General features: G+C 41.5%; 5 protein-coding genes across 26 annotated transcripts; 2 read left to right on the forward strand and 3 right to left on the reverse strand.

Annotated features, from left to right (window-relative positions):
* Positions 1-10,923: 10,923 nt before the first annotated feature.
* TMEM65 (transmembrane protein 65) lies at positions 10,924-41,827 on the reverse strand. Its single transcript, XM_014870159.2, has 7 exons — positions 41,330-41,827; positions 20,820-20,864; positions 18,689-18,756; positions 17,879-17,933; positions 16,666-16,708; positions 15,950-16,055; positions 10,924-14,446 (listed from the first exon to the last, which is right to left on the reverse strand). The coding sequence occupies exons 1-7, from the start codon at positions 41,646-41,648 to the stop codon at positions 14,354-14,356; spliced, it is 729 nt and encodes a 242-aa protein (XP_014725645.2). The 5' UTR covers positions 41,649-41,827; the 3' UTR covers positions 10,924-14,353.
* Positions 41,828-53,937: 12,110 nt separating this feature from the next.
* RNF139 (ring finger protein 139) lies at positions 53,938-80,193 on the forward strand. Of its 2 annotated transcripts, XM_088179052.1 has the most exons (3): positions 53,938-54,126; positions 59,219-59,370; positions 77,884-80,193. In XM_088179052.1, exon 3 carries the CDS (start codon positions 77,943-77,945, stop codon positions 79,692-79,694), a length of 1,752 nt encoding a protein of 583 aa, XP_088035178.1. In that variant the 5' UTR covers positions 53,938-54,126; positions 59,219-59,370; positions 77,884-77,942; the 3' UTR covers positions 79,695-80,193. The 2 variants fall into 2 exon arrangements, with proteins under 2 accessions (XP_088035178.1, XP_014725646.1); XM_014870160.2 differs by lacking the exons at positions 53,938-54,126; positions 59,219-59,370 and adding an exon at positions 72,769-73,003.
* On the reverse strand, positions 77,618-96,238 carry TATDN1 (TatD DNase domain containing 1). Of its 4 annotated transcripts, XR_015808495.1 has the most exons (13): positions 96,158-96,238; positions 94,902-94,967; positions 94,272-94,321; positions 91,969-92,032; positions 90,641-90,784; positions 90,499-90,541; positions 86,714-86,799; positions 86,568-86,608; positions 85,102-85,178; positions 84,351-84,421; positions 83,357-83,483; positions 82,805-82,871; positions 80,461-80,717 (listed from the first exon to the last, which is right to left on the reverse strand). XR_015808495.1 is itself a non-coding variant. In XM_088179071.1 (12 exons), the coding sequence occupies exons 1-12, from the start codon at positions 96,234-96,236 to the stop codon at positions 77,710-77,712; spliced, it is 885 nt and encodes a 294-aa protein (XP_088035197.1). In that variant the 5' UTR covers positions 96,237-96,238; the 3' UTR covers positions 77,618-77,709. The 4 variants fall into 4 exon arrangements, 3 of the variants coding, with proteins under 3 accessions (XP_088035197.1, XP_014725648.2, XP_088035203.1); XM_088179071.1 differs by lacking the exons at positions 80,461-80,717; positions 82,805-82,871 and adding an exon at positions 77,618-77,746; XM_014870162.2 differs by lacking the exon at positions 82,805-82,871.
* Positions 96,226-99,851, forward strand: NDUFB9 (NADH:ubiquinone oxidoreductase subunit B9). The gene is made up of 4 exons (XM_014870163.2): positions 96,226-96,352; positions 96,480-96,672; positions 98,564-98,677; positions 99,611-99,851. Exons 1-4 carry the CDS (start codon positions 96,267-96,269, stop codon positions 99,740-99,742), a joined length of 525 nt encoding a protein of 174 aa, XP_014725649.1. The 5' UTR covers positions 96,226-96,266; the 3' UTR covers positions 99,743-99,851.
* A 2,470-nt stretch (positions 99,852-102,321) lies between these two features.
* On the reverse strand, positions 102,322-228,144 carry MTSS1 (MTSS I-BAR domain containing 1). 18 transcript variants are annotated; one of them, XM_014870164.2, is made up of 16 exons: positions 227,753-228,141; positions 227,485-227,621; positions 211,196-211,257; positions 208,453-208,526; positions 136,960-137,044; positions 135,464-135,555; positions 133,668-133,742; positions 127,929-127,940; positions 122,572-122,729; positions 121,222-121,329; positions 120,167-120,264; positions 117,996-118,206; positions 109,127-109,321; positions 106,913-107,077; positions 106,408-106,570; positions 102,322-105,263 (listed from the first exon to the last, which is right to left on the reverse strand). In XM_014870164.2, exons 2-16 carry the CDS (start codon positions 227,554-227,556, stop codon positions 104,572-104,574), a joined length of 2,262 nt encoding a protein of 753 aa, XP_014725650.1. In that variant the 5' UTR covers positions 227,557-227,621; positions 227,753-228,141; the 3' UTR covers positions 102,322-104,571. The 18 variants fall into 18 exon arrangements, with proteins under 18 accessions (XP_014725650.1, XP_088035294.1, XP_014725652.1 ...); XM_088179168.1 differs by adding an exon at positions 110,316-110,435 and having other exon boundaries at positions 227,485-228,141; XM_014870166.2 differs by having other exon boundaries at positions 102,322-105,116; positions 227,485-228,144.
* Between the last annotated feature and the right edge of the window lie 60,214 nt (positions 228,145-288,358).

A 288,358-nucleotide genomic window follows, 5' to 3' on the forward strand; every position in this document is an offset into this window, starting at 1 on the left:
CATAAAGCAGAAAAGAAACAGGGAAAACAAGGGTTGATTTGCAATTAAATGACAGCCTTTATATTTTCCAAGTTTTATTCCAGCAGCTTTTACATCTCATTGTGCAGAGACATGTCTCTTATTTAATATTTGCGTAAAGCTTATGATGTGCAACAGTTTTTATTAATAAAAAATACAACTCCTCTCCACTTTTTTATTCACAATGATAAATACATTTAGAAGAAAATTCTCTACTCCAGCTGCAGCCCCACAGCCCACTCACACACTAATTACACTGGAGGTGCCTGTAACCAGGATTACTATTCAATAGATAGTACTTCAGGAGCTCTTGTTGCTAACATCTTTTTCACCTACACTACAACCAGTCTTTTCCTCATGCCCACCACCAGTCTACTGCAGATTATATGCCCTCCCCAACCACTGTTTAAACTACACATTAATACCAAAGATGATTTAGAATAAAATTCTTCAGTTTTGTTCTCTCCCCTACAGAAAAAGAAATGCCCGCTCCCACTGCTGCCACCTCCAGCTCAAACGGAGTCCTCAAATCCTGCCAGGTTATTCTGTTCCAGCGATCAATACTCTCCAGGCTTGATTACAAAATAATGGCTTTCAGGAGGAGATGGCCCACAGGGTAGATAATGCTCAGTGGTTGCACAGAGATAAACTTGGCCCACAAGAGAATCACAGAATACCTCGGGTTGGAAGGGACCCACAAGAAAAAATTCGTGCCAAGCCCTGCAAGCTACTGAAGGTTTAGACTGCATTTCTCACATGTGTTCCAAGAAACTCATTCCAGAGAGATCAGACCCTGCAGCTGTTATACTCCCAGCTTTCTCAGAGCCAACCAACTTGGAAAGCCAACACCTTTGGGAATAAACACATAAAAAGGGAGGTGAACAACAAACCAGATGCCTTTAAAAAGCAATAGAGATCCTGGCCCTGTTTACTGCTGGCAGGGAGGCACAGAAGCAGACAAGCTCTTCTAGGAGTTATCCTCAGCTGGGGTACATCATACACAAAGGTAACACCATGATATGCTGTTTGCTAGGAAATTCAAAGCCACTTTTTCCAAGCCAGACTTTCACCACCAAAACGCTCTTAGTGTAATTCAAAACAAGTGCCCTTCATAGTCTTCCAAGGCGACGCTGGATGAGGTCCTGAGTAACCTGACTTAGTGAGTGGCATCTCCTGCCCATGGTGGCAGGGGTGGAATTAGAGGATTTTTAATATTCCTTCCAACCCAAACCATTCTATGATCCTGTGATCCTCTGACAAGAACTGACAATCCTGTAAAAGGTAAAACATGGACTTGAACACGTTTTCAAGTTTTAACTACCAATGAACTTTTACCTACACGTGCATTTTACTCCTATTTTTTCCTGAAACCATCTGAACAATTGCAGTTTTCATGTGATAACAAAGACATATCCTACCCACAGAATCACATCATGACTGAGGTGAGAAGAGACCTCTACAGATTGCTTAGTCCAGCCTCTTTCTCAAAACAGGTCACCTACAGCATGTAGCTCAGTGCTATGTCCAGTCAGGTTTTCAGTATCTCCAAGAATGAAGACTCCACAATCTCTCTGGACAGCCTGATCCAGTCTTCCATCACTCTCACAATAAAATGTTGGGTGTTTTGCTATGCTTAAATAGAATTTTGTTGTGGTGTATTATTTTATGGCTGTTTTCCCCTGTATAATGGGTTGTTCCAATGTTGTTCCCCCCGTTTGTTGTAATATTAGTTGTCCAAGTTCCCGCCTTCTCCCTATCAATCTACCCTTGTCCCATTCCATTTTTCCAGATTGTTCCCCATCAATGTCCCCAGTCCCCTCCCCTGTCATTGTCAATCCTCCTTATCTCTTCCCAACCTTCCAGAGACTTCCAGTTACCCCTTCCTCGGAACCTAATTTGTTGATACAAGTTGTTCCCCACCCAGGTTTTCCCTTACTGGTTAATTATGTATTCTTCCCTGCCTTATGCACCTCCCCAAAATCCCCTGATTGGTCGATGCATTGTACCCTCCCTCGGGACCTCCCCTGTATTTAAGTTGCTGCACAGCAGCGATTTTTGCCTTTTGTTGGATCCTCCCTTGTGGTTGGTTCCTCTCCTCGGGCCCTACAATAAACCTTTTCCTTGGACCGACATAAGGACTCCCTCTCGTCCTTCGCCTCTCCTGGACGTGGACTTTACCAGAAGGGCCTCACAGCCGTGGCTGCATTCCTGGGACATTTGTATCCGGGAAGCAGCAGCGCACTCTTGGCCACGGTTCCCGCCTGTGTGAGCTAGCAGGGTGGGCTGGAGGGCCAGGTTGGGGAGCAGGTGGGCTGTGTTAGAATTTCCTGTCCCAACACCGGGAACCACTGAGAACTAGATCTGTGTTCTCTACCCTCCTCCACCCCAATCAAGTAGTCACATGTGGGTAAGATCCCCTTGAACCTTGTTTTCTCCAGACTCAATAATCTCAGCTGACACCTTCTCATATAGCACATAATCCATTCCTTAGTCATCTTTGTGGCCCTTCACTGGATTTGCTCCAGTATGTCCATGTGTCTTCTGTAACAAGGAGCCCACCTATTGGCACAGGTCCCAGATGTGGGTGGTCACCTCTGCCACAAGGGCAATTGAAGGGTTATGATCATCTTGGGGTCCACCAGGACCCCAAGGGCCTTTCTGGTGTCAGCCCCACTGTAGCAGTGCATGGGGCTGCTCCTGCTCAGGGCCAGCAATTGCCATATCTCTTGGTTGGACATCATGAGGATCCTGTCCCATTCCTCCAGACTGTCCACGTCCCTCTGGATGGCAGCCCCACTCTGGTGCATCAGCCACTCCTCCCAGTTTCGTATCATCTGCAAGTGTGCTGACACAGCAGCACCATCAAACAGGTTCATTAACAATGAGATTAAACAGTTCTGGCCCCAGTATCAACCCCTGGGCCACCAGTAGTGACTGTCCTCTGGCTGGACATGGCTCTGTGCCAGACATTCAGGCAGTTTTCAGTCCACTTCAATGTCCATGTGCTAAAGGCAGGATAAACAACATCCATCACTCTCTGCTTGACCACTCTGCCCATCATCCCTGTAGAAGGGTACCCAAATTCAGTTGGAACTAGAGAGAAGTGGCACACAAGACAAACTACACTATTTTAAAGTTTAAATAACGACGATCCTTGAATTGTGATTCAGTTTTATGCTTGGTTATTCTTGGTTTAAGAATAATCAATTTATAACATTGGAGTGAGATATTACAGTCAGGTAAGTAGCTGTCTCTTCCCATATCTCCCCTGGAAAAGCACAATTGCTAGACCTCCAGCAGAGATGTCATCAAGATAAATGTGTTCTTGAGTGAAAAAAAATATGCCACAGTCATTCATATACTGACTTGTTGCCTCTTGACTTAAATTCATGATCTATATTAAGATTAATGATAAAGACTAAGTATGTGTTTTGAAATATGCATGCTAACGAAGATGGCTTCGTCTGAAGCCAATTGAGAGAGAAATATCATGACTTCTGTCTGCTATTGAGCTACACAATTAACCCCCCACCCCAATTTACTCAATTTTCATTTTGAAATGGAAAAAACTGCACATCTCTGCCAAATTGCAACAAAATGCCAGACGTTTCTAAAACAACCCCAAGATCACAAGGAAAACCATGCAGAGGCCAAACCTTTCAAGCAGGTTAGTCAGAGCAACAAAATGCAGTCTCTCAGGCTCTTCAACCAAAGCATCTCTGATTTTCAACACCTATCTGTGCCCAAAGAATACTGGCAAGCTGCATTCCTGCTGCCTGCCTTAATATCCCTAGTAGCCCATACATCCCCATGAGGCTTTAATGTTAATTTGATAACATTTTGAAGCATTTTTTTCTTATTCCTAACAATTTCTTAGAATAAGTGAATTCTTAACCCTCTTTCACTTATCTGTCCTCTGTTCTACTGACTCATTACTTCCTCCTCCCCATCAGCCCAGTTTTAAACACCCAAATACTATTTTCTCTCACACTTTTCCTATTTGGCTCATCCACTCTGTGCCCTCTAAGTAAAGCTCCACAGCAGCAGGCATCCCTCACATGTCACATCCCTGTTCAAATGAGCTTACATCCCATTTAAACTACCATGATTTCAGTGCTACTTTTTCTCTTTTCCTCCTGTCTCTCCTTCCTGACTCCACGTTTTGTTTTTTTTCCCCAGTTGTGAGCTTCTAACAATCTTTTAGACCTCTCTTCCATAGCATCAAACATTCAGTATGAGTAGCTGGACTTAGCACTGTGCTGCTATGACAGCTGGTTTTGTGTCCAGTGCCAAATTTTCTTTTAAATGCACCAACATCTCCCTGTTGCTGGTACAAACCCATCTCTCCTGGTGCCAGACTTGGCTGCAACCCTTTGCTGTCACTGATGCTGTCTGCCAGGAACTCCTCAATGAATGAGTTTCTTCAGCAGATTTCTTCATCCTCATGACTAGAGGTCAAACATCAGGTCAGCAAGGAGGGCTGAAGCTATGACAGGATGAGTGAGTGTCTCAGGCAGAGGACACACTGAGGCAACAGGGATGGAAAACTTCTCAATGTCATGACAAATTCTGCCACACTTGTGACAAAAAAAGCCCAAATTTGTGACAAAAAAAAAAAAAAAAAAAGATGAGCAGATCATTTCCTTATTCTAAGGAGAAATCTTTATTATAATTTGGTCAAAATAATCCTGTGCCCACAGTTAGTTCTCCTCTTCTAGACTGAAGGGATATTCACACCTTTCTTGCTCTTAGTGCTGTACTTCAGATACTATGAACCTTTTACCCAGAACAGTCTGCACAGACACTAAACATTGTAACTTTCCACACCTGAATGACTCCAGCTTCACCAGACTGGATCCTTGGTAGTTCCATATGTACTTTGGTGTTAAAAGCCCAATAAAATTGACAAATAATATACCTACATTACCCTAGCATTGCAGAGGGCAGGAATGCACCACATCTATGGTGAGATGCTCTGTACCTACATGCAGATCTTACAGGCCCAACTCAACTTTAACTAAAGGGTTTGTCCCAAGAAGTAAATTGGAGTGGCCTCAGCACAGCATGAGTTTACCCCAGGTCTTGTGCACACAACGGGTGCTCATCCTGTGGCAGCTGCTCAAATTTATCTGGAGCTTAAGCTCCTGCAAATGGAGCCTCTCCAAGTTCCCAGACAACCCTCATGCACCTTTTACAGACAAACAATGCCCATGGTGATCTGTGCATCTCACCAGGCGGAGAATCAGACCAGCAGCCACTGGATGGAGGCCCTGCTGTCTGTTCACTGAATTTCACACAAGTCTTTGCACATTTTCCATTTACTATTGTGTTCTGGATGCAGCCTGTCAAATCTGCTCCAAACCGTCTAGAAGACCTGGTATACCACTGCCAGAATCTGCTCTGCCAAGATTTCAGAGCTGAATAGGGAACTAGAGGCTGTGAATGCAGTTTAGCAAAGAATCTGAGCTGCTTTTCCAAAAGTCACTTGAGACATTAAGGCAAGTCTCCAATAGGGATGAGGCACTGTATTTCTTTCAGGCCAAGAATGTAACAGCCTCCCTTCTTAATCCAGTGAAGGACAGCAGCCCTTTTGTTGTCTGCCAACAGAAATGCCACTCTGCCAATCTCACACCACAACCAAAATCAATGCCTTTATTTTGGATTTAGTAGTGTTTAGTCCTGAAGGTAAAAACATTATTATAGCTTTGAGTTTACTCCAAGTTTGGAGCACAGTCATGTTAAAATAAATTCTCATCCACCACTATTATTCTTCTCTACACTTACACTGATTGCAGAAGTCACTCATCTTGTAGACTCTACCATCCATAGATCAAAATCATCATATAGTCAAGAGTCCCAGGAGTCAGGGAAATTAATGTGGGACAGCCCTAGGAGGTATCCATCACATCTGCAAATGCCCATTTCACTGGGCTGGTCACCCCTGTGATTCATATGTGCAATAGACTTTGCTGGCTCATCTTCTCCCAGGATTCAGACTGGGAAGCAAATCTTCAAACTCAGCCCCACAGTCTGATATGCCATGAGCACAGGATGTGGTCTTGAGGAGACAGAAACTACACACAGTTCAAAAGCCATGAAGTGCTGACAGACACTGGATTTGTGGCATAACTTACAGTTAGTCAGCTATTCTTCCTCTTTGGAATCAGGGGGATGCAACATCCTGCAGCGGTGCCTCTCTGACTCCCTGCATGGCTCAGAAGAATGTCTAACTTCTAGACAGCCACACTTAAGTGAGACAAATAATACCCTGCAAACACAGTGACAAGCTGACATGCTGTAGATTCCTCCAGCAGTATTATTAAGTGACAATACCACCAGTGTCTATAAATTGATTCACTAAGATCAGCAAAACAAGAGTTTGTTCCTGTGGGTTGAACATTTAATAGTTCTTCAAAATTATGGGAAGATTAAAAAAAAAGATTGTGGAGAAAACCAGCAAATAATACTGGTTTTGCATGGGTGGTTAAGTAATGCTGAGAATAAGCACAGTTTGACATAACTGGCATTTAGAAGACAGGACACAAAATTTTAATGTTAATAAATAACTAAATACACTTCCCCTTAACTACTGCTTCCACTATGCTATTGGCAGGATACTCTCAAAAGGATTCAAAGAGGTTAGGAGAAAATTCAAACATTTTAAATACAAATAAAACTGAATTGCCCAAGCAGAAATTGGGAACAACCAGTGAGTGTTAGGAGTCATCAGGGTTGGAAAGCCAAAGGTGAATGAAAATGGAGAACATTTCCTCTGTGCAGTCATAATGGCTGACATAGTTTTGACTGCATAGACAAGAGTATCAGGAGGGAGGGAAAGTAACTCCAGCAGATTTTCCTATGTTAGAGCTATCTTGTGACAATCCCTGAAGTACTTCATGCAGTGTTTTAAAGCACTGGAAAAGAGAGTTTATTGCAGAAATAATAGTGCTACAGGGGATTAATGGGATATACAGAAAAGAGTGGTTATGTTCCAAGAGTGACTAAGTGTAGTTAAAAGAATGGATATATTTCTAATAGATGAATATTTTCAATATGCGTATACACTTAACATGTGGAGGAATTACTCAGTGTGACACACTGAGGAGTACTAATTCAAAGCAGCAAACTGAGAACAGTTAAAAATGAAGGTTAGGAAGAAACTTCCACACAACTGAAAGCAAAATATTTCAAAGCTGTAGACCACAGTTTGTAAAAAAGCTATAGCATCACCATGCCTGCAACATCTGACACAATGCTGCCAGGTGCAGGCAGAACAGTCATTTATGGACAGCAACAGCTATGGATGCTTAATTTTTTCTAACACTCGCACATCTCCAGAGTATCCATGCAAAGAAAAAAGCATGTTTAGGAAATGTAGAAACTCCCCCACCTTTTGTTCTAACCATCTGTGGCACTACCACTCCTTCTGCATTTTCTTACAACATGGAAGAAATAAAAGAAATCACCACATCACCAACTAAAGGACACTACCTGCAGACTTTACCCAGAATAAGATTAGATGAGGATGTGAGATAAAATCTGCAAAAACCACAGTGTGTACTGAGAGTTTATCAGAGGACATCCCTGGTATGTTACAAGACATCTGACTCCTCCTGCAGCAGACTGTTTCTTCTTAAACAAGTGCCTCTGGCAGCAGGAGCTTTCTAGCCTCTGAATTGCTGTCTTTGCCCTTTGATCTCTGGTTTTACAGGCACAAAGTGTGAGTGCTGCCTCATGTATGTTTTAAGTCTCTTTTTGTTGGACAATCAGTTTATTTTAGCAGACTGCATTTTTCACGCAGAGTAATTTACAACAGTGATCCCCACTGCTGCGCAACACAGAACATTGGCATCACTTGTCACAGCAGCTGAAAACCAAAACAAAGAAAATTGTAATTTGCTGCCAGCACTGAGTGTCAGAGAGAACAGCCATCAAGAAAGGAGCAGCTCTTCCCTGCTGGAAAGTTTTAAGGAAGTAATTTGTTTCCCTGTCACCCTTCTTTGCTACCACACTGCTCCACTCACAAGGTTGGTTTGCTTTACAACAGCTGTTTCCATCCAATGAACCAGTAATTTCATGGGGAAATAAACTCCTCCATTTCATGGAACAAGCTATCTTGCACAATTCACACTTTCATTGACCAAAAGCAACATGGCACAGGGCAGGTCAGTCAAAACCTGTGCAAACTCGGGGCAAAAGACAGGGCTGAAACTCCATTACACTCCAAATATTCACCACAGCTTAGAGCATATTAGAAGACTGTATGAATTAACATCAGCACTGCATTTTTGGTGCAGAGACTGTAAGCCAGTGCCCTCCTGCCTGCAGCACATGAGCAATCTCACCCTGAACTGCAACACCTACATCAGACAAAATATATTCTGCAGGACTGGTTCTGCCATATACAAAGGGGTCATGAGATATATAACAAAGATGGAGTAGCCCATTTGCAACATGGAAAATCCACATTTAGGTGGGGAAATCCCATTTCAAGAATCCTCCAAATATATGAAAACTCAGCCTTGAAGCCTGAAGGATATCCACACGTGATTTAGTTCACAAGTACCTAAACCCTTCACACGCCATCTTGGTGACATGCAAGAAATGACATCCAATTGCCTTTTGGCTTTCCTAGGAATTTATAATCTGCCAAATCATACAGCCACTCCTTCATCTACTGCCGAGATAAGGAGAGGACAATCCTATGAGATGTTAAGGTTTCCAGTGGAGGTCTTCTTTTTTTAATAGCCACACAGGACTGCCTTTCTCAGCACATTAGCACAATAACCCTTGCCATAAATGAATACAATCCAAGAAAAACATTTCTTTTCCCAGAGAAACTATCCCAGTGTCTGCTTCCCTTTACAATGCAAACGAAGACTACAAATAAAGATGAGACTGCCTATCACAGCATGAACTCTTCTTGAAATGTTTTCCTACAAACAGCGGCTCTGGTTGCAGACTCTTCCTCAGTCCTGACATTCCTTAGCAGGTTCTGGAGCTCTCAGGGAGCAAAGTGTGTAGAAGGATAATAATACCCTTCAGTGTTCCTCCACAAAAAGGGGCAAGTAACTAATAGCAGAAATCATGCAGAGAAAAATGCAGATCTTCACACAGATCTTCATGAAAGCCTACCTGAAACTTCACCAAGAGGCTGTTCCTCTTTTAATATCCAGCTGGCTTTCAGTGTGGTCTTTGGTAGCTTGGCACTTGTATTGCAAAGGTAAATCACCTGTAAACATTCTTCACTTCCTATTCAAGGACCCCTATCCTTTTGCATCCCTTTTCCTTTGATGGTTCCTTCTATGATTCAATAGCTGAGACATGCAGAGAAGCCAGGCTGGGGGAGGGAAACCTCGTCAGCCCTTTGGAATCTTCCCATGTTCCAGCATGTCAAAAGTGCTCTCAAGGCACAGAGAACAGCAGGAAAGTACTATGAATGAAAACCATAAGGTTTTTTTCCTCTTTTAATAAGACCCCTGTGCATCCCCATGTAAGGAAAATGACTGAGAAGAATCTCATTCTCTTCACTTTCCTTCTTGTTGCTAGCTGGAAGTAACAAAAAAGTAATTTTCAGCAAAACTATAAAGAAACACCACAGTGCAAAGAGAGCACCCTGCCAAACACAAGCAGCAATGCTGTGCAAAGACAAGGTAGCACTCCCTGTTATTGTTCTACCAATCCATGGTAGTGCTCAGTGGAAGCCTCTTCTCAACAGGAATCACAACAGTAGGTACCATATAGCAAATCTTACCCTTTGGATCCATGTTTTCTAAACAGTGAATGGTCCCATTCAGGACACTTCATATCCCATAACAAGGTACTATGTTTTGTAACAGATAAATCAATACTCACATGTTTGGAAGTGCTTAAGCTCTCCAGGCAAAAGCATAAGGTCCTTTTCATACCGACAGACAAAAACAACACTCTCTGATAAGCATGGTATCAAGAACAGAACACAAAATGCATTAATTTAAGGTCTCAAATAATTTTGGTATTTCACTGCAACTTAATCTTTGCACATATGCACAGGAGTAACTCATGACTGTGAAGCAGTATTTAGTTCTTTAAGCCATTTGCTCACATGCTGTCCACTACTAAGTTGAAGACTGTTAAGTCAGAACTGTTTCCTGCCTGCAAAAGGCCTTACCTTGGGCATCATCTACTTACAGAAATACATGAGCAGTCCAACACACACGTCTGTCTTCCAACACAAAATAAAAAAATTCCTTCTGCATTTATCTTGCCTGGCTTCAAAATTTAAAGTTTGCCTAAACCCTTGGCCCACAGCCCTCGCCCTGCCCCAACGCTATTTTGAAGTGACACTCTCAATGTCAAGGGTCCTGAACACTGCAACAAAGGAAAAGCCTTAATAAACATCTAATAAAGACTTTAAAATTGGGAGCTTGAATTTGTGTTAGGAGGTCTAGTTATTTTCTTAATATTTTAGATTGAAAAATTCCAGAGGCATAAGACTCTCAGAGCAGGGTGATAATTCCTCCATACTTTATTGAGGCCTTCAGTTTATATGCTGCTGCTCTGTCAGCTTGTCATTAGACAATGTAAAAGAAGAGGGAAATGCCAGGTAGAAGTGTGGCAGACTCTTTGAACAGCATGAATGAAGTTCAACTACACAATGCAACAACAATGGAGTAAAACTCTAGTCAGCCTGTACAAGTTCTCAAAATTAAATGAGACCATCCTTACAGTACAGATGTTTTACTCACAGCACTTCTTGCACAGACATCCACAAAAGGGACTGACCAACGAGTAAAAATAACTTGAGGAGCTCCAAAGTCCAGGAAAGTTCAAAAAGACTTAGTTTACACACAAAAAACTTCAGTTAATTCCAGAAGTTCAAGTGCAAGTGAACTTCTGATTAATATTAATCACAAACACCACCAGTTTACCATGCAAATATTTTAATTATTTAAATTGCTCTCTTCCGAGCATTAAGAGACAGAAGTACCACTCCATGGTGGTATTTCCTATGACAGTGACAAAGGACCACTTCTTATAATTTAAACATAATAAATTCCTGTTTTGTATAACTGAGGCTGAATACCCACAGGATATTATTAACATTTCCCCTCCAGCATCTGGTCTAATAAAGAAACACAAAACAGCTTTGCTGTAGTACAAAAGTTTACAGAAAGTTCAACAATTTAATTAAGGACAATACAAAATATGTTTATGCAAAAGTACATGCATGAGAAAATATTGGCAAGAAGATTTGGGTAACCCTATTATCAGATGCATGTTCTTTGTTCCTAGAGATAACATACAGTCAAAAATACATTTATAATTTAAGTTACAATACAAGACAGTATTTCAAACACAATTTTAGGTCTACCAGCCCTTCAAGGCAAAAGAAATTCCTGTTAACACAGGACAAACTGATAGAACAAAAAAAAAAAAAAAAAAAAAAGAAAAAGCAATAATGAAATCTCTGAACAAGCCTGCAGTGTTTTGTTTTTCCTTTTATCAAGGAGGGAGAAGATACCAGAAAATAAAGGAGACTGTCTTCTCAGTTAGGTTTTTAGTAAGTGTGATCAGAGCATCAGGAATTACTTTGACCCATGTACCCCAGAAAGACCCACTCTCCTTGTGGAGAGACAGGGCACAGATCCTCCCTTCCATATGAAGCAGTGCCGTGTCCACACAAATGTGGATCCTGCAGCCAAAGGAAACTGCCTGGTTCTCGGGGGGCAGCTGGGCCCCAACAAGCACCTTCTCTGAGCCTCCAGCAGCACCACTAATCCTCTCACATCACAAGATATTCTTCACCTTTATCAAACACTGAAACCCCAAAAGTCACCTTCTTCATTATGGTATCGGACTGAAATTCCCAGTATTTCTTACCATGTGTCACTTGCCCTCCACATTTTTGTGGTCAACTAAACAGTTTAACAAGACGACACATGATTAACTTCTTTCAAGATATTTTAGTTCATTGTTTCTCAATAAAAGCACTGGTTGCAGTACAACAGTTTAACATACAGCAACAAAAGGTACTCAATTTACATGCACAAGCCATTTAACAATAGTACACAGTCTTTTCTATTGCCATTATAAAACAAATACTACTGTGACAGCTGGCACAACCTTCCAATTGTTCTCGTGGGTTGTAATAGAGTGTTGAAAACAGTGTTCTGATGGTACAATGCCAAAGAACAGAGATTTGGCCACTGCTGGAAGATTCCAATCAAGATGCCAGTAATGGGAAACAGTGTTGAAATAATTGTAAAAACAGCAACAAAAGATGCTATGCAAGATTGCTTTGACTTGTACTTCAGTTTAAGAAAAATGTGAAAAATACATACAGCCTTGTATAGAAATAAAAGTGCATGCAGAGGCAGAAAAGTTAGACGTTTAAGGCAAGACAAATTCTGGATGAGTAAAAAAACCTCTGAACACTAAAGTACTGTAAACCAGCAGCAATCTATTGGTGAAAGAGTGCATAATTGCCTTTCTGGATTGTTTTTGTGGGTTGGGGTTTTTTTGTTAGTTTTTATTTTGTTTTGGTTTTTTGTTAGAGTTGTGGGGTTTGTTGTTTAATTTTATTTTAATAAAGCTTCCACATTTGAAGTGCAGGCTGAAACTCCTCTGCATTTGTGTTTGATGCTTGGCTGAGCTTTCATTCAGTTTTACAGTTTGGTCCAGATTTGCATGGTTTAATGTGCAAAGTACAGCACATACTATTAGGACAACTCACTCCAAGATTTCAACATCTGCTTTTTAAGAAACAGATACAAGTGTCATCTTCATTAAAGTCAGTTTCAGTATTGCTGTTAAAGGGCTTCTAGAAATCAGACCAGAGAAGTCAGATTTATAACAATGAGATAAGCAATGAGCTTTGTAAAACACACACATATAATAACATAACATACAATAACATACAATAAGACTTTTCCTATAGCAAACAAAAATCATCAGGGGACTTAATTTAACATTTCTTTCTAGGTTTCAGAAGTCCTAGCAATTTCAGCAATAAAACTTTCAAAGTGCCCAGGCTGTGCTGCTTCTTAGTGGCTTTTTCAAATGGTATTCAAACAAATAAGAAACCTTCTTCTCTAAGGGACAATTAGCAGTTTAGCATTATGCTATTGGCAACTAAGATCCTGAAATATTATGAATATTCAATAGTTGTCATCATTTTATTCATAACCATATAAAAAAAGCACAGTTACATGATACTGCACTGTTAGGTCTATAATACGCCAAGTAAGAATGCAAAAATAAAAGTAAGAAAAAAAGTTAAAAGGCCTCAATTCTCCTACTTTTGTTGCTTGGTTTTTTAACTAATTGTCTCAGAAAAAAATAAGTAGCAAAGGCTTAATCTTAAACACAAAGGTATTATCATCATATCAGGTCCTCTAATCCAGACTGATGGTACACTTAACATTTCGACTGAACCACTCATTACAAACTTCCAATGCCAGCATTCATTCATACCCTGAACTGTTCCCTGGCCTCATCTACCCAATCAGCTATTCACATCTTATTTTAAGAAGACCAATTTAAAAAGTTATTTGTGGTTTTGAAACAGTTGGTCTGAATTCTTTAATACCACACTCAAACCAGAGGAAGACAGATTTAAGGAAGTTTCAACTCAATTCTCAAAACACTGTTTAGAAATGAAAAAAGAGGCATGAATATGGAAGTACAGAAGGTGTTAAAACATCACTTTAAAAACGGACTTGGTAGAGAGCCTACACTGGAAACACTTACCTTGTCAAAGCATCAACATGATCACCTCAGAAAACAATTCAGAAACACTTAAGTCAGAATTGTGAAAAAAATGAAACTATACTGTCAGAGATCACTGAAATATCTAAGGCAGTGCAAAATGATGGCTGGTGGGGGGCAACCAGTCACCTTGCAAAGTGAGGGACTTCAAATTACTCATCACTGACCTTCTTGATAATCTGCATTGAAGGACCTGATGAACACCAGTGATATTTCTGTCATGCAATTACAACTGTTAAGCAACCAATATGCAACTCAAGAGTGATACTGTCATCCATGGTGGATTATTGAAGTAATAATCCATTAAAGAATAAATTCAAAGGGGAAAGTGGTAAACATCTTGCCATAAGTGAAAACACTTCAAAAATTTACAATTAAATAAAAAGTTAGATGAAATCTTATAAAAAGAAGTACTGAACACAACAAGGCCACAATAAATTAGTGTTTCCATAAAACGACATGCTGAAGGTTTTGTTCCCAAGTCTATACATTTTTTTTACTGTCTGTTAATTCCTAAATATTGACAGCATAATTGAATAATTGAGGTACAGTAGTTTACATTTGTATATGTCTTGTAAAAAGATTATTATTTTTCTTCCAGTTTTTCTTCTTCCTCGCCAAAGAACAACAAAGGAAACATTCCTAAAATGCAGCCAATGGTCACTCCAATAGCTTTACCCTAAAGAAAGGGGGGAAAAAATTAAGTTTTTCACTGATCAGTTGTTACTCATTTCCCATGCACCACCACAACTAGGAACACACACCCCTTGTTCTAGTTTGCAGCTGGGAGTCACATTTTTCTAAGCATGCAGACTAGAAAGACATAGACAGTCAATGAGAGAGAGAGACAGATATGACAAGGGTAGAAACAGTGTTTGCTATGATAAAAGACAATTCTGAAGAAGGAGGAGGGCAATGATCATGCAGAGCTGCACAAGTGGTAAGGGAGAAAACAGACATTCAAAGAATTAGCAGAATGGCCAGGAAGACAGAAAAGGGAAAAAAACCCAAATCAACAAATCACCAAAAAACACCTACACACATTTTAGGTGCAATTTTAAATGCATCTGCTTGTATCTGGTACTGCAAATCATCAAAAGAATGAGTGGCTACTTGCAAACATGATGCCTTTCAAAGGCACAAGGCAAAACCAACAAAAACTGGAAAACATTTCAGTTGACCTGAATGTGTAAGTCAAGAGGAGAGGAAATAAAGTAAGACAAGCAGCCTCCAAACCACATCAATAGCAGTAGGTGGACAGTATTGAAAAAGTTGAGACAGCAGGCAAAAAAGAAAAAATGCTACCATACAGGCAAAGGTGCACAAAAATCTTTTCATAGAAAAGGAATATAAACAAACTGAGTGCAATGACAGGGTTTTGCCACAGGCTCAGCTTTTACTAAGAAGAGTCTTAGACTATGGGGCAGCTCCCCTGACAACATGTCAGCTCTTCACTGCTCTGTGCTTTGATCTATCACTGCTAAAACCTTTTTCTACCATAACTTTTCCTCAGTAAGTGCTATTTCTCTTCTCTTAAATCTGCAAAAGTATTTTTCCCAATGAAAGTTCATTCTTGCAAAGTGAACTATCTGTTTCTTTACTCAGTTTCTGATAATCTATTTCTTTAATAATTTCTCTCACTGTTGATGTGAGACCGCTTCAAATGTTTAAATGTTTAGTAAGCAATCACCCTGAAAATGCATCTGCAAGATGAATGTCCTGTAACTGTAAACACAGGTAGTAACTATTATTCAAATGCTAGAAGTTTGGCCAGAGAAAAGCTAATTTCACAGTCAAGCTAATTACAGAATATTAGAAATTAGTACAAATCAGTACAGGTATATGAACAGCAAGCACTTAACAAAGAACATATAGGAGTAAACTACTAAGGGGTCATAACTTCCAAGTAAATTATCACCATAGCCAGAGCTCAGCCCAGGCATCTGCACAGCATACACAAAGTCATTGCAGAGACTATCACGTCACTTAGGGATTGCTGCCTATAAAAAAACCACTCAAGCTTAAAAAAATCCAATCTCTTCATTCTCCCTGACATGGGCTCAAGACTAAAGCCTCTGGGGAACATGCACAATATTGTGGTCATTAAGGAATAAATGGAAAAAGTGACAAAAAGCATTTACCAGCTAGTTTAAACACAACAAGCTCCACGCAGGATACTCACCAAGTGTGCACTGAGACGGGTCTGCCACATGTCAGCTTGTTTGGGTGTCAGGTCAGGGATTGACAGACCCAGCCGAGAAGCCAAAGCCTCTACATAACCGGCAAGACTGGAAGAACAATAAAACAAGAGCAAACGATTTTGACTCTCACAGTATCTTCTAGTGAGGGTTTTGAAAGACTTGAACTTAAAAACAAAAGCTTTTCCTTCAGCATACCAATAAAGAAATTGAGAGAAAACTAAAGGACACATTTTGCAATGTAAGTCAATTATCTCACTGATTTAATAGACAATATTTCCAATAAACTTCATGCAGTACAACACAACTTGTGTGAATGTTAATGCATTTCTGCAGAGCTTTTTAAGTAACCTTACTGGAGGAAAAGTCACACACAGACTAGTTAGCCTTGTTATTTGCAGAAAACAAAACAGAGGGAAAGTGGAAAAACAGCCATAACAAACAACTTTACTTTCAGCAGTTATGCAGAAATTTCCTTCAAAAACTAAAGTTGTATCTCTTTTTATCAGAAATAGGTATGCCTAGACCTGAAGACAATGCAGAGATATTGTTTTAGCTGAGGATAAGAAAATCTCCAGATCTGAAGATAACAATCAGAGAAGGTATATTAGGCAGAGCTATATTATATTACGAAAAATTATTTTTCCACTTTGCATCTCAATGAATGCATTTAATATTCTTAACACAAGTTCATACGTACCCCAGTCCTGCTAAATCTGAAACAAGGTTTCCCAAAGCTGCAGCTGGAAGGAGGAAGAGGGAAGAGAAAAAGATATTATTTTAGCTACGAACAAAACCAACCAGCTCCCACCCTCCAGTGACCCTTGCTTAGTCTCAATTTATATAGTATTAAAGACTAGATCTAAGTTCCTTATATTTTAGTCTTCTTATCCTGACCTTATTACAGTTTAATAACAGCAGCAGACTAGAATTAGTAAGAGGTACAAGTACTTTTCTCAATTTACATGGAGAAAACTTGACAAATATAAAAAGACAACACTAACACATGGAAATCGACATAACTTTTGAGATCAGAGTTAAGAGCAACTGTACATGGTTGTCAGCTGCACGCACCTAATGCTGGACACAAAGCAAGTGGCTGAAGAGACACAGGAGCACTGGAAATAGAAGGAGCTGTCACTCAGGTTTGCAGCTCTGTTAAATATGCCAACATATCCATGAACTGTGTCAATTTTAGAAGAAATACTATACACAAGTGAACAAAACATACAAAATATGTGATTTCACAGCAGACCTTACTACTTTAAGCTTCCTTGTGACTGTCTCACGTGGAACCAAGGCCTGCAAATTTCCAAATCTTTAACTCGCTCTGCTGTGACATTTTCAGTTAAGCTCTCCCTCCCCGTGCTTTCGAGTAATGCTGCACCTGCAGCTGGTGGATCCACGAGCACCCTGTGACACTGCAGAGGCACCAAAGCTGTTGGGCAGAGCTTATCAGTTTTGGCCCAGAACAGGAGCAGAGTGGCTGCTTGGCCTTCCTGTGCTATCTCATCAAGGCAGAGGAGCCACCAAGAACTGCAGCAAAAACACTGATCTCCACCTAGCATGCAAGCAAACAGCAACACACAAATACATATATCCACATACACTGATACTGGGCCCTGGGCAGTTTAGAGCAGCTCCATTACAGAAATGCAGAAATACTTTCCCAAATGACCCAGGATTTGAATTATTAGGTTGAAATCAACAATAAGAATTTCAAAAGCTATTCGGACTGAAATTCCATTTCTGCAAATGGAATATGTCCTTGTTTCACCCAGAGGTTGTTTCTTTATTAGGAAAGGCAGCTGCAAGACTGGGGAAGAGTCATTTCCAGCCCTGTGTGCTACTTTCAGCCTAAAATATAGGAATGTGCCATATTAGTCCAAATGTGGTACAATTTTAATACTTGCCTGCCATAGTTGAAATTCCTAAGACAACTCCAATTGACAATTCTATTTGGGTTCCCTGAAAAATAAACAGTTTTCTCATTATTTGAGAGATTTGAAGTTATAATAAGCTATATTGATGCAACTGACAGAAGTATTGTTTATTGCTTGTCTATATTAAAAGTGAAAGGATAAATGGACATTTCTTCTTAGATCACAGAGATCCTATCTTCCTGGCATATATATTTCCCTCTAAGGCAAGGGCCTACTTCTCAAAGTCTTTTAATATTTCATACTCTTGTAGGAAGCAGCTGGAAGACAAACCTGCAACCCCTATCCCTGCATAAAATCTTCCCCAATGTAATTCCTAGCTGAATGCACAGCTCTCAACAAAAACTTCTACAAATACCGAGCAAACAAATAAAACACAGTATCACAGCTCCTTATGCTTTCAGCTGAAGAAACAAAACCATATGGTGTGCATTATGAAATACCAGTACATGGTCGAAAGATGAGAGACAATGTGCATGAACTAAAACAAGATGTGTTCCAGTTGGATATAGCAAAACATTTTCCATCATGAGGACAGCTGAGCATTAGTACAGGTTGCTCAGACAAGCTACCCTTGGATTTCTCAAGTCTTTCAGGAAAAAGCCATGAGCAACTTGGTCTCATCTTACAGCTGGTTCTGCTTTGAGCAGGTTAGACTAGAGACCCTGGGAAGGTCCTGAGCAGGGAGACTTTTTAGACTAGATCTCACAGGCCATTCTATTCTGCTCTCTTGAAAAATATGAATCTTACAGACTTGATCAAGGAATTAAACAGTGAACTTACCGCAGCAATCATAATTGCGTTATCCAAAAATCCAAACCCTACAAAAGGTAATGCATTGTGGAAGAACACTAAAAGAAATAAGTAATAAAGAAAAAAATATTTATAAGAGAGTTCACTAGTGCACAGGAACAACTGAAATGTCTAATACTGGTTTTAAGAGAAACAAAGGTGAAATACACAAAATTCCTTTCCTACTGGTCACCTTTTTGGTGCTGATAGGTGTGGTAAAACCCTTTGCTACACAGAAGTGGTACTAACAACTTGCGAAGAACCAGCTAAACAACCCACTTTGCAAATACTTGTACAGTTTCAGGTGGAAGCCACTTAAGCCTACTAGTGCATAAGAGAAATACCTAAAGCTACACGAACTCTGGTATTATTTACAGACCTTACAGCATGTTGCAGTATCACTGAAGATCACCAGTCTCACCAGACTTCCTGCATTCTTGTCTTGCTTGAAATAAAGGCCCTTTCTCTGCAAGTCCCTCGCTATTTCTGTGCAAGAGCTCCATCTTCTTCACACACTCCTAAAATTTCTTCCTTTTAAAAGCACTGTCTGGAGCTAGACAATTATTGTCAAAACTCATTCAGCCAAACCTGCAAATGCTAAGGTGTGTTTCACTAGTGTGTCATATACTGTTAATTATCTGACCATTTCAACCAAAACTTCTGCATCTTGATTTTGTTTGTGCACTATCCTCAGTTCAAGTTAGACTTGTAGGTGCTCCCTTAAATACTGCTTAAGAAACCAAGCTCCACCTTTTGTTTCACACATTTTCTTCTTTTTTACTTCTGAAACCCATTAAATCCTTTCTGAAAATATTTTCTGTTGCAGAAACTTGGAACATGCTGGTCTGAGTAATTTCTAAGAATGAGCACAGTGCTACTGTATCATTCCTTTTAGTCCTGCTTCATTTTCCCACTCAGTTTGTATCCTGTAAGCTTTTGATGGGGGTGGGATTGAATTTGCACAGCATTGTCTCCAGCTGAGTTTCAAGGTGCGCACTTCATAAGACTAAATACAGCATAAGGACAAACTACATGAAAAAAATACAGCTGAAAGTTGAAAATTTTCCTTTTTTTAAAATGCACCAGATAATCAGTTTGGATTCGGCTGGAGTTTGGGGGTTTTTTTCAATTCACGTTGGACTATAATTCCTACATTTTATGAACTTAAAAAGATGCAAACCTAGGAAGAGGGACGAAAGAAGAGCGCAGGAACCTCACAGTCATGTGAAAAGAAACTGGTACCAGTGCCTTTTGGGTTTCCTTTCTGCAGACAGTATGAATCCATGACCACACAAAAAACCAAAGCCACACTCAAGGTCTTTCATGCTTAGGTACTAGAACATGAACGGACATCTGTAACTACTATGTGAGAATATGCCTGTCTTCTAAACTGCACACGTAAAAGACTAGAGCACAAAACATATGAAACTTTTCCAATTATTTTTAAACTATCACAGGACAAACTCACCAAAACACAAATAACAAAAAAAGCACACAGATATGCCCAGTATTTTCAAAATGTGTGTGCTGGAGCTAAACTGGGACATCAAATTCTTAGTGAAATGGACAGAATTTTGGAATTATTGGAGTACACAGAACCCTGGGACAGAAGCGGGAGGGACCAAATTAGAAAAAAAAAAGGAGATAATTAGAAAAGGGAAACATTTGCCTAAATAAATTTGTTCACTGCAGAGTACAATGCCACAAAAATAGACTAATTTGGAAACGAAATCAGAATTTGAATCATGGTATTATAAATACACAATCTGTTTCCAATTTCTCTGCAATGTTATACCACTTCTCAGTCCTTTTAAAACAAAACCTCCACAAGGCACTGCAGCACCAACACTGCTTGCCTTGCAAAAACAATGTTTGCTGCTGGCTTTGAACAGTGTGCTCTCATTTGGGCTTTCTGTCCTACTTTCACTAAGTGTTGCACATTCTCCAGCCGAGGTGTTATGAAACAAAGGCAGCAGGGTGAGTGCTGGTGCTTGTTTTGGTTTTCTCTTACTCCATACAACAGGGACGAGGACAGACCAGCACTTGTGGAACAAAGATGAAGCCAATTCAAAGAGAGACTGCACAAATACTGAACCACATTCAACAAACATTCTTCTTTTACCATGTCTCAGTTGTCCTGGAGATGGTGGTGCAACCTCCAACTTCTCTAGAGAAGTCAAAATGAAATGAAAAAGTTAGCTGCTTCATCACAAATTCAGTTTATTATCAAGTCCTTACCAAATTACTAGCAGGCAAAAAAGCAGTTATGTTATTTAACAGCTTTCAAATGGGAAAGAAAAATACTTCACATCTACATTTTTATTATTTTTACAAATTATAACATGGTATTAAAAGCCAAAAAGTCTTAGAATATTACAAGCTTACACTACTGTAAGTGATTATGCAAAGTAACAGCATACTTCAGAAGCAGTCCAACACCCATCTTAATTTGAAAATTACAAAATCACACTAAAATTTGAAAATTGTATGTTATTTTTTAGAGGTCCTCTAGACATGCAACAGACAACATTCGTTCCCCCAGAGAGTCTGCAAAACAAATCCTGTCATTTATATTCTCACAAAAGGCATAATTTCACAGCAATATAAGAACAAAAAAAAAAAATTAGAGATCACTGATTTCGGTAACAGCAGACTAAGTTTGGTTATTTGGTGCATGTTTCAGGTATCCTGGACTCAAATCACTAAGAGTTAGCAAGGATGAGGACATCACTCCTGAACCTGACAGAGTACTTTCTCTACAGGAAACCAATGCAGTTGTCATCAGAGATGCTGTGCAGAATGCAGCAGCAAATTACTCGTTTAACATCAGCAGGGGAAAAAAACCTAGCTACTTTTTTGGGTTTCTCTTGTGTATTTTTTAATGTAGATATTGAGCATAAGACCTCCTTCTTAAAACAGAAAAAATCATTCCCCCAATATATTCCAATATTATGAATCCTAAAGTTTAGACAAGTTGCTTCCATACTTCTGCCGAGGTAACTTCTACAGATGAAGGTTAAAAATAGTAAAACACGGAACCTACAACAGTCAAATATTCCAATTTTACTTGGGGCAGCCAAGTACATGGAAAGACAATGCTGCAAACAAAGACTGTGATTAATTTTAGCCTATGTCTGAGCACTTCAGACTAGAGTGAGTATTCTTGCACTCAAGTCACTCATATTCAAAGCCATTGTAAAGAAGAAATTAAAATATTCACTTAAAGTACCTTTGAGGAATAAAAGTTAGATCATAATACCAGTATTCAGCCAACCAGGACACTGACCTTCAAAATAATTTCACTTATTGAAGGTCTTTAACAACTTTCAAGCTCTAGCAATTACTGAAGAGGTGCTTCCTCCCTCTGCCCAATATAAACACTACCTAAGCTCTACAAACACCAGATGTACTCACCATGCAGATGGGACAAGTATAGCCCATATACTACAGAAGTAAAGATTATTTTCTCTTCCCTAGAAAATGTCAAGGAATTCACAGATTCAAAGCTCAGGCTAGAAGAGGAACATGGTAAACAAAGGGGGAACCAGGGAGAGTCAATCTTCTGAAGCCTCAAGTATCGACAGCAAGAAAACTTCAGATCAGAATTTTCAGCCTGTGCTCAGGAAGGCTGGGATTGGGGATGGGACCCATTTCATATGGTCCCCTTCTGTTCCCACGGGTTAGGCAAATCTTTTTTAGAAGCGTAGACAAAGAACCAGTACTGCCCCTTGAGCAGCTTTTCTCGGAGTACATTTCAGAGAGTACAACACTGGGGAAAATCAGAGCCACTTTGAAACAAAGAAATTAGCTGAGGCCACTGTTTCCAAAAACTCCAGATGCCCTGAGGGTGGCGAGGCAACCTAAATCAACACTGCCCACTTCTAATGAAGCTTCTCTAAAGTTCATCTGCTCCTGCTGAATACCAGGGAGAGAATAAAACCCCCAAATCGAACAGAAGCACAGGTCACAGAGTGCTGCCCTCCCTCCATGGCTTTCTGCTCTGATGGGAAGCCCTCACACCAACCACTGTGGTTCCTGGGCTTCCTGCAGCACTGCCACTGAAACCACCCCCGTTGCAGTGCCCATCCAGTTTTTAGATCTAGGTCTCCATATAAAGGATTTTGTGATAAGAAACTGTAACAACATCTACAAATTTCCAGGAAACACCATACCTCTGAGGAAGACATCATTTCATAGTTTTCCTGATTATGACAGCCAGTTAAGATTAGATAATTTCAATCTATTTTGGGTATCAATACAGAATACAAAAGACTATTCAACTTGTCACAAAATACTATAAAGCTCTAGAACATCAGTTCTCTGGATTTAACTACAACGGAGTTTGATAGCACCTGTCAGTCTACAAAATTACATTCTACTCAGTCTAGCTAGACAGCTATTTTAAAAAGCTAAAAAAAAAAAAAAAAAAACAACCAAAAACCCAGTGCATCATTGATTTTAGAAACTTAGTACCAGAAGGAAAAATTAAGGGTGTTTGGTAGAAGGAAAAAGAAAAGTCTTAACGTCTAGGAATAATGGGACTTCCAAGTTAAAATAAAAAGAACATCAGCTCCTCCTTCACAACATCCATCAAGGACTACCTTGGGATGTTTCTAAAAGAAGGGAGGCTGGGGGGCACTACTTTGAGGTTAGAGGAAAGACAAGTTAGAAGGAAATACCAGGGGATCAAATATAAACAAAAATTACTTAATCATTGATATCATCTGTTTTAGTAGTATGGGATTCCTGCTAAATAGGCATTTTATCAAGCAGTCCTTCAACACTATCAGGGCAGAAGTTGCAAGAAAAGTCACTGGGGACAGCATGGTGGCACCATGCTCGGGAGACCAGACTGCTCCTGATCAGCCGCAGGGAGCTCATGCCAGTAACGGCATCTTCCTGCTAGAACTTTATTTTATAAAAGGGAGTCTTGTAAACTCATGTGGAAGTGTGCCTGGCTTACAGCTTCCCTCATCATCAAGATAAAAATTAATCTGTGAAAAAAATCTGTGATTACACATATTAATGAGAGAGGGATAGGAGAAATCTGCCAGATGAAGTTCAGATAACTGGTGCTGGTGAACCCTGCACATGATCCCTCTCTGCCTGAGCCAGGACAGAGCCTGAGAGAGCATCTCATCCCACCCCAGCACAAAGCAGGGCCAAATCAGACCAGGGGACTCAGGACCTTGTCCCATGGTACCCGCAGGACCAGGCTCATGGGAAAAGCTGTCCCTTCTGAAGTACCAAAACAAGGCTTTAAAGCACAAAGGCAACTTCCCTGAGAAGTGATGCTCTGTCTCTGCCAGGTACAGAGCACTGCCTACTGCAGGAAAGAGCTGCTCCAGCTCAGCTATACTTGAAGAGGTCAAAGATTCATTTAAAGCTGAGACACGAGGAAGGAAAAAAATTAAAGCAGGAAAAGAAACCCCAACCACTGTGGTATGAAAGCCAAAAACCTTTTTTCAGAATCACTTCCAATACCACTTTTTTAAAGCATAACATACTTCAAAAGTCTGCAAGATATGAAAGCACTGAGAGCCAAAAAATTGTTTAAACAAGTTTTTTAAAACTCTAGATGGCAAAATACATTTCAGAATTGGGTATCTATTCATAGGAAGTTGTTCTGAGTATTTGAATTTTCAGGACTCAGCAAAAAACAAGAATAAAAATATTCAGAGAGTACAGCAAAGGAAACATGCCCTTTGTTTGTTTTACCAGAGGGAAAACAAAAATACAAATTGCAAAACCCTCTTTAAGGAGCTCAATTCAATCAGAATCAAACAATACCGAGTTTAAATATCTGGGGAAAAAAGAAAACAACTCTAAAGTACTCCAGAATTATTTTACAATGATTTTACAATGGCCATTCACCAGCTCATCCTGTGCCACAGCACTCAGTAAGACGAAGAATTCATCTTACTGCAGAAGGAATAAAATGAAATGGTGGAGTGAGGAATTGCTATTTTCTGACATTCATTACCATAAATGAGGTTATAAACCAAGGTTCAAATGCAATGCATGTCATGAGCCCTGAATTAGCAAAGTCTGGGAAGCAGAAAAACATTTACTGCTTCTTAAATCTGCTCTTGATATTTTTTATTTGTAGTATCATCTTCTTCTCTAACTATTTTAAAAAATAGTTAGAACCCAGGGGGGAGCACAGGGGGTGAAGGAGTGAAATATAAAACCTTCCACATAAATAATACCATCATCCACAACTTGGTCCAAACCCAGTAAGTTAAAGTCACCCTGCCATTTGTAGCCAAGTACTTGCAATTTAGTTTTAGGATTATTATTCTTAGCTGGCAAACTAACCACAAGTGACTAACAGGTAATGGGAGTGCATTTATTAAAAAATAAACCCAACCAAAGCCCAGCAAGTTGTCATCACCAGTTTCTCAATTATCAATTTTTTAAGAACTGGCATACAAGAGAACTTGCAAGCTTAAAGGCACGTATTATCTTTTATTTGAATTGCAGCTAACATCACCATAAAATTTACAGCTGAATCTGTTACTGTCACCCAAGGGCAGGAAGCACTAACACTGAATGCAGGTACTACTGCCAGAGCTGCCCTAAGAAAATACTTGCTACTGCTGAGTATTGCCATATCTGAAACAAAAATATGAGCAGTGTTTTACAGATTTTTAAATAGTGACTCAATTGTTTAAATTAATTATTAAACAATAAGTATCAAGAAGAGGAATATAAAAAATATTAATAATCTGAATCTATTATAACATTATTTTAGGCTCTGAAAACATCTAATCTAGAAGTTACAGAAGGTTTTGTCTTGAATTCATCAATCTGTTTCCTCCAAAAAGCCTGTACAGACCATTTCAGCCAATCATTCAGATACACATCACTCTAACAGCAAAAACATTACTTACACAGAACACGGAATCAGAGCAATTGTTGTGTCTCCTAAAAAGAGGTACTCCTTTGCACGTGAGTTCATGAAAGGACTTTTACAACCAAAATTCTGGACTGGAGCCTAAAAATGAGATGTGTTATTACTTTGTTCAGAGGTGGATCCTCAAAAGCAATTTCTGACTATATGTACAAGTTCATTCTTGGAATAAGCTCATTAGGCACGTTATCATCATTTTTCCTCCTCTGCTCTTTCTCAATGTTTTCACCACAACTGCAATCTAGCAAAATTGAAAAGCCTCGTCCCATTGATCTTCAGTTGGGTTCCCGTAGAATTCCAGATGGGGAAACAACAATCCATGAGTTGACAGTAAAGAAAAATTCTGCATCACTTGTTATAACTCACAAGTGGTTTCCTGTTACTACAGCAATTAAGGCATGAAAGGCTGCTGACTTGTGCAGTGCTAAATATAAACCTGGCTGTCAGCCCCTCCAGTCACATGCCCAGCAGAGGGAAAGCTGGGAGAAGCTCTGGTGCAAATAGACAGAGGAAGTGATAGAAAATTTCTCTACTACTCTAGAGAAGGTAACTGGGTCCAAACGAATATTCTGCATAAATACAAATGGGATAGTATTTTTTTTAATACTCCTGGTAATCTTGTAGAGAATTACACAGCGACCTCCCTGGAAAACCTTGAAGTAGCAGGAGATTATCACCTTTATTTGAAAGTTTTGTTACATCTACTGGACAAAGAGCTGAACAAGCCTTGCAGGAATGAAGTGCGCTCCCTGGCCAATCAATTCCCTTCAGAACAAACTTCAGCAGTGACTTGAGGCTTAGTTCACTCCTGTGATCCCCCGTAGTGAGTATACAATACACTTATCCTATTATCCCTTCAAAAAATGTGGCACAGCATTCACATCCTTTTAAAGACTTTTGACAAAATAGAGAGACCTAAGGTGGAAACCCCGACTGGAAATGTAGGAGGAGAAAGCGTAAGATGCCAACAGGTATCCAGAGGGTCAAATCACTGTCCTCATAATTAAGCAGGTTTTATCCTTGACCTAATCCCAATCTCCATCAGTGCCTTATAAATGTGAAGGTCAACATTTCCCCTCAAGCAGGTTCATGCCAAAATAGTATTTGCAGTGGTTTCCTTAAAAATCAAACATAGGAAAAAAAAAGTTAGACTTAAGATGTCTAACTTTTAAAACCTCTTGGGATTCAAGGGAGTTAATCAGCTAAAATGATGACAACACAGAAAGGACTTGCAGCTTGTAATAGAGACACAGCATAAGGATAGAAATAGAGAGCTTGAGCTGTCTCCTTCAGAGAGAAAGGGAAAATGTAAGAAAAACAGCTGAAGTGTTTGCATAAAAGCGCCAGCAACATAGTAACACTGATAGGAGAGCAAAAAGGAACAACAACGAGGTGTTCTGATCTATATTCCAGAAGTAAATGGTTATATATATAATTTAATAAAAAAATTAGAAATAAGAAGGTACTTGAGAGCTGCCAAGAAACAAACTTGCTATAGCAATTCCCTGACTGGAAAGAACCATCTTCAGAGTTAAAATTTTCTGCCTCAAGAAACTAAATACTCATCCACCCAAGAGGAGGCTGGCTCTGCCTTTCCTCCTCACCCTCTCCAGTTCAATGCTGGAAGACTCCAAGGAGTTCCAGGGAGCCAGAAGAGGGCCACCTCCCAGTGGCATAGCAAACTCTTCCATCTTTGGATGAATGAATTTTTGCCTGGGATTATTAACAACCTCTCCATTAGATTTGGAAAAAGACTGGATGAGTCCTTCTGACTAACAGAGTGGAATTAATGTCATCCAAATATATTCATTTAACTGTTTCAGTAAGGTGAGGTTTTGGCATTTCTCTGTCAGCACAGCTTGAGCTCCTCTTGTTCAAGGCAGGAATCTATCCATCGTTTCATGGTTTTGCAGCTGAGCAGAGCAGCAGCACAGCAACAGTGATGTACTGGAAACAAGACCATGGTATCTATGCATTATCAGAGTGTGATTTATTCCTGTAAAAGGACAAGCAAAGCAATTCTGTGGGACACCACAGAAGATCTGTTAACAAAATTTATCAGCACTCTGTGCACAATCAGAGATCTGATCTATTAGAGGCCTTTCATCACCTTTAAATTCACTTGTGTTAGGCAACACTGATGTGTAAACATGAGAGCTCATGAAATATCTAGGCAATTATATGTACAATACCCTTTATTAATTTATGTTCCCCCCCAGGCCCTGTTTTAACAAGAAATCTGAAAAGCTGGGAAGAGACAAGTTTGTTTATTCCTGCCCCTCCTCTCCCTTATGCCCTTTCCCCTCCTGCACTTGCTTCCTCAGGAAAGAAAGTGAGTGGGAAAATGGTTTTAAGAACAGGGAGCAGCATTGGCTTTCAAGCCCAGGTCTGGTACTTGCAGCCAGCAGCAGAACCCCTTAGAGGAGACAGCTCACTGACAACAGTCTGTGCAGAATGCAGGGGAACCAGGGCACTCCCTCCTCCACCGCCCTGGCACAAAACTCAGCGTGTAACACCACGAGGGGCTTGTGCCTCAGCAACAGCCGTGATTCCCACCTGGCACCAGCAGTACCTGCACTCCGACAGCAACAACCCTTCCCACTGTGCTGCTACTCCCAGGGCAATCCCCGGCTCCTCAGGCAGCTGCAGCAGCAGCACAAGAGCACCAGGGCAGGGAGTGGCACGTTAAATGTGTTTGGTGGGATTATTCTCTTCCTTTAAGAAAACTCAGCTACAATCTTTACAGAGAGCTGCAGACAAACTGCTATTAAATCACCTACCACTAAGTACCAGCCCTATTGTAAGCAGAAAGTTCCGTTCCCTGCCTGAGGACGACCTTGGAAGCAAGTACAACTGCAGAAATAAGCTTCTTTCTGAAATAACTTTAACTGCATGTAGAGTTTATTGCTTTTCATCTGTCTCAGACTTAATATAGCTACCCAAAATAAGAGAGACAAAGAGGACAGATAAACCAAATGACTGTCAAACATTTTGTTACAGACTCATACTAAATGTAATTGCTCCTAATTTTTCATTGCATTGGGGCATTAAAGACAAAAGTATGAGCTGCCTTGAAGTCCTTAAGAATCTATTCATTCCTGTCAGCAAAATGAACACCATAACAAACCACTGACAATTTAACTTCCAGCCATAAATTACACTGAAGTAATTTGTGCCTCTGTATAAATGCCTAATGAATACAGAATGCAGTAGCAAAGAAGTTAAGAACTCTTCACCTGCTTGCTAGATAGTGCAGTAGATTGATCACTTTGATACCCCCTTCCCCATGTAACTTCACAAAGCCTCATTAGTGAAACTAGCCTGACTACCCTATCTGACTCCCTGCAGTCAAATTCAAGCTGCAATGACCACTTTCTCTGGAAAACAGCTGAAGGAATGATTATAATATAAAAACAGATACAATCACTTCACATGGAATGTAAAATATTTTCTTTTAGCTTTTGTGTTATAAGAGTATGGAATATCTACTGGGTTGTTATGCAGCTGCATTATGTAATAATTTATTCTGCATGTGAATTGGAAGTTCTAATAAAAAACTCACTCTGTTCGCAAAAATTATCTGAAACGTTAAGATTGCTGGTTTTGTAAATACAGTCATGCAGAAGAAAGAAGCAGAAGACTAAGGCTACTCTTTTCTAAAAGTTTTTCTAAAAGTAAACACTTCTAAGTTCACATTTTATTGTTTCAACCAATTGCCTTTATTCTGCACAACAAAGAAAGGAACATCCTTCTCCTGGTCAGTGTTTCTTTCTTCAGCCTCTGGCAAGCATGAGGCCTCTCTCAGGAAGATTCAATGCAAGTGCATCCCTGCAGCTTCCAGCTGCAGAACCAATACAAGCTTCAGTTCCCATCACACCCCTGCAAGTGCCAGCTGTGCACACACTCCATCTAAAGCTGTTTCAGGACCTCTGCACTATGAAGAGCTGCACATCTGGTCCATCTGTGTAATCCCAATGATACTTAACTTTCCCAGAAAGTACCCAATGTCAGTTTATGAAACACACGGTTCTGCTACTTAGGACAGTTTTTGTTTTTCAACTTTACACATTTCCCCTTTTCCATTGACAGGTTTTTTTAACCTGTTCTTTTGTCACAGCTTCACTGTAAGCAGGCAGCAGAATCCTGTGGGTGCTGAAATTACACCCTTCACCTCCAGTTCTGCTAATCAGCTTGAGAATTAGTGAAGTACAAACATAAATCCTCGGCTCAGAGTTTTCTGCATAAATGCATAAGCCTATTTTGTTTCCACAGAAGAGGAAATATGGAATCTAATGTATTTAACACTTCTCCCCATGGCAGTGGAAAGTAAATGGGCTGTGGCACTGCCCACATGCTGCAATGCCACTATTTTCTGGAGATCTTAATGAAATATGCACCCCTATAGTTTTTCACACTGTGCAATAGAGACTGATCACAGTGTGCCTCCAGCATCCTTCCCTCCCTTATTCTCTCCTCCCTCTGCTTCTGCAAAATCTGCACAATGTTTACACAGCCCCTTTTCCAGCAGCAAGGAAGGGGATAGATTCAGGCTGAGGTTACTTTTTGCAGTGCTGAAGCAAAGTACTGTATGATGACGGGGGGCAGCCACTCAGACCACGATGAATAATCCTGAATAAAGAGCCAGAGGAAGGGAGAGGAGAGACAGCTCCTTTCCTAGTCACAAGACAAATGTTGAGGCAAAAAATATAATTGCAAGTAGTTGCCAAAACTGCAAAAGGTAACCTGGGAAATCAAACCAGTATTGCTCACTAGTACAAGTCACCATGTCCTGTTAACAACACAGTGATCCCAGAACAGACTCCTGCCTGAGGCACGAAAACCCTTCTGGCACTTCCCATGAGAAAACAGAAAGGCAGAACCTTAGGTCAAATATAAAACTGCACCCTGAAGTGATCTAAAGTCACCTTGTTACTGCAGGGAGTGATTTGATACTTTTCCTCCTGTTCCTAAATTCCTGATCACGTATTTGGGACTTCTCCTTTATTCTGGCACTTGTTCTTAGGTACACAGCCAGACCCAGAGAAGAACAGCAGTGCTAGCATAGGAAGCAGAATTGAGACTTGAATACTCAGAGGTTTTTGGGACAGGGAAAGAACAGAACACTCCTTACAACAACATGGGTGAAGCCAGCAGTAAATCCCACCCATATGGCCAAGTCACATCCACTACACATCACCCCATCCACAGCTCATCCAGGCCTGCTCTTACCCACTGTGGGAAACAGAGGAAAATGCTTTTCCTCTATGGCTGGGAAAAAGTAATTAAAGTGAGCTTTTTTCTTTTTTTTTTAACTGCGCTTTTAACACAGGATCAGTTATAAAACACAGTAAAACTCAGCCATAGTAATGTGCAACTGCAAAAACTGATGTAAGCACAGAAACAAGGTAGACACAATAGGTTCCCAGCACCCAACCCTGACAGTGAAAACTTCACAAATTCGAAGACTTTTTTTTTGTTCTGGTAAACCAGATCAAATAAACGTAAAAAACTTATAAAAGGTCACATATAATTCCCAATGAGAACAGTCTTTTTAAGCCTGGGCCATTTGTGATTTATCAGAACTCAACTGCACATTGGTACATTTCTTCTGTTCAGGGAAAGGGACACTGAATCAAAAGTCTGTTAGATGCAAGTCTTGCAAATGCAAGAGGAAAAGGTCACCAGGCTGATTATTTATAACAGCACTGTCACTTCTGCAGCACCTATTTACTTGATTTACTTTACTCCATAAAATAATATAAATAGATATGAAATTGGGGAAGGAGTAGTGGATTTCAAGTTGTTCTCCCAACTCTTCTTTATGACAGAAATGTTTATTAGACAAAATGGCTGTAAATCTAGCTGGAAATTCTTAAATCTCAATCTTGAGTGAAACAGTTAATTTTACATTTGTAACATCACAGCTTTACTTGCACTTTGTGAAAAATCAGTCTGTGGCCAGAACTGAAGCAAAGAAACAACTGGACCGAAAGGTTATCTGTAATCTGAAAATACAAGCTGATGGTATTTGAAAGAGTAGCTGACTAAAGAAATTGGTTTGTTCCATGTACATTCTTTTCCAATCTTCCACAAAATTAAATAAAGCAAATAAAACACAGTTTCTACCAATTCAGATTGCTATGAAAGATGGGATAATACCCTCATGGAGACTGACGTTTCACAACCTTAGTGTAAGATAAATTACAGCAAACCGGCCAGCACTAAGAGATAAATCACTGCACAAAGTCAAACGCTATCAAGTGCAAATAATTCAAAAAGTTACTGTAACAGTACAATAACCAGAAACTGATAATACCTAAAAGAAAAATGTAGCAGGTCAAAGTGCAGCAATTACTTGTTGGCTCCCAGGTAACATTTGGACCTGAGTTTTGTGGCAATGCAACTTTACATACGATAACACAACCCAAAGCACACACCTTTCTCTGTGCATGGCATGGACAAACTGTCTCCTAATCCTCCCTCAAGGCTTCCAGAGTGTTTTGAAAGTGCTCATGCCCAGACAACAGGTCCCAGACTATTTCCAAGAAGTGAGCTTTGAGAACCTAAGGCCAGGCCACTGTATCTGGCTCCTCTCAGTTGAAGTTGGTCTCATGTAGAAACCTTTTTGTCTCAAATTTTTCAATTTTTCCTGAAATTAGAAAGATTTTTCAAATCTGCGTCCTTCCCCCAGGTCATGCAGGAGCCTTTCACCAGGATCACTGCCAAACAGTAAGGCATGTTTTAATTCTGGAAATGCCTAAAAGCCATGAAGTATTTAAGAGCATTGAGGAACGGTTTTATCCCAACACACAAGCAGTAGGAGATAATAAAACAAACTACATGCTTCTTATGACTGCTTTAAGCCAACAGGAGAGTTGATACAGAATATGATCCATCTCAAAATACAGAGCCTTAAATTCCTATTTCCTCTTTTTATTATCTAGATAAAATAATGTGATTTTAAAAAAATAATGACCTGTTAGTATCTGCCAAAAATATCTCAGTCTAAATAAAATTTAATAAAAACTCAAAAGATCCCCAAAAATGAATGAACATGATGAGCCCATCACATACAAAAGGAAACTGGCAACTGATGCAGGAAAAAAGTATAGGAAGTAGCAAGTATCACTGTGTATTATGGCTGCTAGGGAGGATATTTTATTAACAAATAGCATATAAACATCTAAGAATACTAAGTAAATGAACACTGGAAAAAACAGCTATGGTTTTATATTCCATAGTTTTGAATGAAACATGTTCTCTGCTGGGTTGAAAAAGGTTTTTTGGGGGCTTTGCCTTAAAACGCTCTCTATGTGTCAGAGGAAGCATGTGATTCAGGCATGAGTTAGTCACGTTCCAAAAATTCCATTTTCATTCACTGTTAAATTACGTTCTCACACACAGCAACAAAACAGAAACAAAAAGGCATGCTTTCAGAATATTTGAAATATCACCGTGCCAATTTAAGTATAAAGTAGAAAGGAGGCACAAGGCAGCTCGCATATTCATGTCCAAGTTTCCTCAAAATGAGCCGCTTTTGTAAAAAATCTAAACAACACCACAAGGACCCAAGACACCTTCTTTAAGTACTCTGCTTGCATTATATACTTACCTTACTTTTTCATTTACTTGTTGTTTTTTAAAAGGATTTTTTTTCTGGAGAACAGATCCCTCTCTAGTTTTATATTTGGATTGATTAAATAATAAATAAGGCTGACTAAAGATAAGAGTTTTCAGTTGAATGAGTCAGCTTTAAGTAATTTCTTTCTTGGAGAAACTGGAAGATTTCCTTTTCTTTTAATTGAGGTTACACACTGGAACCTCTGTGTTCACAGAATAAACATGATCTATTTCATTCATGCCTGTTGCAGGGAGATCTAAATGTTTTGAATCTATCACTCTCAAGGGTTTAAGTTGCACTCTAAGTAAAAGCTGCATTTCAAGTGATCTTCTGTAAAAAGCCCTGAATCAAAAGCAGCTTTTGTACTGGACAAGAGAGTTATTGGGAGATAGATTTTCCTTTTAGTTCTAAAATGTACCATTTTACAAAAGACACAGTGGAAGAACAATGGCTTAAGATTCAGATATTTTTTTCTGATTCGTGATTTAAAAAACACTTGTGCATGACACCTATTTTGTATTCACCATATGCTTAAACACATGCAAAAGACAAAACAAATTTTAATTAGAGCAATATTTTATTTTAATTGAAGTAATCTTATTTTACCTTTGGCAGGAAAGGGGAAAGGCAGCTAACTAAACAATATTTTTTAATAATAGTATTATTTCTGCATTATAATTGGACCATGTAATTTAATGCACATCACTTTCCAAGAAAAAAGCATAAGGTAGCTGACACTGAGCTGCTTCAAAAAAATGAAGTTGTTTCATCATCTGAAACCTCTGGTCAAGTAATAACTAGAAACTATAGTATAGTGCAGCAGTTTCCAAAAGACCTATGCTTGAAACACCTTGGTCAAATTAAGCATAAGTTCCTCAAGATGTGGATTGCTGAAAATCTTGAGACTGAAGGGTCTACACGAATACAAACAAAAACTGTGTACTTTTATTTCTTGCAGCAATACATGCCAAATGCATCAAAACAAACATGCAGGAAGTCTGTCAAACCAGCAGCCTGCTGGTCTTATGCAATGCACATCAGCAAACACACTTTTCCATTTGGCATTTTTCTACTGTACCAAATTCACTGGTTGTCTCTGGTGACTCTACCTCCTCTGCTGGCTTCTCAAGTGGTACCAGTGGTTTAGGATACCTAGATGCTACAACAAGTTTTCAAAAGCAAAACAGCAATCAGTCATTATTTAAAAACTTCCAATCAATACTGAAGCATCCGCTAGCAAGAGAAGATCCTTTATAAATATTAAGACTGGATTTCTGTGGGTTTTACACCAATTCCACTTGATTGTTTGCAGGGTTTTCTCTGCAAAAAAAAAAAGACAACTTTTCTGCATTTAAGCAGACTAGAACCTGCTTTAAGTCACATGAGCAAGTAAAATTTCAGAAAATGGAACTAAACCAAACCACAACAGCAAAAGCATGAACTTCAGAAACATTACCTTGCTGCAGGTGGTTCAAAGGTAGACAGTTACAGCTGATATTTTCAGAGAGCAGTTTCAGAATAGTTTTACCATGAGTGACCATGCACCAGTTTTCTTGTTTATGACATTAAATCTCAGCCCCTAAATTACTTAGTCGTCTGAGTTTGAAAGGATTTAATGAGCATTTAGTTCCAACCCCACGAGACACCTTCCACTAGACCCTTGTTGCTTCAAGCCAAATCCAACCTGGACTTGTAGGAAAGGGGGACTCACAGATCCTCTGGACATCTTACACCACTCCTATAGTAAAGAATTTCTTCCTAATAGCTAATTTAAACCTACTCTCCTCCACTTTAAAGCTATTCCCTCCTGTCCTATCACTATATGTCTTTGTTGAAAGTTCTCTCCAGGACACTTGTAAACCCCACTTATGTGCTGGAACGTGCTTACAAGGTATCCCCAGGACCTTCTTTTTTCCAGGGTGAACAGCCCAAACTTATACAGCCCAGAGAAGCAGAGGGGCAGACACTGATCTCTTTCTTGTCTGTGGCAGACTACAGGGAAAGGTCTGAAGTTGTCAGGGGAGGGTGAAGTTGGATATTAGGAAAAGGTTCCACAGCCAGAAGGTGGTTGGGTCCTGTAAGAGGCTCCCCAGGGAAGTGGTCACCAATCCTCAGAAAGCTCAGGAAGCATTTGGACAATGCTCTCAGACACATGATGTGATTCTTGGGGGTGTCCTGTGCAAGGCCAGGACCTGGACTCAATGAATCTTGTGGGTCCCTTTAAACTCAGGACATCCTATGATTCTGTGATTCATGAGGCTCAGACGTTAATGAAAATGATCAGTAGAGCCTCAGTAGCACTTGTCCTTCTGCACTCTGCCTTCATGAGAAGGCTCCAAGAGTCAGGGAGTATATTTAAAAAAAAAGTTTCAAAAGCAAAATGTAGTCCATCCTTCCATGTGAAACACAGTATTTCTTTCACCACCTAGTATTTTTGACTCAGCAGTGAGATTAGTAAATCCTGGTATAGGCTGCAATGGTCTAAGAGCATAAAGAACACATACAAGCAGGCTGAGCAAGAGTTTGTCATTTTACCAGCTTGACAGGGCACTTCAAACTTGTGAATTAGACACTTGCCAGCAGTCTGCCAGAAGACCTCTTCCTAGAATAGCAATCAAACAGTAGAGTTAAAAAAATTTATTGACCTAAGTCACTGCAGGGGAGACAGAAGTAGATGACATGGCTCCACACACAGCGTGGCATTCACCTGCATACGCTGGGTCTGTGAAGGAGAGGAAGAGAGAACTGTCCCCACCAGGTGCCATGGTACTGTCAAAGCACAGCAGCCTGAACAGTTTCTCTTCTCCCAGCTCAGCGGGCTGAGGGCAGTCCTCACCACAAACCTCACACTTGCACTGTGAAATCACTCTTCAAACAAGACAAGTACTTCCAGAAGGATGGAATTATGCTTTGTAGTGTTTAGCACTGATTCAGTTCTAAAAACAAGAGGCACTAAAATCCAAGTGGTTCTAAACCACCACGGCAGATGAACCAGTTTGTTCCTATCAGCAAGAAGCAACTGACTCATGCAACAGAGGGAATCTTATTCACAGGAGAATTGTTTAGAGTGTCTAAAAACCTCTGTGAAATCCACTCGACTTTGATGACATTGCATCTTTTGAATTACTTTTCTTTGTAAAGCTGTGGAAGTAAAGGCACATTGGCTCAAACACTCTCTAAACTATTCCAGTAAACTGGGGAGCTCATAAATTTAACACCAGAACATAAGCCAGTGAGGTTTCTTCTGACCAAGTAAGATTTCACCCAGCAATAGCTAAAACCTTACGAATTCCCTCACAGATTCTTCACCAGCTGTCAGCCCAAGCCAATGCAAGGAGGTGGAGCCCTTTACCTGCATGCTACATTTTTTTTTAAACAATAACAAGATGCAGGAACTTGAACTTATGAATAGTTTTCTACCAGAATGTGCTGTTTATTTATGTATCTCGGATTATTATGTATGGTATGACATCCCAGTGTCTTCAAAGAGAATCTAGCTAGAAACTGCATTCTCCAAAACCTGCAAATTAAATTACAAAACCAGCTGTCAAGACTCATTGCTATGGTGTTTTTGCATGTTTTCCAGGTAATACACAACCTCAACAGGCAGAGGAAGAAGAAATTCCACTTCAAAAGACCTTTTTTAGTGATCATATCATAAAAGTCTTCCACTAAAAACATAAAATGCAACTGGGTGCTTTCAAGGAATTGTGTTCAATGTATATACTAAAATCATCTATTTTATATATTATATACACATATCCATATGTATTTTATGTGTATGTACAAAAAAAATAGGCAAACAGAATTTTTTTCCCATCTTTGCAACAAAAGATGGGAAAATAAAGGAGTCTCTCACTGACAAGACCTGAGATTTCTTAGAGGCCCTAGATAATCACTGTGTTAGTAATATTAATGAAAAGTAGTTAGATCTGGGCTCAAGAATATTGCAAAGCAGCACATAAAAGACCAACAGTACCCTAGGAAGCAATAAAGACACACCAAAAATGCCAAGTTTAGTATTTCTTACTTTTAAAAGTCAAACCCTTTAGTATTTTCCCTCCTTATTACCAGGCCTGCTGCACTGCTCACAAGTACATTTTTTGTGAATCATCTCATATCATACACTGGAAACTAAAGGTAGAAACCCTGAATATAAGCTCCTTAAGAAAGAAGTTCAATCTTCTTCCTAAAGCCACTTTTGTCAGTGGAATATTGCTATAGAAGGACAGAAGCATTAAATCATTCTCCATATTTTCTGAAAGATTTTACACTTTCACCTCCATCATGCAAGAAAGAAACAACAGAAATCTGACTATCTGAAGTCAACAAAACTTGATAAGCCTTGATTACAGGGCACCACTTCTAGAAACAGAAAGCAGGATTATTACATTTGAAATCAACTGGCCTACTTGCTTCTTCAGTGCTCCTGTAACTATGAAAATAGAAACATACAAATGACTTGTATGCAATTCCACATGTATCATCTCCTTCTAGTATGGCTAGGCGTGGCTGACATGCTTCCAAGAAAAAGAAGCTAAAATTTGAAAACTTTGTTTCAAAGCTCTTCCTGGGAAAATGGGACACCTTATTCATTTTTCCAAGGTTCAAAAGGGGAAAAAAAAGACTTAAAGACTTCAATGCAGAAGGAAAACTAAATCCAGATGAGAAAGGATTTGCAGCTGCCTTCAGAAAGAACAGCTCAGTGATGTTTTGACTAGATTTTAAGATAGTAAGATACAGATTACAGTCTAAATCAGGACAGTTTTCAAAATATTTTCTGAGAACTATTCTATCAAGATTCAGTTTCACAGTCTTCCCCCAGCTTCTACTATGCAAAACACATCTATGAATTTAAACTCAGGCTTTCAGCTCTCAGCCATCACATGCTCACAGATAAGAGCTCTGTCTACTGAAGCACTAAAACAAACAGCAGAATTTCAGTTTATTCATAAGCTAGACAGCTTAACTGACCTCTAGTACCCAGTATCTGGAAGCTCCATAAACCTCCAGGTAATACAGGTGACAAGGTGATGGCAGGCAGGAACGTATTCACAAACCTCTCCCCACCTACCGTTTTCGTGACTATAGCACAAACAGATGTTTTAAGTTTCACAAATGCTTGAGAGACTCACCTAACTTACAGGTAACAGCTACAGCTCACCTACCTGAGGACCGTCCTTCAGCGTAGCAGCCGCAGCAAAGGATGGGTTTCCCCGCAGCCTCTGCCATTAGCGGAGGCCACAGATAGTGTGTCCTGTCATACTGCGTGCTAGGGCAATTAGCTGGTGGAACTGCATCCTTCTGGTGGTAGGCCTGGGAATGGGCTGAGGAACTTGCCCCATTTGGTTCTTGATGTGCCCAGGTCTCCCCATATTGCTGACAGCCTCCCCTAGCTGATATGGGGTCTGTTAGGGCACAGAAGAGGTAGTGAAGGAAGAAGGTCAAAACTTAGCCCAGTAAGGACTGTTTTAAGAAGGGTACGGACTAACACCTCCCTTTCCATAAAAAATTATGAAAAGATCACAGGCACAAAACAAGCTTAAGCACAGCAGCAAAACTGCATAGGCATTTCATGATCGAGGAGAGACTGATTTTTCAGACTCAAACAGAACACGGGAATTTACACAAGCAGTAAAGAAGAGAATTCGAAGGCTGCATTTGGATCACTTTCATTGGAAATCAACACCAAAGTACAACCAGTGAGCTCAGCTAAAGAATCAGCTGCTGGGAGCTATAGCATGCTGCCAACAAATGAGAAGATTGAAAAGAAACCAAACATCTCTAAAACAGTTTTGTCTTGGCTGAACTCATGATTTGTAAAGATCAAAAGTGACACTAGTCAATCAGAGAAAGTACCTAGAAAGCAAGGCACAAACAGCTCTCCCCTCATTTGCTACTCACAACCTGCATACCTATTCAGGTCATTGCTACACAGTCACCATTTCAACAGCAGGAAATATTTTCTAAACATAATAAAGCATTTTAAATACAGAATACAAACATCTTGCTCAGAAAAGTCTCTAATTTTCTTTCAAGTGTATCCCTTCTATCTACCTCGTCTCCTTCTGGCACTCCACAGCACAGTAATAATACATATCCTACACTTCTCTGCCCTTCTTCATGCAAAATCTGAATTCTTTCAATAACAATCCTCCACAGAAAACAGCAATGGGCAATAAATTCAAAATAGGTTTTTTCTTCCAAATTTCTATTTAACAGACTTACTAGAAGTCGTTTTCAGTTATGATTTTTCTTTTTTTGTAACACATGAAGAAACAGAATTTCTTATAGGTAAAACCTAACAGCTGTTAACATGCTGCAGTCTGGTAAAAACATCCCATGAATAGAGCTGGCTAAAGGAAAAGGTTTTTTACAAAAAAAGTCTTATCAAGCTAGATGGGCAGATCAAGAATCTGACTCCAAGGACGAGGTCCGATGGCACTACAACACCTCATGCAGCCCTTATCCTATGAGACTACTAAGCCCATAACTGAGATTTTGCTGAAACAATCCCTCCAGCAAGATTAATGACTACAGTTTTAGGCACAACTGAATTGCAATTTCCACTAGTGGAATAAACTTAAAATCAACTAATAATGTCCCATGCAGTAAAATGTCTAAATTCACACTAATGCTTTTGTTACTTTGCTTCTAAATCCTGAATCATCAGAAAGTCACAGCATTTTACACAACACACTTTCGTATTTTAACTAACAGCATCTGAGCAACAAGATATTAAATACGACCATCTGTTGATTTATATCTGTATAAGCATTGAGACACTATACTGAAATTTTAAAGTCTCATTTTGATATCCATCGCACGATCCTCCAGGTACACAGCTCCATTCTGTTTAACCTGAGCAATAACGGATGAGACAGAAACTCACACAAAAACCTCACGGCAAGAACTCTTCAGAAGCTGAGAAGGATTTTTGAGAAGAGTATTAGTTGTTAGTATCCAAAAGTTAGTGTCAACTTACAATTCAAAGCATTCTACCCTCAGTGTTGTAAAACACATAAAACTGATTCACCGTCTGCAAAACAAAAGCGCGGCTGCTCCCAAAATGAGACGTTTAGGTGAACTACTCTCACTCTGACTAGAAACACTAGTGTTTATATGCAAGTGTGTTACAAATAAAACCAACGAGATGCCTGAAAGGGTTCTGTCTCTTCACAAAAGCAACACTTTTGCAGCTGGACCCCCAGACCTCTTCTCTGCCCACCCAAAATTTCTTCTACATATCTCCAGAGGAGCCACAAGGCACAGAAATGCCCTTTCCAAGGGCACGCTACCATCAAAGTCACAAAGAGGCCTAGATCAAATGCACAGTGATCTCTTAAGTACCCGCTATCATCTTCGCTGCAATAGGGATTGTAAATTACAGCTGAGGATCAGAACTAGAAGTGAGGAGGTTGTAATTAAGAGGATTTGGTTTTGTCAGATTTTGATTTGTTTAAGGAACAGTGTCAAGTTGGCAAGAACAGTTGAATCAGACGAGAAAAATCACTGTGAATTACTTTAATTGGCGTTGCATAGTCCTGTATTTAGAGATACATCTATAAACCTCCCCAGCGCATACACACCTTCCCGAATGAGAACCGACACTTCCAAGAAGCAGCGCCGGCAGCTCTCCGTGCAGGAAAGTGTAACTCATGAATGAGCTCCCAGAGCAGCAGTATCTCGGCGTCTCTTAAAAGGTCTGAAATCAATTTACTGCTGCCCTGGTGTCAGGAGGATTTTATGAGACACACTTTCCTACTCCCGTTCCGAAAAATGGCCACCCGTGGCCCTCTGAAACACCCGGTGGGATGAGAACCCGCCGAGGATTTGGCACACTGGGCCGATTTAAGTTTAAAAGATGCTGCGGATGCTTCTGGAAACTAAATTTCAGGTCGTGCGCCTCATTTATACCCAACTACGCGAACACACAGAGGTGAGCGCCTCTCGACGCCTCCCTCCTCCTGCTGGAGTTTCCTACTCGCCCGAAGGAGTCGCCTGGGCGAGGGCGGGAGGACCCCCAAACTTCGGAGTCTCAGCCCGGCTCCGGCCCGGCCCTCCCACCCGGCCGGGCTCGGGGTGGGTGGCGGCTCACCTTGGGCGATGGCGATGGACTCGAAGCGGTGGAGCTCCCGCAGCAGGCAGCTCCGCTCGGTGGAGTGCAGGCTGTAGATGAAGTCGCGGGCCCCCTGCGCCGTGTTCAGCGCCTCCATCGGCTCCTTCTTGGGGTGGGTGCCGAGCGCCCGCGACCCCCGCGGGAGGAGCAGCCCCTCGGCGCCGCCCCGCAGGCTGCCCAGGCGGCGGCGGCAGCAGCACCGCGGGCCCCGCAGCGAGCCGAGGCAGGACGAGGGGACGGCGACGGGGCCCCCCGGCCGCCCCAGCAGCAGCGCCGCCCGGCCGAGCCACGCCGACATGGAGCCGGGGAAGGGCGCGGCGCTCGGGCCGCCAGAACCGCCCGCGGCCGAGTCGCCCGGGCCGCGCTCCCGCGGCTGCTCCGCCGGTGGGGCCGGGCGGTCCGCGCCAGGCACCGCCCAGCCGAGCTCCCGCCAGCAGCGGCGGCAGCGCCGCCCCGCCCCGGCCCAGCCCCGCTCCCAGCCCCGCTCCGCTCGGGGAGCCGCGGCGGCAGGGCGGGGCGGACGGGCCCGAGGGGCGGCCCCGCGCAGGCGCCCGCCCGGCCGCCCTGAGGAGAACGGGCCGGCAGCGCCCGGGGGCTCCGAGCGCGGCCCGGGCAGCGCTGTGCCCGAACGCCTCACGGTGCACACTGTGTCACGGTGCCGGAGAGCTCACAGGCCTCCTCGCAGCGCCGGGATCCAGCACCTTAGCAGGGCAACAGAAGTGAGGTTTTGCTTGTCTTTCCCGTTTTGCAGGCACTTGCCTTAGAGTATTGTGGTGTTGCATCATCCAGTTTTAGGCTTAGGACACTTGGCTTGCATATAGCGGTTGTATTATTTTAAATTATTTGGCAGGTATTCTGCCTCACACAGCCGGAAAAGTTCTTAAAAAAACACAACCAACAAACCAAACACATTCAGGACGGAATTTATGTCTTGAGGGAACAGAGGTTGCTTTAAAATTAGATTTGGTTTTAAACCTCTCTTAGCTTCGCTGCTATGAATACCATCCACGTGGGTTAACCCACAATTGTTCACTCTTTAATCAAAACACTGTATTTAAACTGTATTAGATATTGTAATTAGACTGCAAAGAACCTAAACAAGCACAAAGGACTCACATTTTTTATGCCTAGTTCATTTAATCTGAAGGTGACTTCAGGCACTCAGAATTGACTGTTAAATCTCTAGCTCTTTAACACCAAAGGTGGCAGACCTACTGATGTCCATCCAGGTGGTTTCTTCAGCCAGGGACATCTGCTGCCTTCTTGGAGGAATGCAAATGGAAAGTTTTAACTTTGCATGAAAAAGCAGCACTTTCCATTTCCATGGCTGCAGAGTTAACATAAAGATCTCATGATAAACAGAGGTGCCTTACCTAGACTGTGCATTCAAAACTATGGGTGTTTACATATACTACGTGTACAGTACAGAGGGAGCAGAAAGTGAGTGCAGAAATGTAGAAAATAAGTTGTTATATAGAGATATTTATATATTTTTTTATATATTTTAATTCTCACCCTGTTAGTGAAATAGTGGAGATAGATGAGTATAGGCTACAATTTTCATTTAAATGCATTTTTTTCCATGCATCTAATAGAGCCTGCCTCAGAGATTTTTTTCAGTTCTATCTCTCTGCATACTCCTAATCCAGAGCCACTAAGCTTTTGATGGTGTTCAGAACTGTGCTTATCTTCCCAATGGTTTCACTGAAAGAGTGGGATCTTCTGCTACTCTTTGGGGGAAATATGGAAGTCAGTAATAGTTTTCAGTCCCAGAGAACTATATGAACTATATTCATAAATCTGTTCAAAAATGCTGTTCAAATTTTGGTAACCAGATCGCTTTTACAGTAAAAATGCATGCCTCCACATGGAAAGGCAGGACATTCAATGGGGCTACAAACACCTGAAAAAAATGCCACATGAAAAATAAGGAAAAACCAAACTTTCCAGAGGCCAAACCTTTGATACTTCTATTTGACATATTTCTGATTGTGTTGTATATTATATTTGATTTTACATTCATAGAGCTGTATTGCACCAGACTACAGAGACAGAACAAAGAAGGAACACTGGCTTCTGGCAAGAAAAGAGACTTTATCTTTTTCCCAGCACTGCAGCCCATGTCACACTGCACAGATATTACTAAAGGTGATTGCATCTGGATTATTCTTGGGGTGTTTTGACAGGAATCAAAACATTGCAGGTCTTTTCAGACACTGAAGGACAATGAGCAGGAAGTTTCTAGTGTAGCCTTTAGGTATTTGCTGTATGGGAATATTCATTCTATAGAGAGGTGCAAAGACATTATTTAAGTAGGCAATATATACTAATGTTATGAAAATAAAAGTCATTACTTGTGTGTCAGGATTGACATGAGAGTTTAGCAGACTGTAAATTCTTCTGTGGCCATCAGCTATGGTTTACACCTTTTTAAGCCTTTAAACTGCATTGAACAAATTGGAATAAAAATGTCATTGGAGGGACTATTCTGCAAGGACAGGAAATTACCTAAATAATCTAATAGGTTTTTTCCATAATTTTTTGTTGGAGCTTTTATTTTGTGAAAAAGGGAAATTGAAACCATTGGCTGAACTGACACTTTAATTAATCAGACTGTCTACTTAACTCTGTTCAGTGGGTGGTGTACAATAACTTTCATTAGTCCCTGACACTCCAACAGAGCTTGAGAACCTGCTGAAATTCATATTTCTCACAATGTTGTGAAAAATGCAGAAGTTTCCCTGTATTTTCTTAGGGGTTTTGCTGGTAGCCTAATTTTCTCCTAATATGATTTATATTATGAGTGACCAAACTAATAGAGATGGCTTATACACCAACTGACAGAACTAGAAAGAAATTGTTAAAAATATTACGCAGAAAGTTAGGTAAGTTCAGCCGTAAAACTGGAAGGCAGTTAATGTAGAAAGCAGCAGAAAAATGCCAACCATCTTTAAGAGAATTTCTGCAAGGCCTTCCTAGGGACTGCAGAGCTGAGAGATAAATCTTTTTTTGTGCATATTGGCAGGAAATACTTTGTAGCCCTCATCCTATATAAATAATGGGTGTACATTTAATAATTATATTCTTATGTGGTTGAGTAATAGAATATTAATGAAGAAACTTTCCATTAAGTATGATTTCTCTGTCCAGTGTAAAGGTGACTATTGTTAGCTAAGGTGAGACCAAGATTTGAAGGTTGATAATCGATAACATAAATTGCAACTATGCACAGTTTGTGTTTTACTAGTTAAGTACTATGTTTTTAAAGAAAGCACTATATTTTGACCTATGCAGCTCAAAATTTCTAGGTCACTTGCAGATAAATAGCCCCAGAGAGTACAAGCTACTTTTATTTTGCCTCACATTTCTGAAAAACAAGTGGCTCCTCTGGTCCTGCTAGCCCAGCTAGGGGCTGAGCCTATAGTCTTTTGTGTGCTGGCAGGTGCAGTAATCCACAGAGTATGAAACACAAATGCTCACTCAAAAGAGGAACGTGAAACATATTGACCATTTGCTAAAATTCAAAATTCCATCTAACAGTCTAAAATATGAATGTAAGACAAGTCTAGGAGGTTAAATTACCATTATTTATTGCAGTAGTGCAAAAAATATGAGGAAGATCTTGTAATTTAGGAATAAATCTTAGTAATCTTAGAATAATAATTATAGAATCACAGAATATGTTGGGTTGAAGGGACCTGAAAGACATCTCATTCCAACACCCATGTCATGGGCAGGGGTGTCATTCATTAGACCAGGCTGCTCAAGGCCCCATCCAAGCTGACACTGAACACTTCCAGGGATGGGGCATCCAGAATTTCTCTGGGCAACTTGTTCCAGTGCCCCATCACCCTCTGAATAAAGAGCTCCTTCCTGACATCTAATCTAAATCTTTCCTCTTTTAAAAAAGTTTAAAACCATTGCCCCTTTTCCTGTCATGATCTGCCTGTGTAAAAAGTTGCTCTCCCAACTTAAAAACTTAGAGGAGATCAAGTGCAGCCAAAAGATCTTTCTCACCATCACCACTTCCCTCCTTGTAGAGCTTTGTACAATCATATGCATTATAATATTGATAAACACATATAAATTATTTATTTGAAGACAATTTTTGGCTTAGACTCTACTGACTTTGTCAGGGACAAGAGAAAGGTCTTTACAGTAACTGGTAGGAGGCTGTGTTTGGGATTTGTGCTGAAAACTGTTGATAACACAGGGATGTCTTAGTTACTGCTGAACAGTACTTACACAGTGTCAAGATCTTTTCTGTTCTCATCTTTCTCATCTAAATTATTCCATGCTTTTAACATTCAGGAAGAAGAAGGCACAATATGTGATTTGAACAAATGTGAAGATTGTGGTAGATGATCACTGAAGTAAGTTCCCTCTGGAACACTGTGCCTGAAAGGGATAGTGAGTTTTTTTGAATTATAAACATGGGGTTATCAAATACAAGATGTGAAGTTACACGTATTCCGTCTAGTCTGTCTTTCAGGGTAAATGCTTTCAGATTATTATATTCAGCTACAGTGTCCTCAGTCTAAGATAAATTGCACATAATTAAAAAAATATTGGGAAAATTAGTAAAGGTTTGGAAAAATGCTGGTTAATAAGTGACTTCAAAGATCAGTTTATTCACTTTATTAATTGGAAGTTTGCGAGTTTAACATAAACATAGTCTCTAAGACACTTGCTTTATAAAACAACATTTTCAGCACACAATAAAATTACACAGTACAGTCACAGTCATCCTTGTATGTTGATGTATGGCAAATCTTGAAGCCAAAACTAGTCAGAATTAAGAATTTTATTTTAGCAGTGAAAATAATAACAACCGGAACAAGTTTCTGAATGGTAATTTCCTAAAGGATGAGAACTCCTTCATGTAATAATTAAGTGAAGTCTTACCTTAGTCAAGCTCTGAGTTCTGCTTAGACAATCTCTTAGGTCTTCTTTTGACTTTGAAGAGCCAAATGTAGGTGTTTACTGTAATTCCTCCCACAATTATAATATATAGTTCACAACATTTCGTCAAATGAGTCGTGGAGCTTTTCACCCTAAACATAATGGAAAAATTTGTCCTTTATTCTCTAGTGTCTGAGTTCTGCTTGGAAAATATAAAGATCAGTACATCTTTTGAGATAAAAAAATGATTGTGCTAGTAAATTTGGTGAGGTGAGAGCACTGAACTGTTTCAGTTAGTAAACTGCATTAAAATGTGTGAGAGGAATGTATGAAAGAAGATAAATATTAGAAAAGAGGGTCAGGAATGTCAGAGGAAAGCAACATATATAGATTACATTTATTGAGCCAGCTTAGCTGTTTTCTATTTTATCTCTCCCAAAAAAGGACTAGGTGGTCCAAAATTTTCTCTGGTGATTTCTGCTGTACGGAGGGTCTCCAACATCAGTGTAAAGCTGTGACTGTCATGAGGAGGTACTTACACATGCTTCCAGGTGTGTAAGATTTTTGAGTCTATAAAAATGCTGAGCAGGGTGTGGGGTGGCTCATGTACTGTGAGCAACAAGCAGCTCCTGCCCAGCTCTGGAGTCAGCTGAACATGTGGATGCTGTAAAGCACCTTTGCCCAGCACCTGCATCTGGCTGCTAAATTCTGGGGTGGTATATCATGCCAAGGATATCATACCATTGCCTTTCTTTGAAACATGAAAGAAAGAGAAAGGTCTCAAAGCCTTACAACAATCTGGGTTAGGGCCTTGGAGTCATCCACCACTTTGCAGTGTAAAATGGATGAGATGACCTGTAGTGACCCCATCTTGATAATGCTCTGCTGTGTCTGAGGCTGCTGTTCCCTCATGCTTTATAGAACATTGCCATCACCGTTATCCACGTTGCCCCTTGATCTTGTTTACTTCTAATGAGGAAAGCTAATTAGTCGCAGGAGATGAGAATTAAATATCACCGAAAGGGCAGCCCAAGCTGTTGTTCAGCCTGTTTACACATTCAGTGAAATAAGTCATGAACAAAAGCTTTGTTACATCCTCCCCAGAGGTTTTCAGGTAGTTTGACTTCACAGATTTCTCTATTTTCCTTGTTTTTGCTTTTCCTCAGCCTCTTACTTTCTTTTGGTTTCTTACTTTCTACTCTAGGCATCTTCCACCCACACTACCCTGTTGACATACTCAGCCTGGCTGTGCCTGATTTATTACTTTAGAAGGGCCCATGGCTGCTTTTCAGAGGTTTTCCTGAGTCCTGTTGCTACTTGCTGGTCCCCTCTTTTCCCAGAAGTAACCATGACAACTTGTGTTGAAATCTTCAGTGCAATTTTCAATCTCCATTCCCTAATTCCTTGATAATTAAGTTGCTGTTTGAAGCTGCCTTGTTATACAAAAGCAAATATGATTATACACCATGACAATGTGATGGCCCCTGACAATAATTGTAAATTTTCGTAGACAGTGAACTCTTTTATGAAAATTCCATTTTAAAAATCACATTATGAGTTCTGTGAATACAAGTTAGGATGCCAATCAATTAACTGATTATATCACCTATATAGATTTAAAGAAGGAAATAAACAGGTTGGAGATGCCAAAAAATCCAATGTCTTCCTGTAAAATTATTTGTATTCTCATTGTCTGGAAGCTTTAGGGTCATCTAAACCAGTGAATGAACTCTTTCCTGAACAGGGTCATGTGTGCATATGCCTCAAATTAAAAAATTACCAATACCCAGAATAGATTAGAATCCACATTTAGATGTTTCCTGCTGAATAGCTGCTGTGCAGATTTAACTGCTGGATTAATTAATTCTGAAAGTGGCAATGAATATTTAATTACTGTCTGTTTAAATTTCGGACTACTTCCACTGTCTCAGTGAGATCATCAAAAGTTCTATTGCCTACATAATTTATTTAATTATTTTTGGAGGCCATATAAATCTATTTATTATAGGGAGATGTATGTTCACAGAAAGATGAGAAAAGGAGCAGAAACAGATGGTGTAAGATCATGATGATAGTTTGCACTAATATTTCATTCAGCAATGGGAAGAAAAAGCTATAGGCAGTTCATAGTAACTACAGAGTTATAATAATCTCCAAATGTGCAAGTGACTCTGAGATGCAAAATCCGCTGTTAAATCAAATGGCACTTTTAACATGTTTTAGGTCATGGTGGTATTGTTTTTAATTAACCACTTAATTTCTGTATGGATTAATAAAGATCGAAATTTTGAAAGTCTTGATTCCTCCTTCCTTTAGCAAAAAGAAAATAACTTCCTAAGGATAAGAGTTACAAGGTAGAGAACTTTTATAGTAACTGGCCACTCACAGCAAAGAATTGGAATATGCATGCTATGCCTACATGACTGACTCCTATGCAGGTAAAATGATGAGTTATTCCAGCCAACTGTTTCCAGTTTTGTATTCAACATAATATCAAATTGGATATAAGAGGAGGCAAAGAATTTGTTTGTAAAGAGAAACTTCTTCACCCCAGAAAACCAGATGCAAATGTGAAATAAATCAGTAATGACCAAAAGCCAATGCTTTTCAGTGTCTCAGGCAGTACAACACCCTGAGCTCCTTCCTGAACAACAGCATTTTGTGTCAAACTAGAAACAATCTTAATTGTCGGGGTGGCTGGCTGGGTACAAGGCACAGCCTGATGTGCTGCTTTGCTGTCACTGAGGGTTCACTGCTGGCATTCCCTGAGAGTGCTTGCTGTACCAGGTGGGTGAACAGAGCAGTAGCACATGGAAAGAAGTCTTGCCTTGGCACTAAATTCCAAATGACCCAGTGAAGCTGATATCCAGCAGGTAAGGAATGACTAATGCATGTATGTTATAATATTAGCATGTATTCTGCAAAAGTTAGTGTCTGTGATGTTTTAGTACTTTACATGATAATTGTAACAAGCTTTAGTATATTTTTAAAGCAAACTAAAGAAAGAATGTGGTTTCCATCCCAAATTTTGGATACTCAGCCTTATCCAGGAGAACTGAACAAGTAGCTGGCAGAAGGAATTCTAATCTCACAGGCGGGGCAGAAGACTGTCAATATTCATTGCAACAAAGTATGAGGTAGGTTCTGGGTACTGTATCTTGGCTCCATTCCCTCTGTTCTCTTGATGTCCTCACCCCTTTTTTTCCTGGGCTGTTGCTGGAAGAATTGTTATAAAACAAGATGCAGGGTATGAAATTTGTTGTGTGCAGGCCCTTAAGAAATGGTTCTGAAGCTAAAGAAGAGTCAGAACAAGATGAAACGTTTAGCAGAATGGTTATCAAAATTAAATGTGAAAAGGTTGGAAAAGAGAATGAGTCAGGAGTGAAGCCAGACTCTAGTTATGAGCCACTTTCTATGGAAAGCAAATTATTCCATACCTACCCACTGTGGGTTTCTTGCATTCATGTGAAGATCAGGTAGCAGTCACTGTCAGAGGTGAGATTTGTGAACTAGAGGGACAACAGACCACATGAACAATGTCAGAACCACTACTTCTGGATTCTCTCAGATCCTTAGCCATTTGTTTGGAAGATGCTAGAGTGGATACACAAACAGTCCTGTTAATAAAGAGAATGCTTGCTGCCACTGAATCTCACATGTGAAATCCAGGGATTTACTTTGCTTCTAAACTGCTTATATTTAACTTGAATTTTCCAGCACCTTCGAAATCCATGGAGGAATGTAGTGCTGAAATACATTAACCCATGTTGTCTCAGACAGAGCAGTGCCACTGTTAAGAGTGGCTGAATTGTTCATTGCTCTGATCTTTCTAAGTAAAACAAAGGAGAGATCAGTCTTTCGTTCATTCATTACCAACACAGTAGGCCACTATTGTACTCTTGTTTTTCCCTTTTGCTCTCAGTCTGCAGCAAAGTGTCCTAGAATTACCATCTTTACATATAAGGCATGAATAAATGCACAAAATTTGAATTTGGGCTTAAAAGGTACAACAACAACTACAACTGTTGCTACAACAACTGAAAATACATCTATTGATTTATTGACCTGTTTTCCTCAGGTACTTTAATACTATACAAGAATTCTTTTCAAGAAGATTTTTCTACTAAAAGAAATAACAGATGGGGAGGGAAGAAATCGCCTTTATGGGGATCTGTGTATTTGTATTTGATAAACAAACAGTATTTGAGCCAAACTTTTAGGTGCCTGGAGGTAAAGAGGCTCAGTGGAGCTATGACACTTCTATCGCTCAGTGTAACGCTCCATAACCATTCAGTTTATAGTCTAGTTTTAAAAGCAAAATGAACTGCAAGTTTATATTTCTATTTTTATTTGTTTATTTGTCATATTCCACTGTCTTTTTATATGCTTGCACAACTACAAGAAATAAAGATCTTACGTTAGAAAAACTTTTCCCCCCACAATACTTCTCAATATCTAAGACTGCTTGCCCATAAGAAGGACAGAGTCTGTCCTGCCTGGTTTCTTCAAAGCTGTGTAATCCAAGAAGCTATTGATTTTATTTTATTACTTTGCTTCAGTATTGTCTGACCTCAGTGACTCTGCCAGGCGTCTGTCTCTTGCATTTCAGCTCTGTGCTGCCTCACCTCTTACTCCCTGCAGCCTACGTGATCTGGAGCAGCAACACAAATTTTTACAGCTTTGACCCTGCATCACGCTTGTGTATTTTCTATCAGTCTCCTTAGTCTGGCTCATCTGCAGTTTTCCTTCTGGGCTCTACTGCCTGATCTTCAGGTTTCCATGGGCTACAAAGACAGAGTAGAGTAACCAGCTCAGATTTACACACCTAATTTTGCAGATATCCATAGTAGCTTAGAGACTTGTCCAGTGAGGAGCTTAACCACCCTCTATTGGTGCCTGGGTATCTGCACAGACTGCAAAGAGAGTGACTGTGACTTAAATGTTTAACTTCCAGATGCATAAGCTTTAGTAGTTAGGCTTATTCAAAACCATTTGTAAAGCACAGCTACTACTTGTCCTCAGATGCTACTTTACTTTTATTGACTCTGTTTCTACTGCAAACCCTGGATAGGATTTTAAACCTGCTCAGCAGAGTGCTTGTTCTTCAGGAAATAGTCCCAAAGGACAGCAGGACATGAGCTCAATACACAGACTCTCAGCTGGTCAGCTGATTCGTGCAGAACAAAGGAACCTGCATCTTCTACCAGGTGTGTCAGAAAGTAAATCCCAGAGTCCAGAATAACTTCATCCATATTTATCCCATTCTTTTACACTCTTCACTCTCAAATTAATCTGGAATATAAACTGGTCTTGTCAGGACAAATTATTATCTGAACAGCAGCTGGTATTTTCTCAAAACTATGTATTGTGGAGAGAAAAAGAAACAAATAGTCTTTTGCCCACAGACTGCAACTGAGGGAGAAACAAGTACTTTTCTAGAAGTTTCTAGTCATGATGCACCAGAGGAGCAATTTGTTGATACCAAGCATTGCTGTTTTCTGTTGTATTGCCACTCACAAATGTGATTTTTAAGTGGTTTACAAAATTATTGCTGTGGAAGCCTCCAAAGCACATTGTGTTTGACAAATATAGGTGGTAGACAAGTGTTAAGGACTGGAGGAAAATGTTCATTTGTGGATGTACTGGGGATATGGTGTTCTCCAGAGAAGCAGCTTCCAAACTGGAGATTGCAATGCCACTTGAAAGTACAAGTGGAATCATGAGCAGAAGTTTTGCTCTTGGCATTGCTACAAGCTAATTAAAGGATCAGTTACATAGCAATGGTTTACCGTCATTGCAACAGAATTTTTCCTGATTTCTGTCCCTCCCAATGCAGGATAATTGTGTGATTATATGAGAAGAAAGAACAAACTCTTCAAAATGTATGACAAAAAATGCACTGTGTCTTCACTTGTGTTCTTTGTATATATTACCTCTTCCTCCTTGCAATTCTATGAGCTTACTATACTCGCTTTAAAGTAAATACTTCCAAGGCACAGAGACAAATGAACTTGTGATTTGAAACTTGGCAGTTTAACATTGCACATAACCCATGAAACCAGGATATGAGATGATTTTTTTAGAATATGCAATCTGAGCTTTAGTAATAGAAAAGGTCATTTTTTGAAAAATTGACAGTGTACATCAGACACCACAAAACATATATTAAGAGCTTCAGAACAGGAGAACGTTAGTTTGCCAACAATGGAAATTGCCTTTGGTTTTCCACAGCACAAAAAGTTGAAGTTGTTGCTTCCTTGGTTGTGTATTTTCATTACCAAAGTGTGGTTGGCCAGAGAGCCCTATAAACACAGATACTTCATTTTGGGGGTAGAATACAAGAAAAACAATTTTTAACACATCTATAAACTGAGAATTGCTTAAGAGAATTAGCATCAAAATAGTTCTGTGGTTTTTTATTCCAATCCTGTCTCATTTTCTGCTTACCTATAGCTCTTGCTTACATTCACTAAATGGAAGACACTGGTCACTAAATGAGACTGCAGACTGCACCTAAGTCAGAAGTTCCCTTACAAAGTTGTACTGCTTTGTCTTTAGAAAACACCATTTAGGTTATGCTCTCACTTTATCATTCTTGGGGAGTTTGGGGCTTTTATAGTACATTCTGTCAATGTTCTAAAGATTTTTATCATAGTCACAATGACAATAAATTTATATGAAGCAACAACAACAACAAAAAAGAACAATTGTGTAAACTTTAGACTTGAGCTCTCAAAAGCCCCACTTGTTATTGTGAGAATCATTAAAACTATTAATGATTGCCCATATCAGAATTTTACTCTATGTAAGGGTGATTGAAACTGCTTGCATATAGCTTTTAGATTTGCTTACCTCATCAAATTAAATGACATTGGGGGATCCTCAGCACATCGAAGATCAGACAGGTAGTGAGACACTGGAAATTTAGGGCTGTGTGTATTCTAATTTGAAGATCAGAGGTACTTAGAGAGTAGCCTGGTGCCATGTGCCAATTTTGACTTTACATCTCTATTTGTAAATATTGTTTATAGTCAAATGGATAAATTAACATTTTTAGGAGTGTTTTGAACAAACTGTGCCAGATTTCCAAACTGTCTATATAATGAAACTTTCTATGTTAATGTATTTCTGGGTATGTTTAATCTAAAATACAGGTCTAAGACAGATCTAATGAAATCTCTATGAGCTCTTACAAGAGCTCTGCGCAACTGAAGCACAAGCAGCCAAGATTATCTAGAAATTTGCATTTCTCATATAGAATATGAAATTATACCTAAAGTATGTTACAGAACTTGTTTCAAATTCTACTTGTGCATGCACTTTACCTCTGGGCGTGTTCTGTCTTGTTTTGGAAAATCTGTTTGAAACTTCTCTTTTTTCATCATGTTCTCAGCAAATAATCAGGAAGGGAATTGCTTAATAGCAGACTTAACAATAAAAAAAAAAAGAAATTACAGCCCGTGTAGGATTCCTTTACAATCATAAAATGAAAGAGTAAAAACTTGGCTCAGTGTATAGAAAGATGTTCTATAAGGATCCAAATACACACAAGTATATAATTAATGCCAAATCGGTAAAATTCTGTAGGCTGAAGTATGGGAGAACATACACATATTAATGAGTATTTAATACATAATCATCTGTGGATTAAATTACAAGCAGTGTTTTTTTGTTTGTTTTAATAGTTCAAAGTGTCCACAGAGGTCTCCTTGCTGCAGCTGCTGCAAATATTGTGAGGAAATAAGAGAATAAGGCCCTGACTTGGAGAATTTTGTGCCAAAGGAATCTGGCACTGACCATCCTATCGATAACCTTGATACCAAATCATTATGAAATGGCAGTGATAAAAATACACAGCAATCAAGGAGTCACAGGTAAATTTTCCTCCTGCTATTCTGGCAGCATATTTGCACTTTATACTTCTGAAGAGGCAGATAAACACCAGTGGATTAATTCTCTCTGGAAGAAGGTACTTCCACTTTATTTTGCAAGCAGTGAAAACACAATGAATCAGTGATTTAAGACCTGCCCAGTTGCAGCCACTGCATGTGAGACTTGACTCATTTGATTCCCTTTCATCATCCTCTGCTGTGGCACCTCCAAGTCAGGAGTTTGCTGTATGTGCAGCCCCATTGCTGGCTCCTGCTCTCCATGCTGGGTGCTGCAGTCTGTTTGCCAGCAGCATCCTAAAGCCCTTTCCCAGCCACAGCTGCTGCCAGGAGCAGGTGAGCTGCTCTGCAGCTGAGGGCTGTTCCCAGCAGAGCCCAGTGCCATCCAGCGCTTCCAGAAGCCAAAGCTCTCAGCTGTAATTTGCACCATGATCTGTGCTGCAGGCTTACCTTGTGTGATCTGACACACAGGCATACAGCCCAGGCTGGGACAAGTTAATCCTGCTTTCAGAGCCATTGAAGTCCCACTCTAGGTCACGTGCCAAGCAGCCTGAGTTGGCTTTAAAGCCTTCTAAAAATGGCTGTTAAAAATTCAGTAAAAAAAGTCTAAGGCACTAAGCTTTGTCCATCCAATAGCCCCAAGTGAGTTTAAAATTGACAAACCACTTCCCCAGTGTGCAATAAGTTTTAAAAAGTTAATAGTAGCAATTATATCTACGCTGAAGTCTCGGCTTTGCTGTAGTCCTATATAGAGTTTACTAGAGACCATCATCTCTCTGTAATGAGTGGCTGAGGGCTCTGGGTTTGTCTGGTTTGGAGAAGTGGAGGCTGAGGGGCAACCTCATTGCTCCCTAAGAGCTTCCTGAGGAGGGGAAGGGGTGAGGGAGGTGCTGAGCTCCTCTCCCTGGGATCCAGTGATGTCATGGATCCTCTCCAGGGATCCAGGGTGCATGGTTCAAAGCTGCCTCACAGTAGGAATAGACTGGATATTAGGAAGCAGTTGAATATAAAGTGGTCAAATACTGGAACGGGCTTCCTGGGGAGCTAGCCAATGCCCCAAGCTTGTCAGAGTTACAGAGATACCTGGACAAAGCCCTTAACAACAGGCCTTAACTCTTGGTCAGCCCTGAAGTGGTCAGGCAGTTGGACTAGATGAATACTGTAGGGCCCTTCTAACCAGAACTGTCTATTCTACCCTATTTTACTTTGCTCTATTCTACTCTATTCTTCAATACAATATAATGTAAAATTTACTGATACTCACTTTTCTTTGACCTTATCCCAGATTCATCTGTTCCTGCTATATAACTCCATCTTGCGTGTGTAAGCAATAGGGAAACTTTTTTCCAAAACCTCTGAAATTTATGAATGAAGACAGTTATCTCTCCTTGACATATAAGAAGATCCTTTCTCTGGTTTTTACACAGCTGCATAGTCGCAGTGCAGCAGTATTTGAACTCAGCATCTTTCTTAACATTCATGTCCCCTCACTTCTTTTATCTGTGACTAATGGTGTCACTGTTCTTCCTGCCACCCACACTTTCTAAACTGGGTGTCATTTGTTTCTTCCTTTTTTGAGCACCTTCTTTTCGCCATCAACTTCATTAATATAACATTTCTCATTCTCAACTTCACAGCCTTGCACGAAGCCCCATTAGCTTCCTTTCCCCCTGCTTCCTGCATTCATTGACTTTGCCAATTATTTTGTGTCTTTTTATTCTCACAATTCAAGCCTCAATATTGAATCTTAATGAAGCAACTCTGCCAGCACACCAGGGTGTTTCTCTGATGACCCCCTCCACTCACTTCTGGCCAGCAGCATCAAAACCAGCTGGATTTAGGAATCTGCTTTGGTTTGCATTCACAGTCAGCCAGACACTAATATATAAACTGATGGTTTATGTGGCTACAAATATTTTAGGAACAGCAAATCACCCTTGAATTATTTTGATATTGTGCTTGACATTTCATGTTATTTTTGCCAGTGCTGGAGGAGGGAAAATTGTGAGAGGGAGTGAAACCTACTGTCAATATTTTTCCTGTGAAGATACATGGTATCTTTACCATTAACTGTCTTAAAAGATTCTTAATTTTAAAATAATCATTTTACTGTGCATAGTGGGCTGAAAGGAATCATATACCTTTATGCGTATTTGATAGTCATTATGAATCTCTGAAGTTTTTGTACTGTGTGGTGGATTCAGACTTGCTACTTTCTAAATTTCCTTGCCCTGGAATATATTCTAACCTTGGACTGACACTGCCGATTTTTTTTTCGGTGTTCTCTCATCAGAGTCAGAAAGATCCCACTAAAATGCAGTTGTTCAGACTTAATTTTTGATGTTACGGAGGAATTCATTAGCACCTCAGCTGAATTCAAAAAGAGGAATTTTGGTTATACATAAAAATGAGACTGTTACTTTTCATATAGTTCTGTTAGTTTTTGGACACCCTTGAAAGGAAAGAAGAAAGCAGTTTTCTCAGCCTTTGCTGCAGACATTCAGTTTTACAAATTATAAATTGGTGGACTGTTCTCCTGCTTATTTACTGACAGAAATATCCCATACTAAATTAGTTCACTACAAATTTTTCTTCTATTATCAGCAATGAAGTTCATGTCCAAGTCATGTCCATATCATACTGGCAACTCAGATGGTTTAAAAGCAATCTGAAAACGTGGGATTTTACACAAATTTATTCTTACTGCTTAGAGTGGTTTCCACTTGTTTCTGGGAAAGCAATAGAGGAGCTGAAATATATTACCTTAAAGAGGATAATATCTTGGCACAGGTGAAGCTGTCAGGTGATTTTCTGTAATAATTTCATCCACAGTGTTAAGGTCAGCCATGTGTTACATGGGAGAAAGTTCAACCTCCTCTGTTCAGTCATCTCAGAAGGCTGAGCCTGTTGTGTACAATTACTTCAGTTCTGATGCTGAATGGGCACTGGAGAAACAGGAGCAAGGAGCTTAAGATCCCAGTCCAAGCCTGCAGTAGCTGAGACAAAGAGGCTGGGCAAGGACTAAGAAGATGCAGAAGCTTGTGTGGGACATATCTGAAGGTGATCAGTGCAGGCAGGTGACTCTGCTTCTGAGAAGCCATCCAACAGACCAGTGAGGACACAGCTCATGACACAACTTTCGCCTGTGCTTCTCTCCCCAGCCTCCAAAGCCCACAGAGTTGGTGCAGCTGCAGTGCTGTGCCTGTACCTGCACACATCAGCAGCTGGAGACAGCACCTTGCAGCCTCAGCATCCCCACTTGAGAGCCACTGGGCATGTTCCCATGCCTTTGTTTTACTTTAAAAGCAAGTAAAACCTTAGTAGGAGCTTGGTTTTCTCTCATATCAACAATCCTCAGCCTTCGCTGTTTTTGTAACCCCTGACAAGTTAACAAAGACAATGAATGAGAGGCATTAGAATCATAAATTATCCTGAGTTGGAAAGGACCCACAAAGATCATTGTGTCCAGCTCCTGGCCCTGCACAGGATAACCCAAGGAGTCCCACCATGTGCCCAAGGGAATTGTCTAAAGGCTTCTTGAAATCAGACAAGGTTGATGCTGTGACCAAGGGAAGCCTGTTCCAGTGCACAGCCACCCTCTAGGTGAAGAGCCTTTTCCTGATAGCCAACCTAAACCTCCCCTGACACAGATCTGTGTGCAGCCATTATTCTGTGGAGAAGAGGGGCAGGGTTCTAAAGGCTCACATCCATCAAGAGTCAGAGCTGCAGGAGAACCACCTTCCCAGAAAAAACATGCCAGCCTGGAACTGGCCCCAGCAGGCAAAACAAGTATTGGGAATGGAGGCATTACCACAAGATCTTGTCCCAGTGAATTCAGTTGCAAAATTCTCATTACTTCAAGGGACCAAGATGTCATACATTGCACTTGGGTATGGGACCATGTCTTATTAAAATGATTAGGAGAGGCTCAGCATTTGCTTTGAATAGCCATTTATGGGATAAATTAATCCTAAAATCTGCTGGCTCCCATGTCTTGCTGTAACTGCTTGCTTAAGCGAATCTTCCAGCTTTACACGTGAAGATTGAAAACGATGGTAAAAAGCAGCTAACAGGAAAGGAAGGAGGCTTTCTTTCTCTTCCTGGTTACAGTTCAGCTTATTTCATTCCTTATTTGCCATCTCTGTTGATGTCTAAGCACATGTGGAAGTGGGGAACATTTAGAAAACTGCAAATTGGTCCTTGCACCAATCACTTCTCTGTGTACACAGCAGCAGAGGTGATAATGTGTCCCAGAACAGGGACTTAATGGGCTTGTCTGGTGGAATATGACATTTTGGGGACAGAGAAGTGAGAACAAGAGGTTTCATATGGTTAATTGCTTAAGTAATGTGAAAACTAGATGAGTTTGAAAACAGTCTGAATGAGAAAATGTGCAGCCAAGAAAAGTAAATTACTCACTTTGCTGCTCTCACGTCATAGTGAAAAGCTGCCAGGTATTTGGTACTAGCCAAAGTAACAGTATATTAAACTTTGTCGCAGTGTTTGATTAGAGCTAAAATCAGGTCTGTGTTACACAATATTTACAGTTGTATTCTGAATTCTTGCAAACAAAATGTTTGGCTGAGTAGAGAACAAATTCATACTTATCTTGTATTTATCATATAAAGGAGATATCTTTCTTGGAAATGAAGGGTGAAATATCTCTACACATAAATCACTGGGAATTTTTATTTCAACTTCAGTGAAGAAATCCAAAGACATTAGGAGATGAAGAAAATTAGCATAATCAGCTCATGTTGTTTAATCTCCCTAGTCCAACGCAGGAATGTTCTCTATGTGCTACTGGTTAACACTTTTATCCCAGCCAGGTTTAGATGACCTGTAATTCCCCACTCTGCTGCCTTTTGTAACTGTTGCTCTGTCAGAGAGCTCACAATGTGCATCTTGGATCTCACAGAAAGACATGCTGCACACAATATATTTTAAATGTGTAGTTATATTAAGTATAATGAGAAAGAGCACAGGGAAATATAGGAGCCAGAAAAGAAAATGCTTTCAAGTCTGACTATATTATATGGTATAATACATGTATATTTTTGATTCCTTCCTTTAAAAGAGCTGTTAAGATTTGATAGTGACTGGAATGATGAATGCAACAAGACAAGGAGGGCTTGTAGTAAGAGATTTTTCAGAAAATGGAAGAATGCGTTGAAAGCTGTGGAGTTTCCATTGGACAGCACAAGCATTGAGCGCTCAGAACAGCCACAGGTAAGAAAACCAGCTTCTCTTCTGCACATATTTGTATCTTGTTTAAGTAATGCTTGTCACCTGTCTCTATAATGTTTATATTAGAAGCATAAAGTCTTGTCAGGCTTCATTTCAAATAAAAGAGCTTCAAATCCTATCCTTCAGATCAGTCAATTTTCATCAGCTAAGGTAAAGTCACCCCCAGGTACCTTCCATGTGAAATGAACTGGATATGCACTGATTGCAGAGCATGCAGTGCATGCCTCAGTATTGCTGGAATTTATACAAATTACTGTTATTAATGCAATGCCTGCTGTTACAGTAGAAGAAACAAGGTAAATAGCTGTAGTTCTAATCATTTTCTCTTGAGAGCTTAGATTTATACACCTCTGCTTGATTTTTATGTCATTAAAGAGAAATAATGCCAATTCTGGAGAAAATTTCCCCATTTGTCATAGACTTAGCTGGTTTCCTTCATTCTACTGATTCTCAATTCAATGACTTATTCTCATTCTACTGAGAATAACTGACAATTTAGTCCTTATGGCTAAATTTTATTCCATTATATAAATCTTATATACACAATTTTGTGTATTGAATGTTATTCCAATACACAAAATCTAAAAGAAGAAAAAGGTAAAACCAGTGTATTAGGCTGGTTGCTGAGAGAAAAATCTTGACAGAGATGAAATATTGATTAAATCTGGCAATATAATGTGGTGGGAACAGGAATGGGTGGTTCAAAATGTCTATTAAGAATGTTTAACAAAGATAGAACGATACCAACACCATAGGTGGCCCCTGTATAACAGACTTTGGGCAACAGTCACAATTATTTTGTATTTTCTAGAGATTAATTTGGCTTTCAAAAATGCAAAGTTCATAAACACACATACCTATGCATCATTTTCCAGTGGCACATTTGCAATTTGTCTTCCAACACAAGAAGAAAAGCTTTCCAGTTGTTACAGTTTCTATTTTTAAAATGGCTTATGAAAAAACCTTTTTTTTTCCATGGCTGATAAAAAAAAAAGCAAAAAACAACCAAAGTGCTACAAAAATCTGCAGCAAGAGAGAATAACAATGGGATGGGCCACTCAGCCCTGGATAGTCAGAAGCATTACTCTGAGGTCTAATGTACTAAGCTCTTTCCATGGCTTTCTCCTCCCTCCCACAATTACCACAGGCCTGCTTGGTTAGGAGTTTGAGCCAGTCTGACCACAAAACACTTATTTTTTCCTGTGAAGAACCTCATCAAAAGGGATTTTTCAGGGTTTTGGGGTTTTTTTTCCTTTTTTAATATATTTTGATATTTTAGTTTTTTTAAAGGCCAGTTCTGACTCCCAAGAGATATTCCTTCCAGTCAAGGAAAGATAATGGAAAAGTTACTAAAGCTCTTAGTTCCTATAGTTACAATCTTTACCATATATGAACCATAAGGTTTTGGGACATTGATAATGAAAAAGAGTATAAAGAGGTTTTCAAAGGATGTTCACCCATATCCAGTGAGGTGGATCTGTCCTTATCCCTGATTTTTGTGTGTGATCCCATCTGCTTCCTCAGGCCAGAACTGCAATCACATGTCCATGGGATAATGCAAATCAGGGAACTAATCTAGGGCTGGGAAAAAAGGATGCTCAGTCCATAGTCTAGTTCATTGTGTAGCCATATAAAGCTCCATGCTGGGATGAGGGGAGGACAAGGATTAAACCAGGAACCACCCATTCCACCAGCAACACAGAAGTCCATTGGTTCAAACAGATCAAGAAAGCTTAGCCAGATGGCCTGATCCAAATCCTGCCAAAGCCACTGTGAGCCCTCCACATTATCTCTTTTTGGAAGGATTTCAGAGATGGCTGAGCAGAGAGAAAATGACTTACAGTAGCACTGTGGACAACCTGACCAAACCATCGGGAACTCATCCACTGCAAAGGTTCCTCACAGCACTGAGCTGTAGGGAGTGAATTAATAAGATCCTATGTAGAGACCAAGAATTTGGCTCTCAGAAAGGAGAATACACCATATTTTTTTGCTGACAGTGCAAATGAATCCTGTAAGAATTGTCATGCCAGACTGGGGAAAACTAGAGGTGCAGTTCCAGGAACATTTCTTCAAAAGCAGTCCTGGCAATGGCTTGTGTGGAAACACTGAGCTGGACAGAGGAACTGCCAAGCCAGTAGAAAGCTGTTTTTTTTTTTCCTTCCAGACTTTTTTTTCCCAGCAGGATGCCTTTTAAAGTTCAATGCACCTTGAAGAGAGGCTGTGCAGCTAAACAGAACAGAACAGAACAGATTAGAATAGAATAGAATAGAATAGAATAGAATAGAATAGAATAGAATAGAATAGAATAGAATAGAATAGAATAGAATAGAATAGGAGCACATCACAATGGCACAATACAAACGTTGGAAACACTCCATCATTTACTGTATATAAATTAATTATGAATGTTCTGTAAACAAATACACTGATAGGAGGTAGAAAAATAAATCTTCATAGCTACTTCCCTGCCCTCCTGTTATAAAACCCATCAATAGTAGAATTTCCACAGCTCACTAGGAAGCTTATCATTGTTCTGAGCATCTGCCTTTGGAGATGGAAAACTTTCTGTAATATTTAATTGAATAATCTTTTGGTGGATATTCTGCCATCGACCTTTTTTCCTGCCTTCAGAAGTAATGCAGAGAATGTGATCACCAATGGTCATTTTGTCCTAAAAAAATCAACTGATATGTGGATATGTTTTATTTAAAGGCTGCAATGCTTTTAACTAGGAGAAATACATCCTATCTTAAATGAAAAAATGGAGATGAGATGGTAACTCTTTCTTCTTCAGCCGCATTTTAATAACATCCTTGTCAGGAATATTGGAAATTTCTGTCAAAGCTACAGTATTTTCAAATAATAATAAGAAATCTATTCTTCCTGTATCATTTCCACACACACTTTTGACTACTGAAACATCTAAAATTTCTGTTTCATTCCTTGTTCATGACATTCCTAGCTGCTCAGAATGTGTATATGAAAATCAGCTTAGCAAAAGTCAACCATAATAGAAATGCATGTGAAAAAAAGCCTTGCTCCTTTTTGTGGTATGTTCTATTTTGTTTGCATCAGCATTCTTTCCCAAAAATTCTTTTCCACTCCTTAGCTCCACTGCAAGCAAAGTCACAGAATCATAGAATCGTAAAGGTTGTGTCAGTGAGTCCATCTGTGTCCAAAGTGACTGGAGTGTTTGGACAGCATTGGTGTTTGAGCCCACCCTGTGCAATGACAGAAAATTGAATGTTTTACAGAGGATCCATTTTCTCTCTGGTCCATAAGTGAATGCAGCCCTCATGACCTGGTCTGAGGAATCCAATTCAAGCATTATCAATACTCAAACCCCACCCTCTGAGCCATCATGTTCAGCCACTTCTGTGGACTAAAATATTGTCTGAGGCCCCAGATAGCTTGCCTAGAACAGTCTGCAGCAGTGGGAAACATTTTGTGCCTTTGACTCAGCTGGATCACAGTGATACATATCTGACCTAAAACCTTTGACAAATGTCTATGTAATATTGCCCTATGTCTTCACAACCCAGTCCTTTGCTCCCTATGACAGTTCATATTACAAAGTGTAATTTAGTTCAAGACCTCTGTCCTGACCCTTACAGGAACCAGTGACCTGTGCCCAGGATATCTGATAGATCAGCTAAAGGCTACAAATGAACATCAGTGTCAACAATTCAGCTCTCTACTAGAGCAGAGTATCTTACAACCACCCTAAAGCTTCTAGTCTAGAAAGTCACTTCTTGCAGTCCTGGTCCAAAACTATGACATGATCCCCAGTAAGTTCAGAGGCATTATGAGCATCATGATATTTTGCCCTAAGTGTTAAATGTATCACTTCAATTTAGTCTTCCCTACAGAGACTATTTCCACAGTGGGGAATGCCAGGTCAGTGAATAGGAGCTCTGTAGAATCTGAATGTTCAGCCCCTGCTGGGAAGCAGGTATTTTGCTTTCTCCAATCTGCACTTCCAGCCAACTAAAAAATGAGTTGATAAGCAAAGAGTTTTATCCAGTTACCAGTGGCTGGAACATTAGATAGAATTATTCTACTTCTAAGGAAGTAAAAGGACTGCGTACCATTCTGGTAAGGATTCAGGAACTGCCACTCTTTGATAGCTGAGAGAGAGAAGTGCCAGGCTGTAAAGCAATATCTAAATTCACTGCATGCCTGTCCTTGCCCCTCCCCATGCCAAAGGTATGGAAGGAAAGAAAGAAATAGCAGAACAAAGCAAATCATTAACTGAAGATTGTAATTCACAGTCACTTCATAAGGCAAGAAAATACATCTCCTGCCCATTGTGAGGGCGGATGCTGGGTCAGAAAGCCCAGAGCTGGGAGGAGATGCTGGGTACTATTTGTAACCTGTGTGGGATTCTTCCGTGGCTGTTTCAGAACTGCTCTTACAGAGACAGACACTAAATATGGGGAAGCAGAGGTGCAAGGCTGGCACCTGCTGCATCCCTCAGGAGCACATCCCATGTCAGCGGGGTCAGAGGGATTTGCCTCCCCAAGCACTTCCTCCCTCCCCCTGTGCACATGCAGCTGAAAATTATCACAGGTTTTGTCTCTTTTCTTATCTCACAGTTCAAGCATTACAAAGGATCATGTAAATAATGTTAACATTTCTAGTCTTGGCTGTGAATTGTTTGATTCTTACACCACCAGAACACCTGTCTGCCTGGCACAGTTCTCCCACAAAACAAGCTTGCCATCTTCTGGCCAGGCCACCAAGCATCAGGGGCTGGCTGGAAAGGCATTCTCAAGTGTCTATACAATACAGCTTTCCCAGATGTTAACACAACCACCCAAGCACGCAGTTTGAAGTGAAATTTTGCTTTGGGAAGTTCCCCTATCAAGAAGAATTTCGCTTTCAAGCTGTGCAAAATTTGTCTTTCTTGATTCATAAAGATTTGCATGAGTTTTTGCTTCTGTCTTCATACTTGCAAATATCCTGAGTTTCATTTATTCAAAGTCTCAAGGAAACATTTGGCCTAAAGTCTGTATTATGTTGCTTTTACGTTTAAACCACAAGTTTCAGTGGCTTTTATAGGAAACTACTGTTGATCAAAACTGGAATTACAGTTTTCATTAATAGTCATTAAGCACTAACCTTGCAGTGGAAGGCGAGGCTAAACAAAGTTCATATGCTATCGGGTTCCAACACAAATATTTGATGTAGCTGTAATTAAAGGCAGTACTAGAGTTTGATATTCACCTTGATTTCCTCCTCAGCTAGGGAGGATCTTTCAGGAAGATCAAATCTTCTGCCATTCTAGTTTCCTGTATAATTCTGCATTCTCTCCACTTTTGTCTCTCTCTATGAACACATATCTCCCAGATCAACTCTTCTGAAGACTGAAATCATCCTGAGGTGTATCAGACAAAAGTATAAAAAATTCTTTCCAGTATGTAATAAAAATAACAACAATAATAGTTGTTAATATTACTATTATTTTAATGCTACTATAGAGAGCAGCTGACAGTCAATTGTTTTCACCTACTTTTGTAGCAGCTTGCTGCTGTTATCTGGCTACAGGTGCTGGTGATGAGCAGTACAATCCGGTCTGGGAGCAGTTTTCAGCCATCAAGAACCAGCTAAATTTAGTAGCCCACAGATAGTGGGCAGCAGCTCAGCAAACAGTTCCTGTTTGGGACTGTGTAGGCAGAGCACAGGGGAACTAGGGCCAGGGCTGGCCTGTATGTGACTTCAGAAAGTTGAGGTTTTCCACCAAGGTGATTTTTTCCACCAAGGCTTTGTACTGACAGTGGAGTTGGATGAGACTGGGAATTGCAGCATGAAGCTCAAGGCAGAGGCAAGCCATGGCAGGCAAGGCTCAGTCCAGGGGTGACAGGGACACTGGTGTTTCACAGACCACACTTCCTCTACAAGGTGGGGATTCTCAGGAAGACCACATTTTCTGCTGTGGCATGGCCAGTTTCCAGTAAAATTCTGATTCTCTCCACTTCTGTCTTTCACAAAACAAGTAGGACAAATGGTAAATCGAATGTTGAGCCCCAAGCTAAAGGAACTTGCCTTGCCCTCTGTTATTTCACTTTGTAAATTAGGAGTTCTAGAACTACATTCCAGATGTTACTAAATATCTGAGCAAATATTGAATTAGTATAGGCAGATCTTGCCTTTCAGTGATACAAACTCCCCACATGTAGCCACACATCACCTTTTAAGGGAAAAAAATGTTGAGTGTAATGCATAATTCATTTCCTTAGCTACAAAAAACAACATATAGTGCAAGGTTCTATGTGTACAGCTGTTACTTAATTTGTTGTTTCAAAGGGAAAATTTTCATTAATGAGTTTAAAAATTAGCACTAGATCTGCATTTTATTTCTTACATTTACAGCTGCCTAACACAAAGCATGGCTGAGGTCAGAAAAACTGCTATGATGGCAGCATGTGCTTTTCCATGTGCTCCACACAAAATATCACAATCATTTCCATTCCTCCCTCTCAGGCACATAATTTCTGAGCTGCTGTCTGGCAATTGAAAAAATGTGCTGCACCAGCTGTCAGGGTTTTCCAGCTTCCTATTTTAGCAGATACATTTTTCTTTGAACAAATAGATACTGAACTTCTATTACAAGAAGTAATAGCCAGGAACAGCTACAGAACAGAAACTAATATTAAAATAAAGAAGTATTAGATATAGAACGAATATTAATTCCTAGGACAAGTTTCTAGCATCTGGTCTGAGCTACTTTTAATATATTTTACTACTTTAACATTCTAGACCTGTTTTTACTAAGTATACAATTTGTAGGAAAGCATGCTGTCTTTTCTCCTATGGATTAATAACAGGATTAGGGAGATGGGAAAACCACTAAGAAAGGGGATGATACACAACAAGCAAGCTCATAATACTGCCTGTCTCAATCAAGATGCACTCAAAGACTCAAAAACAACGGCAGAAGACAAAGGAATACATGGCAATAATTAAAAAATATTTCTTAATTATTTTGGTTTCTGCTTGCTTAGTTATGTCTTCAAATCAGGCCTGGAATACAGTCAGCAGCTCTGGGAAAGAAAGCAAATCTCTGCTGCAGGAGCTGCAATGTATGTGTGGACTCTTAGGAAAGACAGACATTGCTCCGTGTAGTGCTTGGAAAACAAAAGAACAACAACAAGGATCAGAAGGGATCTGGGCGCTCCGGCAGAGGGAGGATGTGGAGCCGAGGAAGCCAGAGGGGAGCACTGCTCTGGGCAGGAGCTGGGCAGGGCTCTGGCTGGCAGCCACATGGAGCTGTCCACCAGTGCATCCCTCCCGGAGCAGGAGAGATGCAGGAAGGGGCTGCAGTTCTGAGACATAGTCCTTGTCTCTCTCTTTCTTGTCTGCTTGCTAGTTATGCTGGTCAGAGTTAGGAAATGAGGCAAATGTGCCAATGAGCAATTGTTAATATACTTTGTTTTCTTAGTCCCTTTTCACAGAAGGCAAAGGCCAAAGGCTTTTAATCTGCGCAGTTTTCTCCAGTAGAAAATTGTAAAGCCATAACCAGCAAGGTCCAACACATTTCTTAGCAATCATTTACTTTAAAGAGAATGAAAAATTTGTCATTAAAGGACTATGGGAAAATTACAGAATTAAGAGGTTCTCCTCATGCAGATGATGCACTGGTAGGTTATTCTTGTCTCCTGCGAGCAATGACCCAAGGCTTGTCCATGTGCTTTGACTTTCCAGCACCAGCCTTGCTTTGCCAAGGCAGAAAAATCTTTGGGTGCTTCAAACTTTCCAAGTGAGCAGTCTCTTAAAATAATAATGCATAATAACACCATGGTCCACTAAGGGGAACAGAGTCATAGAATCATGGAATCATAGAATGGCCTGAGATGGAAGAGACCTGAAAGCTCATGCAAGTTCCAGTCCCCCTGCTGCAGACAGGGATGCCTTTTACTAGACCAGGTTTGCTCAGACTCCCAACCAACGTGGCCTTAAACACTTCCAGGGATGGGGCATCCACAATTTCTCTGGGCAACCTGTGTCAGTGCCTCACCACTCTCACAGCAGAGCATTTCTTCCTACTATCTAATATAAACGTACCCTCTTTCAGATTGAAACCATTCCCCTTTGCCCTGTCACTGGATGTTCTTTCAAGAAATCCCTTTCCATCTTTTCTGTAATTCCCTTCAGGTACTGGAAAGCCACAATCAGGCCACCCCAAAGCCTTCTCTTTTCCAGACTGAACAAAACCAACTCCCTCAAGCTTTCCTCATAGGAGAGGTGTTCCATCCCTTGGATCATCTTGGTGACCTCCTCTGGACTCGCTCCAACAGGTCCATGTCATTTGTGTGTTGCAGACCCCAGAGCCTGATGCAGTGCTCCTATGTCACAGACATTGTCAAATCCTGCAGATGAGAAATCAAAATAAATCCCTCACACAAACAAGATATTACAATTTGTTTTGCTACATGTTAACTATAAGTAAATATCTTTCTGCTTTGTTAGCATCTTTTAAGATATGCTATCTAAGCCCATGGCATTTAGCTATAGAGAAGGAATAAAACCAAAACGTAGTAACTCAACCGCATTAATTTTTGTAGGGAAAATTTTAATATATTCAGAAGATCCCTAGGTCAATAACTATATTTACAGGTTTTAAAATGCTTAGCTTTTAAAATGTTACTTTGATTTGCTTTTTTCTCTTCAGAAGAAGATACAGATATAAGCTACCCCTGGGTAAAGACTACTGGTGTCTTTAATAATAATATTAAAAATACTCACATGAGTGTAAATAATTTCCATTGAACTTTAAGCAGCAACATTTTCATCTTTAAATATTTTGCCATTCCTGCATTGGAAGTGCCCCATATGCAAGTCTGTTGACATTGAACACAAGAGCTGTAGGAGAGCCTGTGCATCTCTGTGTCTGGGCAGACACTTTGCTGTCCCGGCAGGGCTCACACCCACAGGATGCTGCTGCAGCCCCGCAGAGCTGGGGGCACAGGCTGTTCTCAATCCACCAAAGCCCACATTAATAAAACATTGATGTTTGGCTTTTTTAAAATGCAGATCAGTCTATTTCATGCAAGAATATAATCTTTAGGTTCCTTTCATGAGTCTTTGGGTTTTGTTTCAGTCCAAAATACAGATATCCTCAGTGGTCATAATGAAAAACTGTTACAACAAAAAGGAGGATACATCGTACAAAGCTTTATTCTTACAGGAGGAACACAATACGATATCAGAGAATCCACTACTAAAGGTCTCAGGAAAGGAGAAATGAAATTTGGGAATAGTTAATGGATTGCTACATACATTGCAAACTAAAACACAGTTTTGATATACACATTTGCACGGTTTTTCTTAGGAGACAACTGTTTTCATTCTTACAAAAATTACTGTTACTGAATCAGGCTAAATTTACACAGGGTGTTTCAGGGCAAAGGTATCATAAGCATTTAGTTTTTCAAGATCTTGTAGTTAGGAAAAAAAAAGCTAATCCTCTTAAAATCTTTCCTGCATTTTTATTCTTTTTTAATTATAAAAATGTGATTTTTGAAAGACCATGTGATTTTTCATTATCTGATGTGAGCACTTGCATTAATCCAATAAAACCTTTGGTTCAAACGGATTATGAGAGCATTTAAGCAAATGAGGGAGTTTCAAGAAATCTAAAGTTGTTTTGCTAAAAAGTGGGTTTAGATTTGGTCATAATATATGGGCACAGCCCCTAAGCATGGTCTCAGCAGGCTGACATAGAAAATAGGCTGTTCTACCATTCCAGAAGATAATAAAAATTCCCTATGTCCAGTTAATTCAAGGCATGTGACTTATATAGTTGATAATTTGTATTTGTGCAGTTCCTCTCTTTCTAAAAATCTCAGATAAAAATGCTAACTTTTGCTAAAATGCTAAATGTTAAAAATGCTAGCTTTTGAAAAAAATCATATGGATTTTGATCACTCCAAACTATCAAAAATACCTCAAAAATCATTTTTACGTGACAGAGTAAAACTCAACCTTCTGCCACATGCCATAAAGAACATCAAAGAATTCCAGTGACTTGTTGCTGAAATAGACTGATCTGCATCTGTCTGACTCATCCTCATACAGGAGGTGTATTAAGTTATTCCAAAAATATTTTTGAATGTTATGTTCTTATTTATTATGAAACAGCTCCCTAGGGCTTGTTCTTTTGTGCTGCTGCTGGGTGTGGGCCTGACACCTGACACCAAGTCAGAGCAGGTACACCCAGTCCCAGGGATACCCCAGGGAACAACCTTCACCTGGAGCCAGGACTATGTCCCCTTAACAATTCATCTATACAGACAAATAAAGCAGCTTTCTTCTTAATTTGTATGTTAGTTATGAATGAGAAATTGAAGAATTCCTCAACCAAGGAAACTTTTTTTTGTGTATTAATAGAAATGTACTGGGAATAGTATTTAACCCTCAAATATACAAAGAAGTTGAGACTATATTTAACTCTCTAAATGATATGCCAAATTTTCCTGCAGTTGTGCCTATAACCAAAGTGAATTCAGCCAAGGTTCGCTCATGCAACACTGAATTTGGTTTATTACTCCCCATTTGAAGCTAGGTAGTACAAATTGCAAAATGAAATATATCCAGCAGATGTCATCATCCTGCATCCCATGTGCCTGATAATCCAGTTTAGATGTACTTTTTTTAAATTTAACTGAAATCAAAATTAGGAGTCCTAACAGAAGTTACTTTTCTGAAAAGCTTGTGTAAAACATACTCATTTGATGTGATACACCTTGCTAACACTAGGATTTCTGGAATGTTTGCAACCTGAAGTGTTCATGCACAAAGTAATTGGCAGATATCCGTGACTGCACTCACATACCCAAATAACATCTGTAAAATATGCCAGTAAATGCATGTATTTAAACCTGAAAATCCATTTAGTGGGTTCCATTTAATCCACATGTCCTTAAAGCAATATAAATATGTACTACAGCATTGTACCTGATCCTGAAGCCTATACTGCAAAAATAGATTTAAGATCCTCTTTACAAATGAGAATATTAAATGAAGTTGAAAGGGCTTTGGGAGGTCAGGGAATTCAATTTTCATAAACAGTGCTTGGAGTTGTTAATTTCTTGAAATTACACCTCATATAAATGAATATTTTCATGTGGATTACTGGAAATTATCAAGTACTCTGATGTGCTTGATTTACATAGTTTTTAATTTCAAATCAAATATTGTTGTTTACATTCAAAAGCTTTATACTTTATACTTAGTTGAGGAGTAAAATGATTCAGGCAAGTCCGAATCACTGTGATTCAGCCATCTTCAAATGTTTTCATAATTTAAACCCTGACCTCTATTATTTGGTGTGGGGAGACTTACTAGGTCAGAGTTATGCCTTTCAGCATATGATTAAAACACGCACTTTGTCCATGTGTGTCCATGGATTTTGTAATACAATCCTTTAGCAATCTGGCAACATTTCTGGCTTTGTTAGCTGGGGCATTGCTTAGGAAAATTCCTGTGCAATACTGTTGTGGTTTGATCCAACCCCCTTTGGAAACAATAGAAAGGCTTCCAAGAGCTTAAGCCATGGACAAATGAGGTTTATGCAAAGGCTGAGCCCTAGCAGGTGAAGCAGGAGGCAGACACTGGTGGCAAATTGCAGCGTGGCAGATGCCAACAGGCTCACAAGCTCATCTCTGTTGTGTCCTGGAACCTGCTTTTAATTCCTACAAGGGATGGGGTAGGAAATGTCCCAGTTTCAGATGGGCTAACATTGTTACACATTGCTTTCAATTTAGTAATAATTTCTTTATTTAGTAAAAATCGTGCAATCACAGAATGTTCAGGGGTTGGAATGGACCTTAAAGATCACCTAATCCCCACCTCCCTGCCATGGGCAGGGACACCTCCCACTAGACCAGGTTGCTCAGACCCCCATCCAACCTGGCTTTGAACACTGACAGGGTTGGGGCAGCCACAGCCTCCCTGGGAACCTGTTCCAGTGTCTCACCACCCTCATAGTGAAAAATTTCTTCTTGATGTCTATCCTAAATTTTTCCTCTTTTAATTTGTACCCATTACTCCTTGTCCTATCACTACAGCTCTTGATGAAAAAATCAAGGCAGCTTGAAGTTTCCAGTTGTCCTTGTATCTGTGGCTTCTGTGATAATGCATGAGGAAGGAGAAAGGATTTAAAAGGAAAATGCCTTTTTCCTCTCACCCTTCTCTATGGTTATGCATTGGCTGAGACAGGGCTTGTGCATCCCACTCAAGAGAACTGGGAATTCTCATTAAAGCCCATTAGACCTTCAGGCTGCATAACTCCCTCACAGCCTTGGATGGTACCGAGTGCTCCAACATCCTCGGACAGCGCAGAGCAAAGGGGCAGCAGTGAGAGCGCTGTGGGATGGGGGACATGGGGCTGACCCCTCCCGAGGGGCTGCAGCAGGAACGCACTGCCTCTTTATGGCCGGCAGAGGATTCCTGTCATGAGGTTGGCCTTTAGGGGCACTTTAGGGACACGAGGCACTCAAGGGACCAGGCCCGCTGCCAGCCCACCATCTGAGCCAGCGTGTGCCCAGCTGGGCAAGGAGGACAATGGCATCCTGGATTGTATCAGGAACAGTGTGAGCAGCAGGACCACGGCAGTGACTGTCCTTTGGTACTCAGTGGTGCAGTCACAACCTCACTGCTGTGCCCAGTGCTGTGCCCAGTTCTGGGCCCCTCAATTCCAGAAGGACATGGAAGTGCTGGAGCATATCCAGAGAAGGGCAACAGAGCTGGGGAAGGGTCTGGAGCACCAGGAGCAGCTGAGGTTGCTGGAGGTGCTCAGTATGGAGAAAAGGACATCCAAGGGGGACCTTGTAGCTTTCTACAACTCTCTGAAAGGAGGTTGTAGCCAGGTGAGAGTCGGTCTTCTCTCCAAGGAAACCAGCGACAGGATGAGAGGAAATGACCTTTAGCTATGCCAGGGGAGGTTTAGATTTGACATCAGGAAGTTTTTCAGAGAAAGGCTGATTAGAGATTGGAATGGGCTGCTGGGGCAGCGGTGGGGTCACGGTCCCGGGAGGTGTGTGAGGAAAGACCGCAGCTCTGAGGGCGCTGTCCGCTGACGGCCCGACCCCGCCGGCCCTGGGCTCTCCCCAGCCCAATGGACCCCCCGGCAGCCCCCGGGGCGGGGCTGCGCATGCGCCCCCTCGCGCGGCCCCGCCCCCTGCCCGGCGGGCGGCGCTGCCGCGGGCGCGCGCAGGAACATGGAGGCGGCGGCGCGGGAGAGCCGGGCGCGCCGGGCGGCGGGTGCGGGGCGGTAGCGGCTCCCGGCCGCCCTCCCTCCCTCCCCTCAGCCCTCCCTCCCTCCCCTCAGCCCTCCCTCCCTCCCCTCAGCCCTCCCTTCCTTCGCTCCCGCCCCCTCCGCTCCTCCAGCGGCGGGAGAGGCGGCCCGCCTGCCCCCCCCCCGCGCAGGGCATGGCGGCCCCGGGCCCTCCGCGGCTGCCCCAGCTGCGGCTGGGCCCGCGGCTGCGGGCCGGGCTGGAGGTCGCGCTGCGGGTGCCGAGCCTGTTCCTCATCGACGCCATCTTCAACTCGGCCCCGCTGCCGGGCGGCTCCGTGAGCGCCACGCTGCTGGGCGCGCTGCTGCGGCTGCTGGGTGAGACACCTTCCCTTCCTCCCCCTCCCGAGGGACACGCACCGTGCCCCGCCGGCCCCTCGCACCACCGCGGGCACGGCACGGCCGCCCTGCTCCTCGCCCCTCACCCGCCTCCTGGCTGCTGCTGCTGTCGCGGCCCGTCTCTCCCCATCCCCTTCCCTGATTCTCGTCCCCTCGGCTCCTCTCTGCCATCCCCGAGCCCCTGCTCGGCCGCCCAGGCTGGATCATCACCTCGCCCCCTCGTGCCCCGCTCCGGCCCCGGGGTCCCCCCGATCTCTCCTCGGTTCCTTCCTCCTGTCCCCGTAGCAGTGCAAGGACCCGGGGCTGTGACCACCCCCCTCCTACTCTGGGGGCTTCCAAGGCGGAAGACATGTGACTTAGTGGGTATAGGGTTTTCTTGTGTTTTTTTAAAAACCCTTTGGATAGTCTGATGTTGAAATACGCTGTTAACGCCTTATTTTAGCAACAGCAGTTCAGAAATGCCGGGAATTTGGTTCCCAGAGGAAAGAGAATCCTCTTGAAACTTGCCAATGCTTATTTTCAAGCTCTTATTTTCCTTCCCCTGCATGAAGGATGAAAGTCACTGGTATAACTAGGCGATGCTGTTTTCAAGATCGTTAATTTGGGTTCTTACATAGCCTCGGCTTGGTGAGAGTCCCGTTCATGAACTGCTGTATAGGTGATACTGTGCTGTGTGTCACGATTTGGAGCTGATGATCCTGAGGCAGGAAGGCGAACAGAAAACAAATCAAGCTGTTGTTTGGATTTTATTTGGGTTTTTTTGCAGGCCTGAGAGAGATGGAGTTTAGATTTTATTTGACATTTATAGTAGAAGAAAAACAGGAAGGAAATAGGCGGTACAGCTTTTGGGGCAGGAAGCAGAGAAGAGAGGGTTAAAGGAAATGTGCACCGTGAGAAGTGTGTGACTGCATCACACAAGTCGAGGAGCAGAGGGGGGAAAAGTAAAAAATAACCTACATCAGACAGCAGGTGAGAGGAGAGCAAAGGGAGGAGGTAACAAAATGCAGCAGGTGTTTTGTTTTGTTTTTTTTTACATTTATTATATTTTTTATGCTTATATTACTGCTTTGGTTAAGGGTGCCAGGGGAAGTCTCTGCTCATATGAGAAGTGATGCTGAGGAGGCCCTGAGTTTGCCTGCCGTGGCACGAGTATCATCAGCATCCCCCAGGGACCGGGAGCAGGAATTCTTCCTCCCTGCTTCCCATTTTCTTGACCTTCTGTTCAACACTTACACAATTGCTAAGAGTGATAATTCCTTTTTTAAAAAATGAAATTGCAGTGTCTCACCAACTTAATTTTAGGAGTCCTTCATCATATAATCCAGATGCTGTAAGAAGAGCATTGAAATTAATTCTACCTGTGTAAATGAGAGTGGTGGCTGTGTTGTTCAGTGATGTCCCTTAAGTGTGTGGTATTGGGATTAACAGATGAAGCCACTTTTGAGGTTTGCATTTATATGAACACTTTTCTGAAAGGAGTTGGGGGAAGAAATGGGTAATTTTTGCCTTCTGCAAAAATGCTTTGGGAATGTTTTATGCCAAGAAACTTATCTTGAACATTTAGAAAAGGGGTCTGTGGCTCTTGGCTTTCCAAAATTGAAGATTAAAATGTAGGTACCTAAAGATGATCTTAAACACCTTCCATGAGGTTCAGACAACAGAGTGCTTTTACAGCTGTTTTTTCTCATCTGAATTTAAGGATTTCAGGGTTGGGTTTTTGCTGCTGTTAGGAAAGTGATATAGTTATTTTGGAGTATTCTGTATTTAAACAGTGCAAAAATGTCCTTTTATTTACCATTTGCAGATTTTGAAGTACTGATCCAAACTTTTTCTGTAGCACAACAACAACAACCTGTCCACTAGATACAAAGATTAAAGCTCTGGAGAGATTGATGATTTTGGGGGTGATGTTAAACAGTTCTGAAATAATCTGGGAGTACAGCTCTTGAGGAATGCTAATAGAGATCTGCGTGGGTGTTACAAAGATTTACAGCAGGATTCCTTGATCTGATTCTTCCATCACTTTCTACACAAGTAGGTAGAGTTATACACGGCACAGAACCAACTTCCACAGCTGGAGCATGTTTTCTCATTCATGTTTTTGATTAACCTTGCTTTGTCCCCAACACAGTGTTTACCTTTCGTATCTTTGCACTGGGTTTAAGTATCTCAATTCCAGCAGAACCACCACCCCCAGGAGTGTGTGACTGGCACCTCAGGCAGCAGTCCCTCCTCAGTGAGGACACTGAGTTTTGAGAAGGGTGCTATAAATACTTGAGTCTGCAGAAAGATGTGGAAGTAAACAGAATGACTGGAGCTAGGGAAAAATAGTTTGGCAGTTCCACATGAATGAAATGCTGAATGTGTAAAAGTGATTGTCCCCTGCATGTGATTGAAAGTCGAATCCTAAGTAGCAGGCTGCTATAAAGATACTGACAAATTTCAGGATTTAAGGGGAAAAATGAGAAGAGACATTCAATGTAACACAAGAAATTATGGTTTGGTTCAGTGCTGTGTTTGGAGGCCATATTGGGACAGTTTGCAATGGGGTGGCACAGGTAGAAACAGTAAAGATGAGTAGGAGGGACAAACCTTATCAAAGGAGGAACTGCAGCATTTCCTAGCAGAGGGAAAAGGGAAAAAGACTTACTGTTTTGGAGGGCAAAAGGGGTGGGCACAGGGCAGGACAGTCTTCTCATGTTGAGATGGACTAAGTGACATTAATGGAGATGGGGAAATGGAGTGCTCACTGCCCCGTCTGAGACCTTTTACCTCTTAGGGTCTTTCGAGATTCCTTCAATGAGTCTTGACTTTTCCCCATAAGTGTTAACAGAGAAATGCTGTACTTTTTGTTAGTCCCTCTGCAGAGGAACCAGTAGGACAAGCTCTATTGACTCACTGTTGTACTGTTTTTAGAGATGTGTCTTGCATGTGAAACGTCAGTGCTTTAAGATGACCTGCAGTATCTAAATACAGGCCTGTTACTGCCACTGCAAGGCACAAAAATAGGTTTTGTTAAGGCGTGTTTCAGAGCAGCCTGCTTACTGCAAAATGCATCTCCTTTAGCTCAAATGATCAGAATTACATAAATAATGACCTTGTACAGGCATGTGAGCCTTTTCTGTGACTTAAAGACAAAGGCTACAAACTCGTCAGCAGTATTGGCTTTCCTAAAGATGTTTCTGGTGGTTAAAATGACAAGGAGACTGTCAAGCTTATTTTGTAAAAAGTGCTGTATGTAACCAGTATTCTTTCAGCTTTTCCTGGAAGAACTGCAAATGCAAGGGGCTTTCTGAAAACTGATAGAGGCTTTTCCTCCGTCCACTTCACAAGGTTACCAGGTTAATGATTAGTTAAGGAGAATGTGTTTATATCAGCCAGTGCTACTGGCAAGGAATATTGTTCGGGCGTATTAATAACTTTATTTGTAGCCTGCTTTTGCACTTGATTCCTGTTGATCCTCTCCCTTCTGAGTCCTCCAGGCTTTGGAGGTTTGTTGTTTTTTTTTTATATTTGTGTGTGTTTCGTTGTTGTTGTTTTTCTTTTCTTTACACAAGCAGTGGTCACACTATTGGTAGAATCAAATGTTATTTCAAAGATTTTATTCTCGTGATCGAGAGACTATGGCTTCATTTTTTTTTTTAAACACTTGTTTATGGCAGATTTAGAACAACCTAAACTACAATTGTCAGGAAAGACCGATGCTGTCCTCCAGCAGAAAGAGGACTGTTGATGATTTCATTTGTTTTAGTACAGAGATTGAAAGCAACTTAGAATAAAATAGAAGTTGTAGGGATCGAAATCTCTCCAAAGTGGTGTGGATGAGAAATCAGTTGCATAGACTGGAAGCTGATTGAGAAGTCCAAAACAAAGGCAGTGTGCTTCCTGAAAAAGAAACTGTTTAAGGAAAATAATCTAGTGCTAAGTGCTATTTAATTTGACACCTCTTAGGGCAGAGCCCTTACCTATGTAGTGCACAGTGATGGAATTCATAAATTGCACTACAGAAGTTTACTGCAGGGATGTAATCCCGAACTCCCAACTGAAGTTGCTCTGATAGGATTTCTCATAGGAAGGTGGAGACTTTGCAGGCATGGTCAATATGAGGGAGAGGTTAGCAAACAGGAATTTCAAAATCTGACTTCTAACAAGACAGACAAGTTTGCACTGGCAAAGAGGCAATTGGTGCAGTTTTCGATTCTGTGCACAAAAGATCTAAACTGTGGAAGATCTTCCTCATGTGACGTTTGTCATCACTGTCACCAGGAATAAAAACAAACTGAAGGGAAATAGGATTGCCTTCCCCACAACAAACAAAAGCAATTTTTCACTGTTTTCTCATTAAAAGAGTTTAGTTAAAGTGTTTTGGTTACTTACCTTTAGTACTCCAGCTTGGACAGCTGTAGTTGAATACCTTGTTCAAGCGAATCAGTGGACTTACTAAATTGTACTACTTTATTCTTTATTAGCTTTGCTGATAAAGGTGATGTTAAGATGATGCTTATAAAGGTGATCTGTTGGGGGTTTTTTTATTTATTTTTAGAACTTGTCTAACCTTGGATTTCAGGACTAAGGCTGAAAGGCAGGGTGTTGTCACTGTTCTAGTCTAAAACTGCAACGAACTCCATAGTAATTGTGATTTCGGTCTTGCAGTGGCTTTGCATCACAGCTGTAGCACACAGATGTTAGATGCAGAGATTAACTTGTCCTCTTGCCCTTTCTCTGAAAAGGACACAATGCAAAGCTACAAGTGACTAACGGGGAAGTGATACATTAAATAAATTTAGCTCCAAAGCTAATCAGTTAAAATCTGTTGTTGAACTTCTGCTGAGAACTAAATGATTTCAATCTGATTTTAGGTGTCTTTGTATCCAGCGTTGTTCTGGTCCTACAACAGCGAGCACTTTTCAAGTTCTACATGATCGCCTCAGCGTTTCTGCTGGCTGCAACTTCAGTGTTGGTGAATTACTATGCTGCTTTGCACATAAACTTCCACAGTGCCTACTACACACCTGTATTTGGAATTCAGATCTTCCTACAAAAAGGACCTTCGCTATGGATGGCACTTTCCATCCTTCAGCTTACCTTTGGAATCGGATATGTTACACTGCTAAACATGCAGTCCATATACTCTCAACTCATCATCCTGGATATACTGATTCCTGTAATTGGCTTGATTGTTGAATTACCTTTAAATGTCCGGCAAGTACTTGTTTTTATTTCAGGCCTAGTTCTGACACTAAATACTACAGCCATTTTAGTTACGAAAATTAAGTGGTTCTATTATTCGGTACGATACGTTTATCTGCTGGTGAGGCACATGTATCGTATTTATGGATTACAGCTATTGATGGAAGATACATGGAAAAGGATTCGGTTTCCAGCTGTACTACGTGTCTTTTGGCTAACAAGACTTACAGCACAAGCTGTTGTATTAACGTATGTCGTAAAGATGGCTGAAAACAACACGGAAGAAAAATTCTTCTTAATATCGTGGGATAACTGTTGGGAACTGATTTGCAGCCTGATCATCAGTGGGTGTGACTCTACTTTAACTGTGCTGGGCATGAGTGCTGTCATTTCCTCAATAGCGCATTATTTGGGACTTGGTATCCTGGCCTTCATTGGATCAACTGATGAGGATGACAAAAGGCTTGGGTTTGTAGCACCCGTCTTGTTTTTCATTTTGGCTCTGCAGACTGGTTTAAGTGGGCTGAAACCAGAGGAACGATTAGTTCGCCTGAGTCGAAACATGTGCCTTTTGTTGACTGCAGTCCTGCATTTTATCCATGGAATGACAGACCCCGTGCTGATGTCTCTCAGTGCCTCCCATGTGTCATCATTCCGCAGACACTTTCCTGTACTGTTTGTCTCTGCTTGCCTTTTCATTCTTCCAGTTCTGCTCAGTTACATCCTCTGGCACCACTATGCACTAAATACTTGGCTTTTTGCAGTCACAGCATTCTGTGTAGAGCTTTGCCTAAAAGTAATAGTTTCTATCACTGTTTATATATTGTTTATGATTGATGGCTACTATAATGTGCTATGGGAAAAACTTGATGATTATGTTTATTATGTTCGCTCAACTGGCAATATTATTGAGTTTATATTTGGAGTAATCATGTTTGGAAATGGAGCTTACACAATGGTTTTTGAATCGGGAAGCAAGATTCGCGCTTGCATGATGTGTCTGCACGCGTACTTCAACATCTACCTGCAAGCCAAGAATGGCTGGAAGACTTTTATAAACCGCCGGACTGCTGTGAAGAAAATCAACTCGCTTCCAGAGGTAAAAGGGGCTCGGTTACATGAAATTGACGATGTCTGTGCAATCTGCTACCACGAGTTCACCACCTCTGCACGCATTACTCCGTGCAACCATTACTTTCACGCACTTTGTCTTCGGAAGTGGCTGTACATTCAGGACACATGCCCGATGTGCCATCAGAAAGTGTATATTGAGGACAAAGAAAATGCCAGTATCTCTAACAACAACGGGTTTGTAGCACCAAATGAAAATCCTGTACGGGTTGCAGAAGAAGCTGCTGATGCTGAAAATGAATTAAATGAAGATAATGACAGTTCTGATAGTGATGAGGAAGATGATGACTGTGTGGCACAGCACTTGAATGAGACTCTTAATGTTGACTCTAACTCTCTTGGTGATTAGGAAGTCCTTTACTAAGCCGTGAGGTATTTGTTCAAGATTGACTTCAGCAGAATAAAAGTATCACTTTGTAGTTATTGTACTTAAGCACAACAGCAGTATCTCAATGTTGAGTCTGTGAATGGTGGTTGTTTACTGTGGTGTGTGCTACTGTAAATATACCTCTAATTTTTGCTGGTCTTTTTCATGACCACCTTAAAATTATGTACATTATTGTACATGGAATAAAATGTTTTCACGTTTTTAAGATGGTGGGAAAAACACTCTTTAATTGATGTAGTGATAATGCTGTGCCAAAGACTGTATACCAGTAATCCCCAATCAATGTCTTCTCGATGCAAATGAAAAATACTGGTGAAAACAGACTGTTCAGCCCGTCAACTCAGAAATGAAAGCCTGAGCCAAAGCAGCTTTACTTACAAATTCAGTATTAGCAGAGCTTTATTGCAAAAAACTAGTGAGTTGTGTTTTTAAAAAATAAATAAAAATTTAGGTTGGTAGACTTAATGCTATAGCATTTGCATATGTGCAACAAAAGGCGACACTGCTCAGCTTTCTGGTGAAGCAGCAAAGCGCATGCCATGGATGTGTCCCACCCTCCTGAACTGCCAGCAATAGCTTGAAGTGCTTTACATGTGAATGCAGCAGCCTGATGCTCATCCTGGGCCTCCACTGCTAACTGGAGTTACAGGCATGGGCTGGCCTTGAAGTCGATCCTTGAATCTTGACGAAAGGGGAACAGGGCTGACAAACTGCACAAATGCAGACCACCTTTTCAAAAGCAGCTTTAATCTTGTACCATAAAAAAACCCAAACCCACTACACATTGGCTTCCACTGATTAGAACTTGCAGGTATGATGATTTTAAAGTTTTTGCAATATATTTACTGAAGTTATGCTGAATAAATGTAAGAAAAACAACTTTACATATTTGGAAAGAAGACTTTAATGGTGTTGTTATATAGAGTGTTGGCCAACTCAAGTGGGTCATCTTCTCTTACTGCTGCCATTATTTCCAGTATTTGACTAAAAAAAGAAAGATTTATATTACAAGGCTGAAACCCAGTACTTCAGAATGTACTTCAGAATGCTGCATGTGTATGTACAAGTCACTAAGATTAAGCTGGAATAAAAACCTACACTAAGAGCAATAGGGCAGGGTGCTCAGATATGCAAATAGCTTCTACTTTTAAGTTACTGCCATTTCCTTTACACTGAACACTGGTTTGCTCACTGGTACAGATTCATCTTTGGTCTTTTGACTCTTGTTTGGAGGTAATTAAACAGCTTTCTGTTTGAAGGAAGTGTCATTTTGTGGGTGTCTTTATCAATGATCTTCATTTTTCAAACAAAAACTCATTAGCCTGTCAAGGCTAAAGCTGTACTATGAATAGACTGATCTATGGTAAAGCCTAAATTCCAGATACAGCTTTATCAGAGCACAGCGTTGCCAAAGTAACTTACTTGTACTTCCCTGTTCTTTAGTTTAATTCTGATTAATGTGGTCAGGTATTTGCAGTAAATATTAAATGATCAATTTCAAAAGGCCCAGGGCCTTCATACAAGCTAGGAAGAGGAAGCAAAAGAAATGGGATGGACATGATTAAAACTAAGCCACAACCTCTCTGGAATTGCTTTCTTGATTCTTTAAAAGAAAAATATTCTGAACCCTTCCTGAGATGTGCTATACTTCGATTTTTCCAGTAGCAGCAAAAAACTTCAAGCTTCACCATGACAAGTAAGAAGCTTAAGTTTGGTGGCAGGGTTTGGTGGGCTTTGGATTTTGCCTCTATACTGAAGCAATGGCTAAACTTCTTTTTGTGAAAGCATAGGAAAAGTTGTTCTTAATAATTACTTTATTGCAAATATTTTCCTAGATGCAGAATTAGCCAGCTTCTTGATTTAAGATGATATTCCAGATGAGATAGGGTGAGATCAGGCCTACACAGAAATAAGTAACAAATACCAAAGAATTTCACCCAAGAAGACTTAGGGACTTATCCCTCCTCACCTGGATACAGCAGAAAGCTGAAACACTGTGTATGAAGGAGAAAAGTCTCTTGTGGCTGATTTTTTTAAAAAATAGCTTCCACAGGGAGTAGTTCTAAATATATATATATGAAGCAGTAATATCACCATCAAACCTGAAAGGTGTCCAGCACCACCAACATCAAATTGAAAACTCCTCCTGCCAATTGAGCTGTATTAGACAGTATATATACCCTAAACATTAAAAACACTTTGTTGACTGAATAACATTCCTTCACACCAGATTTTGCTGCTTGAGGAGTCACAAAATACCAATTATCAGTTACCATTCTTCATTTTTCTTAAGGTTTATGAGGTTCTTGAAATTCAAATGGTTATAATGAACATTATTGGGATGATAATTTCAAAATAAGGTTGAGCCAAACAAGAATTTTTTTCATAAAAGAAGGCAAAAGCCAAAGTACAGCATTTGTGTAATGATCTTGAGTGCATCTGTGCAGGACAGACTGCATTTCAAGTCTGGGGGTTTCTGAAACATTTCTGTAAATTAAGGCAGCAGACAAATATGTGGGGGTGTTGTTGACATATGGGCTGGTTGAAATAGTAACAGTAGAGGCCCTTCACTTGTGATCAGAAGAGTATTTTCAATTGATCTCTTCCCCCACTCCAAAATCATGGACTGACCCTAGAAAGTCTTAGAATACTGAAGGAACCCTTCTGTGCTAATGTAATTGTGCTAAAAGAAAAAAATGAGTATTACAATTGACCTAATTGCATTAAATATATCTGAACACTAGGAGATGTCACCATGTAAGCTTAAACTGTGCTTTTACATCATCAGTGGTTTTCCAAGTTCCTTCATGTCTCAAAAAGCAGCAGAATTCCCTTCACTTCTCAAATAAACTCTTGTTTAGACATCTTGCTGCATACCTGGATCTTTAGTACTATCATGAGCAGTACTTCAAAATCTAGACAGGGAATTCTGAAAATTCAGCATTTCATCTGTTAATGGTATTTAATGCAGATAACTAAACATTTTCACTAAAACAATTGCACATTTTCCCGCTTTTCACACTTCTGTGAGGAACTGTGTGAAAAGGAGGCAGAAAACAATGTCTGCTTACCAATTCTGTCCATAAGCCCCTGGAGTTTTCTTTCACTACTCTGTATCTTGGCTGCTGTCATTGATATCTGAATTTCAAAGGATCAGATTCTTTGAAGCACAACAGCAGAAGGAAGAAACATCCCTGACAAAATGCATATTGTGGCAGTTCATGTCACAGGCACTGCTGGTGCCTTGGTACTGTCCCACCTGTGGGACTGTCCCCTGATCCCCAGGGCTGGATCAGTTTTTAAAATTACCTGAACAACAAGTGAAATGAATATTCAAGTCAGGTTACTTTAGAGGGTTTAACCTCTTCTACAATGTATCAAGTGAAAAAATAAAAACAGTACTAGTTTCACTTTCAGGGAGCATTCTACATCTAGAATTGCTGAAGTAGGAAAATTAAGACTTCTAATTTTTTCCACAGCCTATAAAGCAAAACCTTACACAAGTTTCAGTACATTTAGAATTAATTTCTATTTTTTACATTACTAGTGAATTGGGATTTTTCTATTATTTTTTCATGTCAGATTGAAGTATTTAAAATAAGAGTACAGTGGTACACACTTACATTATATGGCAGGGTTCATTTCTGTCCTTCAAGCAGTGCCCTTTTTCCCATTTCTTTTTTGTAGGAAATGTAGTTTTAATGTATTTTGATCCAGCATGAGTATTTTTCACTCCACACCAAGGTGCATCTAGTTTAATTTGAATAAAAGAATTAGGCGTGCAATTGAGAATAGCATGAGATAGTTGAATCAGCTACTTCTACAGACAAAAGTTCCTGCAATCTCTAGCAGTGACCTCTAACTCAAAAGGAAATTTAAGAGATCTGGGCCATTTAACATCTTGGATTTTTATACCATTATCTTCAGGATGTTACACTTGAAAAAAATCAGCAATATATAACACTAATTTCCTCTGACATGATAAAGACAACCAGATACACTGCAAACATTCCACAGAAACTTCCTGTGTAACAGGTCTGTACTTCATGTGCAAATAAATTTAAGGACTTAGCAGTTCGCAATTTTCCTTTCTCAGAGTCAGGAATGAAAACAAATACTATATTTGTAACTGTGAGTTATTGGTATCTGAACATGAAAAAAGATAACATCCCTATTCAGTCCATTACAATGACTGCTCAGTGGCCTAAGAGCCACTACGAGGGGAATTCAAGATTCTTCCACCTATATTCCATTTAAAGAGCAGTTGTTTCCAAATGCTGTTACTGCTGCCGGTGGCTAACTCACAGCCATTGCCCTGTGCTTGGCACATCTCCAGCAAGCCACATTTTAAAAGATTCTCAAGCAGGATTCTGGTGCATTTAAAAATCTGAGTTGTCAATTTGTCCTTTTCATCTTCCCCTGCAATGTCAGGAACTGACACAGCAGCTTATTCCTTCCAGCAGAAGGCTGGAAAGGAGTAGTTCTGTAAACTGCTTTCTCAAGTAGAGAAAACAGCCACTGTTCTGAATTCTTTAGGTCTTGATTCTGCTTTATGATTGTTACACCAGTATATCTCATTGCCCATTGTCATAAACTGACCAAGATACAAAATCTTACCAGTCTCTATCATTAATCGTTCACTAGGAATTGATTTCAGTGTTTCCAAGTTGGCTTCTGTTTTCAGTGAACTAGAAAATTTAGAGTTTGGTTAAAAAAACCCAAAACATAAAAAGTGTATAAAAGTAATTACTGTGCCTGTTATATTGTTTTGTAGCAAAAGCAGCTTCCTCAATAATTTTGTTCATGAATAAAATTTGCTTCCTTTTTTAACAATACTGCCTGTAAATTAAAACTGTGCAGAAAACAGCAAATTGAGAGCTAGTGGGAAAAACCATCTCACCCCAGTAAGCTGCAGAACCCCTCTGGCTGCCCTTGCTTGCCTGGTGACAGCCTCTGTGCCTTACAAAGTGGTGCTGGCTGGCATTTGGCCAGGTGACTGCTGAGAATGCAGACTGCATAACCAGGAGATGAGGCACTCAGGTTACATTTGCATTACTCCAGCATTTGACAGGCAGCTTAAAGTCAGGCTGTTTTTTAAATGCTCCTCAGAAGGAATCTTTCCATGCTCAACAACCTTATTTAATTACAAACAAGGATTGTCCTGAGGGTAGTAGAGTGGACATGGATTAGCTCACTGAGCTGCACAGCAAGAGCTTTGATGGCTAACAGACTGATGAGAGCAATTCTAAATCTGTCAGATGATTAAGGATCTAGTGAGCTTTGAAAACGTGACCTCATTGTTTAAAAGAGCAATGAGTTCACTACAGCTGCCATTTAAAAGCAGTTATATTTCTTGTAAAGAACTTACCAGCCATTTATTCCAATATAAAGATCCAAATCTATTAGAGCTGCTGCTTGTTCCTTTGTGCCATCAAAAGAATGTACCTAGAACACATATAGATACACAGACATACAAAAATACAAATGTACTTTTATTAAAAATCCAATCATTCAAAAGTATGTATTAACTTTTATTAGCATCAAATACCTTCAACAATATGCCTCACACATCATTACAAACATCAATATGGGACATGGCTCAGTTGATTTTGAATTTGAGCAAAGTTCAGGCTGAAGTCACCTGAATGCAGTAGAAGTGGTTACCACACCTTAACAGTGACACGTATGTGTAGGAGAGACCTATGCAGTGATACTCTTTTGGCCCTGGAGCCCCCTGTAACTGATAACTGGGAGATCATACTCAGGAAATAATCCTGTGCATGCTGAATTTTTAGATTATTTCCTCAGTATTCTGTTCAGGGCACTATCAGGGCCACCACAAGAGCAGCATTCTGTTCTGCACAGATATTAGTCCACTGGAACTAGCAAGACAGTCTGCTTGGTCATTCCACGGACTTAGTCATTCCAGAGAGGAAAGTGGAGGATCACAAGTTACACAGTGTAATGCTGGGAACTGCATCTTCTCAGCCTGAGTGGAGTAAAGAGACTGTCTGCTCTGCCTCCCCGTGCTGTGACCAGGGACAGGCAGTTGCAGAAGATGCCTGCTAATTTCTCCCCTCTTTCCTGGCTGTGCAGGAAAAAAGAAAGGAAGGAAAGCAGAGCCATCATAGCATTACACAGGAGCAGAACATGCAAAGCACTGAGCATGGGGAAGGGTTTTGTGGTAACAAGGACAAACCTGGGATCTGCATTATTCTTGTAGGAGGTGTGGTCTCATGTTAGAATCATGAGCATTTATTACTTTTGAAAAATCCAGTCATAATGGAAATCTGAAAAAGCGTTGCTGGACTTCCCTGACCGTTTCACCCAAAGCTTTTCCTGTCAGACTTTTGAATTAAAAAACGTGATCTGAATACTTAAAGACATCAAGTAATCGAAAGTTCCATCTGGATATAATTTGAAGATGATGTCTAACGTCAGAAGCAAATGTCTGAGGTTATGGCTTCCACTGGGAACATGCATCTAAATTATCTGCGGTCTGAATGCATTGCAGTTACAGACACTAAGGAATTGGGAAAAGGCCAATGTCAATTATGAGGTGCTTAAACTGTCCTTCTGGCAGGCCAAGAAAAACTGTTCACATCAGCTGCAGAGCTTTTTCTCAGCCTATCCTCTTACCTTGCAAAAATCCTGTTGAATAAGCAATGAAAATAAAAATAGTAAAAGGGACTAGAAAACTTACTAATTAATAACAGCTTAAATCATATAACAGGAAGCCTACCCAGATTCCATGACAAAGAAAAAATTGCATATTAAACAACAATATTCACACATGCACGGAAAAATGAATGCTACACTGAAGTCCATACTTACCACCCCTCCTACAACTCTATCTCGGTTTCTTCTCATTATGTCTACGAAATGAAATAAAAATTTGAGACAGCTTTATAACAGATGACTATAGAAGGTTTTCATATTCAGAATTTGCTCTGAAGATGAAATTGTTAAACAAAACCCACCTAAAAATTCAGTATGTGAGTTTCTACAGTGCAGAAACATGGGCAGTTGCATCTGTTCTGACAAATCAAATTGTTTTTCAAAATACCTGTAAAATAAAATTCACCTTTAAAGAGAAACTCAGTGTAAGAAAAAATAAAGATAGTAAAATATTTTTTCCCCAAGCTTATGTCTTCCAGAGCTGAAGACAGAATTAATGGATTTGCCATGCAAAAGTTCTTATTTGTGCAAGGATTTAAAAGAAGCTCTTTCCCATGTGTATTGCCACAGCTATGGTTTGAAGACAGGTAAGGGGTCAAAAGCCTCAGTACTGCAGAATGTTTATGTGTATATGCTGAGCATGTACTCTTGCGTAGTGTGGATGCTGAATTTTTATTTATTTATTTATTTATTTTGAATGGAAGAGGAACTGACTGTTCTTTCCACAAAGTTCTGAAATGTCAGGAATGGGAGAGTGTGGATGACAGAGGCCACTTTTCCAGAAGCACTCACAAACACAATGAGGGTGAGCAGGAGAGCACTATGCAGGCTTCTACAGCCTCCAGTGGCCAAACTGCATCAGAGCTGCTGACCAGTGAGTAACAATCCATAGAGGTGAGTCTTTCCTCTCTTGGGGTGGAACAAATATCAGATTAGACACCATACTTCTGCCTCATTCTGCCTATTGTCTCTACCTGTTTTCCCTCCCCTCCTCTGTGTTCCTGCATCCTTTCCTTTTCACTCCTTTTTATCCCTCTCCAGCTTTGTAGTCCTCGAGTTGCCCTTGATGGGGCAGTAACAGGGAGGCCCCACCGTGTGAAGAGACACTGGAATGTGGGCAGAAGGAAGGTAAGAGGGTAGCCAGGTTCCTCAGTGCAATTGCCAAAGGAAACTACTTAGCACTGAACTAACCTGTGCTTATCATTAGCAGTGAGCTCTGCAATTACCACTCCACATCTCTGCTGCCTGGCTCCACCCAGGCAGGGAAATCACCCATGCTCAGGGAACACAGCAGAGGAACTTAGGCACGGCAGAAGGCCAGCAGCGCAGGGTGACTCAGTGTCCAAGTGCTATTTGAAGGATGACGTTATTTGGGCGAAGCAGGAGAACAACACTGCTCATCCCAGCAGGCTGGGGCTCTGCATATACTGGATTTCTTGAGGTGTTGCTGTTAAAACACAGTCCAGGGCACTGGGAAAGTCCCACCATCAATTACCATACCCATTTCAAATGGAAACGCCAGTGATCACACACTGCTGTGTATGAGTCACTTATCAATCAAGGGAAAGAAGCAGCAAACCATTAGTTTGATTTACATTTTCCTAAATAACCAAACTACCCTAAATAAATATGCAACTGATAATTTAATATAATTTTCACTATTTTCTGTATATTCAAGTTGATATTCTCAGATCAAAGTTACCTTCCCTGTTAATCAGTGTAAATTGTTGAGATAAAACAGATTAAACAAATGAGCTGTAACCTTGAAAACTGACATGAAAATTCATGAGAATGCATTACACCTACTTTGAATGTTCTTTGTCTATATATCCTGCTTAGCTTAGCTTGTTTGACTAAATATAAATTAACTAACTCATGATTGCTCTTGTGGTTAAATAGGTACAATTGCTAAGTTTTTAGTGTGGGTTTTCTTTTGACAGAATACTTGTTTCATATAGGAAAGAGGTTTTAGAGACACAACTGCGAATAAGCTCCCTAGGTAACCTACTGGCCAATTTCAACCTAATTTTGAGAAGGGTAGAGCCCTTGAAAGTACAAAGTTTAGTGCCTCTACAAATGGAAATGTAACTCAAGCTTCTTCCATTCCTAGCAACAACAAAGCCTAACACATGTTTTTCCTTGGCTTGTCAAAGAGGAAGGGGAGGTGGACAGGGAAGTTACTGTAGAGACAAAAATATTTTTTAAAAATTGAAAACCCCAAACCCTGGAAAAGCATGAAGAAACCAGACATACAGTGACTGGAATGATAACAAAATAACTCAGTAGGAAACTAATCCTGACAAGTTCCAGTGCTTAAGGAATAACCTGTTCCTTTGAGCAAGCTTAGTTTTGATCATCCCGTTCAAATGCTACAGGATCAAGACACTAAAAGAGCTAAAGCAAACTGGCCTTGCTGAGGTAGATCTCCAGACAAACACTTCTGAATGAATTTGAGTAATGGTGCATGTGATATTGTTCACTTCCCTCAGTTTGGTTGGGAAAACTCCTGGCTTTGTGTCGCTACACCCCACAAACTCCTCCCAGTAGTACAGCAGATGTGAAACTTCTATATGCTTACCAGTCCATTTGTAGTATGACTTTCACCATAGCATGAAGGCAGTACCTTCATCTTACTACCGTTCAAATCACTGCTTTCCGTGGGAAAAGTTCTGAGAATGGGGAGGATTTTTGAAATAAAAAGTTCTTAGGAACACTACAACAAAGAATTTTCATCTTTATTATCTTCTTATCTTTATTAATTTTTAAACTGAAGAGATAAAAAATATTTATTTTTTACAGCGGAAAATTATCCAAAAGAAAACAGCATTACTAACCAGCAAAATATTGATTAAGTTATAAATGAAACAGAGGTCATGCTCTGATACTTCCTGGGAAACACACAACATAGTGCTCTTCTGTGGGGGAACTGTGCAGCTGCGTGCCAGCCCTCCCTGGGACTGCTGCACCTGAAACCAGTGAACCGTCTCCATGTATTTCACACTCTGCCTTCCTCTGTTTAGTTCACTCATCAGGCCTGTCATCTCTTTCCTTACAACTCCATTTCAGTGCACCCAATGAGAACTCACTACAGCTCTTCAGCTGCAGTCCATTGGACAAGGAAATGAGATATCTATTTTTTCTCTCTATAACATCAAGGCAGTTAAGGATCTTAAAATCTGGTACTCCATCAGTATTTTAGATAGCCATAGAAAAGAAATAGGTGTGTTTTGCTCAGCTTGTACGCTGAATTCTACCAGGAAAAAAACGTCCTGTCCCCTTAGCTGAGTATTTCACTGTAGGTCTGTAGCATTATGAAGAAATTAACTCCTCCTATTGCTAACATGCAGCAATTAGAAAAAACACAACCAAACACTGCCCCCCAGTGACTACTTTACTCAAAACAGTAACATGCAAATGTAATTCATTAATCACTCATCTTATTTGAATTTATCATCTGTATCTTTCAACCAGTTCCCTCTGCAGAGAGATGTTCTCAATACAAGAATGCAGGCTGATTTTAGGGGCTGTTGTAGCTTCTTTCCACTCAGCATCTATGCTGCATGTGTTACTTCTCCACCTCCTGAGATTACCTTTACCATCAGCTCTCCATTATCTGCTCCCAGCTAACACCTTCCTTACTAAAAGCTATTTTTTCCCCACTCCTGACTTATGCTTTTGATAGTTCTGTTCCCTTCCTCATGCCTTTCACTCAAAACCCCAATTCTTTCACACACTACATTTATGCTATTTTTCCCATGAGTGTTTTAGAGCTCTTAATTATTAGCAAGAATTAACATCTCTCACAGCCAGAAATCCACAATTTCTGATCAGTTATACAGAAAAAGACATACTGCTGTAAGACATGTTGACATAAGTCAACATCAGGCAGGTAGTAAAATTTAGCACACTGCACTACTTGAATGTACACAAATTTCTTTAAATTCCCATTTCTGCCAAAACTCTGGGCCCAACCTTGCAAATTTTAAGGCTAGATGTGACAGTATGTTATATGGCAGAACACAAGATAGAAAATACTCCTGTAAATTGCTACAAGTCAATTAATTCACAGTCATCAAAAGTTTCTTACTTGAGTTGGATGTCCTTTGGGCAAAATTCTAATCTGTCGAAATCTACAAACAGAAAGAACAAAAAATCCATTTAGTATTTTAGGATTTTTTTTTTAGTATATGTCTAGAAAAGAAATACTGAAGTAGTAAGAGAACACTTACCTAAGCCACATTCTCCAACTGCTATTACCTTTGTCCTATTTTTTTCAATCAGATTTTTTAATTCAGATAAATACTGTTCAGGGCTACTCTGTTCAAATTCTCCACAGCGGGTAGGATGACAGCCAACTGTACTGAAAAACATGTCTAAAGCAAGAGAGTATTAGGAGGTTTTAAGGAAAAAAAAAAAGAAAAATTATTTAAAGTATAGACAACATCTGCCTCTGGAGGGGCTTTTTTACTGGTCACAGTTTTAAAAGAAAACTCCCTTTGACCAGATTTATCTTAATGATAATTTAATGAGACAGACATTTTCTGCCTTAAAAATGTCAGACAGTATCTCCAGTGGGAGTGTGTGTCTTTTTAGTACATATTATTTGGTGTACTCCAAAGCTGCAGCTTAGAGCTGAACTGTTCTGGTGGAGCAGCCCTCAATAAATCACACAATTGTGGAGGCTGGATGAGACCTCTTGAGATCATTTAGAAATACATCTTGTTCAAAATGCATCAGGTAAGAACTGCAGAGAGCATTTCCCTCATGTGCCCCTACATAACCTGTTAGAGAATTTCAGAGGTCACACATGCCTGATTTACTCAAGTATCTGATCTAGACTGCCTTGCCAAAACCAACATTTCTGATAAGTGTAAAAGCACTGGGGAAGGGAAAAAACAGATAAGGCCCTGAGCAACTTGCCCTGATGTTCAAGCCAGTCCGGCCTTCCTGATGGGAAGTGGGGAGGTAGATTAAGTTGGACCACATTATCTCCTTGAGTTCATTCCAACCAAAATTAGTTAATGTTTCTGTTAATAAACAGTACTTTATAATGTGTTTCAGTTCAAATACATATTTAAGTAATTAGTGGGATGAAATCTGCCTAAAGAAAAAAGAAGAGCCATTTTCCTTTCACAAAGAGAAAGGAAAAGCAAGGGGAACAATCAAAGATCAAGCTAGATCTTGATCAAGCTAGTCACAATAGACTGCCGAGTAAAAAACAAACAAAAAGCCAACAAACCCTATATATTTCACAACACTTTACCTTATTTCTACAACAGAAACGTGTATCAATATTTTTATTGCAAATTTTCCTAAAAATTTATTCTATTTATTTAGAAATAGAACATGCAGGAAAAGAGGGATTCCTTCCAACATCAGGAATCTAAAGAGCAACACACAAACTCATACACAATGCATTCACTCCACTATGAAATGTAATTTCTCATTTTAATCTGAGATTCTGTAAACACCTCTGGGGCAGGTCCTTTTGAACTCAATTCTGAGAGCACAGAAGGTTAAATTTACACTGTCAGTCAAAAATATAAAGTGGAAATACCGTTTGTCTGTGCCAGCTGTAATGCATCTTTACTATCTTCTAGACTCCCACCTGTAATCAAAAACTTGAAACAAGAAAAGTACTGTCAGTGTGGATGTTCTTTGAACATCAAACAGAATGTTTAAGAAAACACAGGAAGGATCTCGACAGATACATTGGAATACAATTACTAATAAATATATAACAAGATTTCATAAATCAGCAATAAACCTCAATGGTTCTCAGGAGCTAGTAAATACAGTAGGCAGCAAAATACGATTTTTTTGTCTTCATCAAGTATCTTGTATGCCAAGCATTTAAATCACTAAAGGAATAAAATACTTCATTTTGCAGCAATATTAGCTTCCTTATACAATGACTGAGGACTGTATTTGCACTCAAGAAATGGCACTTAGAAATACTCTGCCTCTCTTACACCTGGTGAAAGTATAGAATCCTAGGAACCCAAAACAAGACACCAGTAAGTAGTTAAACCAAAAAATGAGTCTGTATCAGAGTTGGGATTATAAATTCAAGAATTTCCATCTGTGTTCTTTTATTTTTACCTTAAAGTTTTCACATGAGAATTGTTGCCTACAGTGTACTTTTTTAACCACCACATGCAGAATATTTCAGCCTAGGTTGTAACAACCACATCTACAGTTCTTTTGCAGAGCTCTCCTCCCTGCACGTGCTATCCAGCAGGCTCTGTCAGCCCCTGCTCAGACACTGCTGCAGTGCGCTCACGACACATGGACACATCAATGACATCACCGAGAAATGCTGAGCTGAAAACGCCTCAGTGCATACATGACACAGAGCAAAACTTCACCAAAAATTACCATAAAGCAGCAGCTATACAGAAATATAAAAATATTTTATAATAAGCAGATCAAGGTTCTAAGCAAGCAGGAACAATCTGTGATGGAATAGGCTTCTGACACTGTACAGGCCAGGAGCAATGCTGAGAATAGCTAAGGGCAGGAACTCCTGAATAACATTTCTCAATCCACTGTGCATTTTGAAAAAGTTATGCAGCTAATCTATTTTGTATTATAAAATTTAAAAAAAACACATTTTCAGAGGGTGGTATAAAAATTAAATAGCACTTACACAGCACATATAAATGTGACCTCACTCCTGTATTTGCTGCAGTGAGGTAACGTCTCCATCACTAGTTTTCTTTTCTGCCTCCCAGTGCATTTCCCACTCTTTTCAGAGGAGAGTTTTTCAACAAACTTCCAAGATGCCTGTTCCTCTGCTAGAGGAGTGTTTACTTCTTTATTTCTAATTCAGTAGCCTTATTAGTGCAGTAGAACAGTTTGTGATAGTATGCATTGTATTCTATAATAATTCATATTTTTGTCAAGAATTTATTCAGTTTAGAGAGAGAGGCAGGCTAAACTATGGAATGTGATGCACTGCTGAAGACACCAATTTCAAGTTCAGAGGTACAAATTCTCTCATAATGATGCTGTTTTAATACATGTAAGCCAGTATTTACGAGCAAACATGCAGATGTCTCAACTGTAAGAATTTGTGGGCACTCCCAGCTCTTCTGCAGTTACCAATTTCCTTTACATATAGAAATATCTGAAAACCTAACTCAGAAGAGTGTGATCTTCAGCAGTAATTGTTGATTAAGAATCACAGAATCATTAAGACTGGAAAAGACCTCCAAGATGACTGAGTTCCACCTCTAACTGCTCACCACCACCTTGTCAACTAAACCATAGCACTGAGTGCCACATTCAGTCGTTTCTTGAACACTTCCATGGGACAATGACCACCACTTCCCTAAGCAGCCTGTTCCAGTGCCTGACGACCCTTTCCATGAAGAAATTCTTCCTTGATGCCAACCTGAAACTCTCCTGGCAGAGCCTGAGGTCATTTCCTCTTGTCCTGTCACTTCTTGCCTGGGAAAAGACTGACCCCCCACAGCTGCTGCTTATAGGATTTACTCTCTAAAAGCCATACAGGATATAAGAAAAAAAGGAATGGTTGCCTGTAATACAACATGGAAAATCACATACCACTTCACTGCAGCAGGTCAGAGGAGAATATATTTCTGTTAAAACTGTACAAAATAACTTCTGCATCCACATCACCTATAATATCACTGAACTTCAATAATCAGCTTCAGTAATGATCTGTGCAAATGGAAGGACAATGCTCTGCACAGAACTTTTGGTTTGTGCTGTTGAAAGAAGTTACTGCATTTTCCATTCAAGCCCCAGAAATATTGTTTTAGTGGGAGAGCACTAAAAAAGCAAATATTAGAAAGCAGCTTAAAATTTTAAAACCATTTCATTATAAGAAATTACCTTTTTAATGCCAACTTTGACTGCTCTCTCTATTACATCCAGAAAGTCATCTGCAAAAGTTCATAAAAATGTCATAAATTGAACTTGAGGTTTTACAGCATAATTTGACTACTTTTCAATTTTCATGCAGTCAAAATTCTTATCATTAAATCTTTAAACCATACTTAATTAATCTTTATAAGACAATAACAAAGTGCAATAACTGGAGATACAATTTAAATCCAAGTCAGTGGAAGTTTTTCCAAATACTTTAGGAGGCTCTCCACTTTTACATATGTATCTAAAGGCCACAAGAGCAAAAAGCCCCACATTATAATGAGCAACTGTGATTCAGCAATGCAATACTTTGACAGACACTGTTCATAACTCTCATATCAGTTTTTCAGTGCAATCCTAAGTAGATTAGTAATTGTCCATTTTGCTCCAGAACAAGAGTTACCTGCATGTAAACAGCACTTAAGACAATGCATTTTGGTTAGGGTATCCAACATATTTAGTGAGGCTTTCTCTTTTAATCCCAAGTACATAAAGAGAAGAAAGAAACTCTAACATCATGTTCTGACATGCAAGAGGCTTCTAATTTAGCTAAAGGGATCCTGTCTTCCAGCAGATACAAAAAAAACCATTTACCTTGATGTTTCTGTGTTCCCCTGTAGATTCCTCTGAACATAGGATCTGTCAGGTTAATACCAATATCTATGGAAAACCAAAGATAGAAATAAGAAGCTATAATTGTACTACATTTTACTCTAAGCATCAATCAGCTAGGGCAGACAATAGAAACCCTATCTAAACCCTGGACCAGCACACTGCCAAGTCATAAAATGCTAAAATAAATGTATAAGCTTACTTGTATAACTTGAAAATTTACTCCTTATTAGAAGTGACAGAAAAATTAAACTTTCGCCTCTGTGCAACTTCAGACTTTCCGTGAGTGTATTATGCACACCCTCATAACCACCAAAGCGAATACACATATGCTTTTTATTACAAACAAATCTGCTTCTCACACAAAAACACAACTTTATGCAAACAAGCATGAAGGAAGGGAAAATGCAGCATCTCCCACACAGCCTTCCACGGGTGGAAGCAGCAGAATGCGTCCTAAGAGCTGCCTGTTCTCCCTCCTGGTGCCATCCCAAGCAGCACTAACGGGAGAGCTGCAATGCGGGTACCGGGGGCAGCTGCCCGGCCCGGCCCGGCTCTCTCGGCTTTCCCCGCGCCGCAGCCCAGGCCTGAAGCACCGGCCCCAGCACAGCCCCTCTGCAGCTGCCCGCGCCTCCAGCGGGGATTCTAGCGGGAAGAGAAATTTCCCAAGGAAACGTAAAGTTGCTCTGCAACGCGTAGGATTTCCACATGAACCGATCTTTTTAAGATATTTACACACATTCCGTCGAATTTGCTAAAAATACTAACGTTTTCACCCAAGCCAGGTCCATACGATCAGAAACAATCAGGAATAATGTGCCAATGCGGACAGGGAGGGAAGGGCGGCCGAATCCCCAGAGCTGAGGGGTAACCGAGGAGCAGCAGTGCCTAGACACAGCACAGCCATTCCCAAACGCCTCCTCTGGGCTCCAAGGCCGCCGAACCTCCAGACACCGAGAGCGACCGCAGGTGGTAACAGGCCCTGCCTGAGGGACTGGGGCGGGAAGTGGCAGGCCGTGGCAGAGGGGCTGGGACAAGCCTAAGAGACTGTAACAATCCTGAGGGACTGGGACAAACCCGGGATAAGGCGCTGGAGCGGGAGGTGACCAGCATTAGATAAAGCTCCTCACGGAGTGGGGTAGCAGCCGCCGCCTCGGCCCCGCACGGGGCGAAGAGCGGGGGGCCTGGGTCGCAGACGAGGGGACAGAAACCCCCTGCCCTCCCCGCCGCCCCCTCACCGATGAACTTGGCGCGGCTCATGGCGGCTCCGGGCGCTCCGGCGGCAGCGCGGGCGGGGCCGCGCCGCCCTCCCGGCATCCCCCGCGCGGAGGGGAAGCGGCCGCCGCCATGGCCGCGTTCTTGACGCACCAGCAGAAGGTGCTGCGACTGTACAAGAAATCCCTGCGGCACCTCGAGTCCTGGTGCATCCACCGGTGAGGGCGAGGGGAGCTGGGGAGCGCTGGCCGCTCTCACATCGGAGCGCTCAGCCCCGCGCCTGGTTGGGTCCGGGGTGGGGAGGTGGTTGTTTTTCTCCTCACTGTGCGTGACCTCTGTCCGTAGAGACAAGTACCGCTACTTCGCCTGCCTCCTGAGGGACCGGTTCGATAAGAACAAGGATGTGAAGGACATGGTGAAAGCCACCGAGCTGCTGAAGGCCGGTGAGGCGGAGTTCTGGGCCAGCCAGCACCCGCAGCCGTACGTCTTCGCCGACTCCCCCGGAGGTGTTGCCTACGAGAGATACGAGATGTACAAGGTAAAGGGCCGGTAATGCTGTGCATCGCCTCGCTATTTGTGCTTGTTTTATATAACTTGGACAGGGCCGCAGCTTCGCTCAGCAGTATCACTTCACTGCTCACTGAACATCTTGTTGCTTGTGTGGGAGGAGCTGCTCCGGTCCTTCAAAATGGAGTTTCATGATCGGTTTGAGCACAGCTACTTGTTCGTTTGGGATTTTTTCCTGGGGATAATCATCTGCTCTTTTGCCAGGCGCAGTGGGGCCTGTGGTGGATTAGGCTGGGGAAGCGAACACAGCCTCGAGGGAGCTCTGCTGCCTCCCAGCACTGCCTCGGTTCCTGTGCTGTGCTCAGGTGTCACCTTGGCTGGCAGGGACGTCCCTTCACTCAGCCCTGTGGTTCTTCCAGCATTTTGAGTAATGGTACAAGTTACCATTTGCCTTCATGTGCTGCAGTGCCAGACTGTGCAGTTTGTGTGCTACTGTGTGAGAGGAGCACTGCCTGGAAATAGAAGCCTTATTTTTAGACTCTTTAAGGCACTTCTACAGGCAGTGACCATCAAGATTGTTTTATGTAGGAGCAGAAGTTCCAAAGAAAAACACAGGGACTTTGCTTTATTGTCGTAATCTTTTTAATGCATTAGAAGTTAATACTAACCTAGAGACTGCATGCAGCCATTTCCTCATGAATTTGAAAAACTTGGCACAAGACTGGATATAATCAGATCTTTTTGCATATTAAGCCACGGAAAAAGAAAAATCTGACATAGATTTATCAGGGGCAGAATAAAGAATATATGAGTAAAAAGAGAAGAGAAGGACTTACTTAAGTTTGTGCCAAGGTCAAGGGCCTGAGCAGTAGTCGAGATAACAGTGACAGAGAATCTGGACAGAAAAAAGGGGCAGCTGAGCAATAAGTGGTCAATATTAGTCTTCATACAGAAACACAAACTGGGTTATGCTCTCTTTTCCCAGTTTGATGGCCTAAAACTGTCTTACCAAAATGGCTGTCACAAGGCTTTGGCTGGTTTGTGTGTCAGTGACTATCCATTGTGGATGCTGCTCCAAAATGTAATTTTTATAACTCAGACAGTTTGGTGGTTTTAATTGGAGTTTGCTCTGTGTGGATATTTACTTGAGCAGCTGTGCTATTTCTATTCAGACAAAGGTTTGTTCTGTGATGAGAATCACAGCAGGAAACGAAAAGTGTGAATATCACTGAATATATTATGGTACTGGAGCAACTTCTTCATTTTCTTTTCTTTTTTTCATTTTTTTTAATTGGGATTTTGATGGGATTTTGTTTTTTAAATCAGTGTTCCTATCTTTAAAATGTACAATTAGGTTTTTTAAATCACTGCAAAATTTTTAATTTTGCTTTTTTCCCTTGTCAGAAGGTCTTAGATGTCAGATCATTCTCAGGATCTCAAAGGCCTAAGAAACTGCTCATTTCTTAGTAGTTGTAGATAAGCAGAAATGAGCTGTAATGTTCTGTCTGTCAAGTAAAATAAATCAGTAGTTGGAGAGAAGTATTCCTCTAACCCGCTGCCTTTGAGAGAAGGAAAGGAAGAAGTCAGATCTTCTCCTCTACCAGATGGAATTATTTTGAGACGTTGAGGGTGAACTGAGATGACCTGGAACTTGTTTTAGAATGCTGTGATTTAAGCAAGCCACTGTGATGCCTTTCTGTGGGTCAGGATAGTGTATGAAAAGTTCTGACTTCTGCTACGTGCCTTGAGATAGTCAGGCAGCTCTTAAATGGTGTTTTTATGTAGTACTTCAAAATGGAAAAAAAACCCTAGGGAGTAAGACAGACTGGCTTCAGCCTTTGTGTTTCATTCTTCTGTGTGTGTATACAATTGTGATTTCATATATAAAAATAGTATTTTAAATCTTTTTTTTTTTTCAACAGATTCCTGAATGGTGCTTGGATTTCTGGCACCCCTCTGAGAAGGCAATGTATCCTGATTACTTTGCCAAACGAGAGCAGTGGAAGAAGCTGCAGCAAGAAAGCTGGGAAAGAGAGGTCAGTGCTTGCTCTGTGCAGAGGAAAGTCTTTAGCCAACAAGTATCCTGTGTGACACAGATGTGTTCTTTTACTGAATGTCTGCTGCTGTCTCAGTTAGACTCCTCAGTGCTGGAGCCCTTGTCAGTGTGAAACAACCTAAAATGCCTACACATTTGTTACAGCTTCTGAATGTTGTGAAGGGAATTTGAAGTTAAAGCTGAACCTGCAGCCTTGTGTTAGTGAGAGCTGTTATAGCAGTTTTGAGAAAAAAAATTCCCAAGTGGGATGAAAGGAGACTAACAACCAGGGAATTCCTCTTCTGCTGCTGTGGAGCTCTGACACTTTCTGGTTACATCTTTGAAAGTGATTTGCTGCAGTGGTCATCAGTTGGGCACTGAGACTAATTTCTGGCCATCTAAAATGAGTTGCTTGGAAGAAGTTGGTGTTCTTAGAACAGTTCTTTGATTCAGTTGGATTGTGACACTCTGAGTGGAATTGACACAGGGGCAGCCAGCACTTGTGCTGCTTCAAGAAACGGGTGCTGAAAGCATGTGAGGAGCTGTTGGTGACATACAGGAACAGAAGTCTCCTACTGACTGCAGGGAAACTTGGTCTGGACTTGGAATTATCTGTCAGCTTCCAAAGCAGCACAATTCAGCCTGTTTGATAGATTAATGGTAGATGTGAATTACATGGAAATAATGACCTTTTAAGTGAAATTTCTCTTGTAAATCACTTCTTACTCCTAAAAATTCCTTCTTAGTTAGGTAGTATGAGCCTACAGTGATTACTGAGTGGAAGTTAATGTTGGGAAACATGAAACCTGTCAGCTGAAGGTGTTACCACTGGTTCTTCTCTGTGGAAATAGGGGCTCGCTCTGCTCATTGCCTGGGGATTGAAAATGGGAATGTATGTTAATGTGCTAAAGCAGTTCTGTGTCTTGTCTTCTAGATTAAGCAGTTACAAGAAGAAACTCCAGCTGATGGTCCAAGAACTGAAGCTTTGCCTCCAGCTCGTAAGGAAGGGCATCTGCCCCCCATGTGGTGGCATCACGTCACTCGACCTCGTGAAAAGCCCATGTGAAAGCACCTTGGTGTGAATGGCAGAAGTCTGTGCTGCAGGCAGGTGTCACCTCAGTGACCACTTGCATCTCTAATATAGAACAAAGCCAAATAAAGTAACAGAAAAGGTGTTTTTCTGGCACACTGCTCTTCTTTAGCACACTGACACTTCACTGCCAGTTTGTGCAGGCAGTTCATATCCGCGCCATAACATGGAATGTGGTACTAAGTACAGGAAAGTTGTTAAAGATACAGACAGCAGCAGACATGGGCTTTGGGTGTTTTTTAATGAGGGTAATTTTGACCTTTCTGCAGGATACAGACATCTTTCCCTTCTTCCCTCCTCATTAGGCTCTTTGCATTTTTCACTTTTGTATCAAATCTCGACACAAACTTTCCTTACAACATTTCCTCGTGGCATGAATACCAGTGCTGTAGAGCACTAGAGGAAAGTTGATCCCCATATAAACTGAATCTCAGATAACCACTGAGCTGCACCAGTTAACAGGCATGGGCTGCTGAGGATTGTGGCTCTTGTGTGTCCATTCACGGGTCACACATGGTTCTGGCAGTGTGACACACTGAACTGAGGACAAAACACTGTTTGCTTCTGGCCACGTTCCCAGAGCATTGATACGAGACACAGGAAGTTCTGCTAACACTTTAAGTGTATTGTAAGAGATCAGATGGGATATAGCCACTGAGAAAAAGCTCGGAGGAAAATCTGGCCCTTCAGCTTTTTCCTGTTTTTTAGGGCTAGGAGATTTAGCTTGCCTAATCTGACTTCAATTCTACAGAAGTTACTTGACTGTGGCCATGTTTAAGCCTAAGGCTTAATATTTCTGTGAACCCCAATTGAACAAAAGATGGCAAAGCATGAACTTCAGTTTTTCTAAGAACTAAATGTATGTAGCTCAGGAATAAGGCTTTAATCTAGGTGATTTTTAGAAACTTTCCAGTCTGCATGCTAAAATAGATATGAATTTTGAAAATAAAACTCCAGTAAAACAGCTTTATGTATTCCACAGCTGCAATCTTCATTACTTCCAGGAAGCAGGATCTGTTCTCTGTGCTCAGTTTGTCCAAAAGTAGTGATGGAATTGAGTTGTGCCTTCCAGCACAGCTGTTCAGTACATGCCACACCGCAGGCTGGAGCTGTCACTTGGAACAAGTGCCTTCAGTATTGAAACAGCTGAGCAAAGCACTGACACCTGAGTGTGACAAGATGCTCAGCAGTACTTCAAATTCAGCCATAAAGAGATGGGGGAATGAAACCACGATCCTTTTGGAGACATTTCCATCCAAACCACATTGGTTTTTCCTTTTAACATCTTCCTGACTGTATTGGGATTGGATGGGTTAACTTTATACCGGGCAGCTTTCATAGTCCTGGGAAGGGGGTAAGAGCACACCAATGCTCTGGCTACTGCTAAGCAGTGCTCCACAGCATCCAGGATGTCCACCTGGCATCCCCCTCACCAGTGGACTGGGAATGGGAAAGGTCTGGGAGGGGACAGTGAGGATTCAGGATAGCTGACCCAAACTGACCTAAGGGCATGGGCTCCTCTGCAGACCTCCAGAGATTCTGCCAGGAGCCTACTCCAGTACAGGCTTCCATGGCCTCAGCTTCCTTTGAGCATCCACCTGTTTCAGCATGGGCTGCAGGTGGATCTCTGCTCCCCCATGGACCTCCATGGGCTGCAGGGGCACAGCTGCATCACCTGCAGGGGAACCTCTGCTCTAGCACCTGAAGCACCTCCTGCCCCGCCTTCCTCACTGACCTGGGTGTATGCAGGGCTGTTTCCCTCACATACTCTCACTCCTCTCCCCACCTGATATTGCTGTCCCACAGCAACTTTTCCCCCTTCTTAAGTCTCTTATCCCAAAGGCATTACCACCATCACTGTTGGGCTCAGTCGTGGCCAGTGGTGGGTCGATCCTGGTGCTGGCTGGTATTGGCTCTTTCAGATGTGGGGGAAGCTTCTGGCAGCTTCTCACAGAAGCCACTCCTGTAGCCCCCTGCTACCTAAACTTAGCCTCATAAGCCCCATGCAGTGGCAAATGGGTACCTTTAGAGAAAAATGAAATCACTGCAGTGGCAAAGAAATAAACTGGGCTATTGTGTGGCAGCTCCAAGAGGGAGCAACATCCTCCCCTTTCTGCCTTCAATGCTGAGAAAGCTGAACAAAGAAAGTCTTCAGTCCCTCAGGGAGCTGTGGGAGATGGTGCTGATATTGTGCTTGATAAATTCTGTTTGTAGCACAGACAATGTTGACAGCAGCAATTTTCCTCCTCTGGCCTAAGAAATTGCAGTCCAGCACTGAAGTGGATTCACAAAAATGTAAAGTCATCTGTGTTTCCTGGCCAGGTAACAACAGCCAGGTGCAGAGAAATGTCATCTGTTACTATTTTGTTAGCACTGCACTTTTGCTCCACAGCTACTCTGCTGGTGCACGTCAGTAAAACACAGCTATATGCAATTTTATTTACGTGGGTTTTAATTCTCTCTTGCAGATGGAATTTGCATGATCTTGAGAGGTCTGATGAAGGCCACCATTGATATCCAATGCTTTGGAAGCAGAAAGTCTTTAAGAAGCAAAATACGGGAGTTTTTCAGCAGTTCTTTATTTATAATGTAGGCTTAAGCAATCATTACAATGTAGAAGGGAGACACACTTACAGCAATTATTTATACCAGTATAGAACAAAAAACTGCACAGGGAGAGGTCAACTCTCAGTACAAACTAGCAACTAAACCACAATAATTTACCATTAGAAACAATTTATTTTTCAGCTGTGACACTGCTTTTACAATATGCAAAAACACAAACAATAGAACTATCAAAGTGTTTTGTCACATTCTTTCTACGTTGAATTTGGCAACATTTTATATTAAATTTTACTGATTATACTAACGTTTAAGAACTAAACAAGTGAAAAGCTGTACTTGGGTACAGTTACATCCATTTATTTCAAAGGTTTAAATAACACTTTTAACTATTGAGATTATCTCCTAATAGTTTTTGTTTATGCAAAAACCATCAAAGCCTCATTTGCACAATGCATCAGCTACTGTATCAAGATTGGTGGGCTACACCACAGGCACTACTGTTTATTATATTCTGTAATAAGGAGCTTGTTTTTCAAAGAAAGGAAGGTTTAATATTTTCTAAGAATCATGCTTTTTTTCTTTTTGCTTTTAAGCCATAACAAAAAAAAAAAAGTTTAGCAAGCACAGCAGTGTAAAATGTCATACAGAACACAGTGACTACACAGTTACTAGAAGTTTCACATCCAATGCAGTTATGTATTAAAGCATAAGAGGTCATGTAGGCAAGTCTAGAGCCAACAGAAATCTGCAGTGTGTGGTGGAAACCAGCCCCTTATGTGTGTTGTTTGGTGCATTTTTAAACAATCCCAGATCTGCAAGTCTGGTGTCCCTCCACATGTGCGTCTGCTGTGGGTGGGCACACTGCATCCTTCTGGATTGTGACTGGAACACGTCATGCCCAAGGGGTCTGCACATTTCTGTCAGCTTTAGGAGACGGATATTGCAGCAATAACTTACTTTTACTTTAAGGAAAAAATCCAACTCTTAATGATTCTATCAACAGCATTCCAAAAAACATTACTTAAAAGTACAAAAAAAGAGATTAGAGTGATCAGACTCCCAGTATTATCAAAAAACCAGTAATCACCTCCCACCCCCCACCCTTCAACCCTTTTCTTTTCAGTATTTAAGAAAAGCCAATCAACTGCCATTTAAAAGAAGTTAAGAAAAACAAGCCCCTGTATTGGAAAGAAACATTCGCGGTTTATTAGATCACAAGCTGGTTTCACCTGTCAAATTTTTAAGTGTTTTCTCAAAATAGTTGGGCTTTCTAGGGTGCCCAGCCTGCTGGGCACAGTCAGAAAAAGGCATTTTGATAACATCTAAGAACTCCCTGCTTGCATTTTAAAAATGTTTTCACATTTATAACTGCCTTAAGCCTGTTGTTCTTGTTTGTAATCAGCGGAAGGATGAGTGGAACAAAACGTGAAGGTGGAAGAACCAAGCCTACACAGTTAAGGCTGCATGCATGTGACTGAGAGTTGCTGCTGTGCAGTCAAAAAAGAAATGTGGAAAAACTCAGTTTTTAAAACACCCTACAGAAACAAAACACTGCAATCCAGTATGGCTTATTCTGATGCATTTACCATGAAGCTACTAGTAATATAACCTACTAGGCTACTTTTGTGCAACAGCATCTGCTATTTTGATGGCATCTCCCCCCCACTACCCCCCAATAACTCTACCAACTGCAGGTTTCTTCCTTGCATTATATATTGCTTTATTGTCAATTTTTATTCCTGCTTTTCAAACTTTTTTAAATACTTAAATGCGGATCCGTTCCATATAGCTGGACTTAAACTGTAGTAAGTCCCATTGTTCTATTTTTTAACCTCACTATTACAAGGCGCTCTACAAAAGCTTGCAAAAAAGCCAAATTTTCATTAAATCCCTTTGCTGAAGTTAACTACTCGACAATTTTTTTTCTTCTATGATTTAAAACTTTACAAAGAGAGTTATAAAAAAGGTAAATGGGATTTGGCACCTTCAGAAAAAATTAAAAGTGTAACTTAGATCAAAAAAATGCAGAAACAAAATCGTTGATATTTACAAATTAAAACACCACTGAAGATTATGTCTTACTACGCTCTTTCATTTGTTTTCTCTTTCAGAGTACTTTCAGACTGTCTGTTACCGAGTATCTTAAAAAAATCATTGATTACAGATTGGAATGGATAGAGACAAATTAGTTTTCTCACAGTTCCTTCTCGGCGTGCAGTAGTCTGGCAGCTTCTCCGCTCCTAGGAAATACGAGGCGCTGAGCGATCATTCGTGGTCGTCTTCTTGAGCTTGACGCCACGCCGAATGGCGTTGAGCATATCCTCCCCCTGCGGGACATCGCCAGGGCTCAGCTCGCCGGGCTCCGGCTCCGCCTGCCCCGCGGCCGCCAGGCTGCCCACGCCATCCCGCTCGCTCTCGTCCCCCTCGCCCTCGGGGACCGCCTGCCTCTGCTCCTCGGCAGCACCCAGTTTCTGGCCCGACGCCGGAGGGTTGACAGACGCTTGCCCGCTCCACGAGGGCAGGCTGGTGACAGCTTGCCCACCATCTCCTGCTGCTGGAGACTCCAGGCTTTGCTCGGGGCACTCTTCAGTTCCGGCAAGGGCACCGGGCAGCCCCCCTGGGATGTCGGGGACCGTGGGTGTTTTGACAGGAATCACCGGAGTCTTGATGGGAATGGGGCCTCCGCCGATGGTGCCGCGCCGGACCGAAGGCTTGGTGGAAGGGGTGCGCCGGATGGTGGCGACGCCGGGCGTGACGATGACCGGTCCCAGCGTGGTGGGCAGACCTGCGGTGGAAGCAGGACGCTTGGTTTGAAACATTCTGCGATAGGACTGGCTAATGTCACTGTTTCTCGGGATGGTGGAAGATTTGTCAAACTCCTGTTGTTCTGCCTCCTGGTCACCACTCACAGAGAAATAATCATAATCTGAAACTGATGCCAAAAGACAGAGTTAGGATCAAGCTGGAGCAGACAGCTGAGTTACGTCAGTAAGTCTGAAGTATGTATAGATAACCAAAAAAGCCTGGAGTCGGTAAGAATTAAGGGAGTTTCCACCTTTAGAAGGAAGAAAGTCCAAGGTTCTGTGGCCAAGATTTGATGCCTGAAGGCATCACAGCAGACCAATCCTACAGCTGCAGGGGACCCATGGCTCTTGTGAATGAGAATGAGCTCCATATTAGTCACCAACATGAAAATACCAAAACCAGCATCCTACTACTACTTGTAGTTACAAATGCTTAAAAAATGTACTTCAGATTAGGCAAGTGGGTTCAGGGGACCGTGTATCAGTGATTTCAGCAGCAAATTTGTTTATTTTGCAAACAAAGTAAATCCCAGCTGTCAGCTCTGAAAACTCAGCCTCAGCTTTAATAATTGCACTGGGTTCCTTCTTCTCTACAGAAGTGCTGAGCCAAGCTTGGCCCTCCACAAGCCCTGCTGCCTCCTGTGACTGCACAGCATAACTACCCCAGCTGAGCAAACAAGGCTAGAACTGCAAACACCAAGCCTGGTCTCTCAGCTTTCTGCTGGTTCTGCAACAGGGTACAAAACTCAATGCCTTACTGCAGCTTCCTAGCTACGCCTAAGTTAAGGTCTCCAATGGATTCTTTTTCCAATTACAACATTTCTGCTTAGGCAGGAAAATAAAAGATCACCAAGAGAAACCAAGAGCAGATTGAGAGCGCTGATGGAACACAGCAGAGCTCATGAGTATGTATTTGCTGAGACAATAGCTCAGAAGGGACCCAAGAAGTGTTGGATTCAATACCAGTGTTACTTCTAATTCCAGGATCCTCTTTAAAATGGTGGCATCCTTAGGCTGAAACTCACTGAAGTAGTTTCACAAGAAAATAAAACTGTTTGCAATTGTATGCACTATGCAACAGTGCAGGTTTCTATGTAGTTAATACATAGAAATGCATTCCAAGCTTGAAAAATCTTCCTAACAGCAATGCCAGCCTTCCTCCCCAGCTGACTAAAAAGCCAGCAAGCGATAGCTGCTCCTTGGCACCATGGGGTGAGTGTGTGATGGCCAAGATGGGAATGCTCTAAAAAGGAACATCTCCTGAATGGGTACCTTGAGATGGGATTGTGTCCTCTGAACAGCACGGAGTTGTTGTCTGGGTGCTGTAGCCACTGGAGCACTGCAGGGAATCTCGACTGCTCCTCTGGGTGTCCAACTGCAGCCCTCTGGACAGAGCGAGTGCCAGCTCCTCACAGGCCTCCATCTCCTCACCCTGCTGCTGGCACACAGGAGAGAGACTCGTTACACCTGGAAGGGTCAGTTACCTTCACCCACTTTTAGCTATTTCTCCTCCTCATCAGAGCTTGTCACCACCATATTCCAACAGGATTGTGCCCAGCCATTTGCTTGGGCTTAGGAACAGATGTTTCATTGGAGTACACTGCTCTATAAAAGTCAATAATCAATGGTGCATTCCCTCCTGCCTGCATGATTCCCACTGACCACACCAGCACCACTTCCCAGATAAACACAATATAAAGTGCATCCCAAGTACTGGTAGGAGCCAGCACAATCATTTCCTTTACACCAAACAGCGTATTTCAAATGAGAGCTTCACCCTTGTGGCAGCTGAGACTGTCATGCTCCGAGGTCTCTGGGCCTCCTCGGGGGGCGCAGGGGCTCCGCTCGGAGCTGCTCCATTGAGATCCGGCTCACGCTTTTCTTTGCGACGCTGCAATGTGTTCACCATGGGCTGATCATACGGGCCTGGCTTGGCCCAGTCCTAAGGAAATGAGCTCGTTAGGGACAGCTTTCAGCAGGAACTGTGCTTTAATTACAGGCAAAACTATGCAAAAGGGCAATTTTAATGCAACAGATTGTGTATCAAACTGGATATGCCTTTCTAAGTAAGGTGAGAAATAAATTTTGAGTATATTAAAAATCTTCTTTTATTAAACCTATTTCTTTTATTAAAAGGAATCTAAATTTCCTATTCTACCTTAACGTTCTTCTATGAAGGTATTTAACATTTTGATACTACAGTTTCATCTAAATGAAATTCCGTGATGTTAAAGCCTACATTTTCAGAATTTCGAGCACAAAAATCACTGTCACACAGCAGAAGGTACAGATAAATGGCCAATCAGTGATGTAACTGTTCCAGATGTACACAGGTTCTAGTATTACGTGCTGTTACAGATGTCTTCAGTTCTGAAAAATTAGGCTTGAACAGATTTTTCATACACATCAGTGGAGCAAGTTACTCTGAGTTATTTCGCAGTTTACTTTCTAACTGAAATCTACTTTATGACAATAGTCTGTGTTGAAGAAAGACTAACCTCACTGAATTACTGGTGCTAAATTTGGAACAGAAATTCCTCAGGCTATGAGGGCTGTATTCACTTGGGGCTCTATTAAGCAAAGCCCTGAGGGTGTCCAGAACCCACAGGCTGCACACTAAGAGCTTGACTAATGCAGGACCTGTGCTGGGATGCAGAACCAGAGCTAAGCAGCAGCTCCCACAACACCAGCTGCTTCAGAGGCAATCCCAATCCTAAAAGTTTTCCTTCACTGAGACAAAAGCTGCTTTAAAAATCAAAGAAACAACTTGTGCATGAGAATGGGCCTCACCCCCTCACAGCTGCTTGCTGGGCAGTCTCCCATAGCCTTCTGACAGACAATTAATGATGGACTAAGATCACGCTGGGTTTCTTGAGGTGTCTCAGTCCAAGGAATGAGAAGTGCAAGGCTGCTGAACTGACACATCCCCTCGTATAGACAGGAATTTTGGTTTTGTTAACCCATATGAAACTCTGCTTTATCTTGACAGCTGTGTCTCTGCTCTAAGTGTTTTGCTGTGAAATATATTGGCAAAGTTCTTCTAGCAGAGACACAAAAAAATGACCCTGAAGTCCCAGGGCCACTGTGGCCACCCTGTATGTATCCCAACAGTCTCCAGCACTGGAGATAGAGTAGGAGCATTTGTAACAAGTTATCTCAATTTAGACATACATGCACAGGTCTCGTGGTGCATATGCAGTATTATATAACCATACACAGGCAATTAAAATCTGCACAGCTACTGTGGACTGCGTATCAGCCTTGCTGAGGATCCAGAGCAACAGACAAGAGACCTTTGCCTTTTGCTGTAGGGCAGAGTCTCCCAGGAGAATCACCTGGCAGGGATGAACTTTCCAGCTCTAGCAGAGCAGATATGTTTTGATGCCAAGTAAGATCCCTGCAGATCCAGCTGGAGCAACTAAAGAGAAGTTACTGCACTCTTTTTTGGTGCTCTCCCCGAGAGAGCAAAATGAGCTGGGTGAGCACTTCCAGTCCGTGGCAGTAAAGCTTCAGTCACCACTTGGGTTTACCTGGTGCTAAGCACCTTCTTAAAACACTCCAGCTGCATCTAGGAGAGTGTGCCTGCCTACAGCCACAGGGAGAACATCAGGGTGTCCAATGTATGGTCCCACTAAGACAACTGGATGCCCTTCCCTGCTCAAGTGAGCGCTTTGACAGTGCTAAATAAGCTCTTTTCCCCCTGAATAGAGCCCAGGGTGTTTTTACCAATGTTTCAGAGCTAAACTATTCCTTCCTACCTAGGTGTTGTCAGCTTTGGTATGTTTCAGCTTGTGCCAGAAAGCCCAAAGTCATTCAGAACTACCCATAACCAGATTTTAGGTCTGATTTTTACCATGCAGTACCCATTCAGAGTGATACCAAACAGAGCAAATCAACCAGTAATTACATGGACCAAAAGGGAACAACAACTGCCGTGTGCATGCTGTTGGTATGAGGAGGTGAGGACTGCCACAACAAAAGGAACACAAACCTTCCAGCTAGGGATCTTAGATGATGGTAACATGCCTGGCCCAATGGTGTAATAATGAACGTAGTCTGGAAGGAGGGCTGAGGGAGCCCGAGTCCACGTGCGGGAGACAGGCGGGAAATGAGGGAAAGGACCTGCACCAACTGAAGCTACGGATGGGTCACTTGATAAACTACAGTGATAAAACCCATTAGACAACTGGAAATGAAACAAATAAAAAGAACAAAAACAGAGAAATTAATATAAACAGAATGAATACAAAAATACACTGTGACTGATGTTCTAGGGAGAAAATCTCTGTATCTTAAAACAAAAGAATGGAAATTCTTCAATTCGCTGCAAATAAAAAAGAGAAAATTGATATGATGCTTGGTTCACAAGTGAGATCGTCTGAAAATTGTTATCTATAACAAATTTCAGGCACCAATCTAGCAGTCATTGTCTCCAGGCTGAGTAGCTTTGCCTTCTGTCCATGAAAGCAGCACACTGTGAAAAAGCCTTTGCAATTTAGCCTTCAGACTCTGGCCATAGAAACAGAACTTTTTCAGTCCTGAAGGCATTTGCATTGGTGGCATTTAGTCTGTGTAGCTGGACAGAGAGGAAAAGCATTAAGCCTTCAAACATGACATGTTCTGGCTGTGTGATGATATGGAAGAAAAGAAAACCAAAAAACAACAGCAAGGATTTAGCAGATGAGAAAGGAGACTGCTATCACTTCCTCCCCCAATTCAGAGTGTATCTCATGTAATTTATTCCCACCATGTGTATTTTGCTTGTCTTTTTGGTCAAAAAACAACCCCCATTACTCAGTATAATCTATACTACCTAATGGGAGAGATGGGTGAAGCCATAAACAGCACAACCTGGGCAAGGTGCTTTTTGTCAGGCAACCAGTTGTGTTTGGGCAGCATTCCACAATCTCTTTGAGTAGGAAAGCTGGAAAATGACCTTTTCTTAGAAAATTACCTCTGTAAAATACCCAATTTGTAGCTTCTCCTAGTAGCTAGTTTAAAGACAATTGTGGTTTTTATTCAAGCATATTGATTTCTAAGGGAGTGTGCAACAGTTCCTATTCTCATCTTCACAAAGAGGAATCCTGGTTGCATTCCATGCACAGGGGTTTGGTCCAAATGTTGCAGGGTTTGGATAACGAGCTAGTAGGTCTGTATGTCTTGGAGATGAAGTCTTTCACCTTATCTGTGGAGGCCCAAGCCCCCATGGTGGAGCCTGAGCTGACTGAGGTGGGGGAACTGCACTCGCTCACTGACTGGCAGGTTTCAGAGGCTTCTGAAGAGGCAGAGCTGGACGAATTCTGCAGCATAAAACAGCACCGCAACGCAGGGAAAGAATACACAAGCCACCAGAAAAGAAAAAAAAAATCACAAACAAAAAGACAAAAAGCACATACACAGAGACACACAGGAGAGAGGGAAGGATGAGAGAAGCAAAGGGTTAGGATTTTAAAAATCAATTAGAAACTGCTCAAAACTATTGCTAATGTTCAGGAAATCTATGAAAAAAAAATAAGCCACTTTCTTAATGCGAGAACTTGCCACACTGCTTAGAATGAGGGAATTGAGGCAGCAATCTCAACTCCTCATTGCAATTTCAGCATCTCAATTCTGCTGCTGTCTCAGAGCAAGAAGCAGAGGGAGCTGAGGGCACCTGTAGTCCAAACATGCAATATACTGAGACAACTGATTTATACAGAAAAGCAGATCATCAGTACTTTGAAGACACAAAGTTTAGATTTAAAACATGGAGTAGCAAACATCACTTACATTCACAAGTTCTTTACATTCTGATCTGCAAAAATGCTTGTGAAAAGCTCATCTGGGTTCAAGTATTATGGAACAGAGAAAGAAGTGATACTTACCAAAACTGGAGGTTTCCAAAGTGCATGACCTGTATGCATGTGCCTCTGTAGGTAGGATGCATACACCAAAAGCACTCTCAAATTCTCCCACCCAGCAGCCAGCAGGAAGGTACATGCACTCTGCTGAGTGCAGAAGTGGTGGCATGTGCTTGCCACCTGCCTTCTCCTAACAGCAGAGGCAGAAAATACCATGGGCTTGGAAGGAGGGTAAAGGAAAATGCAGGACACAAAATGTCCACTGAATACATCACACATTTTGCTCCTACCTAGGAACTTCTCCAATTTTCAGTGCACACCTTTTATGTACCTTTGCTGCTGTCAGACCTCTACAACAGCATCTAATTCAACTACACAAAGGCCAAGGAGAATAACCACATGAACCATTTTACCATCTACAATGCTCTTCCACATATCCCCCTTGGAAGTAGCATCCTGCTCTTTAGGGATGTGTGTCCAGGTCCAACCAAGAGCTTGGACATGGTCAAGTATACTGGCAGAGTTGTCAGGGCAGTACTGAGCTCTATTCACTCTGAGAAATTCAACACTAGCAAGACCAATTCACTGTTCAGTAGCCAAGGCCCTGTGAAACAAGTCTATCTAAGGTGTTTTATGACAGCAGAGAGAATGTGCTCTTGTATCCAGTCTGTGTAGCGTAGACAGAGATGTCAAGGAATGGCGTGTTAAAGAAGAAGGGAAATCTCACCTGAAATAAAATTTTACCAGCTAACATTAGGTAAGATGTGGAGTGAGTTGGCAATAGAAGGACAGCTGGATATGAGGTAGTGTAGAGGAGCAATTACTCCAAAAACCAAGTTGTCTCACTGCTCACCAGGAGCTACGGATGGGTAATGTACAGCCAGCTGCCTGGGTAGAAGGAAATGTAGGTCTCCCAGGAAAGAACACTGTCACCATAAGGATTTTGGTGAAGACTGCTAGGGCAGCTGAGAAGTCAACATAGCATCAGCATCTTGAGCTTACTGGTAAACTGTGATTTAAGTGAATTTTTGCAAAGGCTATTAAAATTTTTAAAAGCATGTAGAGTATTTTATAGAAATAACACACTCATCCCCACCCTTTGCCAGCATAAGATGATCTGCAGGTGACCTGTCAAATGTGCTTAGGGTACAAGTATGCTCAGCTAACAAGGCTTGTATTCGAAGTGCAGTAAGAGTTGAGGTGAAGGTACAATCAGAGGGAACAGCAACATATGACACGCAGCTGTTAAGGACAGTGGTGAAAGTGGCGTACCTGATGATGCAGTGGCATGATATTTAGTGGAATTTGTCCCATTCTTTATTTAATGCAACTACTTTTACGGAAAAAAGCCTCTAAAAATGAGAATACTGACAAAGATGAGCTGCAGTTGACTCTGCCATTAGTCATAACCATGGTGCACTAAATGAAGATGAGCTATTGCCTCTGTCCCTAGAGAAAAATACATTATAGAAAACTAGCTTTTACACTAAACTCCAAAGTTCTGCCTGAGATTCCAGGTACCTCAGCAAAAGAAGCCTCATGAGAATACTCACACTACTACTTTTTTAGGCAGGAAAAAAAAAGACAGAAAAATGCAATTACAGAAAATACTTTCTGAAACCTCCTACATATGGCCTAAATGACTCTCATGCACACTCTGCATATGGCAGGAGAGACAGTGAAGGGTCTGAGTTCCAAGCATGGTATCTCCCATGCTATTTTGTTTTCTACAGATGCCCCAAGGGTGACAAGTAAGAACTTGGAATTTACATCTAATACACTACTTGTGTCTACAAGAGAGAAATTTCACAAGGTTATGTCAAGTAATGGTAGCGAGAGCTCACAGATGAGGTTTATTACCAACAAAGATGCATTAAAAAGGGGAAAAATGCAGATTATGAAGATGCAAAGTATGGGGGGGAAAAAACTGGAATTGGTGAACTTATTTTTGCAATAAAATGACTCCTCCAAAGGGAAAAAAGGATGACAAAAAGGACTCTCCCACTAATTCAGTATGTCCATTTTCAGCAAAAAAAGCTAGAGATAGGCTGAACCAAGATGCCATGGGGAAAACATCCTGGAAGCTGATGGAAATGCAAGAGGTGGTGGTACAGAAACAGGGTCTCCTCGTCTTCAGAAACTTGCAAGGCACAGAGAAAGGGAGTCTCTGGTCTTGCTAAAAAAGGATTCCAACAATGGAGAGTGAGGCAGAAGAATACTGAACTCCTGAAGGAAAAGCATAAGGAAAACATGACTGGCAGCAGGTCAAAGGATGCTTGGATCAGGCTGGAGAGGCAGTCCTGAAGGGCTGCATCCAGGTATGGGAAGCGCAGACTTCCCTTCTTAGCATAAAGTACACAATGGACTGAAAACAGAAACTGCACAACTACTGCTCGGGCAAAGAGTCTCCAGACTCTGGAGTGCTTGTTCTGGATGCACAGGCCTTGGCACACCCTCTCCTGGGAGCACACACACAGGGCACAGCAATTTCTACTCCCCATCCCACAGTGTGAGAAATTCGACTATCAGATTTTTTTTATCCTGTTTTAGTAGATTCCTTTTTTAAAATTACTCTTTTGTTTGAATAATTTTTAAAACCAGTTCTTCCATTTTAGCTATTTTATTCCCACAGCTGTGATACTGGCAGTTCTGCTCTGTTCTAAAACCATCTCTTCTGAGAAGAAGCTTTAAATTAACATTATAAAGTTAAAACTATGCTCTGAAGTGACAAGCAGTGCCCCAAATGTACATTTGTACAAGTGTAGCTTGGTCTCTGGTCTCTCAGATGAGGCCATGGCTTGTTCTTGGATAGTGTCCTGCTGCTTGATGTGGTATGTATGAGTTCCAGCAGGGATATTAAAAAATATATTTTTTGAGCTACTGGACTGTACAATTCCATTTTCCATCTGCTGCCCTACTAACCCATAAAAGGACCATGGTTATCTTGGATTACTTGCATCCTCTTGCTATGTTTTCTATTCAAACATAGCATTGCTTTCTTAACCCTCTCCCTTTCCCAAAAATGAGACAGCTTCCTGGACAAGGGTTTCCCAGGAGACCAAATCCTAATGGTAAGCGTGGTCCAATGTCCCTGTAGAATCAGTGGATGATAGTCTCAGCTACTTTTAGAAAAGCTCTGGATACTGACTCAAGGTCACTTCTTCAACTTCTCTAATTTCCAGGAATCTGCCTCTACTGACCCTTCTTTCTAGTCAGGGACAAACTATTACGAAGCAACTTAGAAACAGAATTTTAGGAGAAACAAATATCCAGTGATAACTTACAGACATGTTTCAGTTTGGACTTTTGTTTTTTGTTTTGTTTGTCTGCTTTTGGTGGGTTTTTTTGTTCTGTTTTGGGGTTTTTTTTTTAAGGTCTGATTTGGAAGCATTTCTTAATTTAAATGGAAAAGTTAACAGCTGTAACAATTTATTTCCCCTATTCTAACTTAGAGCTATTTCAAGCTCAATCTACTCAGAAGCAGACTCTTTCCAGCTTTATAACCTGTACATGCAGAAGCAACTTCACATTCAGTTTCCCTCTACTTCACTGTTTAGGGGAAGTGCTTTCCAGAGCATTCTAACAATAAAGACTTATCTCTCTGCTGTCTGACAGCACATCAACATTTTTGTCTTCATCTGCTTCTTTCCCTCCCTTTGCTTTCATCTCCATGAAGTCACAAGCAGCATGTAAAATCCAACTGTGTGCTTCCCCCTGCACGTTCACTTCAAATCCAGTAGATCCTACTGTTATCATCCCCTGAATCAAACATCACTGTACTACTACCACATCATGTGATCACAGATACTCCCAGGCCTCAGTTTGTCATTGCTACAGGGCAATGTGTGGGTTTAGCAGCACCAGCCACATCCAATGTCCATCCAAGAGCCGCTGTGTGCTTCCAGCAGGTCTGTCAGAAGGGCTTTGTATGAGGCCACTGTGTGTCATGGGCAATGCTGGCCATGCCTGACCTTACACTCGGCATTTAAAGAAACTGTTCCACTCTAGGGAGAGACCTGTGATGCTTTTCCAGCTGTTCAGCTACACCCAAATGTACCCCTTTAATTATGATTAAAGTTTTTTACAGTGACCTTCCCACACGTACAGCCATGTGCTACAGGCTAACACTTTTACTTCCAGCAATGCTGCAGAAAGGTGATCCTTACACACCAGCGAAAGAGCAGTCTGTTTTTATAATTGCTCCTTTTCCGATATTCTGTGCAATGTGTGATAATGGTAAAGACTTCCTACTCTTACTAATAACTACAGGATGGAAAGCAATCTTCATTTTGTCAGACATCTCTCCTCTTGTATAGTCTGTATCTGCTTCAATCTTCAGTTACTCGTTGTTTCAGATTCCCACCAATTCCCCACCCTCCATCTGTGATTTTGAGGAAATTCAGTTTCGTTTTCAGTGACACTTGCTGGTCTAAAATACAGGAGAGCTTATATTATATGTATTATATGTAATAACTTCACGACTCATATATTCACCTTCCTGTAATATGGGAGTTTTACATGGTCCCCCCTTCTACTTTTCTTTCTAAAACTCATTATTAAAAGAAAAAGGGCTTTGTTGATGCAACATATGCCACAGTGTGTAGCTAGCAAATATCATCAAAGCGTCCACCTGCACAAGATATACAGAGTTTAATTTCCCTTGTTGGTTCCAGAGCTTGCTTTTCTGCCTTCTCAGTGTCGCTAGAAACAATGTCATCAGTGTTTGAGACAGAGCAGCAGCCTCCTCCCACCCAGCACCGATGCTCCAAGCACAGCCCCACAGGGAGATCTGTCAGTTGGTTAGAAACACACAACACGGGGTAACACTGCCCACTGAACAGCTTCTGCTCAGCTCACAGTCACAGTTATCTGTCAGCACAACACATACAATTTACTTAGTGCTGAACACAGAAAGCAAGACACTTAAGCAAAGATGAAGCAGCCAGGCAATGATCTGTTACCTTTTCCTCTGAGTAAAGGTAAACAGAACCAGGGACATACAGAGCACATACCTAGTTATACCAACACACTACACTTGTCACACTGCTGCAGCATTCTACAGCTCATGGAAAGCACAAGTGATGCTTGGATCAGTCTGCAACCTTATGGACAGTTTCTAAAATGAAGTGAAAGCATATGAACTTAGCTGGTGTAAATCAGCGTGACTCCCATCGACTTTCAGGATGTTCTGCCACCTGACACCAGCCTAAGTTCTCTCCTCTGCTTAACAGGGGAATTTGCAAAGAGAGGTGTTGGTTTTTTCATGCTAAGAGCAATTGCAAAGTTACATCCTTGTCTGCAAACACAGCATCATCGTGGATTACTGCCCTTTTATGCAGGTGCAGTGGATACTATGAAAACCAAAGATGATGCTAGCATGTGTAACTGATGTATGCATCTTAAAAGTCAACTTCCTTACCTTGTTACTATTCCAGTTTACTTTATTATTGCTCATTTACTTTTTTGCATTTCACTTAGGTTAGCCATAGTCAATCTAAACAAAACATTCATTTTATTAGTGTGCACAAAGTTCTTCAGGATGTCATCTATAGAAAAAAACTGATGTGTCCAGACTGGGGACAGAAGAGGTATCATTTGAGAAGAAAGCATTTCTATTAAAATGAAAGAAGGAAATATATTTAAAAACCATTGAGCTTTCCTCAAGAATGTGTTCCAAGCCTAAATGAATCAGTGTTGTTTTAGATGGTATTTTAAAAATTTCTCTAAGGATACTACTTACTAAATGTTCTGCAAAAGGCAAGGTTCTGTTTGCTGTCAAAGATGGCCTAGGGTAGCTTACATGGGCAGGTGACACTTGGTAACCACTAACACTTGCTGACTATGAGGATTAACACTCCCCAGCCATGCCTACAAAACTACCTACTCCCCAACTCATTTAAAGGAGTGCTACTACATTTTTGAAGTAAAGGACAATTTTCTCCAATGGCTTCAGGGTGTATTAAAGTATGTAATACTCAACAACAAGTCCTTTTCAGTTTGTAGCTAAGATTTTCAATGGGATTTATAATGTGAGAAGGCAATTTAGCCTTGTTAAAAATATTACTGTTGCTGTGTTATTTCTTTTTTTTTTTTAAAAAAAAAAAAAGCAGCGATGAGAATTCAGGTGCTGAAAGACACAGGCCAAGGAGCATTGCAAACCTCTGCCTGCAGATGGCCAGTGAGTTTTTAGAAGAATGATGCCATGAACAAATAGAGTAGCAGCTTCCTTCTGCAGACCCAAAAATGCTCAGGGAAGTTTAGCTTATATTTGTAGTGAAATTCTCTTTTTCTCACTGGCTTCAGGATGTTATTATATATGACTACACAAACACTCATTTCTTATGAGTTCCATAAAGAATTAATAATACCTCCCATTTTCATGCAGAAACCTTATTTCTGCAAGGTGGTCAACTGAGAGTCCAAAATTCAAGTTTATCCACAGAAATGGGTGTCATAAAAAAATGACAAAACCAATTCCATATGATAATGCTGGTAGCATTTAGAGTATCCCAGACCCTTTGCAGAGGAGGAATAAAAGAAATCTCTCTAATGCCAAAGCCACCAGTGTTAGTACTATGGCTGTCAAAAGGATGTTCTGGCATCAATATTTTCCCATTAAACAGCAAAGAGCCACCAGATATTAATCACTTGCAACCTGTGCAGAATATTAACTGGTAACCTCAGTGTAAAGTGAGTACTATTCCCTCCTGTAAGGTGGGGCTTCTTGCTCTTAGTTGTCTGTATTTATCTCAAAGTTAGGCATCTAGGCTCCCTCCAGGACCAGAGGGAAAACTGCATCAAAAAGGCTGAATCGCTTTTGTGTATGCAAAAGCAGCATAAATTACTCCAGCTAGAGGCCCAACTCTTGGATAAATGAAATGCACTGAGACAAGCCTTACCCTCAATGTTTAAACTGACTCCATGGTTCCCCAAAACCACATCAGATCCTTTTTCTGAAAGGTGAGCCAAGCTACAGAGTCCAGCTCACACTCAGGTTTTTGTTCTCATGCTTGCACGTACCTGGTTAGGTGCTTCTGGTGGCATGGGGGATGGCGATTTGGACTGGAAAGCATCCTGGGACATGAATCCAGAATCATGGGAGGACACACTGGACAGCCTCATGGGTGCCTGCTGAGGCAGATTGGAGCTGCGATAGCGATAGTGTGAACTAGGTGAGTGCGAGTGCGAGCCACTGGACCGGGAATCACTACTGTTAACGCTGTTCAGACTGCTGTGAGAGACAAAAGGAACAGAGAAAGGAAGGGGAGAGGAAAAGACACAAGGGCAGGGTGGGGAGAGACCCATATACAGTACAATTAACATTCCACATGTCTCTAGCAACAGGCAGCATAAACCAGAAAAGAAAAATGTTGACAAATTAAATATATATATATATATATGCACATATATATCAGTAAAGAACCATAAGCAGCTGCAGTATCCCTGGTGACCAGAGAGAAAATGGCATTTTATCTCGAGTGTCATTCAAATCTTAACCCCTCAGACTTCAAACTCAGGTTAGGAATGAAGGAATTGCTGCATGCCCTCTCTGGGATTTACACAGTACTTGCTCAGAAAGTGTCAGCTGATGGTCCTCTCCTATTTCTGACTTACACTTGGCCCAGATTTTCAATGGGATTTCTAGCAGAGGGGCCAAAGACTTTGGAGTTCATCTAAAAGTCTGCCTCTAGGCATGCTGCTGCAGACAGCCAGCAAGACAGTGTGTGAGACTTCTGAAAACATCACCAAACCCCCACTCTTCAGAGTACCTGGGACACGTTTTGCTCACTTGAAGGCTTCCTACCAGATAAAAACACATGACAGCACATGGATTGAAGCCAAGCCACTGGGTATGGAGATTCAGTTAGTAACAAGGACAACCAGAGAATTAAACCCCCAAATTAATCTCCATGAAAACCAACCAAAGTGATTTTTCAAAGAAAGAGATTGATTTTTAATCCTCAGAATCCATGCACAACAGTACAGACAGACCAGCCACAACTTGGGAGCTTTCGGAATTTCCTGCTGGGGTGGCTGAGCAGGACTAGCAGGATGCTCCCATCTGATGGCAGCTTCCTGCTCCATTGGCAGGAGTCTAGCCTAAGGGATGGCCCTAAAGGATACATGGGCAAGGCCTGCACCTCCTGTACACCAATGCCACATACTAAGAACATGTGCAAGTCAGCGTGGAGCAGAGGAAGAGCAGCTCTGCTTTATTTCACCCACACATATCAGTCTGTGCCATATAGGTTTTATTTACAAGATGAAATTGATTAGGAAGAGATGATGAATTTTTTTGCCATTTTCTTTTATAGCTTCAGGATATTGCATCTTTAAGCCTGTGCTCATTGCTCTAAATATGCACATTTTCACACACATATATATAAAAGTACTGGCTTTTTTTATATATATCTGCATGCAGAGACAAGTAGGTACATAGAAGTCGTGTTCACTTGCTCTGGCATGCTGTAGGTAACTTTGCTCATACACAGGGAGCCTGTATTACATAGTTCATAAAGCAAACGGAAAGGTAATCATTTAAGAACAGCTAGAGAGGTGTTGAGCAGAATACACAACAGGGTATCTTCCTTTTCAGAAAAAGGAAAGAGTAAATGTAGACACCAGGATATGGGGGCAACATGCTAATAAACTGTTTTATGAAAGAAAACAGTTTTTACAGAAAAAGCATAGACAGAATCCAGTGTTTCAACATATTTCAGGACAGCATTAGACAGCATTAAACAGTCAAAAAAACTTGTATCAAAAAAGCATTTCCATCTACAAGACTGATAGGGCAACTGTCAAGGATGTTTTCTCCCTTTTCAAACAGTTTAACTTACTGATTAGTAACAGCTACTTAGAATAATCTAAAAAGTCACCACATGAAAAACAGAAAAGGAAATTATGAATGGACAATCTCAGATCAGTAGTCTGCTCTTTGATCCAAAATGGATTCAAGAGAACTGAATCAAAAGTATCTTCAAGTTGTGTTGAGTTCAAACGTTGTTCAGTCATGCCCATCCTTTTTAATATCCCCAGCACACACTTAAATGAGTAAAGACCATGAGAGACTATTTCAGTAAGACTTGTTATTTAAGATTTAAGAATGTATACAAATCCATTTCATAGTCTGAACTTGCCTCCCTTTGCCCCCAAACAGGTTAAAAGTTAAGTATTACCAACCGACTTACCTGCAAACACTAGATTTTCTGGACATGGTAGTACTGGGAGAGGATGGAGGAGTCTGGTAAGACCAGCTGTAATCAGAACCTTTCAAATCTAAAATTACCTGATGAAAGATAATCAATAGCATCAAGGATGTGGAAAAACTTTCCCCCTATTAATAGACAGCATCTGCTTGTCATACAACATTCATCCCTGCTACAAACTTTCAGTGCCAATTTGGTCTCAGTTCTCTTCCAAAATTATGCTGTATCACACAGGAGAGTTGGTTTCATCCTTGGCTTTCTTGGTACTAGCATACTTCAACACTAAGGTTGCCCACCAGAGAAAGAAAGTTCAGATTTGAATGGGAAAAAAACTTTTACAAAAGTAACTTGGAGATTTAATTTTTGCATTAAGGATGCTTTTCCAGTTTTTGTTTCTTTTATTCTGTTTGTTTTGACTTAAAAAATTATTACAGCCTTTGAGTTGAAGTACTGTAATGTTTTAAACAATTAACTGAAGATTCAGCATTCAACCACAACAGAGCTTTACACTTCGATGTCAATGATAAGGTGATTATGAGTATGACAAAAAAACTGAGTTCACACAGTAGAGTTCCAGAAAAATGTCCTATTTGGATTCATTTAATGACACACATTTTCCTATGCATTTTAAGGACAGCACAGAAAAATGCTCAAATGTTAGAATCCATCAAGCTATGCAACCCCGGCAATTTTCTGACTTCAAAAAGACAGGGATGCTCAAACATAGGGCAAGGAGATGACACCTATTTCTCAAATACTCTCTGCAGAAATCAGGCATCTTCATACTCTTCAAAGTGTTACTGCTACCACTTCACTCTGGTCTCACCAAATATTTTAGGGGCACTCGGCCCCTGAAAACAAATTTTCCCAACCAAACAGGGGTTTTTATTAATTGCTGATGTTAAAAATGACCTTGCTGCCATAAAGTTTCTACAAAACATCACATTAAGCCACTAAACACTAGTCGCCAATATTCCTCACAACACAAAAGTGGTGCAAGCCACAAATAAAATGTTTTCCAGGTAACAAAAGCTAACCTGTTCACTCGAGGATGGCAATTTGTGTGGATCCATGGTGAGACTTTTCAGGTCATCTGATATGGTTTGTAAATGGGTTATTTCTCCTAGCATTGATATTTCTTCTTCCTGAAAAGAAAAATGAGCCAGGCTAACCACAGCCTTGGTTTTAAAAGTTAAACCTGTAACACAATATATGACCTTTATCATTTTGCTAATGACTGTGGAGATGCCCAGTAGAGCGGCCTTTTCTTTCAAAATTAAGTAATTATGAAAGGTTGAAAATAGTAATTTAGAGTTTTGTAACTACTTTAAGATTGCTATAAATTCTAAGGCCCAGAAATATTTTCTCTCATCTACAAGATAAATAAGCCTCAGCCTTCTTTTTGTGACATCGTCAGAAGAAGAGTGTCAGTTTCGCTGCACTTGACAAATACATAACTGTTCTATGTACACTCACTAGCATGCCCTAACAATTTTAAGCCTCAGTTTAAACAGGGGTTAAATTTATAGTTTTTGATAGTTAAGTTAAAGGCATTATACAGGTACAGCGCATTAATACATCTACAATTGATTCTGGCTCAGATTACATTGATAGCTAACTCAGATGATGATGCCTGAACTGTAAACTACCACAGTAATTCCTTAGCTACCATTTCTTCCAGGTCCTCTGAGTCTGGAATTCACCTCCTCCTGCTCAGCCATGACTTTCCTAATTCTCTATTGTTTTCTGTTGAGACTGATGCTCTTTGTAAGCAAGCACTGGGAACATTTTCCCAGTATGTTGGTGACCCTACAGAAAGGCACCTTGCTTGCACAAAACCATGAACAATTCCTTGTCAGGCCTCAGACTACCTGAGATGATGAAAATTTACTTAAACCTTTCCAAAGAACTGAAAAACTGTCATGTAGAAGGAAAAGAGCTATCAGAAAACCGCATGGAAGCAGCCTGCAATTTGTCAGATAATGTGATTATATACACAAGGGAGGTCTTGAAACATTTATCAGTCCTAGCACTGGAGTAGGAGTAAGGAGGATTTATATTAAAATGTGATGTTAAGAAGGAAAGCAGTGGAAAAAACTGCATTTGCAATTCAGGCTGGAATGCATAAAGAACACAAACTGACTTCAGTCTTTGTGCTCATTGTTTACCCATCAGTCACCCTGAAGATATTCAGTATTTTCCATTGCTGAATTACTCCAAACGCCTACAAGAAAGGTCCCAACTCTCACCACTTGCTAGACAGAGATACAGGCTGGATTTTGGCTCTAGAAATTATTTCCTAAGACATAACAAGATACTCTCTTCACAGGCTTCTGGCCACTTATCTAATCTGTGAATTGTACTGACTGAAAACGAAGAGCTCTTACGATCACAGGGCGCAGCATTGAGATGAAAGCACAGAATCGACCACGCTCCTCGATCAGAGCCTTTCTGACAGCTTGCTTCTCGGTTTCTTCAAGCAGCAGGTACTTATCATTGACATCTTGTAAAGCACTATCCAGCTGGGGCTGAATGTCACCCCGTCCTGTATGCAGGAAACAATCAAGAGCACATATTGTCAAAATTGTGCCTCTCCAGAGAAGATGACGTTATTTTCAGCCAGCACTGCTGATAGATTGTGCTTCTACAATTGAAGTCTCAACCAGCATTTTCCCTTAATTCAAATTAGTAAGGATGTTTCCCCCGCCCCCCCCAATTAAATCAAGCATTTCAAAGCATTTATTTTTTCTCCTTTTGCATAGAATAGAAATCCAGCTCAATTCAAAAGGTTTCACCAAGCCAAAGACAGCATTTTAAATGAGGCCTTTATCACAGCATTAGCTATAGAAACTCTTCACATCATCCCTGTTGAAAATCAACATCTTACTAACTGGGAGAGTATAAGTCACTAGCCCAGGTGTACTCCCCCTTCTTCTTGTATTTGTGCTCAACAAGGTCCTAGTGAGAATTTTGTGGAGCCACTAAATGAATGAATCAATCTCCTGTACAAAATGCTACTATGGACACGTTATTGATCATGGGACCATTGGGTTCAAGCACTCTGCATAAAACAGCTGCTGAAATCTTTTCCTTCATTCCAGAGTCCAAACTAAACCAAACCTCTCAACATAGGTTATATATACATATTGGACATATATATGTATATATTTCCAATGTATGTCAATGGATATAATAAAATTCCAATGTTTTGCAATCAAAAAGCTTCACTGTGTTAATTACAGTCAACTCATAGCATCAAAACTTTCTGTGACAGCTAAGTACCTTATTCTGCACTGACTGCTTAGGCTGCATCACACCAAAAAAATATTCCTCTAGGAATTAAGAGCTGTTGCTTGGATATACTATAATCAAGAATGTTGCAGTTGCAAGATGTTTTCATGCAGCTTACATCCCCAAATATTTTAAAGGACCTCAGTTGTATTCATTTGTTGCAAATCTCCTAGAAATGCCACCATCTGCAATTTAACTACCTTCTGGTAGTTAACACTGAAAAAATGGTGGGTGAGTTACAAGCAGCTACCCAGAATCAATTTTTTGGATTATAACCTTTCTGCACAGAGGATTTAAAGCTACGAGCAAGAGGAAAAAAGTATTTTTATGTGTGTAGTACACAATGCAGATGACTCAATGTCAGGCTTACAAAGGAACAACCTTTGCCTTCCTATCGTATGTATTTCCTTAGTACTCCAGAGCAAGGCAAAGCCATCAGCCTTCCTGCACTAATACACAGCCAGAGCCGCAGTAAAAGAGAGCAGCAATGGAAGCAAAAAGAATCACGCTGGCTTAGCAGAATTACAGGCTGGATATATCCAAATCTCCTCTGTACAGAGTTAGACATAGTCCAGATAAAATGCATTGAACATCCACATGCAGAGCTCTGCAATGGATCCTGGAATAATCACATGCAGTGCAACATGGACACTGCCACTGCCAAGGCCATCCGGTACCAAACTTCCAGCAGTGTCTGATCCTGCAGATCAGTCTGGCTGCTTCAATGTGGTCATAAAACTGTTTTGGAAATAAATAAACTTTAGAATAATAGAGCCTGAAGGTCCTCTGCTTCCTCCATCAAAATTAGCATCTACCAGACACAAGTTATAGCAGAGCTTTGGGTACCTCTGTGAAGGTCCTTTGGGTTTTTTTCTGTCACCCTCAGGAGACAATCTGGGCCTTCCTGCTTCAAGACCATTCTGTACATTTCAGGTCCTCCCCATACTCTGCCATCAGATGCAGTCATTAAACATTTCATACTTCTCTGGAGTTTTCTTTCAAATTCTTTGGGAAACAGAAACTTGCATCATTGCTCAGGCCCTTTTTGAGTACTGCCTGGAATTACCGTGGCTAAAATAACCACCTGTTGTTCAAGCCTAGATACTGGCTCACTACCAGGGATGTACCAAATGCAAAATGTATTAGCTGCAAACTAAATCAAACACTCATTAGTTCAGGTCTGGAGAACTGCTATAAACATTCAGCTGCTCCACCATAATCATGCACATAACGCAGTAAATCCTGGTTAAATGCATTTGCTTATGCAGTGAGAACACACTTAAAAGCAACTGGACACCATTGACAAAATGGGTTCAATTATAGTGACTTTCTGTGGACCTCAGAGCAGGACATCTTGGACCAGAGAAACAAGAGCAGCCAAAACCTGGGGCAAGAATAAACCTCATTTGCACCTGTGCAATTCATTCAATTCAACGAAGTTATGAGGACAATGTTCAGACTGGTATTTTAACTCTTTGTTCAAAGCATGTGTAAAACCACACCGCTCTCCAACTTCCTCTCTACCTCTACAAAATTCCCATTTTATTTCTTCCAGTGAGTCAATACAGTAACAGACACACTGCTTTCTCACCAGTATTTTCACAGATCAGTTTTTATGCTCGGGGCACTTGTGCAGTCTGTAAAAACACAGAAGCTGTCTCAGGTATAATTCAGAGCAAGAAACAAGCTTAAGTGAATCATTTTGATGAGGCTGTCAAGTCAGATGTTTACAGATGAATACAGCTCTCTCCTGGTGAGTTCTCATAACTCATCTTTTAGGAGGAGGAAAGCTTTATCAACATCCTTTGAAAGCTCCACAATGCAGACATCAATCTAGCAAGCCTTTTGAAAGCAGGCATAGTTCTTCCCACTCCCTGAATCGCCAGCTGCACTCAGCTCAGGAAATTTGAGGGATGAGATCTCTGCCTAATAGAACCAGTTTCCTTTGCTAAGCAGAGCAGAGCACATCCCCACAAGCAGCATTCTTATTACACCCGGAGAACACCAAAGGTGTAAGAGCCAACTGCTGACCACCTCTGCTTCTCAGACATCTTGGGTCACCAGTATTTGAATCTGCTACTTATCTCAGAAGGGAATAGCGACCACTGGAGAGCAATGCAGTTCTTCTCCCCCTTGAGTGACAAGGAGAAGGGTAATTGGCCAAGGCAGTATTTTTGATTGCAGTGTTTTTGCGGCGGTCACAAGGCACACTTTCATAGGGAACATCAGCAAGTGATTATTTCCTTCAGCCCACATTCTCTGGCCTTTAGGTTATGCATTCCAAAACACTTCCAAACCAACACAACTACCACAATGACATTAAATAGTTCCAGAACAATCTTATCATGCAGCAGCTGTAAAAGTGCACCTGGAAGGACACTCCTACCCCAGCTGCAGGCAAGTTTGAGTGACCCACCACAGCAATCAGCAACAGCAACGGTCAAAAGCATCCAATGTAGTCACAGGTCACTGGTCTGAACCAGCCTGACATGAATGGGAGGTAGGGATGGTTCTGCAGATCACGTCAGCTGCACCCAGAAAAAGTCAACAACCAGAACACTGAGGAGGAATTCAAACCCAGCCTTTCTCAAAGTGGAGCTCTGGTGATGCAGAGAGGAGCAAAATGCAAGACCAGAAGTTGTGGACTGAATTCTCTAATAACACCATGCTCCAACAGCCCGGTGACCTGTGGCTGGACACAGGCAAGTGACAGCTAATCATGTGCAGGGAGCTGAACTGCTTCTCATCAGAAGTAACGTGGATCTGCTGCTACTTCGAGGACAGTCTCAGTAAGTTACCCTGTCAGCAGGTGCTTTACATCATTACCATGACATGCAAGGGCTTTAAAGGACACACATGCAATACAACTTGCATTTTACAGTGCTTTGTGTGAATCCTGGCTGAAAGCCTCATGCAATTTCTTAAATAACTATTATTCAAAAAGAACTTTAGTAAACGAAAAATACTAGGGAAAAAGAAAAAGGCAAATCTAATTTTCAACCCAATTTCATGCCTTTATTTTATATGACAAATTAAACTAGCAAAACTCTCAGCAGCACCAAAGTAGAACAGTAACTTCTAAATTCTGTCTGTGCAAGCTGGACTGCTAAACTTAATGCTGTTATTGACAGTACAATGCAGCAAATATTGGTGAAATTACTATTTTCCATGTTCTCATATAACGACTGTACCCTTTTTAAGCATCTGCACAGAACTTGATAATACATACTGGACACTTGACACAGTGGCAGAATTTACATAGTATGAGGCAATGATGAGTACACCTCTACTTGTACAAACCAAAGCAGGCTCCAAGTCAGTCATTCCCAAACCACCTTCTTTACAAGAGCACACCTGCTCCAGCTGCCAGAAGGAACACCTCCTCTTAAGTTCTGCACAGTAAAACCAACAAATTAACTAATATGGATCTGTTCTGAGAACAGAAGAATTCTACCACCATTTATGGAGAGGTGAAAAATGTCATAAGTGGGATTAACCTCAGACTCCTTCAGAAACCAAATCTGAGTCTTTCTGTTGGCTACTGGAGATCTGAGTCAGCTGCTCGTGTTCAAAAGTGCAAAGTTTTGCCTTTACAGAAAAGCTACAAGTTGCCAAATGACATTTCTAGATTGAATTACATACCATGAAAAGCACAATGTGTGGTTTCAAGAAATGGAGACAAGCAGCAGGCTCAAAAAGGCCCAGCTCCAGGAGCCCAGCGGAGGTGCCTCGTTTGAGAGCCTGCTGATTGAATCAATCCAGGCTTCTCCCAAAGGCAACACCGACATCACTACACTCACAAGTGCAGGTATGAGTACTTTGCTCAGATTCAGAAACACCATGCTTCATTCACAATGGGATCTCAAGGCAGCCACTTTAAATTTGCAAAACAGCTGAAACAGCACCCCAATTTAAACATATGTGAGATGTGATCAGGCAACAGGAGACAATTGTGATGCTGAATTCCAATCCTGGACACCCAGAATGAAGTAAATATAGTGATTTTTTATCTATCAGGTAAGAAAAATGCATGCGATTTTCAGAAAAAAGGGAATTTGGATCACAGGTTACAAAGACCAACATTAAGGACTTTAGGCTCTAGACTTTAAAAGTCATATTAACAATAAGATACTCAATTATTTGAACATCACCTTGATGACATGTCTATTCTATTTAACTTCTCTCCCAGCTGTGACAAGATTTATCTGTTCATGTTAATCCCTTTCTAAAATAAACCAGAGGTTTTTCCACAATACTGGTTTGCGTCTTTTACAGTGTTCCAATTAAATGCCAAAAGAAAATAAAAAATTATTTGTTCATTAAGATTATGCAATATTTTAGTTGCATTGGAAATTAAAGTCTAGGCAGTTAGTGGAGACCAGACACCATAAAGAGGCCACAGCAAGGGCTACAATAAACCAGCCACCAGGGTCACAGCATGGCACAGACTTACCCAGAGCCTCAGCTGTCAGGCAGGTGCGCATGGTGAGAAATTGCAGGACACAAAATTGACACAGAAAGGAAAATAAAAAAAGTCAAACTGGTATTCCAGCATTCCTAGAATTTAGACATTATCATCAGCACCAAGACAAGAGAGTGAGCAGTTTGGACTAGACTATTTTGACTTCTTCTGTTGCTGAGAAAGACAAATGCATTAGTTTTGCATCCTGATGAGCTGTTGCAAATTAAACCCCTGATTATTTAGCACACAGTTTCACTTTATGAGACTTAAACCAGTTTAGACTCCATGGTGAGAATATGTAAACCTGTGCTTCAGAGAAAGTGCACAACATGGATAACCAGACCTGGTCAAAAGGCACAAATCTCATCCCCTCCCAGGGAAGAGGGAAGTCAAACCTGCAGAACTCTAGATGGGTGCTGCATGAGTAAGAGCACTTTTTGATGTTCTCTACTGCAATTACATTAACAGATTGTTAATTAAATGAAAACCTAATTGCTGATGCAATGTGGAAGAACATAAAGATTAACTATGATATGTGTATTTTAATTTAAAAACTTTCTATAAGAAAATTTTGTAATAAAACTGGCTGGCTGTCAAAAAGAGGGGAACTATCAAGAGGTCTTCAAAACTCAAGGAACAAAAGTAAATCCAAGAAATGTCTTCAGTCACTGATTTAGCAACATGTCTTCACTGCATTTTTGTAAAGGAGAGCTCACATTATAAGCTTGCAGGGAAAAAAAAAAAAAACAAAAAACCAACAAACACACTAAAAAGCCCTGCAGGCACCATGGCCTCATCCACACAGGATTTCTTTCCTACAACAGATAAGAATAATTTGCTCATTAGCTTCCCTCCTTCTGAGCTGCATCTTATTGACTCCACAGAGTTTTGGCTCTCATGACTTCAGTCATGGTGCCACACTTGATCAATTTAGAGGAATGAGGCTCCCTCCTGGGATTCTCCCTCCCCAGCCTGCCACTCCATATGGGGCAAGTGCAAAGAGTGCAAAGTGCTTGAATGAGAAGGTCAGCACTTGCTTTAAGAATTGAGACATTCTTCAGCTATAATTGCATTGAAGAGCTTTATGCTTTTTAGTTTAGAGTCATGGGCTTTGCACAACCATCCTTGAGAGCAGTATAACAATATGACACAGACCAGAGGATAACGCAACAACAGCTAAAAAGGCTCTAAAGCACAAAGACCTCATCTTTGCTAACCAGGACAAGGAAGAAAAAGCACTTTTGGCAGTATTACAGCCAATTAATAATCATGTTCCACAGTAAATTTAAAATCATGTTCTATTATCTGAATTTTATTAGAATCACAGAATACTTTCCAAAACTGCTGAATACTCAAAAGGAGAGACTGTTTAGATACTCAGCATTGATGGGACACAAGAATAAATATACTGAATGTTAAGGGAATTCTGCAGAAACTTCTGGATGTCTTACAGATAAAACTCAGTTTTCTTATTATTTTCTTATTTTCTTATTATATGTGTTATATTATTGGGAGTGTTACATCCAACAAATTCTTACATATCCACTTGGATTTAAACATTTTCCTCAAATCTCAAACAGTGTCACATGAAGAACCTGAAAACGAAACCTACCAGTATTGTTAGAGGCAGAAAGGGAACCTGTCTATTTATTCATGAATAGCCAAGCTGAAATACAGAAAATAGACCCAACATGCACTCCAGATTTTACACATTTGTTCAGACGTATTTTAATTTAATCACTTGATCATTTTTTCTTCAAGATTCATGCATTTTGTTAACCTTCCCAAATGGTTACATGCAGAGCCACAGCTGCTCACTCTCTCCTGATTCAATATGGCATCAACAGCTTCTAGCAGCTATGGATCCACTTATGAGGCCCTGACTCAGCAGAAACGTAAACATGGAATTTATTTTAAGTATATGCATAATTACTCTGCTGACTCAGGTTAGCTCGGCTGACTTCTGATGGCCAATGTTTGTCTGAAAACAAAGAGCAATTTAGAAGATGTCTGCAATTCCACGCACTACACAACTTCATCTGTTCAGACAAGAGCTAAGTGTCAATATTGGGGTGGGCAAAAAGCCCTAGGGGCCTGTCTCCCATGGGAACAAGGGTGTAAGGAAAACGAAGAACCTTGAAGATCACCATGAGACCCTCAGGGACTGCATGGATCTGGGAGATGCACCAGGATCCTATTTAAGATTACACAGATTTAGCTTCAGGTGGATTTTTTTTTTTTTGTATAGTTAAAGACAACAAATAGGGTGAAAATTTTCTCTGTGAAGTCTTTTGAAATGCAAGACCTTCATTTCACAGCCGTGTAAGTTTACTAAAAATACCCTAGCAAGCTTCCAGAAAGGACCCTGGACTTCCTTTTGTTTTGTTTGGAAAGCTTGGCGTTTTCCCCATCACTTCAAGCTTTGGAAACACCCGTATTGCAATTAACATACTTCCTCTACAAACATAATTTCTAATACATGATCTTTAGTGCCCAGCCTGAACTTTCAACTTGGCCACATGGAACGAGAACAAACAGACTATGCACAAGCCATGGAACAGGCAAACCCCTGTGGACTCAGCCCCTCAGAGCTAAGGCAGGGAGCCCAACCTGCAGCACTCCTGCCAGGACAAGCCACACAGCCCATGACCCTCCTTCCTATGTCCTTGGGATGCAGACAAGGAGCTGGGAGCTGCTGTGCATGCTGCAGCATCAGCTGTGAGAGAGAGCCTCTGCAGCCCAGCACGTCAGGGCCAGGGGACACCACTGCCATGATGTGAACGAGGAAAGGAGAGGGTTATATCTGAGCTCCTCTATTTGGAGCTGCCCAAAGCAGAAGAAAAACACTTTCCCATAAGGTCAGATGAGAAATAGCAGAATAAGCTTAAAGGACATTTTTAGTAGCATGCACAGGATTGAAGCAAATCCAGAATTCAGCAAACATCCCACTTGCCCACAGGTGATCATAAAGTTAATTCAAAAGTATTCTTACAAGTGCTAGGAACGGAATGAATTGGTTGTTTTAGAGTTCCCATAGGTCAGTAACTTTACAGAAAAATCAAAAGGACAGGTCCTGCTTGAGGAAGAACAGAATAAAAAAAGTAAGCCTGTAAAACAGAAACAGGAGAGTTGAAGACACAGGAAGACATTCATGCACTCAGCCACATGCCTGCCAACATAGCTTTTCCTATAGTTCAGACCTCATTTTTGTCCTAAAGCAGAATCACTTCTGCAGCTTTATCATGTTACAAAATAAACCCCTTCTTGATTTTTTTTTATCCCGCAGTAGCAGCAATAGCAATATACTTCACCACACAGGGCATTCAACAATCAGATCTGTCAAGATGGGTACATACAAAAACATTTTCACAACAGCATTTGACATTGCAATCAGACCAAAGCTTTATTCCCTCAAGATAGGGATCAAAACAACAAAGGGGGAAAGGCATCTGTTCCTGTTTTTTCGTTCTAACTGCAGTTTGTTGATAACTTGCAAGAAGGCAGGGAGAACTTCCTTCCATCCCCTGTCTACTCGTGCTGGGGCCAACAGCTTTGGGCATTCATACCCGCAGCCTTATGAGCCAAGGCCTCCTCACATCTCTCCTCCCCAGAGACCATGAAAACAACTCTCAGCTCCTCAAAAATATTGCAGCTCCTTCTTTTCCCTGTACTGGCTACCTGTGAGTCCTCAATTTTTCCACCAGCCCCATACACTCAAACCACTCCTGACTCCCACTGGTTTTGTGCTCTGGAGCAAACACTGTCAGTCTGACGGCAGTTCCAAGAGGGACAGCACAGAAATACAGCACTTTTACCACAACTCCAAAAGAACATCGTAACAGCAGAATTAAGGAAGGGAATTAGATTTAAAAAAAAAAAGAAACAAAAAAAGAAACAAAGCTTCCATCACATCATGGCTGCTACAACAATGATGGCAAAATGAGGCCTGTTCCACTGCTTGCTAAAAGATGTTTAACCCTGAAGGAACACAAAACACCAGTTTCCTGACTATCATCATGAGACTTGGCTCACATTTGAGGAGGGGGATATGAAAGCAGAAAATCCAAGGACCAAGTCTCTGCTTTAACCACTGCTAACAGATGCAGGTGGCATCTGCAGTATGAGAACAGTGGGTTGGTTTTTTTTTGTCCAGCAGCTTTAAGTACTTCTCCTTCCTCTTCACACTTACAGAAAATTATGTCTCCTCCTTCAATATTGCAGACTCATTTATTGAACACTCAGAAGCAGGACAAAGGGGAGATGGAGCTAGACAGCTGTCAATCCATAGAAACAGGCTCAAAAAATGGCTCCTTCTTCACAAATCCCAGACATCCACCCAAACTATTCCATGCTTTTATGTTTTTCTCAGTGCTTACCTACTATTCACTGATGGATTGTTTGTATTACACAAGGACAAGAAGAAATAAAACTAGAAAAGGTGAGGGGGAGACAGGAGGAGACATGGAAGGAGTATCACAAACTCTATAAAGCTGTTGGTCTGAAGTTGGACATTTCATCACACAAAATGAGAAATGCATCACCCAAAAATAAAATCTTTTCTCAAAAAGTCACGCTCCCTTAACAATCACCATTCTGATTTAGAACACTAAACTGACAGACAAGACACACAGAACCTACTGAGCTAAGCTCCCTCTTGCTGGCTTTCATCTCTTCTTTCCTCATCTCTTACCTAAGCTCAGCTAACATTCAAGAGCAGTTTTCCAGTCATCTGGCTTTCTACCAGTGTGATTACTGACTCACCTATATGGAAGAACAGTTACACAGTCCACCTGTTCTGGGTAACACAGTTTCAAAATTTCAAGAAACTCCCCACCCCAGCATTTACTTTGCTTGTCCCTGGGTTCACAGTTTTTAGGCACATGGGGAAAGACAAGTTTCAACCTGCAGACTGAGAGCTGCTCAAAGCACACTTCTGACCCAGCTGGGAAAAGCCCTGTGCAGGAAAGGGAATCAAAAGTCTTGTGTACAAGCTCCCAATCATTGTTCCAAAGCCTGATGGGGTTTCCACTTGGCCAAGTGAAACCCTTAGTGATGGCAATGCTGCAGCTAGCAGTGCTGCATGTTTCCACCAAAACAGCAATGAAACCCCTGTGACAAGGTGGAGGTGGGAGAGCAACAGGAGCATGAGATACAGCTGCTAAAAAAGACAAATTGCCATTCAGGAAAATTCCCTTTTTCTTCTCACTCATCTTTAGTATTCTATGATTGCCAAGTGCCCTTCCCCCTGAAAACAGCCCATGCCACTGTCTTACAGTCTGATCAATAAAGTAAGGTTTAGGAGATTACAGGCTGTTAAAAAAAAGAAAAAAGAGAAGTGGCAGAAAGGAAGAACAGTGAGAAATGTTAATTGCTAGGGAACATTTACATAATGGCTTTTTTAATATCATTCCAGAAGATTCTAGAAAACTTTACGGGTATCTGCACAAGTCACATTAAGAATGTCAGGGTTCCTAAAAAGAAAAAGTTAGCAGTAAGGGTTCTATTTTAAAACATGATTGACTTTGCACAAACAGTTTTAAGGCTTTTGTATAAGAACATTAGACAGCAGCTTCAGAACATTATTTAAATGACACATAGTAATTGTATCCTGCTACCCAAGTAGGTACCAAGAATCCATTAGTGGGGCAGGATTATTACAGTAGAAAGTCCTATCTTCGTCAATGAGCACAGCTCAGAAGGCTATTAACGGTACAGTATGAAGCAAGTTACCTTTCTTTGCTTTCTTCTGTAGCTTCAGTGTATCAGATGATTTCTTTTTTATCTCCTGGCGGGCTTTTTTGTATTCTAAAAAACACACACAATCTCTATTATCAATATAATCCATGTCAAAATGAATGTTTTTCACAGAAAAGGCTACATTTAAAGACGTCAGACTACAAACTATTAAACAACAGCTACTGTTAAAAAAGTGGCTTAGAACTCACATTTTGTAAAGCCTTTACATTTGGCTTAATATAACATTTTAGGGTGTGAGCACATTCACATACCAAAATCTTTCCCAAATAAACAAAGCCTTTACAGAAATAACAACTGAGAACACAGTACAAAATTAGAGCGCTTTTCATTTCATCCACTTTCAGGAATGGAAAACAGAGATGACAGGTTTCTCAAAACATCTGTGTTCGAAAAACAACTATGCAGAAATGGCAAGGCAGAGAATATCCTGTGATCCCTCTCCAACATGAGAGTCGAGCAGAGGAAGAGGGTGTTAAAACTCTGCCCAAGGAAGGGTCACATTGCCAGCTCCTTCTGATGAAGTGGAGCACACTGCACTTGTCCTCATTTTCAGATGAGCTGCACATCCCAGAATTAAAATCCCAGAACTAAATATTCAACTTCTAGTGCAGGAACACTAAAGGTATCAGATACTGATATTTAAAACTGATACTAAAAAAAAAAAATAAAAGGCATGTATCCATGTATATATACATGTACACATACACTTTAAGGAGATTTGGGTTACTACTCTACTGCAGACGAAAAAACAGAAGTAGATTGATGGCAGGCACAGGTACTGTACTGAGGTCAACTGCACTCCCAGCACCCAAGTCTGCCCAGTAAACTCTAAATCTCACTGCCACTTTGGCCTGGGTCACCCCTACTGGCATGATCTCATGTGATTCCTCTCTCCTGCTCACTACATTCTTAACACTCTGCAGCACAAGGCAGGCAGTTTTTCAAGAGTTGCTGATTCAACTGCTTCTATTTGACCACAGCAATAATGGGGCAAGAAGGAAATTCTCTTTTGGAGGTCAAGCCCACTCTTTCCTATCAGTTCCCATGGTGCTGCTGCTTCTTTCAGACACAACAAAAGCCTTACATTTTCAAGGGTTAGTCAGTGGTGAACTGCAACCTGCTTTCAGCACCTGTGCTAGAGGGCCACCACTCCCAGTACAAGTTTTGCAAAGCCAAAGGCATCTACCAACATGTGCTTGCTGTGCAAGACTTGGCTGCCTGCTGCTCATTCCCCCAGGAAAGCCTCTGGAGCCATCATCACCACTGCAGCCCTGGGCACCCCATGTCCCATAGCAGAGCTCTCCTGTTCCCCAGGTGCACTTTCTGTATGGCATCAGGTATAAAATAGTGATGCTCAGTGTTTTACAGGGCTGTGCATTCTCTGGAGGCCACTCTGGCTGAGGCATAACATGATCTTACATGCTGCTTTTAATGACACCCCAGGGCTTTGCAGGGATAGATGTGGCATCTCCAATCTTCAGCTCACATAGGGAGAGTGGGCTAACAGAGTTAAACCCAGTCACTGCTTACCAGTCTTGATAAACAACCCACCCCTCTGGGTCCAGCAAACTAAACCTTCAAAATGCATACGGCAAGGGTTAAAATTTTGTTAGGCACTTTGGGAGAGGAGTGTTTTAGAAGAGAAAAACTGCTATACTGCTATATATATTTAAGCATGTCATCCAGTTCGCCCGTACAAACATGAAAAGAGGAAGCAAAACTGATATTACAATCTTACTCCTATTAAAGAATTCTTCCTCTATAACTACCTTTTGCATGGTCTTTATCCAGCTGATTGGCCACTTTCTTCCACTCTTCCATCTGTTCTTGAAGTGGGTTTATCAGACAGTCAATTAAAGCACTAATTTTGTTGAAAAAACACAAAGAGCAATCAAGTCCTGCAGATGCCCCTATTCTTACAGAGAGAGCCAAGGTCAATATTGGAGTATTTTTACTTTTTGCTGTGACAGCTACCAGTGTCACAATGTAAATATCAGAACATAAAAATGTTTACACTAGAGGAAGCAAAAGAAAAAAGTAGATTAAAAAAAAAAAAAAATCAGAAATCCACATCACAAGACACCAGAATTACAAAAGCTCCGGACAGTGAGGAACAGAGGGTAAAAGCGAGGAGTGACCCGAAACAGATCCTACTCAACTGTCACACAATTTAAATGGAAACTCTTGAGACCAGAAAGGTTCATGCAGCCATAGAAATTATAAACTTAAGTAGCACATGTATATATACAAGAAGACAGAGCAGTTGTACAAGAGAACAATATTCTGTCCGCTGATGTGCCTCACCTCACACTGCTGGAGTCTATGATACAGCACCAGTATCCACTAATTAATGAGACTGGGATCAAACCATTTAAACAGCCAACTCTGTGGTAACTGGAGACTAAAATGGTCTCCTCATGGCCAATTTAATACATAATTTAATTTTAAAGTAACCACAGAATAATCATAGAATGTTTTGGATTGGAAGGGACCTTAAAGGTCATCTGGTTCCAACTACCCTGTCATAGTCAAGGACACCTTCCACTAAGCAGGCTGCTTATACTATCCAAGCTGCCTTTGAACACTTTCAAGCATGGGGGAAAAAGGGAAAAAACATAGTAGGCCATCAGGCAAATGGTGAAGTACCATTTTTGTTCACCTAAGATCAACTATAACTTTTAAGTCTGGTTAAAAAAGGCATGCATGCAAACTACTACTAACTACAGAAATAGGTTGTTTTTGTACAGCCCAGATCGCACATGAGTTAATCCTCTCTCATTACCTCTGCAGTCTAACTTCAACTGCAAAAACAAGATGAGAGAATTTGCATTTCCTATACTGCTCTACTGAAGGTTTTTCTCTTGGCTGCAAGCTATTTGGGCTCTGCAGTAAGCTGAGGAAGCAGCACAACACTTGCTGCTACTGCTCATTTAAAATTGAGTGACAAAGCTTAAAGTCCTGAAACAAAGACAGGTCAGTTGGTCACATCAGCAGCCGCCTGCTCAGCACTGAGCAACAGGGACTGACAGTGAGAATTTGCAGCATTTGGAGGTGATTTGAGGTGACCTGGCCCAGCCCCATAAATGTGCAGTGAAACCCTGCATGTTCACAGCACCCAATGTGCTGCAGAGAGAACACTACTGCTGCTCTCAGTGACATGGCAGAGGTCAGCTGAGAACCCAGTGCTGATGAACAGCTGTAGATGTTCCCCATCAGCACATGAAAGAGGAACCTCCAGTGCTGGGCCAGGTACAGAGCCACTCACCTTGAGAACTGCCGGAGTTTGGACTCTATACTTCTGTGCCTCATACACATCCTGGTGAGAGCAGACCCAATCTCTCTGGTACCACCTGAAAAAACAAAAACCAAAAAGCAGGTGAGATCCTTGATGAGAATGAGATTCCTGCCTCTGGTGTAGAGGCATAACAACCAGGAGGGCGGTGCCAAGTCTTCCAGAGCAATTGTAAAACAGATTAATAGTAAGTGGAGAATCAACTAGGCTATTAATGGGGCAGATCTCAGTGGTATCTGCCACCCCAGGAAGAGATTAATTCCTGTTCACTTAGAAACCAGAATCGAGCAACCAAACACAATTAAAACACAATTCTTCCAGGCAGCTTTCTGTGCCGTGAGGCTCAACCCTGCAGCAGACGACTTGAAAGAAAAGGGTTTTGAGATGTCAAAAGCCAAGTAGGACAGCTGTCAAGGGAGTGGGCAGGCACTTGTGAACACATTATTTCCACGTTTTAGAGCTAGATCTACGGGTTTCGATGTAATTTCCCCATCCCTATATTCTTTGGAGCCGGTGCCTCAAAGGGGCTTGGCCGCCGCAGAGCCCCGGCCGCGGGTCCGGCCAGCAGGTGGCGCCGTTCGCCGCCGCCCCTCAGGACAAAATGCCCGCTGTGCCACGGGCCCCGCCGGCTGCTCCGAGCTCTCCCTGCTCCTAAAACAAACACTCCTCTCTCCTGCTCACTGCCACCAGCGATACCAGCTCCGACACCGAGCTTCCCCTGCTCCCAGCACGGACCCTCCGCTCTCCTGCTCACTGCCACCAGCGATACCAGCTCCGACACCGAGCTTCCCCTGCTCCCAGCACGGACCCTCCGCTCCGCTCCCCACTGCCACCAGCGATACCAGCTCCCACCTGCCTATTAAACCCCCATGAAAATCTGATTCCATGTCAGTTTTGGTACTTCCTTAGTTCCCATTTGCAAGTCAAATCTATTATTTCAGGATAAAAACATCAACCTTCTTACGAACTGCTTCCAAACTGTAGTGCTCTCTGAACAGTGAATACATCAGCATCTATTTAGAAATCTTACTTGGTTTTTAGAATAGCCTTTGACTTGTATCATAAGAGTAAAACCTTTCCTAGGCTTTAAAAATAGTATTGCTCAAGTAAATTAAAAAAAAAAAAATCTTCCTAAGAAACTCTAACATATTTAAAACATGAAATCAAGTCACCATCCTCTTGCATTCTTGCAGAATTAAATCCTGTGCCCACAAAATGGCTCTGGAACAAAGACACTCAATAAACTGGAACAAATTGTGGCTATTTGGTATTGTTCAAAAAGATAAACAGAAAGTCCTTTGTCACTTGCCTGATTACTCATGTTTTTATAAGGAGCTTTTGAAATAATATTATTTAGTAACATCAAAGAGCTGTAGCCTCGTTGCATACAGGTGTGAAAAGCACACGCACTCCAGGCTGGATCTGTACCCATCTCTCACAGTGATGCTGCACTTGCACAAGCGGAGACAGACTCAGTAACTCAAAAAGCAATACTGAAGATGGAGAGAGGTGTAACAGGGAGGAATCAAGTGGAGAAAGAGGACAGCATCCACAAGAAACAGTGGATCTCTGTCCCAAAACAGACAGAATGGGCATTTTCCTCTGGATCCACTGCCAAATAAAAGTAATTTTATTTCAGAGCCTAATGTGGTAACAACTGCAATGGCAGAGAACAAATGAACCAAAAATTTCCCTGACTACCAGCAGGTAGTTTAAGCAAAAGTTAGGTTTTTAAGGTTGAAAACTCACTGAAATACTGGAATATTAAGGACCATCAATGGTTACGTGACATTGCTTTCCTAAGTCTGTTATATGAAAAAAAGAAGGGTCAGAACAATAAAGAAGGTATCAGAACAATATAAAGGAAATAAGGCACGACGTGTTTGGGGAGGCTAGGAAACAAGGGTCAGTTACTATTAATATTAAGTTCCAAGGTAACAGAATTTTAACTGAAACACAATCAAATATAAATATATCCCCTCAACATACAATACAGATGGATGGGCAAGGTCAACAGAACAGTCAAATGAAGTTCAGAGTGAAAAAAAAAAAACAAAAACCAAAAAACAAGCCACAACAAAATAAATTAAGCCTGGAATAAAGAGGTTTTTCCACGGAGAAAACCAAACGCAACTGGTTGGTGATGAGTGGGCTACTGGTTCTTCCCACCTTTTGAAACTTCATGTTATCCATAAGTGTTTACAAGAATATCAAAGGATGAGGTGTTAATTTTATTCTGTGAATGAAGACTACTCTAATGAACTGAAGGTAAAAGGAGAAGAAATGGTTTTGAGAAATTTTTGATGTTCCTTCTGGAAACAAGGTGTTGCTGAAGATGGGTTGAGGATTCTGCTTGGAAAGAAGAATGAGGGGTGCTGCTGAAGAGTTTCTGAGAGCTGAGCCAGCACCTCTGCTTGGTCAGCATGGACCCAGGGAAGGGTGCAAGGAGTGTGTCAGGGCTGGCAAGAGTCACCAGACTGAACAAAGGGCAGTACCAGCCCATTTTGTCCCACACCCAAATCCCACTGCTTCTCCTCAATGTATGAACGACTCCAACAGCACTGGAGTTAAACAGAGCTTTACTTCCCTGTTCCCAATTATATTAACTGTCAAGGATACAAATGCTTCCTGAGAAAGTAAAATTAAATACAGGCCTCTCCCCACCCCTTGATTTATTGAACTGGAGGACCACGGCCATCACCAATGCGTTCAGCTGTTCTTCCAGGAACACCTGCAGTGCCAAGGGTTTATCTCAGCTTTCAGCAGGTTATTGTGAGGGCTGGTTCCTACAGCAGAACTGCACTGATGCACCTTTCCAAAGCTGGGATCATCTGGCTACACAAACTGGCAGAAGGGAACCATTTTGTACCACTGCAGTGGTTTGAAAATATCCAAATGTAACAAGGGATGGTAATTTGGCTTTGTTTCTTTTCTCTAATATCAGCTGCTGTGAAGAAGACTCACATATGCTTTCTATAAATTACAGTTTGATGAGTAGTTTACTCACAGCTAGAGCGGGCAGTCAACATATGCACTCTGCACACAGAAATGGACCTTACAAGCAGCATTAATGTGTGTGCAAGTCCTGGTACTGGCTATGCACCCAAGCAATCAAAACCTCGCAACGAAGTGTACTGCAGTGGGCAATGCCACAGTTACACAAAACCTGCTTCGGCTTCAAATTAATTTATGGTTTATCTTTTCAAAACCTGCTCCGTAAGTGACCAATTGCCTACTAGCTCAAGGATGGAACCATGAGCCAGGCAGACAGAAGACCAGTGGAGATAACTTCTTTTTCAGTGCAATCAAACCACAAATGTGGTGGCAAAAAGAGCATCTGACAGAGAACTGTGTCAGGAATACCCCAAATGCACTGCCCATCTCCACTCATAAGCAGCTCCCTGGAAGAAAGTCATGACATCCTCCAGCAGCTGTAATTTCCCAAACAGAAATACTGAGGCCACACTAGCAATGCAAACTTTTCACCAAACCACAAGTATGTTGGGTGGGTGACCTGGGCTCCATTCATTGCCCTGCAGCTCTGAAGTCAAACTGCTGTGCCTTGGGCGCTCAGTTTATAAAATGAGGCTGTGAATTATCTGCTTCTCTGACATACTATCATAATTCATCCAGTAAGGCAAACAATGCCTGGGAACAGCGTAAATAATACTTCGAAACCGGAGATGAGAGCTGTATTCATCAGAAATCCCACTCAGAGAAAGTGGCTTAACAAAATGCTCCTGTCAAATTTGATTAGAAAGTGGGTGATAACATCAGCCTTATTTCTCATAAGTAAAAGGCAACTCTGCAAGGCAAAACGTGCCTTCACTCTCACCTTCCCTGCTTTTCCCTTTCCTGCCTAAGCCTGTAAAAGATCACAAACTTTTTACATGTGAGATAATTAAACAGAAATCTGTGGACCATGACACTACAATGAGTCCACTATAAAGACATAAATGATTTCTTTTGACACTTGCTTGTCATTCAACATCACAGAGAGACAACAGGGAAAGACTGTAGGAAAGAGACTCAATTGTTTTATGGGAGTCGTTATGTTTGTATTTAATGATGATCATATATCAAGTAAATGATTATTTGATGAAATGTGCAGCTGTACAACTGCATGGCCTCTATATACTCCAAACAACTCGCTACAATCAACCTCTTATCTTCCTCTTCTCACTTCACTGACGAGCAACTCCAGCAGGCTCAGAAGATGCTGCCTTTCAGAAGTGCTTTTAAGGTTCCAACTTACTAATGAGCTCACCTTTATCTTCAAGGCTACAGTCCAAATGTGCCAGGCACTTCCCTCTTTCCCAAAAGGGAGAGAATGATGAAAACCGGGTGTAATAGTTTTGTAATTTCAAAGTTATCAGAAGAGGCTTCCATTTTTGAGTAAAGATTAAAGTAGGAGCAGAGGGGAGACTGGATTATTAAATGTAGTTCTGAACATAGAGACTATGACAAATGACTAACAGTAGGACATTGTAAGCTAATGGCCATTTACTCAACCCTTATCCAAGCTCATGCTGCTAGAAGAGCAAGCAGTTTCCGTCTGATTACATGGGGTATGGACCTTGATCTTGCCAAACTTTTTATGCAGATGCCTCCATGGAAGTCAAGGATGATGGGATCAGTTCCAGAGTGTTACAGCAGACAGAGAAAAAAGGACAGCTTTTGCTTAAAACTGACTAGCACAGGTATTACTACTGGGGCAGAAACTTGAAAGTGGAGCTGTGGCAGCTCTCTATGTTCAGAGTGTCAACAGTCTCCAGGTAAGGCTTATAAGTTGGAAAACCAAATCGAAAATTGCAGACAACTGCAGATGTTGCTCAGCATCCACCAGGCAGGAAAAGAAAACAGGACACCCTTATTCCTGACAGCTGTGAGCCTTTCTGAGCAGCACTTGGTAAAGTCTCTAAAAGCTGCTGCTCAAAATCAGAAAAAAATTCCTGAGGCTTAAAAAAATAATTAATTTAGACATCTCTCAGTGAAGACTGGATCAACAAATGCAGATTCAAGGTCAAACTCACCTATGAATTTTAGATTAACCAAATTTAATAAAACAGCTCTGGCAGACCATTGTCATATACCACACCTCTGCAGTTATTGCAAAGGAACAGATTGCTTGCAATGTTTGGTCAAATTACTTGAAAAACATTTATAGAGGCCTGCTATGAAGTTCTCTGTCACATTTGCCAGAGCTCCACACAGTCCAGCTGAGAGGAAAATGCAGTGAGTGGCTTATTTTCTCATTTGCAGAAGAAGCTAACATTTGTTCAGGGATGGGACTAGCAGGATCTTGAACTGCATTGTCATTGATCTTAGATGACAAAGGAGTTGAGAAGAATGGCAGTGTCATCTTGCTGAAGCAGCAAAGAAGCCAAAGGAACAGGAAACGTGAGCCACCCCTAGCCCACAGCCTGCCCTGGTAACCACCAGCTTTCAGAAGTCCTTGTAACAGACTATGACCATGTTCCAGTCACTTGTTAAAGAATATGCAAGAAAGCTCTTATGACTTCCTCTGATCTTGCTTATTCCTTCAGTGAGCAGCATTTTTGCTTACTTTAGCTGTTCTTCTAGCTTAGCACTGGGCAAAATCCTCGCCCCATGGGAGTCAATACAAGTACTGCCATTAAGAAGCAGGGTCAGAATTCCACTCATGCACTACACAATCCATCCAACATATAAACATGGTCATGAACCAGCCCTGCTATGATCTCTGGACAGTTTGAGTTTAGCCAGCCTTCAGTGCATGAATGCAAAGTTCACCCGTGGCCCTCTTTGGCTTTGAAAGAGGATGTCACACATACAAGTGATAAAAGCACTTTGGGAAGGTTTAAGTTATCGTAGGATGCATCAGTTCAATTTCTGATAAACGAAGTCTGTCATTGACTCAAGAACTTGTAAAGAGACAAAATACATCACTGAACTGTGACATCCTGTCAAAGAGCAGCAGAAGTCCAGGCAGAAGTGCTTCTCAGGAACAAAATGCTCAAGTTTGAGGTGTTTGTGTCAGGAGTGCAAGCTGGCTTGCTCCCTCCTCCTCTCCCTTTCACAAATGTTGTTGCCAGCACAGACAGAATTTTGCTTCTGGTGATTTCTTGCAAGAATTAATATCCATCCCTCCTCACAGGTGCCTGTTATTCATTTTTATGAACCTAGAATTCTGCATCAAGTTTTTAATGCCACAAAACCAAAGCATGATTAAAACCAGATTTGTTTAGAAGAGCATATGCCACAACAGTGTTTTCCATTATTTACATTTTATTCTTTAAAATACAAATCGTTTCAGTACTGAAAACATACAGGGTCTGCTAAATATCTGTACTCACAATCAAGCTGTCCACTAATATTGTCCATACCTGTTCCCCATTTCTTTACAGATTTATAGCTAAATGTATTTCCAGAAACAGTCTGTGTATAGCTCAGCAAACCTTACAGTCTGAATCTGAGATACAATTTCTTTGCTCCAGATGCTGCAGCCATCAATGGCTCAAGGAAAGCAGGCGACACGAGTCACCAAGCTGGTGCTCTCAGTAAAAACCAGAACACGTTAATAAAAAGAACTCTGTAAGGAAAACAATTCCTGAAGCTGAAGAACACCAAGCCGAGGCTGTGTGCTAATCTGGAGTAACTCCTCACCTGTGCACAATCCCTAAATTGAGCGGCCAGCCAGCTCCACCAGCCAGGGATACTCGCTGCACTGAGGACCATACTCCACTTCATGCTCCAGATGGTGGAAAGATGGACATCTGGTTCAGGCCTATTTAGATAGCCAGACTCATTGATCTCCATACCTCCATGAATCTGGCTCTAAATGAACACTTAACGTCAGCCCAATGTGTGAAGAAGGCAGTAACTCAAGACACTTTTGTTCTTTTGAAGTACAGCTCCTTATTTTGCCTGGGCCCAGCGATGAACTGTGATGTAATCTGATTAGGTTACAGCAATATTCAATGAGGGGAAGGGATAATACACTTACAGCAAATGGCTTGGAACACCAACTGCAATTCCACTGCACGCTTGGCAAAACACATACTGTTTACTTAGAACTGACAACTCCCACAGAGGCTCTAAAAAGCTTACAAGGTCTTTCTCCTCTTATGTTTAGTTACTGGCCTCGCAGACACCTCTAGCCCCAAAATCCCCTTAACTGAGGTCTCCCAAACACCTGTGCTGCTGATCACAATCCAGCAAGGATTTCAGCTACTGATGGCTGCTGCCTCTGAAGCACAAAATCAAGCACCGCCAGGACAAGCAGGTGCAAAAAGCAGAAGAAAAATTTATTTTTAAATCCAAGTCAGCAGATCTAACTGAAACCCCACAGCAAGCAGATCTGCAAAAAAAGGCAGTGCTATTTTTACATGCTGTCACTTCTTCCAGCAGAGCACACTTCCTTAGTGAACTGAAAGATCATGAGGGTACAAAGGGAGGTAAAAATCATTCAAACCACCCCAAGAAATTATCAGTTCAAGACATTTTGGAGAATGTCTGTTATTTTTCAGTTATTTATACAGAGATACATCATCATCAACCCATCAAAAGGCTCAGTGCACACCTAAGCATTGAGTGCAACATCTCAGGCCCTGGGTGCAAGGGAACACTCTGTCCCTGCCCCAGCCCTAGGTATTCAGGGACATGGTTTCCTCTCCTGAGGCAATCTCATGCCTTTGCTCAGGGTTAATAATCTCTAACTGCAACTCATCCATACAGGGGAATGCTGGTGGTGCTTCAAAAGGCCATACATTCTCTTTTTGGTACTTTCTCAAGGCAGCTGCTCAGTGTGCTCCAAAGGCCATTTAAAAATCATCCCAAATATGCACTGAAATACCCATTATTCAACTTCATCCCCACTGATTTATTTACTGTGACTCGAAGCTCATTTCAACATGGCTTGGTAGAAGAGATTTAAAAACACACTGACTTCGCAGCCTTCTCCTCTAAACCCCAGGACACTCTGCAGTAGGCACATGGAGAACCTGTACACCTCTTTACTGATAGCTAAAGAATAACAGGAATCCAGTGTTTAGTTATCCAGATTGCCTCAAAGTTCATACTGCCTGGTATAAAGACAGTTGTGCTGTTTACCAGGTCAGCTATCAACCAGGTAACCGGTTTTGTCCTCACTGATAGGCTGTTTTTATTTTAAATTTGGCTGCATTCCATCAGCTTCCTCAGCCTTACTAAAATATAACGAATTTTCACAAAGGCAAAGGAGAATGTCACCACATGGGTTTGACACCAGCTGGCTGTTTCAGCCTGCAGTACAAAGGAATTTCATACACAACACTGAACTCAACTTAAAAAAAGAGATATTCCACCTGTTATAGAAAGTGAAATGAGGACAGCCATCTCCAAGCAGACGAACTGGAAATCTTTGTTCTTTTGGCCTGAAACTCAATAAATATATGTTCTTAAAAATACAGTAAACTCTGAAGTTTTGAATTTAGAAAAAGTACATTTTCTCCTTGTAAGCAGCAAGTGAAGTTCACAGAAGGCTGCAGGCAGAGGTGAGACATCTTACAAGCACAGGGCTGGGCTCACCAGATCTTTGGCTGCTTTGAATGCACAGATTCACATGCTCTGCAGGCAAACTCCTGTTTATCCCATGAATCCTTCCAAACAATCTATGCTGTCAGGCTGCATTTAAAGTGTGCCTGCTTAAACCATGAAGAGTGCAGCAGGAGAAAAGCTTTGATTCTCTGAGTCACAAAAAGGAAAAGGCACATCTTGTAGAAAAGCTCAAATGAAGCTGCCGTGGTGTACATGACATGCACAAGCACAGCATCCAGCACAACACTCAGCAGTGCTGACTGGCACGTGAACACCAAGGACATGTTTCTCTCTTTCTGCAAGGGCAGAAAAACTGCACTTCTTCTTGCAAACAAGCTCTGTTGAACTGTAGTGGACACACCTCAACCCCTGAAACAGCAGATGAACCTAATCTGGCTGGACTTGCCCACTGTGACCCAAACACCAGGTTTGTAAGACCTGGGCAGGAATTGCCCAGAGTGAAGTATCACTCCATCACCCTTAGTAGTGAGAACAACTGCAAGAAGGTTCAGAAAGCCAGGACCTGAATCAATGAGAAAGACTAGAAATCAAAAGGCAGAAGAAAAGCAAAAATTAATTAAGAACAGGGCTTTAAAAATCCTGACATTTAAACTTTGAAAGTAGAGCAGAAACTATCCTTCTCCATTGCTTTATCCATTCTCTCACTGCTGTACAGAACACCTTTAGAACCTCCTCTCACTGAGCCCCCAGGGAGAGGAGCAGCACGGTATTCACATCTTACACTCCATGCAGGATGAACATCCAGAGCACTATCAGTATCCTAGCCAAGTCCTACTCATCTTATAGCCTTGATGACCGGACCAACTGGGGCTGGGCAGCTTTAAACAAGGTTGCAATCAACATACAGAGTGCCGCTAAGGGTTTAGCAGTAGCATGTAAACCTATGTTAACACTCTAGTGGATACCCCTCTTTCCAGAGGAGGGAAGTCCCTGCTTCCCTCCAAAAACCGATGTAACACCTTTGGTTATTAGTCCTTCCTTTCAGTATCTCAGCACAAACCAGAGAGACAAGACTGGGAGTGACCTTGGGAGGCTGTCTGGTCTGCTCACTGCCTACTAAAGGCAGGGCCAATTTCCATGAGGTTCCTGCGGGTCTGTCCAGTCCAGCTTTTAAGTGTCTCTAGGGGTGGAGATGCCTGGGCTTCTCTTCCAGCTGCTGATTAGTGCCACTGTGAAAATTATTCTCCTTACCTAAAATCCAGAGTCCACTGTCCCAGCAGTTCAAACATACAGTTTTCCAAGCACCCCTGCCACTGCTTTGTCAACATAACAAGCAAATATATGTCGAAAGTGTTTATTTGTTTTATGCAAGTAAAAGCTTAGATATCAAAAGAATGTGAACACTCACCATAAGTACAAAACCCAGCATTATCACAACTGAGTCTACAAAAAAATGAAGTCTGTGCCATTTTGAAAATTACACAAAACCAAGTGAAGTTTACCTACATAAAGCAGCCAGCCCTATTGCTAACTTGCTTCATTTCTTCAGCTTTCTCCAAAAAATAACGAACAGCGCTTTACCAATAAGTTGATTTTAGCAGAGAAACATTCATCTGGTCATTTGACATCTCTGGTAATGCAGGAAATCCATCTAAACCTCACAACTCCTCACACGCTCCGATGCCCCCTTGTTCTTCCAACAGACCTCATCAACCTGCACCTACAAAACAGCTGGCTGTGCCCTACAGCTATTTATCTGGCCATTAAAGACAAGACTAGGTGCCAAATTTGGATGGAGGATTTCTGACCTAGGCTTTAAGCACTGTAATGCACAGGACTAGCATATAAATTACAAGTGTAAAGAAAGTGCTCAGAAATCCAGATATTGGAATGACCTCCTATTTAGAATTTATTAACTGTGTTCCCCCAGAGACTACCCTGATTTAGCACCATGTAACCCACATTCCAATATTTCACAGTGATATTGCTACATGAAAGGTTTCCCCTTACTTGCATCCTGCTCAACCATGTGAAGCAGGATCAATTCCACTAGCTCTTCTCTCAAAGACAGTCAGCCTGAGGACAGGTCACTCAGAAATCACACAGACAAACGTGCACACAGTCACAGAGTGTCTGAGGAAACCCACATTTGTATAACTGTGCTGGGCATGCTGAGAAAAGACTTGGATCACTCAACTCATTCCATGTGGTCTCAAATGCAGTTTGTAACACAAAAAGCCAACAGAGATGACGACATTTTAGTCTGCTAACAGGAGTGAGAACCCCCAGGTTTTGGAAGCTTTCAGTCTCGGGCTCTGGTCCCAAATCACCAGGTGTAAGCCTGACTCAAATCCACCTGCTGCTACCAGCGTGGTCAGCTCAGTCCTAGACTGAAAGGTTGAAGTCTTGCAAGACAATGAAAAATACAGGCTGCAGAATAAGGATGCAGCTGCTCTGAAAAGGTGCGCAGGGCAAGAGGGAGTGCAGAAAGGTAGGCAGTACTGAATGCCTACCTTCCCCTCATGGCTAGGCAGTAATGCTTTAAGGCACTGACTCATGAGCAGTGCTTTTCAAGACAATAGTGCAACATAACTCTTTGTTGCAACCAAATGTTTACAGAGCAAAGCACTTTTCACCTTGTACCCAGCAACCTCCATGTTGAGCTGCTCAACAACACTCCTGTAGCTGTATTTAGCATCTGCACTGAGAAGTAATTTATGGTTTTATTTAAGGAGAGCTTCTTGAAGGGGGCAAAGGTGCCTCAAATTGTTTTCCCCAGAGTAAAGTGCATCAGCAGACAGTTCCTGAGGAGCAGCTAACACCTGGGTGTTTAATAACACAATGCTGTTCTGTTTCCTGACAGTCTCTTGGGCATTGCAGGGTCAACACAGGGAAAACTTTTGCAAATTTGAAGTTGCAGTTAAAAAGAAAAACACATACACTTTTCACATCATTTATAAACTAGACACAACTTGTTCCAGAAAGAATCACTGTTTCTTCTGCTTGTACAAATACCTACCAACCAACTTAACCATGCTGGACAGCCAAACACTTTTACTGGTAACTAGTTTTGTTACCACAACATGCCAAAGTGAAAAGTAATAATGTGACAGTAGCAAGATTTAAAATATGTATTTTTTTAATGTGCTCGTTTTTCATGTGGTCAACTTCTGCAGTTACGCTCTGATAAGCGTGTCGTATCATCAGTCTTAATAGACTTCCAGTACAACAGCAGTTTCTGATTTATTCCTCCCCATCCCACATCCTCTTCAGAGTCCATTTCTATTTCAAGCATCAGTACCCAATGCCTGCAACATCTGCAGGTTGCCAGGCCAGTTTAGCTATGGAAAAATGGATACAAACTACTTGCCAACAGAAGAAAATACACTAGAAACTGCAAACTGGCTAGCCTGTGCTTTTTCCATCTATCTATAAATAGGGCAATGCCAACTGCTAATTAAAACAGACAGGTTCAAATGGTGCAATGGTGTAATCACAGTATGACATGTGTAAGTCTCTAAACATATATTAAAAAATGAGGCTAAAAAGCCCTCCAACACAAAGGCTGTAAATGGATAAGCACTCACAGCTTTTTACACTGTGTTAAGGAGAACAGAGAGCTGCCGATAGAGGCTTCTCTGCACAGAAGGCACAAGATATGCACCAAGAAGCACAGATAACACAGACCATGAGATGTGCTGTTCCATGGTACTACAGCCAGGCTCTCCTCAGGCTCCCGACGAGCCCTTGGGCTGCTGGAGTATCTGCTCATGACGTAAGCTGACAGTAACTGCAATGCAGCACTTGCACAGGCCACCAGCATCTCTGAATTCCTCTTCTGCAGCAGCAGCAGCACTGCCACTCATCCCGAGTGAACTCAAGGGCATGCCTTCCCAGAAATAATTGCCACATTTAATCTGTCCATTTCAATGCAATCCATTTCAGATACAACTGCTTGCAATAGGCTTTAGCCTAGATTTTTTGAACTGTTTGTTTAAAGTAGGTAAAATAAATGATTCAATTAAAAAGATAGCCCCCGAAGAACTGGTTTTTGAAACGGGAGTAAGGACGGCATAATTAGGTCTTGATGTAAGGAGTATTTCTCTGCTTAAAAAATAAACCTGTCCAAAAAAGTAGTTAGTCTCATTAATCTGGGATTCCCAACAGGATCAAAAGGCTATGAAAGGCATGGCTTGCAGGTCAGATGATAAAAAAAAGAAGAAAAAGGTACCTCAGTTGTCAACCCAGGATAAAACACTAGTACTCCCAGGGCATGCATTATTTTCTTCTATGGAAGATATGGCAAAACCCAACGGCAGCAGAAGTGGGAAGCACTAAAAATTCCTGTGGCAGACTTTTGAATTGTAAACATCAGTAAGAACAGAATCACACTGAAGGAGCTCCAATTTACCTATAAGCAAAGCTTTGTACCAGGACTGCTAAAATGCAGGTGAGCTAAGGGCAGATTTAGCCATAAAGCAATTTAAAAACGTATTGAGCTCCAAAGAAAGATATAGGAAGTTATCTGCTATGAAAATAATAGTAAAACTAATACTATTTAAAAGCAATTAGGAATCTAACTTAAGAGAAAACAGGTATAAATCAACATCAGCAATTACCCATCCAATGACTGCCCCTTACTAGAGGCAGCTCTTGCAAGTCAAATCAGCAGTCACAACGGGCAGGAAGAGGGAGAGGATCTCCATGGACACTTTTTTCTACCTATAACCAAATGTGTGAAGACTCCACTTTAAACCTGGAGTGCATGGAGAACATGGTATGATACAGCTTCCTTTGAAGTTTGGCTGCCTTTTGCAAAATAAAGAATAAACAACATCAAAAGAAATCAGCTTCCAAAAAAGGGTGAAGAGAATTTTCAGCAGAAGCTATTTTCCAAGAGGGCACCCCCTTCCATTAGCCTGTTCCCTGTCTGGAGTCACCTGCACAGAGTAACATGGACAGGTGCTCCTTAGCCAAATGTAGCTGTTGACTATTAAAATGCACATTTGCTTTAAGGTGCTGTTAACAGAGTTGCCCTGGATGCATTTCAAAAAACTTTAATACTATTGGCCTTTGTCAGTGTGAAACACTGCCTAGTTTCTAAATTGGGGGTACCTCAAATGCTTGAGGCAGGATAAGCACCTACTTCAGTAAATTCTCTGCCAAGGCATACCTCAAGAAAAAAATATATTGACACACAGGCAAAGACCTAAAGTACAATCTGCTCATTTAAAAATACATCCGCCATCAATTTATTCTGCCATCTGTTAGTGAGGTCAAAGGTCAATCCAAAATCTGCACAAGCCAGCAGCCCTCACAAGTGAGGGGCCTTTTTCCCTACAGCCAGCAGCACACGTTTGATGGGCTCAGGATCTAAGCCATTTCTTGGGCTCTATGGCCAAAGTGGTGCACTTTGAGCAAGACTGGCCAGGGACAGCCTCAGGCACACTGCAAACCCAGGCACAAATGGGGATCTCTGGAGGTACAGTAGGAAGCTGTTATCCATCCTACTCCTTTAGAAGTTTTGGGCCCTTCTGTCTCTGTGTTACTTACATGAATGTCTCCCCAACAGCAGTTCTGCAACCCTGGAAAAGGCCACTAGGGCATCCAAGGATCCCTCCTAAAAATAAGAATTCACTATAGATGAGGACACCCACTAGAAAGATGGGCATAAAGACAGAAACCAACACAGAGCATCTCCCAACACCTCACCACGTCAGACCATGGTGCATCTTCTCTCAGTTCACAAAATTGGTTTGTGTGGTTGCTGGCCACCCAGCTATCACAGGTTGGAAAAGACCTCCAAGATCATCAAGTCCAACTTTTTATAAAACATCAACTTGTCAACTAAACCACAGCACTAAATGCCATGTCCAGTAGTTTCTTTAACACTTCTAGGGATGGTAACTCCTCTACCTTCCTGGGCAGCCTGTACCAATGCTTAACCAACCACTCAGTGAAGAAATTCTTCCTGATGTCCAACCTTAACCTACCCTGGTGCAGTTTGAGATTCTTTCCTCTTGTCCTTTCACTTGTTTGCTGGGAGAAGAAACCAAACCCCACTTGGCTACAGCCACCTTTCAGAGAGTTGCAGAGAACTATAAAGTCCCCCTGACCCTCCTTTTCTGCAGACTAAACATCACCAGCTCCCTCAGCTGCTCCTCTTAGGACTTGTGCTCCAGCCCCTCTCCCAGGTCTGCTGCCCTTCTCTGGACATGTTCCAGCACCTCAATGTCCTTCTTGTAATGAGGGGCCCAAAACTGGATATGGGACTTGAGGTGTGGCCTCACAAGTGTTGACTACAAGGGGACAATCACTGCCCTGGTCCATCATCCCCAAGTCTGTTTCTGCTGGGCAGCTTTCCAGCCACCCTTCCTCAAGGCTGGAGGATTGCAAGGGGTTGTTGTGACCAAAGTACAAGACCCAGCACTTCAGCTTGTTGAACCTCATACCACTGGCCTTGGCCCATTGATTCAGCTTGTCCAGGTCGTTCTACAAGAACAAAAACTTGGCAGCTGTTAGGAAACATGTTGTTCTGACACCTTGCTCTCTCTGGCCCAGTCCAAAGTAAGGCAATGGTCAAGCATAAAACATGCCAGTGGTCTATCAGTGTAGCACAGCCAACACTTCCAAAAGAAAAAATTTCCAGGCTTAAGTCACATACAGTCTTTAATGCAGCCTCTCAGGGTAATTTATAGCAGGATACACTTCCTGCCATAAAACAGACATATACAGAAAATACCATAAACTTCCTTCAAAATCTATATTTAAATTGGAGTGCTAACACTCTGCTGATATTGTGGGTGACATCCGCTGCACTCACTGGCTTCTGAAGTGACCTAGAGGTTTAGATGCTTTAGCATGGCTTGCTGTTATTTTATCTGCAAGTTTTCCTCCACCATCATCTGAATGCTTCTCTAGGAGAGCCACCAAGGCAAGCACCACCTGTCCTGGTGACTCACAGCAGTGAACTGGATGTAAGGAGCATGAATCACTTAGAAGAGCTAGACCAGCATTTTGATAGGAGAAATATATCACCTTCATCAACCTGGCTCTTTTACAGCAGAGTATAGGAAGATCCACCAGGCAAAGAGTCACATTCTCTCTGTACAGAACCTTCCTGACAATGGCTGCTGCAACTGGGGACAACTGCAGGGACAGTAATGATAGTTCTGTCAAAGAGGCACAGTTCCTCTGCTCACCCACACTGACAAGTTAATGCCAGAAAGAAACAGTCTGTTCTTTTCCCAGCCAACTAGAGAGGTCTACAGCCCCTTTAGGCAGAACAAATAAAACTCTGTCTCCTTTAAGGTGCTCTTGTTCCAATGAACAACAAAACACTATTAATTTGAAAATACTGAACTTGCCTGGCTGTAGGAATAAGGACCTGAGCTCCAGTTTCACTCCTGGAATTCCCTGTGATGAACAAAATGAATCCCTAAACATCTGTGACTTAAAATTTTACTCTGCACAGAACACTGATGTCATACTGGTCATGTTTCAGGGAAATTTGTGCAGAGCCAAAGCAATGATTTTTAGCATGGTCTCTCTCATAAATGAACACTTAGAGGTTTGCAGTTTGAGCATGAAAGATAAACACACTGAGTCTCACCTTCAGAACACAGACCTCCAGAGATCTCCCCTAGTAACTTCAGGCACAATGGGGTTGGAGGAGGAAAAGAGGAAAGCAACGCTGATATAACTAAGATTATGACCTTTAAATGTTTAACTAGCAATCTATTCTTTGCAGTCAAGACAAAGCAGCAGGTGATTAGCTTCACTATGATTCACTATGCTCCTGTAGCACCATAATTCAATGAGACATTTTAACAGCCTTCAATTTTGTTTGGGATCTGCTTACTAGCGATGTCGTCCCTAGCTACAATTTTGTTTTGCCTCACAAGCTACACAGGGTCAGTCCAGGTCAGTGCTGGATTGAAGGCAATGCCTTGCAAAAGATCCCAGATGCTCCAAGAAATGGTCCTGTTTCCGGAGCAGGCACTGTGAATCTGGGAGAAGGTCTGGAACTGGTGCCTGGATACAAGCTGTAAACTTTCAGCAAGCTACAACATAGAGCCTGACCTCTCTGTCTCACTGATCTCAGGATGCACGTACTTGACCTGCTCAGGCTATCCACTATCATTCAGCTATCTCCAACACACCATCCTTCACTTTCTACTGTAGCTGCTGCAAATACTGTCTTAAGGAACTCTCTCACATCTGCAGAAATGGCTTCAACATGGCAGTGTATGAACACCAACCCACCCTCACCTTCTGCCTGATCCATTCCTCAGCTGCTATTATGGTATCAGGAAATTGCTGGGGAAAGTGAATAAAAGTTTCCTATGTAATATGTGACACATAACTTCATTGTCTTTCAACCACACCTGGATTTCAGAAGTCACACAGGAAAGGATCTGCAAGTTCAAACTGCCTTCTTGACAGACAAAGCTTTTTCTACTTCTCCAGAGTAGTTTCTTTTCCCCTAACAGCTTGATAAGCAATCCTGAAAACGAAAAACATACATCCCTCCTCCCCATAGCTGAGTCAGCAACAGCAAACTCCTGAAGCATGCATGTACCCTGCTGGCCTCTGAACCCCTAGAATTGTTTCACTTTCCCTCAGCACTCGAGTTCACCAAGCCCAAACATAGCACAGTGTACTCAAGTTGCACTCATTCTTGCAGGACCAGCCCCTATTTCTGCTCACAGTCCAGAGGGTTACCAAAACACAAACACAAATTAGTGGGAAGAGTGCATTTTTCTTCATCAACCCATTGTCAAACATGCTTACTGAAAATTGAACTACACACAGTACCTCCTGTTCTAAGCCTGCACCACTGGGCACACAGGTCAAGTTTTTACTTAAAAATTACCTTTGGTCACCTGTTACTGACTATTTCATAAGGCTTAGGAATCTCTTACTGGCTGCAAGCTAACAGATAGCTGCTTAACCTTACAAAATGTCTGCTCATGGGTTTTGATCCAGAAATCTGGGTTCAAACTCCACTGCTGTGGTCTTTTCATTTGGGTTGCACAGTTGTACAACGATTAGGAAAAAACAAATTACAAGCTTTCCCAGAGAGCAATGAAACATTTTTGTTCCACAGCAGGTAGTTCAATCAAAGCCTGTTAATAAATATTCTCCCACTTCTTCAGCCAAGTGTTCTGCATTTATGGAAAGGCTTATTTTTACTTCATATCTACCCTGGTTGTATTTTAAGGCCACATTGAATAAGACATATTTTTTTTAATCCAGATTAGACTCACCGAGACTTATCAGCATATTAATCAGGGGTTTGTAAAGAAAATATCTGTACCGTAAGCTCCAGCATGTATGAACATAGCTTCATTAACATAAACACTTTCATCACAGTAAAACTGCATTTTTATTAGGCATTGCAGTGCTATTCACAGAGGTGTCAAAGCAGGGTTACTGCTTAATGGGTATAATATTACTGTGACACAGGGAAGCCCTAATGGAAGTTTTGCAACACACTATTGCAAAAGGGCTCCAGAACCAGTTATGGCAGGAAGATTTATGTCTGAGATATCTATACCTATTTGAATTGGAAGTATTTTGGGGTAAAAAACCAACACTTTGTCCCTGCAACAGAAAGTGAATCAAGGGAAAAAAAAATCATCTTACATAGCAAGAAGACAAGATGGCCAAAAAAAAGCACGTGAAGAGTGAAGTCATGTATCAACCTCATGACTAGAAAGCAAGAAAGATGCAATCTGTTTGGTTTATACTTAAATCCAAAATCTCATATTTCCTTCTAGGAAGACCTTGAACCGTGTCTCCTATGTGCCTTTATAATCTTGTACTTTGGTTTTGCACACTAACTGCAAAGGTGGTATGTATGTAGGCACCACGATCTTTGCTTTGAGCTAAAAATCACGTTCGGTGCTTCAACCCCTCAACCCTCCTACAAGAAAAACCTGGTGAGTCACCACAAACAACCAAAGTGCCCAAATACCTGTGACCTGTACAGAGCTGGGAAGCTCTTCTACCTACGAGATTTCATCTCCCCACCTGACAACAGCCAATTCTGAGATGGTGTAAATGCCTTCAAAACTTGAACAGGTGACTTTGAGAGCTTTCTGCTGAAACGAGGCATGCCACAGGCATCGTAAACTGAGGTTTAAGGGGGAAAAGTCTGAATAAAGTGTATGTTTGACAGCTAGGCTAGGAGAGGCCCTAAACCTTTCAATTTTAAAAGCAATGCAAACTCTACATCACATCCCATGTCCCAGGAGTGCGGGAGAAGATATAACCTTGGCCTAGCAGTCTGGGCTCTGCACACTGTAACTTCAGCAGCTCCTGTCTCTAGTGGGTAAAACATAAAAATCACCATCAGCCTGAGAAAAGGCACGGGTTATGCTCATGTATGCTCAGCACAGGGGAATTGGTCCTTCCCTTCAAGGAGCACAAGTGATTGACATTTGGTCAATTAATTCTCTATTAACATGCAGCCAGAGACCTGGTAACAAGAACATTTTCTTTTTCTTCCTGATTTGATAGAAAAGACATTGAAACATGTTTTAATTTGCAACACAGACTGATAAAACCAGCTGCCCAACAGACAGGCTTAATTCTCCTTGGAGGGCTCGAGAGCAGCTTTACTGCCTGCTGGATAAGTCATGTTTACAGCAGATCCTCCGAGCTGCTCAGCCTCCTGGATGAATTTAGAAATCAGACCAAAGGCTAGATTTGCAGAGCAGTAATCAGCACAGGAGAGGTGGAGAAGTGATTGAGAAGAATAATTTAGTTTGTGTCAACATGGGGGGCTTGTCCAAACTTCCGGGCAGCTCATGGAAGAAAGGCAGGGAAGGATGAAACAAGGGAGATCTGCACTCCAAAACTATTTCCCACAGACCACCTTGAGAAGCCTTAATCAGCTTTGCAATATTTCTTCCTTCCCATTTCAGGGCTTTTAAATTCTTTTTTTTTAATGTTAAAAAAAAAATAGGGCAGGCCATGGGTATCCCTGACAGGCAGCACCACTGTGTTGCCACAGTGATTGTAACAGTACCCGGTCAGTTGGCAGGCAGAGGATTTCCTCACCACTGTGTTTCTGCTAATGAGTCAGCAAGTGCCTTAACTTAAACACGCCACCAGCTTGCTCAGGCTTGTTACTGTGCAACTGCACACCAGAGCAGAGCAGATGGAAGAGCTCCTGTTGTACCAGCTGGATTTAACCCCGCTACCCTCTAAACCACTTCCACAAAAAGCCAGCATAGGGAACTCCAGCCACGATTTTCAGAGAACTCAGCATCACTGTTTCCACTGTTTCCAGATGGATTGCATCAGCATCAAAACAAAATAGAGAGAAGTTAAAAAGGTGTAGCTATAAGCTCAAAAACAAAATCCAGGTCACAGGAGGACCAGGAATCACCAGGCAGTGCAGCTCCTTCTGATACAAAACTGAGCCACAGCAGCAAAACTCATACATTGTCTGTTGTGAAAAGAGAGTAGAGAACATGTCAAACAAGTTTCTGTAGGAAGAGTTGGTTTCTTTGTACTTCTCTCCATTCTCAGAGGGTACACGTCTTTTTTTCAAGCCACTAAGAATCTGTTACGGACATTTCAGTGACAGACAAAAAGCAGCACCAACAGCGTCAATTCCAACACATACTCCACCAGTTACTCCTAATATGTTCCTACTCCTGGATTTAAATTTGTGAACACAGGGCCCAGAGTACACATAACCACTGCAAACTCAAAAGCATAGAAACTAAGAGAAACATTAATTTACCTTATGTAAATGGTTCAAGTACTCATACTCCTTAGACTTCAATATGTAAAACAACACAAGCAGATTTAAACAAGAGTTAAATATGAAGTTTTGGACAGATCAAGTAGGAGGTGGAAAGGTCTTCTTGCTAGGGGTATTTATTGACTTTCTGAAAATGGCAAATGGGCATTAACTCAGAATGTAAAAAATGGTTCAAGAAGAGAAATAACACAAGTAAAAGGAGATCAGATTCAGTCCTTTCCAACTTCCAAACTGACTCTGCCCTCTCTCATTTTCCAAGGCATTTCCCATCTCTATCTGTGCCTAGCTGAGACAAGTGAGTCTGACACAGCAGACAGTCTGCTCCCATTTGATGAAGGAACAGCAATTCCTGAAAAAAAAAGCAGGGCTAAGAATAAATCCCAGTGGTCAGAATAAGTACATGAACTAAGTACAAGGCACACATAAGATTTATTAGGTCTCATGCTGTAACAGCACCACGAATCCTAATGGTGCCCTATTTGCTATCCTTTAAATAGCAAATGATATGCATGCCTTTAAATCAACGATAAAAGTTCACTTGGCACAGTAAGAGATAATGAAGAGTTTCACCTGTAGTGGTTTACTTCTAGCCCTTCCCAATTCACTTGTGCTAAGCCAAAAACTGGTGGAGAAAAATGGAGAAGTCCTGCAGAGTCTACAAGCTGGTGAGTATGTAGGGTTGCCAAGCAATTTGCCAGGCTGGGACTGCTGTACTACAAGCTCAGAATGCACATTAGACATGTGAGTTAGTCAGTGATCAGGGGAGCACTAACAGCAGGTAAATTTTACCTCCAAGGACAGGCTGCTTTTTATCTGGAACCTGTGATACGAAGCCTGAAAAATCAAGGCTATAGAGAAATGGTTGGTGCTACAGCCAGACTGCAAACGCTGGTGGACAAGATGTCTTAGAAGGGAACACGGGCTGCTCCAGGCAGTCCTGTTTGCAGGTGTGCCAAAAGGGCCATCAGAGAAGCCCACAGAGATGATGCCATGAAAGGGCAGGACTGCTACCACCGGTGGTAAATGGCCAAAGGAAACAACATGGAGCAAAAGGGGAAGTGAAAGAGGGGAACAAAGAGCCTTCAGAGCATAAAGCCACCAATCAGGTCTGTTCTTCCTCCTGTTTTCCACATTAAATGACTGCATATCTGCCATCACAACCAGACTCCTCTGCATGGCAGGATCAGCACCTCTCGAGGCTATAGAAGATTTTCATATCTTACAGAACACATATGAGCCTTTGGTGCTCTGTATATTCAGTAGAGGGGACAGTGACCGTCTAAGGAGGTTCCATCACCGCTCCCCCACAACCTTTTGTATGACCTGGCTTTCAAGGCTAAATGCAGGCAGTAGCACAAGCTTGTTTGCTGTGGTCCACAAGCCTCTGTATTACTCATTTGAATAAACACTACCACATCATTTGACCTAAAATTATATCAACACCTTCAGTTCACAAGCAGACACTTCCATCTAACACTAACTTTGGTGCTGGCTTCTCTGCTGGGAGCATGTCTCCTGTGCAAAAAGGATAGTAAACAAATTTATTTGCACAAGCCTTCGGAGAGCTTTGAAGGTGAAGCAATATTCAGTCACAACCAGTGTGCTCACAGTTAAAGTAAAGCTAAACGGCCCTGCAGCCATGCATCATCTGTTAAATCACTATTTTCCTGATACATCATTAATGTGAATAAAACAAAAGATATGAAGTCACAACAGTCCTGCCCTTTTAAACACACACAGTATTTGCTGGTCCTCCATCCCAAATGCAGGAACTTGCCTGGGATCACTGGGGAAACAAATAGATGGAAATGTTAATTCCAAAGTCTACACATTTTTTCCATTATGAAAAGGGTTCCCTCCAGGGCTGGTTCAGACACAAACTACAGGAGATGAGGAACGTCCTGGCTAACGCTCAGGGGTCTGTTCACATTCACTGCATGTTCCTTAGTATGGCTGCCTACAGTGTCTCTTATTTCACAACAGGTTCTTCTATTTGTAAGAACCTCACTCAATCTTTGTTGGCCGAGGACAAGCAAAACTTAATGGAACCACACAGTGTTCTCAAGAAGCTATGGCAGAGCTCTTCCTTTATTTCTCTTGTTCTGCAAGAGACTTAAGATGACCAGCACACATGAGCTGTCTGGGAAAACAGTGATCTCTTCTGGCATGCAGTGCAGGCTGAAGGTCTTGGAGAGACAATTTTTGCTAGAAATCTCATGATGCTCAGCAAGGAGAGAGGCCTTATAGCAAGAGGCTGGGAGGCAGCAAGGGGATTTTGCAGCAGCTCTGAGCCCTCACCACCAACAGTAGCTCTGCTGTGCATTCAGGATTATTGATTATCCTCTCCTAATCCCATGATTGAATGCCCAGGGCAAAAGAAAAAAAATGTATTATATACAGATAGATAGCTATTTAAAATCATTAACAGAGATTTATATCTCTGAGCTAGTCCTCTGTTCTCTGGGGAAACCAGATAGCTACATAGTAAGAGACTGAAAGTTACAATAAAATGAAAAAATGAGCCTCAATAAATCATTAAGATAAAGCTTATAATGTTTATCTGCAATGTCATGTCCTCACAATCTACAAAAGCAGATGCATAACTTTCTGTTTTTATCAACTGTTAAACTGTCATGTAACTATTACAAAAGATTGACGCTTTTTTTAAAAAAAGTGTTGAGCATCGGGGACTGCAGTTTCTTGTCATGGAAGGGATGGATACTTGAATCCCAATCTGTATTTTGAAAAAGGAACTGAAGATAAAATAGATGCAAATAAAGTTTTGAGGGTGAGGCTGTTCACCTGCTCATGATCCAGCAGCTAAATGTGCCCAAAACTTCATTAACAAGGCAGCTCTGTGAGATCATTTTTATCAATTCTGCCCCATCTTCCCTCATTCAGTCCTCTTCTGGTACACTCCATCCCTACATTTCAAAGTATATGATACATACAACAAGGCAAAGGCAGTATCAGAGCCTGTTTGAGGCTCCTCAGCAACGAAGGAAAGCCCTGCGAGCTGTAGCATTCCTGCCTTGGGAGCGGAGGACAGGCAGAAAGCCTGGAAGAAGGCAGACTCATTTCAAGAGCAGAAGGAGCTTTTCAGGGTCAGTAGTTGCTTTCCTACCCTTCCCTTGCACACAGCACTGGTCCTCCCCCAGCCAGCTTTGCTCTCCTTCCCCAGCCCCAAAATAGCTGGGACGATGGAAAGCCCAAGGCTGGGCACTGCTGCGCAGGCAGAAGGTGGAGGAGGAAAAGGCTGGCCCTGCAGACATCCCTGTGGGACACCAGCTGATGGCAGATGCACACAGCTGTGCCCCAGTGTCCCCCCGACAGGCTGGGCAGGTGCACAGAGAGGGGCAGCTGCAGCCCGAAGGGACATGTGGCCATGTCCCCAAGATTCAGCAGTGACCAAAAACAAGGGGCAGCCAGTGGTGCATCAAGAGCAATGTGTCTGCATGACTTCTGTTAAAAGCTCAGCTCTTCCCACTCTGGGTTCTTCCATGAACACTACTGATATTTTCCATTCTTGCACTCTAACAGATCTACAGACACAGACCCTTCACCTCTCCCTCTGAAGCTGTACTACAGCCACCACACAGAGGAAGGAGAAATTAGCCTCAGGTATTTTTAGGGATCCAAATAATTATATGAAACCTTGTTTCTATTTTTTTAGAAGAAGAATAGAGCAGTAAAGCTCTCTGCTCCCTCAGGCTTGACATCCAAAAATTAGCATTTGTTTGTTTTACAGAACAAGACTTGCTCTATTTAATTTAGACCAAATCTGTTAATCTAGAAACAAAAGCATAAGAAATACTGAAATTATCACTAAGGGGGATTTTCAAGAAGCTTACACTTACTCTGTTTTTCTGAGATGTTAAGAATAGACTCTTATATTTATTCAACTGTATTTCCTCCTGGCACAAATGCAAAATTCAAAGCTGCTATGCTGCTTTTGTCTGCTGCTGCTGATGTGCAGTGTAACTAGTTGTTCAATCCAGCCTGGGAGGGCTGCTCTTTAAAAGCTAAATTGAAGTGAAGCACGATTTCAAAAATCTTGGTCATACGAATCCGTGAGCAAATCTCTCAACTGCTCTATGCAAACCCTCAAGTTACTGCTATGCTCAAGTCCTTCAAGACCACCAAATTTACAAGCTCTAGCCTGCATGACAAGGTTCACAGAAGTTCAACTCCAGCTTATGTAAGAGACAGAACTGGTGTGTTTGCCTATAAAAAAACCCACCAAAAAAATCCTAGGGTCAGCAAACATGCTGTGCAATATTTAACAAGAAAAAGCTGTGACCTTAACAGGATTTGCAGCCTAAAACTGCTCCTGAAGGCAACAAACATGACATGATCATTCTGACAGCTGTGACAAATTAGGTTTCATTTGCCTGAGAGCCAGCCATGTTCATTTAACTGCAATTACGGGCACATCATGATCCCCATGCTGGGGAAAGCACCCAGCCATGGAGCTAGACAGTGGAACAAAGCTTCTTCTACAGATCAACCTCTTCAAATGCTTCTTCTGTAACAACACCAAGTCTTCAAAAACAAACACTTGTACACATCCACAAGTAGCTTCCCCAGATGTTTATCATTGTCCCTCAGCTCTTTTTCAACTAGTGGAACAACAAAACCTGGTTCAGATGCTTTAAATTCTGCATGCCTTCCCTGCATGCCTGGTTGTAAAACGCAGTGCTTGCAGGGGAACATGCTATTTATAGGTATTTACTGTTGGGTCCAATCCAGGAGATTCGAAAATCATTTCATCCAGCCTGAAATGCTATTTTCAAAGACTAAACACATAAATTAATTAGCTTGGGCTTTTTTTGGTAACTTGTCTTTATGCCTGAGAATGTATTTGGACCTTATGATCTTTAGAGCAAAATTCTGCACACTTACCTATAATTTCATAAAAACTCTTTTCTTATCTGCTTATACTTCACCCCCACCAAAGAAGAAAGCTTTGATCAATTATACATTCACCATTTCAACATATTTAGTTGCCAAGTTAAAGGGGAAAAAAACCCATCTCTGGGATGTGTCCATCAGCTTCCTTGAAAATTCCTAGATAACAGATCCATAGCGAATCTAATCCATTTAGACTCAAAAAGCACCACATATTTTTTCTTTAAGACATCGTTTCTTTATTCCCAAGCAGGACTTTCCAAGCCCATGCATTCGGTAGGCAGGAATGCAGGAGCCCTGGTCCGTCTGTCTGTCTGTTTGCTGTTGAGGCACCAGCTGCCAACAGTAACAGGTGTTTTCTGGTTTTCTTCTCAAGAGAAAGTCCTGGGCGCTATCTCCAGTGGAATGCAAAGCCCCAGCGCGGCACGTAGGGCCCGGCACGGAGCCGCATTCCTCTCGGAGCACGCAGGCAACACAACCTCCACCGCAGCACCGCTATCTGGGATGCTTTCCTGGGGAGTGAGCTGGGTTTGGGTATTTGCACTCAAAACATTCAGCCAAATCAGCACTCATGATCACTGGTTTTTGCAAGGAAAAGCTTGCTTATCAACAGCTGTGCAGCACTGTACATTTGCACAGTACAACATTAATTAACAGGACACGGTCAGCTGTTAGTTCACCGAGGCTGAAGGCTCTTCCCTGGCAGTACCTAGCTTCTATTCAATCTTTCTCTCAGAGAAAATATTCAGAATTTATTTTCAGTAACAATTTTTTTTTCTTTTCTAAGTCTTCAGTGAGCCAACTGAGCTAAAATAACATATGTAGGAGAAAAATTAAAACAGAAGAAATAAGAAAAACAAGTGCTAAAGATGAGAAAAAGTGTGGAAATAGATTTGTGATAAAAAACTGCAAAATAACCCATGACCAAAGCAAATAGCCATGTAACATGCCACCAGCATCTTCTGAGAAATACTTAGCAGTGAGGCATCACACAATGTAACGCAAATTTGAAATTAAATCAAGTTTTCTTCTGATCTTCAAAGCCTTGTAAATGCATTAACCTTTATTCACTCTGTCTAGTCCTACATATCTACAGTGAATTAAGCTTAAATAACTGTAAGATTCCATCATAGGCTCCCCTGTAGGAGTGATTTTTCTCATCCTGTTGTACTCTGGGAATTTTTAGACAGCAGTTTTCTCATGGTGGAGACAGACGACAGCACCTAACATACTCCAAATGGGAACGTGATACAAGCAATAAGGCATCCACCCAAAACCTAGTCATGCTTTTCATGTTTACAATGTAAAAAGTTATGTTTATACTGATAAACACAGCTTTTGAAAAGGTTATTTCCCTCCTCCTCTGCAAACAGAAAAGGTTAAGTTCATCATCTGCTGCACACACATCAAGCTATCATGCAAAGGAAGGAGCTGCAGAGCGCAGCCCTGTATTCCTCTGTACCAAAGGACCTCTTGGAGGATCCCAGCAAAACGCCCAGAAACCCATCCTAGTGTTATACTAACCTGCCTCAAATTCCTCTGCCACAGCCTGCTTCTTTAGGAGACTTAATTTTAACAGTAAGCCTCCAAGTTACAGTTTATGGACAAGTCCTCAGACCAGTAAATTCAGAGGTAAAACCCATCTTACATTTTTGTTTAGTGTTCCTTCCTCTGCCTGCTTTCAGATTAACCCCACTGACATAGCTAATGAGTGCTGCTCTGCTGAGAGCTTTACCCTAATTCCTTGAATTATTTATATATATATATATATATAATTTTTTCATTGTTAGAGCAGGGACGTCAGCACTGTAACAGCAAATATAGCAGCACTCAAGCTCAACTGCTGCCTGTGAGGTGTATCAGCAAAGTTCAGAACAATCATTTCATCCACAGGCAGGCAAGATGCTCAAAATATAAGAGGTCATTTCAACAAAGCCCAGAGATGCAGGAGCCACAGCTCTTTCGACAGTTGCCTGGCAACACTCTCTTATCTTTTATTCGTTTATATTATTTTTAATATACTTATACTTATCCCCAGCTCTCACCCAGGGCTCAGTCCAAAGAGAGTTCATAATTTTCAGTCATTGGGGGTGTCTCTTTACTACAGATTTTCTGGAAACAATAGAGTTTTGCCAAGAAGAGCACAGAACACGAGGGCTTTCCAAGGACAGATTCTGGAATAGGCTGTTTGCTCCTTCCAGACTCAGTTTTGCGTCACATCATGCACTTTGTCAGGATGTTTCTCAGCAAGTACCTCTCCTGACTGCTACCTTTCGTCAGCATCCAGCCAGCCACTCAGTGCCATGCCACCAAGACATGAGCTGCACAGATTCTGAGAGCTAAAAATACCAGTTAATGGGAAGCTAATCCAACATTAAACATATTTTTATTCTTTAAAAAATTCAAGTTTATTCCCTTGTCAATAAAAATAAGGCAAACTTGGAATTCAAGAGGACCTTGATTTACCACTAGGTTTTCCAAATGAAAGAAAAAAAATATTCAATTATTTATTTCTGGAGAGATAAATCTCCCCTTGTCCCACTTCTTCACTTAAAGAAAAAGAAAATACAACCAATGCTCACACAAAAAACACCCTAAAGCCCTTTGGGCATGTTTTGAAGAAGCTATTTACAGTAAGGAACATGGGCATTCTCTGTCCTTCTATTTATAACGAGACTCCACCATCCCCAGGAGCTAAAGCAGAATGAAAATGGGTCACATATCTAATTAGCACTATTGAAGCGTGAAGCCCAAACATCCCTGAAATGTAATAGATTTCTTTTTTTTCTTAATAACTTCAGCTTCATTAGAATATCCCTCAGTCACCTATGTCAGAAGCCAGAAGCTTAAAAAAAGGGTACCATAAAGCAGGCACATATCCAGCATCATGCTGCTTTACTGCTAGGGAAGAGAAGACAGCACTTTAGACAAAATCTAATCTACTAAATAAAAATATTAAGCAGTTGGTTGGTCTAACACAGCTTGTTCTTTAATCACTTTTTATTGCAAAAACAAAAAATCCAAACAAGACAATATAACAAAAATAGCACAATCCTCTTGACTACAAAAACTATGCAGATCCACTAGCGTGGATGTGGATGAAGCACATTCAAGGAGAGCAGTTTCTAAAGCAGACAAATGGACAGAAACTGGTGGCTTCCCACTTCCTCTCATCAAAGATGCCACACGGCCTCATGCTCTGCCCCCTCCCACGTTTATTATGAAGCAGGTGAGGGCTCTGCAGCAAATCCCCCTGGCTCTGCTCTCTGCTCCTCATCCACACGTCTCTCCCACAGGGCACCATGTCAGACAGCACCGGGCACAAGGGCACACACCAGACACCGTGTCTGAATTACAGGTGTGTGCCCTGGCAGAGAGCACTGGGGAGCCGCTCCCCCCTGCTCACCCAGAGCAGGCACAGGGCACTGCTGGAGGGGAGGAGAGGCAGCTTCCAACTTTTCTTCAGTGTGTTCACAGCACACATGGCTCAAACATGCACACTGGGCTGCCATACTTTGCTTTCCTCTCTGCTTCCATAGCCAGCTCCTTGCTTTTGCCTCCCAGGGCTCGCTTTAACTCCAGGCAGGCTGAGCCTCCTGTGTCCAGCACACAAAATTCCATTTGCTTTGGGCAAGACGGATGTCAGTGAAGCTGTGGGTACCCAGCAGCTCAGGCCATCCACCCAAAAAGACATCCAGTGAAGACTTTCACATGCAAACTCACTCTCATTGTGAACAGCACTCTGCATTTCACTTCAATCAAAGTCAACAAGCCATAAACACCACTCACCCGTGAGGGTTTGGAAGTCACTACAGCCTCCTGGGAAAAAAAAATACTATGAAAAAAATCAGAGGGGTGAATTAATTGAGCCTGCAGCTGTCTGCTCTACATATGAGATGTCACAAAGTTCATGTTGCTGCACAGGATTTTTTTTACAAGGGATGAGCAGGAGAGAGCAGTGGAAAAACCAGAACAAAGTGTTTACTCTGCTCATCCATGACTATGCTTTCACCCCACAGGAGACTATGCCTTTTGCAGGACTTGGTACATGAACTCTGTGATGCATCTTTTGCAAAAATTCTTCAATTCTGCTTATTACAATGAAAAGATTTTTCCTTTTTTCTCTTTTTGTTTAACTTCTTCTGTCACAGTGGAGAACAAGGGATATCACTGCATAGGAGCGAAACACAGTCTATTACTTGGTTTTATCTGGTAACTTCTTGATCTGCAAATGGAAACGAAATAGACTCTCAAGATACAGAGACATATATACAAATGTATATATTTTTTTAATTGCACAACGTGGTCATTCACAAACCACCAAGCTCTCCAAAAGTACTTGGGTGCAACAGAAGTTACAGGTAAAGCAGAGCAAACAGCAATGGATGATCAATATCAGTGGTGGAGATCAGCAAAGGCTGGAGATCACTGGTCAAGACCAGATCTTACATTATCACATCTGGGTTAATAATCACAGTTTTTATCACTTGTTATTGTGAGAATTTCAATTACATTAGTAAAAATACAGCTTATACCAAAAGTTATTCTTCACAGTTTCTTCAGTAATCAGAACTTGTTCTGGCTGTGAGGATACTCAGCCACCAGAAATCTCTAAGCAGTTCAAATGGTAGAATGCTTGCTCTACCTACTTTTTTCCCCTTAAGCAAATTGTTCAGCTATTTCTTAAAGTGGATCCAGAAGTCCTGACACCATCTCCTGAGATGCTCAGCTTGCACTGAGGCTCTCCCTCACCAGCCTCAGCAGCTCACTTCACACATACCTCTCAAAACGGGGCCTCCCACTTAAATATCCAGCAGGAAGATGACTGTGATGTGCTTCCCACCACGTTTGGTACCAGGACCCCTTCAGATTATTGGAAATACCTTTCAGGGGATCAAACCCATGCACCAAACCAGCCTCCTTGCTGCCTGAATTGCAGCTTTGAGGTTTCCCACACAGGGCAATGGACACAGACTGTGAGGAGTCAGGAACAGCATCCAGAGCTTCCACCACCAGAAAGCCCCATTTACTATGGAACTAGAAATAGCAGAGGGGAGGCTTTCAGTGGAAAATGTGATGAGAATAGAAAGCAAGAGAGTAAAAGCCCTGTCAGCACATTTCATAGACAGTCTTTTTAATGAGGAGATAAACAGATAAAGCTTTCAATCCATGTATGGAGGGTTTTTTTTTTAATTTGAAAAGAAGCTAACCAAGCACAGAGGATTCAATACAAAACAAAGGCAGAACAAAACATTTTTTAACAAGGCCTAAACAATATGAAAATTGTCAATTCTAGTGCCACAGAAAAACCAAAGGTCTCCTCCACTCCCTACCCACCCTATTTATTTTCTTTAATTATCTTTTCCTTTCAAGTAGGTGACTGAGCAGTGAAGTTAACAAACACACACAGAAACCATCCCCCAGTCCTGTGTGGGCCCCCCAGCTTTGCTGCAGCAGCACTGCAAGTCAGGGCAAAGATTAGGAGGAAGCTAAGCTTCCCTGCTGGAGTCAGCTCCATACCACACAAGGTGGATCCAGACCTCCCCAGATGTCAGAGCTCAGTGTGACAAGACTTTGTTCCTGTTACACAGTTCCCAACTACAGTATCTGCCACCCTCTACAACCATTTGATGTGCAAAGAGGTTGCCCTGCCAATAACATGCTAACTGTTTCTTAATCTGATGCAACACATTTAAATCTGGTGTAAGCAGAAATTCAATGCTCAAAAACCAGCCTGAAGCTATCTTCATTCTTCACATGAAGATGATTTTAAGCACAGAATTTAGAAAACATGAGATGGGACCCAGAAAAGCAACTTTGCAAAGGAAAGTCCTCTCTTCACAAGCCGTGCAGCAAAACCAGAATTCTCTCCCACCATATTTTCTTCCATCATAACCCCAGGAACAGTAACTTCAGACTGGGAAAGGTGGGGGGAGGAGTGGTGGCAGCTTATCTCCATGGCCCCTTGAATGTCCCCTCCCGTTGCTGCTGACATTCATCCTCTAGGTGGAGTCTTCAAATGAGTTCTCTCCCATGCACAAAGAGATTAAAAGCCAGCAGCCCCCAGTGAAAGGCTTTATATCCTCTTTTTATCTTTTGTACTGTGCTCTCCTGGGTAGCTTCCAACACCTTCACATTTCATATGGATAAATGATTTAGAGGGGCTGTCTGAACAACCTGCAAGTACCACCACAGCTTTATCCTTGCTCTTCTAAGAAACTCCAGGCAAACATACAGCTAAGGACTTTTCCCCAGACAAGGTAATAGATACCTATCCAAACCCCAAGCTTAAAAATGGAAATAAACCAGTTTAATATACAAAATCCAACTCACAGCCATACTTGACAGAAGATAAATATTGTTGGGGGGAGTATGTTTCAGATGCTGTATTTCAGGTTAGCAGAAGATGACTACATCCAAAAGAATTAACCCCAGAAACCCACTACAAACATATATACACTTAAATATGAGACACTGCTCCCAGATATTTTCAACAAACTGCAAATCTGCTGTATAGTCACCCATCCTGAATAGTCCCCAGGAACCATTTTTCTGTGTTAATATTCAGGATTTGGAAGTGTCACCCTGTAGGAGGCTGCACAATCCTGTAACCTGTTATCCAGGTACACACCATGCAACTTAAAGCATGTAGGTTTTTATTTTGAAGCAGTGAAGTAGGGTTAAAAACTGCCTCCTGCAGACAGTTATTAATATAGAAAAGTAAAATTTAATCACTGACTACATGACAGATGAAATAAAGTCTAATGTGGTTTCTGATTTATAACAGCTGGGCCAAAATTATCTCCAGACATTAAGGGTCATGATCAGAGCAGCGACTACACCACCACAGCCCTCCAGAGGGGAATTTCAGACTTCTGCACTGCAGGGCTGGCAGTCCCTGTCTCCCTGCACAGCAGAGCCTGTTTGCAGAGCTGCAGCTACAACAGCCCAGTGCAGGTGCTGTGCCTGCAGCCTCGGTGTGCAGGAAGCCCAGGCTGCTCCTTGTTCTCTTGAATGACGATGCTGTGGTATGTGACTTTGTGCATCCTCATCACTGCAGTCTGAAGACATCCACCCCAGCTCTCCCCCTCTCATCTGAGTTTGTTCAAATAGCTTGTTAGAATGGTATTCTTCCCAAATGACAGTGTAAACAAATATATTGAGTTTGTTTTACAAATTCTTGCTTTCTTGCTTCTATTTAGCAGAAGTGAGCTGGGTCAGATTAACCAGTGTACCAAGGAAAGCAATAAATTCATCCTCACTCAGGCTTCCAAATCTGAGATTTGAACAGCTTGCCCAAATGTTCAGGGCACAAAAGTTTCCCAGTCAAATCACGGAGATGTCATTACAAGAATTTCTATGTAAAATTCCGGTCTGAATTGAGTAAGAGATCAGGTAAGATAAAGAGACAGTGTGTTTGCAAAAACCTCCTCAAAATACACATGCTCTCCGAATAGATGCCAAAGTTAATACATCTACTTAGGATTACAGATGGATACATCCAGTGATTACTCTTAAGATCACAGAGTAAACTCAGATGAAGACAAAACTGCAAAATGAAATACTCACAGCACGGTCAACCATCCTAATTTATTATAACAGTAGGCCAATCCAACATGAAGTATGATTGCTCTTTTTCTTGCATCTGAACTCCAGCTTTCAAAATACACCCTGTACTGCCTTCCTCCAACACCTATTTTTATTTGTACACTGACTTTGGTATTGAAAAATCTGCATATGCTACTTAATTTTTTAGGAAAGGAATTCAGCAGTTAAGCACTTTTTTTAACCGGATATTTCAACTAGTCCAGAGCATTCACCTCTTACTTCCATAAAAAGAGGAATTTTTTAATGGACTTTGCTTCAGTCCCACTCACTTTCATGGTATACATCCACAGCAAAGAAGTTTCTCCACAGATGGCAAATTTCCAGCATTTGCTTTCAGGCTGCTTATCACGACAAATACAGATATATTCCTTAAATATTACATGAATCAGAGCCAGAACTCAAAGCCAGAAATAATTACCTTCTCTGGACAACATTCAGCAATCCATTCCCTTCTTCCCCAGCCTGCCAGCTGTCTTCAGCACACGCAGCCATCCTCCTTCTTCTAACTGCCTGTTCGTTTGTTTCTTGTGGTTTAGTCTTCTTCCATTTGTCTCCTCATCCTTCCCACTCCAGCTGTTTCCAGGAGTCATACATGGCTCCATCCCCCAGGCTTTCTGCTCTCTGCACTCTGCTCAGCCTCCTCCTGGGGAACCAAACTCCCACTGAAACATTTTTGTTGTGATCAGCTGGAGTGAAGCATCCTCAACCAATGAATAAAGTATTTGTGTTTTCAGCATTCTCAAATGTAAACATAAAATAAACAACTTCATGTGGATGACTCAAATTAGCTCTTCAGTCTTGCTCCCTGTCTTGAACATCTTGGATCACTTCCATTTTTTAATGAGGTTCAGGCATTACTTTAAGTGAACCACTCCTGCAAAAAGGTCACAAAGTCCCCTCTTCTAGCCCCATTTCCTGATGCTGGAGACCCAGCCATGGGGGGATGCTTTCTGCTTCTCAGCTCTGCCTCCAGATCCTTAATTTCCTTCTGAAAGCAGCAAAGATGGCTCTTCCCATCCATCTGAGCACTGATGCTTGTAACTAAGTTTGAGTTTTGGTAATGCTAGTATCTCCTTATTTGATACATATTGCTTTGTTCAGACTTGGCCTTGCTTCCATCAGTCTAATATTACCAATGACTCTTAATCATTGCTTGCATTCTGGTTTTCGATTTCTTTCCTTTCATGAGGCTTATGCTATTTCAATCCTCACAAACTGACTACACTGAGCTATTGGAATGTCAGCTACAGTCTCGGGCTGGCCAACCTGTCCAGCTGTCACAGCTAACCTGGTGAGCCACAACATACACACCATCATGGTTTTTCTCTAATGAACTCACTGTTCATCTGTCATGTACAAACACACATCTGTCTGTCCTCACAGCTTTTGCTGTGCTCAGCTGTAGCCTATCATATCCATACTGTTATCATGATTATATATATATATATATATAGTATATATGCACTATTTCCACCATATACACTGCAAGTCTGTGAGGAAAAAAAAACTATCACTGGGTTCAGTGAAATGTACAATCTTGACTCAATACCAGCCACAAAGGAACCCTATGTTTATTAAAAATTACCCACAAAATAGCTCAAAAATATTCCCAAATATTATTATAACTGAGAATACTCCCAACTATTTCATAAAAAACATTCCCTGTCTAATTGTTGCTTTTTTCTTTGGAAGGCAGTCACTAATAGCAACACTGATACTAGCATATGGAGCAGACTGCAGCATTTCAAAGTTGCCAACAAGTTTAAACAAACAAATTGCAGAAATTAAAGTTTAAGCAAAACTTTCTTCCCAGAAACAAATACTGACACTGGATAAAAAATATGAAAATGCCAAGCCAATATAAACACCAAAGGAGACAAAACAAAATCAGGCAGGAATTCCATTTTGGCATAAGCGATAGCAGTTTTGTGCCTGGATCACAAAGGAGCGGTTTCACTTCTTAAAAATTAAGTGTCTGTACCCTCAGGTAGGCAGTGAAGCACCTGGCAAGGCTGGGGAGGATGATGCAGAGCCCTGCACTCCCAGTGACTCACCAGGGAAGACACTCGCCAGATCTTCTCAGTATTTTAATTGTTTCACACCGGGCAGACTGGCAGTTCCTGGAGGTAGCTTTTCCTAATAAATATGATGCCAGGAGATCACAGATTCCATGAATGGACAAGCCTTGGAGGCAAAAACCTGGGTATGCAACTTCAATGACAGAGATTTCTTTTAATGTGACCTACAGAATTAACCATAATCCTGGTGTGACTAAATATGTTATTTGCCATCTTAACTGCCCATGAAGGAAAATTTAAGGACACCCCTACTTCTTTTGCTATTCCAGGCCAGCAAAAGACTGGACTGGAAATAGCATGCAATACATTTAAGCCCGATTTCACAATAGCCAGATACTTTTCTCCCTTGTTTGGACAGATGCTGAAGTAAACAGTCAAGACATTAATAAAAAGAGTACTCCAACTCTCAAAAATTAATAAAAAGCAAACCAAGCTTCCTTAGTATTTTCCTGCCGACAAAAGGCATTCTGTAGTCCTCAGCTCCAAGTGAACTGCTGCCATGCATCCATGCATTTAAAAAGCATCTCCATTTGCTAATGCAGGCACAGGCAGAAGAGAGCCCTCTTTTCAGGGAGCCTTTTGAGTTACCTAACATGAGCCAATAGAATTAAAGCACTCATAACAAAAGCACCTCAACCTTGAAGCATTGTCATTAAAGTCCAAAAAAACCAGGCAAAACAGCAAGCTCCAGCTGAAGTAAACCATTGCTAGAAAGGGCTGCTTTAAGAGCATGCTGAATATAACAGCTAATTTTTGAAGTTTTTTGCTACAATCACTTCAGACTAACATTAAATCTGACCATTGCAAATAGAGAAGCAAGCAATAATGCAGATCACAAATAACCAAATCTTATTCCATGACCTTTTCAATCAGATGCTGCACAGTAACCTATCTCTGTCGCAGATCATTGGTATCATCAGGGCTGTTCCATCAGATGCTTCCTACAGTCCAGTCTAATATTACATCAGCAAGTCAAGTGAGGACACAGACATTTGACTTTCTCTTTTAATTGAGACTTTGCAAAAGAGGAGAAATTCCTTAGGGCTTTTTTTTCCTTTGCTCCAAGGAAGTCATCATATTCACAGTTAACTATCTGAAGCACTTAGAGGCCTAAGTGGGCCAGGACCAGGCTGTCTCAAAGATATTCCCTACAGGCAGTTCTACACTACCTGTACAGACTAGGGTCTGGGTATTGAGTGTGGAATCAGCAACACCTCACTCAGAACGTTTTCATTCTAACAGTCAGTACACAACAGACTGGCTCCAGTTCCTTCTGGCCATATTTTCTAGAACTAACTGCCAGAACTTTATACATACCCTTTATATACCCTGGCTTTGCCTCAGCCCAAATGCTACCAGCTGAGAAGCTCTGGTTGCACACAGCTGTGGTGGATGTGAAGCCGATCACTTCAGGCAGCCCTGCACCATCACTGAGAAGCCATCCAGATTGCAGTGAAAACCAGGGCTGTAAGATGAACAGGCTCCTGAGCACAGGCAGACACTTTTCAACTTAATTGCCTTCACTGTTTTTTAGATTGCCCCAAAGCCATCTGTCCCAGCCTGCATTCCTTCAACTGCTTGCTCATGTTAAGTACCTGCTTACTTAGCTGTCCTCAGTCACGTACACAGCTCCCTGCCCACGCTCCGCCTTGCCTGGAAATAAAGCAGCTCCTTCTGAGCTGAGCTTGAGTAACATTACACTTCACCTCATGGCCGAAAACAAACTCATGCAGAAGGTCTGGCAGGCCACAAGACAGTTTAGAGGAGGGGAAAAGAGCACCCAGGGTAAAAAGGCTAAACTGCCCTATAAAACCACTTTGCAAACTCGTAGGAGGAAACTTCTGTTAAGTATTAGAAGATTTAAGCAATGAGAAGTCACATGCCTAAATAGCCCTGTGGAGTTTTACCCTCATGCTGAGGCTTGACGGTTTTAGCCTTACATTGCAGCATAGTTGTCTTCTTGCACAACTGCAGGCAGAACCTGGGAAGGAAAAGCAGCTGTGCTCTACGTCTACCTAAAAGGAAGAGGTGCTGTGTTTACTCACTCAGGTCCAAAAAGCCTCACAGAAATCCACATTGGTAGCTCCTATCAGAAGCCACGGGATTTCCTCAGTATATACTGGGGAATACACACTGTACACCTAGTATACACTTATTATCTGTTATAATCAATAACATGAAATTGGGCACTATGCTTACAGGACAGACACTGGCTGCAGAGTAGACTTCTCTTCAGTGTTCCCAGCAGTCTGAGCAAGGTCGTAAAGTATCAGCTGCTACCCAGTTCTGTCCCTGATCAAGCTCCCAAGAGAAGAAATCACAGCATACATAACTTTGCACTTGAGGATGGTGGAAGAATGAATCACTCAAACACATGTGAAAACTTTTCTTTTTCTCATTATTAGCCTCACATGCCCATTTCTGCCACAGAGACTGAATAACCCAGATGCAGGAATTAAATTCAATTTCACTTCTCCCTTGCTGTTACTCAACATTAAGTCCTGCAATTAGTGCTATGTAGAAACTTCATTTTTCATAGAAATGCCTGGATCTTCATTCCCATTCATAGTACCCCAGTGGCCACAGCAGCTAAACAAAGGACCACCAAAGCAGAGAGAACATAAAACTTTGGTACTGCTAACATAGAGCACATCAGGCATTTTAACAAGACTAAACAACAATAGCTACAGCAAAACCCAATCTTGTGCCCATTTATCACTGCCTGCATTTAAGTCTGTTGCAGCCTGTCAAGTATCTGGAAGCTCTTCCTGCCATCTGTTTCCTTCCTCCAAGGGTGCTGCAGTTTTCCATGATTGCTCGCTCTCTCTCTCTCTCTCACACACACATAAAAGTCTTTATTTCTGTGAATTATAAGAATTATTTTTTAAGAGGGCTATGCATTTTGAACCTGCCTGTGCAGTGTGTCATTTGCTTGGATTGATAAAATCCACCTTCTTAAGAGTAACACCAAAATCTATTTTCCCCACCCTTTCTTTGCGGGCAGGTAATATTAAAGCCAGCCAGTTAAAATGACAAGAAATTGCTAAGCTCTTTCCAGAATGCAGTGGCTTGCTGCTTCCACAGAAAGCTATCACAATTACCAAACCAATTAACATCAACTAAGCAAAGGGACAGATTTGTAGAAAGACTCGCTTGAGTTTCAGTGCTGAGTGGGAGTCTTATTGCTGCCCTTTGAACACCAGAGTTTACAACAGATTGTAAATGGTACCTTTTCTACAGTGCTGAGATTCCAGCAGATGAGCATCTGCCTCCTTTCTGTATGTAAATATTGCCCTTTTCCTCACTTCCTACAGAAGGAGCCTATGGATTTTACTGTCTCAGTAAAAAGGCTGCCCTAAATATTTACAGGTCCTTTCAGAGTTTTACAGTCCTAAATGTTCATAAACATCTATTTGTACTTTTAACAGTCTAGTTTTCCTGTAATGCAGAAGTTATATTACAGTTATCTGTCCTTGCACCAACAAAAAACCTCAGGACTTTAAATCTTAAGCAATAATCTAGCAGAATTTAAAATCTTTTAAACAATTTACTTTCTGCAGCTATTAGCTTTGATAACCATAAAAAGGGTTAATTAGCATTAATTTCACTTTTCTGTTTTATACTGCAGCCCTCTTGCAGAAGGAGGATGGGACTTCTCACAGGAAAACATTTTCATTTTGAATCTGAACCTAAACTTGTAGTGGAACATTTACATTAAGAATACCATTACAAAAGAGTCAGCAGAAATACTCTGGTGTTAATATCAAGTTTGGAAGTAAAGGCAAAAAATCTCCTCAGAGTATACTTTACAACAGAACTTCAGGAAGCAAAGAGGAACACACACACAAAATGTCCTGAGCTAGGTGCACCTCCTGCATTTGAGAGTTTTGATAGTAATAATAATTTGTTTACAAAATCTCACTGGAAAACACCAGACCAATCTGACCTATATGTTTTAAATAACTCATTGCTTCTACTTTATGGAGAAGATGATATCAGCTGGCTACTGTTTGAGTATTAATAAGCTCTGGTGCAGCTGATAAAACAAGTGAGAAAGAGTTTTGCAAATGGAAGCTTTGCCTGAAAGCCTGGTCATGGTCACTAACTCAATTTCCCCTCTCAAAAGAACAGCCATAAAGCCAGCACATAAGGCTGACTTGCTCCATCTATAAAAAGGTATCAATATCCACCCATGTTCTAACAGGTTGTGGGAGCAAAGGCATTTACACAAAGATGTTTCTCAAAGAGTGTATGCTTTGCTGCTCATATAAAGAGATCTGAGCCTCATCCCAGTTTCCCATGTTTTGAATACTGAATACCTATTTAGCATGAAGGACCATGGGCCATGTTAAAGCAAAAAACCAGCAACAGAATTCAGCACATCTGCCTCCAGAAACTGCAGAAGTGCATACAGAAGCCAGTGCTGAAACACTTTTAATTGTGAAATTGTGTGGGAAAACTGGGAGGAGGCTGTGTTGTCAGACAAAAGGGAAAACAAAATCCAAGCATTCTTTGAATTAACTCCCAACTGCCAAGCACTGCTTGCCTCCCTTTTTCCACCCTTACAAGCTCCCCACTATGAAAGAGTAGCCTCCATGCAGTCATCCCTCTGTACCTCCCCTCATAGCAGTACCAAGAGTGTTTGTATCCTCTAGGTCATCAATCCAGCATCACTTCTTTCCCAAGAACAGAAAATAGCAGCAATTCACAGGATCACTAAATAGAACACTGAGATGTGTTGGACAAATGAGCCCTGTGAGACTGGGAATGCTATGGAGTTCAAGTTGACCCTCCAATTTCATCTGTGACCACGGGTCTGGCTGAAGCTGCTGCTTCTGCTTATTAGAGGAAAGGTCTCTGTCTGTTCTGTTTTCAAATTCCCTTCCATCTTCTAGCTGGTTTTCCTCCAAAACCAACACGATTCTTTCTGGACAGCAATGCCTAAGATATTTCCCAAGGGATTTGTTCCACAGCAATTTCTGCATATTGCGTCTGCCCAGAGAGCACCGAGTTGAAAGCCCAACCATGCTTAAATCCATCATTTTTACAGCAAAGGCTCACCTGTCTACCATGACAGCAGCACAGCCAACATCAATAGTAAAAAGGTCCTACAAGTAAAGAAATTGAGCTGTCTTCTAGCTTTTCAGTGTTTATAGTACATTCAGTTCATGTTTTCAGGTTCTTCTGTACTGGAATTCTCTTAATCAAGTATTTAGTAAGATTCACCAAAAAAAATTTGAAAAAATGTGGAAAACATCATTTGAATCCAAGCCCAGTAAGACTCCGTATCTGCTACATCCCACAAAGGCCACCTTAAAAAAAAAAAAAAAAAGAGCTTTCTAAAATTAAAAACAAGTAGCACAGCACTTTTAAATCCTAAATGGTACATTTGCTTTGGATTCAGATGTTTAGTGTGAGCTATGCTGTCTGCACACCCTAACCATTGCCTACTGTCTGCATTTCCCTTGAGGAATGTGATTAACATCAAGTTAAAACCCCACCTCCAGCATCAGGGAGATAATTGAAATCTAGGCAGTCCCAAGACTCTTCTCAAATTGAGAAGTAGCTAAACCAAAATGTAAAGCTGCAGCAAGATGCTTATATTAATTAGACTAACCAACCACCAAGGGGCTCCTATCTAAGGGTCGTTTTCCATGGATAATTCATGGCAGCTTTTGAATGATGGTCCATTCCTCAACAACACAAACAAGCTGCTGCAGTTAATTCAGGCTCCCAGTATGAAAGTGCAGCGGCTGCTGAACTCCCCCAAAGGAAGCAATCTTTAAAATACTATCTTTCAGTAGCTCCTTTGTCAAAACAGAGGGACATTTCATGGGTTAGTTTCCAGCAAAGTACTGCCTTGTAACACCCTCAAACTTTCACCTTTCAATGTAGATAGCTCTGAGTTGACAGTCTGAAATTTCAGGCAAAAGCATCTTTGAACTTGTTTTTAAAAGACACTTCAGTGTTCAACTGCTTTTTGCAATGCCTTCCCTATTAGGTTTTGGGTTTTCCCCTTGAGGTTCTGTCCAGCAAAGTTTTTCACAACTCCTCTATACAAAACTACATATATGAGTTATACGAATACAGTGGGGAAATGCGCCCCCCATATTGAGTCAATCAATTTAATTGACTACCTACAAAGTTAATCAATTAGATTAACGGTTGACCTACTTAAAGATAGGGAAAGTATTTGATAGTTATTTTCTGGAAAACAGAATGCAACAGAGAATCACCATACAAACACACTCAGGCAATCCAGATAAAGCATGCTGAAGGCAAAGGATATACACAGTACTGGAGGAACACTGGGTTCAATGGGAGGCAGAAGATGCCATTTTATATTGATAAATTTACTTGATATTTACAGTCTTGGGGGAGAAGCATCAGGACAAAGGTTCTCTGTGATATATGAAAAGCTATCTGCTCAACACACTGAGATTTTCCCAACAAGGGCAGCTCAATGATCAAGATGTCCCCTTTGGGATTTTTGAGGCCTATTCAAAGTTTGTGGCTTAACAAGTAGAGAAGACAGGAGGAAATTGCTACAACTCCCTTTTCCATGGTACCTCTCTGACACCTACATGAACTCCTGCAAGCCCACATTTCACACTGTTGCATCTATGCCCTAATAAGCCACTTATCCTGCAGCAAGCTACAGCAGAAGAGGTTCATCTGCATTCACTCAACTGCATCCAGCAATTATCTCACTTCATGCGCTCATAAGAGTCCCTGCTTCTGTCTAGAGATCAATTTACTGGACATCTGATTCTCTAACTTTCTCCTGTTCAAATGACAGTATTTTGGGGATATACTTTATGAACAGCTGATTCACACCCCTACTACAAACTGTTTGTTACTGTGGGGGAAAGGTGTGGGACTTTTGTTGTTGCTTTTTTTTTGGGGTTGGAATAAAAAGCTTCACTGGGAGAAACAGTGCTCATATAAAGGCTACAAGTTTATGCTCCACAACTGAGTGAGCAACAGCAGCTCAGCACCATCAGCCTCCTCACAACACTGCAGCTCCTCAGTCTGCAGCATGGTTTCACACCTGCACCACTGCATTAAGGCAGTGACTGCAGAGCAGAAAGCCTGTTCAAATCATTTGATGAAAGGATCCCGTGGCAGTGCCATGCTACTCAAAAAGACCTATTTCTACTGAATGTTGGAGCCAGAGCAATCCTAGTAAGTCATTTCTTCAGATATTTGACAATCAACAGATGGATACATTGATGAAGGCTGCACTGTCTCCTAGTGAAATGTGCTTTCTTTCTGTGCAGTCAATCTGAAAGTTGTAATTCTAGCTCATATCAGACTATAATAACGTCACTTATAATTAACAAACCTGAAAAGCAGCAAATAATTCTGAAAGACAACTGAACAAATGATGTCAGGTTTTATGACAAGACAGTTGCACCAGAGGCAATGCATCAAACAGCTACATGACATTAAACTTTCTTCCAAAGAAACATTCACCTGCTCTCTATTAATTCATGTACTTGATATTTAAGGACTGACAGCACTGAAAAATGTGTCATTCCATTAGATAGATAGCTGTCCTGCCTCAGGGGAATGCTGATAGTGTAATGGAAAGAGTTCCAAGGCTGGTGTGCTGTCAGCCTGGGTCTGCCCTGAGCAGCTGTTCAGAAACCCCACACAACCATTCCTCAGGAAACCACAGACACAACAGCACAGCTAGAAGTTTCCAAAAAATGAAAAGCATCTCTCATCCATCAAGAGCCTCGGTAAATGGAGAGAAGAAAAAACAAGGAGGAGAAGCAGAGGGAAGAGTTGTGAGTCAAGGCCTGCTTCTGCTGAATATCCCTTGAATGAGGCAATTCCAGGCAGAGGAAAACAACTCTGCTTTGCAAGGTAAATTAGAACAATTCACTCATGGTTCTTGCTTTGAATGTAGTCCAATGTATTTCATTCAATATCTAATACACACAGAAAAAATACCTTTATTATTTCTGTTCTTATTCGCTCCCAAGAATATCCTTTCCTTCCAGTTATGCTGTGCTTTGCATTGGTAGCTGGAAAGGTGTTGATAACACACCACTGTGTTATTTTGGTGACTTATTTTATTAATTTCTTCCCCACTTTTCCCAGAGGCTTTTACTAAGAGACAGTCTTAGATGGCTTCAGCTGCATACTTTCCCTCCAGTCCTGATCTCTTTAGTGAGTTTTAGAGTCTCTTCATAAGAGGTTGCCACACAATTAGCTCCCAGTCACCTGAACAGCAGCATTGTGTAAAGACAGCAGCAGTTCTTGGGACGGATTAATTTCACCCTCCACCAACAGCAATTTTAATATTCACAATGCAAGATGAAAGGTAAGAAGCAGCAAAACAAACACTCGGGGGAACGTGATTACATGAGAGTCCAGCAGTAAAGGGAGTCTCCTGCCATTTCCCTTTGTCAATATATTCAGTGATGGCAGATCCCCTCCCCTCCACAGTGAGAGTGCTGCTACTCCCTGCTGAATGGGAAGTATGCAAGATAAGAGATCCTGACTATTGGGTTGCAGGCTGTACATTACCCCCTAATCCTTTCAGACAAACTGACCAAGTCACAGTTTTTCTGATGCCTGGATTTGTTTCCTAGCACATACCTATTTCCTAGCTTAGAGGTGTGAAGAAAGCTGAGTTTGATATCTTGAGAGCAGCATGCCAGTACTCCTCAGCCCTTCCCAATCCCTCTATCTCAAAAGCAGAGCACTGCTGGTGGAGTGCCACCCTGACCAGCTGGCCCTCTCAGCACTCTTTACCACTGTCTATTATCTTTGTGTGACCTTCACAGCACTAACCAAGTGCAGAGAGGACCAGGCAAACAACTCAAGGAAGAACACTAAAAATATCCCAAACTTGCGTTAGTCACAGGACTTGGCCCTGCTGAGAGCACCAGTCACTGCTCAGTTGAGCCACAGCCCTGCTTTTCTGCCTGAAAGGGATCTGCACATCAAGTAAGCTCAAACTCTTTCATTTGGGTTATTTTAAAACGGCAGTGAGGAAACACAGATCTCTACTGCTGAGTTTTGTCCCATGACCAAACCAGAGTATTAAGAGGCAGCTCACTGATCCCAATCAGCAGTGCTGTAATTTAATGTTCAATAGCTTCCTTGTGCCAGTGCACCACCACATCAAAGCTCTGCCACTGTGGGTCATTCTCCTGTGAGTTAGTGAAACCAGGCTTCCTCTCACCAGTTTGTCAGACGACTCTGCAGAGGAAAGTATTTCTTCAGTCTTTAATATGGAAAGGAACTCCCTGCAGACACAGGAACCAAGCCATACAACCTCAATACTGAGCTATATGGAATACCAGGAGCTATTTGGAACAGCCTTCATCAACTGGATTCAGCTACTTAATTCTCATCTGGTTAAAATAAAATGCAGTGTTTAGGATGGATGGGGGCTAAAAAGAAGTAAAAAAAAAATAAATATTATTTTAAGTTCCTGGGCCATGTAGAGTTCCAGGGATTAAAGGGCAAGCAAAGCATCTAAGACATGAGAGATTTGACAAATGGATATGAAACGCAGTGAAAAACAACTTTTCTATTAACATGAATGGTCACCTGCAAATGAAACCCTTTCATCACTCACAGAAAAGCTGGCTATAATAAATAAAGCATCTGTATTTTTCCCTCAATTTTAAGCACACCACTCACAGAAACACCAGTGAATTTCCCAGGTACACTAGACTTGGGTGCTCTTTTAATAGCCTGCAACAAAGACTCCCAGCAAACCACAGGCAGTTCACAGGAATAGGAATGTGTGGGTGCAGAGGCTTTTCCCTGTGGCTTCCCTACCAGCTGGTGCTGTGGAAGGGAGGGCTAAGGGCAGCTGCTGTAGGACTTAAATAGGCAACAGCTGTTTGGCCATATGTTCGATGGGTTCCAAAGGGTTAAACTCTGTCACCATGCAGAAGCACACAGGCCCAAAGCTATAGCCCTGCCTCTGTCTGCAGGATCACTGCTTCCATCCTTTGGGGTATGGGTGGAAGAATGAGAGGGAAAAACATTGTCTCTCAATTTCTTAATATTTCATTTCGAACGCAAAGGCAAACCTCTGAGGGAAGTGAAAACTATTAGCCATTGCTCCACGCCATTTGTCATGCGCAGGCACTGATGCAATGCTGCTCACATCAGTACTATTTCAGACCAACAAATTCAAGTGCATTTCAGTGCATGGTGACAGTCATCCTCAAATACAAGAGATACTTCTTACTGCCTATCACTGCACAGCTGGAAGCATCTCTAAACCCCAGAGCAGCTTGCTGCTCCACTGCATGTTTATAGCACACAACTGAGCCTTGCAGGGTCAGCTACCATTTACCTACAGAGGTTTGAGTTTGCTTGGCACCCTTCTCCTTTCGGAGGGCTGGCAATGACCTTCCTCTGCCTCCTACCACTGTCCACAACACTCCAGTTTTGGTGGAAACAATCTCTTGACTGGGGCACACAAAGGCAGCAGCTCTTTTTGGAAACAAGCTGCTCAAGAGGAGTTGAGAGCAACCACAAACTGCAGCTCTACAACAAAATCTAAAACAGAGTCTCAGCCTGGCCTTCCTGTCAGCCACAAACACAAGGAAAGAAGCATTTTGGGGGAATCCTCAGACTGGGATGAGACAGACTGACCCACTGGGTACACAGTTATAGCACTGTATGGAGTGTTACACAGGGGCAGAATGGAGCCTGAAGTGGTTTTTAAACTGTGAACTTTATTAATTCTCAATTCCTTCGACCCTGTTACAAGGATGGCTTATGTGCTGTTGTTTGTTGAAGGAACTTCCTGAGCTCTGCTGTTCCCATGGGGCTGGAATGGGGCAGACTGAGCTGCTGCCACAGCACCCCATATCCAGCTGTGGTCACTTATCATCCCAAATAGTTTGCATTCTGCCTCTAATGCCAGGAACTCATTTCTCTCATCACAGCACTCATGCAAGATTTAATGAAGACACACACCACACCTGAAAAGAAGTGACTGAAAGAAAGGGGTGAATTATTTAAACTCCCGGTGTCTCTCTTTTCCCCATCAACTGCAATCACACAAATGCCCTCCTCTGATACAAACCCTTACCAGTTAACCAAGTACCACATTCCTGGAGCATAGACCAGGAGTGAACTCTGCTTCTTCCAAAATCAGTTCTGATACAAATATTCAAAAAAAACCAAAACAAAAAAAAAGGCAACACAACCAGCTGTCTCCCAGAGCACTGGAGCAAGACACACGGACAACACAAACCACTGTACATTAACAAGAGCTGCTATTTCTGGTACAAGTCTGGGCCCCTTGTTTCCTTTGGCCAATTATGATAATAGTATCTGGCAACAGTACCAGGACTAGTACAAAAACAAGACCAAAATGTTTATATAGAGAATCTGCAGCACATTTGTAACCTCTGCAGATACTGATCTCACCAAGCCAGTAGCATCCCTACCAGGGCTGAGAAACTGAGAGCACAGAAGAAACCCAGGGAAGCAGAGTTAGGCAGGGGCTTGCAAGGGCAATGGGCATAACTCCACAGATTTACTCTCAAGTAAAGCAACTCCATCCTGACATTCCCATCCATGCCAACTTCAGCTGTAGTGAAAATCTTAAGGATAAAGCACCATGCAAAGAAGCACCCTGAATGACCAGGCAGAAAGTCTGTTTTCCCTGTTTATCACCCCACCTTAGCATAAACTCTGGTATGTGGGCCAAAATTTCTGTTAAAAAAAAGGATGTTAAATAGTACTGTGATGGTCTTGTGAAAGAGGCCACGGGAAAATGGCACATGTAATGGTTAGGATTTGGCTAGGATTTTCCCATTTACTCCAATGATTTCACCTCTGTGAAAAGACCCCATTTATTTCTTTGGGCTATATCAAGAACATCATATCTTGTGACTTCTTATGACAAGCTGTAGTCATAATGTCAAAGACCACAGAAGCCAAAATGGTGATTCTCCAGGAAGAAGATAAGCAAGCTCCTATTTTTCAGGTACTGTATGGGAGATTTTAGAGTCATTGGTACAGAGAAACCATTTGCTGAATCTGGTCAAGACAAACTACATCATTCGTAAGTGTGACTACAACAAAACTTTCAGTCCCAAAATTAATGCCAGAATGCAAATAAATAAATTAAAAAAATAAAAGAAAACACACAGTATAGCATGAGGTGGGGTTCTCATGCAGGAAATGCAGTAGCTGGAGAAGAACAAGGATAGTATTGTAGAAATTACCTAATTACATAAATACTTCCCTGTCACTACTATTTCACACTATTTGCTGTGTTAGCACAACAAACAGAACATGAAGTTCTGCAATAACATTGGTGCTATTTATTCTGGTGCTTTCTCTATTTCAGATGTAAATACACCCATGATAATATAATCACATGAGAACCATCCAGCTTTCTAAGCCTTTTCCCTGTCTCTCTGAGGTTACAGATACCTAGCACAAATCATTTTGACAAAACTGGATTGTCAATAAAGTCACGGCACTAAATCTGTTTATCTGTAAATAGGCCCTCCACAGGTATTTTTCAAAAGCCATGTCCTTAATCAAGTGCAGCTCCTTTGTATATCGTTTTGAAAGTTAAAGGTAATGAAATTAACTGCTGTAAGTGCATGCACCAGGCACGCTCACCACCCCTTACAGAGGAGACAATTATCTTCAGCAAGCAAGTTAGGCAATGCAAGAAAGAATATTGGGATGCATTAATCTGTGTAAATCAAACTCTGCCAGTCTGTAGGAAGCAAATAAGACGGTTAGATACCAAAGTTTTACTTTTGCTAAAATACTGTGAGTTCATACTCTCTCCAGTTTCACTACTCATGGTGAAGGAGAGTTTATTATATTTAAAGGAACTGGGAACTGTTTCACCAGCTAAGAGCCTCTCAGAAGGGGACAAGTCAGGCTGCAGACAGCTGGCATCAGCCACTTGGCAACTGCACTTATGCATTTGGGAGAACTGAAGCTGAGCTTCTTGGAGAGAGGCAAAGACTTTCTCTGGATTCTTCATGAAGTGGCCAGTCTCAGCAAGTCAAAGATGATACACTTCCATGGAAGCCATACAGCCTATTTTAATCCTATTTTAAGAATCCAGCAGTATTTCCTTACAGTTGGTTGACATCAACAGGATGCAGCTTTCTGTTAGCAAGTGCAGGTTACCTCTATCCAAGGGATATCTTCCAGAACACGCTTTATGCCATTCATGCACTCACATTTAGATTAATGTATTCCGTGTGTCCCATTGTTTCTCCACAGCTTCCTTCCCAGGAGTTCATTTTCCTCTTGGAAATACTCACAGGAAAATAAATTTCTCTTTAAGAACTGAAGGGATATTCAGCAATTAATTCATAAAACAAGAGACCTATTTGAACCCTCCCTTTTCAGTTTCTGAAAACAGTTATTTTCCTTTTACAAATTAACTAAGTGGGCAGTAAAAAAAGGGGGGGTGGTTTTTTTAGTAAACTACTACTGGAATAGTTACAACTGTATCAATGGTTATCAAGTGTACCTTTTTATGGCTGTGAAAAAGTAGTTCCAAATTCCAGAATTAATGCTGTTAATAGACACTTGTTTGGCTTGAGAATTAAATAAGAAAATGTAAGCTTCCAAGTGGTTTTCTATTTGAGGCTTGGGTGACTACTTCTGTATTCAGATGCTGCTTGTTTTAATATCTACTTGATTCCCATTCTCTTTCTGTGGGAAAGATTCAAAATACTTTGGAAGAAAGTTTTCCTGACTGTGAAACAGAACTTTCTGATGCAGAATTTAAAACGGAAATTTTAATTCTACAATTGGAGCAACATAAACTAATCTGCTTCTTGGCAGAGAAAGCAAAAACATTTCTGGTTGCAACATGTGAAAATGGATAATGACAGCGAAATCTCAACTGCACTCTAATCCCCCCTCCTTCTTAATATTAACTGCACCACCTCAGCTTTACCTTAGTTCTGATAAAATGTATATGAAGAAACTGAAAATCAGCTGCCTGAAATGCCAGTCTCCCTGCACTGAAACATCAAGGATTTCAGATCCAACAGAATATTGAGAGGGAGGCTGGGAAGGGACCAAGTTCCATGGGAAGCTGTAAATTAATTTGAGTTTACATCAAAGTAGAAGGATTGAACATTCCTTTTACATGTTTGGGAAGCCTCCAAAGTAATCCCCCAAATTTTTATTCTTCTTCAGTATGGTAACAAATGCACTGCCATGCATGAATGATGTGAACCTTGGCCTTCCCTTCAAGCTCTGGTTTTCAGATGTGTCAGAGACTTCAGAAACCTATTTTTGGTTGTTCAACAAGTATTCAAAACTAAAAGCAGACACCCATTATACCTACATCGATGTGCAAATATAGCAAACACACTTTTTTGCAGGGACTTGTCTCTGGAAAAAATGCAACCTAAACATGTCTGTTACTGGTTATTTCACTGCAACTAAGTTTAATACACTGCTATAATTAAATGAGTAAGGCAGAACAAACAAGCCATTTAATTCTTTAAAAAACCTGTTACCACTAAATTCACGTATCTGTTTAACTCCTACTTCTTCCATCCCCCCATGAGGTTACATGAAACTTTTCAACCCTTCTTTTCCTCCTGTTTAAAATGTTGATAGTTTTGAGCTTTTACTGTTGTGTGGATGTAGGGAATGGGAAGTAAAAAAAAAAAGTGCGTAGTTTTAATTGCACAGTTACAGATTTACAGTTTACTTCCACAAAGACTAAATTACAGCATTTCCTCCAAAGACTAAAGATACAGGATGTTATACTGGGCATTCACGCAGCTCTATGGATTGTCATGTATTGCTAAAAATGGCACCAGCAAACATGGGTGTGGCACCAAGGCATGCTCTCAAAGGGGACTTAGTAAAGCCACATCTCAAGTGCAGTGAGCAACAGCTCACTTCCATTGGCAACAGCTTGTGCTTTACCCAGGAAAAGGCATGTCAAGGCCTGAATTTTAAATCTTTACTTATAAACTTTCTAAAGACACATGTGAACCAACTGAGCCAGACTTGATTTTCACAGATCAAAGTTGGAAAGACCTTCAAGATCATGTGTTCCAGCCATCAACCAGCATCACCACAATCATCCCCTAAACCAATTCCAAGTGTCACATCCAGATGGCTCTTGAGCACTTCCAGAGATGATGACTCCACATCCTCCCTGGGTAATTTATTCCCATGTCTGACCACTCTTACAGAGAAAGAACCTTTTCTAACATGGAATCTGAACCTTTCCTGGCACAATTTAAGGCCACTTCTCCATATCCTTTCACCTGAGACATGGCAGAAGAGACCAATTCCCATCTCACTACAGCCTCCTTCCAGCTGTAGGGACAGGAAGGTCCCCTGAGCCTCCTTTTGTCCAGACTAAACACCACGAGCTCCCCCAGCCACTTCTCATAAGAGCTGTTCTCCAGAGCCTTCACCAGCTCCATTGCCCTTCTCTGGGCACACTGCAGCACCTTCATGTCCTTTCTCAACTGATGGGCCCAGAACAGGACACAGCACTCCAGGTGTGGCCTCACCAGTGCTGAGTACAGGGGACAGTCTCTGCCCTGGTCCTGCTGGTGACACTATTCCTGATCCAGGCCAGGATGTCACTGGCCTTCTTGGCCACCACTGGCCCATGTCCAGCTGCTGTCAATCTGCACCCCAAGTCCTGTTCTGCTGAGCAGCTCTCCAGCCACCCTTCCCCAAGCCTGTAATGATGCACATGAACTTCCATGAATTTGAAGCTATGAATTTACTGTCAAACTCATCAGTTTTCAGTGCTGATGGGACTGTGTGATGTTAAATACCTCAGACAAATTAAAAAAAAAAAAAAAACGGAAAAAAAAAAAAAAACAAAACCACCAAAAAAACCAAAAACACAACCCCCCAAAAAAACCTACAAACCAAAAAAACCCCTCACCCAACCCTACAACTGCAGAAGTATAAAACATTCAAATCCAACTAGAATTTTTTTTCTTCTTTCAAGCACGCAGGATGAACTTCACATTCAAGGCAAGTCAGTGCTAGGACCGGCAGTGAGATTGCTGTCACCTTTACTTCTTTCAACTTACATTCGAAAGTTCACTTGAATTTTGTTTCCTATTCTGTTCAAACACTGGAAATCCTGAGGTGCTCCTCCCAGCCTCACCCTACCCCCCCAGACACTGCAGAGACCACAGCAACACTCGCATGAATCTGAGACGCTCATGTCATCTCTTGGCACACATTCCCAGGTCAGCTGTGCGATGCTGCTTCCTCTCAGAAGAATGAGGAAACGTTGCCAATCTCTTTTCCTCCACTCATTTTTAGACACTATTTCACAACAAAGCACAACCCTCATGACATTTAAAAATAAAAATGTCCAACCATCAATTTTCTCTTCCTCCCACCCGAAATGTCTTTGATATGTTTACTCAAATATTTAAATTATGAGGTTTTCCTGTGCCTGATGTAGTCGTATTTAAGGTATTGCTGGTATTTTTACAGGATGCAGGTGTAGTCAAAGTAATTAGCAGTTAAAATAGATTGATCTTTTACTAGTTATTAAGAAACACTGAACAGCACTATTTAAATAGATAACATCCTGCTTCCAAGAAATTATGATTAAAAATGTATGCTAGTGAAAAGAACCTAGCATGTTATTACAAAAAAGGAAACAATGGAAACAATAAGCTCTGCAAAACGGCCTTTTTTAAATAGAGACTGTGCTGAATACAGTGCAGATTATCTGAGAGAATATGCAGATATCACAAAAGAAACATGAGACAGGAATTTTCACTGTGACAGAGAGGATTTATCGAGAAGTTAAAAAATAAATTCTTTGTCAATTGAGAGAAAATAGCTTGTACAACTCCCGCATCTGATACCAGTTCAACTCTATTTGGATGCTCTGGATTCTCCTTTTTGTCTTAACTTGGTCTGCTTTAGAGACCACACAAACATTCTTCTGCTAGAAGCATTTGTTTCTTGAAGTTATTATTAGCCATTAAGATCTAAAGCAGATCTGTTCTCAGCTACATTCATAGCCCAGATGTGGATATTGTGAAGAGTCTGCATGAGGAATCAAAGCCAAGATTCCAGAGTCCTGTACAAGAGACCCACAGGAGATGAAAAGAAGGCTGCCTTCAGCATTTTCATCCTACAAGCTATTTATGGGACTATGACTTCATACTTTTTTGTTCTCAAGTAGCACAGATGTGCTATATCAATTCATAATTTGGGAAAAGACGTGTAGAATGAGTGTAAAGAAAAAAAAACTGAAGTTGCAGCAGTACAAACATGGAACTGATAGGATGTTCTTTATTATTACTGGGGCAGATTGTTTATTCACTTAAATACTGTCTGACTGTCTTTAGACACTCTGAAGCCAACAACAATAAAAACCTGGTTTTATGAAACAAGCTGAAAACCAGTTATTTTGTCCCTGTTCTCAGCTTGTTTAATATGCAGGAATTAAAATCCTGCCTGAATTAGCAGAGTGCCTTGCTTTTGACTTGTATGTTATCTGCATGGTAGCCACTTCGCTGAAGGTCTGCTTTATTTTTAAATCAAGCACTGTCACTTTTAAACAACACACCCTGCCCTCAGAACTCAAGAGAGAGAAAAATTTAAACAAAACCTGAACATTATGGTTAGACTAAATTTTCCTAGGTCTTCTCCTGCTTAAATGATTATATGATTCTGTCCCCTATAAGATTGAAGATATTAGTAGATCCAGGAAGTTGCTGTGCCATAAAGCAACTTCCAGGTGTGCTAAAGAGGGTGCAGTAAAATTCCTTATTGTAGCTGTAATTTTGCAATACCTTCTGCCAATAATGTTTATGGGGAAAATACTTCACAAAGCAACCAGTAAAGTTTCCCTTTTTCATTTACATACCACATTATATCTCCTTTGCATACATGAAAATTATATTTGCCACCAACTGAAAAATACACATCATCATCCAAGGACAAAGATCAAAATGCATGATGAATTCAAGAATTTGCATTGGGATGTCCCTGAACACCAGGATGCTGCCCCAGAAATCCTCCTGATTCACTTGAGTCTTCTACTGAATATCACACAGCATAACAAAGTTCCAAACAGATCTGCAAAATTTTAAGGAATACATTTTCAATGCACAGGCCTCATTCCACTGAGTGGTACAAATTAGCAAGAGAGGTTCCTTAATTAGGAAGTGCTTAAGTTTAGGATTCCAATAATCATCTCAAAGGGTCACAGCCATCTGTTTATTCCAGCAACTACAAAAATGCACCTAATATGTACATTATAGTGTACCAATTTACAGCACATTACTTCGAGGGTTTTAAAATATATTTGCTCAAAAAAATGTGAACACTCCCCCATTTCTTTTTCCTCTCCCAATTGTTCCACTTCTACGCAAATAAGGTTAGCTAAGAAAAACCTTATTCATAGGAATTAAGAGCTAAATATCCAGTCTACTCTCACAATTAACAAGTAGCCTCAGTCAGTGTCTGTGCCATAAACCTGTCTCTGGAGGTTTATAAACAGGCCCCTGTATATTTTAATTTGAATGAAATATGTCTGAACTATAAGAGATGCCAGTACCAGTAAGAACCACTCAAAAACTGCAAGACACGTGTTTTGCATTGCATTAACAGAAACAAAACAGTGTTGCTTTAAAAGTCATGGATTAAAGGAAATTTATATGCTTTTGATTACTTCTGTGGTGTAAATGTCTCAGGAATTGAGGAGTGAAGGGTTCTCAAGCTGTTATTCTGATGGTACCAGGCACGTGAAGTTTTCCTTCCTCCAAGACAAGCCCAGCCACACACAGTGCTGAGGATGCAATCACAATGTTTCGCATGTCTTGCAATTAGAATGTTTTCATAAAACATACTGTTAACTATTAACTTGACGCTAGTGACCTGCAATGGCATTGTCATTCAGCTTCCATGCCCCTCATCCAGCTCTGAATACAGTCTAAGCCTCATCTTCTTTTCAATTGACAAGATCAGTGCCTTGACAAAGCTCAAAGCAGGGCAGATGTACGGGTCTAGCACCAAGATTTTCTGCAGAGCACCCCATTTAAAATAAAACACTGAGCCTCAATCCTGAGACATATGCCTCTTTAGACCTGTGCAATTCCATCTCTGACCAACGAGCTCCTCTAACCAGTAGGATCACCACAGTTTACTGCCAAAGAGGTCCCTGCATGCCAGAAGCAACTTACAGTGGAGGAGGATCCTACTTGTCTCCTCAAACCTTGCACACAGAGAAAGACAGTACTATGATAATGGGTATGCTGCAATCCTCCCCATTTTACATACTGTCTTGGTCCACCATTTTTTCCTGCTTATTACAGTAATTAATCCAGAAGGTCCATGAAGGCACCATCATTTCCATCAGCTAACGTCCAGGAGTTGTATATCCTTTCAATGAAGCCTTGGAATAGCTCATTTTCAGTCCCTTTACAGCAGATGCCAGGTCATACCACCTGTAGATTTATGACCCATTGGGAATATGACGGAAGACACTTGATGGTTGCAGCCTGGGGCACAGACTAACTGGCCAGGTCACAGGGATTGGATATAAAGCAGAGATGTACCACTGAAGTTGTTATTGCTTTAACAACAAAAATATGGTGCTTGCCATTCAAAGACAGGCTCTAAAGAGAATAACTATGGGACTGGTATGCAGGAGAAACAAGTAACCTTAAGATATTATTGAAATGTGATATAACAAAAGTATTTCCTGACAGTCTGGCAGTTGCACAGAAGCACTAGCAAATATGCAAAGGCTAAGACTGTTTACTCCAGATATAGTGGACACATCCAATAGAAGTGGTCTAGAGTGCAAATCGAAATTCCAAGTAACAAGCTGCTGGATAGCTGTAGCAAAATCATCTGTTAATTCTTTCAAGTCTTGTCAAATAGAAGATCTCTCAGCCGCTACCAAAAGAAAAATCATCTAGCAGTAGTTGATATAATTAAATTTAATGCAATAAAAAATTACCCAAACTCTAAGACCAGCTCATAAATATGTAAATGTCGTTGTTATGAAAAGACTAGTCAATCAACTCTATGAAGAGATAGTGAGATACTAACTTCTTTTTATTGGTAAGTGTCCATCACTTTTGCCCAGATAGTTGAAACTGCAATTTGCAAATACACAAAGCTAGCTGAATAAAGACCAGCATCTCATTTCTCTCCAGCTAAAAAAAGAGAAATGAATGTAATCAGCACATTTTCTCTCGAGATGAGAATGACAAATACAGTCACTAATGCATTGTGCTGCATTTCTGGTCTTACAGCTGCTTAAAGCCTCTACTTCCAAAAAAAAAAAAAACAAACCACAAAACTGTCTCCAAAGTAGACAGCTGTGAATGTAACATGCCCTATGCAAATGTTTTCAACTTTAAAAGAAAACCACTTTCCTCACTGCCTAACTCCTTCTTGTAGTGCAAATCAGAAGGAAAAGGGAGGAGAGATAGCATGCTTAGATTCCTTCTTTCTGTTATTCCAGGAAGCTGTTTGGGAAAATAACTGCTCAGGCTCCGCATTTCAGAACAGCATCAGCTCCCCCAGCCACCAGCAAAGGGCTTCCCCTCAGCCAAAGATCATGCTGCACCCACGCACTCTTCAAAGCTCCTCCTGCTGATCCTCATGACCATTCCTGGAAATTGTTATTTGTGCAATCCAAAGCACAGCTCCAAGTACATCTCCCTGGTCAGAACAACACATGCCTAACTGTTATAAACCACTCTGCACACAGTGTGAGTGAACCCATGCAGCTCCAAGGCATTTTGTAAACAAGCAGACATGCTGCATAACAGACAAAAAAGTTAAACAGCACAGGGAGCTAGGTATTTAAAATGCATACAGGACATCACTGACTTAATTACAGCAATCGTCACTTTTTTTTTTTAATGCTTAAGGTTACTTACGGTACTTATCTAGCTTTAAAATGTCAGAGCACAGGCACAAAAATGGGTATTAACCACATACATAAGCAAGCAATGCAATATGCTGCTGCTTTTCTTCTCTTTATGTATTTTTCGCAAATAACACCTGCAACTTTTCTTCTACTTTTCTACATCTTCTAGACAGCAGAGGACAAACTAGCAACATGGGAAGAAAGTACCTAAAAGACTGAACATGCTGTAAGGGAATCACCTACATTCATCCCTTGAGTCTGATGCAATTTCAACTCTTAAACTTTCACAGACTTCTGACTAACCAGCAAGGTGGCAGAAACTGGAGGAAAGCTATCTTCAGTTACTCCTGTTATTTTGTATTCTTGCTCCCATTTCTAAGCAAATAGCCTGCAAAAAAAATCCCCACAAAGCCTCACCACAGATGGCAGTTTGGCATTCTCCAGCCAAGCTCACACCTGCAGCTTCCATGACCGCTGCTGCAGCTGGGCTTTTTGTCTCCTCTCACTGACAAAAACTGCATAAAAACACAAGTGTTAAGTGACCCACTACCACCATCCATCTCATTAATGAACTAAGTCCATAGGAAATCAAGATGCAAGCCTCTACTTTTGGCTCTGCTCCCACCAACACAGCTCTGCTTATTTCACAGGAAGGGGTAACCTTCGGGCAGTTTGGGCATAGAATCATTTGCCATGGGGAAATTCCAATCCACAACAGGAAGGAAAAAATAAAGCATACAAAACTGACAGTTCTGAAGAAGACTTCTGTCACCAATACCGGTGTGAGCCACAGGAACTGTGTGCTGAACAGGTCATGAGCCCTGCGAGGACAATGACCCCCAAATGGGAGTCACCAGTCTCTCCACAGCACCTTACCCTCTCCTGGCCATGACATTTCACTCCAGGCCACGGCTTCATACAGCCCATGAGCACCAGCACAGTCATGTTATAGAAGGTAGTACGTCTTCTTGCACACTCTGAGTTGTGCCAAGACAATCTCTCCCTGTCTGTGAAATTTATGCAAAACCCACAGATGACAGACACAACAAAACCCCAAGTCTGTATTTCCTTCAGAAATCCAAGCAAGACTTCTTACAGGTACCAGTTTGATTAAATTTTTTTCTACATATATATTTATACAAAGAAGATGCACCTAGAGCATTTCTAGCACACCTGCACTCCAGAAGCACTGCCTGTTCCCACGCCTCTCTGCGCCGGAGGGCTCCAGCTACGGCTGTGTCCAGCACAAGGCTTGCAGCAGACTAAGCCCTGACCAGCCCTCCAGAGATAATCAGGTTAGATGATCTCATGGTCCTCCTGGTCCTTAAAAAGAAAATTAGCTGTGAATCACTTTGATGCTTTGAAGCCCTGGTCCAGTTTCTCCCACAGACAGAGACCAGCCACTGCAAGATGAAACTCAAATCAAAGCCAAGTTTTACTTCTGTGGTCAGCAGCACAGACATATTTCAAAACCAAAGGTGAAGCAGATGACCAGGGGAGAGAGGTGAAGCCAGACAGGGTTCTCTCTGTCTGTGGGACAGGGAGACATTCAGTTGGCTAAGAAACAAAAGGGTAGGGCAACAAAGAGCCTGAGAGGCTTTCTGGACTGATGCTTTCCATAAGTAAATCCTAAAACGGCAGCCACTGGTCCTCACTATTCATACACTCGGTCATTCTTATCAAAGAACAGTTCTCACATCCGCTGGGCAAAACTTTGCCTTTTGCACAGGTAACTGAATAATCCTCTAATCTTGCTTCAGCCTAATACTTTATAAAAAGATTTTTAAAATAAACTCTGAATTAGGCACTAGATGGCTATTAGCAAGGATAACCCAGAGGCTCTTTTCTAAGCTTAGAAGCTACTTTTTCTCCAAGACTGACCTGTCCAGTTGTCCATACTAAAGTAGTTCACACATATTTAAATCATGGAAAGCCATCACTGTTAAGTGCTTTCACAGAAAGCTTCCCCAACAGAATTAAATTAGCTGATAAATTACATTGAGAACATATCCATCAAACCTAGAGATGCTGTTCCTCATGTTTGTGCCAAAGCAACTCTACTCCCACTCTTCCATCAGCATAAATCAGTCTAAAAATAGCTTTATAAGAATATTAAAATGGGTTTCATTATAGCTTAAACTACTGAGAAGACTTTGACAACTATTCCACATAGCAAACTCCCTGTAGACCCTTCTTAAATATCCTAAAAAGAGTTGCAGGACTACCTATAGAATCGAAATTAAAAAAAAAAAGTTAAGTGAAAACAAAAGAGAAGGTAAGTTATTACAAACAAAGTGTTCATTGCTGCATGGAGAGGTCTTTGTTCAAATATATTGCATGTAAGAAATCTTATTATTGTGTAATTAAACCCTGAACTAATATGGCCAGGGAAGTGGAGCCTTAAAAACAAGGCTTTCAGGATTGTCTAGTTTGACACCTTCTTTACATGGCAGAAACAAGTTTGTCTGCCTTAATCCTTCCTCTACCACTACTGACAAAGGTCTGCATGTGCTGCAAGAAGAGCACATGAAGTTTTCAGGGATCAAGAAAAGAGTAATATAACTTTAGCTAGGACTAATCCTATTCATCCAATCAATACTGCGTCTTGCTCATATCTTGTTATTACCAATCCTCTTTCAAAATGAGGCTGTTCTACACATGTTTCAGAATCTTCCATCTTAATGCAAATATGCTGAAAATGCTGCAGGAAACATGTAAGGGCCACAGTCAAAAGGGAGAAAGCATAGAAACCCACAGAAATTGAAAACAAAAAACCACAGGTAAGCCTCTTTCCAATAAAAACAAACAATGCCCTCTGCAAAGCAGAACTAAGTGAACCAGAGAAGGAAATCCAGACAGAGCCATGAAACACCAGAAAACAAGTTACCCCAGACTTCCTTTTTAAAAAGGAAAAGAAAGTAGGAGGAGTGTGAAACTATAGCTGCCCTCTGGATCCTGTAAACAGTTATCCACCTGTATCCACCTGTCCAGTCCCAGTAATGCTTTGGGATAGTTCCATAGCTAGGATCCTAAATAACATTACTGAAGCAATTAAGTACCAGCAAATACAGACCCTCCATTTCTAATGTAGTTGCTTTGCAGGACTTACATGTCATCTTACACTGATCTCCAAAGCAGCATCTCACCCAATATCTCCAAGTAACTTGAACAAACTTTGCAGATCTTAAGACCAAAAGAAATTCTCATTGCTATAGATAGATCATACAAAATAGATGTGCCTGACATCCAAGTCTTGGGGTGAAACTACCACTTCACATCTCCACCCCAGGGGATGTTGAAACGTCTACAATCCAGAATTATTCTTGGAAGTCTTTATTTTATTCTCCCTTTAAACACAACTAGATCTCCCTTTGACTAGAAATCATTGCAATTATGTAAATTGCTGTTATCACATTGCTTGCTTTTCAAAAACAAAAAAAAATATAAATTTTGTGTGTCCAGTTACTGAAACTATTGTTTGAGGCAAAATATGTCATTACAAGAAAAAGCCAAAGAAGAGATTCCTGTTTGCCTTGTGTCCCTTCAACCTTTCCTAATGGCTGGAAGCAATGAATCAAAGGTAAAATGAACTGACTTGCCCCAGTTTGTTTCCATGCAACTTAAAGCTGCATCATCAATCTTTAATGTTTACTCCCTTTGGTCACAAGAAGCTTTTTATATGCTGAATATATTTCATCTAAGAGACCTTTTCTCTTAAAGAAAGCTATTCATATATCTTTTACCTTATGGGTACACCTAGAGGGCACAAATTTTGAGTCCAGCTTCCTTTTAGAAAAAAAAACAAAAACAACAAAAACCCACATGTGAAAAGAAGTTAAAATCGAACTTTGACTAACTTGAAATAAACAAAAGTTAAGCATTAACAAGAAAACATACATTGCTTTATCCATGACCACCATGACCTCAAAAACTGAACTCTAGAGAGACTGAAATTCAGACCAATTTAAACAGATTAGGCAAGTCTTCATCAACCAACGTAAGAGGACAGGACAGACTTCTTGCCACTTAGGCTCAAAAATCCCTTAGCAATATTAATAATTGGCAGATGGGTGCTTGTATGCTATTCTGAAGGCATTAGCTTTTTTCCTGTCAGAGACCCCATGAACCCTAACATAAAGCCTTAACAAGAAAGCTTTATTCTAACAAGTACATTCACTTTAAAATACTCAGATCTAAACTTTAAGCTTAATTACACTGTGCATAAAGTCACCCTAAAGTAACATCTCAACCTACTTCTTCATTTTCTCTAGAGATGCACACCACAAGTTTAGTACTTTCACCCTAGCTGGGAACATACATGAACAAGGCTTTTTCTCCCATTCCTGATTTTGAAAGCCATGTTAAATTAGTAAGGTTGCCAACAAAGAAAACATGTTGTGAAGAACAAAGAGTCTCTGAAAACAGGCAGCCACTTCAGAGAGCACAGCTACAAAACTTGTGAAAGTGCAGCTTGAGAAAAACGGAGTTTATAGCTCTGAGTGAAGCCAGCTTCAAGCTTACAATGAAAGATTAAAATCTGTTCATCTAAATCAATTATCTGTCCTGAGCACACGTTGTGCACTTGAACCCAACAGTCTGGGGAGGGCTTTCCATCACGGTACACACTCAGTGACAACACTCATTTCCCCAGCAGCAAGCTACATTTCAGCTTAATAGCTAAAACATTCCCTTGACTATATTCATATCCAAGGCTCCTGCCTCTGCAGCAGCTCTAGAAGAGCTACACATGAACTCTTTACCTTTGAACCAAAGTGACTGATGCTCACACAGAGCTGCTATTCTCTACGCAAGACAACCTAGATTTAAAGTGGATACGCAGTCACAACAGCATCCAATGGAAAAGTGCTCTATTGGACTACAGTGATTTTGCAAACTAACAGAAAATGAACAAGCATTTTAAAACAGGGATAATCCATCACAATATGCACTTTAAGTATTTACTAAATGTACTTTGGATTTAATTTATTTATAACAGCTCAATGTTCCGGACTTCCATCACTATATTGTGTAAATATAACAAAGTCATACTCTAAGCTTCTCATTTCAGCACTATACTTAGTACTTGCTTGAAAGAAAGGAAGATTTTTTTTTACTTCTACACAGGACAAAGGAGAAGATGATTTCTCAGCAACATGAGTCATTATATTCTTAAATGATAGTTTCCAATCCTACTTCTCAAACTGTAATCTGGTCATATCTCAGTGCCAAATTATCTTAGATTATTCAAATGCATCATTACTCCCTTGACGCAAATAGTTTAATCCAGTAATTTATCTGTTTTTTTTAAATCACTGTAATACTTTTACTATGGGCTTGCATACGTAAACAGTGAATATGAAAGATGACCTGTCTGAATAGATTTTTTTTTAAATAAAATCCCTTGCATCTTCATGGGTATGTACCAGATGTCCCCTAAATATTCTCAGCACAACACCCCCAGCTCCTCTTTGTCCGCCATACATTTCTTCCTCTCCACACTCACTTTCCTCAGCCTGTTCTAGCATCCCTAAATACCAAATGAGTAAGAGGCTGCTCTGAGGGTGGCCAAGTCAAGGCTGTCCTTGAGCTGGATGAACAAATGGCATTCCTTGGGTGTAGAGGTACACAGGACATACAACTTCACCCTCTCCTCAGAGATGCTCAGCTTCTGGATGGAGAGGGCTTGGAAGGAAAGCACATCTGATATATATTTCCTTTTCTAGCACAGCCAGGAAAAACAACCTTCAGTCATACAAAATGACATCTTCACATTTTAGACTATTTCATCAATGCCCCAAGTTTACTTTAGATTTCAGGCCTGACCTCATCACAATTTGGGAAACTACTGGGGTGGGGAAAAAAGGAGATCAAACCATTACTGCCTGCCTAAGTCCAGTTTCTGTACTCAAGAGGACTTGTCTGGACAGCAAGAACTGTTCTGCATTCTCTTCTCACCTCCATCACATGATTCAAGTTTTTAAAGTGACCCTAAATAGAAGATTCAGTTTCATTCCCATGCACCTGACCCCACTATGCCTTTCTGGACTAACTGCAAATGGTGCAAACCAGGCTTTGCATACTGCCTGACACACTGAAAGCCTACATTCTCTACAAGCCAAGCTTCAACACTAACTCCCGCTTAACCCTGCAAAACCAAATACATTAAGCAGGTGTATCTGTGCCTAAGTAAGGGCAGAAGCTGGTCCTGCAGATGAAAACACATTAGTAATGCTATTTATCATGCTCAGCAGAACAAGCACCACCTCTGCTTCAAAACAGAATAATGGCAATACCAATGGCTGTTACTCTTGGGAGAAAATGGACCCAGTTCCCAGGCATATCTTTCACTCTGGGGTGGGTTGAAGTGACTCTAGGACATAAACCCTCCAGTGTTTCCATTTGGCAGCTCTGCCAAGGGAGGGGAGTACTGTTAGAGAAAAAGACATCCCCCTTCCTCACCTCCAACTCCATTTTGCAGAATGCCTATTTTTAGCCCTCAGTGTACATGCCAGGGTGCACAGCACTACTACTGTAGTAATGGCAGCCACAAACCTGACTGCTTGTTTGTCATCCATCAAGTACTCGCATGGGGTTGCATCAGAACTGCAAAACAGGCTCAAATACAGCTCCAAACTGAAGTCCCAGCCAGCTCCTTGATATTAGTTACTATAGAAACCAGTCCCTCAGCACAGGCGCTCACAGCAGGAAATCATGCAGATTTCAATTTTACATAGTAATAAATGCTGCAGGAGAGGAGAATTTCACAACAATTGCAGGGGCTGATTGTACAAACCCAGACCTCTTACACCCCATGACACTGCGGATGAGAGTGCCCACCACACACAATTGTCACTGCTCCTAGTTTTGAAGTGGTTTCCACAAAACCTGAGTTGGGATGGATGCTGGAAAGGTGGTTGCATTTTTTCAATGGCTTCATTAGACTGGAAAACATACTCGTTTTTACACATCAGAAGCCCAGGTGAAAACAACAAAACAAAGCACCAACTGCAAAGCAGTAGGAAGATTTAAGCATGTATGTAAGTACAGAGAGTCCAAACGTTTTACAGGAAGTACTGTCAGGTCACAACCCAGGGCTCCTTTGGAAACAGCCCATCTTCCTTTCCTTCTCCACCCTGTCCAAAAAAAACAACCCGAATGGAGGGCAGGTCACAGATTAATTTGCAGGAAAAAAATATTGTAGAAAACACATAGACAAGAGGGAGGACCCTGACCCCTGAAATGAAACAGCGAGGTAATTATATTATTTTAACTTTTAGAAGTAGTTCTACAGGTTGGACTCCATCATGCGTGGGAGTGGAAGAGGAAAGACACATAGTACAATACACTTCTTATCCCAGGTCTCATTTTTCTACTGAAATTCAAGAACCAGTGGGGACTCATCCCCACCTCTCTAAATGAGCCCATAAGCCTGAACAGGGCAGGTTTTACTACTTCAACCAGGGAAGAAAAGAGCAGGGAACTGCTTCACTGAAGAAAACTAACGTGAAAGGAGGAGGGAAGGGGTGAACAGCTTGCACAGCAACAGGGACAAACATTTGTGCTGGCAACACCCGACAAATCATCAAGCAAACAGAAGGACAAGAAAATGAAGGAAGCTGGTCTATTTTTAAGCAAGACCTCATTATTACCATGAACATGCACAGCTTCCCGAGAAGCAGCAGGTATGCAAACATGAGATGAATCATATCGCCGAGTCAATCACCTGGCAGTAGAACACTAGTTTGCATGGACACACACAGAGTGAACATATACGATCTACGGTCCTGACACCTACGAAAATGTGTGGAAGAGCATCCTTCTGGGAGGCAGCCTGAATCGTGGAGAGCAAAAAAAAAAAACCTGTTAGACAATGCAAATGTCACTGCTGCTCCTGAAAATTACTTTTGTTACTGCTTTTGTTAATGATTAGATGGAGTTCATTGTTATGGACACTCCACTCGCAATTAGTCTGTTGCAGCTTGTAATTTCACTTTTTGTATAGCTCTCTTATGCCATTAGAAACAAACACGGTTTTTGTTCAACCAGGGTAGGAATAGACTGAGGGAATTGGAGAAGACACCCCAAGTGAAAGCATGCATTTTATATCACCCCCTTTGCACAAATTGCTTTGCTGATACAAAGCAACTTCACAAGTGGTTCAAAGACACGTGGACTGGGGTGCAATGAAGTTGAGTTAACTGCAGAACTCCAGCCAGGTCCACACTCATACCCTAGAGGTCTGGCGAGTTTGCAAGAAGCCAGCTAGCTGACAGCACCAAATCTGATACTCCACCAACATATCTTCTTGGAATCCACCACTGAGGTGACCAAAAAAAGGACAACCCCCAAACCTGAATTTCCAGGCAGCTGTGAGGCACAAAGCATGAGGCCAAAAAAGCTCAGCAACTGCTTTGCAGCCTCCACAGGTTGTTATGGACAAGGTCCATGAGGAAAGACACTCTACCCTACTTCACAGAAACCTTGCTTAGGCTGAACTGATTTTCAAATTCTCACACCACACAGAACGTCCTTTTCTCTCATATGACAAATAAGAAATATACTCAATAAAATTCAATGTGAACAGATCTTAAACTACCTTTGCTACCCAACTGGTGACAGATTAAAAATAAACAAGTAAGAGCTGCAACAACTCTCTTGTAGTGATTACTACAACATTGTAACTATGTGCCAACTAGTAATTTATCACATCAAAAGGCTGCCTAAATTAGCCTGAAAGGGGATCTCCCACCACAGAAACATGTGCTACACTGGGAAAACCAACCACCAGCCAAAACCTCAGCCTCCACTTTCAAATCCACATCCCACCATCAAAAGGATGCTTTTGCATCTTTGATTCTGAACTAATAAATTATCTGAAGGAAATCCTAGAGCCACTTACGATTTAGCCTCATTACTTCCCGAACCAGATGTTTAAGACATTAAAAGTCTGGTTCTGTTGCCAAGATTGAAAAAATTCTTCACAGCTGCAAAGCCAGTACTTAGTCACTGAAGTATAGGTGCTCTGCATGAAGATACCCACAATAATATAAATTCATCATGTAGCTGGAAACAACAGTCAATCCATCCATTCCAAGCCTGCAGAAAAACCAGTATCTCATAGTCTACCCTTCTAAAAGCAACACAGCTGTATAGGTAAGGAGAGAGAAAGAACCACGACCAAGTGTATGAAAAATTAACTCTGAGCTATTCCCCCTCCCCACACTCCCAAAGATTTCCAATTCAGATGATAGTGAGCAGACTTACATCCAGTCATGAGAAAAAAGTCCAGCCACTCCTATCTTAACAAACCAGCCCACTCCTTGGATGAAGTACTAAAGAAGCTTGTTTGCTTCTTCCTCCCTCACCTCTTTTTTTTCTTCCTCATAGAAGCTGTTCTTCCATTCCAATTTTCTATTTAGCACACACAATCACCTGGTGGCTTTATTCCCTTTCCTAACAATATTTCAGTTTCTTAGTAAGCACCTTAGCAAACTCAAAAAAATACTGGGTTGTAGGGCAAATGAAAACTCCACTTCTGTGTCACTCTCTGCATCTGACCATGTAAGTTGTTATAGCAATTATTCTTGTCTATTGCCCTGAATATTTCTCCTTAGGTAGGGACAAATCAGCACAAATGTTGTTAAAGACCCTGAGCTACATTTTTTCTTTACCTCAAGGAAAATAAATAAGGCATAAATAATATTTTTAATGCTGCAATGCCTGCACTCACCCAAAGAAAAGACAATGGCCATGTTTGACCTGCAGTGCAGCCCTTTCAAGCCACTAAGTATAAAACCTAGTCATTAATAACCAAACCATTTCTCTTGTATTTGAGCATTTTAGATGTTCACCCCATTTTGACTGCTCCAGCCAAACAGGCTCCCATCAGAAGCAGAGTTCTCAGGATGGCACACTTGTTGACAGACATGGACTGACATTTGCTACTGGTCTAGAGAAAGACAGGAACATGGAAACAGTGAATAACACAGCGTGGCCTTTGTGATTTTAGTTTTAGCTGTTGCAATTCAGAATATCCAAGTCCCATTTCTCCAAATGCAACAGATAGGTAAAGGTAATATGGATCCAGCTTCAAAATTATCTGCCAATGATTCTGATTTTGGTCCTGCGTTTTGCATCATCTTCATGAAAACATAATGGAAGAATGAATGGTTCATTTAAATACTTTTCTTCTTGAATATTTTATATCTGAAATCTAGAAAGAAAAAGTCTGGACTGTATTGTTTTTCTTCAAAGACTCCACAGGAGGAATAAGAACTTTTTATAAAGTCTTATCTTAACTGACAGGAAGCTCAAACAAAGGTTTTGCTATTTGAGTATGTGCATTTGAAATTAAAGAGGAGTCAGAAAGACAAAGGAACTGGACAATGAGAATGCCTTCCTCTTGTGACCAGCTTTGTTTTCACTTTGAAATTAGGCAGGGATCACCATCACATCTCTCCAGCCCATAGCCAGGAGCAAAGCAGACTATTTAAAAAATGTTATACAGCTTTTAGGTCTATTGCAGTGTCTTTCTCACCCCTGGGCTTCAATTCTGTTCCTTTTTTTTTTTTTTTCCCTCCATGAAAATAAAAAAAAAAGAAATCAATAAAAAACACCTTTCAGTACTGTCCATTACATTTTGCTGTAGCACCAAGACTTTACCATATCTTTGGTCACACTGCCATATTAGCAGCGAGTGAGATAATGGTTCAGGGGGCCTAAGCACACTTATTTGGAATATCACAGATAATTCCAGCCCTGTAAGTCTTCCTGCAGCTTGGCACCTTGGGAAACCACTTCAATACACGCAATACAGACCCTGGCCAAAATAAAAATGGATCACTCAGACCAAGGACTGTCTGAAGGGCATTTAACACACTACCTGGAGTAACACGGATGTAGAGCCTGCCCAAGAACACCGATCTGCAGCAAAGGTACTATTTTAAGCACCCTTATTAAACATGAAGAGCAACCACTTTAGTGCCACAGAAGAGCTACCTGACGTAGACACTCACAAATATTAATCATATTTAATTTTGTAAGTGTAAAACCATATTTATATTTTTGTGTGCTGTTGAAATTTAATGAGGCCTGAAAAATGTAGCACTTTAATCCAGGCACTCTAATGCAGCACTTCTTTCACACTGATATATCCTGCCCATCAAAAGAGTAACATTAAAATTACTATGCTGATTTTGGTACCCTGCTGCTGCTGCATGCCATGCAGGCACAGGCTGAGTTTTGCTTCCAAATCTACTCAGTGCCCCTTGATAGCTGGCTGACTATCCACAGTATCCTCCACATTCTCAAACCCCTCAGTCCAGCAGAGAGGTTCTCCCATTCCAGTGGAATTTTCTGCAACTCTGCATTGTCTTAAAATCCTCTCAGACATCTGTAAAATGCAAGAGCTGGAAAACGTACTAGATGTCAGAATTACCAAAGGCAGGGAAAACATACCTCTAGTAGCACTTGCCAAAAGGGAACTTCAAAGAGCATTACAATCCATGGAATCCAGCTAGCCAGAGAAAGCTATGTGATACACTGACACCCTCTTGACGTGATTTAACTAATCTGCTAATATCAAACACACCTATGTATATGCAAAACCCTTCAATATGAATGAAAAACAAGAAACCACAAGACTTGAGTATCAGCTGCCTCATTAACAATCTCACTTTGAAGATCAATTTAAGCCTGGGTAAATCAAAGCTTTTAGATCACCTTTCCATAAATTTTAATTTACACCTGTGCAGATGCAGGTAGGCAAGTTTGGGGCAGGGTTTTATCCATGGAAGCTGCTGATGGTGTATTAAGCGGATACAGAAGAAGCGTGCATATCTTCACATTAATCTCCCACATAACACAAGGAGGATAGTTACTTTTCACACCTATTTTTTCAAGTTCCTGAGCTCTAGTACTTATCTACAAAAACCATTCAAATGCAGCAGAGGCAGAAGATGACTAGCATACAAAAAGCAAAGCAATTTACACACATCCTTTTACATACTGTTGAGAGCCAACTTATTAACATATATCACATATTAACACACAGTATTTGCGATGGGCAGTTCTTGCCTTAATAAGAGAATTTATTTTTATTGCACAAATAATCAGGTGAACAGAAATTAAACAAAATTAGATTCTAATTCTTCCATGCTTCAGTTAGAATTGATGCAGGTAAAAACATTCAGAATCTCAAATATTGAAAGAAATAAGCCATGTAAGAAAAGCCTGAACTAAAACTCATGAGCACACATCTCCCCAAAAGGAAACTTCACTTTTAAAGTATTCAAGAGTTATTAGTGCATTATTTAAGGTATATTAAGGATTTAAAGGTACCCTATAGTACCTCATTCATTTAATATTTTATAAGCATTCTCGTTAATAACCACAGTGAGAGATAATACAGATTCCACTGCAGACTACCAAGTTCTGCTGGGCTGTATGTCAAACAGATGCAGCTTGAATAACAAAAACTGCTACATAGATGTCTCTATTTTGTCAGAGCTTAAAAATCAAAACATCTGAAAGAATTTTGTTTTCAAAAATCTCTGATACCAGCAAAAACAGCACACACTGCTACACAGCTAGTATTACCTTAAATTAGCAATATAACTTGACAATCTCCCCCATTCAAAGGGTGACTCTCAGATGACCAGACCCACAAAAATCTAACATTTTGGTGATACATGCATCAGAACTACTTTTCCTGTGCTTTCCCTTGTCGAGCTAAAATCAAAACATTGAACCAATGGAACAGAACTAAGGAAAAAAAGAGATAACTTTGGGTTGATGCACATTTAAATGGAGAGACAGCAAAGGAGGAAGCAAAAGCTGAAATGAGCTGGTTGGGAAATTAATTTGTGTATTAAGCCACCACAAAACATCAGGTACTTCACGTTAAGGGCTTTTCCTACTTTGGAAGCTACAAAGGGAAGAAAATACAGCAAAGTACAGGTTATCTGACTCATCCAATCATAGGTTTTACCACAAGCAGAGCTCCAATTATGCCTTCTATCTGAGCTCCAGATGGGAACGTGAAGATTAACATTGCAACCACTGCAGGATTAGAAGGAAGTAAATGGCACAGAGAGAATGATGCACCTAAAGAGAAAAGACAGTGCTTGGGAACAGCAGTAATGGCACACAAGGTAAGGATACCAGCTGGAACATGGGCTGGCAATGATGGAAATAAGCTGTCATTCTTCAACATTTGGTGACTGAAAGGCGATTGTCTTCCCTTGCATGTGTGTGGACATGTATATCCACACAAACACTTTTTCTTCTTTCAAAGCTAATGCTGATGCAGACAGATTAAAGAGTAGCCAGAGTTCTGTTGACTGATAAAACACTTTCATCAGCTAGATCAGCAAGTCTTAAAATAACAGGCCACTTTCTGTAGAACTATAAGCAATTACAAATTAAAGGCAGCACTCAGCTTGACAACACTTCAGTCATCTTACAAGGAACTAACGCTGTCCCTCCAGAGCAGGCACCTGCTTCAGCATTTTCATACACAGTTAGTTCACAGAAGAAGCATTTGGCTCATGCAATGATAAACCAGCCTCATGATGTAAAATACACCAACCTCCCTGCCTTTGTCATGGGAAGTGCTACACAAGTCTCATATATCCCCAGCAACTGAACATGAACTTGTCTGACTTTGGTTAATCTGTTACCTATAAACTTTGGTTTATCTGTTAACCCTCTAAACAATGTGAAACACAGCCAGATGCTTGATTAGACAATCAGATACATAATTTTATAAACTGGGTAAGTAATGAGCAAAATGTAAGAAATAATTTTTCACTTTAGGTAACCTCTCAAAGGGAAAACTGAGAGCCTGTTAAAATTCCTGCATCAGAGAAGAAAAATAGTAAGTCTGTTCTGCTTCAATTTTGGAATAGAATTCCTTATACTGACGGCAAAAGACATTTTTTTACTGAATTGTGCCCTCATAAGTCATAGACATTTTTGCCATCACCTTCCCTGGGGACAGGTGTTTATCACTGTCCACAGCAAGGTAGAATGATCTGCATTTGTTAAAGGACCAAGGTGCAACCTCAGAGATAAACCTGAATGGGTACAAATGCAAGTTGGGTTGGGAGGCAGATCAGAACCATCAGCTAACTTGGAGTTTTGATTCATTGCCCAGAACATCACTTTCTAAAAATAAAACCAAAATTCCCTTCTATCCTTTCAGTCAGGGAAGGCAGAAGACAGAACAGAGGAGCTATACAAATTCGGCATGCCTGGATTCACAGAGCTCCTTTTGTAAAGGATGTGCTCGAAGAGATAAGAGACAAGACACGACACAGCAGAAAGTGTAAAATACCAAAATGACTGAAACTTTCCCACTCTCAGACAAAAATGGCTTGTGTGGGTATTTGAAGGGTATCTCAATGGAAGTCCTATAAGCTTGCCAGCACAGCTAGAAGACAAGTCTCAAGGATTTTGGTAGTTCACTTTGTTTCCCCCTGGGGAAGGCAGAAGAAAGAGAAGAGAACATGCATGAAGGAAGGATACGTTAGAAATCCAAGTTAAGTTCTGCCCTGGGTCTCATCTCTAGTTTATTCCACTGTCATGTTTATTATTTTATGTGAGTAGATAACCTGTAATTTACAGTAGGTATGCATATAATGAGGAACTTCTTATCAGAATGTAAATGTTAGCTTTAGACAGAAAAAAGAAGTAGTCTTCCCTCTTGTCATTCTACGACTTGGTACTCACTCCAGCAGCTGCTACTACTCCTGTAAGCCAGAGTAAGGGAAGTCTGACTGAGCTTGGACTCTGCTAATGGGAATGAACATCCTTCACATTAGCAATACTACTTTCTTACTCTCCAAATCAAATGCCAACAGCACATTAGGACTTTAAAAAATGCTACAAAACCTTTAGGGTTAGAGGTGACCAAGAGCTGCTCCCTCAGCAGTGATTTATCTGCACTCTGGATTTACTCTTCAGCAGCAGTCCAAGGACAGTGACCATGGGGAACACCCTACACCACTGCAGGGACATCTGCACATGATGCCTTGGTCACTGGGCATCCAGCATCACAGAGAAGTAGCCTTTTGTCTCCTCCCACCTCAGTAGTCTGTAAAGAATGCCAGCTGCACTATTTTGGCTCTCCATACTCACCAATAAGCTGAGACTGCTACCCAGAGAAGCCCACAGCCCAGGAAAATTCAGTTTGACCAAGAACATCAGACTTAAGGGGGAAGGACAAGCAAAGTCTTTGCTCAAAGAGATATAAATACAGGTCACTGTCATCATTGCTGGCAGACCCCAAAGGCCATACCATCAGCTAGTATCTGCTCTGTCTCTAGAAGCCCCACAGTTATTTATTCCAGCTGAGAATCAAGCTTTTTACATTTACACAAGGTACAGAAACATCAGTGAATACAGATTTCTGTAAATCTTGCTGTCTAAAATATTATTCATCAACGTATAATTCAAATGGTAATTAAGAAGTGTTCACATGATTGATGACACATTTAAATTACAGGTTTACAGCTCTTTTTTTCAGTAAAGACAACTTCCTTTTTCACGTGCCACTTTTTCAAAGTGCAAGTCCATCTAACAGATGTCTCACAGATCTGCTTGTCAATATAACAAGTTAAGGCTTCTTTTTATTACAACAAATGGTATAAACCACACAGCATTCTGTTAAACTCAATATTGACACATCTGCTTACCACGTGTATTAGTAGCCATGTCAGCCACTTTCTGAAAGGCATCCAAAAAGGCAGCAGCTGCTACTACTGTCGTCCTGAAATGCATACAGATAACAAAACATTAGCAGTGTCTCATTGATGCCTATTTAATTACTGCCAAAAACATTTAGGCTTATAAAGAATAACACTGTGAACTTGCAGAGGCCACAAAAAGTATTCTCTTTTATATCTGAACTTAGCCTTTTCCCTCCTTCATTTCTTAATCCCTTCCTCGCTTTGTGTTAGCACTATGGACTTGGAGGCAGCCACGCTAATTCCATGCTGAGAATTGCACAGGACAGGTGCTGTTTCAAAAGAGCACAGCCACCCTCCTTCTAGCTGATTTCCTCTGATGAACTAATATTAAGCAGTCAAACATGAAAAACAAATCTAACACACATTATACTTCACCCATTAGTGAACAAATTACAGCCACTGCTATTTTCAAGGAACATGCGTATTTTAAGAATAAACATGCAAGAACTTCCTTTTATCTAGGATCCTGGCCAAACAATTTCCGGCATTTTTCATGTGGGGAGCATGAGCATCCCTTGAAACAGAAAATTTCTTGGAAACCAGACAAAAACCAAACCAAACCCACAAAAACCACCAATCCCCAAACTCACAAAATAAACAAAACCCTTTTCTGATCTAGTGCTCCTCCAAGCAAGACCCTTCCTGAGAGGTACAGCAGCAACTTCAGACTTCACAATCCATAGTGTCAGCCTCACTAACCCCATCTCCCCTCCATGTTTGGAAAGCACCCACAGACCACACATGTGCTCAAGTGGACAGCAAACGTGAGTTACAATTTTCCAGACATGTCTGTTCTAGATAAGTACACCCCAGAGCCCTGAACACCTCAGGTCAGTCCTGATTTCTGAAGTTGTATAGCCTGGTTGACCCAATTTAAGAGAAAGTAGGCCAGGGCTCTACAGGTAAAGCACAATTGTGTCCTCTCCACAGTGACCTCATGGTTCTGTTTCTGCACATCTTTTCTAACAGTAACTCTTGATTTTCTCTCCTAAAAGTGTCAGTCAGCCTTTTCAAGCAAAATCCAGAACAGGGACTATCATATTCACTTTGTTTCAAGAGCTCCTTGCTAGCCTCAAAAAACCCAGCAGACCTGCAGGGAAGCTGATCCTCAGCCAGAAAGACCACAGGACTGCTTAATTAGGTCAGATTCTATGCAAGTCTCACTCCAAATATGCTCAAGGTACAGAGGACATAACTGGCAGCATAGTAAATGGCCTACTGACAACACAAAAGATTTGAACACACACAGGGAAACAACACCCCAGGCATGACAGGACCAAGCAAATGCATAAGGACTCTCCACATGCCCAGGAGATTAAAGGAAGGGCAAACCCCCCACCCTGACAGCTAGCTAGCAATACTGGGTCCTGGAACCAGAAAATCTTTTCTAAAATTTTCCTTAACGCTGTTTGTGATGTTCATCTTCTAAACTTGTGGGTCACACTGTTATTCATGTACTATGTTGTTAATTATTAATTATATTGCTAATAACCAAGTTCCATTTCCCCAGTAACAAGATCCAGAAAGACCTGGCTCCAGCTCAAATGACATCTGCTGTCCTTTATCAGAGCACACAGAAATGAAACAGCAGCAAAAGGCTCACATTTGCTAGAAACAAACAGCAAATCCTCGAACACAGGCTGTCAAGCTGCCTGCTTGCATGTTCCTGTTGCACTGCACTAACTGAATGCAACACCACAGGACTGGGAAATAAACAAAACTATGCCTCATGCCACCCCAGAAGGCCTGTGTTTCAAGAGAACAAAAGGCTAGGAAAGTTCTCCATTTCTCTTCTTTCTCTACTTCCTCTGTCTGCATCTTCCCAACTCACCGTGACATGACTGCTGGAAAAGGAAAAGAACCACATGCAAGTGTGGCATGTTAGGCACGGTGTAGGAGAACAGCATATTCCAGCTGTTTAGGGCAAATGAAGCTAACCCCCAGCTTCTTCGGGAATAGCTCACAATGCAACATAGAACCACAAACCAGACTGCCAGTAACCTGCTACACTACAGCTGCTGGGAAAAAAAAAGCTGGTGCTTTGTAGAGCAGAGAGGAGACTCTGGTTTGGGGAGAGTTGTAAGGAAATGAAGCTTGTATTTGTATTAGCAGAAACGAATTTTACAAATTAATGAATTCTAGAGGTAGAATTGGTCTGAGTGTGATACTTCTGCCATATATTAAAAAATCCAGAATGCCATTTTCAAAGTATACCTCAAACCCTTAAGTTGTAATAATCACCAATGTATGATCCAGCAAAGTAATTCCCTTCATTTTTAAGTCAGAAGAAAATGCTGTTAAGGCTACCAAAGATTTTTTTTAATATTTTGAGCTGTCTTCTAACAGAACCCCTCTGTATTCTACACTAATAAAAAGGGGAACATAGACCTAACTCCAAATGTCTACTCATTGAACAACAATAATCTTTCCAATTTTTCATCAAAATCCATGAAATTTAGCTCATTTTATATTTATTATGTATAGCTGGTGGCATATTGTGAATTCTCCTAAGTACATTAAAACACCAGTAGTAATATTTAAAAAATTACATGCAGGCGTTGACTAAGAAATATGCACAATTTTACTAGGACCTGCTTAGAAAATTATCCTTGCAAAAGCTGCATTTAATCTTAATGTTTGCACACCCAAGGAACTGTAGGGGATCTTGACTGTGTAACATAAAACTTACCGAAGCTGAGACTGCAGTTTCCCAGCTTTATTTATAAAATCTTCCCACACTGGATAACTTCCCTGCAAGAAAAAACAAAACACAACAATGAACACTTAATTTGAGCAGTCTGATTTTAATATCATAGATCAAATTAAACAAAATCTAAAACAGTAACTAAAATTGTACTAAATCCTAATCCATGAACACCAAAATCAACTGCTTCTGAATCCAGATGAAACAGCAGTGCTCTGATGAGGCTTTACAGTTTTTCTGAATAGAAACACTGGGCAAGAGGGATTTCAACTGAAGAGGCAAAAAGAAATATCTTCCTTTGGATGGATACAGCAAAAACCAAGCCCATTCCAAGCAAGGTATTAGTATATTTAAACAGCACATACAGAGAAGCTCCCAAAACCAAAGACAGTATCACAGTTGTTGTTCTTTACCAACTGATCATCTGTGTTTTTTCCAGGTTCAGAGCCTGTACAATAAAAGTGTGACTTGACCAAGAGACCACCTCAAGCACTGCCTCAAGATAACTCCGTAATGGGACACAGAAAAGCACCATGACAGCTCTAGACAACCAACTTTCCCAACAGCTGCCTTGTCACTGCAAGACCTGTTTCCAAAACAGTCAAAAGCCTTGGAGACCATTTCTGAATTGAAGCTGATAAAACAGCATGGCATTGAGTGTATACAAAGTGCTTAAGAAGGCTTAATTCTTCCTGCCCTCAAGTTTCCTCTAGAACTTTCACATTTCTTAAAATTGGATTAAAACCCAAGGTTTTACTTAGAATATGGACACGAAGTATTCTTGCAAGTCCTGATCTTCATTTGCCAAAGTTTTTTTAAAAAATATGACTTTTTAGATCGAAACTGCTCTCTGCAGAACAAGTACAAATTTTCCACTAACAGCAAAAATGTGACAGAAAGAAACCTCAAAATTTCCCTTTGATTGGAGTCTAGAGAGCAAAATAAAATATCTCGCTTCCTTTAATAAAGGTATAAGACTTGCTGTTACCAGAGCAACAACACAATAAAACCCAGATAAGGCAGATCCTCAAGGCTAACATTACCCCAGCCCTGACTGGAAGAGGTTGCAAGCAAGTACAATTGCTTGTAGCAAACTCAATCCACCCTTATAAACTGGTCTGAATTTTGTAAGTAAACCAAAATCCACAGCCCATGCTGCCATGAGAGACAGTGTTTATTTTCAGGGTAAGGACAGGCCCTTCCCCAAAAGCCGTCAGACAAATTCCAGCTCCTCAGTACACCCTGGCAAGGCAGCTCCCAGACACCTGCTCAGAAACCTATTGGTACTCTACTCTCTTTATTTTTTAGCAAGACTTGTGGAGTTTTTGCTAAAAGGGAAAAAAAAAAAAAAAGGAAAAGACCCCAAACAATGCAAAGCAGGTGTTCATAAAATCTTGTTATACCCTACACATGACAGAGCCAGTTGTAAATACAGAAGGGGAAAGAGAGAATAGCAGTTATCTGGGCGGTAAGACCTAGAATATAAAGTGCTTTGTGCCAGGCAAAAAACTGTCAGACATTTTAAAAATGAAAGAAACCCAATTATTTAAAAATGGCAAAAACCGCTATTTCCTTAAACCTATTAGTCGTAGCGCAATCCCTACTCTGAAGCCGGTCTCTCACTGTCACCTGCAAGCCGTGCATGCATTATGCATGTGTGTGCCAGGAGCCCTGAAAGCCCTGACAATCACCAGCAGGGCCCAAGGCTTTACAGGATTCTCCAGCAAAATGCAAGCAGAGGATACCAAAGCAGCCTGATTATGTTTCCATCTCACTGATGTATTATCCAGCTAAATACACCTGATGGCACAGAGGAGATTGACACCAGCCCTGCGTTCAGCCACTTCCCAGAGAAGCCTGACACTTCTATCAAAACACAGCTCGGGAAGAAACCCCCTATTTTTTTTTATTTTGTGGTCAGCCAAAATAGAAAAAAGCAAAATGGAAAACAGAAATCAAAATTGGGAAAGTCAAACATTTCCACAGCTGTTTAGTTCTTGTCTATAGAAATATTGTTTTCCTTAAACCGAGCCTGCTCAAGGAAGCTGTAACAGCTCACTTTATTTAATAATTTGCTATATTTGTTTGTTTGAAATCAATGCAGTTTGTTTACCTGGGCTCCCTGCATAGTGGCCAAGCACTTGATCTCATTTCAGACAGTAGAAAAATAGAGCTTTTAGGGGTTTTTATTTAATGTCACTGAATTAATACCTTTGCTGGTGGATTTTGTTGGAGGTCTTTTTTTGCTTGTTTTTACATTTTTAAAGAAAACCTTCCAGCAGTTTTACATCAGTGATATGAAGTCCTGCATTATCTGCTCAACTTGCCATATCTTGATCTTGCAAATAAACTCAGCTCAAAATAAGAGGCATGCACTTCATCTGGGTTCCAGAATAATTTGCTCTCACTTTTCCCTGCTGAAGCCACATCCACAAGCTCATCTCTCCCTCACATCATCAAGTCACACACTAAATTGCATCATTCCTTTCACCTTTTCCAAAGAACATTTCCACCACCACATCTCTGCTGAAACCAAAACCCCCTTCATTCCTACCTACAGCAAAAGTGCTCAACACCTACTTCGTCACAAGACCAAATAACCAGTGGTTTATCCCAACTCCAGCACATAGGAAGCAAGGAAGTGTTTAAGTGACACCTGTGGGGACAAACCAAGGAGGTGACAGGAACCAAATGGGTGTTGTAAATCTGCACAGTGCCAGTGCCCTGGGCAGCAGCTCCTTCTCCAAGACTCTTCCTGTGCCACCTGGAGCACGGCAGCCCCGCCGTGTCTCACCTCCAGCCACTGTTCTTGCTGCTGTCAAAGCAGCATCAAGAGAAATGTTATTGTTGTGAAAAACAAAAATCCTTGATTCAACATGTATTACTTTCTCAATTTAAACAAAAAGAAACAGCAGGTGGAATTTCATGTCTTTGTCCAAGACATGCTTTTGCAACATAAAGCCTCTTCTGAAGAATAATAACACGGAATTTTTAATGTTGCCTCTTCCAGAGCTTCCTCAGCTCCCCCTGCAATTTCCAATTTCAGCTGGCTGATAAAGAAAATAATATTTTTCCCCTTTTAAATGTCAGGGTTACTCAGGCCTGGTGTTATCTGTGAAAGCAGGAGTCTCCCCCAGGTCCAGCCACGCTTAGGGAAGAGCCATGGCAGGATTCTAGGTCACAAATTCTCATTTAGCTCCTCGTGGATTAAGCCAGGGATCGATTACAGCGAGACTTGTTTAAATACTTTTCTTAAAAATTGTTAAAGGATTAATCCAAGGACTATTTTCCCCAAAATAACTTTGTGCCCAATTATTTCTTCGTCCTGGAAGGAAGAAATGTGAGCTGTCCTCCAGGGAATGGGTGTTCCCCACTGCCATAGGACACTCCATGGGATCAGGGCCCCTGCAGCTCCTCACTGGGGCTAAGCTGCCCGCCCAGCATGTCACCAGTGAGCTGCAGCATGCCATTATCCTAGCCCATTGCTTAATTAGTGGGCTTATAGGTGATTAGTCACCTGATCCCACAGCCCAGCTCCAGCTAATCTATGCCAAACACAGGCAGGGAAAACACGGAGAACACCTTTCTGCCCCAGGGCTGAGAAACAAGCTGTGCCTCGTGCCTGTCACTCAGGTAGCCATCCGCAATTAGGGACATGAAACAACTTCCCCTCAGGGACAGCGTCTGGAAGTGCCAGACACCAACAAACAGCCAGGGCTGGGCGAGGCCTGCAGAGCCAGGAGCCTGCAGAGCTCCCGGCCTGCCGCGGGGAAAAGGGCGGACATCAGCACTCAGGGAAATCCCATCCCGCACCCAGAACTTGGGCAGAGGTCCTGATTTTTGTCCACCTTCCTCACCATTCACATATGTTTTAACTGGCAATAAATTTCATCTTCTCCACTCAGGTCTGTTTTTTTCGTGACAATAACTACTAAGTGATTTCTGTGTCTTTGTCTCAATCATTGAACTTTTTCTTACTATTTCTCCCTCGTTCCACTGAGGAAGAAGAGATAAAAAGCAGCTGGCCAAGGTCAGCCCACAACACCAGGGAAGAGCAGGAAATTATCACCAAGAGGCAGCTTTGGAAAAAGAATTTAAGCCTTGGGTGGAATTTTTTTTTTTTTTGGTGAACCAGCACAACCGCCCCACATAAACACAACTCTACGAAAAGATTTATAGAAGATAGTTTTGCCCTTCCTTTCAGGCCAGTGATCCCACACCAGAAGCGAGAAGAGACATACATGAGAAACTCAATGATTTCTCAAAAAAGGAAGAGTAGATTTGCAGCTAAGCATCATCTTTACTGAAACTGTTATTGATGACATCTAATGGCAAGAATAGGAACCCAGATTGTTGTATCTAAGATTACAACTTGAGTATCAGCAGCCCTGACAGTTTTAAAATATTCTGTCACTCTTTCTGCCAAGAAGTCATGATTCTTCTTTTCCCATTATGCAAAACGACACTTTATTAATTTATTTCCATGTACCCCAATTCCCACAGACAAGAGTCATTCCATCCTCAAAACCCCTTGACAATGCTGTTCTAAGTGCTTTCATTTATCAGAAAGGCTTTGCAGCCCTATTAGCAGCTCTTGCTGGGACATCAAGTAGAATGGCAGCAATAAGTTTGGAATCTTGTTCAGCAAGATTCAAACAGCAACAATGCATCTAAATGCTTCTGGGGCAGGGGGAAAGAGACAGGGAGGTGCTCTCCAGTAAAGCAAATCCAGAACCTAATTTTGGCTGTTTCAGCTAGAGAGGTAACAGAGAAAGGAACCAGGAGAGCACAGTGCCTTGGTTTTATCTCAAGGGTTATCAAACCAAGAGCTGCATGCCTTCCAGGAAACTACTAACAATGACTAACTGCAAGACTTCAGTGAAATGGAAAAAAAAAAACCACAACTACACAGGCTACAGGAGTTAGAACCTCTCCACCTCAGTAGTGTTGTTCAGCTACGATAAGCCAAAAAGTTGAGTCCCAAACACACAACAGTGTTACAAAGCTCCACGCCTTAGTAACACATCCAAATGCCATACATCTATTTTTGGAACAGAAATTGTAACTTGGTAACTTGGATTGTGCATGTGTCCTCCTACCCCGCCAAAGTAAATTATGCTGGAAACAAAAGATTTCTGTTTATATTTTTACCAGATAACAGAATCACAAGAATTATTATGAATGTCTCATTTCTGTGGCATTCACTACACTACCTCCAAGTAGCAAAGAGACTTTATTGTGCTAAACATTACACAAGGTCACAAACGTTACACACAACGAATGGCAATCAGCAAGTATGGTTTGCACACACAGATTACCGCTTTTCCAGAGTCCTTTAACAGAGAAAACCAGGAAAGAGTGGAGGGGAAAAGGACAGACAAAAAATAGCAGTCTGAAAGAAACAGAAGGAGGGGGGGAAAAAAGAATTTTAAAAAAAAAAAAAAAAAGGAGTTCCAGCTACAGATGTCTCAACACATTGGAAGACACAATGGCTGACAGTCAGTTCTCCTCAGGTAACGTTTGGCACTTGGCACTGGGAGTTCTTCCTCTTTTCTAGAAGAATCAACAGTCAACTGGGTGAAAGAACACTTGGGCAGCCGTAACTGCAAGAGTTACAAAGTGCTACCAAACACTAATACATGCTCTGTACAATCCACTCATTTAACCAAGTCCACGACTAATGGATAGGACTGCCTAGACCCTTAACAAGTCATAAAAGGTCTTGCAACATACAGGTGAGTACAGAATCAGCACCATTTTGCCTGAAGTTCATAACTGCTCTTCTCCATCCAAAAAACTCTGCTTTTGGCTTTGCCTCTTTCTACAATGAAAAACATCAAAAGCCTGTCTCATGAAGATTTCTAAGCTGCATCTAAAGTCTCAAATCTTTCAACACACTGAAACAGGAATTTTGCTGGCAAGAGAGACTTCACTCTTTAGAATGACACAGAGGTGTACACAAAACCTATTCCATTACTCCTTTGGTATTACCCACCTCATTTCAAATACACAGAATCACAGAATCACTTAAATTAGAAGGGACATTTAACGACCATCTAGTCCAAGCTCCCTGCCATGAGCAGGAGTATCTTTTACTAAATCAGGCTGTTCTGAGCCCCGAACTGAACGTGAACACTTCCAATGATAGAGAATCCACAACTTTTCCAGGCGACCTTTTTCACTGTCTCACCACCTTCAGTGTAAAATCCATTTGTGCCCAATCTAAATCTACCCTATCTACTCCCTATTTTTTATAATTGGAATGGTAATTCAATTAGCCAAGTCCCAGTCCTGATTTCAATAGCATCCCATAGCCTGATGCTGTCCATCATTTCTTTTCCAGTGGTGCAGGACAAGAAACAATCAGTTTGGCTTCAGGAGAAAAGTTTCAGATTGCACAACCCATTCAACTGGGTCATAAGACCAGGTAACAGGTCGGACAGCTTCCTTTCACTAGAACTCTCTCAGGAAGACTAACACATTTGTATAGAGGTCTTGCAGAAATACCACCACAAGACAAGGAAAGGGACCACCTGACTTCAAAGTCCCACCTGTCTGTCTAAGCTAAAGGTATTGCCTTGCATAGGGGAAGTTTGAGTTTAGCTCTGTCAGCAAAAGGGACTCTCATCTTGTGCTGGGCCAGGAGTGAAAAGGTATCAAAAGACATGAACTTCATGGGATTTCACAGCAAGAGCCGAACACACACATTACTGAACAGGGAGCAGACAGGTACAGACTCAGGGGCTGAGAGATTATAGTACATGCAGGTAAAAAGTAAAAGCACATCAAAGATCAGAGTAAGATGTCATTTAACCAGTAACTATCCTTCAGGAAAAAAGCAGGGCTAATTAAAATCACAGTCTTGTATCCATACATTTACTTCCATTATTTCTGCTTCTTATTTAGGGAATGGCAGGATTAGAAACTAGTTTCCCTCAGCATGCATAGTATAAACAGGCATGCCAGGCTTTGCCTTTTCAAGGTGATACATTATCACAACTTTGAAAATTATGCAACAAAACACTACTGAAAACACCTCATACGCTATTAAAAAAACCTCTCAACTGGGTATTTCTTCGATGTGTCACAGAACCAGATCTTTAGTATTTTCAAAACTGTTTAGTTTTTAGTTTAAATAGTACATTAGGACAATAAAGAAAACAGATAATGACATGAAAAAAATCAAGACTAAAATCCAGTCAGGAAAGTCCAGAAAAGGGTATTCACACCACTGGGGTAAAAAATCCAAACAACAACAACACCACAGATACCCATTTTTTCTACATTCTCAAACCACCTGAAGAACTCTAAAGAATGCCCAGTTCCCTTAGCAGCAGCTCTGAAATGCAGCACTACTTTGCAAGAACACACATATTTACTAGATCTCACTAATCATTTAAAGGGGGAGGTAGTAAGTCTGATTATTAAGTCTGGTACCATTCTGTTGTCAGAGCTCTGGAGTCTTTAATTTGTATTATAATAACGCCTGCACTGCGTTAGCCCATGCTTAAACATCCCCAGTGGAGGATACCAGCTGCTCTATGGTCGTGACTCCAACCTGTAGTATAGCAAGGACCCATGAAAACTCATCCTGGCTCACAAATCCAACTCTTGAGCCTCCTTCTATGTCAACAGGGACCACATCAAATCTGTGCTGCCCACAGCTCAGTTTCATGGTTTGTAAGATGAAGAAACTCAGCTCCAAAGCAGCCACTTCATGGTTTAAATCCAAGATTGGGTAATTAGCAAACAAAAGTTAGACTCATACTGTGAGAAAATACATCATGCATAAACATACAGTCTCTCCTTCTCTAAACATAGGAAGTTATTCAAAAGACATGGGGGGCGGTGGGAAACAACTAGCCACAGCTTCTAGAGACCTTTTATCCCATGCCACATCAAAAAAAGCTGGACATTAAGTAGTCTTCCAGAGGAAACATTTAGTTCCACATTCTTCACTGCAGGTCTGAACAAGCCTGCAAGTCTGAATAGCAGATTTCTCCTCAGAGACTCATCAATACCGCCTTTCATCCACTCAATCATTAAGTGGCCACTGTACATACTCAGCAGCTATTTTCTAAACCCACAATATTTCAGCTGGATCAAAACGAAGATAATTAAAATATTAGGAGGCAGTCAGTCAAGTTAATACCTACAGAGGACAGCCTCAAGCCAACAGCCCTGTGTTGGTAACGTCACCTACACCACTGGGGTCTCATCACTTCTTCCCAAGCAAGCGGAAAACCTAATTTATGACCATCCACTCCACACAATATCCATCCCACAAGCAGTCATAATCTCCAGGACCCAAACTACTAACAAGCGTTTGAGTTTACCAGAAAATTATCTACTGGGAGAAAGGCAGCAGCCAGGTACCCAAGTTTTTAATGCTTATTGAACTTTGCCTCATGACAGACAGTGAAATTCAAGTACGCTTATTGCAGGCTACTTTCTTTCCATTTTATTCATGAGAAGATAAATAATCCCTTTCAAGCTCCAAATGAGACCTTTGGTTTGCTCATGGGCAATGACTATCCATGTAGTTTGCTCATCGATGGTATTGTCAGGAGACATCACAAATACAGCTTTATTAACAAAAAATTCCAAATTATGCCTTTATACAGAGGGCTTCAGAGATTACAAAGCACACATGTGACTTTTGTGGCAAAAAAAAAAAAGATGTTTATGTGGAAGACAAAATGAGAACAAATGTTAACCTTTCTGTACCATGAACCAAGTGTCTCTAGTTACACACCCATCAGTAGCATTGTAGACACCAACATAAGCCTATTCCTGCAAGAATGGTTTGTTAAAGGATGACTGTAATCCAGCTAGCATCCTAGAATTCAAATCAACTACATAACACTTACAATTGTTGATCAGAAGAGTGAGAAGTACAGAGCTCACACAAAACCCTACAAGACACAAATTCCTCATGATCCATCAGCTTATGGTTGAGATGATTGAGGCTTCTCCACTGAAAACTGAGAGAGGCTCTGTAGTTTCAGCTACAGGAGAGGAGTTCAGGACACTTTGTTGAGAATTTATCAGTCATTTTTAGATGTCATCTCGTCTGCCTGCAAACACCAGGTTATCACAGGGGTGAACAGCAACACGTCTTAATCAGTAAAAACAAAGTAGGGTGTATGTGAATATAGAAACTCATTACACTGGGAGCTTAAACAACATCCCCTCATTAACTCCATGTTGTAGATGCACCCAATTTCTTCTTGTCCTAGGGGGAGGGAGTAGAAGCCACTAAACCTGCAGCCATAGCTTGCTTTTCTGTAAAATGGGAGCCATTCTTTGGAGCCAAGTCACACAGAGAGCACTTTGAAGATGAAAGCTGCCATGGTCTTAGCCACAAAGTTACTAGACATTTTGTCTCCAATCCTTCCAAACATCTTGGCATTCAAGCTATCTCAGCCCAGCAGGAAGAAGTCAATCAATGGCCTTAAAGGTCAGCATAGATCCCAGCAAACAAAGCAGTGCCTAGCACCTTACAATATCAAGGTAGACATAACTTTCAAATTGAAAATATACTCTTGAAGAGGAAAATGCATTTCTATACATGTAGCCTAAAGAGACTACTTTATTCTGAAGAGTAACCTCTTTTTGACACTAACTGAAACTTCTCTGTTCATCTTTGCATGCTCTGAAGCAGACCAAAAAGCTTTTTTAGATATAGTTCCTATTTTGCTCTCTGCATATCTTCAAGACCACACTGTCTCTGCATAGATCTGGAACCTTAAAAATGCTCTTCAGAAGCTGAAAACACATAGACTGCTATGCAGAAGATAGTGTTCAAAGATTCACAAAAATACTCCATCAACTCTTTCAACTTCTGTACTTAAAAAAAATTGCCAAAAACTTGAGCTTTTCAGGTATTTTATAACAAAGATTTAGATTCAGTTCATGCACACTCAGAACTCGGGAAGGAAGCAGCAACCTCCACTGAATATCACCCTCTGTTAGGTATTAACCAGCACTAAGCCTGCAATTACACAGACTTCTTGTTCTCCAACATTTCTTCAGTCAATTGTGTTTCATGCAGCACTGCACAACTCCTTCCACACTTAGAATCTCACAAACTTTACTGTGCAGCTCTTGGCATCCTGCCAGGTCCAAAAGGAGTACTCTTAAGAGATATTAAAAAATCCTTGCTCTGGTATGTCATAGGATAAGCCAGCCCTGTACACACTTACGTAGCAAATGTTCAGCAGTTGTATAAATTGTTAGCACTCACATAAGAGTATCTGGATCAAGAAAGCATGTGTCCCTAAAAAATAAACTAATTGTGACAAAGTATGTTCTCAGCTATACCCTGTTGCTTGAATCCCAGTGTCTAGGCAGGCATGTAGTGGCTCTCTTCCTGCATCATCTTTCAGCCTTTGCTGCATGTCAATCCCTCCCCCTCCAAGATGTTTACAGAAAGATACTGCAGCTGCTTGGAAAAGACAAGAATTTCAGTGTACACAAACCAACTGCCTGAGCAAGCAGGTTGTTAGGAGGCAGAGGGGTAAGAAATCAGAGTAGCCAGCTATGCTTCAAGTGCCTTGGTGGTAAAACCTTTGAGGAACAAAATAAGTGGGAAGAAAAGCTCCAAATTAACTAATTTCAGACTTTTTGTGGAGGGGAAGAAACACCAGTTTGCTAGGTTTGAAACAGATAGTTGTCCTAAAGACTGCTGTGTAAGGGACATGCTAGTGCAACATGGCAGGTGTGTTTCCTCTCCAAGCCTGTCCCTACCTCTCTGCTGCACAGAAAATCACAGAACGTTTTGGGTTGGAAGGGGCCTTACAGATTATCTGCTCTAACCCCCCTGCCATGGGCAGGGACACCTTGCACTATACCAGGATCAGGGTTCCATCCAACCTGCCCTTGAACTCTTCTAGGGAGGGGCAACCACAACTTTTCTGGAAAATCTGTTCTCAACACACAGTAAAAAAATGTCTTACTTATATCTAACCTAACCCTGCCCTCTTTATTGAAGCCATTCTTCCTTGCCCTGTCACTACACGCCCTTGCCCAACTCCCAAGCAGACCCTTTTTGGTACTCAAGGTGCAATAAGGTCTCCCCTGGTTCACACAGTCCCACCTCTCAAACCTGTCCAAGTCCCTCTGGACGGCACTGCTCCCTTCCAGCATGGTGACTGCACCACCCAGCTGGGTGACACCGGCAAACCTGCTGAGGCAACACTCAATCCCACTGTCAATGTCACCAACACAGTTGTTAAACACAGCCGGTTCCAGTACATGACACATTTGTTTTTTCTTACAGTAGTTATCATCCTTAACAGCTGGATTAAAATTAGCCCTTAAAATAATCCAACTGAACATTCCTAATCTCCACAGATATCTCAAGCTTCAAATAAAGCACAACTGAGGAAGAGCTGTTGCACTATGACATGTCCCGGTAAAATAAATTTGCCCAGGTTCTCTGGTACATGTGTGCTACTCCTTGGATGAACATAAACTCTAAGGACTCGCAGCTGTACTTGCTGTAGTAATTGTCTCAGCAGTTCTATTTGTTTCATCATATATTTTTTCCTCTGTTTATATAATTTGTGTGAATATCACAAGGCCATGTCCTTGTAAGCAAAGAGAGCTACTTAACAAACAACTCTCAATCCTTGATGTGGCCACCCCAGTCCCAACTTCTACAAAAGCCAGATTAAAATGCTGGCTCTCACAGACCACTTTCTAAAAGCAGATAAGAGGCTGCAAAAACATAAATATTTCTCATGCCCATATGTTCGTGTCTTTCTCTTCTGCTTCGACGAAGAGCTTTGCATGGCTGAGAGAAAAGGTGCACCACTGCCTAGTCCAGGAGCCCCAGCATCTCCTCTAGAGTAATAAAGTAGAAGCTACTGCCAGATGCAAAAAGTTGATTTTATTAAACTTTCAGCTAAACAAATAAACAAGGCATAAACTTTTCCAAAAGCTCACATATCCGTTGGGAACCTTGTTTCAGGACAATACCTGCACATCCCTCACGTGCAGGGAGATGAGTGAGACTAATTGGTAATATACACCTGGCCCATAAAAATTTAGTAAATCCTCTGACTTGGTAAATGACGTCACAGACAACCTGTCTTCATCCAACTGCTCATTACTCAACTTTCCTCCCATGCCCACCCCACAGGTGTCAGGTGCCGTACATACACAGCGAGCCCCTGCTCTGTCAAAACACATGCTGGCAGAGGAGGCAAGACAAATAAAAGAGAATGCTAAAAGCAAAAGAAACACCATCAAGCAAGTGATGAACTACAAACACAGCCAATTTCAATGTTTTCAGGGGTGTTTTTTTTCTTCAGCATAGCAGAGAACAAGGTGATTAAAAGGAATGTAAAATCAACTCAGAAGCATTAAAGAAAATCCACTCTGCATGAGAAGACAAGTTCTTTTGAAACCCATCCACAACAGGCCCTCTCAAAAATTAACTGCAATGATTTCCTTTGCACTAAAGGAGATATTGAAATTAACAGCACATTGCAGCATCTTATTTCTCAATAGCAAGAAATGAGTTACAAACCATTCAGATCAAATACTCCCTTCCCACAGGGAGCTACAGAAAATTTGCCATGTTCAAAAACAAGTCACACAGCATCTGCACGTAGCACACAGGACTACTCCTCTGAGGGGACATGCACATTTTATTTTTGTTTTTATAAACTCTGATTGCTTTGAAAAAGATCTTGCATAAGGGTGTAACAAATCATAAGTGCCACATGCTCAATGATGTATTGTAGGAAACATCAAGGCTAGGACAACGGATCAAAATAAGGATGGGATGGGCACACATGCCCCCATGATTCTTTAATCAGATCCTGAAATCTCAAAGCACAGAAATCCAATTCTAGAGCACAACGGCCAAGTACAGTTCCCATTGTGGATTTTACACAAACAACCCCGTCAACATGTACACCACCGTATTATTCAGCAAATCAGACTTGTTTGGCATGGAAAAAATGGATTTCCCGTGTCAGGGGACTGAAGTTCCAGATGTTCTGTTCAGCCTGGAGGAGACTGAGGGGCGACTTCACTGCAGTCTACAGCTTCCTCTCAAAGGGAAGTGAAGAGGCAGGCACTGATTTCTTCTCTCTGGAGACCAGTGACAGGACCCAAGGGAATAGCATGAAACTGTGTCAGGAGAGGCTTAGGTAGGACATCAGGAAAAGTTTCTTCACCCAGGGGGTTTGGGTACTGGAACAGGCTCCCCAGCAAAGTGGTCACAGCACCAAACCTGACAGATTTAAAGAAGCATTTGGACAAAGCACTCAGGTACTTGGTGGGATTGTTGGGATGTCCTGTGCAGTGCTAAGAGCTGGATCCTTGTGAGTTCCTTCCAACTCAGAATATTCTGTGACTCTATGATACACCATAATGTGCAGTACAAATGAGATGTATATTAACTGTTCTTACATTTACTTAGTAACATCATTTCTCCAAATCACTTAGCTTTACACTGAATTGTTTTGGAGCAGGTTTCGTTGTGTGTATTAGCCACAAAAATATTTTTGGTAGAGGGTGGAGAGAAATTTGAGGTACATGGAAAAAATATTGTATGACATTCAAGAGACCTCAGCCAGCAAGAGACAATCTTGCTGTCAAAAAATGTGATGTGTTAGTCACACTGACATATATTGTCCATATGAAGTTTCAAATCTAACACGGTAGACGGAGACAAATGGAAACAATCACATTGCTCAGAACTGTAATTCCAGTTTCTGTAACCTTGGTAAGATCAGGCAGAACTCAAAATTAACAGCAGGTACACCTGGGCCAGTTCTGTGTTACTGTGAACAAAGAGAAAAATCAGTCCACATGTACTATATCTTCATCACCTCAGCTGCAGCACCCATCTGCATCCACTGGCAAGACTTCAGAGTAATTTAAGCTGTTGATTAACCCTACCATCTTTATAACAAAGTTTAAGGTAGAGCAATACATATGATAAAAGAAGCTGTGAACCATTTAGTTAAAAAAAAGGCGGATGCTGCATCAAATCCCTCAGCACTGCAGGGCATGTGGGGCCTTGATCACAGCCTGCAATGAGAAATAGGCACAGATAGTGCACTTGGGTATGCGTGGGCAGACCCCTACGCAACATCTCCAAGATTCTGCCAGAAGCCTGCCCACACAGATCTGACTACGTGAAACTGCACTTCAAATGCTAGTTTTCACTTTACTACTAAAGGCATGATTAGTTGAAAGGTTCTGGTTAACTATCAAAAAATAGCTACTTTTCCTTAGAAATCGTTGTGCTCCTTTGTGCACAATTCACAAAGAATCCTAGTGCATCTCATCAGTAGTACAGCATCAGCTGCATCAAATCGAACTACAGGTAAAAATTCTTTGTTCTACTCATGCTAAATAACGAGCAGATTTTTTAACCATAACAACTACCATGCTGCTAAAGATCTGCAGCGATTCCTTCCAAACCTCCCCCTTCAGTAATTGCCAGTTCACAAAACAGGTTCCACTACTATGGAGCATTAAGAAAAAAACATTCACACCTGTGCCCATCTCCATACATTCATGTCAACATGTTTTCTGATGAGCAGCATTCCCATGCAAGTAGCAATTCGTAGAAGAGAAAAAAAAAGAATCCACACAGAGGCCCACTGGCTTAAGAGCAAGAAAAACCAAATGCATCACTTATGAAAATAAGGAAAGAATAAACACACTCGGTGTCCCTCTGTGATGAAACCCAAAACCACACTTCATCTGGAACAGAACATCCCCTGCCTGTTCCCTGCACTGACCACTAAAATGATTCCAAGATTTGTGATCGTTTCCTGCTTTTTGGGGGGTTTCTTTTATTTTAAAGTGCAGTCATTATTAAAAATCCAAGGGGGTTGAGAGCTTGAGGACCACTACTGCCAGGTCTGCAGCATTGTCTTGACAGATATACAGACTCCCCCTCCTCTCTGCAACCTGCCTGCTCTTGACAAGCCACACTTTTAATTAAATGTCTCCTAAGATCTGCTGAGAGGACATTGCATATGAACACTTGCCAAAAAATAACTTCTAGTGCAAACAAAAAAATACACTAGAAGCCATTCATCTCTGCCAGGCTCCCTTTTAGAGCAGACCCTGTCCTCTAATACTACCTGGCAGCTCTTTCTCCCGCAGCCCTCACTGCTCACCAGCCCTGCATGGATTAAAACACCCAGAGAAATCCCGTGCCCTGGCTGGGAAAAGCGCAGCGTGCACGGTTGCCGCCTTTAAATTACGGCAGCTCCCCATTATCTGACACGTCCCTCAACATCTCCCGACAACTGCATCCTTCCCAGCCGGCCCTGGCAGGGAGACAAGCTGCCCTTGTCCAGGGGAACACTGCAGTATTCTGCAGTACGGCCGTGTGCCGGAGGCTGGGCGCCTCCAGCCCTGGGGTTTGGGGGAGACATGACGGGCAGAACACAGCAACGCTTTTACGCTATTTACTTCCACGAGAGAAGGGTGGGAGGCACCCGCTCACCCAAAGAAAGCCCTGCAGAAGTGCCCTTGGCTGCCAAGGATAGAGCGGGAGCGCCTCTCTCAAAAGGACCCTTTGGCAGAGACGGGATCGGCACAGTTAGGTTTCTGGTGGAGAGACCCAGGACCTGAAACCTTTGCATCCATTCACAGAGAGAAGGAAATGCCACCTCCACGAGCTTATACAGACAGAAAATAATACCACATAACCGACTGAGCCGCAATTTTAATTCGAGCACGCATCAACTTTTGAGCATCTCCAGGCAGAGATTTTTTTCCATCGCGCCCATCAGCTTGGCACCGAAATGCTCACACTGCCCTTCCCAGCCCCACCCCACGGCTGACATGCTCCGTGCCCGGCTCCTCCGCACCACGCTCCCGCCCCGCTGCATTCATTCTGCTACCCATCTGACAGCCCACACCAGGGCAGAAAAAAGGAGAATAAAAATATTTGTAAAAGAAAGAGGCAGGCTTGGAAATCGCTGACCCTGGTGCAAGGTAACAGCTTGCATGTTTGAGCAGGACAAATAGAGAAAAGAGGGAAGGAGGAGGGAGGGAGAGGTGGTGTCATGCAACCAACGGGCAAGCCCCAAAGCTTGGGTGTGATGCCAGGGAGCCGCTGTGCCAGGCCGGTGCCGCCGGACCCAGCCCCGGGCAGCGTCCCCCCAGCGCCGGGGGCGGTCGCGCCGCCACCAACCCCCGATGCGGCTGCACCGCCCGGGGCGAAGTTTCGCCGGACCAGGTGGGAAGACGCTTCCCTTCCCCTGTGATCCCCACACCCCTCAGCCTCTTACCTTCATGTCGCTTATGATGGTCTGGAAGAGCCCTCCGAGCGCACTACATTCCTTCTCTATCACAGCCTCCATTTTCCTGGCTCGATCTCACAGGAGGAGCAGGATTTCACCGCTACCGCTGCAACTGCACTGCTCAGCTGAAGGAAAATCAGACACCCCGGGCTCCCACCTCACCCAAAAATAAAAAAAAAAACGGAGGGGGGAAAGGGGCAAAGAAGCTGATGTAGGCAACGAGACGGGGAAAAAAACCAAACACTCCCCAACACACCTGAACCCCTGTCTGCCTGCACCTCTACACCGGGATAAAATCCAGCGCTACTGGCGCCTCTCTCCTACACGCACCTCCCCGGCACCCGGGCACTCGGCGCCGAGCGGGCACTACGAGCCCATGCGTGAGCAGCCAGAGGCCCCATCTCTGCGCATCGCGGCCCCGGCCCCCCGCGCCTCCCGGCACGGCAGCGCTCAGGGCAGCGGGCGCCCGCGGCGCTGGGCAAAGCGCACCCCGAAAAAACAAGGGGGGAAAAGACGGGTCTCTGCAAAAGGGATCGAGCGTCAAGCCGGTCCTCGTGGAGCAGTCTGCACGGGGTCTCTGGCAACCCCAGCGCACCAGACTACAACCAAAGCACCCGACCCGCTGCCCTCCCTCTCCTGGAACAGCCCGCTCCGCCCGCCCGTGCCGCTCCCGCGGCGGCAGCGCCCGCCTCCGCCCGGCCCCGCGCCGACCGCCCCGCCCGCCCCGCCGCGTCACCAGCGCGGCCGCCGATTGGCCCCGCGCGGCCGGAGGGCCGGGGGCCGCGGGTTCGCGCCCCGCTGCCGACGGGGCGGCCCCGAGGACTCCGCTCGTCCCGGTCCCGGCTCCGGCCCCGTTCTTCAGGGCAAAAGCTGACTTGCATGTTTCGTATTCGGCGAAGAAACTGTTTTACTTAGGTGACATTCGCCTAAATGGCCGAAGTTCTGCTGTTTCTGGTGACAAGGTCTGCCTGAACCCCCGATACCGAGCTGAGAGCCCTCAGCAAAGCTGCAGCCCGGGGAGTGCAGCCGGCAGCAGCTGTGAGGCTGCTCATTCATCCTCTCCCACAAATGCCAGACGATAGGCAAGACTGTGAGAGTGGGTTGTATAAAACGTGGGGGTTTCAAGTAATTCAGTTTGCACATTAACTCTGCCAAATTTTTACGAAACATCGTGGTCGAAATCCTGTGTTTCCGCACGCAGGCGGGCGGGGCTGACAGCAGCACATGTGTGACACCGGCCCGTGTGTGACACCGGCACAAGGCAGCACACACCGAACATACCGAGGGTCCCAGACCCCCGCATTGGTGCGAGTGGAGCACTGCCCTCATGGTTTGGGGTGCAAGCTCCAAAGGTCCAGCTGCCGCTCACCCCAGGGAAGTCGCACACCGAGGGAGATGGGCTGTGTTGCTACGTGTTTTAGTAAGAAATTGCTGTAGGACCAGGAACATGGATGTACGGAAGAATAAGACCTTGAAAGAGGTGCAAGGGGTCTGTCTTTCTGTTCATACACACAGTGGTGCATGAACAACCGTGGCTGAGACAGAAATTTAAGAATTCGAGTTACTAAAATTTATCCTACCAACTCTGCCCAAGAAGAGGCAGTGTCTATGCCAGTGCATTTTGCTTCGTTTCAGCAGTACTTAGGTAGCTGCACATGAGGGATTGCATCCTCTGTGTTAATTCATCTCCGAGGGAAAAGGTTGGACAGGTGCCCTGTCTCCAGCAGGGCCATGGCAGCACAGGCTGCAGCAGCAATTTCCCCCTGCTTTGACCTGCATGGGTCTGAGCAGGCGATTCATTTGGAGCTCTGCATGACCCTCACTCCCAAAGACGAGCCCAGCAAATGTCCCCAGCAGCCGTGACAATGACACCTGCTCATCTCAGCTGAGCTCCGGGTGCTGTCACATAACCAGCATGACAGCGTTCCTGTGGGACAGTCACAGCCAGCAATCTGGCAGGGAAAGTTGGTGGCCTACTTCGCTTTCTTCAGCCACCCCATTTCTGGGATGGTCCTGTTTTAGTGCAAACAGTGGCTTGGCTAACCTCATTTCTGGAAAGGTTTCAGAGTGCAACGATGCGCAGGGGAGAGGAGGGTGAAAAATCTCCTGTGTAAGTAAAGCTGTTGTTTAAGCACTGCATTGATGCTTTAGTAAATAAATCAGGGCTGCCTGCTTAGTGGCATGCAACAAGTCTTCATACAGTGATGAAAGAATATGCAGGCATAAACAGAAAAATGAATTAATAATTTTAAATCTCAATCAGTTATAACAAGTAAGTTAGGTGAACAATATAAGATAATGGGTTTTACCTTGCAAATAAGAAAGTGCACCTCACTGGTTATGATGAGTAACTTTTTAAACCACTGTAACTCAAGTGTACCTGGTCACAACCTAGAGAGACCTAATCAAAACTGTTCAGGTGGAAAATATTTTCTGCCAGAAGGTGCTAGGGCATGAAAAATGGAAACATGATGGTTTCAACAAACTTTTATATTCATAGGACAAAAATCAAAATGCAAACAGAAAGGTGTTTGTTCTTTCCAGCATTTTCTTTTTAAAATCTATTTTGTTAAATTTTCTTTGTATATATCACTTAGAACAAAGATTGTGTTCCTTTTATATTTAAAATTTTTATTTGTTTGTAGCCTAACATAGCTAAAAATAAAGAAAGGGCATATGGCCTGAAGGCATCAAAATAGTCTTGATAACTGATTTTTGTTTTCTTTTGCATTTTATTTTGCATTTTAGACTTTTAATTTTATTCTGCCTTTTACTGACCTCTAAGGATAGAATTTTCTGGGGGGTGATAATTCAGCTTCAACCAGCTGTAGAGTGAGAGTGAACATTTTTCTTTAAAGACTAGAGTCCAAATGCTTGTTTAAAGTGCGAGTAAGAAGTAGTTTGGTGATGTTGCAGTAATGTCGGGTTACCATCTGCCACATTATTTCTGGGATCTGCTTGATTGATTCGTAGCAAATCACTTCCTGCAAGCATTATTTGCAAAACTTTATTATGGGCAAAGGCTATTTCTGTGTTTGTGAGCCATCGTTACTGGGGAGCATTTCATTACCAAGTGATGACATTCTGTAAAATATCCTGGTGCATGGACAAATGCCAGCACCACTTCTTGACAATGGGTTGGCTGAGTGCATCTTGCTCAGCAGCCCCCAACAGATGTCAACCCTAAATTTGTCAATGGTGCAAGAGTAGCCCATGTTCTGACATCCTTCAACACGTTGAGTGCTCTGCTGACAAAAATTCCACTGCAACCCCAGGAAAATGTAAGTGGGCAGGTTGAGCAATGACATGGTCACTTTTCCTGGATGGTTCCTGCTGCTCCTCCCATTCTGAGCTCCAAGGCACAAAGTACAGCTGGAGTGAAGCCGTATGCAAATGCATGAGGGTCAAGAGTCCACAGTGTGTTCCCAAGTGTTCCAGCAGACTTACCTTATGACCAGAATGTATCTATTCACATTCCTGTTCCTTGCTTTCTCCTTCTGTAAAATGAAAATCCCAATTTTGAAAAGCATTCCTACTGTTTATGCACCAAGCACAAGTGTGAAATGTCATTGCAATCAGAACAAATACATGCTCTGTCAATGTGCCATAAAAGGTTTAACTGTGGTACTTATTTAGGTCCTGATCTTATGAGGATTTAAACCCACTTATGAATGAGAGTAGCCCTGTGGAAGACTAGATTACACATGCACTTAAGTGTTATCAGATTGAAGTCGTAGAACAATAATCACAAAAGGTACTTAATCACCTTTAAATTACAGTGTTCCTAATTTAGCTAATGTTATTCCCCAAGGAAAAATTGCTTCATCTAGCTTACAATCAAGAAAGAATCAAGGGCTGTTCCTTCAAGTGGTTGACAGTTCAAAAAGAGATACTATTTTAAAAGAATAGGTTGCTAAAGGCTGAACTATTTAATTGAATTATCTCTTTAAGAAATGGATGCAAATTAATATTATAATACTCCATTATATTGCCTCAGAATCTTTCATCCTTGAACCTTCATAAAATATATCAATAAACTTGCGAAGCAAATGTATGCTTTATTTTTTTTCTGAAACCAGTGTATTTTGTCCTCATTTGAGGCTTTCTAATAATGATTTATATTTTGAAGGATGATGGTGTTTTGCTATTTATAGATTAAGGAAAAAAAGCCCAAGAGCTTCCAAGAAATGGAGTCTCTCACATCCCTCCAGTCCTCAAGGTGCTCACAGGGTACAATCCTGCTCTGTCCATGGAAGAAGATGAGCTCACTTTGCAGCACCTAATTGGATGGAGAGGTAGGATAGCAGGCAACACAGCCAGAAAGATGACAAAAGGAATTGATGAAAAACGGAGCAAACCAAACAGAATCCATTTCGCACAGCTGTCCCAACAGCATTATAAATATTATATGATTCACTGGCCGTACATAGGAGTGAAGGATAATTCCCTTTTTTTCATGTTTTTACAGTCTGCGGTTTCAGAACAGAAGAAATAACAATGCTGTGGTTTCCCAGCCTTATCCAGGTTATTTTATGTCATGCATTGGTTTTAAATTACCAAGTAGCATTGCTGTAGCAGGGGTACCTCTGCAATTGTTTCTGCTTTCTATGTGCTGGCAAAATAACAGCTGTTACTGCTTTACCAGGATTGATTTCCATAGAACAGCTCCATCTAAAGCCTACCTACAGGCAACAACTCTGCAGCAAAATATCAATGTGGCTCATTTTCGGCTTTTCTCAGAAGAGGGAAAAAAAAGCATTTTCAGCAAAGTTCAACACGGGATGCCATTTATTCAGGGCACATAGAGGACAAGATGCCTTTTTTTTAAGGGACTAAACTTGTCTTCCATTTCCCCTTACCAAGAAACAGGGAAAAAAGTCCTGCCCCCAGGTATCTCCATGCCTGGCACAAAATCTGAAAATTGGCGTTTGTGTATTATATCAAGGGCTTTACAGAGAGGCCACAGTTTGCAGTATTGGGAAGGTGGGATGTACTTGCTCACATGTGTCATCTGAAGCTGGTAGATTCAGAAAAGGGGTTCAGGTCTATTGCCTCCTTCCAAGCAATGGTCCTGTCATTGCTTTTGGGTCTGCTCCATGATCAACCTCAGTAAAAGGCCAAGGGGGTCCTGTGGCCAAGATTTTGTGGGCGCTTCCATCCTGTGCAAGTCTGCAGTAGCACCGACAGTGCATTCCCACAGTCACCTCCCATCCATGGCCTCCTTTCTGCACCATCCCCTGCCACCAGCACCAGCCCAGGCACCCATGGGATGGGTCACACAGGGACCTGATTTGGCTGAAAACTAAGCCCACAAGGAAAGATCATTTTGGCCCAGAGGAGGACTCTGCCTCTTTGTGTTTCACAAAGAAGGGGCAGCCTGTATAACCCTTGCCATGCTCATTCCCCAGTGGATACCTTCTTGTTTCTCATCTGCAGCTAACACAGGTTTAGAAACTGAACTGTTGATCTGAACCCTTGTTCAGACTGGCTTCATTACCTTATATCAGGTTGGCATGGACACATTCATTCCACAATACCAGGCCTCCCTTTTACATTTTAAAGCTGTTAATCTGATACATCTTAAAGCCATGCCCTAAATTAATTTGCATACAATTTCCTGAGTGCACCTGTGTAGTCAAGCAGTAAGTTTAGAAAAAAATAAAAATCAGCTTATACTTACAGTTACACACATGCTTAAATGCTCTGAAGAAATAAAGCCAATAATAGATGTCACTTTTTCAAATATCTCATGTCCTCATCTTCAGAGCAACATCAACTTTGACTTCAGTATAATTACACATATGTATCAAAGTTACCTGTTGGACTCTATCACCAGCACATATATTAATCCAAGCCTTTGTTGGCCTTTTCTCCTTTTAGATGTTATATTAATGAATCTGAGCTCTTCTGTACTTCCCATCGAGCAAGAATTGTTAGTAAATCACTACTCCTGAAATCTCCGAGATCTGTATTTATTGGTATGCACAGAACTCAGTATGTTGAACCACCTCAGGACATGGTCATGTGAAACATAATGCAACACTTTCTCCTACAAAAGAAAATATTATTTTTGCCAGTTCATAAATCCAGCTTTTAAAACAAGTACTACATTCACAAAGAAATGGCTTAGAAAAAAAAATTATTTCAATGGGCAGACTCCCAACTCTGTGTAACTGAAGAATAGTCAGGCTTTTTTCCTCCTATCTCTGTAGTTCTGTTTAATTTTTGAAATTTTGAGGAAAAGAGCACTAATCCTCTTTTCCAGACCTAGACACCTGGGATGTGAGTAAGGAGAAATTGTTAGGCAGAGGACTCTGCAGTGGAAGTTAAAGTTCTACTGCAAACTCTGTGGCCAGAAAGCATTTTGGGGACATCAGATTATGCCGGCAAGCTTGCTACTATACACTTTCTTAAAAGAAAAAAAAACCCAGAGGGATTAGAAACAAGAGGAGTCCTTCCAATGAATCAAAGAAGATGGACAAAAAGAAAAATTTAGTCTACTGATCCAGATAATTCAGGCAGACTAGCACATACAGGAATTTGGGACTAAAACCAATGAGAGCTGACATGAGGACATACTGCAGGGAAGGACAAGCACAGCCATGAATGGTGCCATTGTGTGACTATTTTAATTAATTTTTGTAATGAAGCCAAAGCTCTAATTTACTACATCCCAAAAGTAAATAGAAAAGGTTATGACCTTAATTGCAGAGGTGGGGAAGGAAAGCCTAATTGTTAAGTAGTGGGTTATCACTCGTTACTGCAATTGGATAGCTAGAGTTGGTGTGTGTTACTATGAATAGTGCAGATTCAACAGTCAAAATAGTGGATAATCACAGCTTCATTCCCTCTTCCCTTCATCTTCTATCCAAGCCTTTGATTAGCAGCATTTTGTACCAGTTTTACCACGTGGATTGCAATACTCCTGACTCCACAAGACTCTGAGTTAACATGTCTGGGAACATAATAGCCTTTATTTTCTTAGTAAGCAGAAGTGTGAAGCCTCAGCAGGATGCAGAGATTACAGGAGGTCCTTCCTGCCTTCTTATTTTCTGCTAACCCCTCATGGGTATATACCTATGCAGGAGCTAGTGATGGACGGTTTTTCAGTGTAACATATCTACAATGTGAAAAAAGTACAAAAGTCACATCTCTGTAATCATGGCTACCAAATAAATACAATTAAATGTGCATTATATGCTGTTCAGAACATGTCTCTGTATCACTCAGACTGTGAACAACCATCCCTGCACTTAATTTATGAGGTCATCTCCATGGACCAAGGCAAAAATGCATGGACAGGTCTGAGACTGGTGTGAATCTTTATGCCTTGTCAAATGCTGTACCTCTATGTGTCTACATAAAAAGAGTGCAATACTATTTACTCATTAAATTCAGTGCTTTCTGCTCCAGATTTTTTTGTCTTTTGCCATATATTGTCAGTTTGAAGAGGGAATTATCCAGCATCAGAACATAAAGGATTTAAGCAGAAATGTTCATAATAAAAAATGCTGTTCTAGCTATGTTCTATGTTCTATGCTGTTCATAGCATAGTTCTGCTATGGCAGAAACATAGGAGTGATCTGCATCAGGCTGACTAGTTCAGACAAAGCATACTAGTATTAGGGTAAGTATTATTAGATAAACACCTATAATGTGGCAGCTGTCATCCAAAATTCCAGTAGTAAATAGCTGCTTCCTTGAAATCCTTGTGTTAATACCCACCCTCCTTTCAAGCATATGCAGAAGCAGCTGCCTTTATTCTAGCAACACAAACATTTTTCTGGCCTTGACCTATACTCAATATTACTGCTGAAAATCAGGCACTTCTTCTGTATTGTGTCTTTAAACATTGAGTGGCAAGGCAGGTTATAGTTAGTTGGTTGGCATCACATTTTACCAGTTTAGGACCTGAGCACAAAACTTGATGTATTCTGCCAGGAATCAAGATCATCAGAAAAATTCTCCTGGTGTTTTCAACATCTGAGAAAAAACCTCCTGAATGACTTTCTAAACTTTGGTTAGTACAGGGAAATAACAGTTCTTCCCTTTTCTGTGGCTGTCAAATCAAGAGTGGACTACCTTTTTTTGAAGGATATGTTTTAACAAAACACAAATCTGCACAAATCCTGCTGGCCTGTGCTACCCGACAGGATGATCTAACAGTGCCATTTAACTTTGAAGGCTGTGGCTGTGTGAATCAACCTCTAACGAAGGGTTTAGCACAAATCTTGAGAGACAGCTGCCACTCTTACTGAGTGATCAGGGATGATATATAAGGAAAGCACTGATCCTTTCATTCTCCTGTCCCAGTGGGTTGAGGCATAGAAGCAGAAAGGAGAAAGATCCCGTGCTACATGATCTGTGTATGCCCAGTGGGCAGTGTGCTGGTCTCCAAAGCTGTATCTCTTCTGAGGGCACTACGGCTGTCAGCAAAAGTGATGTCTCTCATTAGGCCAAGCAAGATATTTGGCAAAAGTAGCCAAATGTTTGAATGCATGAATGAGCTTTTCCTAAAACCTGCCTGAAACACAAAGATCTTCAAAGCTAAGTGAGGACATTTAAAATACGAAAAATTGCCTCCAGGCAACCTTTGACATTGCTTTCATGAGTGAAAAAGCAAAATGTTGTTTCTTAGAGAAGAGCTTCCACATCAGGTTTAGTTTTAGAGCGGAAAATACCCTCCCTGTATATCTGGATACTTGGTTGACATCCACATCTTTTGGCCTTTTGTAGCCGAATCCCATGGCAACGCTGATTTCCCAGCCTGTGCTCTGCTGAGCAGGGATGGTGAGCGGAGCCGACGGGCGTTAGTTCCAGCTGACGGGGGCTGCAGCATGGGGTTCCCTCCTGCAAATGCTCTTGAAAGGGGGAGCAGATTTTACATCCCTTCAGTTACAAAAGGAGCCCTTGGCTCTACTGCCAAGGTTGGCCTTCGGCTCTGTAGATCTCGGTCATCTGCAAAGAATTGCTGCACGCTGACCCAGATACTCCATCAGCTCTGCTCTGCACTGGCTCAGTGACAGGGCTGCCATTTCCCTGGTCTCTGTTTTGCCCTATATCCTGCCTCAGAGATTAAATTTGAAAAAAAATAAAAGGGAGGGGGGACAAATTAACGTTAGTCAGAATACCATTTTCCTCCAATAATTTTTCTGCAACACAGAGTTTCCCAGGGAAATCTGTTGCCTTAATTTTCCCCTTCTGTTCGCCTTCCCTGACATCTCATTATGCTGCTTTAACTCAGAAATCCTGACACATTTCTAACATATACTGTCCTTAAGAGAAGATAAATGTGCCATCTCCATGTGTGCCATAGTATGTCAACAGAGAGTAGGGAGAGCAATTTATGAGCTAAAGAGGGGAGCCTGGAGCTGCTGGGCCCCTGACAGCAGCCACCTGAGATGTTCACGTTGCACTCCAGGGGTGTATTGTTAGCAGGGCACTCAGTCCAGCATGTGAGGATGCACCTTGAGTCCTATGTCCCATTCTGGGCTCCTCACTTCAAGACACTGAGGTGCTGGACTGAGTCCAGAGAAGGGCAACAGAGCTGGTGGGGGGTCTGGAGAGCAAGTCACACCAGGAGCAACTGAGGGAGCTGGGAGTGTTTAGCCTGGAGAAAAGGAGGTTCAGGGGAGGCCTTTTTGCTACAACTACCTGTAAGGAGTTGCCAGGTGGAAGTAGGGCTCTTCTCCCAGTCAATGAATGACAGGATAAGAGGACATTGTCTCAAGCTGTGCCAGGGGAGATTCAGGTTGGACAGCAGAAAGAACTTCATGGAAAGGGTTGTTAAGTATTGGAATGAGCTGCCAAGGGAAGTGGTGGAGGCACCATTGCTAGATGTGTTCAAGAAATGACTGGATGTGGCACTTATGGTTTATTTGACAAGGTAGTGATTGGTCCAAGGTTGGACTTGATGACCTTGGAGGTCTTTTCCAACCTTAAAGCTTCTGACATTTTAAGAAGTACAGTGGATAATATGAAAGTGTTTTTATAGCTGGTAGTCTCTACTGAAGAGGAAGTGAAAAAAGCCAAAAAGCAAACCTTTACTTGCCTCTGAAATTTCACTGGGATCAAATTACATTGTCAAATCTATTTTTTTCTCTAAAAAAAATTGACAGGTATAAAGATATATCTGGGAACACCACTAAAGTGAATGTTCGTCTTTGTAGTCCTCCTGTAGAAGACGACAGGGCAACACCAGCAGAAGATCCCAGAAGGCAAATTTCCTGCTTCTCGTTTGCTTTGTGTGACAGCACAAGACCTTGAGAAGGCATTGTAGCAGGCTGAAGCAGTGTTGTACTCCCTTGGCACCTTGGAGAAGAGCTGCTGGGACCTGGAGACTCCTTGGTCCTTACTGACTGCTGTGAGTAAAATTCCTGCACTCCTTTCTGCTCTGAACCATGTGGGGCCACAGGCTCAGTTCCCTGCTCCTCCACACCACTTCTGTGTGTCCTGAAATGGATCATTCAGACCAGAGTGCTCAAACTCCATCCCTTGGTTTCCTGTCTTCACTAGAATGCTGCTGCAGCCTCAGAGATGCCAGCTGCCCCTGTGTGCTGCACCAGAGCTGTGCTGGTGTCTGTCCAATGGGATGGGCAATGTGGTTTTGGTTTCATGTTTGGTGGCATGAAGTGATGGACTGATTGTTCAGCTACATACTGACAGGTTTTCTTGCAGACAAGATTGTTCAGGTAAGTGGGAAGAAAGTACTGCAAGGCAGAGCAATAAACATTGTAATCCACTCAGCAGGATTTGCAGGACAAAGTGAATAATGCAGAAGCCAGGGGAAACAATGTGGCCTTATTCCAAGATATATAAAAATACAACTTTGGAGCCTGACAGTTTCTTAGAATTTAAAAAACACAATGCTATAAAGATGAGCATCTCGAGAGAAGTGAGGGATTCCCTGACTTCAGGAGATTTCTTTTCCTAAAGAAGCCAAAAGGAGATGAGTTCTGAGAACCCTAGCCTATGATCTTTGTCTGCTGCTTTTCTTCTTGAGATAATAAAAATAGCAGTGTTTCCTGAAGTGCTCTTGCCAATAGAGGGGCTGTGACAAGGACTAGTTTGGGGAAATGTCAGTCTCATTTTTACCTCAAGCCAGTTCTTTTTCTTCCCTCACTAACCTCTGATTAACCTCTGATCTTTCTTCTACATCCACAGTCTTGCATCCTCAAATGCAGAGTGAAGTCAGAGTAACAGAGCTGGGTGGCAAGAGAGAAGCTGTGTGGGACAACAGGATTTGGTTCTGAGACTAGATCCCCAAGGAACAAGTGCTTACAGGATGTTTTCTCACTCCCTGAAGACTTCAGAGCACTTGTGTGGTTAGGGACAGAGGCTGGAGTTCATCAAAGGAAGACTGACAGCCTTGAAAGCCAGAGCCCAGCTGACTTTTGTGGAGATTGCCAGGTGACAGCACAACAACCTAAAAGTTTGGTGCTCCACTACTCTGGGGAAAGGCTTCATGTTGCTCAGTGCCACACAACTTTATTTCAGCTGAGCAGAACCAAACTGAGATGAAGCTTGCCCCAGGACAAAACAAGTTGAATCTTTTGTTTCCGTCTTTCCCCCAAAAGGCTCCTGACCTGGGAATTGACTTGCCTTCCCCACCTCTCAGTGCACATTGCAAGGCCCATCTTCCCCAGGCTGCAAAGACAGGCAGTGTGATGTGATCAGAGATGTAGGTCTGGAGGCTGTTTAAGCAGATATATATGATTTGATATAGACTATATTTGGTTTTTTCGTTGTTTTTTTTTTTTTTTTTTGGTTTGTTTTTTTTTTTGTTTGTTTGTTTTTGTTTTTTTTTTTTGAGGGACAGGATGTTATTAGAAGCTGTTCTATTCAAATTGTTGAATTGAGTACCTCATTGAAAAGTATAGATGGTTTACTTCTGCATACAAAATCCACTGCATAGCATTGCAGAGGCACCAGTGGATTGAAAATAAGGTAATATGAGAAGTCAGTGAGCTGATTTGTCTGTCACCTGCCATGAGTTTAAGTTTCAGTTGAATTCAGCAACTTTACTCTTAAAGGTACTGAGCTTTCCAAGTAATAAAGTAAATGTAAAGATGGCAAGCACTGCATTTAAAATATTTATCAGGGCTAGTGCAATAGAAATATTCTATTCCCCCATTTTTATTTATGAATTTACTTTAATGCATCTAGAGGAAGTAATTTTAAAAGGAGCACGATAATAATCCCTTGCATTAATCACTCATTGATTGCCAATGCAATCTGAAATAGTGGTACCAAATAGGAAATATGCTTCCAGGTTTTGTTATTTCTCTCCCACTGTGATCACTCATTGTGCTTGCTTTCCTTCTCCATCCCACAACTCCATCACAGGCAAGCTGGGTGTGCCAGGGAGGAATGATGATTTGTGTCTGTGTTGTGAAACCTGGTCCTTTGCTCCCACATGGACCGAACATAGAGGGCACAGTACATGCACAGCTGCTGCAGCATAAGCTCTTTGAAACACTGTGGCAGCTTGTCCCTCTGATATCCCAATAAAACAGAGCTTTTGGAACATTAATTTTTCAAGATGCAGGTCTTTATTTATACCATTGCAGTCTATGTAATACCTGAGCCATATTTTGCCAGGTTGCTATTTTGTTTCTTCAGTATTCAATGCACTTTCTATTGGTGCTAATGGCAAGTCTCCCACTTACAAATGCTGGGGGGAAGAACTGACTATTGTGATAACAGCATATTGTATATGAAATCTGATAATGAGGATTTTGTGGATATGACACTGCATTATTTAATTGATTTGATGTCCATGCCTTGATCTGCATTAAGACTCTGAACTTAATGTAGTCCTTGAAACTAAAGCTGACTTTTATAAAACTATTTTCTTCAATGGCCAAAATAGAGAAAGAAAAAAGAAAAAGGTATAGTTTATATGCCAGAGGCTCCAGCATTTTACAAGTGATAGGAGAATTTCTGTCTCGAGAGACACTGAAGGTTTTATCCCCAGGTGGGAGCTGGGAGGCAGGAGCAGGTGTCTCTCACATTGGCAAGCTCTGTGAAAGGCTGCATCCACCTCTGAGCAGAGAGCTCAGCAGGATTTCTGTGGTCCACAAATCATTGCCAGCTGTCAAAGTGAAATGGTTCAGCAGTGAGTCTCCCAGGCTGTGTTCTGGCCAAAATTCAATTGGATTACAAACCAATTGCTCCAGCCTGTCCCCGAAGCAGGAAATCACCATCAGCTGGCAGGTGGGATCTGCTCACAGTGACAGTGCTGCTGCTCACCTGCTGCAATGTGTCTGCAGGACCTCACTGGGAGCAGAGCTCTCTTTGCTGGTCTTATGAATGCAGCAATCCCTCCTTCCCCAGGCTGGGGAATTATGACTTCCTGGAAAAAAAAAAGATTAAAAAAAAAATTAAAAGGGAGGCGAGGAGAGGCAAGGTGTACTGCTGCAAGCAGCTTTATCTGATGGGTGATTTATTAGCAAAACATCCTCTGAAACTCCAGCCACCAGATTCTCTCAAAGCACTGTCACTCATGTGACTGAAATTTTCACCAAAATAAGAAAATGGCTTTTATTTCACATACGGTTTGGCTGTGGACAGCTTGGCTGTAGGTTGACTCTGGAATCAAATCAGAGACCTTGCCAAATCTATAGGTACCAAGGTCATCTAATCACAGTTTGTAATCAATAACATTTTGAAAAGGAGAAAGTTTTCTGTTTGAGGACTAAATCAAGCTCTGATTATTTGTCATTAAAGGTAAGATATTAATGAGAAACAGACTGCCATAGATACAAGCTGTAGCTTGTCATGTTTCTTCCCTCTTGAGCACTGACCTTACAAGACATTGAGGGATTTGGTGATGAGTCTTGGGTACCTCAGCTAAAGCCCATTTGAAAGCTGGACTTTCAGTAAAGACTCACTTGAAAGAAGAAGTCATTGTCTTTTTCTTCACTTGTGGGTGCAGTGAAGCCATCACATTTGTGTCTTGTCAACATTTTATGACTAAGAATAAAGGTGAACAAGAAAGCAGGGTGCTGTTAAGCTGTTGGCTGATCCCACAGAGCAAGGAGTGCCAGCAGTGGAGCATTACCAGGCTCAGGCTGCCCATGGGCTCCTTTGCTTTGAAGGGATGAGACCTGTAGGAACAGATGAAGAGGAGAGCAGAGAGATGTGGACTTCTGAGGGTAATCAGGAGCATCTTCCCATGAAAGAGATGGGGGAAGGAAGCTTTGATTCCTCTTTCTCCTACATGCCTTCACTTCCCTTTATTTCCTCTCTATTTCTAGTTCCATGGGGAAAACATTGATATTAAAGCTCCAGGGTCTTAAAATATTAATAGGAATTCTTTTGAGGAAGTCTTGGCTCTGGTGAGGTCAACAGGAGTTTTGGAATCAACTTCAATGGTGTCTGAATTTCATCTTGCTGTAATACTGTCCTAAAACATTTCCAGGGCTGTACAAAAAATACTGCCTGCTCAGTGCTGACCTTTCTATCACAGCTGAACAGGGCCTTGTACCCTCCTGTGAAATTCACCATTCTTTTGTGATAAATCACATCCTTCTCTCAAGGGGTAACAACAAATAAATACCCCCTATTCATCCTGAAAATGGGATCAACAGTGTCGTATATCACTGGACACCATGAAAAGACCTCTGTACCTTCAGTGGGAGACTGTTGGAAATCACATGTTACTGCAGAGGTTGTTTATTTGAGGGACAACTGGAATATTCCAGTGGTCCAGATTTGGTTATTTTTGGTGTCCCTTTCCATAGGGAGTAGGCAACCTATTTAAATCCAGGGGATCATGACAAGTTATTCAAGTTTTGTGCCGCTGGATTTGTGCTGTGTTTATTTTGGAAACACTGTCTGCTCTGAGCAGCAGATAGCATGATGCCACAGCCCACATCAGTGAAAAGCTCTTGTGATTATTATTTTTTTCATCTTCCATGTTCAGCGAAGGCTGTGGTCTTTTCTCCCTCTCTCTGTATTTTATTGCCAATGTGAAATGCTTTAAAAATGCCATTAAGGAATGTGTTACCCAGTGGGATCTACGCTATATTTCACTTTCTATGCTCTTTCCAACAGCAGTGTAGCTCTGAATCTACAATATAATTCTGATGATTGAAAAAGCACAAGCATTTTCTTTTTGGTAAGTGTAAGTCTGGGTCTATTGACAACAGGCTTCTAATGTAATGTGCAGAGCCCATGTTTCCATACATGCTCAGCAATTTTGATGCGATTGGCCTGATTTTCCAAGGTACTTGAGTATCTGAGGGTCTTAAGCTGATGGTCTTCAACTTCTCAGCAAATGAGACCAGACACTGGTGATTCAAAAACTAGATCCAAAGAAGGAACCACCCACATTTATGAAGTGCAGTGGCTTTACCTTTTTCCTCACCCCCCCTCTTTGCCTTTCCCATTCCGAGAAGAACTCACTGATTTCTTCACTTCCACTCTACCTTTCATAAGCTCTTCTGGAACATTTGTTTCACCATCCTCAAAGGGGCCAGGGATCCAAGAGTGTATCAGCAGCAAGGAGTGACTCAGCAGTGAGAAGTGGTTTTCAGCCAAACTTGCCTCCCACGGGGACTGTGAGAGGGAGTAGCCAGCCCGTGTGTGCAAACACGTCAGCTCGGTGAGAGGGGATGGCAGCTGCTCCTCACACAACATCTGCCTGCACTGCCAGTCTCTCATATGTGCCCACGGAGCACCATCCTCAGCAGCCAGGCACCCAGAGTGGATCTCCCCTTGCAATCCTTTCCCAGCCTGCAGCAGAGGATCCCTCCCCTGCCTCTTTCCTGTCTCACAGCTTGCCTGGCACCTGTGCCTCTGCAGACCTCAGCTCCAGTAGGGGAAGTAGTAGCAGCACTTGGGGAAGCCCCTGAGAAAGGATGGGACTGCAGCTTTTATACATTTTATACACTAAGATGATGTGATGAAATGAGGTTTCCCTCTGCACTGCTTTGGCACCCCCAAACCCAGTCTCAGGTTAGTTTGGCTGTGTGCCATGGGACAAGACCACAGTGGGACTGGGAACAGACTGGCTGTGCAGGAGCAGGATGCTCAGAGACATCCTCACCTCTGCTGTGGACTCACTGCACGAGGCTATAAGGGCAGGTATCATCTCTGGTCTCTGTATCTAAAGGCTAATAAAGCAACTCTGACCTACCAAGATTAAAATAACTCAGGAGCCTGGTCTGTGTCTTATTAACTGATCATTGCCAGAAGGGAAGATAAAAAATAAACTGGGAAAAAAACTCTTTCACTTGTTCTGTCCCACTGCTGTCTAATTCCCACAACCTCTGCCTGCCTCCCTGGAATCTTGTGTATCTCTTAGCACAAGCAACAAACTTGATCATCCCACTGAGAGACAGAATCCCGGTGCAATGCACAGAGAACCCTATCATGTAGCTAACAGTTAAGTGCAAATTTCATTAAAAATACTTTTGAAAGACAGAAGGTGGATGATGAACCAAAGGCTAGAACGGAGGGGCTCCTGCTGACGTCACTAAACCTACTTTGGTGTCTTCAACAGGAGTCACACTGGGTGTGGAGTCTGGGATATTTTGTAGACCTCAGCCCTCCACTGTTGTGAGCAATGCTGGAGGAAGATGGTTTTGAAGTCCCTTTCAGACAGTTTTTGGCCAGAGAAATGTATGCATCCAAGATGCTAGAGATTATTAGAGTTACTTTTGCTAGCACAGCTCATTAAAAAAAAGGTCCTTTGTGATACAGTTACTCAATTCTTTGTTCTGTCAGTTACAACATGAGAATGAACATTTCCCTGCATAAGGAAAGGCTGATTAGTCTGTACTAAATTCACAGTGAGCAGCACCAAAACTGTGACCTTGAGGAGCTACAAATCTTTTGTCAAATCGGAGTAAAATGGTCTAAAGCCTAAAGCCCGGCTTCCACTCCTGGGAGAACCATGAGTAGTATGCTGCATGCTGCAGGATTCTGCTGTGTTCCTTCCAAGTGCTGGCTTGCTCCAGCTGATCTCCAGCAGATGATGTCCTGAGTTTAGTGTCTGGAGTCTGTGGAGTTGGAAAGCCAAGCTCAGCACTCACAAACTGTTGGGGAGGGAAGGGATCCTTCAGCAGATCCTCTTCCCCTGATTTCCATCACAGCCACTCACTTCTTACATGCTGCTCCTGCTTGGCCACTCAGGCCCACTGTTGCAAAGACAGTGTCTGGTGGTGAAACATTTTTTTAGCCGTGAGAAACAGAATCCCTTGCCACTTGCATCAAGAAATTTCTACAGCATACGTCTATGTGCTTGTGTTTTTCCTTTGTTTACATAACCTATAACTATTTTTAGCTAGTCAAGGACTTTTCATTGTTATCTCTGCTTATTTTCAAAAACCTTAACATGTAGTATCATATTAGTCCCAATTATTTTGTGTTGCTTTTGTTCCCTATTCTCTTCATTTCTTGACCCCTCTCCTCAGTGGATCCTAGCCCATGGTCTCCTTCCCAACAGGTATAGGCTGGTTTCAGCATGTCTATTCCACTCTGATTTAGCCTAGCACCTTCCCCCTACACAAAATTAATAAACTTTCTCACAATACCCAGTCACAATTGCTGGTGGCTTATTTCCAGCTCTTAAACTCACAGACCTATTTTTAGCTCAAAACGCTTGAAAAGAAATCATTAAGGGAATATATTTGTGAATGTAGAACAAAGATCTGATTCTGGGATTTTCTTTGTGCAATTACTTAGTGTAAATAACAATGTTTGACACCTGCTTTCCTCTCTCATTGAAATCTCAAAGCAGTTTACATCTATGAATCCATTGAGCCTGAATGCTGCAGAGAGAGGAACTGTTCATGAGGATCTTAAACTAACCCCATGTTCTGATCTACTAATGCTATTTTTCTTTTAAATTCATTGACTTGCTCTTACTCTGTCTGTGACCCCACTCACACTCCTCCTCACTTCAGGGGCTGAAACATGGGTGAATTAGACCTTCACAGATTCGAATTATATCAAAAATATAGCACTACAGCCCTAAACGATGACATTCAATGGAGACCCTGAGCTCCTTGCTTTATTCTAAGCCATTAAGCATCATCATTCATCTATAAAATACAGCACAGTTACACACTGATGCAGAGATTTTTTTTTTCCCCCTATTTCTTCATTTCCCTTCACTATTAATATAATGTGAATATCATTCACATTGTGAATGTGAGGCTATGGGGCTCCTAGTGTACTCTACTGTGACAGCCTTAATACACTTTCTGTGCAAATTATGTTCTGCTTTTTTCTTTTGGTTCTGATGAAAAACTGCAAACTTGCAGTTGGTGTTTGAAAACCAGTGCTGAGTTGAAAAGTTCATGCATTACTCATGGGACTGAACTTCAAAATCAGAATTTCTCTTCTGGATCATATTTCTACACAGGGAAATCAGGACTCCAGTTAACAGTAACAAACCCCAAACAGGATTCAAACTAATGATACAGCCACAGGAACTTATAATGACTTTTTTTATCCTCAAATTAATATTTTTCCATTTCCTTGTCCCCCTTCAGACCTGAGTGTCATTTTGCTGCATCTCATGAAAGCTCGGCTCTGTTGTGGGCCTGTTGAGTTTCCTTCCATGGAGGCCAGCATTACAAAGACAATCATGTTGATTTAACCAAGCAAAACCCTCCACCTGCACCTGATACAGCCCAACAGTTTGTGAAAGGACAGCAAGGCCAGATATTTCAAGCACTAGATGGGTTCTTTCATAACTGTTTTTAACAAGGTATTTTGTTTAAACTTCATTCCCACGTTCCCAAAAAGTGTCTCTTGGTGGAAGGGTTGATTTGCTTGGGGAAATTTATTCCTGCTGTGAATCATCCTTTCCCTTGAATCTTTATTGTGAGCCTTGACAAATGTTTCAAAGTCCATTCAATTTTCCCTGGGCAATCATCAAAATCCAGATCAGAGGCCTCATTCTGAAGACTTCTGGCCATGCTCGGGCAGAGCTGTGAGTTCAGAACTCCTCTATTATAGAGATTATTACATAGATTCCTTGTACACAGAGGTGTGCCTAAAACATACACCTCAGCAATATGTCCATTGGAAAATAAGGGAAAAATTAGCTCTCTTGATGAGTGACATTTTAATCTAAGTCAAAATATTAGGCTTCATCTATGAAAATTCAAGTGTATTGCTGTTTTTAGGGGAGGGATGTAACATAGTGATAAAGGGGGGACACGGGGAGTGGAGTAAAGGATCTAGAACCACAATTCTTTACTGCATCATGAGGTGTGACTTGGGGTGAGACCAGAAAAGTCTCTCTAGACATCAAGTGCATGTCTCAACCTCATCAGATTCCAGAGATTTTCTTCTACCCATGTGCAAAGCCAGCTTGACCTGGTTGGTCTTCTCACAGCTTATGTAATGAGATGGATTCAAAACTCTCTTATCTTTTACTCCTTCAGTCTGTGCAGGGCACAGTCACTTTGATGGGCTTGGCAAAAATACTTACTGAGATTCTTTAATATTCTTCCTTGTTATGTTCACTGGGCTGTGTTTACATGGTTTTGCCCACAGTTTGTGTACCATCACTTTTTATTCACCTGAAATATGCTTACACTTAGACTGAGCATTCAGAGCTTTGTGATATCCTTCTGTGTCTCATCCTCCATCCTTGGCCCAGATACATCTCCTTTGCACCCTAACAGATATTTGGTGGAGCAGAAACCTGTTGGCTCTATGGAGGTGCCAGCTGCTCTTTAGGGCATAAAAAAATTACAGCTCAGAACGGGGCCAAGTAGCTGATGAATAGCAGTGGTGAGTGCCAAGCTGCTGATGGCTGTGGGGCCTGTTGGGCTCCCCTGGCTACACCTGTGCTGAGGAACTGGTGCCAGTGCCCACCCTTGGGTCCTGGGGCCAGCTGGCATCATCTGGCCATCTCTCTACTTTTAGTTTTGCTTCCCAAACAAGTTTGAAAACTTCCTACTATTAGTACTTGGTCCAGGCTAACTCCTGAGCCTTTGCTGAGGAGACTGCTGGTTACCCTGGGCCACAGTCATGGCCAAAACCACTCCAGAGCCTTCACAGTATTGATGTTCCAGTATTTGACCCTGCCTCCCAGTACTGTTTATGCCAAACGAGTGCTGATTTCCTTTGTAGTGTAGCAATATCATTATTTCCAGACATGAAGGATATTTCTCCCTTTTTGGTTGGTGCTAATTTCTGTGAATCCCCTCATTGTATCCCAGTTTTCAGTGCATGTGTCCCTTGGCATATCCACAGCAACACTATGTGTGTATGTTCACTACAATTAAAAAGTGGCAGCAGTATTGTAGAGATACAACAGATATCTCTGGTTTAAAGTAATCATAAGCCATAGTTCACAATTTTCCTTCTTTATTTGCATCAAGATAAACCAATTTCTGCTGAATCCCTGCTAAATGCCAGGTTGCACATCCAGCTGGTATTTCTGTAAGGCTTCAGACACATCCTATGCTCCAGGCCTTCCAAAGTTTTAAGAGCCTGGAGGATCAGGTCCTAAATAGCTCACTAAGGGTCATGAGGAAAGTCTGAACAGGATGTGGAAACAGTTCTTCCAAGAGACAAGCCAGCACAGCAGGCCCTGAGCACATTTTTCTCAAATTTAATAGCTGATGGGACCTCATGAGGTGATGGCATCATGAGATCCCACCTGGTATAGTGCATCCAGCTCTGGGTCTCTCAGCACAAGAAGGACATGGCCCTGTTGCAATGACTTCAGATGAAGGTCATGAAGATGATCAGTGGGCTTGAGCTCCTCTCGTATGAAGACAGGCTGAGAGAGTTGTGGTTGTACAGCCTGGAGAAGTGAAGGCTCCACAGAGACTTTAGAGCATCTTCCAGTATGTAAAGGGGCTACAAGAGGGCTGGAGAGGGACATTTTAACAAAGGCATAGGACAAGAGGGAATGGCTTTAAACTGCCAAAGAGAGTAGATCCAGATTAGATATTAGTAAGAAATTCTTTACTGTGAGAGAGGTGAGGCACTGGTCCAAGTTTCCCAGAGAAGCTGTCGATTCTTGATACTGGCAGTGTTCAAGGCCAGGTTGGATGGAGCTTGGAGCAACCTGGTCTAGTGGAAGGTGTCTCTGCTCATGTTTGGGGGAGTTGGAGCTAGGTGATCTTTGAGGTCCCTTCCAACCCAAACTATTTCAGGCCAGAGTCATAACTCCAAAAGTAGTCAGAAAGCAAATCCCAAGGGAAAAGAAGGAGCCCCATAGAGCAGAGGAACGGTCTCATTCAATGGTCCAAAGGTCTTGGTTGGATGTGTGTTCATGCATTAAATTCAAAGGTGAGTAAAACAACTTCCAAGACAGTGATATACTGGAGAAGGCTAAAAAAAATAAAAACCCTATAAAACAGAAAGAATGAATGGAAAAGAGCAAGGAAGGCCAGCTGTGAACCTTGTTGTCCCCAAAGAGCTGCTACAAAGGGAATTCCAACTAATCTTTGCTAACTCTAGTGTGGTAGGTAGGTATGTAGGTAGGTAGGTACTCCATGTGAAGAGGAGAAGTAACACACAGCTCCAGACACAGGAGCACCCTCTGAACAACTGTGGGTGGCTCTCCAGCATCCACAGAGGACAGACACACTCAAGGACAAATCAGATCTCTTTAGGGACAGCCCTAGTAAGTCCTAGAGCAAATCCTGGCAGATGCTTATTACATTCAGGATGTGGTGGTTCATCTGCCTGTATTAAAACTGGGAAAAAATTAGGGTAAGGTAAAGGTAAGGTAATCACCTTCTTAATAACAAAGGGTTCACTCCTCACTTCCCCACTTACTAAAATAATTTAAAATAATGTTTTTATTTTCCACCATGCTTGGATCCTGGGGTCTTATTTCTGCTGTCACATCTAGTCTGTTAAGAGAGGTAGGCTCTGTATCTTAGTCTGAGGTATGATTTTCTGTTTGTTCTTTTGAATGACTTTGCCCGAAGGGGTGATAATAAAAAAATGTGAAAGCTGATGTCAAAATAATTTTTCTGGGTCTGGAACACACTTTTTTCATTATTCTTGACATTCTCTTCTATTTGTATGTTTTCTGTTCTCCACTTGCATTCAGTATTAAAGCAAAGGAAAACACATAACACAGATAATTCTCCTTTCATATTTCTTTGCTAGCATTGGCCCATTCTCTTGTGAATATGTGTGAGCTCTGAACATCACATCTGGTCTTTATATTCCTGTGATTTATGAAGACACATGATTTTTCATTCACAAGTGCACAAGAGCATGGTCATATGACTCCTGCTATTGGGAACTCTCCTGCTATTTAGCCAGAGCCAAAAGCTACAGAAACATCCCAGAAGCAATCTCATCCAGCATCAAACTGAAAAAAAAAGGGGGAAAAAAAGAAAAAAGAAGAAAAAGAAAAAATAAATGCTTAACATTGTCACACAGATCATCCAGAATAGATCTTATTGTGTCCTCCCATTCTGCTCGCCAAGTGGGATGATGCTTCCAAGAGGAGGGGGGGCTAACCCAGTGCTTGAAGCTTGTTATTCATTTGGTTGGAAAGCTGGGATCTGGAAATGCCTTGGGAACAGAACCCCCTTCCATGCTATTTAGAAGAGTGTCAGGGATGTCTGGTGTTTTCTTGGTACCTGGTGGTGCAGAACTGAGAGGAAGAGGCCCATGTTGCTGCAGGGCTGCTGATGTGTGCTGTCAGGCCTTGGCTGCCCCTGGGACACGGTCTATAAGGAGGTGCCAGTGTCAGTGCTCCCACTCCATCTGCGTGGCTCCCAGATGCCCTTAGCATGGAGAGAGAAGGAGCCAAATGGCAGCTAAGTGAGGCTGGAAAGGACTGAGAACAGATGATGCTATTCCAGAGCTAATCCTCAAATAAAGCTGCTATAGGAAGAGAGTTCATCTCATGGTGATACCATATTGACACACAGCCACTGGCACAGCTGGCAGGGCCCTTCTCCCTGTCTCAGTCCTCTCCACCTTTTTTAAAATTGTTTCCTCCCTACCCCAGATTTTGTGTTTTACAGCCTGCTGTAAGGGACCTGGCCTGCTTCTAAACACATTCATAGCTATTTCATACAGTCAACAAAAGCAGGGGGCTGATTTTTGAATGAGTACCACCCTTTTGACATATGCATTTGGGAAATAGCATCTCCAAACCTGTATGTCAGGGGTGACATCTCAGGATCAGAGAAGGTTTAGGTGGCAGCTTTGGTCCTGGCAATGGCCACTTCTTCCAAAGGCAGTGCAGGATAAACATTTGTGCTCTCAGTCTGAATAAAACATAAGCTGACACGTTTTCACTCTTTAGTATAGATATTTCAGCGACCCTTTAAACAGTGTATTAGATGATGTAGTGACATGGAGGGCATAGTGGTGCAGCTCCCACATCAAAGACAATGAAAAACGTGGAAAAATGACAGATGCTCCATGTGGGATTATTTCCATTCCCCTATGTCTTTAATATCTACAGCAGAAAAATGGTTCAAATGAAAATTATTGCTCACTCTGGATTCCTTGGCAAACCATAGTGCCACAAAGCTTGTAAAAATGAATTGGATGCTACAGTCAATAAGTGTTAGTGAGATACTGATATCACTGCAAAACCAGGATTTGCCGCGTGGCTGAAACAAGGGACTGGGAATCTCCTGGCATTTGTTAGTTTCCACCACTGATTTGAAATGGTGGTTTAGGGCAAGGCTTTGTTTTTTTGCTGTTCTCCTGCCTGCACCAAACAGTATTTCCTGCCTTGCAGAAATGCTGGTGCTGGAAAATTAGCAAGGTATACCAAGAGCCTGGTGTGATGTGGCCACTGCTGGAAATTCTAGACTGCTCTCTGCAAGGACGTGGGTTAGGGAAAAGTGCTATTCTGTTTCATTGTGGTTATTGCTGTCTGTCAGCACTAGGAACACAGCAGTGAACACATCATCACTGTCCTCTGGTGTAATGGAGGAGTTGGGCAAAGGTTGAGCATGGGAAGTTTACGAAGGTAGGGTGCATAGTTGGTTTTTACATGGAAACACACATTTTCCTGGCATGGGTGATGCCCACAGTGTGAACAGTTCGGAGAATTGCTTTAAGCAGACACACTGCAAATAATGTTTGTTTTGTTTCAAAACAAACAGGGAGTGATTGAAAAGCACAAAGGTATTGGCAGTGCCACAGTGAGAAAATTATAAAGGCAGTCAGACGTGACATGTTGACTGAGTTCACATACCAGGACGCCTTTGAAGCTCAAATTTGTGAAAGAACAGAAGAGAGCTGTGTCTTCAGATTCTACAGTTTTTCAGTGGGTTTTGAGTGCCCAGCACCTTTTAGCATTTAAAACAACAAAAAATTAATACTTGAATTTAATACGGAAATGGACAATTATGCTCTCTCCGTAGTTCAGACCAGTGATTCCTGGCTTGGGCTGCAGTGTCGAGAAGATGCTGCCACTGACAGTCAAAGGTTGATGTTGGTAGGTGCGGGGTGGCAGTGGCCTGTCTGGTTCCCAGATGGTGGGGCTGGCAGGAGTGGCCAGGGATGGATTACACCAGAGCAAGGGACCAGGAGTGCTCCAGGGGAGAATAAATCAGCCACTGTAATTACCCTCAGGCAATCAAGCAACGACAGAGACTCTTTCCCCATTGCACAGCACATCATTTTTACAGAGTTTGTGTTGGTTAGATTCTTTCTCAATATATAGAATTTCCTTCTTTTTCCTTCCAGTCCTGCAGTTCACCAGACAATTCCTCCCAGCAGGTATTTCTGAGTAATAGAAAGTGCTGTGAGGTCTATTGAGGACACAAGGATGACTAACCCTGCAGCAACTATCTCCAGCATAGATCAAGCAATGAGATGTAACCAAAGGACCTAGAAGCAGGTTCTAACCTCCTTCACACCAGCTGGATTCTCAAGTAACTCCAGGAGCATCAAAGGCTTTATGTATCTTGTTTTAATATAAATAATCCAAAATCTGAGCTGACGTCCCTGCTGTCAGCAGCAGCAATGGTTTAATATGGGCAAGGGTGGATCCCATCCCAGCTGCTTTTGGAATGATCTCTGTTTTTTACACCACTCTGGCAAGCAAGGTCTAATTTGGGGTAACCTGACCCACTTTGAGTTGTGCCTTACCATAAGATCAGCTTCTTGAGCATGCAAAGTATGAGGTTGGGCTGCCATCCCACCTTTCTCCCAGTATGGTGAGTCAGAAATGAGACTGCTCTGTCCCTTGCTGGCACATAGGTGGAGGGACCACTAACTGAGATCATCAGATAGAATGAACTGAATTCTACCCTTCATTACCTCTTCACCAAAATAGAGGTTTGGATGAAGGGGGAAGATAAGGAGAGCAAGTAGGGGGCAGATTTAAGGAACAGAACTAGGTAGTTTCAATAGTTATGTATTTTGGATTGGAGACATTCTACTTGGATCCCTCGCTACTGCAGTCTGGAAATGTGGGGAGCTATCTTGGCACTGCAGAGATGGACACCATTACATTCTTGCATTATTTTTTAGAACAAACCTGACCTTTTCTCTTTTCCTCCAGCATTGCCTGCAGGAAGACTTTGGCCATCCATGGCTTTTATATTGACTGCAAAATGAGTCTTATTTTCCACCCCAAGCCTTACATGGTAGGATGTGATTGTCAGACACTGCTCTACTTGCTCCATGCACATGCTCTGACAGCACTGATACGTTTATTATGACTAACAAACATTATTATTCATAGCACAGTGGCAGCTAGAGATTCTAATGATACATGAGGGCCCTGTTACTCTAAGCCGAGTAGAAACTCATAGGAAGAATAAGTAATTTAAATAGACAAAGAATGTTATTACTGTTTTACAGGTGAGACCCAGAGAGATTTGAAAATTCATCCTGTGCCTCACAGGAAGTTGTGGAGAATCAAAAGCTGAGCTCATGTCCCCCACACTCCAACCTCTGATTTTACTGAGATGAAAATGCAGGAGGAAATCACTTGCATGAAGCCAAGTACATCACAAGATACACAGTCATTCCCCCAACCCCACAGAGCTGAAGAGCTTCTGGGTTTTTTGGTTTTGTTTTTGTGTTTCCCTTCCTTTGTGATTAACTTTTCTTTTCATGACTTGCAGCTTGTGAGTCATTGTAGAGACAAAATATTCATTCAAAACAAATGGAGCTCAGTTTTAATCAGGAAATCAAACACTATTTCTTTTTCTTTATCTCCCTTTTTTCTAATAAGCAGTATGAGATCAGGCCCTACAAAAAGAAACCCAAGTTCCATTTGGATTAATATTTGATTGCATTTTACTGCACCAAATACCAGTTCACTTCCACAGGGGCTAGTGTGGAGCATTTTAATTCCTCTTCACTGCTGGGTTTCCTCATGCTGCTGGCAGTGGGGGTGTTCTTGTCCTGTCCAGGACATTTGGCATGATCACAGTCAAACAACTCAGTTCTCTCTAGTTCACTTGGAGCATAAAATGATGTCTCCATGATCTCTGCCACAAAAACTTGGCTGAGATTCAAATCCATCTTGAAATCTTAGCCCTGTCCTCTTGTTCCTGAGAATTTGCTGACCACTGTGTCCTGCCGGGGCAGCAGCTTGAGAGACACTTCTGTATGCTGGCCTATATCTGACTATGATTGTGCCATCCTGGTTTTCCCCATTCCCCCCTGCTTCAATTTCAGCCTCCTCACTGCAAGTGGTTTGTTTTCTACCAGAAATCCCCTTGGTGTTGTAATTTGGGTGAGGAAGGAGGTGGTAAAGGGTTATTTCCACACTGGCATTTGCTTTCTTCTTTCTCTTGCTTCCATGCTTCATTTCATGTCATCCTCAGCTAAACAGGTGTGGTTATAACTCTCCATGCTGTGGGTCCTGTCCCAAATACCATTAAGTTCCAGCCTCTTTAAAACCTGGCCAGATGAGGCTGTTCCTGGTGGCATTTCCATGGCTGGAGAGAAGTCATCCCTTTAGGATTCAAATGCAAGTAGAGGCAATGGCTTGAGATGTACCATTGTGCAGTTATTAATGTTCCCACACTACAAGCTGCACAGTACCAGCTCCCTGCAGAGTGATGACCCTTCAGCACAGAGAGGTGGCTTTCTGGCACTGCTGCTCCAGCCCACTTATCACTCGGTGTAAATACCTTTTAGAGGTTATAAATACATCCATGCCAAGATATTTCAAATTTGGTCAAGGATATGGACTTGGAGGTCATTTTGTCTCCTGGTGTACTGCAACCCAGTACAGCAAAGTGCGTTCCTCTTTATGATGTTAATTTTTAAGGGAGGTAAAATTAAGCAGATTTTCCTTGAGGAAACAGATAGCAAGATCTCAAGGCATGCTGCATTTTGAGTAAAAAGAAGGCATCATGAATTGCTGGATTTGAAGACAAAAACCAGATATTATTTAGTCTATTCTCTCTTATTCCTTTTATATTAGGACAACAGCTGACTGCCTTTCCACTATGTTTCAGAGGACTGCCTCAAATGGTGTGTTTCAACTCCAGGCATCTGTTTCTTTCCAAACACTGAACCACCGTGATGCTTCATAACACTTTTTATAGCTGTGACATTCAGGGGCACTAAGCACCTGACCAAAAAAAACTTCTGAGCTGATATTCAAGTAGGGAGAAAAGTAGACTGGAAACTATGTGATGCCTTGAAGATAAGGGACTTTTGTGGTTTTTTTGAGAAATGAGACTGTATAACTCTTGCTGATCAGTTCTGAGCATATCAAACATCCACAGATTTAACCATAGATGCCAGGAGGCAGTGGCTGTGAGGAAGCATGCTCATTAAGACTTAAAAAACTTCTGCTCGTCTGTTCCCTGAGGACCCACTTAGAGAGCTTGACATTGTTCCTGCACCTTCCATCTCTCTTGGATGCCCAAGAGACAGACTTGTCTCCTCCTGAGAGCAAAAGACACAGCTCTTGGTGGCCCATTCACTGGGTACACACAAGAAAAGGAATTCTTGTGCCATTTCCCCTCCAGCATCCTCATGAATATACGTTGTGATAGACTGTAAGGAAAAAGCGAGCTAGCAAAGCAAACCCCATGTTTTTGATTTACCTTGACAACAGCTGTGTTGCAGTTCCCGTCTTTGTGGGTTTGCTTTCTCTGTGCTTTGGCATTTTAAACCAACGGCTGATGTCAAAGCAGAGCTGGGCTTCCCTGAACTTTCCACTTTTGTTGGCAGACTTGTCAGACCTCTCAAACCACAAAGATGTATGGGTGGTGAGGGAGTTCTCAGAATGGCCAGACACTGTGGGGAGCGGTGCTGACTGTTCATTGCGTGTCACTCTGAGTCACCACTGAAGCCATCACAGAGATGGGAAAACACAGAGCTTGTCAAGGTACCCATGTTCGAAACAAAACAGAAAAAACCACCTTGGATTGTGGATACCAAGACTTCTGGGGAGAAAACATTGCTATTTGAAATGAAAAATAGTAAAGAGCAAGCTCAACGGGATCAAGGAGTCCTCTGGGGAGTGAGGCTGAAACATTACAAGATGCAATCTCTTTAAACCCTAAATGAGGAGTTCACCAATTAGCAGTGTATGTGAGCAGCTCTCTGACCTAAGCTTGCTTTACTCAACACACATTATCTGATGGCTTGGAAGTGAGAGGGAAGTTGTTCCCAGGAGGCAGAGGGTCACTGTGATCTAATGTCTGCATTTGCAAAGCCAAGACTTGTTACTCATCCTTCAAATATCTATTTTAAATAGTATTATTTTTAAAAGTAGTCACAAGACAGACTTGTAAAGCAATTCCTTGAACAAAACCACTGGTTCAAAGACCAGTACTCAAGTAGCCTTTTCGCATTGTAAATATGTTCTGTGCATTCCAGATTCTCCCTGCAGTAAATAATGGATTAAGTAATGAAAATCCCATTATAATGAGAATGACATGAGGCTTAAATGAGACCAGAGCTAGGAAAACTAAGCAAATTTTCTGTTTTCCTCAGAAATCAGGCTGAGGTTTATCATTAACATAGCACAACTGGCTTTAATTAGGTAATTAATGGAAGTAACAAGATAATAACAAGGTGCTTGGCAGTGGTATTCTAGCTGATTTATAGACACATCACAAATTTGAGCTTTGTCTAGAAAAATTTACTACTGAAGAGTGAAGACTGTATTGGAAAGTCCAAAGCTGCCAACTTTGGGAGCACCCCCACAACAAGGCAGACTCTTTCTTACCCTTTCTGTTGGAGCTGTCCCCTGCACGAAGATAGACCAGGTACAGTTAGGGATGTGGATGTTGACTTTGAGGAAACCTGTGAAGAAGCACAAGTGGAAAGAGAAGCAGAGGCACTGAAATCTCCCAAGCTGAGGGTGAAACCCAGGTTTTGCCATTTCTGGGCAAGTGCCAGCCAAGGGGAAGATTATGGTGGTGTATGAGAGTGCTCTGCAAATCCTCAGCCTGGATGATTGCCCTTGCCAAATCCTCACTGTGCTAAGGGAACATCAAGGTGTGTAGTAACCTTCCATTCTCTTCCACTCTTTGGATTTCTTGGGAAGAAGACGTGGGTGTGTAGGCTGGAAGCCATGATCTGCCCCAGCCGGTTCCTGGCTTGTCTGGATGGAGGTCTGTGGGGTGAACTGTGGATCATCAGAGTTCTGCAGCCACTCAGCTGCATGTCCCAAGCTGACACCTGATCTGAGCTGTCAGATAAATACCTAAGTCAAAGACAGCATTTTCAGGATTGACTTCTTCACACATTTCAGTCTCTCTAAGCAATGTCCTGCTCAGAACCTCGATGCTGTGGGCTCCATTCTGGGCTGCCAGCCCCCTCATTGTGGCAGTGCTGAAGGTGCCTTAGTCCATGTCATCCTCAGGGCCTTCTGGCTGCCATTCCACAGGCTGCCTTGCACCTGCAGCTTTGTACCCTTTCTCCTAAGAAACCACAGAAATGTTTCCCAGTGCTTTTGGGGTGGCTGTTTCCTTTGTTGTCAGTTCTCACTACTGTTGTTCCCATGCTGCTATTCTTATGGCCTTGGACCTGCCAACCTTATGCTTTTCTTTAGGTGTGTTCCCAAGGGGAGCAAGTACCTCTGGGGTGAGACTCATGCCCACCCTTTCTCTTCCTCTTGGGGGGATCTTGCAATGAGATACCCAAAAATAATCAGATTAACAACCAGCAGGCCTGCAATACCCACCCTGGTCAAACTGTTTTCCCAACATTATGGTGAGCAGGAATAAAGCACAAATTCCCCAAAGACAGTTGCTGATTAAAACTGTTTGGTTATTATGGGACATTATGATGGGGAGACCTTCCTACAAAGAGAGAACACCCAACCATGGAGACCCATTATTTGTCTTCCCAGCTGGCTGCTCAGAGAATTTTCCTTTTTCCTTATCTCTCTCTCTACTTCAACACTCGTGCCTTGCTGTCACTGATAGGGCAATAACAGCAAGGGCTGCTTGATAAGATGACTGCAAACATGGTGCCCTTACTCAGGATGTGGTTATGGCTACATCTGAGAACGTTCATACATCCAGACCCTTGTCTTCATAGTACATCGTTCTTTCAAACAGCTGATTCAGAAATGTACTGAGCTCTTTCCAGGAAAGGACTCATGAGATGTTCAGGTCAATTTAAGATCAGGTCTTCAAAAGAATTCTTATTCCCTATTTATTATAAGAAAGGCCATCACCAATTCTACAGTGATGGCTTGTGTTAAGGTTTCATGATATTACAGAAACATGGACCTACTTCTTTGATACAAAGAAGGATGTCAGTTCATGACTGATGAATTGTTTTTAATCACCTTTATCTTTAGATCCACCTAGTCATTAAGACTCAGAAAGGGACTGTACAAATATGTTTAAATGCAAAATATGGTGCTCTGTGTAGAGTAACTGATTATATTAGCAGCTTCAATATTGACTGAAGAGTTCCTTAGTCCTGCCAAAACTCAGGAGTCACTCCAGCTAAGAAAGATATGATTTGTTTGTATCTTTTCCAAATGCTGTAGAAGATTCACTTCATTCAGGGTCCTAACCAGCACAAATACAGACAAAGCACAGGGAACACACAGAGACAGTGAAGGCTCAAACTGAGAGAGCCTGACTTCCCACCATCCTGAACGGCAGCTGTGAGAGGTTTATTACCATGATGATGCATGAGATAGAAGGAAAGATGACTAACAAGCCTTTCGCTTGAAGTTGTGGCTGAGTGTCTCAAAACTAGTAACACTCAACTGCCTCTAGGCAAAACTCTCCACCAGTCCCGAAGAGTAGACTGTGCACTGAATGAGTAAACTGAAGCCAGGGCACAGTGATTTCTCAAATCACTCGCCACTGCTGAATTCCACCCCTGGTGCTTTGAGCTCCAGTACACAGCCTGCAATGCCCTGGCTCCAGATCACTGTTGGCTCGACAATGTCTAACATAACTCACCCATTACACATTGTCTAGGGTTCAGCTGTCATGGCTATAAACAGCAAAGTAAGAAGAGATAAGAGATTACCCAGATTACTGGCAGCAGTAGAAACTGTAGAGCAACCTTGGCAAAGCTGCTTTTGCTATCTGGAAGAAAGCTGAGGAGAGGAAAACAAGGCTCTGCCCGTCCTGGGGCACAGTCCTTGGCATCCTGCTAGGAGAGCATGACACAGGCTGCCATCACCCTGTCAGCTCAACAAGGCTCTGTACAGCCTTAGGACATCTCCCCAAGACCAACATTTGCCAACAGCATGGCCCTGCTAAAGGCTCAAACATGGAAGATAGTTTCTAAGGAATCCCCACATGTATCAGGGACTATTTCTCCATCATATGCTTACCCTGAGCAGGCAGCAGAAATCGTTTATGCTAACGTGCTCCACAGCCCCTACTTACAGCAGGCTAGGCTTTGTTAGAAAGGGGTTGGAGTAATTTCTGAAAGGGAGCCACGGATACTCAGTGCAGTGCTGGGTGCCCACATTAGCTGAACTGCAGGAACAGTTCATGGTCATGCTGTCACTCCTTTGCAAGAATCAAGGAGAGCATGTACATCCAACCTTCTTCCACTGAGGCTTAACATAATGTGTTTCACCTCCTGGCTGCTGTAGGCCAAGTGTATGAATCAGTCAGCTCTTGCAGCAGAGTTGACATGTAGGAACTCAGCCATGTGTCTCAGCCCTCCAGGCTAACTATTGTCACAGCGTCCTTCCTCCTGTATTTATCTCGGCTTGCTTATGACCCTGCACGGTTGGGTCACAACAGATTTACTTCGTGCCTTCCCTTGGCAGGGGACAGGTTCCCATTTCATTTTTGCCATGCAGCTCTCCCTTTTCTAGGCTGCTGTGGTTTAGGCTCTTTTCCCTCTATGCAGGGGGGTAGGTTGCTGAGCTTCAGAAGTATTTTTAATGATTTTACTTAAACCCACCATTTCTGACCCTCCCTATTCATATTCAGACATGTTCCTCTATTGCTCTCCATGCAAGTAATAAAGCTCTCTTCATAAGAAAGCAAATAAAAATAAAGCTTAGCACCAAAAGTTGTTTAAAACAGATAAAGTTTAAAGTCTTACATAAAAAGTGGGGCTGATTTTTGCAGTCCTCATTGTACTCAACAGAGCATTTTGTCATTATAACTTTGGGCTAGAGAAAAAGAACCTTGCAATAAAAGGCTGCCATAAATTGACCTTTTGTTGCAAATTCTGCCATTCAAGCATAAAGCAGCAAGGAAGGCTACCATAAGCTGTGTTAAAAGTAGGTCACTGTACATCCACTGTTACCATGGCTGGGCCTGGCTGCGTGTTGCTAACCGGGTTTCTTGGTTTGAGCAGCAGTACACACACAGGAGAGATGTGAACTCACACCACTTCATACAGCACAGAAAGGCCACAGTGGTGTCAGGGGGGATTGAAAACCTTGCTCCTAGGTAGGGCAGCACTCCTGTGGACCATCTGTACGGCTGCTTTCTGAGAGGCAGAGCATCCTGATAGCAGGGATGGTGTTTCTGCAAAGAGCCTGGTGGCTGGCACTGCCACCCTTGGGAAGGTTCTAGGCCTCTAGCCCAGGGTATTCCCTTTCCTCAGCAAAGGCCTTGCTCTGTTATGCTCTGGGAGCTACCAGCTAGAGGGAAACAGTGGTGAAGAAATGACTGTTCTGGGGGTTTAATCTCTTCCACTCTCACTGGTTTAGTCTCCACAGCCACATAAAGTCACCCAGACCACTGTAATATGAGCTCTCTCTCAGCTAGAGGGCAGAGAGAAAGAGAGCCTCCACAAGTGTCTGAACTATCACTGAATCTTCACTCTTGGTCCTCTGAAACATTCAGATGGTCTCATCCCTGCAGCTCCAGGACAGCCCAGGTTAAAACAACAGCAGTGGCTTAACTCAACCTGTCTCTTTCTAGGGCTACATACTATGGATGATCCCTGAGTTTTTCAATTATCAACATTACTAAAGTTGATTCCAAGAGTCAATAGTATCTTTCTCCATTAGCTCCACTAGGAGGGCTACAGACATTACCTTAGAAAACATTTTTCTGGATGCTGTGATTTAAGTGCACTAAGCTCCAAAATGCCCTTCTGAATTTGAGTGAACAAAGCTCAGGGTCATATGTTTTCTTGACTCAGACCCTAACTAGCATACTACACACACTAGGAACTCCTCAAGAGACAAATTATAACATCCATGTTTCCCCTGACTGACCAAGCTTATCTGGCTTAGCTGCTCTAACTGGTTCAAAACAAGACTGGATTCAAGATCCAAGCCCCTTCTGGAGATTGACACCAGACTCTGGCAGGTGATGGAGAGTAAGAGCACTTCCCCAGAACTGTTCTGCCTTGTCTTCAGCTTAAGGATTTCCTGTTAAATCTTTTACTCAGCATCAGGGAAGAGCCTTTATTTACTATCCTTGACATACAATGACATGATAGACTGAAGAGGAGAAATTGTTTTCCTTTGTATCTCCATTATAGATTTACACAGTGTAATAATATGCAGCCTTTGATCTTGCTTTGTGTTCTGCATCACCTTGCAGCTGATTGGAAAATAAAATATAGAATGTGTTGATTCAAAGACATTTAAAGTAACAGACTAGCTAGACTTTTATGATTTGTGCTGAATTATTTATTGCACAATAAATAACTTACCTGTTTTAGTAGACAATCTGCCCACCCATTGCCTTCCATGGGGTGCTGTTCAAAGGGGCTTAAACACTGTCAGAGGAGAGAAGTAATGGAAGCAAGATGCTTGTGCCTGGTCACCTGAGGAAGGAACAAAATGTGGAAGCTGTTTGAGTGTTTTTAATTATAGCACTAGATAGCTATTAAGCTATTAAGCAGGAAGGTCCTCCCCAATATTTCTGTGGCAGTTGTGGGTAGTCCCAAATTGACGTGTGGTTCCCTATACAGAATAAACACAGGGTAGGCAGACTGGGTGGCCCAAGACCCCACAGAGCTAGAACACCATGGTCTGGTGAGGGACGTTGTAAGTAACCAAAACCTGCTCCAATGTGCTTAGCTGACACACAAGGTGTTGCATTTAATATGCATTTTCCACTAATTTTGAAGGATTTGCATCAAAATACATTAAATACACTTCTGGATATTATATGCTAAAAAGTCTGTGGCCTGTACCTGCACAAAAGATCCAAACCTGAACACAGACTGATTAAAATGGTCCTCTGCATATGAGCACCAAACAAACCTCATAGAATTTTTGTTATCTTTGTAAGCCTGATTTGCAGTCATACTGTGTGTTCACACGTGTAAATGCACAGATGTGTCCATCCCACAGAATCACAAAACAGTTCAGCATTTTTGGGGACCATTTAGTCTGATCCCTGGTCAAAGCAGAGGTAGTTAAAACAGCTTGCTCAAGGGTGCATCCAGTTAGGCCTTTAATATCTCCAAGGATGAAATCTCCACAACCTTTTTTGGGCAACCTACTCCAGTGTTAGACCACTGAACAGTAAAAAAAGGTATTTCTTTGGTTCACACAGAATTTCCTTTATTTTGCTATACACATTGCCTCTCTGGTGGTGTCTTTGGGCACCACCATGGGAAGTGTCTGGCCCATCTTCCTTACTCCCCTCTCCCCTCTAGTCAGATATTTAAAAACACTGATAAAGTCCCCTGCAGCCTGTTCTTCCACAGGCTGAATAATTACAACTCAACCTTTGCTTACATGGCCCTGAACCATCTTTGTGACCTTTTTCTTGGACTCCTTCCAGCAGGTCCATGTCTGTCTTGCACTGGGGAGCCCAGAGCGGACCACAGAACTCCAGAGATGTGTCACCAGGGCTGAACAGAGGCACAGAGTCACCTGCCCTGACCTGCTGGCAGCACTCAGCCTGATGAAGCCCAGGAGGCTGCTGGCTACCTTTGTCACAAGCACACACTGTGGCTCTTGCATCACTCCTAGTTCTTTATCATCTGCAAACACGCTGAGGGTGCATTTGGCCCCATTTTCCAGGTGACTAATGAAGAGAATTAACAGTATTGGCCCAGTATCTACCCCTGGGGTACTTCAGTGAAAACTGGCCTCCAGCTGGACTTTGAGCTGCTGATCTTCACCCTCTGAGTCCAGCAGTTCAGGCAGTTTTCAGTCCATCTCACTGTCCACTTATCTAGTCTGCACTTCAACATTTTGTCTTGAGGGTGTCTTGAGGTGACAGTGTCAAGAGCCTTGCGAAATAAACAGCATCCACTGCTCTCCCTTCATTCACTGAGCCAGTCCTCTCATTGTGAAAAGCTGCTGGGTTAGTGAAATATGATTTGACTTTTGTAAATTTGTGCAATTGGTATTATTTCCTCCATTTCTGAGAGATTGTGGTGAGGCTAATCAGTCTGTAGTTCCTCAAATTTTCCTTGCCTGTGTTGAAGACAGAAACAACATTTACTTTCTACCAGGTCTCAGAAACTTCCTCAAGTTACCACAATCTTTCAAAGATAACTGAGAGTGGTCTTACAATGATATTGACCACTACTAATGGGTGCATCCCATCAGATTCCAGGGAATTTTATATATCTAGTCTGGCTAAATGTTCCTTAAATTAATCTTTATCCCTTAAGAGCAAGTCTTCCTTGCTTCAAACTTTCCTACTGGTTTCAGGTAACTGGGATACCTGTAGGCAAATCTTACCTTTTCCATGTCCTTTGTCACAAATTTCCCTGCCCCATTCTCATCTCATCATCACTGCAACCAAGGCTACCCCTGACTTTCCTTCTGCTGACCAGTTTTTCCACATTGTTAAGTATCAGGCAAAGCAGATTCTTTTTGCTGACTTCTCCATCACCTGTCTGGAAGAGAGTTATCCCCAATGTACTCCAGAAACAGCCTTGGTTGTTTGTGCCCTGCTGTGCTGCTCTCCCAGCAGCTACCAGGGTGGTTCAAGAACCAGACCTGCAAACATGACACTTCTCCCAGTTGCCTGCTGCTTCTTCCCAATCAGATGATCTGTAGCCAACACCCACCACAGTTGCTCACACTGGTCTGCCCTTTAATCCCCACCCATAAGATCCCAGCTTGCTCATCACCCCTCCCTAGGCAAAGCTACTGGCACTGCCATTGCTCTTTCACATGAAGCTCTCTTCTGAATCTTCTAGTTGATTCCAGAGAAATAGCTATCTCAAGCATGCAAAGTTCCTACTATGCATTTCATGGAAAAATGTCTCCATGAGGGGAGCAAAGTGAGTGGACAGACACATGACAGGACAATGGGATGCAGGAACTACTCAATCCTTCTTAGACAATGGAAATCCAGTTACAGGACTCAAATAAAGAGGAGAATCAGACTACATTATTTCTACTGTGTATGAGCAATTCTGTATTTTTTATAGAGGTATTGTAAGGCTTTGGACCTTCTAAAATAGAAAAAAAATCTTAAGGTTACTCTCAGAAAAAAGGAACAGCTACATCATAGGACATCCTGTGTGAGATCATCCTGACACTGCAGGAGTGCAGATCACAAAGTCATTATCCAGTCCTATCATTGCCTGTAGTTTCCTCAAGAATTTTAGCTACAGCCTCTTAAAAATAATATATGAAATTAAGGATTTTGTATTACCAGGGAAAACATGAAATATCATTTCTCGGGTCATTCACATTGGGGCTCACATTTCTAAGTATCTCACAAGCACTGGAAGCTCCCGCTAATGTCAGTTGTTTTATAATTTTGGCACCACACAAGCTATTGCTGCTTATTTGTTCATTACTGAAGGCTAGTGACAGGCTTATACAAAGCTCATAGAGAAGAATGAAATGAAAAATCCCTAAGACTCTAAATGCAGACACATTCCCACTTGCTGTTTCAGAGCCCTTTGTTTCTCAAATTTACACAGAAGGGAGAGGGAATGAAGCCAGTCACTCAATGAACAAACTGCCCTTCAAATCCTAAAGAATTAATCTGATGGCTCTTGTTGACACTATGTTTATAGGTTTCCTGCTGTAAAAAGATGTATGTTCTGTGGAAAAACAAAAAATTGGATTTAAATCAGAGTTCCCATTGTTTGTTTGCAATTACAGACTTCTTGGAATTGTTTTAAAGCTTATCACTATTTGCCTGCTTTCTAAATAAGCAGGAATGAGGAACAAAAACATCAGTTGTTACCTCAGGCAGGTATATCCTTCAACAGGGCTACTCTAGTGCCAAAGTCCAACCTTAATTCAGCATCTTGCTGAGTGGAGCTTGGTGCTGCTCCCAGAGAAGCAAGAGCAGCCCTCACCCCAGGGAATGATGGCACAGCTGGCCTTGTGCTATGGAATTAGAAGCTTCTCTTTTGAAAGGGTTCTTTGTTTCCATAAATAATGGGAAAAATTCTTAAAAGTGCAAATCTTCTTCTCAGAAGTGATAGGAAGCCCTTGAGCGCGCGTTTCCGAGGCAGCTGCAGCCGCATTACCTGATCACAGGATTCCGTAGGATTCAACATGCCCAAATACTTTTGGGACTCTGTGCCAAGAGCTTGAGTTTCACAAACAAGAAGTGGAACAAAGACTCCAAAGTGCTGGGTTTTTTGAGTCCATAGCTGTCCTGATATGGCCTTGTGAAACACATCAGCAGGACCAATAACAATTATGAACTCTTTTTTTTTTTGTCTGGCTTTTACTGCTTTTGAAAAGTTTACCCTGACCCAAAGCTACTTGCCCACCTGTCTAAAAGCTCAATAATTCTTGAGAAAGATCTGCTGTTAGTTCCACTCTGCAGATGATCTGGACATCACTGTAGTGTCTGGATGCCTCCTCAGGCCAGAAAGGATGAAGTGAGGTTGCACGGGGGCAGTCCTGCATAACCGTGTGGGCTCAGCCCTCTCCATTCCTGTGTGACCAGCACTAAATATCACTGCAGGCAGAAATAAGAGTATGTCAGAGGGATGATGAAAAACAGCCTTCTAGGTTTTGTAAATCTGTCTTGTAGATGCAAGTTGGTGTCCCAAAGGACTTTTATATTACCTGCAGGGAAATCAGTTCAGCATCAATGTCAGGAGATTTTGGTCATCACAGACTGTTCTCCTTAGGTGATTTTCTGCAGCTCTCAATTTTTTTTAATGAATTATTGCCACCACAGTCACAGGATGTCTGGAGCACAGATGTCCTTTCTCTTCTTACTGCTGACATTCAGGATGTCAGTTTATTTTGTGTTTCTATAAACCTGTTTTTCTCTCACATGCAAACAAACAGTTCAGGTAATAACCTTCTCTCCAGTAGAATATTGCGTTTTGTCCTTCAAAGAGTTCTTTTGATATGAAATTCCAGAACCATCCAAAAGGCATTGACTATAAAACCAGAAGTTCTTGAATTAGTTATAAATACAAATGGCAGGCAATATTAAAAAAGATAAATTAGGAAAACTCCCTGGAGCTGTTATTTCATTCACTTGCACCTGTCCATGCTGCTTCCAGATGACAAGACGGTAGAATTAAATACTAAAGTGATATAAAAAAAGTCATCGTATTGGACCATTTTTAGTAGATGCAAAGCTGACCTGGCCTTTGTGGTTTCTTTTGCTAAATGAGGGGTGTTATTTTTATTGCTGGTATGTCCATGTCCTGCAGAAACTTAGGGCGTCTGCATTCCATCCCTCCACAGTGACATGCTGGAGACCATTCTTTGGGAATGCCTTATGTTAGCATTACTGCAAATGTGCTAGTACAGATGTCAGGTGAGAATTTCACAGCTATGATAAAAATCACTACAAAGCCTGGCCAGCATACCAGAAAACCTCTGCAGACTTATGCAATCCTGTTTGTTCCAGTTACATCAATCAAAGTTGCCCTGGCTCAGGAAAAATAAAGCAACTACAAACAATTATTTTCAAATAAAAAACCCTCCCAAAATGTAATTGAAGAAACTCTGAACTCTGCTTTATTCCCATGTAAAAAAAAACATTCCATACATATCAGGGATTTGTCAGAATTCCCCTTCCTCTGCCTTGCCTTCTTGTAAAATTTACTTTTAATAACTGTCAGCTTCCTGAACCACAAAGCTCTCTCTTCTGTTTTGCTGTTATTCACTGGGGCAAAATAAAATGCTAAGGCAAGAAGAGAACACAGGTGTGTTTATCCTGGGTCAGGGCAAAAGGAATTTGCACTTCAGCATTAGCAAGAGGCTAATGGGTTGTTTCCAGCCGTTGCCTGCTGCAGTGGGAGGTCTCCTAGAGGGACTGGCTAGAGGACACCAACCAAAACTACACCTCCTACTGCCCACTGTGATGGGTGACCTTGGAGGGAACATGATCATCGTCTTCCTACTGTAGGAAGTCCCAAGCTTGCAGCGAGCAGAGGGGTAGGAGGCACCTTAAGCACAGCAGATGTGAAACCATTCCACTTCCCTCACCATCAAACCTTATCATTGCAACCAAGGAGTGAATGCCAGGGAGAGATTCAGTGCCTTTCATCCCACCGGTGCCTCCTAACTGGAGCCTTGGAAATAACATAATCCAGGGCAGCTCCCTCTTACTGCAGTGCTTTTCTGATGTGGCCAGAAACCTGCCCTGTGCCCAAATTGAAATACCCTTACAGAAGAATAGGATGGCCCTGAGCAGAGGTGACTGGCCAAGTTTTACAAAGCACTGAGCTCATTGCATACGTAGACAGATCTTGGGGAGAGATTTTCCAGTTGGATAAATCCTACTGATTTCCATGGCAATGCCATGTTAGTCACCTTTCAAAAATCTTACTAAGCACCACTGCTTCATACCCTGACTTTTAGTTACTGAAGGATGGTGCCTATAAAACCATGTTTCCTGTCAGTGGGTGAAGAGTGTTGAGGCAATTAATTTGCTGAGATGGTATAGGGAGAAATGAAGCTTAAGAAACTGAAGCAAAAACAATTACACTTTAAACCTAGAATATAAAATTCTATAAAAAACCATATGAAAATACTGTGAATAAAGTTCAAATTATTAGTGCTTTTTTTTGCCATACTTCAAAGACCTTGCTATAAAATTCTTAAATTTAATTTAACATCCAACAGAAATATTTCCCAGACTCAGCTCCCTCTTTCTTCAACAGACACAGCATGTCAGCACAGCAACAGCAATTCCTGCTGCAGGATGATGAGAAGATACATCTCTAGTACATACCTAGTGCTATATTGACTTGGAGTATTGATTACAGCCCCACATCCCATCATACCAGGACCTGCACAAGGAGTAGAAAGAACTGCAACTTACTTGCTAAGGATATTCTTGCTCATGGATTTGTTTCTCAGGAATGTGTACAAAAAATTTTCTGCATATATTTTAGATAGCTACAAAACCAAAAGCCAGCATCCTGCCAAAGCAGACACCAGAAAACATCATTCTCTGCACATACATGGGGATATTTAACACTCTCTTTGAGGAGGTGGAAATAATGGTCTCATACCCCCTCAGGATGGCATTAAGCTAAAGGGGGGAATCTTCCTCCTCTCTCTAGATTTCACTGCTGCCCAGGTTCATGAGACATAAATTTGAATGTATTTGGCTTCCTATCAATACCTCTGAGAATTGAACAGGAGCACTGAGCTAGGCTCCCAGGCAACTTAATGCCTCTATTTGCAACCATCAATTGATTTTAAGGTTTGCTTAAACTTCTTAGGCTGCATAATCAGCCTTAATAAAGAGTCAAATTAAGTGTCTCAAGTCATGACTAGGTGAAATTTAAATCTCATGTATCCCTATATATTCAATAGGAGCAGCTCCAATGTTAACTGCTAAATGTTTGTAATCGATCTTTCCAAACATCAAGGAGAGAATTGGCAGAAAATACACAAACCAAAATGTAAAAAAAAAGCCAACAAAACAACTCCAACCTGCCAAAAACAACCAACAAACCAAGTGCATAAAAATGCAGTCTACTCATGAACAACTTACAAGAAGTGAAGTTTCCCTGTAAAATCTTTACAGGAGCCATAGCTCGAATTATGTCAAATATGCTTCAAATGCTTGATTTTTTTATCCCAGCTACAGCAAAGCCCTCCCTGGTCCTTTAATGCAAAGAGACATGGAGGTGCTCTGTATGTAGAAGTGACCTGTACCACCAAGAAAAATTAGAGACTGCAAGAGAAGCAGAGAATTCGAAGTTTTGGTTCATTTCCTCCACCTGCAAGCTGCTGGACTCAAAGGGACATGCAGCAGCCACTGAACTGGAGCCCCATGAGTTGCCCTCCCCTGAAAGCCAGGATGCAGAGGGCTTCTGCCTGCTGGAGAAGGTCCAGGCACTTCCTCCTCCTCCCATGTCACCAGGAAGTCCCATGCAATCTTTTTTTCCTGTCCCCTTTGTGAGGCAGGAAAGGCCTGAAGAAACCCAAACCTCAACCTCCTGACTATAAAATAGGGACAAAGGCATCCAGCACACCTGAGTGGGTGTGTGTGTGACAGGGGAAGGCAGCTCAGAGACAGGGGAGGGGAGGACTGAACAAAGGCCAGGTGAGGAGGCTGGCAGCAGCAGTAAGGGGGTGTAGCTCAAATGGGGTGATGAACAGGGATGCAGGTTCTGGTTCTCCTACACACACTGCATGGTAGCACCAGGGAAGAGCAAGGCCTCCTGAGATGCAGCAGAGGGAGAAAAGCCAAATCAGATGAGAGCAAATGCACTGTAAAAGTTTGGGCTTTGACAAGAGGAGGGTGATCTGGCAGCTGTGGTGGTTGATGGGGAGCAAAGTAGACTAGAAGTCTTTTTTTATATCTTGCTATAAAAGTATCAGCAGTTAAACCACAGACCATGTCTCAGATGCCTCTTTCCCTGGCATTATCATGTACAGACATTTTAAAAAAATACCCTCAAGTTCCATCACATTATCTATTAGACTATAAGGAAGCACAGAGAGGGATCCATCATTTCCCTGCCTACACAAGGCTTGCCTGTGAGCAGAAGTATTAACTCAATGTCTAAATGATCCCTGAGTCTCCAAAGAATATTTCTCTCTACATTAAAAGAGTTAGGTAGTCAAATGGCAAACCTCTGAAATCCATTAATATAGAAGCAAGCTTTTCAGGGGGTGCCTTGGTCCTCAGCTGTTTTGCTAATTTAGACATTAATATGAGAGAGAGATCTGCAAAACTAAAACTGCTCTGAAAATGGAAACATGGCTGTCTCCTCTGCCTCACACCTGTGCTGACCAGCAGCAGCAGCCCCCTGCCAGCAGGACAGCACAGCCACCTCTGTGACCTCTGCAGTCTGCACCTGCCAACACTCTGCATTCCACTTCCAGCTCCCAAGCACTGAGGCCACGGGAGCCTTTCTTGCTTCATACCCCATGCAACAAGGCAACTGCTGGCTCATGCTGTTTGCTCTATTTCCTGCATTTTCAGCAGTTTGCAAAGTTAAAACATACTCATTTGCTTAACCAGGGCCATCACCTGGAACACGATCAAGATTATGAAATTTGCATTTTGAGTCTTTCTGAACAAAGTGCCTCTAGGTGAGATAACACACTCATTTCCCGCTCTGTGTCAGCAACAATTTTGTCTCACTTCTCTGTATTTTTTTTTGTTTTAATATGAAATGCATTGAAACAGAACCCAAATCTTTCCAAAGCTAACAAGGAAAGGATTTCTTCCACTGATTGAAGCTGAGTTAGTAAGATTGTCATGAAGCACAGCGTGCTGGGACCTGTATGATGCCAGCAACGAACAGGTATTGAGATGAGAGGAGTCATTGTAAAACTCTGGGCAAAGGGGTTGGGCCCACTTCTCTACAGCCCATTGTCTACTTCGTTGTTTCAACAGCAGGCAAACAGCAAGACCAGATTTACAAGAGTGTGGAGGTCAATCCTGACAGTATTTTGTTTTTTCTGTAGTTAGTGATGACAGAAAGGTGATTATGAAAAACAACTGAAGTATTTCTTCCCAGATTGGATGATTCATAATTACTTGTTGAAGCTGCTGTCAACCAAAGGTTGAGGATGGTGAGAGGAGGAAGAAAGACACACAGAAGTAATACAGTGCACTTAGAGCAATCTCTCTGCAATCCTCAGCCACCCCTCTGTGCCTTCCTTAAGTTGCACACACAAATGAGCACACAGTCCAACACATAGGCAGGAACAGCAGTAAAACATTAAACAATGTACGAAAGCAGTGCTTACATGGAAAGCAGAAGATTAAGTGCCAGCAATAGTCTAGACACTGGGTCATGCACTTAAATCCCATTCATAATTTCTAACATTAAACCATCACTCAGAGAACCCAAAAATGAATAAGCCTGAGTAAAGCTCAGAAAAGTCTTTGTCAGAGCACCAGGAACAAGAAGGGCATGGTTAACATGTGCTACATCCCCACCTGCCTTAGTCAGGATAACTAGAACAAAGCCAGTGCAGCTGTGCCAGTTTACACCAGCTTAAGCTATGACCTGTTTAAACATTTTTGGATGTAGTCCAGCAATAGTGTCTAGACATTGTTATTCAGAAATAACTTGATCTTCATCTTTTGCTTTTGTACAGAAAGGATGAGGAAATGTATGTCAAAGCAACATTTCATACAGAACAGCAGGGAAAGACAGGATGGTAACCCAATTAAATGCAGATCAGAAATCTTTCAAAGCTGTTTATAAAGAAACTTACTATCTCCAGCCTCCAGTGACTGAATGAAAAGAGATTGTATGGAGCAAGGAATCAGGTGATCTGCCCTGCAAAGTTTTCTTTGCCTCAGAGAACAAAATCTAAGAGCCCATTTCATCAACCTTGCCCCTTTGGTCACTGTTGAAATCTGCTTTTATATTCCTCAGTTCCTGATCTGTCAGGCCCAGCACCCAAGAAAAAAAACCTTGCTATGTCATGTTAGCAAGGAAAAATCAGAGGAGCTGGCAAGGTCTTCTGTGTTTAGAGGCTACGTCAAACAGCATTACCTTTTTGTCCCTAGCTGCTTACTAGAAAGATTGTCTGAAGCAAATTTCCTTCTTTAATTCTAATGTTTTGTATCTTTCTGTTCTTCATTGCCTCTAGGTCTCCTGGTCAAAAAACATTATTTTTAGATTACTTCTTTTTATGCAACTTCCATGAAAGAATTCAGCATGCTCCTTCCACATGAATATCTGCATTAAGAGCAGGCAGATGAGGGATAATTTGAAAAGAACTTTTGCGGAGTCTTTGTGCTACAGCTTCCTGAAGGCTCTGACTTTCTGTCTTTTCCTTTGCTTCTACATCAGCATCTTGTCTCCTCATATGCAGCTTTTAAGTATATTTTTAGACAGTTGAACAATTCAAACGGTTTGCCTGGAGCCAGCATTTAAACTTAGACCTGTATTTTCAGAAAAAAATAGATTAAAAGTTAAAATGGCTATTTAGAAGTTTCAAAAAGGTCACTCTCCTGCTGACATTTTAACATACCTTATTTTTGTAGCTGCCAATATTTCAGATGAAAAAATCTGTACATTATGAAGAAACATATATTTCAAGTGAAAGAAAAAGAGGTCACTAAATTCTGTCATAAAATGTAGTCTTTTATTCATTTACCTTTACTTCTCAGGTTAGATCAGTGGGACTGCTCTAGTACAACCCAGACAACAATTTCATGAGATGCTAAAGTCTGTGTTCAAGGCCCTTGTACTGCATCTCACACATTATGCACACAACGACTGGTTCAAGTAATACCTTCTACATTTGCTAGTTCTTTTTTACCAAAACCATTTTTGTAGATTAGGCAGGGTAACCAGCATTGTATTGCTGTTTTATGCTGTCTGTTCTCCTGTAGCTGACCAAAACCAGCATAAACCTCTTTTCAGGAGTCTTTGTAAGCTGAATAAAAGCACACTTGCAGCCCACACACTAATTTCATCCAACAGGACACAGGTTCTTCTTTCAAGTGGGGAACCATAGCCTTAGGAGGTACAGGGAGATGAAAACAAACTGATCTCAGCAGCTGTCAGAGTGTATACAGTGCTCAGATATTCAGGACTAGAAATGCTAAGACAGCCCCTCATCTCACAGGTCCCAGACCACAGGATTCACTGGAACAAACCAATGAAGCTTAACACACAGATCAACTCTCCTTTAAGAAAACTCCAGCTATCTCCACCACAGCCTCTCTTCCAGTTCAGGCATCTCCTGGGAAATTGTCTCTAGCAAGAGTATGAAGATGCTACAGAGACATGACGGATGGCAAACTCCAACGGATTTTGCCAGGAAAAGAAATCAGTGATTCCAAGGGCATAATTTCCTCCTTGCCAGTAAAACCTGTCTTAGGTATCCAGCTGGCCTCTGGATGATCTGATGATACCAACCTTGGCATCTGAGGATTTGTTTGATCCCAAGGGTGAGGTCTATGACCACAGCAAAGCTGTCCTGGCCCAAGGTGCTGTGGACCAGGAGTTACACAGGAACTGCTGAAAATCCATGTGTGGCTCCTGGGTGTCAGCACAGTTACTGATGGTTTAGCCATATCTGCTTACCTTCAGGATTGCTGCTATCACCTGTCTGCCTCTCTGTTCTCCTCCATTGTTGCTATTTCATTCGTATAAAACCAAATAAAACCAAACTTCGCTGTTCTTGCTTTCTCCCAGTGCCACTCTGGGTGTGACTCATCCACCATTCACCTCTTCACTTTATATTTGCTATTTCTTCTGGAACTGCATGTCCCTCTCATGCCTCCCATACAAATGACACTAGCAACCATGAAAATATTAGGGTCTTCAAAGACTGCCACAACTACAGCCTTGATACTGGGATACTTTCCTTTCCCACACTGTTAGCAGCCTGGCAATTACTGTGGACATATCCTGTGATGTTGAATTAGTGGAGACTGAGCAGAAGGAAGATCAGAACACCAGTGGCATGACTTGACCTTGACAGTCAAGGAAAATGGTATTCAGGTGACTAGGACAGTGGATGGAAGGGCTCCAACAGAATGGGACCACGTAAAGAAAAGCAGTGGTGATGGGGCTGTACTGGATGGACAATTCACTGCATTTCAGCTCATCCGTGTTTTCTCTCCGTGGTAATAATATGTTCTTATCTAAAGCACATGAAAAGTATTCCAAACAAACTTAGTATTCTCATGAACCCAAAATGGAAATCCAAAACAACTGGATATCTTTGATATTTGCTTAACCGGGCTTCAGCTCTGCCTTAGTAAAACAAGGAATTATATTCATCTGCAGGAAGGTATGAAAATGAATTCAATATTGATGATAGTTCCAAGAACCATAGAGGAGGCTCTGAGGAAATTAACATTTGTGACTTGGGTGTAGTATTAAACAGAAGACATTTGAATGTGCTGTGAAGCTGCACAGTGAAACTGTTGAAGCTGATCATTCAGCAGAAATCAGCCCTCCTTAGTACTAAGCAAAACAAGCATCATATGGAACACAGGGCATAGAGTGAGGCAATGAAAACCTGTATCATAACACACAGTTAATAAACAAAGGAATGTGGCAAATATTAATTGTAGTACTTATTATCAGAGTTACTGCATTCGTAACTCATTTTTTTCCTAATACAGCTTCTTGGAAGAAATATTGATATTTGCTAGCAAAAAAGAAATTCAAACATGACAGCTGGATATCATTTTTCCTCTCTAAGGAATGTCACGTTTGGAATGGCCCAGTGGGCAAAGGCAAATACATAATGGTTATTCAGAAAGCAATTAGATTCTGACCACAGGGAAATGTTTTCTGAATGGAGTGAGCTTTAATAGAATAGACCCAATAATCTTTTTTGTTCCTCTATTTCTTATATAAGAATATTTTTTCCCTTAGTGTTAAGATCTGGGTTAAGGATGAGTACATAATTATACTCCTCACATGGTTTTTCACTGTGAACTTAAATATACCTTAACAGTTAAAACCAGCTGCATTTTTAAGATAGATGTGAATTTTTTAAAGAGATGTTTTGAGGTAAATTACTTAATACCTTACCTTCTCTACAAGCACAGTTATGCTAGTAAAGTCTTTTACCTTTTCATTTACAGAGACAGGGTATCACAGGAGTAGTGAGTGTTTTGGACTGATACAAACAACAGAAGTAATAACCCAAGCCAAACTCAAGCCAAAATTAAATTAAATTTGGCCTTTGAGCGAATTCTAATGATTTAGAAATCTCACATCTTCTTGTGCTGTTTCTTTCAGTTCTAAGAGAAGAGAAGCTACACAAGCCTAATTCTTCTGTCATCAAACACACAGATCTGAAATCAAAGGCAAAAAGGTTCAGGTAGGTTATGTAAGCCAGCACTGTTACCAGACCTCATCAGAGGCTAATCAGCAATGGAAAGCAATAAGGCTGCTACAAATCAGTATTTGATAATAAAAGAAAAGTTAAGTCTTCACAATATCTAATCTTACACCTCTGCAATGACCAATTGTAAATGCCTACATTACCCAAATAACCAGCAGTAGGCAAGATTATGCAGTAACACAGCATAGGCAGAACAAACACTGAAGGAGGGTGGAGGGAACAAAAAAATATTTTTTCTTTGATTTTCTTAAAGGCAGTCTTGTAGGAAGGGCAGGCTGACAAAGTGCCCCAACCGAAGCACAAGGCAGAAGAGAAATAGATTCACTGAGTAGCTGCTAAGTAAAAAAAGCTGCTTCTAATCAGTGAAGCCTCATCAGAGTAGCTATGGTTATTTTCTGCATAAATTACTATTACTCTTTTTCACTATTCCCAGTAACAATCAGAGGCTCCCTAAAACAGCACAATACTGCACCAGTTCAGAAAGAACTAACACCTAAAGATTCATTTTTCTGGGGGGGGGCTGACAGTTCTCATTTGCAGCAGTTAGTACACCAGAGCTACTTCTGCTGATTTGAATGTACCAGCTATTGCTGGCCCTCAGAAAGAATCAATTTCAAGTGTTTCTAATTAGCCAGTAAGATTAGGTGCTGCAGTATTAGATCAGCTTCTTAATGTATTAAAGCTAGTCTTCTGTGTTTAGTTGTGATCAACAGCTGAGGTGTGAGTGAAAATGCCTGAGGTTACATCATCTGCTTTTCTGACACCAGGTGTAACATAAGGTGGACAAATTGCTTCATGTCCCATTTAATTACTTTGATCTTTTTATGGCTGTGGTGAAGTTTTTGTCATTCAATACATTTCTATGTCTGAGCAGATAGAATACTTGTAGTACAACTCAGTGTTGATGTCTGTGATGATTTAAAAGGAAAAAAAGACTTCTTTGATTTTGTAATAGTATCTATAGTATTCACTCACCAGTGAACAGTATCCAGATATTAAGTAAAAGAAGGGGCTTTTTTATTATTACTGACATGCAAATAGGGCATGAATTCTAATCATGAAAGCTGTTCATAAGAAAGATAAAACACCTGTTTGGATAGACACCAAAGTTAAAACACATGAACGATATCACAAGTCATCAAGTGATAAGATCTTGCTCTTACGAAGTGTTTTTAGCTGGTAGGTTCAGGTTGTAAAGCATACTTAAAGGGAAATCAATACTACAGGAAAATATATTGGGAAGCCAGCAGAGTGAATGAGGGACAAATTCTGCCAGCCAAGAGGACAGTGGGAGCAGTGGGAAGAAAGTCCTTCTCTCTCTATTCCATGATCAGGCTCATTTCCCAGTTGCGTTAATATACGCATTATAAAGATGTGTGCAAAAAGACCAAGAGAAAAAGTCTTTGTGAACCATTGTTGTAATTTAACCCCAGCTGGCAACAGCTCTACACAGCCACTCACTCACTCCCCTGTGGTGGGATGGGGGAGAGAACTGAAATAGTAAAAGTGAGAAAACTTGTGGGCTGAGATAGAGACAGTTTAATAGGCAAAGCAAAAGCTGTGCACACAAGCGAAGCAAAACAAGGAATTCATTCACCACTTTTCATGGGCAAGCAGGTGTTCAGCCACCCCCAGGAAAGCAGGGCTCCATCACACATAACAGTGACTTCGGAAAACAAATGCCATCACTCAGAATGTCCTCCCTTCCTCCTTCTTTCCCAGCTTTATGAGCTCAGCATGATACCATACGGTGAGGGATGTCCCTTGGGTCAGCTGGGGTCAGCTGTCCTGGCTGTGTCCCCTCTCAGCTCCTTGTGCACCCCCAGCCTCCTCTCTGCAGGGCTGAGGAGCAGAAAAGGCTTTGACTCTGTGTAAGCCCCGCTCAGGAGTAAATGAAACATCCCTGTATTACCACACTGTTTCCAGCACAAATCCAAAACACAACCTCATACAGCTACTATGAAAAAGATTAACTCTATCCCAGCCAAAAACACCTTAACTGTTCTTTCAAATTATTACAATACTGTAATGGGAGTTTGTCGACAACACCTTCCATATCACCAGTTCATACTTCCAGAACATATGGGAGAACAGTGTTTTATGATGTTCAAATAATATGGGGGGGGGGGGGGAAGTATCCTTTAAATGTTTTTACAGTCACTTTTCAGCATATAACCCCTTAAAAATAATTATCAGGATTACATTCTGCTGTTTTTGAGAAGTATATATATCTTGCCTTCTTCTATACAAGTAATTTTAAGAAATGTTGGAAGAACTGTTTTAATTTCTTTTCTATCTCTCTGTGAAACTCTTCCTCCTTTCTCTATAATGGATTCTTTGAACAGAAGCTGATAGCTTAGTCGATGAAAATGTATAAAAGTCCGTAGTCAGTCTTCTGCCTTTTGTAAGCCACAATAAAATCAGTTGTGATGATGTGAGGGAATTGATCCGGAATTGGAAAGATTGAGTTTCTTGAATACTTTGACATACACAATATCTGTGTATTACAGATGTTGAAGTTTAGTTGGTTTATGATCTTTCCTCTCTATCTCTCAGAGCCCACTGGGTTGGATCTGTGAAGAGCCATAAATGATTGAGGTTAGGCTTTGGTGGTGTTTAGGTACTCCCTCTAAAATACTGAAATCTTCATATTATGTGTTTACATTTATATATTTCTGTTTTTCCAACAACCTATAAAACTGGTTCCAGACTTACTCAGAAACACCAGTTGAGCTCCACAACCATGACAACCCCCACCCACATTGCCTGAAAGCCCTGACTCCAACGTTATGGACAGCAAACACCTAAAACATAGTTCTCCCCCATGACAACTGTTTCTTTTACAAACATGGCTAGAAAAAAATGAGGAGGCTCAGACACCTTTAATGCTTTAACCCTTGAGAGGCAAGAACAAGAGAGGAGAAACATCTCCAGAGTCATGGTGAGTAGTGCCTCCCTCCCATAGGCCTTTGCAGGCACATGTTAATCCCTTAAGTTCTATTGGTTAATACAATTGATGTCACCACTGTTCACCCCAGTGAAGCCATTTACCATATATGTACCTTCCCTAGAATGTTCTTCCCTCTCCTAATCCCCATTGGCTCTGTTTTGCCACATTGCTCCACCCCTGCTACCCCATTGCTTCTCCCAGTTGGCTGCCCCTCCTCTGCACCACTTTCACCTATCCCCATTGGCCCTTCACCCTCAGATCCACCCCCTTGTCCCATATTTAATCCTGTGCCCTCAACTCCATTTTGTTCTTGTCCTTGGACACTCTTCAAGGTGATAAACTGTTCTTGGAGCTCCATACAAAGACCCATCCTTTGCCTCTTTTGTCAGCCAGTTTTTACCAAGCATGCTCCAGGCTCCAAAGGCACAGGTCACTCTGAGAGAAACCCGTTGAAGAGCACTGCTTCAGAGAAATCTCACAGAGATCACACAGTTTGTCTTGTAGCTTAGGTGCTCTCAGGGTAGGACAGCAAGGACTTGCTAACACACATGAAGAAGAATTCAACCATTTCCTGTCTCCCCTAAAGTACATTGTGCCCTTCCTTCCTTCCTTCCTTGAAGAACAATATTTCTACGTGAATTTTTTCATGTTTCCCGGGCACAATAACATCATAGGGATTTTCAACCATGTTACAAAACCGGGGGTCATCCAAACTTCACAGAACTGCTTATTAAATAGAGAGCATAGCAGAGAAGGCAATTGCATATCATCCATAGGGATAGCTACACAGCAGATTTTTTTAAGTGCTCTACTTTAGATAAAACAATACTTTTAAAATCGCTCTGTAAGAAGTACATGAAGCTCCCAAATTAGTATCCTCTTTTTGTCCCTTTTCCAACCTCTCTCTCAGTTCTTCCTGGATGTCCCAGGATATGAGTCAAGAATGACACTTGAAGACAAGGGAAGTCTGCAGCAACCAACAAGCCTATTGTCTCATGATATGCAAATGCATTACCTGAATACACCATCATCCTTGGCATAAAACCTGCTTGTTGATCCTGACTCTTCTTTATCTAATATTCTCTACTTTTACTGTATTTTATTCTTAGATAAAATCTGAAAATTCATGGATTCTTTCAGTGTACTCATGTGTCCAAATTCAAAACCAGAGTTTGTGAGTAGGTCCTTAGCAGATTATAAGGCTCCTTTCACCATTTTATACATGGTAAAATATTAAATTGATTTATTTTAAGAATATATTGCTACAAGAGTTAGTCTTGAAATCATGGATCATCAACCAGGGGACAAATTAGCTATCTAATGTACTCTGGGCTTTATCTTCTGTGACAACCCTGGAAAATATTTTATGGTGAATTTTAATGCCCTCCTTAGGTCAATTTTGAGCTGCAATTTATCATACATCATTAATTTAAAAGTCTAAACAAGACCTGATATTAATTATTGCTTCAGAGTAGCTGAACGTTTTATAAAGCTAATATTCCTGTTCTTAATCTCTACCTACAAGCATCTAGCTGCTGAGTATTTGGTACTTAGTGCTTATTTTGTTTCATGCATTGAATTTGCACCTACTAGGAAAAATACTACAATATAAAGCATGGGATTATAGTATTCATTTTTTAACCTTCTGTGTGGTATTTGACACACAGAGATTTTCTCAACTCTAAAAATCGAGTTAATATTGTCTCAGACCAGCAACCACAGCTAATGTTTTCAACGCTGTCAGAAGCTGCACTCTTTTTTATACCTTTAGATAAAAGTTACCAGATTTTTATAAACATAAAAACTCCAATAAAATCTCAGCTGAAATCAATGAAGTGTAATTATTATTATTTCTATTTAGGAATAGTCTGTATTCACTCTCATATGTTTGTGTTCATACCTCTTTTACCTCTTTAGCCCAGACACTCCCATTAAACAGCCTAATATTAGAAAAGAGTTCCTAAATTTGATATTAATGTTTCACATCAGTGGCTGTGGCACAAAGGGACCCCATAACACAGGAGAAACCAAACATTAATTGCAACCAGTGTGTCAGAGAGCAGATTTCTAAGAGTTCAGAAATTACTATGAGTGGATAAAAATAACATAGTGTGACACGGGTCTAAAAACTTGTCTTTGCATACTTAAAGAATTTGAGGGTGTTTTAATTCCAGAGCTAATCAATAGCTTTGCAAAGGCTGATAAACAAAAGAAAGAGGGGCGGGACTATTGTCAAAAGGTTTTCCTTTAGAGAAATGCTTTGAGGGCACAGTGGGAGAGGTGAAGATTCCTTCCTGTCGGGCAGCTAAAAGGCAGAGGTTTCTTCCTTCAATCCAGTGACTCCTGGGGCTTTCCTGTCACCTTGCCCCTCCTTCCTGAAGGGCACCGAAACGAAGGCTGCAAATGCAGTCCTGAGCTCCCAGCCCTGAGAACGGAGTGGCTCAGGCCACTGCTGATACTGCAAGGGAAGGGAGGGGAGCAGGAGCAGGCAGGGAAGAGATAACCTTCCTCACCCTTCATCCCAACGCCGGTTTGAAGGAGCTGCCTCCATCCTGCCCTGGAACGAGGGCTGTGATTTAGCCTACCCCACTTTTGGAGGGTTTGTTTCCGTGGCAGCAGCGATGCAGCCGGGCCAGTCTGGCTGACCTCAGCAGGCAGCCCCGCAGCTGGAGCAGCGGGATACGCTGGACTTCCATAGCCAGAGCTGAAATAACAAACTCGGTTCATGCAGGGGGCAGAGCTTTGGACTCATCTCTGCTTGAGAGGCCTGGTTATTTATTCATTATATTTAAAGTTTTATAACAGCTTAAAAGGAGTGCGAGCCAGAGGCAACACTTGCAGTGAAGCCTCCCTTGTGCAATGCTTGTGTAATTCTCTTGGTTTAGTGCTGGTTTGTGCAGCTACAATAGGCTCCAGACTGCTCCCTTCTCTAATGCCTCCACTGGCCCTGGTGATTTCTAAATCCTTTGACATGGGAATGTTCTGAGAGGCAGACCTCCCAAAAGCACTACTGTGTTTTGAAATCCCAGAACATGGGAATCCAGAAGGAAGACCGATACAAAATCTTTCCTCATCTCTTTCTAAGGAAAATCTGAAAGATTCCTGTCTTTTGATACCTTCCTGGTGATTCTAGAGAGAATATTTTGCAAGCTAATTTCCCTCTCCTTAAAGTCCCACTTGCCATAATGAAATGAGTGTGGTTGATAGACTGCAGGATCCAAATTTCTGATAAAGAGCCTGACAAAATTAGCGTATTGAGGAGTGCTGTATGTGAACGTGTTCAGGTGAGTTCAGAATTGAGGTATACTGGCTTGTTGAGTTGGGAAACGCTTTGATAAATATATTTATGATTTGCCACTACCTTTTATTTGGTGCAAAGCAACCATTTATTCTGTAGTAGGCACTTCTGAAGTAGAAATTCCCTGGTGTGAGTGGTTTGACTTCAAAACACTGAGAGTAGGGGAAATTGATTTTGGCTGAGTTTATTTGGGGCATGGATAACTAAGGACCAGACTCTGCCGAAAGACTGCTTGTAAAGGTACCTGGTAATTATCACTCCGGTGAGCCTGCTCCAGGTTTCTTCTGGCATCCTGGGACCTGCCCCGTTCCAGGCAGCCGCTGCCATCTACAGCCACCTGCTGGCTCATCCCTGCATCCTGAATGTTCTGCACAAGCTCCTGCAAGGCATAAGGAGAAGATGGGGTGTCAGTATTTCATACCACCAATGTCTTTCTAAATAAATATCACCTATTTAATTTGAGAGTAGCTTCTCGTTCTGAAGAGATCTTTTGAGAACTTTTTACTGCCTTTGTGTTCTCTTTTAGTCATTTTACATGAGCCAAGTTTCTTCCAGACACTTAGCACATCTTAGCTAATGAAAACATTGCAGTTTTGCATGGCAGATGAGTATAATTATACCCATTTTGCAGCAGAGAGTAATGAGAATTAAGCCAGGTGAAGCTCCAAGGTCTCTCAGAAGCATCATTGGTAGGGGCCCTTGTCTGACCATTCCTGCCTGCAGTTTGGTACTAGCTGGTGTTCCTTCACATGCTGGCCCCAAGGAAGGAGAGACTGGGAATTAAGATCTGCAGCACCTTGTCAGAACATACATGAGGAGAAATGGAAATCCTTTCACCCTCTGTCCTTCCCTACTGCTGAATTAACTTTGCAGAGTGCAAGCAGGGAAAGGCAGGCCTGAAAAACACAATGCAAATTCAATGTATTGCAGATGAGCTGCGGGTCGTACTTTGATTTACCAAATTTGCATAGCCAGTATTAGCTATATCCTGATGTACTTAAAAATATGTTAATCAATTAAGAAATGCTTAGAAAATGATATGCAAACTAAATAAAATAAGGCAGAGGAAGGTATGCTTAAGGAAGTGGTTCTTGAGAGGTTTCTTTAGCTTGATTTCTGTGGAGAAGATGCCACCCCATTTTGTCAAGGCCTTATCAAGATAAACTACTAAGTGACTTCTTTGATTTTAACAATAAACAATATTATCTATGTTTCTTGATTTCTTTTAAATTAACATGCAACTTTCTGTACTAGTTGCAGGTTTCATAAACAAACACAGCAAAGGTAAAAAATGTTAATTGAACCCACTAACAGCAATGTAATACAATAATCAACACCTTTTGTTATTTCCATTCTTGTTTTGCTGACTGTGGTATTTCTTCCCTATTCCCCTGTTCAGTGAATTAATCCTTCAGTTACCCTGTTGATTTATTTTTTCCTGGGAAACAAAATCTTCTGGCCCATTGTGCATCTCTTCACATCTGACCTTTGCTGCTTTCCAAATGAATAGAGACAGAACATTTGGTTCTAGAGCTCTTGATGTTTACAACTGTTACAAAAAATGAACAAAGTGACTGTGGTGGCAATAAGGAAATAAATAACTGTAATCTGAGTGTTAGACCAGTTTCAGTCTGTTCCTGATGTCTCCTCTTCACTGACATGCTCCTTGTACCATCACTGAAAGTCTGCTTCCTAACCAAGGTTCAAGCCTGCACATCTTGGATGATCCTCTCCTCTCTGATGTATTTGTTGCCCTTGACACCACTATTAATAATGTCTGTCCTTCAATACCTTGTAGCATTGGGCATAAGGATTTTTCTACACTCTTTTTGTTTCAGACTTTCCCTCGAGCTTCTTTCCCCAAAGCTTTTCCTCCCACCTCAAGGTGTAGCCTTCTGAAAAGGTATTGCTTCCCCCCCATCCTCAGTCCTTGGGTGACCTCTCCCACTGATGTGTATGTAATTATTACCTCTATCCAACACCTTTAAAATACTTATCTACTGTTGATCTTCCACACATTGGTTTCTCATCTCACTGCCTCCCTAGTGCTGCATCCTGACAGACAGCTTGCTACCAAGCTCTCTGAGATCCAAAAAAGGAACTCATTAAAAAACAAACCCAACAACACAACTTTCCTTAGGTCTCTGGCCAGCAGCCAGTGTGTGTCAATTTAAATGTCTTTGATATTTAAATTCAGCTCCCTCTTGCTGCTGATACCATTTGGCAGAAGGTATGCTTACAGTATTATTCCCAAAGCTATTCATCAATATCGCTGTACTATACTCAAAACTTCCCAGGAATTCACATTTTTGAATAATAAAAATGTAAGAATGAGTAAATTATCAATGCTATCTTAATTGGCTAATGGGATGATTTTCTTGTTTTCACTCTCTTCTTTCTGCTCTCTGCATGTTTTTATGCTGTACCAAGTCTTCTAGCCAAGGAATGTCTTTAATTGTTCATGACATACCTTAAGGTTTCTTGGAAAATTAATATGTGTTTTTACAAGTTTGGGGTTTTAAATAGAATTGCAAGGCACTAAAGTAGTAGTTTAGTAATGGAACAGCATGACTATAGAGCTTCAATGCTGATATGTGGTATCAGAGGCAAATGTATTATCTGAGAAGGTTGTACTTCTATGTCCCAGATTTGACATAATTGTGCAAGGTAGTGCAGATCAGACTAGAGCTTTTGACACATTCAATGTCTTGGTTTAACAAGAGAAAAGAAATAAGTTTCCTGCAGCTAGACTCAGAAGGATCCTTCAATTATATTAGTTCATGGCTTTTTCAGAAAACTTCAACACTTCAGAGTTGTGCAAGAATTACCTTCATATATTTCTTAACTTAAGAATTTTCTTCATTGAGGTTCCTAGTTTCTCTTTTGAGAGGGACTGCTGAGTACTCTGGGTTTATTAGTATTCAAATCTGTAAATTTTTAAAGCATTACAGAATTAAGTTACAAAACTAGGATTCAAGTGATTCTATGTCATTTTAGGTGACTAAAATATAGGTGCTATTAGTTGTAATAAATCAGTAAATACATTTTTTTAAATGAGAAAATTAGTGAGAGTTACTTAGATGTTGCCATAACCTGATGATACTAACATCTATGTCTTTACAGGACCCAGATACTTTGAATTTAGACAGACACTCCAGATTCAGGGGACCATTTTTTTTGCCTCTCCTATTTAATCTGCAGGATTTGATACAATGTATATGTTGATATGTAATTCTATACAGTCGTGGCTGGAGGTGTCTGCTTCCTATCCATAATAGCTCAGAAGTGAAGCATTCACCAAGTCCTAAAACACTTCCAGTTTTTATCTCAGGACATTGGAATTGGCTAGGTAAGTGCTATAGTCACCCAGATGTTCAGGGGAGAAGTTCTAAACTGTGTGTTCCATATAATTATTAAATACCAAGAAGAGTTGGGTAAAGCACCCACTTCTTGAGTGTTTTAAACACCATTCTGTAGTATACTTATTTGCTTTTCTTGCCTACTGAATGTTCAGGTGTCATACAAAGCAGAACTTCCCAGAATATCCTGCAGCAGATGGATAGAGTGATAGCAAAGACGAGGGAGCTCTGGACTAACACCTTCTCCAGAGTAATGGCACTTGAACTTTGTTTTCCCACATCCTGGGTGCCTTACCTGGGCAGTCAGATAATTGCCTTGAGCATTTAAATAAACGGTCAAGCCCTGGCTACCCTTTGGAAGGGCTGTTGACCTTCATCCTACCTTTCTTCCTAAGAGGACAACTCAGTAACTGCAGCATCAGAACCTCAAATGCAAACGGTTCAAAAGCAGGAAGTAAAGCTCCCATGGATAAAATCTTGTAAATAGATAATTATCTTTCACGGATAACTGCAAAAAACTCCCCTTTTGTCTTGCCCCTTAGCCCTTTTTTGTTCATGAAACCCTTATCATTAAGCTGCAGAGAAGATCTGTTCCTTTTAGCTCCTTAGAACTATGCAGCAAAGACTTAAGGGGGGGATACTTAAACATGCAAGTTATACTGATTTTAGCAGTAAATTTGGCAGATATAAAAATTAATTGGTTCTTCCAGCATAAGCCTAAGTGTAGTATTTATCTGTGAAGTTACCTATGGCTTGTTCTGTATTGCATCTTTTTCTTATACAGCTTTTCTTCACAACATAATAAAAACCTTATTAAATTGAGTGGGGACTGTGTTGTTGCCTCTGTCGCTCAGCTGGAGAGTTTTTCTCATAGCACTTTAAAAGCTCTGCAACAATACAAGCAGGAAAATTTCAGTATGAGAAAACGGCTTGACATTAATTATTGAATGCATATTAATATTCATAAGGAACCTAATTAGCTGGGAAAGTCATAGTGATATTATTTGCTGATTAGCAGAGAAAACACGGACATATTTTTCCTAAGTTAACCTTGTTGACTAAAATTTGTGTCAATGAGCAAGTGCAAGGTTAAGAACAAGAGGATAATCATCTTGGTGAGATAATAATTGCTGAAGTAAAACTGATGCAGCAATGATTTTTCAGCAGGTAAGGAATCTAAAGTCATATGATAATTCATTTTGGAAGGACCTCTGGAGGTAGGTTGGTCCAGCTCCCCCAACAAACCTAGGCCAAATTCAAAGTTACCTTTCCCAGTGCCTGGAGGGGACACTGCAGTGTTTACAAAACACCAAACAGGAAATGCTTGAGCAAGAGAGGTAGATGTAATTAGGTATAAAAGACAAAGTTAAGGCTGGTTCTTTGCAGTTTCATCCAAGGAAAAATGGTTTTTGAAGTCATCAAGTTTCCCTGTTTGGCTAGGCAGTGTTAAAAGTAATCAAGATAAAATGCTGAAACCCTTTTTAAATTGAGTGGTTTCATTCTGATCATAAGTGTTGCTAAAATAAACCTCAGATTCCCTAAAAAAAAAAAAAAAAAAAAAAGAGAGAGAGAGAAAAAAATTCAGGACAGCCATGAATGTACTAAGTAGCACTAGGCCTTATCTAACAGTATGTATTTTCCCTCATTTAGGGACCACTGCAGAAGTGGCTCACAGTTGCCTCAGACTGCTGAGTGAGGCACAGATGTGCAGGAAGAGCAGCCAGGCTGGAGCAGTGTGGTGCTGAGAGCTGGCTGGGCTGGCAGCAGCACTGAGGGCACAAACACCCCCTGTACTGGAGTGCAGCATATCCTGCTGCCCTCCTGGCCATACTTACACTGCTCTCCATCACAGTTACTAAAGCCAGGTGGTATCACTTCATTCCCACTCCTAGGAAGGGTCATTCCCTAGGGATTTTATCCAGGAAGCATTCAACCTTGTTACAGCTCTGCCCACTGCTGTTTATGCCATTCATATTGAGGGTGAGAACCAAAGGCAAGTGAAGCTCTTGTGGGAGCTGACCTTGTTCAGCAGGGCTCTGCCATCTTCACATCTTCAGACAATTTTCAGGTTGCTTCTATACAGCAAGAAAAAGCTACCTCAGCTGTTATGATGGAAAAAAGGTACTCAGTACTTTGAGGAACTTTAAAAACTGAATTTTACTTCTACTATTTCCACACTGAGAATGGTGCTATTTTTGCAGCTGAGACTGGGATAGTTTGACAGCTGAGGAAAAAATTATAAAGATTCTTATGGAACAACTTGTATTTTTATCTATAATCTGTACAAAATACCTCAAAATTTAAAAATCAGGAATCTTACTTAATCATGTGAAACTGTAGATGTCTGATTTCTTCTTACATTTTCTTCTTGTTTTTCTCCCAAATGTTTGCTTTCTGTTTTGAATCACAGCTTTACTGACTGTGCATGTTTCATTATTTGGGTCTGATGCACTGGTGATGAAATTTTTAGAATCTGCCAGCTATTCTATTGTCTCATGAAGTGTTGTAACACTTGCTTTAATTTTTCACCTAAGAGTTAAAAAGACTGCTAGTCAGAAAAGCAAGTCAAGTCTGATTAAAATGTTATCTTTCCAGTGGTAGCTTTTGGCTTTATGTAAGAGCCATATTTTTTGATCTTTATGGTATGTTTACTGAAGTGTATAATGATTATTTTGGTAATTTGACCTCTCCAATTTAAATTTTACCAAAAGAGAATGGGTACGAAGGAAATATTCTGAGTAATATTAATTTGTGATTTAAAAATTCCTAAGATAAGCTCAAACAGTGTTTTTGCCATGCTGTTTTGAATTTAAAGCATCAGAAATTCCCGACTATCTCCCTGAGAAGATCAGCACAATAGACTCTCAGTTCAGACGTGTTTTCAAATGCACAGGAATGTGCATACCAGAACAAAGGAAGATAAATTCAGAAAGGTTTAAATGGTTGAAAAAAGATAGGCTGTGATATAGCCTGAAAGCTGTGAACATGGAAGAGCAGAAAGGCAGAGGAAAGACTTATTGGATGTGACCTTGAGGGGAAACTGAGAGTTGTTCTTCCTGAGACCAAGCCCAGGAGTCACACAGGCAATGAAACATCCCACCAGAGTCTGCTGCTTCTGCTTGAGCAGGATCCATGTACATGTTTTCCAATAAACAAGATTATACTAAGAGCATATCCAATTTGTATCAACAATTTTTATTCCAGTAGAAAAAAAATCCTTGCAAGGCCTTGCAGTTTGATGATGTACTTGAGTGGGAAGGGTCAACAGTATTTCAAATACAAAACTCTTCAATGAATCTTGAAAGGCTTTGAAGAGTTTACTTTTCATTAGCATTTTGCTTTGGGGTAGGTCACAAAGTAAACTAAAACATCACGTTACATTTCTAGTGTTTCTCCAGTACTGAAGAACAATGTGTGTGATTCTGCTGTATAAAACAAGACTGAAAGGAGAACTGCTCAAACTGATATTCAGAGCAGGCAAATCTGGACACAGCAGACAAATAAAGAAACTGAAAAGGTTTGGAAAAGAAATAAATGCAAATCAGCAGGAAGTCTGAAATGGACCAGAAATCTCAAACATGTTTGATACTCCTACAGCAAAAGCAGGACTTCACATAATGGAAACTTCTACAGAGCTAGTTGGAAATGCAAAATGTTAGAAAAAACTTTAGAATTCTTGACAAAGAGGAATATTTGACATTTGTGAGATAATGAGAGGTTTTTGGGTTTTTTTTGAGGAAAGTATATATTTGTATGGTTTA

The sequence above is a fragment of the Sturnus vulgaris genome, chromosome 1, assembly GCF_052056855.1.
Source record: "Sturnus vulgaris isolate bStuVul1 chromosome 1, bStuVul1.hap1, whole genome shotgun sequence".
NCBI lineage: Eukaryota > Metazoa > Chordata > Aves > Passeriformes > Sturnidae > Sturnus > Sturnus vulgaris.

What these genes read in the sequence shown, in the direction of transcription:
- TMEM65 (XM_014870159.2), bottom strand. Translation starts at nt 41,648, where the DNA reads ATGTCGGCGTGGCTCGGCCGGGCGGCGCTGCTGCTGGGGCGGCCGGGG. An exon ending in AGGAATTTCAACTATGGCAG is followed by an intron (nt 16,709 to 17,878) that starts GCAAGTATTAAA and finishes TCCTCCTTCCAG; the next exon opens with CTGCAGCTTTGGGAAACCTT. An exon ending in CCCGTCTCAGTGCACACTTG is followed by an intron (nt 14,447 to 15,949) that starts GTGAGTATCCTG and finishes CCCTTTCTTTAG; the next exon opens with GGTAAAGCTATTGGAGTGAC.
- MTSS1 (XM_088179168.1), bottom strand. Translation starts at nt 227,556, where the DNA reads ATGGAGGCTGTGATAGAGAAGGAATGTAGTGCGCTCGGAGGGCTCTTC. An exon ending in TGCCATCCTCGAGTGAACAG is followed by an intron (nt 120,265 to 121,221) that starts GTTAGCTTTTGT and finishes ATCTTTCATCAG; the next exon opens with GTAATTTTAGATTTGAAAGG. An exon ending in AGAAAATCTAGTGTTTGCAG is followed by an intron (nt 118,207 to 120,166) that starts GTAAGTCGGTTG and finishes TGTCTCTCACAG; the next exon opens with CAGTCTGAACAGCGTTAACA.
- NDUFB9 (XM_014870163.2), top strand. Translation starts at nt 96,267, where the DNA reads ATGGCCGCGTTCTTGACGCACCAGCAGAAGGTGCTGCGACTGTACAAG. An exon ending in AGAGATACGAGATGTACAAG is followed by an intron (nt 96,673 to 98,563) that starts GTAAAGGGCCGG and finishes TTTTTTCAACAG; the next exon opens with ATTCCTGAATGGTGCTTGGA. An exon ending in AAGAAAGCTGGGAAAGAGAG is followed by an intron (nt 98,678 to 99,610) that starts GTCAGTGCTTGC and finishes CTTGTCTTCTAG; the next exon opens with ATTAAGCAGTTACAAGAAGA.
- TATDN1 (XM_014870162.2), bottom strand. Translation starts at nt 96,236, where the DNA reads ATGCCGGGAGGGCGGCGCGGCCCCGCCCGCGCTGCCGCCGGAGCGCCC. An exon ending in CTCACATACTGAATTTTTAG is followed by an intron (nt 86,609 to 86,713) that starts GTGGGTTTTGTT and finishes TTCATTTCGTAG; the next exon opens with ACATAATGAGAAGAAACCGA. An exon ending in TATATTGGAATAAATGGCTG is followed by an intron (nt 84,422 to 85,101) that starts GTAAGTTCTTTA and finishes TAAATTTTCTAG; the next exon opens with TTCACTGAAAACAGAAGCCA.
- RNF139 (XM_014870160.2), top strand. Translation starts at nt 72,823, where the DNA reads ATGGCGGCCCCGGGCCCTCCGCGGCTGCCCCAGCTGCGGCTGGGCCCG. An exon ending in CGCGCTGCTGCGGCTGCTGG is followed by an intron (nt 73,004 to 77,883) that starts GTGAGACACCTT and finishes ATCTGATTTTAG; the next exon opens with GTGTCTTTGTATCCAGCGTT.